The 288358-nt window shown below is 39.4% G+C and overlaps 10 protein-coding genes across 12 annotated transcripts; 7 read left to right on the plus strand and 3 right to left on the minus strand.

Moving 5' to 3' along the window:
* Positions 1–15758: 15758 nt before the first annotated feature.
* On the minus strand, positions 15759–45545 carry LOC137268109 (uncharacterized). The gene is made up of 5 exons (XM_067802630.1): positions 45447–45545; positions 25419–25492; positions 24382–24584; positions 18970–19200; positions 15759–18687 (listed from the first exon to the last, which is right to left on the minus strand). The coding sequence occupies exons 2-5, from the start codon at positions 25480–25482 to the stop codon at positions 18214–18216; spliced, it is 972 nt and encodes a 323-aa protein (XP_067658731.1). The 5' UTR covers positions 25483–25492; positions 45447–45545; the 3' UTR covers positions 15759–18213.
* A 1884-nt stretch (positions 45546–47429) lies between these two features.
* On the plus strand, positions 47430–68933 carry LOC137268299 (tRNA (cytidine(32)/guanosine(34)-2'-O)-methyltransferase-like). Of its 2 annotated transcripts, none has more exons than XM_067802847.1 (11): positions 47430–47468; positions 48993–49118; positions 49524–49593; positions 51917–52019; positions 54475–54553; positions 55875–55927; positions 56194–56247; positions 60447–60549; positions 61373–61456; positions 64225–64328; positions 67632–68933. In XM_067802847.1, the coding sequence occupies exons 2-11, from the start codon at positions 48998–49000 to the stop codon at positions 67926–67928; spliced, it is 1068 nt and encodes a 355-aa protein (XP_067658948.1). In that variant the 5' UTR covers positions 47430–47468; positions 48993–48997; the 3' UTR covers positions 67929–68933. The 2 variants fall into 2 exon arrangements, with proteins under 2 accessions (XP_067658948.1, XP_067658949.1); XM_067802848.1 differs by having other exon boundaries at positions 47456–47636.
* A 35804-nt stretch (positions 68934–104737) lies between these two features.
* On the plus strand, positions 104738–123596 carry LOC137267548 (tRNA pseudouridine(38/39) synthase-like). The gene is made up of 17 exons (XM_067802025.1): positions 104738–104827; positions 106441–106945; positions 107620–108308; positions 111620–111747; positions 112858–112998; positions 114093–114153; positions 114337–114421; positions 114569–114674; positions 115771–115831; positions 116685–116818; positions 117035–117152; positions 117538–117601; positions 118859–118921; positions 119346–119403; positions 120571–120626; positions 120956–121072; positions 121909–123596. Exons 2-17 carry the CDS (start codon positions 106612–106614, stop codon positions 122001–122003), a joined length of 2310 nt encoding a protein of 769 aa, XP_067658126.1. The 5' UTR covers positions 104738–104827; positions 106441–106611; the 3' UTR covers positions 122004–123596.
* A 5122-nt stretch (positions 123597–128718) lies between these two features.
* LOC137268614 (ankyrin repeat domain-containing protein 46-like) lies at positions 128719–133485 on the minus strand. Its single transcript, XM_067803189.1, has 2 exons — positions 133095–133485; positions 128719–131317 (listed from the first exon to the last, which is right to left on the minus strand). The coding sequence occupies exons 1-2, from the start codon at positions 133415–133417 to the stop codon at positions 130987–130989; spliced, it is 654 nt and encodes a 217-aa protein (XP_067659290.1). The 5' UTR covers positions 133418–133485; the 3' UTR covers positions 128719–130986.
* A 225-nt stretch (positions 133486–133710) lies between these two features.
* On the plus strand, positions 133711–155412 carry LOC137268108 (transmembrane protein 185A-like). The gene is made up of 7 exons (XM_067802629.1): positions 133711–133799; positions 135099–135275; positions 137595–137802; positions 138664–138747; positions 142767–142943; positions 144416–144545; positions 147796–155412. The coding sequence occupies exons 1-7, from the start codon at positions 133762–133764 to the stop codon at positions 148020–148022; spliced, it is 1041 nt and encodes a 346-aa protein (XP_067658730.1). The 5' UTR covers positions 133711–133761; the 3' UTR covers positions 148023–155412.
* Positions 155413–157917: 2505 nt separating this feature from the next.
* LOC137268520 (ciliogenesis and planar polarity effector 2-like) lies at positions 157918–163711 on the plus strand. 2 transcript variants are annotated; one of them, XM_067803089.1, is made up of 5 exons: positions 157918–158376; positions 158671–158814; positions 159134–159258; positions 159765–159901; positions 162231–163711. In XM_067803089.1, exons 1-5 carry the CDS (start codon positions 158268–158270, stop codon positions 162475–162477), a joined length of 762 nt encoding a protein of 253 aa, XP_067659190.1. In that variant the 5' UTR covers positions 157918–158267; the 3' UTR covers positions 162478–163711. The 2 variants fall into 2 exon arrangements, with proteins under 2 accessions (XP_067659190.1, XP_067659191.1); XM_067803090.1 differs by having other exon boundaries at positions 158047–158376; positions 159134–159252; positions 159759–159901.
* Positions 163712–167843: 4132 nt separating this feature from the next.
* On the minus strand, positions 167844–176919 carry LOC137268631 (thymidine kinase 2, mitochondrial-like). Its single transcript, XM_067803207.1, has 10 exons — positions 176863–176919; positions 176463–176524; positions 175760–175834; positions 175506–175559; positions 173141–173230; positions 172259–172335; positions 171664–171752; positions 170892–170971; positions 169363–169443; positions 167844–167930 (listed from the first exon to the last, which is right to left on the minus strand). Exons 1-10 carry the CDS (start codon positions 176888–176890, stop codon positions 167844–167846), a joined length of 723 nt encoding a protein of 240 aa, XP_067659308.1. The 5' UTR covers positions 176891–176919.
* A 3363-nt stretch (positions 176920–180282) lies between these two features.
* LOC137268156 (uncharacterized) lies at positions 180283–221990 on the plus strand. Its single transcript, XM_067802685.1, has 28 exons — positions 180283–180484; positions 183062–183132; positions 185764–185967; positions 187123–187349; positions 189147–189283; positions 190370–190520; positions 191396–191439; positions 193025–193065; positions 194169–194269; positions 194814–194898; positions 195780–195896; positions 196554–196755; positions 198174–198266; positions 198635–198724; positions 201700–201820; positions 203516–203657; positions 204089–204200; positions 204724–204790; positions 205335–205417; positions 206979–207078; positions 207254–207384; positions 207845–207903; positions 208527–211932; positions 212704–213007; positions 213256–213360; positions 218235–218395; positions 219125–219196; positions 219828–221990. Exons 1-28 carry the CDS (start codon positions 180353–180355, stop codon positions 219981–219983), a joined length of 6714 nt encoding a protein of 2237 aa, XP_067658786.1. The 5' UTR covers positions 180283–180352; the 3' UTR covers positions 219984–221990.
* Positions 221991–227030: 5040 nt separating this feature from the next.
* Positions 227031–232167, plus strand: LOC137268661 (gamma-aminobutyric acid receptor-associated protein). Its single transcript, XM_067803248.1, has 3 exons — positions 227031–227438; positions 229904–230101; positions 231198–232167. Exons 1-3 carry the CDS (start codon positions 227349–227351, stop codon positions 231261–231263), a joined length of 354 nt encoding a protein of 117 aa, XP_067659349.1. The 5' UTR covers positions 227031–227348; the 3' UTR covers positions 231264–232167.
* Positions 232168–240216: 8049 nt separating this feature from the next.
* On the plus strand, positions 240217–270343 carry LOC137268138 (nonsense-mediated mRNA decay factor SMG8-like). Its single transcript, XM_067802664.1, has 22 exons — positions 240217–240289; positions 242951–243071; positions 244158–244193; positions 245624–245743; positions 251787–251870; positions 253652–253719; positions 255377–255542; positions 256013–256101; positions 256671–256804; positions 257814–258010; positions 260426–260565; positions 261482–261569; positions 262884–263039; positions 265300–265440; positions 266432–266654; positions 267416–267544; positions 267798–267962; positions 268333–268473; positions 268870–268991; positions 269077–269135; positions 269386–269565; positions 269672–270343. The coding sequence occupies exons 1-22, from the start codon at positions 240240–240242 to the stop codon at positions 269787–269789; spliced, it is 2727 nt and encodes a 908-aa protein (XP_067658765.1). The 5' UTR covers positions 240217–240239; the 3' UTR covers positions 269790–270343.
* Positions 270344–288358: the final 18015 nt, after the last annotated feature.

Consider the following 288358-nt stretch of genomic DNA (forward strand, 5'->3'; position numbering starts at 1 on the left):
CCTTTCTCTCAAATACCACTTGACGTGAGTGGTAACTAACATATATTTAAGTAGTATAATGACAGAAGACATCTGTTAATCTATTAAACGTCATTTAATTGTCCTACCTTGACAAGCCGACAGGTACTCTCCAAACCTACCCGCAAGCGGCGGACGACGAATGTCTACCCGTGATCCAACTCGCGACGTGGCGGCCAAGCACGCGCTGTTTTTGTCAGATTGTCAAGTCTAGCAAGAACTGAAATGTTCTGGTCCCCGAAGGTGTGTCATGATATAGATCAAACATATCAGCCGGTTGCTTCTCGGCACAGCTGGACGAAACACATTGTGGCTACATCCAAAACTAATCGATGACAAGGGGAATTGATTGGAAACCCAAAATGGCGGAATGATCGATAACACGCTAGATAAAAGTATACGATTACATATGTTATAAGTCACGTGGATGCTAATTTCTCGGATTTTAATTTCTTAGGGAATATCTGATGTAAAAGTTTAATACGGAGTATTAATTTCAGTAAATGTTATTTTATAATCATATAAGGGTTTTGTGAGCGCATGTAGACCAACCGATTATTCTATTTGCGTTTTAGTTCCCAGCGATGAGACTGATTTGTTAAAACGGTTGGAATATAAAGTCGTTTCCTTAGGTGCCTATCGGTTCATATCAAACATCACTACTGTATTCGGCGTTGGACGGTCGGCTACAATTATGCAAACACATAAGTAATATTGACATTGTGATAAGGCAGTTAGCAGATGTTGCAATGGTTCGTCAAGGGTCCTACTGTTTACAAGGGGTCTTAAATAGCCCAGCGCTTGAAATCATTAAAAATACATTAACACAACAGATGATACACCATGACAATGAGACGAGGAATAATATGTCATAATAGATTTTTGTTTAAAACGGAGTTTTATAGAAACGTCTCATTTACAATGACGGGTTGATCGATGATAAGGTTGATCGAGATTACTTTCAAAATGGGCTTACGATGAAAATAATGGCGGAAACGATAATCTCTGAGATAAAGTTTAAGCGTATTTGATGGATGGTAGTCAAGTGGTTAAAGCGTTCGCTCGTCACGCAGAAGAACTGAGTTCGATTCCCCACATGGGTACGATGTGTGGGGCCCCTTTCTTGTATCCCCGCCGTGATACTGACGGAATATTGTTAAAAGGGGTGCTTAACTAATCACAGTTCCCCATCTGTCTCACACACACACTCACTTACCTCACTCATTCACTTTGCACTGATGAACTCAAGGACACTTATACCCTGTTCATAGCGTCACGATCGTATTTTGAAGTCTCAACTTCACTTTTAAATATTCTAATAATTACTATCTAAAATACCAGGGCCTTGATTTTCGAAGCGCTCTTAGTACTAAAATAGTCGTGAGTGCCATACATTAACATTAACTTACGACTATCTTAGCGCTAAGAGAGCTTCGAAATTCTAGACCCAGAACGAACCTAAATGGGATGCAGATCCCATCCAAAATAGGTATTTTCAAGATACTCGACCTGAAGAGGAGGAACAGTTTGTAATGGACGGAGTGACGATCACTTGCTAGTCTGTCTGACAATCCCTGAAGCACGCTATTTTCCCTATACCCTAGCCTTCCCTTCAATGCTAAAGCTCTAAATGAATCAAGTCTAGATTTCCCTTGACTCCTTTTTATTTTAAACGTGTTTGTGGTATTTCAGCTAATACAGCCGAGATAAAAAGCATCCATACATGTCGAAGTTTCCTTTACATTAGTGTAATAAATTATCCCTCAAGCGAATATTCAATCTGGAGGTCGTGTATTGCCTTCCCGAAAATCAATTACTGAGTCAGCACCGAATAGCACGACTTCTGGCGCTTGTTAAATTGATAACAAATATGATCCGAACTTTGAGTACTACAACTTAACAAATTAATTACAGCCATTAGGATCTAGAGTAGAAATACAATAAAGTGAGTTCATTTAAGTAGCAAAAAGGAACAGCCTAGCCAGTCAGTTATTATTATCAAATTGCTATACAATAGTTTCACTAGCCCTCGGAATAAAGTGGGTGAAAAAAGGGCCGGTCAACTGTCGGTCAGTATACTGTGTCTGAGAGTGGTCTCTATGTTGAATTGGGACATTAATTTGAATGGGTTTGAACCATAAAAAAGTAAAGGGTTTTAGTCAGCAATACTGCAAGATGATTTGTAAGCGTAAGGCCTGGAGAAATCAACTCGGGGTCAGGATACACTAGCGATTTCTTTCTGAATATAAATAATTTTGTCAAAAAAATTTCCTTTTCATTTGAAATGGAACTTCACTGAGAAGGAAGATTCAGAACCTCAGGGAATCTCGACTTGTTGCATTTCTAGGGATACAGTTCTAAAAGAATCCTGGATTTTGTCTACAGGTGTCTGTATGTTTAACGACCCGTGAAGATCCGGAGTAGAATAGGCCTTCAGCAACCCATGTTTGCCACAGAAGGCGGCTATATATATGCGGTCTGGCTCGCTGACTTGGTTGACACATGTCTTCAGTTCTCACTGGCGCGGAACGATGCTCATGCTCTTAATCACTGGATTATCTGGTCCAGACTCGATTATTTACAAACCGCCGCCATATAACTGCGAGCTGGTATACTGCGGAGTGCGGCGTAAAACTAAACTCACTCACACACATTATTTCTCAGTGTTCTGGTACGATGAAGTAAACGACTTCAGCAAACACATGCATATTTGCACGGTGATGCAGTCATACAAACCCTGAAACAAATGTGCCCCCTCACCATGCAATCTACAATATACTGTGACAACTCCAGATTACCACAGTTTGAAAATGAAAACAAGTACCTGAGCTTCTTATTGTACACTATGAAAATAATTTAAGAACATTTTTCTTCAGTAAAGTATGAGTAATTCAGGGACTAGATGCTAGTCAGCGATGCTGACATAATATAAAAATTATGTAAGTTTTAAGTAGATTTTGATATGGTCTCTTCACTCTTCACCTGAGAGCTCAAAGTGTCAGAGTAAATTGTGAAGAAGACAGCACATGGAGAAATAAAGTAAAATAAAATTATAGATTTCGTCTACTTTGCAAGGGGGTGGGGGTGGGGGAGGGTGGTACTCAAGAAACTTTGCATGAGATATTTCTTTTGCAAAATACAGTATTCATAAAAAAACATTTCCAGCGTGTGCGTTCCAAAATTTCGTGTACAAGCGTGTAAATTTTCGGAGAATTCAATACCCAATATCTATCTCGACACGCATCGCAGAAAATATTATGTTACGGAACGTCTCCTCGCTATATCACTCAAAACAGCTGTTGTCCGCTTAAATACCTTCAAACGTAATGGTAAAGGTGACTATGTATACAGTTTTGAAAACATAGGCCGTGGTTGTGTTCGCTGTCGGCCATTTTGCTCTCCGGTTTGTGCTTGGTCGCCTGAAACTAAAACACGATAAAGACTGTACTGGAAATTGAAATTACCCTCGACTAATTAGACCGGATCTTAGTGGGGTTTCCGGGAGCTGTAGCGGGAACAAAAAAAACGGAAATGGTCTAAGTGGGGTTTCCGGGAGCTGTAGCGGGTACAATAAAACCGGAAATGGTTTAGAGCGCACGCACGGACGCACACACGCACGCAGTCTCTCATCCAGGGTTCGATTCCACACAATGATGCTATGTGTGAGCGAGTTTAGTTTTAAGCGGCTTTCAGCTACAGTATGAAGTCCATTTCTGGTGTTCATCGCCGTATTATTGCTGAAATCGCTCACTCACTCACTCGGTCACTCACTCACTCACCTCATAACTTTGTATTTTCCCTTTTCCTAATAGAGTTAATGCGATCTGGTTCTGAAGGTCCAGATGTGATACATACCATGTGTTCCTGGTACTTATCCTGGTGTTCCTGATACTAATCCTGATACTAAACTAAATAACCTTCAGCGCTATGAGTTTACATGTCACGTGATCCAGCCCCGCAGACATATCATCTATGCAAATGACATGTGCAACATCTTGTTAGTTTAGCGATAATTAGTCCTCGCATATTCATGGTCTTTACGGATGGTATTTGGTTTTATAGCAATGGCTATGTCAATTACAGTATACAATGCCAGTTGAAATAAAATATCCGCAACCGTGTTCATGAAGCGTAGTGAGTGAGTTCAGTTTTACGCCGCTTTTAGCAATATTCCAGCAATATCACGACGGGGGACACCGAAAAAAGGGCCTCAAACATTGTACCCATGTGGGAAATCGAACCCGAGTCTTCGGCGTGATGAGCGAACGCTTTAACCACTAGGCTAGCCCACCGCCCTCATGAAGCGTAGAGTAGTCGTATCGTAGAACTATAAACTATTTAAGAGAGTGTCAGGATAACTTTGGCAGATCAATGCCGAAAATATGTAGTAAGTGAGATGGCAGATCCATTTTATTTTGTTGAGTGAGTTTAATTTTACGCCGCACACAGCACAGTTACATTTATATGGTGGCGGTCTGTAAATACATGTAATCGAGTCTAGACCACACAATCCAGCGATCAACAGCATGAGCATCTACGCAATTTGGAACCGATGACACTCCTTCCCGCCTCTCACAAGTCTCCATATTATTCGAGTGGTTAGTTAGTTAGTTAGTTAGTTAGTTAGTTAGTTAGTTAGTTAGTTAGTTAGTTAGTTAGTTAGTGTTATTTCGAACACAGTCTATTTTTTTTGCATATCTGTATCCAATAAAATATACATTTACAAAGCACCATCAAAGATTTATTGATCATTATTAACTTACCAATTTGGACATTCGAGTCAGTATGTAACCCGAAGCAATACACAGCAGAAATTCAAATTTTTGCACAGAATTATTAATACAAAAAAGAGCTTTTGACTATGAAACTTGTTGACAAAGCAATATGTAGCTTTTATAGTACTGACAGTGAAACTTTATGTCATGTATATTGGGAATGTAACCCAAATCTTCTGGAAAGAACTTCATTTCCAGAAGGAATAATAGTTTTGATATATTTTTTGACAAATGGTTTCCTTTAACCTCAATTTGCAAGCTCTGATGTAATCTGCAATGTAGCTTGAATATATATTATTTGTTTTGATTATAGTCGTTTTTAGGATACCAGTTGACGAACTTTGATCAAGAATGTGTACACCTATGGCTTTACTCTATATATGCTTGTACCCAATCATGGGAACAAATGAAAAAGAAAAATAACAGCAGAAAGTCTTTCATTCAGAACATAGACACCACTTCCTCCAAACACAGACACAGACAGACAGACATACGCACACACACAAATGAAAATATTATATGGGTGTAGGTATTGTAATATGGCCGCGGTGGTCGATCATAACGTGGCATCCTTGTTTGCCGAGAAGCAGCTAGAATCACGACCGTGGGGCAGTGGCAGCTGATTGATAAGAAAATAAGAAATGTCTACGGGAAGTGTCACTATAGAAGAGACTACTTAGTATACGTGTACACTGCGGTAAGCATAGTTTCACACCAAGTTACATAAATTATACACCTATGTGCGTGTGTGATGAGCTGATGTCATAGTGTGTGTGTGTCTGTGTGTCTGTCTGTCTGTGTGTCTGTGTCTCTGTGTGTGTGTGTGTGTGTCTCGAAATGGAGTGGGGTGGGGCGTGTGCTCTTGGTGTGAGGTAAGAGACACGAAAGTGTGTCGCGACAGGGTAATCAACATAAGCAAGGACTGAGTACTTCTATTGATGATGCAGAAGGGTTAGATGTCTAGTACTGAGTGATGACAATTGTCGCTGATGGCGCCACTGTCAATCTTAGTTCAGAAGACATTGCGTTTCACTATTCTGCTATGAACGAGAGTAAACGTTGGAAAGTACACCAAACATCGTACCAAAACGGTATAATGAGTATGGGGGCCGAGTCGTGTGATAGTATCAAACGTGAGCAGATGATGCTCATGATGTTGATCACTGGATTGTCATTCCAGACTCTATTATGCACTGATCATCTCAAAATAGCTCAAATATTTCTGTGTGCGGCGCTGAACGACAAATACAATACCTGAAATTGAGAGGCCTAATTTATTAGGAAAGCGAATCATGCCCTTATGCCTAGGGGGTCATAATAAGGGCGATCATGGGATCATGACACAACTGTGAGAAGCAAATCAACTGAAGTTAAGCACGACGAAGTGGCATGTAAAGTCACACCTTATAATTAGGCAAATCAGTTTGTTAAAAATTGCCTTTGTTCACCCAGCAGAAAACGAGTACCCGGTGGGATGAGACCGTTGAATACAAACCGTCTAGCCGCTCACAGGCAGGTTGTGTTATCCTGGGTGATAATGTCAGTCATGTATACATACTAAGGGCATGTCCGTACGGCGTGGAGTTCTGCTCTATATAAGCGGTCAATTATTATGAATATTGCAAAGTAATGCCCCAACATAACAAAACACACGTAAGCGCATGATCTATGAGGTGAGATATCAAAGCGGCCGTTCTTCAGTACCTACATTGACCTGAAAGGACCCCCAAACCTGCACAGTTAGACATTTTTCCCACGACAAATTGACTCAAAGCAACAAAAGGCGTGCCGGTGCGCAGTGGTGATCAGCTGATCGGTGAAACACGGTGGCTGCCAGTCAGTCGTGACGTGGTGTGACTTATGTCAGCTGTAACGTGTAAAACAAGTTTACCCCAAGGTAGGTAAGGTACGTCAGTGAATACATATTCAAAGCTCACAGTATATTTCGACTATATAGCGTCACCTGAATATACAGCGTTATGCTGAAGAAGAAATATGTGACAGTTGTCCAGGTGGTACAGAATTGTAAACACTCCTTACCTCAAATGAACTCTATCGAGATACAACGTCTCCCTTTGACGTCCTGTTTCGAATGAATTCCTATAGGCATGATTTGACCCGAATAAGTCACTAATATGAAGTACATTTTTTTCACTCAAAGGGACATAAACGCAGGGCGATTTTCTTTAGCCTGTATAAGTCAAGGCGTAGGTAATAACAACTATTTCAGACACTGAGGACGTGTTATGAAAAGGGAGGCAACCGTTGTGGTGATGACTTGCTGTCCAAATAGAAAACAAACTCAGGGCCGGCCCGCCCTTGGCAAAGAACGGGCGAAGCACAGGAAATAGACAGAGAAAGTAAAATATCAAGACGGGTTATTTTCGCAACTAATATTTTGACTTGTGAGAGAAAATGCCAGGCAATTACTAACTCACAGTTCCCAGTGAAACTTAAAATAAACCAAACGTGGCTTATTGATTTGGGACCGATCTTGAGAAAATATTATCAGAGACAATATCACCGATATGGTCTCTGTTATTATCGTGTTATCTGAGATGTGGAAATGACGCATTAGGCACGAAAAGGGGCAGATTTAATTTATATAAATATAATTATATACTTTTTATCAACATCCCACCCCACCCCACCCCACCCCAACCCTCTGGATCCGCCTATGCGCAACTAGGTGTTGTTCAAATGGTGATCGGTTGGTCAGAAGGACTTAAAGTAACACATGAAATGGGTACGTCATATACATATATTTAAATTTTGTTCAAAGATCCGGGTTCTTTTCACGTGTACAATGTATGAAAGGTCGTCATAGAGTATCTGCACAGGCTGGACTACTCATAGTAACACATGAAATGACTGCATCGTGTACGAGTTTAAATTGTATTCAAAGACCCGGGTTCGATTCTATTCATATGTACACTACACTAAAGGTGGTCATCGTGTCATTGTACAGGATGGCAGACTTAAAGGAACACATGACATGGCTACACCATGTACGTGTTGGTAGTATTGTATTCAGAGACCCGGGTTCAACTCTTTTCATATATGTACGTACTATGTATTAAATATCGTCGTTATCGTAGAAGATGGAAGATCTAAAGTAACACGCAGCATGAATGAATGAATTATATTCAACACGTAAATAATGCATTCGTGCCCAGTCATTTTTAAGGCGACATACTGTAGAAGACCTTATATAGTAACACGTAACATGGCAACGTTTCGATGTATTGTCTTTTCTTCACACTTTAGCAGCACAGCATCAATGAATCAGAACGTTACGCTTTCTGCGTGCGTTTGGCTTCACGCCGCAGCCCCGGGTTCTATTCCCTGCATATTGTATAATGTGTCCATTTCTGGTGTCTCCCGCCCTGACATCGCTGGTATATTGCTAACAGCGACATATAATGCCATGCTGCATCACTCATTCACTAATGTAGTGTAGATAGATGCAGCACTAGATAGATGCAGCAGTGGTGTAAAGAACTGCGCTATAGCGAGGCTAGGTTGCATGCACTTACGGTAATGTTTGGACTTGCTCTACGATCCGTTGTCTACCGCAGTGTCAAGGAGAGATCTTCACTGCAGATAAAACATTCCTTGAGGTGTTTAATTTCAGGTATTGTTAAATCAACGTTTCTGGTGACATATCGCAAGGGAAACTTGTCTGTCTTCGTGTTGAACGTGACGTATCTCCATGTTACGCCATGTCAGAAAATTGAGAGACGGTTTCACCCAACAAGGACTTTTATCTCAGCTCAGCCATGACGTCAGTTTTAAACTTGCTTAAATTAATGAGTGAGTGAGTTAGGTTTGATGTCGGTTCTGCGCAAATCCAGGGCCCAGCTTTTCGAACCTCTCTTAGTGCTACGATTGTCGTAAGAGCCTAACATTAACATAAACTCACGACTATCTTAGCGCTAAATCTAGATCTCGAAAATCTAGGCCCAGGTTAGAATTGGCTTTTGCAGTAGCCCATGCTTGTCGTAAGGGTCGACTAACGGGATCGGGTCGTCAGACTCGCTGGCTTGGTTGACACATGTAATCGGTTCACAGTATCTCAGATCGATGCTCGCGCTGTTGATCACTGGATTATCTGGTTCAGACTGGACTATTTACAGACCGCTATCATATAGCTGGAATATTGCTGAGTGCGGCTTAAAACTAAACTCACTCACCCTTATTATGTACGCGTCTCATCTTTTCATGCGTATTTTAGCATTCCTTACCTGATTGTGAGTGAACACACTGTTGTCGTTTACTAGACACTCATTTAGAAATACTCCGGCAATATTACGGACAAAAGAAATAGGATGAATTCATTTTGCCCATGTGGAGAATTCCACCCAAGTCTTGTTAAGGACGAATGCCCCTTAAATTAATGACACTCGAGAGCATAGTCTCGAGCAAGTCTAGAGAGCGCCTAAAGGTACTTCAAACAGAGATTTTTATGTTACTTGACCAGATGGATATTTCTTGTTGGCAAACGTTGGTTTGTGACATCCTTCAAATCTAAGGGAGAGGTGGGCAAGTATAGTTTTATGCCGTTTTATGCAATATTCCATCTACATCACGGCGCCAGACAACACAAATGGACTTCCTACATTGTACCCACGTGGGAAATCGAACCCGGGTCCTACCACTTGACCAGAGTCTTCATTTTATTTATTTATCTATTTTATTTTATTTTTTTATTATCATTTATTTTATTTTTTGTGTTATGTTGGCCCGTTTGTAAATATGTAAGAAACTAGCGCACTAACAAAATTATGCTACAAATGATTCGTTTACAAGTTCCCTTTAACATGCATTGCTTGTGGTGACCACATAAAGCACCGTTAATTAAACGCGAAATCATACACATTTCCATAAACTAAAACCCGTGAAGATCAGGGATAGAATAGCAACCCATGCTAGCCACAGAAGGCGACTATGCGTGTCACAAGAAGCGACTAAAGGCATTAGATGGTCACGGTCGCTGACTTGGTTCGCACGTGTCACCGTATCCCATTTGTGTAGATCGATGTTCATGCTTTTGATCACTGGATTGTCTGGTCCAGACTCGGTTAGCTTCAAACCACCACCATATAGCTGGAATGCTGCGGCGTTGTCCACCAGCCAGTGTACAAATTGAAATGACGTTTTAGTAGGAAGTACAGATTTTATATTTCCTTGTAAACGATTCCAGAAATATATCAGCTACATGATGACCACATGTAAGTACTCAAGCTATGTACAAACAATCCAGTGAGTGACATCATGAGCATCAACCCATGCGATGATCGAGATGTATGCAACCCGCACTTAACCGATAGTGACTCCCGAGTCATTCAGACGCAGCTAGATTCCTATAGTGTTGCTTGGAATGTCCTTGCTAAGGATCGACCCGTGCTTCATAAGTATATACTATACCCTTAAAGGTTGAGAAGGGGAATACAATGAATGGGGAGATTGTCTTATCTTAATATATTCCAAGAGCGACATGGACCCTTCTCGCGTGGCTCACAGTCTAAGGGAGATAACCTCTGTCATTGCCATTGTGCTTTGACAGCACTATTCAAGAGCTTCTTAAAATTTCACAACTTTGGTGTAGGTATGGCTGTTTTCTTTCAACAGCTAAACATAAAGGTTTCAACCAAGGTGTGTAAAGCCAGTTTTTAACGAATGCAAGGTGTATAACAACCACAACCACTTGAAAAGTCCTGAGGCTTGATGCGTTTTACTTTTCATGAACAAACGAACGTTCAGCCATCACTGCAGTCTGTTAGCAATGAAAACGTACCTATAAATTTCACTTTACATAAAAACGTAAATCGAATAAAGTGAAATTGTGACACATCTTCACAATTTTACCATGTCAACTGAACATTTAAATCTAAGAATTTTATTCAACTTGAAGTTAACGCTAATTGTGTATCGAACGTGCATTTGTTTCACTGTTCCATCAACTGCTCTTACTCCCTTGTGATACAAACCAATATTAGGTTTGTTAAACAACTTTTATCGTCAATTGAAAAATATTTTAAAAATAAAATGTTCAGGTGGCAAGGTAACACACGGGATACACACTCTTAGTTTCATTATATTTGATATACCGTTTTTAGTTACAAAGAAATTCATCGGTGTGTTTTCACTGCAAACATACTATATTTAACAGTGATTTACGGGATAACATGTGTTTATGAACAAGTTGAATACGTACACTCGACTCCATAAGTGAGGAATTCCAGTAAATAATGAAACAGGCTCTTTTTATCATATTTATTAGGAGTAAAGGTGTGTAAGTTGTTCGTCGCAGTCGTGGTCTCGGGAGGTTGAAAAAAACGGCTTGAACCAGGATTCTGACATCACTGTCATTGACCACATCACCTGTTAAAAACATCCACAATATGAAAAAGACATGTGTCTTCATTTTCAGCTATAACATTATTGTGAGTCCACCACAGACTGGTCGACTTGGTATACTTTCCCGTGAGAGCTATGAGTGAAACGCCAGCGCAGCATACAAAGGAAAACAGACAGATCGCAAACCCACAAAGCACTAATGCTGTTACGTACATTTCAATGATAAGATGGTCATAAGTGCCATACATCAACATTGACGTACGCTTCGAAGAATTAGGCCCACGTGGTATTTACTTGCTATTCTTGTAGTAGGCAGACCAGATAAAAGCTTGTGTTAGTATCAAACTGACGGTAAATAATGCTTCAAAAGAATATCCAGTAAAATATATAATTAAGTGGTGTATGTAGTATTTCAAAGCAGGTATCTTGAAGAATTATTTCTACTCACATATAAAGATGAAAACCATTTCGTCACCACTCGACACTTTCCGTAATCTCCAAATATAAACACAATCGCCACCACTCGCCCCTTTCTGTAAGCTCAATAACTCGAGAAAGGAAACTGTTCGTAACTTCTCGTGTCATTCCGGCAAGCCACGTGGCGTTCACGGAAAGAAACGAGTAGTTACGAATGGAATGGAGACAAATATACTTGTATTCTAGAAACCACCGAGAGTTTCGCATTAACGTAATTTGATTCCATCACTGTATTACTCACCTAAAAATGGACCCACATTTCTATTTTCCAGGTGTTGTGATGATGAGAGGGATGTTGGCGGAGTCAGGATCTCGTAATATTCCTTGTGTCGGACTTACCTGTGTCTATTTTCCTGGAGTTGTGATGATGAGAGGGATGTTGGCGGAGTGGCTGCCGCCGCTGTGCCCGCCCATGGGGTAGGGGATGGGGATGGGGATGCCGTGCCTGCTGTGGTGGCTGCTGTGGCTTCCATGGTGACAGCAACAGGCATCAGAGTAGGGCATGAGACACACTGCAAACAGGGACGTAAATAACGGAACATCTGAGGGAGTGATTGAGAAGGGAAACATAATCAATTACACCGTAATTTCAATACTGAGCGTTAAAATGAAATTATTTTACAAACTGGTTTTTTTTCAGGTGATGAAAACAAATGGAATCATGCACTGAGGTAATAGCTTATATTTTCAACCATGTAACACCTACTTACCTTGCTGAAAAGATATACTGAGTACATCAGTGCCTATTTCAAATGATTAGAATTAATGGCAGGATCGGCCTCAATTCAACTTTCAAATATTGAATTGATTACTCAATAACATAATTAACGAAAATACTCAGTCTTCGTTTGAACAAGATTATTTCGAAAGATAGAACAATAACAATTGTTGGAATCCATTGTGATCTCGAAGTTTCTCGAAAACTTCAAAATGCATAAAAATATCAACAAACAATGATTGTACTTAAACGAAAATACACCTTTTATATCATTTTGATGTTATAATGATCTGACCTTGGAAGTGATGAGTTTTAAAAGACAAACCCTAAACAACGTTTACTATACCGTTACTGTCTAAATATTTACCCACTTAAATAAAACAGCGTTACCTTGGAAACTTTGCTAAAAAGTTACAGATTCATATATCAATGAAAGAAGGAAAGAGTTTCTCACCGGCCATGAAGAGAACTACGAAAACACCGAAGAACGTTCTCATGTTGTGGTCGCGTTGTGTTAATTAAACACTGTGACTATGACCGTTACTGGATATGTTTTATAGGTTCCACAACGCCTTTAATCCGATTAAGAACCACGAGATCGTAGCTTCTTGTCCTTGCCGTTGTGAAGAAAGAAGCGGTGTTCGCCGAAGGAAACACCACGTGTTCGACCACATCCCACAACCTCATGCGAAGACGACATATTCTAACATAACTTAAGAAAAGATTCGATTTTGATTGGTAAATAACAGATTTCATTTAAGACCTTTTACACTTACGACCTCTTGAAACAGTCACAGAAGCTGACGTTTATTTGAAATTCTTCTTTTCCGGTCGTCAGTAAAGTTTTCAGAAAAATAGGCTTTTTTTTAAGAATATATAAACGACCATTAAACATTCAATCAAAACAGAGTATTAGAACAGAAATGGATTTTTTGTATTGCATGGCTTTTCGGCAGATACCCATGCTCAACATTTGATTAGTGTGAGTGTGTGAGGTTTTATGGCACTTTTAGCAAATTTACAGCAATATTACGGCTAGTTATTTACACCAGGAACGGGCTTCACACACTGTACCATCGGGGGAAGCGAACCCGTGATGTACGAACACTTTAAGCAATACACTACCCCACCCCCCCATACTTGATGAGAAAACTCGTGGCAGTATGATACATTGTAAAACAGTGTTGTGGGTAATTGTTTCTGTGGGAGAACAGTGATGTGTTGGTTTCTATATTTGGAGTGTGAATCAACAGTAGGCTAATCTGGTAGTTTCTTGGACATCATGGAGTAAACTGTCATGTTGTAAAGCCTGCCAGGATATGGATATGCGCTGTAGGTGGGGCGAGCGAGGGGGTATCACATCTCCCACTACATCAGTGAGTGTAGTTTTACGTCGCTTCTATCAATATTCCAGCAATGCCATTGGGGGGTGGCAACACCAAAAATGGGTTCCCACACGGTGCTCATGAGGGGAATCGAACATGACTCTTCGGCGTAAGGGTGAACGCTTTAACCCAGGCTACACCATTGCTCCACTCTGAATACCCAGTCAAGCCTGTCTTGGAAGCTTGACAAAACATTCAATCCAGAGCTGTTTGAATAGAGTTGTAAACCATGTCTATTTTAGAATATTTATTTAAAAAATTTCTGTGTTGTCTGACTTCTCTGATTGGCATTCCAGAAGTAGAGGAATAATGTATATGCATGCATGCACAGGTTCGTTGTGTGTTCTCTCTCTCTGTGTGTGTGTGTGTGTGTGTGTGTGTGTGTGTGTGTTTGTGTGTTTGTGTGGTAACATCTCATGTATATATTTCACCTAAAATCAATTCTCATGTATTACTTGCTTGACGACGACATTACAACGAACCTGTGTCTAAACGTCGCCTATATAGAACAAAGATGTTGTGTATCCATAAAAATAGTCCACATTTTTATACTTCTGCTATGGTTTTTGTTGATTTCACATAAAGTTATTTTCTGTAAAATTGTTTTAGCTTGGAAATCGACACGAAATAACCCATTTGATGTCAAGTGAAAGAAGCGTTCCTGGACATGGATAGGCTTAGTCGCGTGCCGCTGTCTTCTATAGATCCGAATCTCAAGTCACGGGACGGCAAGGTCACAACTGAAAAACGTCACTGAATTGTTGAATATTGTCCTGGCAAAGAATCACGGCCAGGAGACACATTGCCACTGGGGGAACCTTTCTGGATGTGGAAAATGGTTCCCAAATGCTGATGGGGTAGGAAATACAAGAAAAATTATTCCCGCAAGAAAGTCCCTAATAGCCTAAAATGTACTCATGTGGGGAACAGAACCCGGGTCTAAGGCGTGACGAGCGAACGGTTTAACCACGAGGCCACACCACCGACCATGTGCAGACAAGGGATTACTGACTGAGGTTCATCAAGTTACACAGGTGTTTCCTGTTTGATGTTATTTTCTCAGAAATATCTGAAGGTCCCGGGGTAGAACAGGCCTTCAGCAACCCATGCTTGCCATAAAAGGCGACTATGCTTGACGTAAGAGGCGACTAACGGGATCAGGTGGTCAGGATCGCTGACTTTGTTGACACATGTCATCGGTTCCCAAGATCGATACTCATGTTGTTGATCACTGGATTGTCTGGTGCAGACTCGAGTATTTACAAATCGCCGTCATATAGCTGGAATATTGCTGAGTGCGGCGTAAATCTTAACTCACTCAGAAATATCTACCCTGCGGATACACAGAAATGATCGCATTCTGTGACAAATTTAAAGTGCAGGAGTCTATTTCATGAGTAAAAGAGGACGGGTAATTGAAAAATGGATTCGACCTGAAAATCACAAACATTATCATAACGTTACACAACTGAAAACACTCACTGAATCACAGCAGAGGCATGGTTCAATCTAACCTTGATCAAAGGCTGTGAAAGGTCCCGTTTCACAAAGCTATCGTAGCGCAACGACATTCGGAAGTCTTATCTTACAGTATAGTATAGACTAGATACTCTGAGAGGGATATTTATATTATTTGTAGAATAATTTACTATTAATGATTACCTTAGAGACTTTTTGTAATTCTTGTTCTCTTAACTTTACTCTTGAACTAGACCCGTGAGGGTCCCGGGGTAGAAGAAGTCTTCAGCAACCCATGCTTGTCATAAAAGGCGACTATGCTTGTCGTAACAGAATCGGGTAGTCAAGACTCGCTGACTTCAGTTGACACGTCATTGTTTCCCACTTGCGCAGGTCCATGCTCATGATTTTGATCACTGGATTGTCTGGTCCAAACTCGATTATTTACAGACCGTCGCCATATAGCTGGAGTATTGCTGGGCGTGGCGTAAAACTTCACTCAGTCGCTCACTTTAAAAACAGAAATTGGAGAACAGCCTCCTGCCGTTGACCGAACCACACAATATATTACTTATTGTCTATATTTGTATAGGTTTATTCAAAATTTAGAAAGTATATGGCTAAAGAAACATTTTTAAATAATTGTATCTCTTCAAATAGGACATTATTAGGATGGTCAGCTGAAACATTCTCCGACTCGACATTTTTATGTCAAATATATATTACGCCACAATTTATGGAATATCAATGCTAAGTTTCCACATTCTGATCTATATTCGTGGTGTCCGGATTTATCACTAATATGTGCTCCAGTGAAAATTGTCACTTTGTCTTTTGTTTTTGCAACATGCACACATAGCCCGAACACACTAAAATCACTATTTGAAACACTTTGTCGAAAATAAACCCCTAACACAGGTGAGTACTTTTTTTTTGAACGTCAAGTAGATATTGAGATATAAATGGAACAGACTTTAACATTCTGATGAGACAAATGACCGCACGTTAAACTGACTGTCTCGCCCAATGTTTCTTCCGAACTGTTCAGCGAAAACAAAAAAGTGACAGTCATTTCCCAATACACACGTGCGTGGTTTGAAGGCATTTCACACGAAACATAACGAAGCAACTTGATTATTAATAGTAACATGGGTGCATGGATCGACTATTGGCCGTACTTCTCTTCTTCCTTTCCTGAACAAGACGATAATAAGTAAGCAACACATTTGACATCACATTTGATATCAAACAAGAGTTGTTATTAGGGGTGTACACAGCGAGACCCCGGATATCCGGAAACCTCGTTATAAAAGTGACTAGCAATCTGGAGTAATGACCTATCAGCTGGGTATGGGTGGTGATGAGTCGGCCATCTGACACAGAGTCATAAAAGTGACTGGCTGAAGCGCGAGTGTCCATGTGTTTTGACACGAAACAGAGTCTGCTACTAGCAATCTGGAGGAATGACCGATCAGCTGGGTATGGGTGGTGATGAGTCGGCCATCTGACACAGAGTTATAAAAGTGACTGGTTGAAGCGCGAGTGTCCATGTGTTTTGACACGAAACAGAGTCTGCTACTAGCAATCTGGAGGAATGACCGATCAGCTGGGTATGGGTGGTGATGAGTCGGCCATCTGACACAGAGTTATAAAAGTGACTGGTTGAAGCGCGAGTGTCCATGTGTTTTGACACGAAACAGAGTCTGCTACTAGCAATCTGGAGGAATGACCGATCAGCTGGGTATGGGTGGTGATGAGTCGGCCATCTGACACAGAGTTATAAAAGTGACTGGTTGAAGCGCGAGTGTCCATGTGTTTTGACACGAAACAGAGTCTGCTACTAGCAATCTGAAGGAATGACCGATCAGCTGGGTATGGGTGGTAATGAGTCGGCCATCTGACACAGAGGGAATTGTAAATGGCAAATCAAAACGACCATGCTGTCTTGGAAGTGATTTTAACCCAAACTTGTTAGCTTGCTACCGTGTCAACAACAACGCATATATGACAGAAATCCAGATAGCCGTATATTCAGCTATCCGGACGATTTGCACATAAACGAATGTGACCGGATATCCGGGGTCTCACTGTACATGAATGCCAGGTTTATCTATGAAAAAAAACCATTGTTGTTAACACGATGTATGGCATTTCGTCCATGAGCTATTTTGAGACCGGTTGTTTAAACTTGAAGAAGTCACTGGTGGCGGAAGAGCAAAATAATGGAAGCTTGTTGTAACAGTTCCAGACGCCAACCCTTCCTCATTTTACAATCACATCAGCCGTACCAGTCATTCTACCATTATAGTGGCAAGTGTTCGTGCGTCCCGTTCAATGTACTAGAACCTGCTCAGCATATTCCTTATGTATAGAATAGGCCTTCAGCAACCCATGCTTGTCACAAAAGGCGACTATGCTTGTCGTAAGAGGCGACTAACGGGATCGGGTGGTCAGACTTGGTTGACACACGTCATCGGTTAAATTCCCAATTGCGCAGATCGATGCTCATGTTGTGGATCACTGGATTGTCTGGTCCAGACTCGATTATTTACAGACCGCCGCCATATGACTGGAATATTGCTGAGTGCGGCGTAAAACTAAACTCACTCACCCCTTATGTGACCCGTGAAGATCCGGGTCGAAATTGATCTTCGGTAACCAATGCTTGTCATAAGAGGCGACTAACGAGATGGGATAGTCAGGTTCGATGACTGGCTGACACATGCTATCATTTTTCAGTTGCGCAGATCGATGCTAATGCTGTAGATCACTTGATTATCTGGTCCAGACCCGATTATTTACAGGCCGCCGCCACAGGGCTGAAATATTGTTGAGTGCAGCCTAAAACTAAATTCACCCTCCCTTCATTTGTATTCCCAACTTGTAGGGGAATGCACTATTGTCTTTTCTTAAATATGAGCAATGTCATCTGTTGTTGAATTGATGGTCACTGGTCACTGCATCGTGCGAACTTCCGGTTTCAGACAATAGATGTGAAGCATATTCTGTGTGTGCGTAGTCATTACAATCTGCAGTCTGCTATCCTGTCAGATGTATCCGGTTGGACACTGGTACCTGGCTTTTCATCCATTTCTTTATAATGAGGATCCAGCCATGTTGGCTCGAAGTTCAGTTTCGCGACACTTCTAAGTTGGTGACTCCCAATCGTCTGATGTGGATCAGCTGATGAAGCTGACGAGTCAGTCCTGACGTCACGTGTGTCGGTGACGTAACCATTATTCACGTGACCTTTGCGCTCGTTCTTTTCGACATCCTGGCTTCCACACGAACAAACAGGTTTGCCTGCCCTTCGTCGCCGTTTAACGCAGACGGTGATGGGGATGAGGAAGGCGATGAGGATGATGACGAGGACGAGGACGCCTGCAAATAACGCTGCACCGTGGGGTCGGCCCTCGTCTGGGGGGTGATCCACCCTCACGGCGAATGGCAGGGGGTTGGACACAATCTGATTAGTTTCTGACGTCACAAGGACAACCTGAAACAGATGAAGGCTATGTTAGCTTGGATTTCATCCAACGGGCAGACACCAGTGACGATCCGTGTTGGAATTGGTCTTCAGGGACCAATACTTGTCGTAAGAGGTGTGTAAGGATCGGGTAGTCAGGCTCGCTGACTTTGTTGACACGCGTCATCCCAGCCCTAGATCGATTGTATTGTCAGGTCCAGAGTCGATTATTTACAGAGCGCCGCCATATAGCTGTAATATTGTTGTGCACGGCGTTAAACAAGTACCAATTTATCAAGTGCAGCGACTTACGTAGAACTGTATTTCCTTCTTTTCCTTCATGGCATCGGGATTACTGACGACAAGGAAGTAGGCGTCATCCACGTCGATGAGTTCGGTGTTGAGGACGTCAAACTCTACACCGTCGGGGAGGTCGATGACAGTGCCTTGTGGGCGCTTGGTGCCACCATGAGGGGGCATGAGGGTTGTGGTGGTGGTTGTTCTCGGTCTGTCCACCTTCTTGTGGTGAATGATATCAGGGTTCTACAATATTCAGGAATTATGATACTTTTAAGCAACACTTGCACAATTTGTTTTACTCTGTTTAAAATATGCTGCTTTTTGGGAAACAAATCCACCCAACCACTTATTTGTGTATTTTCGTTTATGCATAAGTCTTTGAGACGAAACGGAGACAACTGGGCAACATGCTTGAATAACGATGGAACTGGGAAACAGGAGATAACGATGGGATTCTACATCAGGAGATAATGGTGGGATTCAACAAGGAGATAACGATGGAACTGGGAAACAGGAGAAAATGATGGGATTCTACAATTGGAGATAACGAGGGATAGGGGGTAATGGTGGGATTCTACAACAGGACGTAATGGTGGGATTCTACAAGTGAAGATAATGACTGGATTCTACAACAGGAGAAAATGATAGAATTCTACAAGAGATGATAATGGTGGGATTCTACAACAGGACGTAATGGTGGGATTCTACAAGAGATGATAATGATTGGATTCTACAACAGGACGTAATGGTGGGATTCTACAAGAGATGATAATGATTGGATTCTACAAAAGGGCGTAATGGTGGGATTCTACAAGTGAAGATAATGACTGGATTCTACAACAGGAGAAAATGATAGAATTCTACAAGAGATGATAATGATTGGATTCTACAACAGGACGTAATGGTGGGATTCTACAAGAGATGATAATGATGGGATTCTACAACAGGACGTAATGGTGGGATTCTACAAGAGATGATAATGATTGGATTCTACAACAGGAGAAAATGATAGAATTCTACAAGAGATGATAATGGTGGGATTCTACAACAGGACGTAATGGTGGGATTCTACAAGAGATGATAATGGTGGGATTCTACAACAGGAGAAATGATAGAATTCTACAAGAGATGATAATGATTGGATTCTACAACAGGACGTAATGGTGGGATTCTACAAGAAATGATAATGATTGGATTCTACAACAGGACGTAATGGTGGGATTCTACAAGTGAAGATAATGACTGGATTCTACAACAGGAGAAAATGATAGAATTCTACAAGAGATGATAATAGTGGGATTCTACAAGAGATGACAATGATTGGATTCTACAACAGGACGTAGTGGTGGGATTCTACAAGAGATAATAATGGTGGGATTCTACAACAGGACGTAATGGTGGGATTCTACAAGAGATGATAATGATGGGATTCTACAACAGGACGTAATGGTGGGATTCTACAAGAGATGATAATGATTGGATTCTACAACAGGACGTAATGCTGGGATTCTACAAGTGAAGATAATGGTGGGATTCTACAACAGGACGTAATGGTGGGATTCTACAAGAGATGATAATGACTGGATTCTACAACAGGAGAAAATGATAGAATTCTACAAGAGATGATAATGATTGGATTCTACAACAGGACGTAATGGTGGGATTCTACAAGATATGATAATGATGGGATTCTACAACAGGAGTAAATGATAGAATTCTACAAGAGATGATAATGATTGGATTCTACAACAGGACGTAATGGTGGGATTCTACAAGAGATGATAATGATTGGATTCTACAACAGGACGTAATGGTGGGATTCTACAAGAAATGATAATGTTTGGATTCTACAACAGGACGTAATGGTGGGATTCTACAAGTGAAGATAATGACTGGATTCTACAACAGGAGAAAATGATGGAATTCTACAAGAGATGATAATGGTGGGATTCTACAACAGGACGTAATGGTGGGATTCTACAAGAGATGATAATGATTGGATTCTACAACAGGAGAAAATGACAGAATTCTACAAGAGATGATAATGGTGGGATTCTACAACAGGACGTAATGGTGGGATTCTACAAGAGATGATAATGGTGGGATTCTACAACAGGAGAAATGATAGAATTCTACAAGAGATGATAATGATTGGATTCTACAACAGGACGTAATGGTGGGATTCTACAAGAGATGATAATGATTGGATTCTACAACAGGACGTAATGGTGGGATTCTACAAGAAATGATAATGATTGGATTCTACAACAGGACGTAATGGTGGGATTCTACATGTGAAGATAATGACTGGATTCTACAACAGGAGAAAATGATAGAATTCTACAAGAGATGATAATGGTGGGATTCTACAACAGGACGTAATGGTGGGATTCTACAAGAGATGATAATGATTGGATTCTACAACAGGACGTAGTGGTGGGATTCTACAAGAGATGATAATGATTGGATTCTACAACAGGACGTAATGGTGGGATTCTACAAGTGAAGATAATGGTGGGATTCTACAACAGGACGTAATGGTGGGATTCTACAAGTGAAGATAATGATGGGATTTTACAACAGGAGAAAATGATAGAATTCTACAAGAGATGATAATGATTGGATTCTACAACAGGACGTAATGGTGGGATTCTACAAGAGATGATAATGATGGGATTCTACAACGGGACGTAGTGGTGGGATTCTACAAGAAATGATAATGATTGGATTCTACAACAGGACGTAATGGTGGGATTCTACAAGTGAAGATAATGACTGGATTCTACAACAGGAGAAAATGATAGAATCCTGCAAGAGATGATAATGGTGGGATTCTTCAACAGGACGTAATGGTGGGATTCTACAAGAGATGATAATGATTGGATTCTACAACAGGACGTAATGGTGGGATTCTATAAGAGATGATAATGATTGGATTCTACAACAGGACGTAATGGTGGGATTCTACAAGTGAAGATAATGGTGGGATTCTACAACAGGACGTAATGGTGGGATTCTACAAGAGATGATAATGACTGGATTCTACAACAGGAGAAAATGATAGAATTCTACAAGAGATGATAATGATTGGATTCTACAACAGGACGTAATGGTGGGATTCTACAAGATATGATAATGATGGGATTCTACAACAGGAGAAAATGATAGAATTCTACAAGAGATGATAATGGTGGGATTCTACAACAGGACGTAATGGTGGGATTCTACAAGAGATGATAATGATTGGATTCTACAACAGGACGTAATGGTGGGATTCTACAAGAGATGATAATGATTGGATTCTACAACAGGACGTAATGGTGGGATTCTACAAGTGAAGATAATGGTGGGATTCTACAACAGGACGTAATGGTGGGATTCTACAAGTGAAGATAATGATGGGATTTTACAACAGGAGAAAATGATAGAATTCTACAAGAGATGATAATGATTGGATTCTACAACAGGGCGTAATGGTGGGATGCTACAAGAGATGATAATGATGGGATTCTACAACGGGACGTAGTGGTGGGATTCTACAAGAAATGACAATGATTGGATTCTACAACAGGACGTAATGGTGGGATTCTACAAGTGAAGATAATGACTGGATTCTACAACAGGAGAAAATGATAGAATCCTGCAAGAGATGATAATGGTGGGATTCTTCAACAGGACGTAATGGTGGGATTCTACAAGAGATGATAATGATTGGATTCTACAACAGGACGTAATGCTGGGATTCTACAAGTGAAGATAATGGTGGGATTCTACAACAGGACGTAATGGTGGGATTCTACAAGAGATGATAATGACTGGATTCTACAACAGGAGAAAATGATAGAATTCTACAAGAGATGATAATGATTGGATTCTACAACAGGACGTAATGGTGGGATTCTACAAGATATGATAATGATGGGATTCTACAACAGGAGAAAATGATAGAATTCTACAAGAGATGATGATGATTGGATTCTACAACAGGACGTAATGGTGGGATTCTACAAGAGATGATAATGATTGGATTCTACAACAGGACGTAATGGTGGGATTCTACAAGAAATGATAATGTTTGGATTCTACAACAGGACGTAATGGTGGGATTCTACAAGTGAAGATAATGACTGGATTCTACAACAGGAGAAAATGATGGAATTCTACAAGAGATGATAATGGTGGGATTCTACAACAGGACGTAATGGTGGGATTCTACAAGAGATGATAATGATTGGATTCTACAACAGGACGTAATGGTGGGATTCTACAAGAGATAATAATGATTGGATTCTACAACAGGACGTAATGGTGGGATGCTACAAGTGAAGATAATGGTGGGATTCTACAACAGGACGTAATGGTGGGATTCTACAAGAGATGATAATGATTGGATTCTACAACAGGAGAAAATGATAGAATTCTACAAGAGATGATAATGGTGGGATTCTACAACAGGACGTAATGGTGGGATGCTACAAGAGATGATAATGATTGGATTCTACAACAGGACGTAATGGTGGGATTCTACAACAGGAAATAATGATTGGATTCTACAACAGGACGTAATGGTGGGATTCTACAAGTGAAGATAATGATGGGATTCTACAACAGGAGAAAATGATAGAAGTCTACAAGAGATGATAATGATTGGATTCTACAACAGGGCGTAATGGTGGGATTCTACAAGAGATGATAATGGTGGGATTCTACAACAGGACGTAATGGTGGGATTCTACAAGAGATGATAATGATGGGATTCTACAACAGGAAATAATGATTGGATTCTACAAAAGATAACAATGATTGGATTCTACAACAGGACGTAATGGTGGGATTCTACAAGAGATGATAATGATTGGATTCTAGAACAGGACGTAATGGTGGGATTCTACAAGTGAAGATAATGACTGGATTCTACAACAGGAGAAAATGATAGAATTCTACAAGAGATGATAATGGTGGGATTCTACAACAGGACGTAATGGTGGGATTCTACAAGAGATGATAATGATGGGATTCTGCAACAGGAAATAATGATTGGATTCTACAACAGGACGTAATGGTGGGATTCTAGATCAGGAGATCGTGATAGGATTCTATAACAGGAGATAGCCATGAGATTCTACAACAGAACATAATGGTGAGATTCTACAACATGAGATAATCATGGGATTCTACAACAGAATATAATGGTGAGATTCTACAACATGAGATAATCATGGGATTCTACACCAGAACATAATGGTGAGACTCTACAACATGAGATAATCATTGGATTCTACAACAGAACATAGTGGTGAGACTCTACAACATGAGATAATCATTGGATTCTACAACAGGAGATAATCATGGGATTCTCAACAAGAAATAATAACGGGATTACACTAAAGGACACTTCACAACTCCAGCTAACCACCGGCTTACCCACGACACATTTCGCACGTCAATCTTGAGATATTGCTCCACGCGGGTGACACAGGCCCCGCCCCGCAGGTCCTTGTCCAGGTCCTCCGGTTCCACAGGAATGAGAGCAAACAGTTCCATGGTGGAACACACACGACCTTCGAACTCCTGCTCTGCTGCATCAATGATGAATGGGTACCGGAAATCGTGGTGGACGGAATGTTCTGCGAATACACACACTGCCAGTGTCATAACAGAGCATTTTCATCCAGAATCTGTTTGTTTGCTTGTTGTTTAACGGCGCACTCAGCAGTATTCCAGCTATATGGCGACGGTCTGAAAATATTGGGATCTGCTCAATTGGGAACCGATGACGTGTCAAGCAAGTCAGCGAATCTGACCGCCTGATCCCGTTAGTTGTGTCTTACGACAAGCATGGGTTGTTGCCTAAGACCAATTCTAACCCAGATCGTGGTGTTTCGTTTTACGTGGCTTAATGTAATATTCATGCACAACAGGGAGATGGGAGGTAGCAGCGAGAATCCTCGGTGAATATTTGACAGCCCACCGTCCCCAAAATATGGTAGTCTTTGAACATTGCTTGCAGCTGCCTTGGTTGAAAGGATGGACGAATTCCAACTGTAACTGTATTAATTCCAGGTGCATTAACGCTGCATTACACAGCTTAATCAAAGTGAGTTAGTGAATGAGTGTGACATTCCAGCGACATCACGGAGGGTGACACCAGGCAAGATTTTTAAGTCTTTGAAGGGCATTTAGAAGTGAAATACATAAGAATGAAGATTTTTATGGATATCAACTTCTTTATTATGAGAACACAACGTTTCGGAGCTAATGCTTACTCCTTCATCAGTGATCGATGTGTTCTCATAATAAAGAAGTTGATATTCATAAAAACCTTCATTCTTAGGAAAGATTTTTGTACACTGAATCCATGTGGGAGAACCCACAGGCCCGTGGAGGATCCTGATTCAGTGTTGTAAAAGGAACCGCTACATCTTATTTACAAGAATATGTATCGCAAGTCACACACCCACCTCGATCACTTGCACCTTCCGTTAAACCCAGACACAAACAGACGACAATAGACAGCAACGCCATGTTGCGGAATCTGAAATTATGACATGGAATTGAGAACACATAAAATTTCATATACAAACCTACATTAAAACATTGACCTTCAAATGCTGTTAGTCTGCATGGTAATAGTGTAGTTGAATTATAACGAATCTAGTTGACAGTAACGTATACAAATACCAGATGTCGCAAATAATCCGGGCACTTCATGCCACTGCACGTGCAGAGCAGATGGCAGACGATGGAACATAAAGCATGGCGGCAATAAGGAAGGTGTTCATCGATAGTCTCTTTGAACATTTACTTCGCAGTAAGATATGGACGTGTGGATTGTAATCTTTCTGTGTCGCTGTTGCAGTGACACAATAGTAACCGTCACTTAGACGAATTAGAACCTGCTGGTCGGAAACACTAAACGTAAAGCCAAAAGGGGCGGTTGAGTAGCGTAGTGGTTAACGAATTTGCTCGTCACGCCGAAGACCCTGGTTCAATTCCCCATAGGGTTAAAAGTGTGACGCACAGTTCTGGTGTCCCGCAGTGATATTGCTGGAATACTGCTAAAACTAGCGTAAAAGTATATCTCCTATGTCATTTCCTGAGAAAACTTTTGAAAATTTATCTGTATCTCAACAGTGAACTCGGATGTCGCATGTTTTAAATTTAAAGTAACGATGGACAACACTTAATATCTTTTTCCCCACCCCGAATACCAACCATCTAAACTGGCACACGTGAATATTCCAGCTCAGGTTTAATGTGTGCCATTTGGCCATATTTCATCTCTAATCAGAGGGCATATAAATGGTGACAGGACTTTCTAATGAAGTGAACGGTAGTTTAGACGATAGTTCAAAGTTATCAAGCCATCGATAACACTTCACGAGTGTCCCCTCTGCACAGGTCGCGCTTAATCGTGTCCTAAAGCATTGAGAGCAGCCATCCGACTGATAAAAATGTCAAAGGGTTTGTGATAGGCTCAAAGCACAGCTTAGTGTGTGCTTTTTAGGCTGGACTTTCTCGTAAACATGTTGAAACTGACCAGTATATAATCATTACTGTTGCCCTGTAAGTTGTACTGCTCTAAGATATTAAAGCTTACACTCGTGTCATGGGTACCTCCCATATTAATCCCTTGAAGCACTGAGTTTGGATCCCGAATATCATAAATCAGCATATTAACAACAACACGACTAATAGCAATCACTTGGTGATGGTGGGACTAGTAATTAAAATTACATATGTAATAATTATGGTGAGATTAAACGACTTGTAATTAAATGGCGGTGTTACGACTAGTAGAAAATATTTCCAGAAGGCACTTCCAGACATTATTGAGAAAGCTGTTTCGCCAAATATCTAGTACATGAATATACACTTTACTCAAATGAATATGTTGACATATGGGTCTCTCACAGTCTGAGTGGTTTTTTTCAATACTTTGTAGGACCTCCTTACCCTGCAATACTCGGGTGGATGCGCCTAGGTACACTACGGATCAAAGTCGAAAATCGAGTGACAGCGTATCCCAATATCCGACCACTTCTTTCTTCATGTTCTCAATACTTCTTTGTTCTTTTGGCATATGTTGTCCTTCATTCATAGTCCACACACATTTTCAATAGCGTTACGATCTGGGCTGTAGCTGGACCAGTCTAGGACTTGAACATTTTCCTCCGACGACCATGTCAACATGTCGTTCCTTCGCAATATTTCCAGAGAAAATACACAACGGCGTCACTCCAAGTGATGATATCCCACCTTACATGTGAAATTCAGGCCTATGTTTTCAGGAGTTCAAAAATAGAAAAATTAAAAGCCACTTGCCCTGTGGCAAGTTTTTCATGACATAATTATGATTTTGTAAGTATAAATGAATAAATCAACATGGTACTTGATATTAATGTTTAGTAGGCTATTTATTGAGAAGTGATAAATATGAAAAAAGATAAATTATACTATCAGTGTTGGTACATTTTCAGTAGATATGGAATGAAATCAACGTTTATATGCAGTTTGAAACAGTGGGCATAAATTATCTAGTAGTCCACGGACGAGTGAAAAAACTATTACATGTATTTGATTGCCCGAAATGAAAACAGACTTGTCCCGGGGTTCGGGCGATGGTTTTTTGAAACCCTGGTTTAGGTCATTGGTGGATGGGCTTCACGGTAGCTATTGTCCAAATTTCACACAGTTCAGATAAAAAGCCAGACAGAACTTTCATCAGAAAAGAAAACATTATCCAAATCTTAATTTTCAATTTCTTTCAGCCAGATTACATTAACGGTGCGGCGATCCGTAGTACTGAACTTCCTTGGCCTCCCTGTCCCCTTCTTGTGTTCAGACCCGTGAAGGTCCCGGGGTGGAATAGGGATCAGGTGGTCAGGCTCGCTGACTTGGTTGACACATGTTGGGTATTGAGTGCCTTACTACATAATGTAACACACAGAATGTAATTTCTGGGAATACTGTGATTTTAATAGTAGCACGACCAGTCGTATCCAGACGAATATGAAAGTCCTGCAGATTACTATAATTATATTCCGGACATAGATCCACCTCTAAATTTCCCTTCCCACAACAACATTAAGCTATCCACCGTCATCGTGCTGGACATCGCAAAATTGGTTTAAATATCCACCAACCCTAAACATTGGAGGGTAGAAGGTATACAGCGTTTAGCCAGAGAGTACACTGAACCACAAAAAAAATCACAAAAAATTCAAAAGTCAAAATGATGACAGGTGGCGCGACAGTGCGATCCGAAAGTCAAAAACGTATATGGCCTTCCTGAGCGTTGACAACAGGGTTGCATTGTCCGTACATGGAGTGGGTGATACGGTTGATGAAGATCAGAGGATCTTGCGCCCAGACTCGATGATACACATGAGAGAGTTCAGCTGCAGTTGTCGGCCTTGGTTGCACATCATTGAGCTTCCTCTGAATGTGGTCCCATAAGTGTTCTATCGGGTTTAAGTCTGGAGTGAGGGCAAGCCATTGACGGGTTTTCATGCCGTGTTGACGGAGAAAGTCTCTCGCTGATCTGGTTGTATGGGCACGCGCGTTGTCCAGCTGGAAGACGTGGTTTCCACGACGCCAAAATGTGGCATGACGAAGGGTCTCAGCGCTTGATCAATGTAGCGGGCAGATGTTGCACCATTTCCTCTACCAGAACCAATATTCTGGAACACCATCGGGCCTAGTTTGTGAGCGAGAGCACCATTATGCTCGGACCTCCTCACGAGTCTTTTTCCAGGACACAATCATCTGCAAAACGCGTCGTCGCCACACTCTCACACTGCTATCAGTCATGCTTTCATCGGAGAAGACTAGTTCGCCACTCCCGGTGACCGCCAATTCCGATGATGCGTGACCCACTGGAGACGAACACGACGATGTCGAACAGTGAGGATCTGACCCCGGTAATGCTTGCGACATCTGAAGTTTCTCTGTCTCAAACGCCTCCGCACTTCGTCGACGTTGATTGGTCGACGTTGATTGGTGATTGCTAATGGTTGTCCGTACAGTTTCCGTAGCCCAGGTGAAACGATTTTGCAAGTGATGACGGACAATCTGCCGATCCTGGCTCAAACTTCCACTGCGACGAAGGTCGGGTTTGCTTCTAGTGGTTTTGCAGGCGGTATATTGTTCGAACATGAACAAAAAATGGCTGACAATATGTTTTGCGGTCTTTCAGTCTTCCTAAAGCTTGGTCCCCCTGTTCCCTTGACAATCGTAGCATGTCGCCACTGTCCAACAGCGAATGATTCGGTGCTCTTCTTATGGGGATGACACCTCGAAATGCACGAGTATTGACATTTTCATGAAATACGTATAAAACCTGGTCCCATCATTACTCAAGTAACCGAGTTTTGACGACATGGTTTTGCATCAAATACAGAATCTGAAACCAAATTTTCTTGAACATTGGCCACGAACATGATGTAGCCGACATATAAAATGTGAAAAAATGATTGAACTTCAGATGAAGCATATCTGGCAAAAGTTTTTGTAGGGTGTAGTTTCTTTTGCGGTTCAGTATATATGCATCTATTTGGCCTCCTGCCACTCAATAGTCCGCCACGAAGGTTTTCGAACATAAATGGTAAAACTGAGAACGGCAGGTTATGCAACAACACAAGCTTTTTCAATCATGCTTACATTACCTCGGCAAAACAACAGCGGCTTTCAGGTAACCTTTAGATGAGAAAAAAACGTTATCTGAAATTTACGTTGGCTCGTGTACTCCGAGCAAAACGTTTCATCAGAATATTTGAAAACCAAAAAAGAAAGAAACCTGTCCTAAGCATATGAGTTAAGCAATACATGTCATGACTGTGTGAATGACACTCGTGCTTAATTGAATGCTTTTGAAATCCTAACACGAGTGTTAAAATCAACATTATCGTCCGTGTTCTGCCCAAGATACATATTCCGATGTCATGACCACCCCTTGGAACGCGATATTCACCTGTGACTTTCGAGATGTCAAGTGAGCGAACTATGACCAACATATACCTGTAAGACCTACTTAAATCCGTTAGGCCTGTTCGAACAGTAATTGCTGATTGGCGGATATATACTGCTGTCGATTAGGCATGTATATAAACGACGTATGTGTTTAAAATACGAGAAAACAGTAGACTTCGACAAATGCAGGCTTTAAAATACAGCAAAACAGTAGACTTCGACAAATGCAGGCTTTAAAATATGGGAAAACAGTAGACTTCGACAAATGCAGGCTTTTGCAACCAAGAGTATGCTATAAAGTCATTGAATGTGTGAGTATGGTTTTACGCTGCTTTTAGCCATAAAATGGCAAAACATTAAATCTAAGCTGGAATACTAATGTATGCCCATGTTAGATAGTTGGTATTGCTGGTGGTGAGACGATATTAAATGTCCCCCCTCGTTACTTTCGTTTTCAATCAAAATTTAAAACACTGTGACATCCGAGATCAATTTTATTTGTTAGTGAAATGCTTTACGCCGCTATAAGCAATATTCCAGCAATATCAGGGCGGGTGGCACTAGAAATGGGCTCAACACATTGTATCCATGTGAGGAATCGAACCCGGGTCTTCGGTGTCACGAGCGAACGTTTAAACCACCTGGCTAACCTTTCGCCCAATACCATCAAGTATCAAAGATAAAAGCAACTTTTGTTATAACTGCAGTTCGCCATAGGCAAATCGACTAAAAAACAGGAGAAAATCAGTGAGTAATGTTTTTGTCGCCTTTTTTTCTTGCGTAAAGGTTCGGGGTTCAGCAACCCATGCTTACCATAAAAGGCGACTATGCTTGTCGTAAGAGGCGACTAACGGGATCGGGTGGTCAGCGTCGCTGACTTGGTTGACACATGTCATCGGTTCCCAATTGCGTTGATCGATGCTGTTGATCACTGGATTGTCTGGTCTGGGGTATTTAGAGATAGCTGGAATATTGCTGAGTGCGACATAAAACTAAACTCACTCACTCAGAAATTGTGAAAATTTAAAAGTGAATTTCACCAGTTAAAACAATCGAACCCGAGTAATTAAAATGAGTAAAACCATATTCACTCACTGAAACATTGTGCACGCCAGTAACAGGAAAAGATATGGACTGGTCGACTGGGTGTAATATCTTTGTGGAAATAACGACAAGTATATCAGTGGGTTGAGCTACACATGGACGTGCTGTAGGAGTGAACCAACCATGAAAGCGACAGAAAACCCCTTTCCCCCGCACCTCGCGTGCTAGCAATCTCATACGTATACAAGTTACGTCATCAGTCATTTATGCGATTGTTACGGCAACGCCAAAGAAGGTTTCAGCGTGCTCATGTACAAACCTTCGACAAGATCCTTTGTACTTGTTTCCGTGCATACCTCTGTCCTTTCGATCATGAAATGATTTACATTTTATAGTGACATTTTCTACTGTTCCTAGCAACGTGTCCAACGTCGCCAATAGACATTGCTTACTTTTGCGTGGTGTCAGATTCAAGTTGAATATATGTGCTACCGAGAGAGGAAAAAACCCGAGGTTAAACATTTTCAACCAAAACAGCATTGTTTCTATTTATCATTTTTACAGAGGGAAATCATGTAAATCAATCTAACGCAGAGACAACGAGCTCTACAACGAGCTCTATTTGTTTCTTTATACGGCTCTTAACGGTATAGTGGTTGCATCACGTTTACCTCAAATCGCACGTGCAGGAAGAGTCAATCAAAAGTAGAAACAGACAGGTTGTTCATAACAGTGTAAATAGAGAAAGGAGAGGGGAATACATATGATCTTTCTGCAGCCCGCCCAGGTTGATCGAAAAGGAAATCCTGCAATCCTGTCAAACGCTTCTGTAAAGGAGCTAGGTTGGATTTGTTTGTTGCTCAACGTCGTGTTCAATAATATGCCAGATATGTATTCGTTTACGATAGCATGAATCAATCAAGTCACTCTTACGACACGCATGGGTTATTGAAGACCAATTCAAACCCAGGTCGAACTAGGAAGGGTGGGCATAAAGTTCCTGTCAGAATAATGTACCTACCATTACCTTGTGTATCTAAGGCTACATAAAAAGTTAAATGTTCCTCGGGCATATTTTGTCAAAACTGACGAGGGCGGTAGGACTCTATTTTCAATTTTTCATAGAAAAAGAGTGAGTGAGTTTAGTTTTACGCCGCACCCAGCAATAGTCCAGTTATATGGCTGCAGTCTGTAAATAACCGAGTCTGGACCAGACAATCCAGTAATCAACAGCATGAGCATGGATCTGCGCAATTGGGAACCGATGACATGTGTCAACCAAGTCAGCGAGCCTGACCACCTGATTCCGCTAGTCCATAGAAAAAGAAGTGACGCGGGAGGAACACATTATTTCTGTCAGAAATACAGCTTGGGAGTTTCGCACGTTTTAATGGGGTGTAGATTCAGTCACACTCGTTCTTACGGACTTTCATTATTATAGTGGACAAATGTATGTGTGTGTTTTTTTGTTTTTTTTGTTTTGTTTTGTTTTTTTTTGTTTTGTTTTTTTTTGTTTCCTGTTTGATGTTATTTCCTCAGAAATATCTGACCCGTGAAGGTCCCGGGGTAGAATAGGTCTTCAACAACCCACGCTTGCCATAAACGGCGACTGTGTTTGCCGTAAGACGCGACTAACGAGATCGGGTGGTCAGGCTCGCTGACTTGGTTGACACATGTCAGCGGTTCCCAATTGCGCAGGTCGATGCTCATGTTGTTGATCACTGGATTGTCTGGTCCAGACTCGATTATTTACAGACTGCAGCCATATAGCTGGAATATTGCTGAGTGCGGCGAAAAACTAAACTCACTCACTCACTCATTTTAAACGGCAATAAAATAAACTCTTACGCGTAAAAATAAAAGTGACGCACCGATTCCCGATAAACATTTATTTTTTTTCATTTAGCCTAAGGGATGCAACTGTGCACGACGGTTGGCAGCCTTTTAGGTGACAGGATGTGCGAAAGATGCATAATCTGCAACATGTCCATGGTGGCTTACGCAATCTCCACGATGCCTTTGTAGGACATGCTCTTAGTGAGTCAGTTGGGTTTTAGCCATAATCCAGCTAAACCATGGCTTTGGAACAGCAGAAAATAGCTTCACACGTTGTACTTATAGATATAGGAAATCGAACCCGGACCTTCGACGAGACAAGCGAATGCGTTGATAACTCGAAAAAACCACTGTATGTGGTTGAGATAGGCATAATATAAATTATAAATAAAGCATTTTTCTTAAAAGTGATACATTTTACGCATAAACTGTAAATATAGTTGCCATTAAATATTTTTGCTAACTTCCATAAACCAATGCATGTTGAATAAACTGTAAACACGGTATTCATATATAAAGTGTCCAAAGAGCTGTAATAGTCACTGTGTATGAAGAGAAGAATTTAATTATAATAATACATGATAAACACTAGTAATTAAAATGTGGTCTTTTACTCGCTGATGTAATGTTGATGTTTGGCTGGTGACTCAAGCACATTCCCAAAGTGTTAACACAAAATAACACGCGTCTTACCTGTTCAACGACGGAGGTCCAAATAGTGGGGACGGTGAGTAGTTATACACACACGCCTATAGTGTCGCACTGAGCCACGCGTAGCCTAATATCTATGTTTGTTTACAACTGTCTGTGTTCCTAGTAACTCTTCAACGTGATCTTGACCCGGTAAATCGTATAATTAAGTCAACCAGGTGTCACATTAGGCATGACATTATACCCCAAATACAGTTCCGGAGATCCGTAGAAACAGAATGCACAGGTTTAACGGAAATGTCTAAAATGGTACAGTTCAGAATTGTTTTAGAAAGATGAGTGAATGAGTTTGGTTTTACGCCGCTTTTAGCAATATCATTGCTGGGGGGATGCCAGAAATGGGCTCCACACATTGCACCCATTTGGGGAATCGAACCCAGGTCCTCAGCATGACGAGTGAACGCCTCAACCACTAGGCTACCACACACCGCACCTATGTCAAAAGCTTTAGCAACTACCAAGTTTGTGATTAGCACTACAGTCTACCCGGCTAGAATCCAATCATTTGTCCAGGATGGTTTATGGCATTATTACAAGGGTGGCAAAACCAGAGAACCCAAATCCAGGTGTTAGACACAGTCAGTGAGATAGCCCATAAGATTGACTATTGATAAGTTTGACCAATAGTGAACAGTTCCACTATATTATGTGCGTACTATCTGTACACACTACTTATTCAACCTCTTGGCATGAAAGAGGCATTACAGCCAAGGAAATGGAACATTCGTTCTGGAAAAGGCTGGCGGTAGCGTTATGGCCAGTCTGGCTTTATATCCAGGACATTTCACTGGGTGGACTTCCGTTATGGAAGATAACGGTGTTATATAGCAAGAGACATCGCAACTATGGTGCACGGGACATGATCATGAGACTTCCCATCCGCATACAAGATTAACCCATCATCATCCCAAAACACACAACAGTGATAACCCCTGTACATAACGATCGATATGTCGGTTTATGTGTGAGGGAAGAGTGAGCTTCTCTGACATCTGCCACACTACTGATACTGATTCTACTGATATGGTGGTATAACCGTGTCTCTTGTAACATCTTCAGCATGACGTTTTCCAGACTGCAGAAGCTGACCACTCTGTTGGTGACTCACAGACGGACTGAGCAATATTCCACCTACATGGCGTAAATATATTATTTAAATACGTCTGTAAATAATCGAATGTGGATCAGAAAATTCAGTGATCAACATCATGAACATCGATCTGGGCATTTGGGGTATGGTCATGAGTCAACCAAGTCAGATAGCTTAACCACCCGATCCGGCAAGTCGCCTCTTACGACAAGCATGGGTTAATGAAGATCAATTCCAACCCTGGTCTACACGGGTCGCACACAGACGGACACGATAAAGGGTGTCATTGTACAAAGCGATCTTGATGCCAAGGTGTTTGTTGCCCCTCATCGACGTACGAGTCGCAACGCTAATGTAGCCTCCAACAACGTCGAAGACGGCACGCTCAGCGTCTGTTTCTTGTTGTAGTGCCTGTGGTTAAAGTGCTCGCCCGGTTTAATAGGGTTGTTCGCTAGTAACAACGACACTGCATCACTTATCATCGATAAGTCCTTTTATGCATAGATTTCGGTGCGTATGGCCAGTTAGAAATCCATGTGTCGTGTTTTCAGACTGTACCACAATGCACATGCTTTGGGTTTCTTTTGTTTGTTTCGTTATACCTACCACAAATGAATCTGGACCTGACAATCCAGTGATTGACATCATGAGCATGACCATAGATCCACACACGTGTCAGCTACGCCAACAAACCCAAAACGCGATCCCATTAATAACCTCTGACTAGAAGCGTGGGTTCACGAAGAACAATTCTAACCCGGATCCAGTCTAAGTAAACTTAGTCCAGTGTATTTCGTTACACTCCACCACTGAGTCTATCAAAACCTAGTGGAAGGTCGCGTCAGGTAACCTCAGAGTGACCAATGTCCAATGAAACGCGAGACGGTTAAATATATTTAACCAATAAGACAACGGCTACTATTTAGGGATCGGAGGGACTTTCAAAATATTCAGGTCACTGACACAGATCTCTCCACAAACAAAAAAATCCATAAAACAGCTATTTGACCTGCAGTATATACGTTTTGGGTTTTCTGATGACATGATTACCATTAGCTAATATTTCTGCAAGAAAACATCCTTGAATATTGCCAAAAACACTATTTTCAGCGACTATTTACTCACCGTTGTCATGGTTGTACGTACGCCGTGTGCATCACCCAGAAGCGATCGTACGCTAAATAGCATTCGGAATCGTTCGGGTACGAACTTTTTCGAGATAAAAAGTTCAAAAGGTATGTACGAATGTGCACTTTCGCGATTTGGTAAGCTGTGTTCTGATTGGTCAATCTCAAAGGTTACCTGACGCGACCTCCCATAAGGTTTTGTTAGACTCAGTAGTGGAGTGTAACGAAAAGTACTGAGGATAAGTTTACTTCGACTGAACCCGGATATCCACGTGTAAAAAAACCTTCATATATATTCAAACACACCGACCCTTATGTGCGATAACAACCTACCGATGTCCTTCGTATGTTTAAACTGATATAGAATCTCAAATACTGATGGTAGCATAAACATGCAAACGTACAATTATCAAAAGCTTTAAAGTGTAAGAGACAGAAAGAAATGAAATTGATTATGTAGATTAACACAGTGTACAAAAGCTTCTATAGTGTACATCCGGCGACATTCCGAGAATATCCGAATGAACATTGCAGTTTACGAAAAATGGAGGGTGGTAACGAATTACACGGTGATGCCCTTTGCCACGGGAGATTATCGTTTGACGTTTTACTTATTCATATATTTCCCCCAGACCTTGGAGACAAATTAGCTCGGATTATGGTAGATAATAGGCACAAAGGCAATAGGTACAAGCAAGTCGAGTGGCTTCTTGTGTCGAGACTGGCAAGGGTGCTCGACACACCCACACGAGGACAAAGGTGCCTGGAGGCAGATCCTTTCTATCACATCCATTGCCAAAAATACATGTGTTTACGAATATTCTCGGCAAAAACACAGAGGCAGCCATTGTCTGACGCCACTGATCAAAGTGACCCTGACCTTGAAAATTAGATATAATCAGAGTCACCAGATACAGAAATATATCCATGATTCGGCAATCTGGAAATCTGTTACTCCAGACACCATTACCTGATAGTGGACCGGATAAACGGGGTTATCGGGATTTCTTTCAGATTCGGTAATAGCTATCACAGGTTGGTTAATGTTTCGATTGAGACTTTTATAATAAGGATCTTAATGAAGGGTAGAAGAGTACGAAACACTACACTGGTGGTCGTAAGGGTCTATTTATATAGAAACAGAAAGCGATTCGGGTTGAGAGCTGGTACCTAGCAACAAGGCTGCACGTATTCACCCGATGAATGGAGTGGTCATTGGTAGCTTGGGCATTAGGTATACGCAACCAGCGGCGGTTATCGAAATGAGATAACACCACCATTGCAAGCAATTATTTACAGTTCCTGTATTTATTCAATGCCTTTTATTGCTTTCTATGCATTTATCTTATTGGAAAGCTTAATATATTGTACTTGCTATTTTCTTTTCGGAAAATGGTTACGACAGAGTCTGATTTGGCAGCATTGACGCAAAGTATTGAGTGGTGAGTGAGTTACGTTTTGCGCTGTTTTTGGTAAATATTTCAGTAATATCAAGGCGGTGGGCACCAGAAATGGCCTTCACACATCCACCCACGCGCGGAATGGAACCCGGAACTTCGGCACGATGAAGTAGTGTTTCAACCACCAGGCTACACCACCGCCCCAAATCACTGATTATCCTGTCCTAGACCATTCTCTTCCCACAGAGGTTACTTGTCAGATCTTCCTACCTAACCTCTGTTCTAATACGACCCTTTCATGTTGCGAGTGTTCAAGACTCGTGATTGGAGGCAATCAAATTTAGTAGTGCAATCAGCGACCTTGTTTCGAAAGTGATCGTTCGCAAGATGTCGGAAATTTCCGGATGCATAGTAAAAACTAGAACCGCAAATGCTTCTTCTAGACAGAACTCAGTCATGTCATATTTGTTTCTCCACATTGCTTGCATTTGTCAAGTTGAATCTAGGTCGATGTAACACGTGCTCTGATTGGACAGAAAAAAGGGAAATAAATCTGCTGCCATTTTTTGCCGCTAGGGGATTTTATGTGAACCGAGAAAAATATGGCCGTATTAGAACAAAAGGTTCGTAGGAAGATATGACAAGTAACCTCTGTGGGAAGAGAATGGTCCTTGACATACTTTAGTAATCCCACCCATGTCACCGCTACGACTGTCGAAGTTACGCGGGAGATACGATACGACTGACTTCAGTTTAAGTTACATCACAGGCTAACTGTAGCGCAAAATGGGCTGCGCAGCATAGAGAATATGACAAGTCTTCTTACATGCGAGCAAAGCGAGCAAACGTTGGCAACATACTTACATCGCTTCGTATCGAAAAGTATTTTTCATGTCGAAATAAAATATCGCCGCCATCAAAATTACACTCCCATTTTTTCACCAGGTTGTGCTCTCAGATCTTCTACCCCCATGTTTACTAATTACTCACGTGAAATATGTTTTACTCCACATTTTACGCGCAACGGTATTCAGACCGTTCTTCGCCTACATTACCCCTGCCAGCTTCCAGTTGAACGGGGTGACGGAACAAGAATAAGCAGGAATTAAAAAGAAATACCATATTGCCTTATTGTATCATGAACCTGTTTGAATTTATTTGTCATATCTGTCGTCGATATGGATAGAATTTTCGTAACATTGATTCTATATAAAACACTTCTGCGGTAATAAGGCGAATGAAGCAGGGGAGGTAACTGTAAGTATTCAATGTGGAATAATACCCTCCCGTTTCTCCACTCCGTTGAACCGGAAGCTGGAAGGGGAAATGGGGGACGAAGAAGGATCTGATATACCACGAGATGCGCTTAAAATGTTCAATAAAAATATTTCATGTGAGTAATTGTTCAACATGGGGTTGAGAATGTGAGAGCACAACCCAGTGAAGAAATGGGTGTATACTTTTGACGGTGGCGATATTTTATTTTAACATGATAAATATTCTTCGAACCGAAGCAGGGAAAGTACGTTGCCACCCTTTGCTCGCTTCGCTCGCATATAAGAAGACTGGTCATTTTCTCTCTGCCGCGGAACTCATTTGCGCTACAGTTACATGTACTTGCTATAGGCTGCGACTGCAGTCATTTTGGGGTCAGTTTATGGACTGGCGAGGTGATTTCGAGTTGAAACGCCAAGGATAACACAGAAATAGTTCCGCATAATACTGAATTGGAAAAATAGCAGTACGTGACCATAGTCAGTGGTCCTTTCACTGCGTCTGAGTCAGATGTTCAAATCTGGCGAACATATCACTTGAACGTTTTTGAGTGGTTCAGCCATGTTCTACCCCAGACAAGTGCTGCAAATACATCATCCATTAGACATTCATCAATCACTAGGGGGCAGATGTCATTAACACCATATACCATATATGGCCATCGAATAGAAAATAAACAGAATCCAAAAGAGGCCCATGCATATTCTAAGTTTCAGGAACTAAGGCAATCTGATAATATCATTTTAGACATACGTTGGGTTCCGTTTTTGATTTATTGACTTGGGCCTCGAAGTAAGATTCGGAACCGTGCCTGTCCACATGCGATGAAGAAACATTCATTTACTGAGACTAGTGGGGCAACCTAGTGCAAAAAGCATTTGCCTGTCACGCCAAAGATCTGGGTTTGAATCCCTACATGGCTACAATGTTTGAAGCCATTTCTGGTGTCCCCCACCTTGATATTGCTGGAATATTGTTGAAAACGGCGTAAAACTACACTCAGTCATTCACTTTATAACTACAGTGTACAGCATAAGAAATAAGTAAGTCACTAGCTGACTGCATAATCAAGATACACGAGATAAAAGATGACACATATACTGAAACACGGAATAGCGGCATTTTTCATTATTAGACTGAAAGAATGTAGCTTCACGTTGAAGGAAAAACAAAACGTGCTCAATATCTAGACGCTTACGTTTCCGATGAAATCCTCAGTCACAGGTATGATGCTGAAAAAACTAGGTCCATCGTCAAGGCAAATCGTAAAACGAATAAGCTATCACAAAATCCTGGCATGCAAAGGTATGCCACTCTGCACAGTGAAATGCGAGGCCTCATTCTACTTGAATACCTATACTTGTCCGACCAACACAGGAGTAATTACACTGCTGCAGAGTATATAGTAGCGAGGGTGGTTCTGTCTCCAATGATGGTAATCAACAAGTGAAAAAAATCACTTGCAAATTCAGTCATCGATTTTTGATGGAATTTAATACACGTGAATATAGTCATTATTCTATAACCAACAGATGTTCGAACGACAAATTAGAGACACACTAGATATTTGTCTCGGTTTTTACCGCTATTGCTTACTACACGTTCTACCGGAAGAATGATGTAATTGAAAGAGGAACCACATCACAAGCGATAAATGCGATTCTCTTCACGGAATTCATGGGGATTTTATTCTTAAAGCACATTTTTGCATATCAGTTGGTATTGTACCCTTAATGCAGCAATCGATAAAACAGTCTGCATGCACACAGTCTAAGTAAACTTATCCTCAGTACTTTTCGTTACACTCCACTATACTGAGACTCAGTGATGGAGTGCAACGAAATGCACTGAGACTAAGTTTACTTAGACTGGCATGCACACAACATTCCAGCAGAGCCCGTGTCGGTGCTCATTGCTAAGCAACACCTGTTAGCATTACTACGAGTTTGAAACTGCTGGATATTCTTAGTTTCTGTTTAGGAATTACAACGAATGCTGATTTACATAAAATTGCATTTTACATATTTTTTTGTTTTTGTCAGACAGCATGACTTTCTGTCTGATTAGCAGGAGGGTTGCGGTGTTGGTGTTAAGTTATAAGTGATATGAAAAGACGTATCTACCTTGGCATGGGTGAACCCATAACCCGAAAACTGAATTGCTGAAAGAAGAGACAACTAGACTGACTCAGGTGTTCAATTTCCACCTGAAGACAAAACAGTCAATTCAACTCATAGTATTACACGATTCTGCTTCAAAATGGGCGATTGAGCAAATAATGCCAATAGGTTCAACTGGTTCTTAACAAAATTTACATTAAACCATCTCTTTCTGAGGACATTCGTATAAACCATTCGTATCACAATCATAACAGACAAGATAACCTTCACGGACACGTCTGTAGCAATGCAACTAATTGCTGTTGATGCTCAACGCCGCATTCAATAATATTCCCGTCACATGACAGCGGTCTCCGACTACTGAGTCCGGGCTAGATCACCCGATCCCGTTAAGTCGGCTCTTACAAGTATGGATTGAGGAAAACCAGTTCTAACCCGGTTTAGTTGGGGCATTGTAAACCAATGGTTGATATTATGAAGAACGACCTACGCCGCATACCATATCTAACCATGTCAGGGATTAGTACGAACAGTACAACTTGATATTTTACACGGGCCACGAAGGGTGTGCAAAGAGTACGATGTACAAATAACAGTACAAAGTTCACACCCGAATTATATAGGCATCCAAATGTCAGTCTCTGCCCACATGTACATGCAGTGTGCTATATAGTCACTAGCCTGCTAACCCGTGGCTAGCAAAAGTCCAGTCGGGTCAGTAAATCTCCAGTACTGCCCCGAGTAATTCATTTTTGTAAATGTATCACTCTCTCCGCCTTATAGTTAGTTATAGTATACACTTTTAAAGCGAGATTATGCCTGATGAAAATATTCATCATCCTAGCAGTTTAAGTATGAAACCAGTGCCGTGCTGGCAATATCTTATTCTCATCTATTTTTGCAATCTTGGCATATTTTTTTTTCATTTAAATTTCGGGCTAGTGAATTACTGCGTGGGCTAGTAACTTTCAGGCATAGCTAGACCGATTGGGTAGCAAAATTTGGAAACTATTTCTCACACTACATACATTTTAGGACGTTTAAATAATATTCCAGTTACATGAAGGCTGCCTGTGACAGCACGAGTCTGGATATTACAAACCAGTGGTTAATGTCATGAACAATGTCCTCCCCCGTCCTCCATATCCAGTTTCCTGTTGGATTAGTAAGAACATGACTACTTTTCTCGGATCACTGTCTGTCTGTCTGTCTGTCTGTCTGTCTGTCTGTCTGTCTGTCTGTCTACAGAAAAACCGAAGAGGCATCAAAATGGCATTATCAGAATCTAGACACAAATCTCAAGACGTACCTTTCTTCGCCTGCACTGTTATAAACACTGGAGCAGAAACTATTGCACGCACCGTTGTTGTGGTGACATGCGTTTCTGATTGCTGACGCTTCTCTACTTTATCGTGTATGAAAGAAACAGTTTAAACACTCGTTCACAGTACAATACCCCTGCTACCCTCCTTCAGCCATTTGGGTACACGGGTAGGATGATTAATAGCGTTGGCGTTTCGTTCGGTTTTTCTCGCGGCTTTCCGTTCGTCTCTTTGGTACACGGTCTGTTCTAATACAGGTGCAGGCTGCTTCCAGGATACAGTGGGTGTATGTGGCAGGTTTGTTCTGATCGCCATGTATGTCCCATAAGTGCAAGCACACGATCATCACATGTTGCTCGCTGATTTCTATCTATAATCACAAATGACAACTTATTGTTTGTCAAAGTGGCAGTGCCGTCGACATTTAACTCTGGCGTTGGGAAAAGACTGACTAATGGGAAATTGACGTTACATGGACGATAAGGTGCACGTATTTAACGCCACACATATCTGACGGCGTTCTTGTAAGCCATCAATAAGTCTCAGTAACTATTGATCCCACGCCGTCTGGGCATATCTGCACATTTTGTTGCCGAGCCTGTAGACCCAGACTAGTTACCCCTTAGACAAGCATTGGTTACTATGGCCCTATTTTGCAACCATCATACACACGAATCCATGCCTGCTGGGTCTTTTCCGCACACACGCCGGCACGCGCACATATATATTCTGTAATATCTGTAAATGTATATACACAGTCATTCATTTATTTATTTACACAGTGGCAGATACAGTTTTTGGAGAAGGGCGGTGGTGGGTGTGCACTATTGAGAGAAGATAGGGTGCACACTTCATTTTCACCCGAGTTTCAATGGTCATTTCAAATATTTCAGGACAAATGGAGGGATGCTCACCCCTGCATTTGCACGCACCCACCCCCCTCCCATCCGCCTATGTTACATGTTGTTGTTTTGTTTGTTGTTGTTGTTTGCCCGTATATGTTTGGTGTATATAGGATTTTTTTTTTCAGTTAAAGTGCTGAACCGTGTGCTTCCCGGTAGAGTTATGTCGTTTCGCGCACCAGGATCTGCTAACTGCGTTTGACGTTTGGATGTATTATTAGTATTGGGAAATGTACGTAAACGACTGTAAACAAATCGTGACTATCAGACGACGTCAGTAAATAGACAACATTCGAATATTAGACTGATATTGTCTGCTGTTAGGAACACGTGATAACTATACACGCGTCCGTTACATACTACTTATCTTACAGCTAGTTGTTTCAAAAGCTGTCTCACCTGTGACAGTGATATGTTTCGACACAAAGAGTTAAGAGATGATATCCCGCTAGTAATCTGTTTCTTAAACGCCTTAAAAACGCATCATTGTAACGCCGAATCGATGCATACGAACCATAAAAAGGTCAATCTCACTAGTGTAAATATAGCCCCTTACTTTAGTCAACTGTTCTAAACTACATTTTGCAAAATAATCCATGTTGTTTAAAAACTCTTTACATATGAACTGATGTATTGTAAAACAAATTCGTTACGTTGAAAAGATTATTGTCATGAGTTCAATAAATGATGAAACTAAGTGAAAATTGTCCAATTCTAATCAAAACTTTACACCGAAACACAAATGTTCACATACAAGATATTTTACATATACTTTTCAGCAATTTGATGCGTGATCTTCGTGCAATTCATGTGCATAAGTTTTGCAGTTGGTTCCCCCAAAGTAGTGAAATAAGTCATCTTCGACGTAAACATATAATACAAACATGTATATAACGTATAGCGAGTGCTTTTTAAGTGCGTCGTAACTATTAATGGGTAATATATGCCAATATTGTCATTATCATAGTGGCGCATTAATACATAACACATTTTGGCCGGCTGACTGTTTACAGCTCATGTCAGGCATGAACCTTCACAAAATGTTTCCACTCCGTAGATTTGTGTTACAATGGCGATAATATCGTCCGAAAAGTGGCCGATTCAACAGAAATAGTTCATACATATAGTCTGCAATTAAGTGTGTTGACCCAGGTCCGGGTAGCGCAAAAGGTGATTATAACTGAAATGCTTCCCCATTGCCATACGGTTATTGACAGGTGGATCTACGAGAGACAGAAAGCATGCACATCAATTCATAGCATAGAGGCTCAATAGCAAGCGGAGTACAATCATCCGATCCAATATGGTGGTATCGTACGAGCGCTAAGCGTTTTTGACATATCGGTTGTTAAAATGTGGAACAAAAAGGTAGTGTTCCGCCCGGACTCCCATCCCAATCATAAACCAAAACTACAAACTGACTTGCATACCTCACGGTAAATATACATTCTATAAACTAGAACAGGTATAAAAACAATCAATGCACTTTTGTCAGTGTTGGAATATTACACATTATAGAGCAATTGCACAATGTAAAAGGATGGGGTACGGGAGGAACTCTTTCCCACAAAAACATCATCGTAAAGCGATTTTAAGAAAAGAGTCTGTTCCTTTCAACAATACGCTTGGTCGAAAAATGAATATTCCTGTTTTGCAAAATAAATGGTATCAGGGGCGGTGGGATAGCATAGTGGTTAAAGCGTTCGCTTGTCATGCCCACGTCCTGGGTTTGATTCGGCAACGTGCGTAGAGTATGTGGTATCCCCCGCTGTGATACTGCTTACTTTATTGCTTAAAGCAACCTAAAACTAAACTCACTCACTACTGTTATCTAGTAAACCTGATATGGATTTTTTAAACTCCTGCACATAAGGGGTCGTATTGACTGGAAGAGATATACACTGTGTAACAAAAACTATGCCATTAGGGCGTATTGGGTAACATAAACAGATTCATCACAACAATTCCAGTCACGAGTTCAGATAGTGAAAGTTGTAAACAAGTGGCCTGTCAAGGTGATATATCATGCACACATGCATTGATTCTTGGTGTTTTCATCCAAACGTTAATATATTTAAACGAAAACGCAGGTGTCCGGATAAGCGAGGCTCGGTCCGGCTCTACATACAGATGCATCCATGCATGTATGCATACATGTGTAAGACATTGCAAAATAAGCCACCATGATTTATCTCTTTTGAAATATCACGAACGTAGCATACTCTTAAACATAAATGTCACAACTATTTGTTTACAGACCCTAGAAGAATGGCAGACGCTAATAAACTTTGACCGATTACCGTTATTACTTCAACGTAAAAAAAACACGAAAAAAGCAAAAAACAAAAAACAAAAAAAACATCTAGTGACGCTACATACGTCAACACAAGCAGAGGACCAATTTAAGACGATAATAAGTGGAGGGATCTCTTTGAGCGTCTTTCCGTGAACTTTCCTCTCCTACTATCGTACGTTTCCAGTCTAAGAGAACGGATGTTACTCTCTACAGGTGTTTGTGCTGAGATGGCTTGTTGGTACACGTGCGGCCTTGAACATGCATATGATGGAACAACCGAAAGTATAAGTGTTCCTTTATTTATTTCTCAAATATCACGCACAGTGCAACATATACCATGTGAAGAAACCCCGAAAAGAATAAACGAACACTTGTAGTTTCACGTGTTCCCTTACCTGTTTGACGATTTCGTTCCTGTGTGACTCTTTAGTTCCTGTATTTTCCTTATGAGCACATAGAAGTTATGTACATTATCAATAAGTGCATCCTAGGGTAGCCCTATCTGCATCAGATGACAGAAATATGTGGATTGAGGAGGTGGTACTATGACCTCTCAGTTGGCGACAGCGCGTTATCACGATGATGTTGATATGAAGTAGATCTCGTATACTCATTGATCAGCTGGTATTGTAATGCAACTCCTCTGAATCTGAATGTTGCCATCTGTTCCTTATACACGTGTTAGCAGTGTACATCGTAGGAGGTATTAGAGGGTGACATCGAGCGATACCAAAGACTGGAAGAAATAAACTAACACGTGACATTATACTCATTGACAGCATATATATATATACATTATATCTACACAGTGTTATAACTTTCGGTTCCCAATAATATAATGTGTAGAGAGTCCCCATGACTTCAGTCGTGCAAACGAGTAAGGGAACGCCCGAGCGTACAAGCCTTCCTTTATATATTTCCAGAATTTCACCCACAGAGCAATACGTACGGCCAGGTGTTCCCTTATTTCTTTCCATGAGCATAGCACGATATTTTTAGTCTAATTTGGTGGCATCATTTATTTGGATTTAAACCTCGAGCATTATATATGTGGACCTACATAACATTAACTAAGATATAATGTAGTGAAATCTGGGTCGCTCTATTGCTGGTAATGTAAGTTTTTGCTCACTCACTCTAACAATCTAAGTGAAATGGATGTTCCACGTTTGAGGGTCCGGCAGCCTAACCTTGGCGTGACTGGTTGAGTTGCCAGTTGACTGTTTTTGCGTTACCAATTCCTTACATCCGCGTGAACGTACGGGGGCAATACTAATTGAGCATTTCAGTCGTCTTTGCGGGACGCATCCCCATGTTTCAACACCTTGATGTGGAGTACCTAGACGGACTTCGCTCGGAGAGCCGGGTTTGATTCCCCACATGGGTTCATGGTGTGAAGTCCATTTCTGCTGTCCCCCGCAGTGATAATGCATGAATATCACTAAAAGCGGCGTAAAACCCAGCATACTCACTCACTAACTCAAGACAGACCTACGACAAGCGCTGAGATAGCTGTTTGAGATAAGGTCCTGGGTGCTCATGTACTAAGTCATATCAACACCAACACAGACCTAACTCACATACCTACATAGACTAACGGCTAGCTTTAAAGACAAAGTTTTGAACAATGACACCTTGAAACAACAAAACTACGTCAACTCCTCAACGAGAGTTGTAAATGAAACAAAACTGAATCGTCCACCCATCGCCATTTTAATTCTTCTGCGTAATCACTTGATGCCAATTCATTCATTCATCAGACGACCGAACACTGACCTAGTTGACAACCTGAGGAATCTCCGTACCGGTGACGTATTACTTGTGTCTTGACAAATCGCTCTCTGAACAGGAACTGCTGTGTCAGTGACTCAGGGGCAATGCTAGGTTACAACACCTCTCATTTTCCTCCAGGAAAATATCTCACGCTTGCCATGCATGGAACATGCTGCCTCTTTAACCTCTAAAAGTCAAAGCAAGTTAAACAAGTGTCGATGATAGGTTAATAATAACTGTTTAGTGATAAGCATTGCACCACAACAGTACTCGGTAATAGATTGATGAAAAAGGCTAAAGCAGCAGCATTGTAGCTATGTGGTGGGTGTACTTGCCCGACTCACTAGTGACCTGGTTCGATTCCAGCATGGACGCCGCTTGGAAATCTTAAGTTTTTCTGTGATTTTGAAGAGGACGAACACTGCAATATTTCAAATTTTAAAAAGCCCCCAGACACCTCATTCTCATGGAAACCCCTCCATACAACCGGTTTGGAATACATGAAAGAACCCACTAATCATCTCCCTCAGTTACAATGCCTTTCGTTATTTAGTTTGTGTATCATTCAAAAGCCATTGAAGGTTTTTAGCGGTATTTATCACATTTAAGTATTCAGAGTTATCTCCCATCCACGAACGATTTTGGTAGGTACACATGGATAATGTGTTTTCAATTATTTCCTTTATGTCATCTTACGAAGTGCGATTAACTGAACATTTTGAAATATGAAAACATTATGATTTATTTTATTCAATGAATGGTTTTCACTTTGGTGGAGAATGGTTCAGTCGTGAGAAAATGCTCGTGCTGAGGTAATGAACTTGTAGTTGTATGATGATAGACTTCAGGCTATGGTTTACAGGTGATGTGGTAATTTTGACGGTTCTCGTGCATATCGTATTTTTTATATCTGACAAAAAACTATCGCTTGGTTACAATGCGTTGGTCTTGCTAATAATGTCAATCAATGTTAATGAATTGCTGGCTGGTGATTCAGTTCCAAAGCAGCCATCAACTGATTTTTCTGTAAACCACGGCGTTGATCTATATACACTTAGCTATAACTGTTTTTTCGTATGTAAAGTCCCATTCTGTTTGTAGGATACTGGTGAAAGGGATTTAATGACCCCAAACGTTTGTCACTGATATAAATTCAACACTTGTTCAAGTAACTTTTATGTGCACATGGGCGCTCTACTTTCATGTATTTATAAGTATGACCTGTATGTATCTTATACAGTTAGGTCATCTTATAAACATTTCAGAGTCAAGCGCCTATGTGTGTACAATATCCAGCATTTAACAAGACGACTTTGTGTTATACCAAGGTGTTCGATTTAGGCCTTGATCTCGGAAGTTTATATATATGAACAACAAACACACCATGCCATTTTGGTAGAAGCATTTTCTTGGTGCTCAAATTAAACAAATACGCTTTTATGTAACTGTAATATCTGCAAAAGCTTTGAGCACAAATATGTATGATGTGCAGTAATCCAGAACAACTTAAAAGAAACAAAACTACCTCGTTATGATACTACCAGGGCATGAAAGACACAAATGATTTCCAGTGTACTAAGCTCAACAAAAAATGCTTGTTCTGTTAGCAGGGCGAGTCTCTTCTCTACTTTGACCACCGGTTACATTGGTGAGGTTGTTTGGATGATGGTATTATTTCTTGATGATGGATATAAAGGCAGTGTTAACGAATGGTGTTTCACAGTAACAGGACATTGGGTCCTGTAAGTTTCAGATGTCTGTCTGACCCACTGAAAATTCACAGGACCCACAGAATAAAATCAAACACACATTTCAGATTTAACATTTCTCATTATTGGCTTTGAAATTATTAACATTATATGATGACCAACATTATAAACATAAATTTAGAAACAGTGAACAAGTGTCACATGCCACAAATAACAACTTCAGAAAAAGTCATTGTAATATATTCAGTCCGACACTGGGGCCAGCAGGTTGGGGACTTCTGTCTGACTTCTGTCAAAAATCCATATCAGGTTTACTAGATATTCCTGAACACTATAAAGGTGGATGTTTTATCAACGGAAGTGTGATAACCTTTAACACCTAGGTGTGAAGCCTGTAATCAAGGTAGCTAAATAAATAAAAGTGTTTATATGAATCTATTTAAGAGTATATTTCTTCAGGCATCATGGGTAGATCCTCAAAGGACAAGCGTGATGTTTACTACCGCCTTGCTAAGGAAGAGGGATGGCGAGCAAGGAGTGCATTCAAGCTGCTGCAGATAAATGATGACTTCAACATATTCCAAGGTTCCTGTATTGTTTCCCTTATGGGGAGATGGGGAAGTCTAACAGTTAAAGTGTTGTAATGAAGACCTAGTTCAATTCCTCAAATGAATTGGGCCTATTGTACCAAAGTGTCAAACCTAGATCTTCGGCGTGATGAGCAAACGCTTTAACCACTAGGCTACCTCACTGCCCCCAGTCTGTTTAAGAGTGTCATGGAACAGTAAAAAGTATTTTGATGGTGTCCTAATACTAGCAGCAACATATGAACATATGGTAAAATGATGCACTTTCTTAAGACGAAGCGAACTACCACAAATACATGACCAGTCATTAAAGTTGCCAACGCCCGTAACTGTGTTTGTTATTGTCATATAACATCAAACAGTCACCTGAATACAAAGTTTTGATGTGCCTTTCATCTTGCAGGTGTGACCAAGGTTGTTGACCTCTGTGCTGCACCAGGAAGCTGGAGCCAGGTGTTGTCACGGAAACTCAGGTGATTCTTACCAGCTACCCATGTCCATCCAAGTTTGTAATTCTTTAAGAGTTATAAGTCCTTGCAAAGATTGCTGTACCCAACACAGAGTCTGTTTCATTCACAGATCAATATTTAAAGGTCACATGCAACCAAAAAATCAAACATAAATAAAACATAATTGTCACTTATTCATGACATGTAACATACATTGCTGCTTGTAAAAAAAAACAAGTAAACAAAATTATAAGTGTACAATCGCAATTCAAAAGTGCAATATTTTGTACTTGGGCTTACTTCCCTTGAAATGAAGCCCCCTGGAGACGGAACCCAGTCATAGCGGGTGCGTGTGCACTCAAGTGTAACGGCAGCTTCCAAATGACTGGTTCATTTGGTGATACGCTGAGGGCTCATTGTGTGTTTAGAAAGATGATCTGTTTGATGGGCATTTTAGAAGTATGGCAAGTCACAGGAAAGTAAAATTCTTTATGGATAACAACTTTTATCGTACTTGATGCGTCGTTTCCATATGGTTTCATATACCATTGTCAAAGAAAATCATATACATTAGAAGTTGTTATCCATAAACAGTGTATATAGAGATGTTCGATCCAATCAGAAATCATCTCAGTAGAGATGGTGAACTGCTGCATGGCAGGTCATTCGTCCAAGTACTAAGCAGGACGTGAAACTGACAAGAGTTTGCACCAGTTTCTGTCAGATCCAGTCGTCCTAGAAAAATGGATGTAGATGTAATGGATGTTTGCAACCCACAGACGTAAAAACATGTCATGTGTACATGTATCACCCTTGCCTAATTACATAATGTGGCAGAGACAGGTGCACGAGTCATAAATCAATTCATTTTGTTTATGAGGTATAGCCTGATAGGTGTTAAGTTCAAATTGCATGTGGTCAATGATTGAAGCTGTGTATTGCACATTGTCTTTAGCAGACAGGCAGGCAGACGTATAGGTGACAATAAACAAGACATTTAGCTTTCTCTGTGACAGAGGCTGCTTACCACAATCAACAATTCTTTTTTTATGTAACAAGTAGATTATTTACTTGTATATGTACACAACCATGATTAGACTACTGCTCATGACCTCATACTCTGGGCATGCATACTTTTTCAAGCTTCGCAAACCTATTGACTGCGGGTACGTTATGGGCACAGTGCAGCATAGCTATTGAAACCACTTTTTCCCCCAGCGCTGGGGGGAATTTAGTGAATCATTTGAACTCCAATTTGGTGGGCTTTTTTTCAACTTTGTTGGTTGAATTGGCATTTTGATGATTTGGTTCGGTAAGTGCATACCGAAAGGTGTCAGAATCTGCAAAGTTGTGACGTTTAAACACTTTGTTTTGATACTGGGTCAGGTTCCCAGTGAACTTGTTTGGCAGCCCAAGAGCTCATGAATGAGGGTTGGGTGGTTTCTGTCCCAGCTGACATCTTGAATAACCAGATTATTGGTTTCTTTACATTAAGCATTGGTTGCCCTGTTCCCTCAATTAACTGCCTCACTTAAGGTGTTGGTGTCTTTACATCAAACATTGGTTGCCCTGTTCCCTCAATTAACTGCCTCACTTAAGGTGTTGGTGTCTTTACATCAAGCATTGGTTGCCCTGTTCCCTCAATTAACTGCCTCACTTAAGGTGTTGGTGTCTTTACATCAAGCATTGGTTGCCCTGTTCCCTCAATTAACTGCCTCACTTAAGGTGTTCTGCCTCACTTAAGGTGTTGGTGTCTTTACATCAAGCATTGGTTGCCCTGTTCCCTCAGTTAAGTGTCTCACTTATGGTGTTGGTGTCTTTACATCAAACATTGGTTGCCCTGTTCCCTCAATTAAGTGTCTCACTTATGGTGTTGGTGTCTTTACATCAAACATTGGTTGCCCTGTTCCCTCAGTTAAGTGTCTCACTTATGGTGTTGGTGTCTTTACATCAAGCATTGGTTGCCTTGTTCCCTGAATTAAGTGTCTTACTTTTTTAACAAACTCTGTCACTAAAGCAGTGTGGTGTAGTTTCTGCTTCTCTTACTGGTAAACAGTAGTTTTTCTGTACCTGACTTGATCGCTTAGAAGCTACCATGATAAATTTGGATTAACTAACTTTAATTCATACCCAACATACTATTATACACAGCCAGAATATTGCTGACACTAAATTTAATATCTTGTTTCTCTTTTTTAAAATAGAATTATGTTTATGTTTTCAACATCTTAAACAATCGGACAATGATATAATATTACAGACAAGACACTACAGTGATTGGATACTTTTTCAATATTTGATTGAATTCAAACCTGTTTTATGAACAACTCTTGTTACCTTCTTTCAGAGGTATTGATGGCAAACAAAGTGATGCTAAGATTGTGGCGGTGGATCTGCAGGCCATGGCTCCAATTCCGGGGGTTATACAGCTTCAAGGGGATATTACAAAGGTAATGACACATGCTGTTGATCACTGGATTGTCAGGTCCAGCCTCAATGAAGAACCAGGGTTAGATTTGTTCTTCAGCAATCCAAGCTTGTCATAAAAGGTGACTCGGTGGTCAGGCTTGCTGACTTAGTTCACACATGTCATCATATCAGCTGTGTAGATTGATGCTTTTGGCTGTTGATCACTAGATTGCCTGGTCCAGACTTGATTATTTACAGACGCTGCCAAATCACAGTCAAATAGCTGGAATATTGCAGAGTGTGGCATTAAAATAGAAACCAACAACAACCAACAAAGGTAACTGTAGCATCCTTATGCCCCAACCATGGATAGGTTTGTCAAGATGTGAATACCATGTCATCCTTGAAAAACTGGGAGGAAGTTTACTTGACCCATCTTTGAGTAGTTTTCCAGCTACATCAGCATCATGACAATTTCAAAGAAAGTGGCTGATGTCGTGGACATTTACCCATGAGCACATGGTGTTGACTCACCTAGATACTCTGGGCAAACCGGCATTTGAATCTAGGTTGCCGTTGTTCAAAGCGATTTTGGGTCTTACTTGATTGTAACTTCCATACCAGAACATAGACTTGTGGGAGTCTTAGCGCTAAGATTGTTTTGTACAATGGCACCCAGGATCTTAGGATTCTTGCAGGGACAAAGGACTCTGTAAATCCAAGAGTGTGCCCTCAGATGATAAGGACACTCATGTCCCTTCTCCCTTTGAAGAAGAATGTTTCAGCATTCAAGTAGTGGTGTTCCAGCTAATTGAAATGATCAAAGATTGGTCGCAGTGATATGATATATTAGTCATTACTTTAAAGTAGCAAGTTGCACCATGTTATACATATCTGAAATAACAACCCTCATAAGAAAATCTGAAATATGACGCTAACCAATTTTTTTATGTGATTGTTCGTTGGTAGTGAAGCAGTCAGCAATTGTCAGATGTCAACCAATTCCCAACACTACATTCAGGTACAACTGACAAATCTCATGTACATTTAGTCACTTTTCTCAATATTATACTGTTGTCAGCAGTTATTTTCAGAATATTTTCGTATTAGTGTCTTGTATTCCCATTTATCATATTTCCAAGAACATTCCATAAAGGTTAACAAAACCTACCCTGTCACTGCATTTGTACTCTCCTGGATGACTTCAATAAAGGGAGGTAACTCATGGATATTTAATCTCCTTCAGTGATGCAGTTCACTTTAGGTTTGGTTACTTGTTGTTTAATGCCACACTCAGCAATATTCCAACTGTATGGCAACAGTCTGTAGATTGTCTTGACCAGACAGTCCAGTGATATCAGGTAAAGTGATGTTAGGGTTAACAACATGAGCATCGATTTACACATTTGTATTATGATGATGTGTGTCAGCCATGTCAGCAAGTCTGACCACCTGATCCTGTCAGTTTTCCTGGGATGCTTTTGACCAGTTCTAACCCAGAGGTGATGGAGGTGGAGCTGATGCAACTATATTGTTGTAGCACAGACTTTTATTTAATGAATAATCAGGCATGTTGTCATGACAGACATTAGATGCCATCCATTATTAAAAGTGTCTTGACTACGTGTCAAAGTGTATGAGGTAGATCATACTGTCACAGCCTTGATTTGACTCTCATTGGTCTGTTTTAACATAGCAGGGATGTTGTTGACAGCACCCCCAAAGATAATGGTATACATTGTATCTCATTCTTATGATACCTGACGTTAAGTGGCCATTTACATACAACAGACAAACATCCACATGGAAACATATGGATAGGTAAATGTAACATTTTCTGTGCTGAATGGGCGCTTTAGATGACATAGTAAAACTTGCAGTGACGCGACTGATTCAATATTCAATATTTGTTGGGTTTGAGTGAAGTGAAACATTCTCCACAACAGCAAAAAACAATGGTGTTGAAACACACCAGCGCCATGTTTGACTCAAACTCCAAGACACAACAGCCAAGTGCATGTGGAAGTTAGATTTACCTAGAGTATAAATGACCTTGCCACATTTAAGTTTATTTAAGACTATCAAATTTTAAGGTGTTCCCATATTTTTTATTGTTGTATATAACTTATTGAAGGCCATTGGGTGGCAGTGTGATATTACTGGATGGAGTGTCCCATAGCAGCTGGTATCATTGTGGGTTTGAATCCCACTGTTGATTAACCAAAGTGTTTACAATCCGTTTTCATTCTCCTTCCATGTTGTTGTGTCACATTTGTGTAAGTTTTGAAGTCATTATTAAGCACAATTCACTTAAGGGCAGGTGGGTGGCACAGCGAATGAAGTGTTTGCTTATCATGCTTGATGTCCTAGTTCTAGTCTGGAGAAGCCCAAAGCTGGATTGTACTGCTGTAATGTATCAGCTGATAAAGACAAGATTCACCTTTATGTAAGGGTTGCATTCAACATTTAGTGTATATAAATGTTGGAACTTTTCAGAAATCTACAGCTCAAGAAATCATCAGCCATTTTGAAGGGGAAAAGGCAGACTTGGTAGTGTGTGATGGAGCCCCTGATGGTAAAATATTTTAGTATTTTGTTTGTTGCTCAAAATCATTGCGTCCAGATTCAGCGTTAATACAACAATGTCATACCCACATCGAGTGTACTCATAGTGTCAATTCTGGTTGAATTTGCAACGTTATCAACCCGTGAAGATCCTGGTAGAATAGGTCTTCAGCAAACCATGCTTGCCACAAAAGGTGACACTGCTTGTGTCTTGAGGCAATTAATGGGATCAGGTGGTCAAGCTCACTGACTTGGTTGACATATGTACCTTATCTCGTAGCGACATCAGTGGTTTTTTAAAACAGGTTTCACATGTCAGCAAACAGGCACAAGAAGCAATTGACTCCTACCAGTGAGAAAGAACTCCAACAGATGTTTGTTTTTTGTGCCAATTTGCCAACATGTGAAACTTGTTTAAAATACCACTGATGGAGCCACAAGATAACTTGTGTAAATAAATTCAAGAATTATTGACATATTAAAGAAGAATTGACACTTCAAGTATACATGTACAAAGACATGATGAAGTCAAGGTTGGTACCTGAGTGCATCTCTAATGTATGTTTTCAATCACATTTGATACCTAATGACATAACAAAACAAACCTCACCATGCTTACAATTTAATCTAAAATATGATGGCATTTCTTAGTACACAAGGCTAACATGCTGGCTATAATACCAGTAGTTGCGGGTGGTTCTATCAAAAGGGAGACAACTCTGCAATGCTTAAGATCACCAGTACGGTGGCCTCTTACTAATTCTGACTGGCTTTGGACTAACTGAAAATCCAAATTAGACAGCAGTCTGAGTTACACAGAAACGTTCTATATTGATGCCTGAAGGCTCAAATTATTCCTTGGTCAAGAGGATGGAGAACTGATGTGTTGGTCAGAAGCAGGGACGGAAATAATTCTTGAATGTACCCCAATACAGTGGCACTTTTAAAATCACTTGCCCTGATAATTTTTCCACTATACCAGCTGATTCTCTTGTTGATTGTTTAAATAAACAACATAGTTAACAATGAAAAGTCAACTGGACACCGGTACAGCGTGATATACAAGTTAGCATGCCCAACAGAAAAAACACTAGCCTGGGACGTCGGGCAGTGGGTTATTTCCACTCCTGCAGAAGATATTTTTCTGTAACATTGCTGCTAAATTCATTATGACAAGAAAGAAGGATTACGCTGAGACCGTAAGTTGAGTTCGGTATATACAGCCAGAGTCCCAGAAAAACATAGTCTGAATTTGACTGAGTGCACTGTACAAGAATGTGTGGAAATGTGCACTGTTCTATGTAAAGAGAAACCCTTAACGTCTGTTTCAGTGACTGGCCTCCATGACATTGATGAATATATACAAGCTCAGCTTCTGCTGGCTGTAAGTCACTCTGTATGTCATAACTTGTTAGTAAAGTATTCAGAAACAGCCAGACCAATTTTGATTTCCTTTAATCCATTTGTGATGTCATGGACAAGGGATGACATCATGTTGTATTTTTCTTAAAGTGACATTCTAATATTAACTCAGCATTGAAATTTGTTAAGACACACTTACATGAATGTAAGAGTTTTTAGACACTATCATTTTCTGCCTATAAAACACTGTTAAGGACATGTTTTGTATCACGTTTATGTGTTTTTCAGGCTCTGAACATCACCACATTTGTCCTGAAGAAGAACGGAACATTTGTAGCAAAGGTGGGGCTTTATTGAGGAAGGAATTGTTTTGTTTTACAGTGGAACAGTAGCAGGTAATTTGTAAACAGAAAATGTTACTTTTGAAGCTATCTTCAGATACAGGAGAGGTGTTCTTCCTTAACAGGGTTATAAACTTTGTGTCACCACCTACAAATTGCTTTGTATGTCAAGGTCTGTCAGGAAACATCCTCAGATTTTTTGGCCTAAACTCTTCGCACGCCTGATATCAAAATAATATAGGCCAGGTTACAAAGCTGGATTGCCTGTCATATACTTTATGTACAGACTGCAGCAACTCTGGTCACATTTACTCTAGGGGACAGTTGGGAAGCCAAGTGGTGAAAGTGTTTGCTTGCCATGCCAAAGACCTGTGTTTGATTCCCCACACTGATTCCCCAAAATGTGTTGAGCCCATTCCTGGTGTCTTCCGCTGTGATATTGCTGGAATGTAGCTAAAAGTGGTGTAAAACCAAACTCGCTCACTCACATACTGACATGGAAATTTCTCGTAATGGGAGATAACTCTTGAAAGCCAGATGGCGATATGATTTTCTCTGAATATTCACATATTCATGCTTGTGTGACACATATGATTGGTACAGTGGGGAAAGCAAATTCAACCAAATGGTGCTGCCAGATAGACATTCAAACTGTGTGTGGCAGGTAGATTAGAACTTTATTCAAATTACTCTCTGGTCAGTCTTTTAACATTACAACAGTTTTCTTAACTGCCCCATTCCAAGACTACTCAAATGATGAAGCAAGTTGTGATACTGTAAACAAACCAATAACATTCCCATCTATGCCCAGGACAGCATTTCAAATGTGTACATATACATTCCACTTATAACATCGACCAATATATACTGAACATCATTGAAAACGCACCACCTGTAAATTTTGAAATAAGGCAATAGAATCTTTTGGAAATGGAAAATTAATGGTGGGAATTTTGATAATAACACACTAGATCGTAAATAACGCTCTACAGTGAAAAACGGATCGTTCGAACACATCATCGAACACATCACATGAAAACAACAAAATTCATGCACATCACACACGAAGGGCACAAATTGCATGCAGAAAGCATGCTGTTCAGGGGTATAAATGACCTTCGGCACAAAACCGTTCTCATTTTCGCAGTACTTTCGTAAGTAAAGTTTTTTCGCCATGCCAAGATTGTCACCAGAGGAACGAGAACAGGCCTTGGGTATGTTGCAGGTCGGCGCTTCAAGCAGAAACATTGCACGACGATTTGGGTGTCATCATTCGACCATTCTGAGGCTTGCTAACAGATACCAACAAACAGGAACCAGCAGGGACCGGCAACGCCCAGGTCAGGCACGTGTTACCACCCCTCGTCAAGATCGAGACATTGTACGGCGCCATATTCGGGATCGAACCTTGCCCGCTGCCAGAACCGCCAACGCTGTCCAGGGTCGACGTGGTTTGATCAGCGCTTCCACCGTCCGACGCCGTCTCCGTGCGGCAGGGTTACGTTGTCGACGCCCTTACGTTGGACCCATCCTGACTGACAGGCATCGCCGTGAACGCCGACAATGGGCTGAACAGCATCGTGTGTGGTTGTTACGACGTTGGCATGGTGTGGTGTTCTCCGACGAGTCGCGTTTTCACTTGCGAAATGCTGACGGGCGTCTACGGGTATGGCGTCGACGGGGTGAACGTTATCATCAGGATTGTGTTGTGCAAACCGATCGGTGGGGTGGAGGCAGCATTATGGTGTGGGGAGGGATAAGTTATCACCACAGAACCGCTCTGATTGTTTGTCGTGGCAGAGTGAATGCCGTTTACTACCGTGACAACATTCTTCAGAACAACGTCGTTCCCTTCTTTCACCAGCATCAAGATCTGCACACATTTCAACATGACAATGCACGAGCCCACACTGCACGTGTTTCGATACAGTATCTGGCTAACAACAACATTCCTCTACTTCATTGGCCTGCATTGTCACCAGATTTGTCACCCATCGAACACTTGTGGGATTACATCGGCCAACGCCTCGCACGTCGTCCGCAGATCAACAACCTTGGGGAACTCGACAATGCCTTGCAGCAAGAGTGGAATGCAGTGCCTCAGGACTTTATTCAGAGACTTATCCGTTCAATGAGGAGACATTGCACAGCTTGTGTTGCTGCTAACGGGGGTCATACACGCTACTGACTTTCCATTTTGACCCCATCTTTATTTCATTGTCAGCTGCATTAAATCTTCACTGTTTTGCTTGATTGTTTTTTGCTTCTTTTCTTTATCAAACATTGGTCTACACAAATATGTAAAATTTACATAGATTGCTCACTTCTGCTCTTAGAAATCCACAATTTTAGGGGTGGTGCGTTTTCAATGATGTTCAGTATATTTACCACAGTCATATATTGCTACTCGTTTAACTTGCACATAACCATTCCTGGGCCCCTATTCCTGGATCCTACCCCTAGGATACCCTAACTTTGACCCCAGGGTCTAGGATAGGTTTCCTACCTTACTCTTGAAAGATATCCTAGCGCTGGGGCATCCTAACTTAGGACAAATACTGGAATAGGTTCTGACTTGTCCTCAGTCCATCTCAGTGGAAATCAACATCTTGTGATACTTGTTTGTTCACCAATTTGGACGTTGTGAAAACATAATCACAGCTGAATTTACAACAGCTTGCAGATTTTATCAGTAAAGAAGATTTTCTGAGTCTATATCATCATTTTATCAGTTGTGAATAAGACGTACTGGTTGCAATACACATTTTCTTTAGATCTACAAATGAGATCTATTTTTTTTCACACCTATTCTGTCCCTTTTAATTCACAACATCGCCCTTTTCTGTCACATTGCTCTGATATGTCAATGTCAAGGCCAACTCGATAAGGGAAGTAACTTCTGCTTATTTCCTAAGTTAATTTTCACTTTGTGAGATGACGCATAATGAAAGTTCAAGTCATGATAATTATTAAAAAAATCAAATGGTAATATTTTTTGCAGGTCTTAATTCTCTTTTTGGCAGACTTTCAAAATCTGACGACAAGTGTTATGCCCTAGTTTAATAAATAAATTTGATGTGAAGAAAATATCAAATATGTTAACATGTAATAATAATTAGATCTTTACATCTGTTCGAGTACATGTTCACTCTACATTTCTGGATACAAGGTATGAATTTTTATAATAACAATAATTAATTACAATTTCTTCTAGATCAAGTAAGTCCACCCAAAGGTGAATTTCACCACTTTCAAACATTTTAACTTCTATTTCTGGTCTCACAATTTGTCTTGTAAACGAGATCGTACCTGCCCTTACATATGTGTTTTTCATGCAATGAATTATGGGCAATATTTAATTGAACTTAATGAAGGTTTTTTCTATCTCGCCTACTGGAGAGCTTGCTATCCTAACTAGGATTCTGCCTACTAAGCTTTCACACCCAGAATTGCTTATCAGGCTACACTCCCAAAATCACTTCACTCAGAATGTTTTTTCTTTGAAAATCTCTAACACAGACATATTTGTATTTGGGAAACGCTTTCTCACTAATTCAGATTTAACTGTTTTCCTTTTGAGGTTTAATGTGATACGTTAACTTTAAACATGATCCTGAATACTACCACTGTGAAACTCCACACACTCTCTGAGTGGGTGATATACAGACAAGTCTCATACTGCTGTGTTCTTCATGTTGATAATGGCCACCATGACTTCCTGTGTTGTGGTGTCAAGCTTCTCAGTCAGGATGTTGAACATTTTATGAATTCCTCATTGATATTGGAGAAAGCTTCTTGTTCCTTATATTTCACCCAATAAATGAATATTTGTCATTATAGTGTTTGGACAGTTTTCACAGTCTTTTAATTTAAAGAAAGATCTGAGTTTGAAAATGAAATTTGTTAGTTCATATTTAACATAATAATGCCTTAATTGGATATACGTAAAATGAAAGAAGACCCTTTCTGGTGTTCCTCACCATGACAATGCTGGAATATTGCTAAAAGCCATGTAAAAACATACTAACTCCTTACGACTTGAAATATTAATATGATGTATAATGAGACAACTTCTCCTACCATTGTCAAGCAAGTGTGCAAGAAGCTATACCAAAACGTATAAAGAAGTTGTTGTCCGTGAAGTATCATATTTTTTATTAGTATTTCATTGTTAAATGATTGTTGTTATGGTTATTTCAGATATTCCGAGGGAAGGATGTGACCCTTCTCTACTCACAACTGAAGATTTTCTTTCCATTTGTCACCGTCTTCAAACCCAGAAGTAGTCGAAACTCTAGCATAGGTATGTATGATATAATATAGCTGAAATGTTTGTGATTTATGACGGGGGCTTGTGGGAAGGTTTTAGTCAATGTTCCTGGTTGAAGAATGGGCTAACTTACGTGCCAAATTGTTTTTGTACTAGTTTGTGATGTGTTGGAGGAGGGGGCCTATTGGAAGTACTAGTCAGTGTACATGGTTGAAGAAAGGGTCTAATATGCTTAACTGTTTGTTTGTGATATGTAGAAGGGGCTTGTGGAATGCACTGGTTAGTGTACCAGGTTGAAGAAAGGGGCAAGAAATGTGTTTTTGTTTGTGTAGACAATTAACAGGGTTTGTTGGAAGAACAGTGGAAGCTTTCAAAACCCACATATGTCCAATCCGGCAAGTTACCAACACCGGCATAAAATCTCGGTCTCATCCTTGGCTTGTACATTTATCACCAGCTCTACAATCCGGCACATTGTCTAAACATGTCTCAGTAGACTAGCCGTTTGCTTGGACCAGAATTTCTTTTCCAGTTTAACCATACTTAATTTTGTTGAATTACAGTGTCCAGTGTCATAAAGATAGCTCATAACTTCGATTGGTTTGTTATAAGGGTATGCTGCTGTAATTATCAAATGCTACATGCACCCTCCAACCTCATCTGGTACACCTGCTGTTTTATGTTGCATAAAGCAACGTTTCATTTTCAGCTTGATAACGTTCTGAGAATCTACATTGAAATGTCGAATAAACAAGAAGTTGTCATCCATAAAAGTTGTATGCTTCATTTTCATACAGATGTTAAACAGTTACATCATCTTATATTAGATATGGCAACTATGTATTGTGTTTTTCAGAGGCTTTTGTGGTGTGTCAGAGCTACAGTCCCCCTGATGGCTACACACCCAACATGTCCAATCCCCTGCTGGATCAACACTATGGTGAGTAAGGCAGCAACTTACTGAGATTCAAAAACTGATTATAAGTCCCCAGTCTGTGATGCCAAATGATTGGGATGACGTGAAAGCCATTTGATTGTGAATTCATCATGTTATGGTTTGTTATCCTAGGTGTGTACAGAGTGTGCAGGGTCTTTCTAGAATATTGCTGAAGGCATCATAAACACACATCTTTTACCTCGTTTTTATGTTTCCTGTTTGTGTAGAATCTTGTTCCTGATCCAAAAAGCTTTCAGGATGTTACAACCTATACTATACTAGCCACATAAAGAAACTGTGCAAAAATATTATCCCAGTTGATAAGTAAGATAACAATGTCAAAGGTACATATAAACTTTAATGGAGGGATCATGATACCATGACAAGTCGGGAGAATTTTAATTGAAAAGTCAGTCATAATGACGTCATGAGTCCACAAGTGGGACAGGGGTCAAATGACCATGTCACAACCTCAATAACAGGTATGTGCATCGATGACGCATAGAGCCTATCAAAAGTGCAAGGAAGGATTGTGGGATGTCACGCCAGATTCTCTCAAGTTCTGTTGTAAGGTCAAGGACATTATCTGGCAGATGAGGCAGGCGATGTAGACGTCGATCCATCTCGTCCCAAACATGCTCTATTAGGAAGAGATCCAGTGAATTTGCAGGCCAGGGCAGTAAGTCAACATTGTGGTGTTGCAAGAAATCCATTGCGACCGTTGCCATATGATGGCAGGCATTGGCGTTTTGGAATGTTGACCCAGGGCTTTCACATTGTAGAAAAGGACTTGCTACAGGTCGAAGAATCAGATCCTTGTCGCCCCACCTTTATGTTACTCGGAGCAATCACCAAAGGAGTCCTTTGGTGTGCTGTTGTTCCACCACAAATCATCACAGAACCACCACCAAAGCGATTCCTCTCTAAGACACAGGCCTGTGCATAATGGTCTCCCAGGCGTTATTAGGCACATTGATGTCCATCACCAAAACCTGGCTTCCAGGGCTTGTTGACGACGTTGGGTCAAGATAGGTCTATGGCAGGATGTCGTGGTCTGATCCCGTGATGACGTAAATGTTGTCAAATTGTGTTGGAGTGAATATGGCAAAGTCCTGGGATGGTCTGGGCAGTCATCACTGCAGTCTGAAACCTGTGGTGAAGATGGGTCACCCGTATCCATCTGTCCTGTCTTGGCGTTGTTACATGTGGATGCCCAGAACGTGGCCGATCGATGATTTTATTTGTGTTCTGGTAGCATCTCACCTTTGCAGAAATGGTGTTTTGGTGGCAGTGGAAATGTGCAGCCACTTATCGTTGAGACATTCCCAATGGCTTCATGACGTTGTGCAGATGTTAACTTTGGCATGCTATGCATTGCAATAGCCGTTTAATTTTTTTAACAATCCCAAGGGCAGGGGTTGAGCTTTCCAAAGTGACAGGCCTGTGTGGCAATCATTTGTACTGTTTCTCTTTCCTGGAATGTGCAATGTACATGCAACAACGTATTGCACGTCTCAAGTACGAAACCACTGACGTCACGGAACGTGGCTCCTGCATACACGTTGGATACCTGAGTTTACCTGATTGTTTGATAAATTTAAGTATTTGCATGCAGAGTTTCTTTATATGCCTAGTATGGTTGATCTATTTCAGTAAAATAACTGGAAATGCTGATGAAAACCACTGTCCAGCAACACTCCTAAGATTAGTTGGTGTCTCCAGTCTAGAAGTTTTGTAGGCTTAGAACTTTTTGACCAGCCCTCGTATGTTAGTAGTTTTGTAAAGATTCCCATGTTGTGGAGTTACAGTTGTATATGATGCTACATGTTGCTGGGTTGCCTCTGTCAGATGTTCAAGGTACTAATTATGTTTCATGGATATTTAGCATCCGTCTTGTGCTCATAGGTTTCATGCAGGTGATACATGCCCAGTGCCAAAAGACATTCCCGGTGACAGTTCTTGCATTGGGCAATTAGCTGAAGCAGCTTTACTGGCCCCTGGGCCTCAACATCAGAGTTCAATCCACTCATTCGTGTGTTGCTGTGGAAGATCATTGCTATTGTATTGTCTTATATAGTTTTGTTGGGAGACTACTGTGTCTCTCAAAAAATAAAGGTAGAATGACAGGCTGCAGAAACAAATCTTTTTGATTGAAAACTTCTTTTTAGCAATAGAAGTTGTCTATCCATATACCTTGTTTATCATCATTATACAAGCTTTGAAATGCCATTAAAGAAAGAGAGTTTGAGACATCAGGGTGGACAGTAAACTTTTAACGTAGGGCTGGGATGGGTCAAAATTTTCTACCCAGGTACCCCATCCTCTTACCCTACACTACCCGGATACCTGTTATGCTGTTTCCTGACATCAAACTTGTAAGAAATGGCAACATATTCTTCAGCATGGATGCCTACAATTTCGAGTTTATTCAACATCTTAACCATGTATTGTGTCCAAAACAGGTGACTGCACAATTATATATAAATCTTCAAAGACAATACAACCTTTTAATCATGAAAGAATAACATATTACACTGTTAAATCTGCTAGTTACATGATCATAATGAGTCCAGGTATTGAGACAGGTATCTAGGTCCATCTCATTGCCCACCCATTCCAGGTATCCAGGATGCATGTGTGAACCTCTGTGTTTATCGATCATTCCTCCAGATGTGGACTTTTTAACACTGGTCAGCCATCCTGATGGATGGACAGTAAACTGTGACATTTAAGAATGTGTGAACCTCTGTATTTATCCATCATTCCTTCAGATGTGGACTTCAACAATCTAGAAGGACCCAACAGAGTGATTGTTCCCTTCCTTGCCTGTGGTGACCTCAGCGGCTTCGACTCAGACCGGACGTACCCTCTGGAGGTAGGTATCTGTCGTAACACTGGTCAGAACTGGAACCCGTTTCACAAAACTCTCATAAGCCTAAGATCTCATAACTTTTCTCATACCATTCATTCTCCCTATGTTACAGTATAGGAGTTACGAATACTACAAGAAAAGTTACGAAATCTTTGGCAAATGAGAGTTTTGTGAAACAGAGCCCGGATGTATGTATAGATGTGTCTTGGCAACAAAAGTTTTAGCTTGCTTTGGTCTGCAAAGTTCGTACCATTTATTCTCAATCCAATGCTGGATGCATTTCCCAATACGGTACATTGAATATATCTTGCTTCATTTCTCTCTGCTCTTTTACCAGCGTTCCTTCTCTCACTCTTACACTAGTTGTAATGCAATACTGATTGTAGTGCAAGTAGTATCTTGTGCATTACCTATTCTGTGACGTGGGCATCTTCACTTTTTCCATTTCATTTAATTCCAAGGCCAAAGGTAGTTGCTTCACACCTCAGCCATACATCATCTCTACTGATGTTCATGTCTTTCACAGAGTAAATAGTTTTTAACGGCTGCGTCTCAGTCAAGTTTATCTACGACCAGGACCCACGATAAGTCACAGACATGTTTCAAAAGTTTCATGTTGAAAAGTTTGATATCTTTACTTCTAAAAAGCCATTTTCATTGACATCATTTGAAAATGTGACAAATTACATCTATGGTTTATGAGAATTAAATTAACTTTATCGTGTCTTTATATTTGAGGGAACAAATCCTACAGATGACTTCATCTTACAGTATTTTAGCCTGTTTCTGGTGGCAAGTATGTGTAGTGTCTATCGTGTGTGTAGAAGTCAGTGGTTAAGCTCCCATACGCATCACACCAAGAGATTGTAAAGTAAGCCTGACATCCTGAAACTGAGAGTATTACAGGATAATGTATGAATGGAGTCATCATGATATCCACGTCCAGAGGCCCAGATAAGCTACGTATCCAGGTAAAATATGCGTAGAAAATATCCAGATTACGCCCTGGAAAATAATTGTTGAGTACCAATTACACATTTAAAAATGATAGATACGCAAAACATTTAAAACATGCGTATGGAGTATATTTATATAGAAAAATGACAATCAATGAAAAAGATATTGTTTGCTATTACTTTGTACTGTTAGTATAGGACTATTGTAGTACTGTCAGTATTGGATGAGTGACTTTATATGAAATCATTTCCTTCATATTTAAGTTGGTAGTGATTAGGTATGAAATAAGGCAGAAAATACCTGCTTAGTAAACTTACTCGAGGACATACACTTATATGAGTAAAATCACTGAAATACCCATATATTTGAAAGCAGTGTGTAACAGAAAATGATATACCCACTCAACATTCATAATACCCACTCCAAAAAACTAAAGAGGGTGCAGTACCCACATGAGCTGAATCTTATGTGGAGCTCTGCATGCACACATATGCAGTAACATGACTGGAATACAGGTTAATGTTATGTCAAACTCCTGCGGGTCTCTATGAGTTGTCGCGACTATGCTTGCCGTAAGAGGCGACTAACGGGATCGGATGGTCAGCCATGCTGACTTGGTTGACGTCATCGGTTCCCATTTGCGCAGGTCCCTGCTCTGTTGTTGATCACTGGATCGTCTGGTCCAGACTCGATTATTTACAGACCGCCGCCATATAGCTGGAATATTGCTGAGTGCCGCGTAAAAGTAAACTCACTCACTCACTTTGTGAGTTGTCAGTCATACATATCTTTACTCCTTGACAATTTCAAAGGAAACTATTTCATGGAGAATTGGGTCAGGACTGGACTAAAATGTAGCATTATAAAAAGTAGGGGATATTGGATTTACATGATTGATGAAATGCAAATGATGAAGCCAGGGATGAAACAGATGATGAAGAGAAATTAGGGGAAAATATGACAATTTATTCCATTCCTTTGGAAATGTTTCATCTGTATGGATATATATTACTTCTTCTCATTTGCATTGCCATTGGCTAGTAGTATGCTCACCGAATGGGATATCCCCTACTTATTTTGGAATGGTATGTGTTATTATAAGTACAACTGAGCATTGTTACATAGATATGAACTATGTGTGTGCAGACTGCCAAGGTCACTTCTTTTGCCATTAGCCACTGACTTGCCAGGATTGGTCAAAACCAAAGGAGGAAGATACTGCTTGATAAAGACTCTGGTATTAAACTTACCTCAAACATGCACATGTGTTAACTCATGCAGTTATTGTGTCCTGGTTTTGATCAGGCTTGGTTATTCATGATGTGTGGATTTTGTTATGTGAACGAACACTTGTTATCCCTCAGGGATATAAGCGGGTGATATAGTATTAGACTCAGTCCCTCCGTCGGTCCATACGTACGTACAGATTGGAATATCTTTAGAACCGTTGACTAGATTCTATTCATATTTGGTATCTAGGTTTATCACAGTAAAAGAAAGGTCTCAGTCAGGTTTGGTGACTTTGACATTTATCTCAAGGTCACAAGCAGACTATAGCTTTTTACCTTGTCAGTGAGACAAGAACCACTCACTGGATTTTCTTCATATTCAACACCAAGCTTTTTCTTGGGAAGCTGCAGGGCCCAGTTGATTTTGGTGACCTTCAGTTAATTTTCACAGTTACTGCAACTGTTTTTTAGGAGTTTAACACACTGGTTAAGGTCTAAGTGACTCTCCAAAGTATTTTTGTTTTCAAACAACTAGAGTGCAAACTATCCAAGAGCATGAGATTAATGTTTTTGTTGACATCTCACTTCATCTTAAACTACGACCTTCAGTTTCTTTCCTTTTTGAGTTTGATTTGATAATACTTGGCAGAGGATTACGTCACCTCAGTGACAATGCTTGTTTAGAAAGCAACTGTCTTGTTTCTTAGTCATTACTTTGTGTGATGGAACATTTTCTTCTTACTGTAAGTTTCACTCAGTGGGGTGCTTAATGCATTTGCTCTTCACACCAAAGTTCCAGGTTTGATCCTGCACTTAGGTGCAATGTGCAATGCCCATTTCTGGTGTTCTCAGCTTTTATATTGCTGGAAATTTAGTAGTATCAGGGCAGTGTTAATCACAACTATTTGTATTAATCTTCAAGATACTCCAGACGAACACAGAAACATATCCTCGTTTATGGTTCACAGGTAAGTGAACTGAAATTGGGGACACCTCAATGCAACTTTAGCATTGAGATTGCTGTATTTTACCCAGGTAGATATTTTTGGTAATTATGTAATTCTTTGCAAAATGACATAGAAATCCTATGTAAACAATCTTTTGGTTGTTGATGTTCCAGTTGGAGCCAGGTAAAGGCTATACCTATCACGCCCCCACGCAGGCTCCGATAGATCCGCCCTACAAACAAGCCTGTATCCTGAGGAAGTCGGACAAACTCGCCAAACAAGGGACTCGACTCACTGATACCAGTAACACTAGTTGTGTTGAGAGTAGTACTCAGGAGACTGAAAGGAGTGGTGTGGACAGCAGTGTTCAGTCAAGTGAAACCAGTTGTGAGGAACATACTACCAAAAGTGAAGAAAATGCCTTAGCTGGTGCTTGTGGTGGGATTGGAAAGTTGAAACTGGAAACATGACCCTGTGATGTGACATGGCTGTTATGTGAATAACAGCAAAGATTTTTTATTGGGCAGTAAATGTTAAAATGAGCTGTTATCTGTACAGGATATCCAGCACATCTTGTTTGAGTCACAGGGGCGTGTTTCACTAAGTGTGAATGTAAATATTCCAACAACTCACCACCTGTCAAACTTGTGGAAAAATACAACTGATTTCTTTTCTCACCAAACTTTACCATGGAACCATTGGCGTTGTCAAACTCAAGTTTAATGCGTGAAATGTTGTCAAATTCATATTGTTCAGAAACAGTCAATGACTGTCCAAGAAATTGTCTCGTGATGTGACGTGGGGTTCAAATGACACAAAGTTTGACAACTTTTAGATTTTAACATGTTGTCAAACTGTATTTTTGCCGTGTGAGCACCACTGTAACTTAAGATCACTTTTTTGAAAGTGAGCCTTCTTAGTCAAGGTCATTGCCATGTCATGACAAACCGCCATCAAGTTGACCTTATTTAGAAACCTATTCCTTCATATAAAGACAACAGGAAATATTTAGTCCTTTTTCTTCACAACTATACCATCTATGAAGTACTGTGTTCTCAGTTGTACCTTCACTCATTGTTCCAGGGCCCATATTCATGATACGTTGGTAGTCCTAAGAATTCTACCTAGAGCTACGAGAATAGCTAGCCAGGTTATTTTATAAAGTGATTGTAGAGCGTTGACTGTTGTAACTCCTATGGACTCTTAGCACTAAGATAGTTGTAAGTTAATGCAGAGACCATATAATAGATTATATGGTCTCTGGTTAATGTTAATGTATGGCATGTACAACTATCTTAGTGCTAATAGATTGAAAATTTGGGCCCAATACCTTAAGATCTCCTTGTGAACATGAGCCTTCTGCGTCAAGGTCATTCTAAAATGATAAACCTCCATCAAGATGACCTTGATGGACTTTAAAGTTATTGCATCAAATGTTTACAACTATTCCTGCAAATAAAGACAACAAGATATAATTATGGTTTTCTCTTTCTTCAACACCTGGACCTTGTAAGAAATGCCTTGTAATGTGTTCTTAACTGTATCTACATTATAAGTTGCAGGTTATTGTAACCCTTATGCCAGCAGGCAGGTCACATTGCTAAATGACCAGGAAGAAATGCTACAATCTGATTGTTCGGAAATATTAATGAATTTGAAAGATGCAATATTAGCGTCATTTAATTTTTTTGTTTTGTCAAGCATGTTGCTTTTGTTCCACCTCACTCATTCACTCACTCACACATTGAAACCAAACATGGCACTTTTGTGCGAAATATGGCAACAAGGATTAGAGAGGACACATGTAGATACACACACCAGTAAAGTTTTGTGGCATGGTAAGAGAAGAGTATAGGGGAAGGTCAAGTTTGCATCTTGATGGATATATTTATGTTGAAATAATTCAATTATGCTTTTCTTGAATTTATAGAGATTGTAGATCAGTAACAAGAATGGAAATTGAAAAAGGGGTGAAATGTGAGAGTCTTACTGGACAAGGTAGGCTAGTGGTTAAAGTGAAGGTAAGATCTCTGCCCATATCCCCCCTAAATTTGAACAATGAGAAAAAATGTCCATGAGTGGCATTTTCATAAGATGGATATGTCTTTCAGCATGTTAAGTTACACTTAGGAATCACGTTAAAACTCATTGTTATATATTCAGACGAGGAATATATATTCAAATGATATGATTTTGCTAGGATGAAAATTAAGGGGGGTGGGAGGATTCGCTCGGAAGTCTTTCCAAAGTGAATACCTGAGTTCAATTCTCTGCATGGGTTCTAGGTGTTAAACCCATTTAGGGTGACTCCTGTGTAAGGTTGATGGAATTATTGCGTAAACGTGATGTAAAATGTACATATTCACTCACTCACTCACTGAACAGGAAGTGGAGTAATGAAGTGTTTTAGCTGTTAATGCCAAAGTCAAATGTTTCACCGGAAACAAGTGAAGATAGGTGTACTCCAGCATCTCCAATCTGGCGGTAATTATTCTAAAGCTGCCTAAAACTCCATCTTTCGAAATCTTAGCAAATGTGTAGTTTTAAACCTAAATTTGTCGTAGGGCCATTAAACAGATCCTTTTGGTAAGGTAACATACATGTGAAGACGGATGTCCAACCATCTGGACAGTTAGGGTATTAACAATGGCTGAAACTATGCCGGATTCACATTTTGATTTCAAGAACGTAGGCGTGTTGAGATGGTGTGCCACCATAAAGTGTTTAACCAACACTGGTCATTTTGTCGTGCCATAAATAGTTCCTGTTTATAGCTTAGGTCACGTTAACCCTCGTGTAAATGGAGTCAGAGGGAGGGTATGTCTCAAACGTTTAACAGCTGTTAAAATCACAGCGTCACGTTCGTGTATTAGCTCACCTGGGTCTGGAAGAAAATCCAGTGGTAGTGTGAGCTGGTTTTAAGGAGAGGGGAGGTGTAGAGTTTCTGTTTTAGTATTACATTAGTTTAAGGAACTAGCTCGTGTTTAAAATTGTCTGTAAAACTTATCTGCAGTTAAGCTGGGAGCGTTTCTAACCTTGTGAGTAGCCTGTTTGTATCGGGTCGTTATAAGCGACTACAGCGCAAAACAATCACGGCGTGGGTCTTAAGTCCTGTTATATAGTGAACTTATTGTATGAAGCACGTAGATGCTGAATACTCTGGCGCCTATGTAGGTTGGGTCATTGCTCTTGTCTCATCACGTCACAAACGATATCATTGTCTTTCTCCATTGTCCTTTTCAACAATGTTCTATTTATGTGGCAACGTCATCTGAATGCATCTGAACGGCTGTTACCTGACAGCACGTGAGGCTGTGAGCAGAAGTAAATTGATTCAAATGGTGGGTAGATACCTTAAGGACACAATGCCTCTTCCTTGGTGTGGTGGATAGTGCGTAGTCCACTGAACGGAATGTCGGGGTTCGATGCTGAAGCGACGTCATACTAAAAGAGCCTAAATTATAGTGCTACAGTTTGTAATATTACTTGCCCCATAGAGTCAAGAAGGATAACAATATATGGATAAATAACCTTATTACAGTGAGAGCTGCATTTCGGTATACATTCTTAAACCGTTACCAAGACAAAAACAAACACCGAAACATCCCTCTCACTGCGTCCGAGAGGTTGTTCATCCATATATAGTTATCCTTCCTAACTGCTAAATGCCCCTCAAAGATGTCCCTTATTGTCCCTTATATATGTCCATACACCATCACACGGACCATTCTGTGATGCAGCGCTCGTGAAAACGGTTCCAGACATAACCAGCCACAAACAAGAGATTCGTTTGTCGTTTAACGTGGCTCTCAATATAGTCTAAACACTATTCTGCGGTCTGTAAATAATCGAGTCCAGATAATCCAGTGATGAGCATCATTAGCATCGATCTACGCAACTGGGCTAAGATGACATATGTCACCCAAATCTGCGAGTCAAGCATGAGTCACTGAAGACCAGTTCTAACCTGGATCTTCATGGGTTATATAGATGAAATGGCATCCCAGTTCCTCCGTGAACACGGTGAACGGCACTAGTCTGATTAAACAGCCTGCTGACCACTCCATTCTTAACCTTACGATATGCATTAGGGCTGGGACGGGTCCAAAATGTCTAACCGGCTACCCCACCCCTATTACTCAACCCTACACGGATACCCGTTATGTTAACTCCTGGTATCAAATTTGTAAGAAATGGCAATGTATTCCTCAGCTCAGCGTCTAAACTTTCGAGTTATACAAATTCTTAACCATGTACTATATGCAAAAGAGGTGACTGCACAATTATATCTAAATCTTCAAAGACAATACAACTTTTTAATCACGAAAGAACAGCCATTAGTAACATCATCATAACAGGTCCGAGTATTATTGAGACGGATACCCGGGTCCACCTCATTACCTACCCGTAACGGGTATCCGGGTTACTCGTCCCAGCCCTAATATGCAATGGCGTGCCAATATATCATGAAAAATGTGATGCAGTGTTTGGCAGTCTGTCTCGCAGGCCCTGAACAATATTATGATCCCTTCTACTGGCCCTTCTACAATACTGAAGCCCTAAATGAAGCAAGTCTAGTTTTCTTCAAGCTGGACCTTCCCACTAGGGCTCCCTTTCATTCTAAAAGGAATGTATATTTGTGTCATAATTATACACATTCAGTTACTTAGTACATAGTCCTTAATGTTTGATTAGTTGGTATTGTATATAACAGGATTACCTATTAGAAAATAATTGTCAAAATCATGCGATGAAAGTTGAACGTACCCGTATAACAGAAATATTCAGTAACGCACCTAAACAGTCTGTGACTGAAGTGTCGTACCATTGTGATAAATCGTATGTCACGAACACTAGGTGAGTACAGGTGAGAAAAGGTAACCACTTACTCTCATTCACGTCATTCCGCACACCACTGTCATAAATAACTTGCAATCCTGTGAAAATACGGAATTAAAAATGGCCCCTGTTTGTTATTCTAAGGACATGTATATACCCACAGCCCACTGTCGAAAATAACTAGCCATCCTGTAGAAATAAGGAATTAAAAGTGGCCCCCGTTTGTTATTTTAACTATAGATCCACGCCACTGTCAAAAATAACTAGCAATCCTGTGGAAATAAGGAACTGAAGGTGGTCCCCTCGGTCAATCCGATCACATTACCATAATCTGTCACATATGTGAGGGTCTGGGTTCGAACTGGCCTTCAGAAACCCATGCTTGTTGTAGGAGGGGACTAACGAATCGGGTGGTCAAACTCACAGACCCGGCACATTGGGGTGTGGTGGGGTTGGGGGTTATCCCATTCGGGCTGATACATGCCAGCACTAGCAGATTAATGCTTATGGTATCGGCCACTGGAGTGTCTGGGTGATTGTCATATATCACGAATTCTGCCAAGTGTAGCGTTGAACAGCAGCAACATTCCCTCGACATATTTGCCATCAAAAGCTGCAATATAGTTGCAATCAGCTGCAGATCAGAATGAGATAAGAATCGATTGGTTGAGCTTCATGACGAGACTGACTGACTATTTTAGCACGTCATGTCATTCCCGTATAACCCAAACGCCAAGGAAGCGGGCGTGTGGTCCCGACAGATGAGCACTGCTCTCCGCGTGCATGTTCTCTCAGCCAGACTGCATCTATAGTTATTTTGTTACACTACCCCATCCCCTTTTAAAGCTAAATCATACCCGTGAAAATCCGGGTCAGAATTGGCCTTCAGTAACCCATACTTGCAGTAAGTGGCGACTAACGGGCTCGGGTGGTCAAGGCTCGCTGATTTGGTTGACACATGTCATCGTGTGCCAGTTGCGTTGATCGATGGGAATAATCACAATAACGTGATTGTCTGGTATAGACTCGATAATTTACAAACCTCCATATAGCTGAGATATTACTTAGCGCGGTGTTAAACAACAAACAATGCACAACTACATTGCAGATTGCTTTGCTATGCACTTCCCAGTACGACTACTAACTACAACCTCAGATCAAGATGGCCAGCTGAAACTTTAGGGCAAATAAGCCTCCAGTAACATACCTATCCCTGAATCTTCAGAGCAGTTTGTATTTGGGCATCGACGAGGCATGGATCATGGACAGTCGTCAACAAATGATCAGTTTCGTTTAGCTCAAATATTTTATTTGATAAACAATACATAAAATTGATACATGAATTAAAATATCAATGTTGTAATTAAGCCATTAAAAGAAAGAAATATGGAGGACACCATACTTTGGAGTTTAGTTTTATGCTGCACTCAGCAATACTCGGCAGTTATATGGCTGCCATTCTTTGGAGAGAATGGAGCCTTTGAGTGGCTGATTACTACCAATCAAAACCACGTCCGTGCCATGCAGCAACATTAATGCTATGTACGTACTACTGACGTCATAAACGAAGAAATCTTGTCCAATGAGAAACTGTGTAAACTTCAGGAACAATACGGATGTCCTGTTCAGTAATAATGTTCTGAACTCATTCTCGCCATACAGGCTATGGCATGTATTATTTTATGTTCTACGTGCCAAACATGTGATAACAGATATGTCATGAACGTAACCATACAACCATCCAAATTTTTCGGGTGACGAAATCTTTCCGTTGACGGTTACAAGGCGATGACTCTTAATCATAGAAACGCGTTTCACTTAGAAACTGCTGCTGTAAGCTCACGGCAATTGATAAGATGTGTTATGTGATAAGACGTGTTATGTGATAAGACGTGTTATGTGATAAGATGTGTTACGTGTGTTCCACAGAAAAAGACGTTTTTATCCGGAAATGTTCTTTGTGTTCTGGAATTCCAATTTACTAAAACATAGTCACCTGCGAAGATCGGGATCAGAATAACGGCATCAGCCTCGTTGACATTTTTTATCGATGCTCATGATGTCAATCACTGGATTTTCTGGTCTGGACTCGTCTTTTTTTTATTACAGATCGCTGCCATATAGATGGACTATTGTTTGTGCGGTCTAAAACGAACAATACAAAACATAAATTAGTGTGACATTTGTTTTTGTAAAGAGGCTGTCTGTAAATAAGCGAGTTAGGACCAGGCAATCCTATAATCAATGCTAGAGCGCCGATCCACGTCATTGGGTACGATGACTCGCAATCCACCAAGTTAACAAGCCTAACCTCCTGATCCGTTTTGACTGGCAATGTCTGGCATAGGTTGTCCATTTCTTACACGGAACAGTCTCAGGGTTGTCTGAAAACACGGTTTAAGCAATGTAGTATGCGACTCAGCCGTTTGGCGTTTCAGCATGGGTTTCAACGATTTAAAGTGCAACGGGTTTTTCCAGTTTTTCCCTTACGAAACAAATACGCGAGTATTTTACTTGTTATCATTCTTAAAAAAATGTTTAGGGCCCCTATTGACGAGGATTATCAAACCTTGTAGCCTAGTGGTTAAAGCGTTCGCTCGTTACGCTGAAGATCCGGGTTTGATTCCCCACATGGGTACAATGTGTAAAGACCATTTCTGGTGCCCCTTCCCGTGATATTGTAGGAGCATCAGCATTTAGAATTTAGGGATAATTATTCTTGCCAATTCAGAAGAGAATTTGGCGATGAATAAGCACAGACTTTGTGGCAAGTCAATAGTCAAGGTTATCCTGTTTGTAACAGTGTACAACATTTTGCTTATCGCCTGACTGGAGAGGGATTTACTGAAACCTGATTAAGCAGGGTCTTCCTCGGGGCGGGGCCGGGGTCAGATAAGGTTGTAACCTAAAGAAAGGTCAAAGTCATTTAAACATGTTTTCACATGACGGTTCTTTCTGGATGTATTTCTTGAAAACTGTGTGCAGTTGTTATTCATATATGTCTGTACAATACCGGGTGATATTCCTTGTGACGTGTGCGGCGTTTAATTCCACCTGATGACATCTCATTTGGTTGTTGGCTAGACAGTTCTTGACACACTTGAATTTGCGATGCTGTATTGAAGATGTATTATGTTCATTGTGCAATAAGTCAAAAAGTGTTCATTGGATACACATCCTCAGGCGTTGATGCTGTAAGGTTATTCAATGAAGGCCAAGGTCACTGAAATGGCCACCCTTCGTGTAGTTGTTCTACGTTAGTTCAACAACCCAAATATGACATATTTATAAGCTCTCATATCCAGGACCCATATCCAGCCGAAAACGTGATTAGCTTTCTCTATGATATTCGACAAGAAATGTATCTGGCTTTCTCTGTTTGGTATTTCTTCAGATTTCACAAGCATGACGTGACGTCATTTGGCTGTTAGACTCACTGATGATTTAATAGTAAACTATTTGGAATATTCGGCGAGAATTTAGGTTACCCGGACTACTCGATGATGATCTGTGTTACCAGGGATACTCGGTGATGATCCAGATTACCTAGGATACTGGTTGATGATGTGGGTTACCTTAGATACTCGCTGTTGATATGGGTTGCCTGGGATACTCGCTGATGATCTGGGTTACCTGGGATATTCGGTGGTGGTCTGGGTTACCTGGGATACTCGGTGATCTAGGTTACCTGGGATACTTGATGATGATCTGGGTTACCTGGGATTTTAGCTGATGATCTAGGTTACCTTAGATACTCACTGATGACCTTGGTTACCTAGGGCACTGATGATCTAGGTTACCTGGGATACTCGATGACGATCTGGGTTACTTGGGATACTCACCGATGACTTTGGTTACCTAGGGCACTGGCTGATGATCTAGGTTACCTGGCATACTCGCTGATGGTCTAGGTTACCTTGGATACTGGCTGATGATCTGGGTTACCTGGGATTCTAGCTGATGGGACCTGGGCTGATGATCTGGGTTACCTGGGATACTGGCTAATGATATGGGTTACCTGGGATACTGGCTAATGATCTGGGTTACCCGGGATTCTCTCTGATCTAGGTTACCTAGGATACTTGATGTTGATCCGAGTTACCTGGGATACTTGATGATGATCTAGGTTACCTGGGATTCTCAGCTGATGATCTGGGTTACCTAGGATACATGCTAATGATTTGGGTTACCTGAGGTACTGACTGATGATCTAACTGACCTTGGATAGTGGCTGATGATCTAGGTTACCTGGGATACTCGATGAAGATCTGGATTACCTGGGATTCCCGCTGATGATCTAGGCAACCTGAGATTCTAGCTGATGGTCTAGGTTACCTAGGATACTGGTTTATGATCTGGGTTACCCGGGATACACGATGATACTCTAGGTTACCTAGGATACTTGATGTTGATCTGAGTTACCTGGGATACTTGTTGATGATCTAGGTAACCTAGGAGACTGGCTGATAATCTAGGTTACCTAGGGTACTGGCTGATGATCTGGGTTACCTAGGATACTGGTTGATGATCTAGGTTACCTGGGATACTCGATGAAGATCTGGGTTACCTGGGATTCCCGCTGATGATCTAGGCAACCTGGGATTCTACCTGATGATCTAGGTAACCTAGGATACTGGCTGATGATAATGGTTACCTAGGGTACTGGCTGATGGTTTAGATTACCTGAGATACTGGCTGATGATCTGGGTTACCTGGGATACTGGCTAATGATCTGGGTTACCTGGGATACTCGATGATGATCTAGGTTACCTGGGATACTTGATGATGATCTAGGTTACCTGGGATACTTGATGATCTTGGTTACCTGGGATACTCGATGATGATCTGGGTTACCTCGGATTCCCGCCGATGATCTAGGCAACCTGGGATTCTACCCGATGATCTAGGTAACCTAGGATACTGGCTGATGATCTGGGTTACCTAGGATACTCGATGATGATCTAGGTTACCTGGGATACTTGATGATGATCTAGGTTACCTGGGATACTTGATGATGATCTAGGTTACCTGGGATCTAGGTTACCTGGGATACTCGATGAAGATCTGGGTTACCTGGGATTCCCGCTGATGATCTAGGCAACCTGGGATTCTACCTGATGATCTAGGTAACCTATGATACTGGCTGATGATCTGGGTTACCTAGGGTACTGGCTGATGGTTTAGATTACCTGAGATACTGGCTGATGATCTGGGTTACCTGGGATACTGGCTGATGATCTGGGTTACCTAGGATACTGGCTGATGATCTGGATTACCTGGGATACTCGATGATGATCTAGGTTACCTAGGGTACTGGCTGATGATCTCGGTTACCTAGGATACTGGCTCATGATCTGGGTTACCTGGGATACTTGATGATGATCTAGGTTACCTGGGATACTTGATGATGATCTAGGTTACCTGGGATACTTGATGATGATCTAGGTTACCTGGGATACTTGATGATGATCTGGGTTACCTGGGATACTTGATGATGATCTAGGTTACCTGGGATACTTCATGATGATCTGGGTTACCTGGGATTCCCACCGATGATCTAGGTTACCTGGGATACTCGATGATGATCTGGGTTACCTGGGATTCCCACCGATGATCTAGGTTACCTGGGATACTTGATGATGATCTAGGTTACCTGGGATACTTCATGATGATCTGGGTTACCTGGGATACTTGATGATGATCTAGGTTACCTGGGATACTTGATGATGATCTGGGTTACCTGGGATACTTGATGATGATCTAGGTTACCTGGGATACTTGATGATGATCTGGGTTACCTGGGATACTTGATGATGATCTAGGTTACCTGGGATACTTGATGATGATCCAGGTTACCTGGGATACTTGATGATGATCTAGGTTACCTGGGATACTTGATGATGATCTAGGTTACCTGGGATACTCGATGATGATCTGGGTTACCTGGGATTCCCACTGATGGGACCTGGGCTGATGATCTAGGTTACCAAGCTGGGATACTGGCTGTTCATTTGGGTCATCTGGCATACTCATTCGCTGCCTGAGATATTTGATGATAATCTAGGCTGTCTGAGATACTCATTAATAATCTATGCTGTCTGAGATACTCACTGATAGTCTATGCTGTCTGAGATACTCACTGATAATCAAGGATGTCTGAGATACTCACTGATAATCAAGGATGTCTGAGATACTCACTGATAATCTAGGATGTCTGAGATACTCACTGATAATCTATGCTGTCTGAGATACTCACTGATAATCTATGCTGTCTGAGATACTCACTGATAATCTAGGATGTCTGAGATACTCACTGATAATCAAGGATGTCTGAGAAACTCACTGATAATCTATGCTGTCTGAGATACTCACTGATAATCAAGGCTATCTGAGATACTCACTGATAACCTATGCTGTTTGAGATACTCACTGATAATCTATGCTGTCTGAGATACTCACTGATAATTTATGCTGTCTGAGATACTCATTAATAATCTATGCTGTCTGAGATACTCACTGATAATCAAGAATGTCTGAGATACTCACTGATAATCTATGCTGTCTGAGATACTCACTGATAATCTATGCTGTCTGAGATACTCATTAATAATCTATGCTGTATGAGATACTCACTGATAATCTAGGCTTTTTCAGATACTCACTGATAATCTATGCTGTTTGAGATACTCACTGATAGTCTAGGCTGTCTGAGACACTCACTAGTAATCTACGCCGTCTGGGATACTCTCTGATAGTGTGGGAAGCCTGGGATACTGATTTTTTTTCATAATACAGATCAAATGGGTAGCTCTCTGATTAATCTCGGAGATACTCGTTTACAGTCATGGTTATCTGGTAATTAAGTAATTGTGATTTATTTTTAACTGCACGAGGCCGCGACATATGTAGTACCCCCGAAAAGCGATATATATACATGTGATTGGCTAAAAGGTTAGCTATCATCCCCGTGGGTACCCATTTGGTGCTGCTACTACTACAGAGACAATTTTGAACAAACCAAATTTGGCAAGGGTAACACCAGATGCTTCGTTGTGAGGCAGGTCAGAAATCCCAGACACTCTCAGCAGTCAAGCTGCAGAACACGGCAACCCATCCAAGAACTGGGACTTCACCTGATATGTGACCTGCGTTCTATGCACAGGACTGCATACCACCACACAAACCACATGCTGCTACAGTCGGTATCATGGGATACTCATTGAGTGTTTAGACGAAACTTCTGCTCATTGCCACACACGTGTGTTTCACATGCACACACGTAAATATGACTACTACTACTACTACTACGACGACGACGACGACGATGACGATTGCGACGACTACTACTGCTGCTACTACTACTACTACTCCACCTGCTGCTACTGCTACCTCTTCTATTGCCACTGCTTCTACCACTACCACTACTACTACTACTACTACTACTACTGCTGCTGCTGCTGCTACTACTACTACTACTGCTGCTGCTGCTGCTACTGCTACTACTGCTGCTACTACTACTCCACCTGCTGCTACTACTACTTCTTCTATTGCCACTGCTTCTACCACCACCACCACCACTACTACTACTACTGCTACTTACTCCTCCCCCCCACCTCCTACTACCACTACAACCTGTACGACTAGATATCCATGCTACAATACCATTGCATAGTGCGTAACGTGTGAATGTCAAAATCTAGGTTGAATTTATTTGTTGTTACAGCCGTCATAATTAAACTTGAAATTTAGATTTGCATCAATACATTACTCGATTATTTACTACAAAACAGCATAATGTTAAAAAATAAATATAATCCTGTCAAACGATTTTGACCTGCCCCTGGTTATGGAACGTTTACTCACGGGATGCCGTCTATTTATTCAACAGAAGCTAATAAGAGCCCATATTCCTTTTCCCTGTAAACATCAAAGACAAACTGTATCAAAACAACGCACAATTTTAATTTTTCGCAAAGAAAAGAAATTTATAAGTTAACTCGACATATAATCAATATGATAGTTGCACGAGAGCACCGACCGACCATGCTGATTCGTCGAAATAAATCAGCGTCCATGGCTTTGATACGGGCCCTGCAAATTTTCGGTTGTGTTTGTACGAGTCGTTTGCTAAACTGGGTAAATACGGTTTAGTCCTTGCCGTGTCACATACAGCAAAGACAAGAATTTGTTTCCCCACCGAGTAAAGAAAAGCTGGGATCATGTACACAACGCTGCTTTGTCTTACTGCCGATGAACAAGGCGCTTTTCTCTCACCAGAATTAAGTTAAGACCAAGTACTATTTAGAAACCCAAGGTGGAAAGTTTAAATGATTGCGGTTTCGCGTTTTGTGATTGAAGAAGCACGCTTTGCATAAAAATGTACACTTTTGTTATTTAGGGATCGAGGTTAGACATTTGACGGGGAGCGACGATTTATTCCATGTCTGGCAAATAAACTAGTCCGAAATATGACATGTTTGATGTTAGGGGATTTCACTTATTGCTTCTGCACACGTCTAATATTTGTATACGTAGCTGGTGAGACCAGGGGAGACTGGTGAGTCGTAATGACATGTCTATGGTCACATTTAAATGTTTACGGTAAAAATATTTGGTTATAAAGATTAAGGAAGGTATTATGTCCTGTCCCAAAGATATTGCAATCTATACGGAGGAACTTATTTTGATATTATTTTGTATATTCATCGTTCATATCTGAATATCATTCTCGACCATACTGTGGACGTTGTATCGACGTCATTATTACCGACAGTGTCGACGCGAGTGACCATCCTGCAAATCATCACAACCATGCATATGTCCACTGACCGATGCCACATGGACGATTAGCTGAAGACCTTTATGAACTCTAGTTGGGGACTTATTCCAGCTTTAACGACGAAAAGAGGAGCCTCTCCACCGAGGGCAGACAATCTGAACATTTTACGAGAGGTATTTGATGTTACTGTGCCCGGCGTTCGGTATGAAGGAACATCGTCTGACCTTCTTGAAGTCAACATAATAAATTTGTACATCAGCCGAAAACCGGGCCCTTGTGACATGCATTGAATGCAGATTATTTAAGGCCAGCGTTGCAGAACACTGCAACCGTATTATTTTGAACGTGATATCTTTCAGGTGACTTTGTTGTCATTTTGACAAGAGGATATTTGACACTGTCAACCTTATTTATGTATTAGATCTGTAAGTTGTGACTGAGACGTTATATGCAATAAAACAATAAAAAGTTGTACTAAAAAGAATGTGTGGTATAAGTGTAGATGAACAGATTTTTCTCGTGTCTGCCACCCGTCATGAACCGACGTCATGCCTACACCACGTGACAACACAACAATCACATGTTTCCACTACCGCTGTGACGCTGTGTTTGCCATGGCCATGTGTTTTCTATGCTGTTTATAGCGCCTACATGATGCTGTATGCGCAGCTTTAGTCACCATGGTGACGAACTTCATACAATCCCGTGATAGTGTATAGAAGTACGAAAAATACTCTTTGTTTCATGAGTCACTTGACCTTGTAACTTGGCACTCGCCTCCACTCGTCTCTTTCCGTAACCGTGGACTGGCGAACAACACGAAAAGTCACGAATGGTAAACTGGTGGCGGTCTTCTACGAATGTGATTTATGTGCCGTTCATAAAGTGTTCATTGCATGGCATGCGTAGGAAATATAACGAACTATACCACAGTATGGTATTTTGACTCTGAAAAAGAAAAGATCTCGAAAGCTCACTGATCGCTGACGGAGTTACGCCCCCTAGACGCGGAGAGATCCGTTGATCTTGATACCTGAATTTGGCACTATATATATTATCACCATTTATTATTATTTATACGCCACTTTTAGCAATATTTTCAAACATTGTGCCCACTTGGAGAATCGAATCTGCATCTTCGGGATGGGGAGCAAACGCTTTAATCACTGGGCTACTCCACAGCCCCTTATAGCAAATGAGTATTTGTTTAATTTTTTTCTTCGTCATAATAATAAGTGAAGTGACATGTATGAGAAAGATATAAACGTTCTTGCACACATATATACATGTAGGTAGTGTTCACCGCAATAGCCAGACTGGGTGGAAATAAATCATTAGTTTGGTGTGTGTTATAATAACATTTACGTTATCCAAACATTCCGAATGCACAATAAACAGACAGTTGTAGGTGTTGTGCATATTTCAGTTTGTCTTGATTATATTAAAGGATATTGTCTGTTTCCTTGAACCCGATCTTGTCATTTCTACCGAAAAACTAGGTACAGTGTACATCGTTTAATCTCGAGGAGATCGAGATTTTGTTCAAATCTGGAACGGCAGTTTAAAAAGTTGGACTTTCCTCAACTTCCATGACTGCTTACATATAAAAGAAGGAAACATGATTTCATGGTTTCTGTTCTAACTAAATGGCTTGATGGCACTTAATTATCACGTCAAGTTGCACTGAGAAATGTTTCAAATTGAACTCAAATTGCATTTAATTGCAATTAAATCCAGGCAGAACACGGATAATAGACTATCTTGAATGTTATCCTGCACTATTTCAGACCCATGAAGGTCCCGGGGTAGAATAGGCCTTAAGCAACCCATGCTTGTCATAAAAGGCGACTGTTTGTCGTAAGATGCTACTAAAGCGATCGGGTGGTCAGGCTCGCTTACTTGGTTGACACATGTCATCGGTTTCCTATTGCGCAGATCGATGCTCATGTTGTTGATCACTGGATTGTCTGGTCCAGACTCGATTATTTACAGACCACCGCCATATAGCTGGAATATTGCTGAATGCCACGTGAAACTCAACTCACTCACTCACTCCATTGTTCCATGTGGTATAAAGAAAGGAAAACAAATCATAGATTACGCGTCAGGTTACACGAGAAATGTTTCAGTTTCAAACAGAACTTAAATTACAACACTCAATAAAAATACAGATATATTATGAATCATAGGTTCTCTTTAATATCATCACACATTGGTCCATGTAATACAGAGACAAAGAGAGAGAGAGAGACATAGAGACGGACAGACAGACAGGGAGAGAGACAGAGTTTTAATATTGTGCTATGATGAAACACGTGCACAGAATAATAACGTCTAGCCAGGTAGCGCTTATGAAACACTACACATATAGAGGATACTAAACGACCTTCCGTGTAATACCATTTTTATTAAACGAGTTAATGATTTGGTATCAAACGAGCGAAAGCGAGTGAAATGGTATTTAACGGAAGCGAGTTTAGTATAAACAGTAGCATTGTGACGTCACAACTGTGAATCATTTTGACGTCATAGGTCAAGAGGTATTACACTAGTGTAATATTGAAGTGAAAATATTACACTGCAGTATATTCAACGAGCGAGTAATAAACAATAATATTTATATTCATACATCAGAGTAAGGTAATAAATCATACGTGCACCAACATAATAATAAGTATTAACTTAAAATTTCGTTTAACACACCTACGATGCGGCCGAACACGGACATAAACATACACACTCTCATTCGCTCATTACTCACAAAACATACACACACAGAGTCATTCGTAAGTATGTAGACAAAGGTACTCTTATAAACGTGTCTCCTAAATCATAATCACATACACTATATGTATATGTTTATTATATCAGAGTTAGATTTACATTTTTATTATGCTGAAATATTGCAGTTTGATTGCACGGTCATTTTAGGCTTTTTGCTAATCTAATCAAAATTATAAGTAGGCCAGTGAGTTACCGATTGCATTTATTTATTTATTTATTTATTTATTTATTTATTTATTTATTTATTTATTTATTTATTTATTTATTTATTTATTTATTTATTTATTTATTTATTGCACAAATGTTTTCATACAATAATTCCACTAGTCGAGGACACAAGAAACGAATTTAACATTCTTTACCTAATTGGGAAGTCGAACCGGGTCTTTCGGCGTGACGACTTATCCGCCCACCCATCTCTGCGCTCTATGAGGTCATAATAGCCGAAAAGCCACATTTGCTGCTTGTCCTAAGAAGAACTCAGTGTAGTTTATTTTTTGTAAATATTTTAAACCTTATGTCACTAACAGTTATACAGTCAAAACGTGTGTGAGTGAGGGATCTGGGCCTATTTGGGTCAGACTGAACCGACGAACCGACGAAAATCCATCCAAGAAACGGATGACGGTGTGTCAGGGTGCCCCGTCAGTCTGGCGTGATCGTCACGCTATCAACCACTGACCTGTGGTCCACGATGGACTGTCACAAGTACAGGGAGAGCGAGGTGGGTCAGCAGCTGAAGCTCGTCACATCGAAATCGCGTGCTCGTTTCGCAGCTGAGTACAATCTGTGCCACCTGTATATTGTTGTCCCCCGCCGTGCTGTTACTCATTTATCACAGAAGCGATGCTATGTTGGAGCCCAATCACTCAAACGCTGGACACCGTATGACAAAAACCGATGTTATCCGAAAATACATATCGAAAACATCATTCAATTTCAGAGCTTCCCGTGAAGCTGCAGGCTAAAGTGAGTGAGTGAGTTTAGTTTTATGCCACACTCACAACAATATTCCAGCTATATGTCGGCGGTCTGTAAATAATCGAGTCTGGACCAGACAATCCAGTGAGTCACGAGGAATCGGAACTTGATTAATGCGAATTTCCGATTGTAACCCCGCCCCTCTATCCCTTACATTTCTTTCCAGTCAAATCATATCAGCTGAATATATATTCCTTATCTAATAAGGATACACCTTAACATGTTTCTCTTATTGTATCTGATCATACTAAAAGACATATCCAAGTTCTAGAAATGCCATTCCATTTCCTTATTTCCTCATCGTTAAAATTTAGAGGGGATACAGGCGGATGTTCTTCCAACACAACATGGTCATTTTTCAGTAAAGATCGATAGTTGTAACAGTTCAGATACTCGATACTTATAAGATGTTGCCAAAACCTGTTAATTTCACTCGAAAACAGCATGTGCGCAGATGTTGAGGGGAACAATTGACATTGATTGACAGTAGTGCCCTGTCTCCTCCAGCACCGGCGATATCGATCAGACAGCCGCGATGACCGGCGACTACCTCGTGACCACGACCACAGCTGTGAGAGGCCATTGGTAATGAAGAAGTTATTCTGAAAAGGGCTGTATTGGTTCGCTAAGATACATAGCGTTCACTGACATGAACGCGTTCCTGCTAGTATCTTAGCTATGCATTAACTGAAGTGGAAAATCAAATTCCGATGCATTGTCAAAGCAGCCCCATTCTCAATTTAGTACAATGATTTCCATAAAGCAGGTATGTAAATATACCAGTAGATACGACACTGAAATGTTTTCTTTCATCAGTTAGTTTCGATTAACCCGAAATTGTTGTTCGGCATTCAAACGAACACGTGGACCTCTGGTCTTCTCGAATACAGGAAGGTAAACTCCGCATTAAATACAAATCTTAATGACTTTATTACCCATTCTTAACAGAAACATATCTTTGTAAACGAATTATTTATCTAGCTATCTTTCGAGAGAACTCATTTAACCCACGTGACTCCAACAATGAGAGTCATACGTCATCGTCTATGACGTCACTATTTCTCACGTTAATAATAATGTCTGCATAACGTCGATTCCATTAGAGGTTTTAACGTATGTATTGCATAAACACTAAGTCTCGTTTCCGCGGAATGTAAACAATATGTGAAATTATTACACCTGTGCTTGGTAAATACGCGTTTTAAGACCTCCCCCCTCTCTCTCTCTCTGTATGTATATATATATATATATATATATATATATGTGTGTGTGTGTGTGTGTGTGTGTGTGTGTGTGTGTGTGTGTGTGTGTGTGTGTGTGTGTGTGTAAACCAATCATCTAAATGGTTCAGTATGCTGAATTGAGTGATGCTGTCTCAGCCAATAAATTCACTTTCTCAAAGAAATGCTTAAAAGTATCCGCTGTGGCATCGATTTTTCTTTTGGATAAAAGGATAAGGAAATAAACTCAAATTTTAATTCATGTTTCAGTGGGTGTAAAATTCAATATTCACGTTGATAGATTGTACGAACCCCTACAAACGACACACAAACCGTTATTTAAAACAGTGAGCTTGCCGGATGACGATTTTAACGAAATTCATAAAGATCATTTCAGCGAAAACCGCTTTAAAAGGAAGCGATCAAAACTTTCTGTGAGGAACTAGACCGGAAATGTTCCTACTATTGAGTTCAGAGATAATTGGGCCAATCTGGAATCAGAATCCGGTTGTGAAGTCAACGCGATTTGCCATGGGGGAAACCCATGAGAATTGAAAAACACTGTAGTTGAAAATTCGCGACATTAAATGTAACCGTGCTTGTGTTTCATTTCTCAAAATAAGCGCCTCGCACCCGATCATACCCACACCCATCTCAATCCTGTTTGTGGACGCGAACAAACTTGCGCCATATTTCACGAATGTCACATCTGAGAGAATGATTGACAGCGCGTGCAATCGACAAGTCAACATACGGGTCTCCCCAGACGAGCGATTTCCCCTGCAGAACAGGAAAGAGTATTTGGCAGAGAGCCAAGTGTTTCAGAGCGGGGTTATTGGGTAGCCTCGGATGCAGGCTGAGTTGCGGTGCCCTCGGAGTCCACACAAAATATGTACAACCCTAGACTGCGTGTTATGACAAATATTTACCCGAGAACAATGGTATAGTGTGTACTTTTTACACAGTCCCAGTGCAACGTAACAATGTTTATCCGAACTGGTCGCATTAACTGGTTTAGTCCGCATTAACGGGTTTAAACACATTGTATGACTGAATATGTTTTTGATATATTGTGTTTGTGGGGATGGGATCTAAATTTAAACTTTCACTTGTGCAATATCTGAATTACATCAACTTGGCCCGAAAATACGCATCTACCCGGTCCAAAACACAAAAGACAATCGCATTCATTTCCTGTGGCCCTTGGTAGCTTTGCGGTTAAAGTGTTCGCTTTTCAAGCAGAGGGCCCTGGTTCAATTTCTCCAAATGGACATAGTGTGTGAAGTCCATTGCAGGTGTCCCCCGCCGTGATATTACTGGAATATATGTAACAGCGATGTAAAACCCGACTCGTTTATTCATGCCGTTCCTAAGGTGTGCATTTATAGACGAAACCGAACCATCACCACCAGAACGATTTTCTTAACATACTCCTGGAAACATGAAAGTACAAGTGTTCCTTTATTTTTTCCAGGTTTCTTAACAAAGTATGCATTGCTCTGTGATTGGAATTTTGGGAATAAATACAGGAACACTTTTACTTTTCCTTTATTTGTTTCTATGAGTATACACAAAGATACGACTATACATGGTGTGTTATCATTTCCTCCCTTGTAACAGGGCACTGGGGTAGCCTAGTGGTTAAGGCGTTTGCTCGTCTCATTGAAAACTCGGGTTCAATTTCCCATATGGGCACATTGCGTGTGAAGTCCATTTCTGGTGTCCCACGCCGTGATATTGCGTGATAACTCTTGAAAAAAACCTTGAAATCAGTGAACAAGTGTAAGTTGAAGGTGACACATTCATTTAAAAAATACCTAGGACTGAACTATTTTAATTGGTATCATATAAATGTCACACTCAGTCAGAGCTACTGATGTTTTGTCTGTTGCTTTTTGTTCAAAATCGTTCACCTTCCCATCTCCCGATACACAGATGTTCCACTGATAATCAATACATTACACAACAAGTGTTTCTGTGCTTCCAACATTGGGACGAGTGGTCACATGTTAGCAGTGGCGTGTCCATTCACAGGAAGACGTATAAATCTAATCCGTTTAGGATTTACGCAGGTGTCAAAACAGCGAGATTCGGCCGTAACAGGTGCAAGTATACCGAGGTCCGTTCATACTGATGCCATTATCGTGGGGATGTCTTAGATATTATAGTTATACAGGTGTTATCGATGTTATAGATATACAGGTGTTATCGATGTTATAGATATACAGGTGTTATCGATGTTATAGATGTACGTTATAGATGTTATAGATCTATAAATGTCGTAGTGATTTTAGAGATATATGAATTATTAATAGCTATACATACATGTTAGTATACGTGGTATAAATGTAAAAGGGATATCCCGGGAGGTCCGAACGAAGTTCAGCACTTGGGTTCTGGCCGTGGAATAAAACTCGAAGCTACATCCCTCGTGTTGTCGTATATAGAACAATACGATAACTGGTGGAAATGCGGGGCTCATGGCTTCCAAGGACAAGGTGTCCCAACCATCTAACGCCGGCCTTGTAACGAGAAGTCACAGCCCTCGGACAGGGGAACCCACAGAAACCTGAACCCACCAATACACCATACAAAGAGGTCTTGTCAGTTTAGCCAGGCACTGGCAGAGGTGCAAGTTTCCCAGAAATCTGTGCTATTCAGATGTCATTAAATACAGACATAGACGGTTTTACGCCGTTTTAGCAATATCCCAGCACCATCGCTGCTGGGGATACCTGAGACGGGCTTCACACAATGTGTCCATATGGGTCATCGAACCCAGGTCTTCAGCGTGACGAGAGAACACCTTGACCACTGGGCTATCCCACCGACCCGAAGGGATAAGGGTGGAAATGATAACACACTGTACATAGTGTCTCATCCATGTTATACAGATATAAATGTGGTCCGCTCCAGCGCATAAAACGAGACAGATAATGGCGTCAGTATCGTCAATATCGCGAGATCTAGAGTAGGGAGGCGACAGAACAGCTAGCACCACTGAGCACAGGTATTACGACGTCATCCTGTAATGGAAACACCAGCACAGCAGCTGGTGTATGCAGGTTCCTGTGAAGAGTTCTTGTTTATGCAGGTACAAGAAAGAGAGAATAAACTTATGCACATACCAGCACAGCGACATCCAGTTTAAGCAGGTACCCGTACTTCGCGATGAAGTTAATAAGGGTATCAGTACAGCAAAATCCAGTTTATGAAGATGTCAGTAAAGACACGTTCAGCATATGCATGTGTCAATACAGCGAGATAAGGAGTATGGCTATAATATGGGATACCGTATAGGCATGTACCAGTACAGCGACTTAAAGGTTATGAATATGCCAATACAGCAGGATACATATGTCAATGCCAATACAACAATATACAACATATGTCAATGCCAGTACGTGAGATACAGTAAATGCATGTGCCAGTAGAGCGAGTTACAGTAAATACAATAGTCAGTATAGCGAGGTACAATCAATACAATAGTCAGTAGAGCGAGGTACAGTCAATACAATAGTCAGTACAGCGAGGTACAGTCAATACAATAGTCAGTACAGCGAGGTACAGTAAATACAATGGTCGATACAACGAAATACAGTAAATAAAATAGTCTGTACAGCGAGGTACAGTAAATACAATGGTCAGTACAGTAAATACAATAGTCAGTACAGCGAGGCACAGTAAATGCAAAAGTCAGTACAGCGAGATAAGTAAATACAATAGCTAGAACAGTGAGGTACAATAAATACAATAGTCAGTACAGCGAGGTAAAGAAAATAATAGTCAGTACAGCGAGTTACAGTAAATACAATTGTCTGTATAGCGAGGTACAGTAAATACAATAGTCAGTAGATCGAGGTACAGTAAATACAATAGTCTGTACAGCGAGGGACAGTAAATACAATAGTCAGTACAGCGAGGTACAGTAAATACAATAGTTAGTACAGCGAGTTGTAGTAAATACAATAGCTAGTGCAGTGAGGTACAGTAAATACAACAGTCAGTACAGCGAGGGACAATAAATTAGACTGTACACTGTGTGCCCTGACATTGATTATATTTATGATACAGTGTTTAGACCACACGGTGCAGTGCTACCTAAACAACTTTTTTCCACCCTAAAGCTGGAAGACCGTAAACTATGCGGGTATGTCCTCTCGCTGAAACTAACAACAAAAACAGCTCGACGTGTATTGCCTCGAGCAAAATGATAATTGTCTATAAAATATCCCACTACTTCCCGAAATACAATCACACATCTTGGTATATGTTAATACGTAAATGGGTTCTGAGTCTACAACAGCTCGTGGCAATAAAATACGGGTAGCTCGGTAACAAGACAAATTTGCATACACCACTGTGTACAGTCCTCGTAATCCCCCGAGTTTAACAGAACAGGGTAGGTTACCATGGAAACACGCAGTACGAGATGAGGTGGATAACGATTGAGCAGCATCTGTGTTAAACCCGATGTTGGGAAACGTAGAAATTCAATATACGCATACATGTTCTTCTGGGTGTACAGTCATTGTATACTACACACAGATCGATAATATTCTCATATCTGCCTTGTTGCGTGAAAAATCATTTTAAACTCCAATAATGTAAGAATATATACTCTATTCGGGCTAAGAGTATGTGTATAAACATCGACTTCGATTCCGACATACAAGTCTATTGTGTATGCTCACTTGAAATTTATCATATACAAAGACACGTTTTCTAAGAGTGAACTAACAACTGGTATATATATCAAATCTATATAGGACAACAGCTTACGAGAGCTCGTGCGTGATTTAACTTGAACTGAAACAAACGTTATTCTTTCGCATGGTGACGATCACTGGATTGTCGGGTCTAGACCCGATTTGTATCTGGTGTAAACAGCGTTAATGCTGCTGAAACAAATATCTGCCCGTGATATAGTCACAGTTGTGCAATCGATTCTGCTTAAGGCAGAAATTTCTTAGGAATGTGGAAAGGGTTTTGTCTGTTTACACTACTAATACCCTCAAACAGACAGTTACGATGATACACGATATTACTGCATGTGGGTTTAAATAAACAAACAAATATGAGCAAAACAGAAACCACTGAACAGGCAAGCCGCCATGTGGATTGCGAGAGACGCTGAAGTTGATCGGTTGTCTCTTAATCCTGGGACCGGTTCCACAAAGCTAAGATGATCCGTATTCCCATACTTTAACACTGACACGACAGACGTATACATAGCGCTACGGTCGCTTTGAGGAGCCGGTCCCAAACCGATTGCAAGCCATGGAGCCCGATAATGTGGATGTCCTTTAATGTCACTGGTGTGGTGAGTGAGTCAAGTTTTACGCCGCTTTTAGCAGTATTCCATCAATATCACGGCGGAGACACCAGAAATTGGCTTCACACATTGTACAAATGTATCGAATCGAACCCGGGCCTTCGGCGTGCGTGAACGATATAACCACACTGCCCCTCGCCCCTTGCTAGTGCAAGGGGAAAAATACAGCTTTTTTGCGATATAGCTTCGATAACGTTGGATGCTTCGTTGAACAACATTTATTCATATAGTTCATTCACTTTGAGCTTTACCGAAACCATAGATACACATAATGTAACAGCTGGACGCACACAAAGAGGTGGTTCATATGTGAACACAGAAGGGAACTATCCTAATGTATTCCACAATACCTCTCACTTCAAACTTCCATTACTTCTAACGCTCCATATCACATCCCACGTCTAGCATTCCAAGTTAGGTAGTGAGTGGGTTTGGTTTTACGCCCCTTTTAGCAATATATTCCAGCAGTATCACGGGAGGGCAACACCAGAAAGAGGATTCACACACTGCTACCCCACCGCTCACCAGGTTGAGTCAGCTAACATCTAATCTCTTAAATGGGAAAGACTCTTCCAGACTTATATTTAGGACAATAACGTACTGTGTTTGAAAATAAGATGCATGCTAGACCGAATTGATGGTCTCAGACTTTCATTTGAGACTGAACGCGAAGCAACAGGACATGAAAGAGTATGAGGGGTATGAATTTGATGTTAGAAGTGCTTCAACATTAGTGGAGGGATATCTCATATTGTGTAAACCATTGAAAACACCTGCCGCTCACCAGGAAGGCAACTTTCACTGAGGTTCCTAGAAAATTTTGCATAAACAGGGATGTGATTGTTCAAGGTTCTCTGATGGTGTTTGTATGTAGTTGAGCTTGAATATTCTTTTAACAGGTGATATTTTAGTAAGGTTCCCTAATAATTGTGGAGGGAAAACTCATATAATTGGATTTTTCGAGCTTTAATATGATTGTCACTAACATTTCCATCACGTCTGTTGCGTTGATATCAGCCATGTTGCTGGTCAAGCTAAGTAGTGCGGCAGTCTTGTATGCGTGCGCAGTGAAGCGGTCATTAAAAACAGACGCATTTTCAATCAAAATTGATAGTGTCTAATTTTATTGATTGTCAAATTCGAATATTTCACGTAGTTATAGTAGAATAAAAAGTAGCGCAGAGCCTTCCCTTAATTTCACACTGTGCGTATCTAGATTATATATATACACTCTTCAAAAAAAGAAACGCAAAACCCAAATATCAGAAGATTTGGTATTATTCAAGGACGTGCACATCAGCAGAAAAAAAAGATACATGAACGAAATTTTGAGGAGCAATGTATTTCTATCTTGTCCATATTTCATGAGAATAACAGTCATTACTTCTGTCCACCAGGTGGTGTTGAAGTCAGTACCTCGTATGACCACCTCCAGCTGCTACCACTGCCCGACACCTCTTGGGTACGGATCGAATCAGTCGTTGGATGTTTTGTTGTGTGTTTTGTTGTCTTTTACTACTCCATTCCTCCTGCAGCATGTGGAACAACTGTTGAAGATTCTGTGGTGGATTACGTCCTGTTGGAAGAGCTGCCGTTGACGGTCAAAAAGGTGAAGGACGTGCGGACGAAGAATCTGGTCGATTTATCGATTGACCGTCAGATTGCCTTGGACAAGCACAAGTTCCGATCTGCGGGTATATGAGATCGCTCCCCACACCATAACACTCTTTCCACAGAATCTGTCCACCTGTCTGATGCAGTTAGGAGAATAACGTTCATGATGTCGTCTGTAGACACGGTCCCTACCAATGTGCTGGGATGAACGTTGAAGATCCTTGCCACCTCACTGCTTCATTCGCCAGCTTGCAATCGTCCAATTGCCTGATTTCGATCGGCAGCGTTGAGACGTCCCATTTTCATGTACAGTACTTGCAAAGTTCGTTGATGAAATTGTGAGATTCCTTTGGGTCTGTCATGGTCATATGCTGTACTCATGTTTTGCACGTGAGCAACAATCATTGTGCCTGATATTCGTCCTGCATGACATCCACGCACATCATGACAATCCTGATTGATAAAATCATTCAAAAACATTTTTGGTTGCGTTTGGCCAAGCATGATCTTCTAACACATTCCAGAAACAATGTGCAACCCTAAAAACCTGTTCTTTTGTATATACGTGTACAAAATTGTTAGTATCATTTTTTAATTTCATTTTGCGGTTTGGGTTTTTTTTAAAAGAGTCGCAATGTAGACTTGCAATGGTGAGTGACCATAGTTTTACGCCGCACTCAGCAATATTCCGCGTGGCGGTCTGTAAATAATCGAGTCCAGACCAGACAATCAAGTTGTCAACATCATGAGAATCATTTACACAACTGAGGTACAATGAAATGTGTCAACCAAGTCAGAGAGCCTAACCACCCGATCCCGTAAATCGCCTCTTACGGCAAGCATTTTCGGCCAAGACGTTGATCAGATTATTGTCATGAGTTAAATAAATGCTAAAAATCAGCGAACAATTGGCTAAGTGGGTAAAACGTTCGCTCGTCATGCCGAAGATCCGGGTTTGCTTCCCCGGGTGGGTACAATGTGTGAAACCCATTTCTGGTGTCCCCCTCGGTATGTTTCCGGAATATTGCAAAAAGCGGCGTAAAAGTGTACTCACTCACTCGTGCTGTTGCATAATATTCAATACTGGAACTTTCCATATAAGGTAACCACCGTACAATCACGTTCAGTCCGTAGTGTTATCAAACTAGTATAGTTCCACTTATCAGTGTATTATTAACATTCTTTGTTTCGATGTAACAAAGAACACACTAAATGCTCTATGCCTAAAAACGCAGTATCATTAATGGCCATGACAAAACTTTCTTTCGCCCAACTCTGAAGCTAGTTAATTAGCCATGGCGTAGTACCCCGCCTTCAGCAGGTAATTTGATCCGCCAGTTAGCTGTGCGTTCGGCCCGGACACCCTGAATAATTCCCATGTTACGAATGCACACCCGCGTACTCGCATATCGACGTCAAGGGTCGGGCAAAGTGTCGCTGATAATGCATTATCTTTTAGTTTGTAGTTTGTAGCAGGGTAAGTATACCAGGTAGGTAGAGGCTCTGTTATATCTGTATAAAGTGCCCCTCTATGTATTATATTTGTGACCCAGTGGGTGTGATGCTGTTATTTTAATTAAGTCAATTTTGAGCAATAGCTGTAATTATGTTGGACCCGGTATTCTAACCTGGAGAGAGTATGTAGGGGTATGTGAGCCAGTTCTCACCACTAACTTCTCTACGTCAGTCATTTTACTACATCTTTAGTTTCACACTATATCTCACTCTTCAGCCCTTCCCCCTCGTGAACAGTTTAGTGTCAGTCCTAGGATTTCGCCCTCCCCTCCCGAAACAAACTATCATGCCCATATCTCACGCATCCACCCACTTTCTTACGTCTGACAGCCATACCTCCACTCCCAACGTACACAGTTCAGATCTTTGTTTCGTCCATCAGTCTCCAGCTGCACGTTACTCCTAGCCTGCTCTATCTTGCCTGCGTACACAGTTCAGACCCTTGTCAGTCTCACCAGTCCGCAGCCCGAGCCCCAACCCCTCTTCTTCACCACTCCCAGTATACACAGTTCAGACCTTACTCTTCTTCACCAGTCTCTGGCCCTCTCTCCCTTCGTAAACAGTTCAGACTTTACTCTTCTTCACCAGTCTCCGGCCCTCCCTCTCCACGTAAACAGTTCAGACCTTACTCTCCTTCACCAGTCTCCGGCCCTCCCTCCCTCCGTAAACAGTTAAGACCTTACACTTCTTCACCAGTCTCCGGCCCTCCCGTCTCTTCGTAAACAGTTCAGACCTTACTCTCCTTCACCAGTCTGCGGCCCTTCCTCCCTTCGTAAACAGTTCAGACCTTACACTTCTTCACCAGTCTCCGGCCCTTCCTCCCTTCGTAAACAGCTCAGACCTTACACTTCTTCACCAGTCTCCGGCCCTTCCTCCCTTCGTAAACAGCTCAGACCTTACACTTCTTCACCAGTCTCCGGCCCTTCCTTACTCTCCTTCACCAGTCTCCGGCCCTCCCGTCTCTTCGTAAACAGTTGCGACTTTCACTATTCCGCCAGTCCCCAGTGCCACCGGGCAAATCACCCATGCGACCCCTCCCCTATATCCGCTCTTTCCCTATTCACAAGTTCAGACATATCATTATATCGATCTCCTAGTGATTCATTTCTATTCCCTTCATTCTCACCTCAATAGTTTAGCTTTCTCTCACTCACGTACTGAAACATGCTCTGTGGCCAAAAGGGACTAGGGCAAATACAAATATTCTATTCTAATAAAATATTCTAGTGTCCGTTTTATAGTTTAAATCTCTCACGATACCAAATAACACATAAAATATACTAGCTCTCATGCTCCTGAAATGGTCTCTTCATCCACGCGCGCACGAGTCCCCGTGTTAACAGTTACCCTTGTATTAAACATCACACGTTTACATATTTACATTATATTTTGCCCAATGTCAAGGCTAACCAACTCCAGCGAGCCAGTGTCTCAACCAAATTGCTCGCGGGTATATTCTAAACACACCCGAATCACAGCCATGACATTTGAGCTATTAAAGTGTCATAGAGCGAGAGACTATGAATGCCTAACGCTAACTTGAATATAAAGAGATAGTGTTATATTTGGCTAATGATCTTTAATCCGATAGTCCACTTATCTTTTGGGTCTTCCTGCTTGCACTGTTCGTGACAAAATGAAATTAATCGGCTACCACCATCCCGGACATCATTTACTGGTGCTCTTCCTCTTCACTGTGTGATAAATCAACATTTTTTCGTTGTTAGCTGAGGATGTATAGTTTAGGTTTTGTTTATGACGTTAAATATATGAAACCAAATGCTTGATTTTAAAAGCTACTTTATTTGTTGATTGTGATGTTTACAGTTTCTGGATACAAGCATCGAACATATTTGGCGATATTTATTTCTTCTTTTGTCACGTTTTGCTTAAAGCATGAGAAACCAAATTATTTTAAAGGTTTATAAAACATGGTCTGATACTTAAATTGATACAGTTGAGATACCTATGAAACTACACATAACGTTTGAAACTTCAGATTCAGTAAGCTAATATAGACTAATAAGTGTAGCTTATGAAAAGCTGTTTGTGCTAAAAGCTATTTATTGAAGAAGGAATAATCTATTGGTCAACACAGAGTTATTCATACCTTACACTCTCCAAAATGCTCATTTATATATTTGTCGCGTTTCGCAGCGTCGTCTACACCAGTATATATAGTTGCTCGTTAGGCAATATTTCAAGAATATCACGGGCTGCATTGTTGGGATTTCATCCCACTCTTGTAAGGAATCGAAATTGTGTGGTCGGTGTTACCAGCGATCACTTTGCCCATCTTGAATATTTTTTCATTCGAAGGTCTGCATCCGAAGACCCTGCTATCCAAATTGACAATATGCTTTAATTCAGTAAAATTATATTTTCATTACTAACGTATATTTTTAGAATGTCTTGTAAATGCTTGTCTCAACGTTACTGAAGAATGAGGTTATTGCGTTAATTATAAGACATCGAAATGAAATGAATCTACCAACTTATTTATCAAACAGATATTTTCCTTTGAAAAATTGTTCTTTACGTTTATGTTTTTCATGTGGACGTGCCTGTGGCTCAGCTCCACACAACATGATTCACTTCAAAGCATGCTAGTGTACGCTCCAGACTGGTATAACCGGCAAGGCAGGGGTGTATGTATCTATCAATCACTTGTACATTTCATAGTCAGTCTTAACTCCGCCTGACAGGCAATGCCTTCTTGTCACCTTGGATGCATGTATATAGCATCCAGCCATCCACCTTTCTCACGGAGGAAAGTAAACCATAAACGCGCAGTTTTCCACAGGGTAACCGGTTGCATAGTGAAACCTGGTGTCTACCCATATGGAATGCCTTAAAACGATACATGTATTCCTCTCGTTATAACGCGTTACTGAAACCCTTCCCGGACGCATGTTTCAGAAGCATATTACACGGGTGTTTAATCATTATTACGCAAACATGCCCTTTAACGAGTAGCATCCGTAAAGTCTCACTCCACCTTGCAATTAATTAACGTTTCATTGCGCTACAATGAAGATAAATACAAAGTTGCTTTGCGCCCATTAAACCGCATGGTACGGCGAGGTAAGGAGAAAAGGGATGCATTTTCTTGCTGGGTGTTACGACAAGGGAAAGTTGGCCGCGTTTCATTGGGTACAAGTGACAAGTTACCGGGTCAGACCCCCAAATGAACTTACCCGTTACTCATTGTCCCTGGGGCTGTCACATCTGACAGTAATGCGGGTGCGATCACTGAACAAAGCCCGTAAAGACAAAGCGCCTCTGTATTTGGCTTTCACATGGGAATTAACCGTCAAACAGTGTGGACAGGGTACGTTGTGAAATATCTCTATTTCGTTCACCGCTTTATGTGAGTATTTTATTTGATGCATTCATTAGCGACTGATTGTTTATGTTTTGTTTATATTTTTCAAACAAACTGCATCTTGAATAAGTATACATGCATTAATGTGATGTCAATACGTTCTTTATTAAACTTTAGTCAAACTAGTCAACTTCATAGCGTGAATGATTTGGGTCGCTTTGAAAACTATCATGATATATCTGCATCACAAATAACATTGGCAAAAGATGGTATAACTTTGAAAATTCGAACACTAAATGACATCGAAACGTTAATCCGCTAAAAGTTGTTAACGGACTCTGTTAACTTCTCGACAGCTATGATACATAGAGGTATTAAATACATCATATCACTATCGAATAACCATTTATTGCCTATCTCATCATTAATCACAGATGGGTGTATACATTATCTTGACCGGATGTTTATTTCCAACTAACCCTGATGCTGTTGTATAGAGCGATCTTAATGTGGAGGTGAAAGTAGTTTTTATACCTTAGCACAGACCTTAGACGGTTGTGGTTCTAATGTTGTCTTTTACATGGGCACCCCGGTCGTTAAAACTATATAAACACCAACGTCAGTGCGGGCGACATCATCAACTCTCTCACAATGACATATCGTCGGTTTATATCACGTATGGAAGATGGTCGCTTAGTCTTGAAATACTTTCTTGATCCGCGTCTGTTATCACTGAAAGTCAAGTTAATTAAGTCGTTTGATTTCGTGTTTCAAATTTCACCCACACGCTTGTGTACTGGGAATGATTGACACGTTGTTGTTATTGTCGTTGAAATCAGCAACTTGAACCGTAGTATGAAGAAACACAGGGTATGTTTCTCAGAAAGGAAGCATGTGTAGCTATCTTACTGTTGAGAACGTTACGAAAGACACAATTATTGCTTTTTTAACGACATATAACGCTGAGTAGAGAAATAAGCCAGGTAAATCTATCTCTCCCGCTCTCTCTTTCTTTCTCTCTCTCTCCCAGAGTCATGGAAAGCTAATGCTCTCTGAGCAGAGCAAGCCAGGCAAATCTCTCTCTCTCTCTCTCTCAAGGTCCTGGAAACCTAATGCTCTCTGAGCAGTGCAACCTCTCTCTCTCTCTCTCTCTCTCTCTCTCACACACACACACACACACACACACACACACACACACGCTCTCTCTCTCTCTCTCTCACTCACTCTCACTCTCTCTCAGGGTCATGAAAACCTAATGGTCTCTAACCTACATATGTTCACTTAAGATCACTTCCGCATTGGTGGCTGTGCTGTAGACTTCCTATGTTAAATTCTCCGTCATGTACACATCACTCGGGACCAAGATCATGTGGCCGTGCACTTGACATGTAGTTTCATATCACATAATAATGATCAACAGTGCAGGGTTTCGAGTAGAGGTCCGTTGTATTAGCCAGTACGCGTTAAAAAGGAATACCTCGTGAAGCACATTTGTGAATCGCCGCATTGGAATAAGATCATGTGAATTCTTTGAACCGGATTTAGAAGTGATGAACATGAGTCAAATATATTGTTTCGTGTCAACTATTTTTTTCTAAAGCAGCATTTAAACGTCAAGTAATTCAAGACGTATCTTATTGGGGGTGGGGGTGGGGGGGGGATGTTACAAGAATTGGTGATGAAGGGGTCGTTGTCGACACAGGTACTACAGACATGTACCCGAAACAAAGTCAAAACAAAAAATGAAAAAAAAGGCAAAAACAAGATACAGGAATTTTCTACTACCTCAAAACAGACTGGACCCGTCCTAAGGTACATGTTTGTCTTCAGACTTTGTCCCCTTCAGCAGTAGCAGTCAGTAAACACTCATGCCTTGTTATAACAAATATCACATGATCTCTAATAGAAATCGGTTCTTTCAGTCAGGTAATGATGATATTTTCGACCTAGTGAAATATCGTGAACATGAACATAAAGTACGACTTCACCTGTGACCTGTGGCCCGGTCTTGTTACTATTTTCTTGGGATACTATGACAGCATGGCACTCATTGTAACCCGCAGTCAGTTCCTCCTCCCTACACAAATCTTTAAACAGTCGGTCATATCTATTTCCTGACGTGTCTTTTGTGGGTGAGGTTGCATACAGGGAAGCATCTTCTGGAAGTGTGAACGAAATTCACCCACAAGTCCTTTTTGCGGACGTTTCATATCTGAACCCGGCACAGTCTGGATTGAGGGGTTTTACTCTTATGTGATAGGTCAGTATATGTTCAGATATTAAGACGTCATAAATCAAGTCGTCCTAGCAGCCATGACGCTGAAATCGTTTCACTGTCATGCATAGCTTCATTGAAATTCAAATTGTTAAAACTGCTGACTCGACATATTTTCGGCAAGTTGAAGAAAAGGGTCAGTGCATCAGATTTTTTTTCTCCTTCATTCTAGAGACTACTTATAAGTCTGTGATTCCTACGTCTATTATGATTTCCGATATTATTGACATTAGATCCCATAAATAAATAAATAAATAAATAAATAAATAAATAAACAAACAAACAAACAAACAAACAAACAAACAAACAAACAAACAAATAAATGGAACACAGGGGCTTGTAACTCTTGTAAAAGGTGTTATATAGTACTAAGACCCCGTTAGTGACACCACACACTTAGATGGAAGTTTTCAGCGTAAATCTTTTTTGGATTATTTTTATTTCTGAGAGGCATCAGTTACCAATGTCGGATGGGTCATCATTCACCACATATGCCACAAACCAAATCTGTTCCCCACCCACTTCCCAAGTCGACACATGGTCGGTGAAATCTCTTAAGCTACCCCTATTTCAAAGCCACCCGTTCCCGTCAGCTCACCAAATGATTCATGGGGCAGCCGCAAACGTACCTCCATGCCCCCACCCCCTAACGCCCACCCATCACCATCCCACCCGCTCCATCAGCTCATTGGCACCCTGTAGAGCACATGTCGAATACTGCCCAGCTGGCTCTGAAGACAACGGCGATCTGAACAAGCTGTTAGAGTCAGGCTGACCATTTTCCTTTACCCCCTCCCCACTTTGACAGACACCGACAATAATCAACAACACCTAACACTTGCATCAGAACACTCCCCCCACTCCCCCAAACATGCAGGGGCCAATCTCGGGCATGCCACCACCTCACATGCAAACACATGGTGTAAAGAAGGCCCCCCTCCACAACCCGACATGTGATAAATTTACCCCCCATCTCCACCACATGTAACTTGATCTTTGTCTGCGTCGACATCGCTTCATGCCCTGCAACATTCATATATATCTCATGCACCAGCACCAACGTGACCTCGGCGTGTTGCCGTGATGCCATGGTATCATATATATACTGCATCCAAAACTCGCCATTTCCTCCTTGGTCCCTGAAACACTAATGTCCTCCGTTTTCTACACGACCCCTATTCGGCACCCCAGTCCGTCCTAGCACTGTCGTGACTGTTGTTCCCTCCATTGTCGAGAGAAACCAATCTCCAACCCGACGGTGGAATAATAATTGTCTCACCACCAAGTGACTCCTTTCATCACCATTGTCTCCAGTGTACAACTCCACCCGACGCTTCCTTGGACACTATAAATGAATCCACCCTCAGCCATCTCTCTGACTCTCAGTTTATGAATCGCACTATTTCCCCTGCCTTTTCCAGCCCTTTCTACAATTCAAAAGTTAAATGAAACAAGCCTAGGCTTCGTTTGGTTCAGAATCTGCCATCTCACTCTGGGCCCTTTTCACTTTGAATAGAAGTGTTTGTTTCTGTCAAAATAATATCATCCGAGACAATGACTAAGATTGTACTCACAATGGACTGAGTCCATATTACCCTATCCCCACGATATAGTCAACCGAAAATCATATAAATTTTGACATTACAATATTAAAAAAATAGCATTGAAATTCGAAAACGCTAAGCAAATTACCCGAAAGCACATCAGCCCCTCCCAGCTACCCTACCCCCAACCCTACCACCCTACATTCCTTGCATCCCTTCCACAGTCCTACATCCTTTCAACAGTACAGATGTTATTACAACGTTCCTGAAAACACGTGGAGTGTCCATCCCCGACCCCACCACCTCCAACCCCAGCTCCTCACCACCCCACCCTACCCCATCCCCGTTCTCACCCCACCGCACACTCTTTCCCCCTCCCATTACAGGCTAAGACACACAACCCTGAAAATCCAAACGTGACCGAAAATCAAAATATTCCAGCAAAATGATCCTCAGTCACGGAGCGAGATTTTTCTGCTAAACTCGGAAAATATTGATTTGTGTTGGCGATATCGTGTCACAGTGAGCATCAGACAGATGCCCGCAGTGAACGCTCACTCCCAGCTATTGTGTAGGGATGAGCAGGATTAGGATTAGGTACGTGGCTGCTGGGCTTATTCTCGGTCATTATGAACAATGGAGTTTATGCCACATATTTGCCACATATTGATTTTCCCCCCACCGTCCAGTAATGAAACCTGCATGTGGTGCGCAGTCAATAGACACAGAGAAATATATTGTAAAATCAATGTAGTTGTATTTTCTCGAATAATATCGTTTACATTTCAGTCCTTAGACACAGCGGAACATAGACTCAACCTTCATCAGTGGTTTATTGTCGTAGATCCGTAACTGACAGGATCCAAGTCCATATACACATTTCAACAATATAAAGGATGCGCTCTTCCGTTACATAAGAAACAAAGCATGGATCTTATCTGTTTCAGTGTCCGGTTCAATATTAAATACAATGTGAAGCTGAACGAAGAGATTAGACGAAAAAGTAACATTGGTTCTTTTAAATTGTCGGTGTTTTTAAATTAAATTCGCCGTAATTCCTCCATAGCTTAACAGGGGATTTTATCGATCGGGAGTAATAATAACCCGTGGCTTTAAACAAGGAAAGGTCGAGTATTTGCGTAAAAAGATAACATGCACTTACTTGAATCGTTTTTCAGCAAATCAGTCCATGGTGATAATACTTCTTAATCAATTACCAGATATCGATTACCAACAATGTCCTTTTAAGACAACAATCGACTTTTTCTTATGATCAACATATGCGTTTATGGATTGTGAACATAGGGGTTGCTCATCCAGCCCCACAGTTTAAACTTCTTTGAATTTGTCGCGGTTGGCTTTATAACGAAGTTTATAGTTTTGCTGGGGAAATATACATGTACCCTCGCATATTAAATGCAAATGCGTACTCGGACCGTGTGGATAATAAGACTTCGGCGTATGAATTCCTTTAAACAGGGTGTTGGAAACAAAATCAGTTCTATGCGCAGGTTGGCTGATAAAAAGGCATTTCAGTCAAATGATCTACAATGAAAAAAAACAAACAAACGCCACCCCCACCCAACAAAAATGAAAAGAAACAAAAGACCCCCCCCCCCCCCCTCCACAAGACAAACAAAAAACACACCATTATTTTTTAATATATGATCATAGTGCTCGTAATTTCACTTTGTCCGGGGTACACCTTTGCACACTGCCAGATAATTGTTTTGTCTGCACTGGAACTAACAAAGGTTCACGAACGAATTATACATATTTCATAGAGTGAACGACAAACACAGTCAATATTTCACAAGCGAGTTGTCAACATACAAACAGGCAGGTTATAGCGCGTTATAGCGAAGTGATCTTATTTATTCTCGTTCTTCAAATATGTCACCACATAATTACTGTTATGTGATGTTTCTGAAATCTGTTGTATTTGTTTTAATATCTTTTATAAAAGAAATGACTTCAGCTGCTGTGAGATCATAACGACGACAGCTGCGCGTTATAACGGTGTGATATGTAACGCACTTTTCCCTCTGAAACATGGTGATGTTGAAAGAGGATAATATAGATGTGTGTCCTAGAATCAGCAGTTACATCAATCGATATCGATAAAACACAACGCCAACTGGAAATAGGTACCCAATTAGTGCTAATAAACAGCAGTTCATCGTTACGCGAACTTACACGGGGCCGCAACGCGTTATAACGGAGTTGACATCTTAACAATGTTTCTGAACAAGGCGTCTTTAAGATCATCAAATCTCGCCAACCCACGTGCTGGGTCTTCCTCTTAGTGAGGAAACTCCACTAATTCCACTTACATTCGTCAGTTTCCGTATCGACAAGCTGAACTAAAATTCCGTCTCTCGAGCACATTTGGTCACGCCCATTTATTTTCGTGGTGTCGTCGAGAGCTGTCGCTGTATATTTTCGCTCCATCAAATGCAAGATTATGCCTTTACTGATCGATGGTATATTTGACAATTTTTGGTTGGCGTGTGTCCCTTTTTGTCAAGTAGTACGTTTTATTTTTTATTTGTCTTTGTTTTGCCTTTTCCCTTTTTGTAAAAAGTCTATGTGTTCAAAGTGTCAAATTAAAATGATTTTGAATAAATACATCAGTATAGTGGTGAATGAGAAAACAATTTAAAAGTATGTTTTGTATGCATATATGTATTCTGATTTAATCAATGGTAAATGCTATAAACAAATTCTGAAAAAATCAATGAGATCGATATCAGTTATTGATGAAAAACATTCATTGTGTCATCAATCAACAGATTTAATGACAATATTATTTTCGGTTTAAAGGTAATTTGGGGAAATTCTTATCTAAGTAAAAGGTAGTGAAAGTGAAATTGGATTATTTAGAGGGTGATATAATGCGTAGGTATTTATAAATACACTTTGTCACATCTAAAATTATTAAAGTTCATATTTTATGACATCATTCATTTCAAAGGCATTAATTAGATTCAGATGAGGGTAGGAACAGACAGAGTTACGGGTACTGTCCGCGCACCCACCGGATAGGGGTCGCTGTTTACTTTCCCAGCAGAGGAAACAAAATGGCTTCACCCGGTTCAACTGCAGATATGCCCTCTCGACAAACTGCACCCGTTATGCTTGAAAATTTATCGAAGGAGGTAAGTGGCAGAGCTGGTATCAATCGCAGATGCCTTAACACGTTTGTGACTGAATATTAGCCCGTTAGGTGAGTTATGGAAAAGGTAATGGGGGTTTATAATGGGGTGGGGAGATCGGTCTTTTGTCAGCAGCGAGCGATGGCGATCGGCCAATACCCAGATGTGTCCAAGCGACTCCGCGCTACGCCCAACTCTGGTGAAAAATTTAATGACTGTGGCGTTTTAGATGACTGCGGAGGTTCTATTTGAGCAAGTGAGCTGTTTCATTTATTCCATGCATGTATTTGAAGGCTTAGTTTGATTGAAAATGTTATTTGTTAGACGGGTGCGATTGTAAAAGCTTTCGTTTTCAGTCATTTAATATTCAGGTCAGAGTGGTGTGACGTCACGCAAGCTTCGCTGCAAGGAGTTCACCTCGGACTGGGCGAAATGTGCCAGATGTTGATAGCTTGTAAATGTGTGGGACGATGTCCCGTTATTTTATCAATAAACGTGACTAGATACCAATAATTTGAAAAAATGTGACCAAACTTTAGCACATTTATTTCTGTAGGTGAAGCTCAATGCGAAAAAGAACATAGTAGATCTCAGTCAGTATTGAGAATACTCACTTTTTTGTGAAATAAAATGAATCTTTTTTAATGGTGTTACATGTTATGAACATGTTAATGTATGTTGAATATATTATTTGATGCAGTTTGTTTGAAAAGTGTATGTGTCTACAGAAAGGTGTTAGATGATATTTTTTTGTGTAAAACTTACACCAATTATCTTTGCTTGATACTGAACAAAAATCAAATTGTCAATAAGAGTAATAAAACCAGTGTAGTATTCCAGATACAAAATTATATTTTGTTCTTTTATTGTATTACCACATTTCTAAAAAAAATTCTTTCAACTGTAATCAATTAACACTGATTCTCAGTTGTTTTGTTTTGAGATTGGGATAGTTAACTTTGACTGTGGACCATTTTCAGGATTATTAGACATTTCTTGTATTTAGAATGGGCCACTGTCCTTGTGTCAATAGTAAACTTCAAAATTTTAAAGGGCCATTTTTTATTCTAATGTGCAAAATGGCCCATGGTCCCTGCCTTTCCCAAACTCATGCCCTAACATCATTCTATCGCCTTTAACCAAATTTATCAATTTGCTTTTAAGAAGTTATTAGTATTAGAAAAAAACAAACTTATTTCAGATTTTCAGATGTTCTGCTTTCCTCAAACACCTTTTGTAGATAACTGATAACAATCTATAGCTCTTTTTGTCTGAAAATGCATTATCATTCACTTTTCATGAAGATAGTCATTTCGCTTGCCATAATAGCCGTCAAAATCGGAATTGGATGGCAATAGTTTCTGTAAGAGTGTGGTCAGTACTCAGACAGGAGACAATCTAGGAAGACCAATACTCAGCAGTCTGATATGTGTCATACACATATTTTCTGGGTCTGTGTTGCACTGACCACTATATTGCCAGTTCTTGGCCTTATGAACAATACAGACCATTGTAGCTGCAATATTGTTGATTATGGTGTGAAACCCTACTCACTCACTTTCTGCTTTCTTTTGCCTGTCCTCTTCTGTGCTAACACTTCTCTTTCTACTGTCCAGCTTAGTACCAAGAAATACTCTACCAAGGACAATGTAATGGGGTGAGCGTCTCCTATGCAGAGCCATTCGCTTGCCAAGCTTCTTTAGCGCCTTGTGTGCTACACTACAATCACTACCCATGAAGAATACTCAATTCCTGTGATATTCAACCTACAGCCAGTATATACATTTATGTCTGAAAATCTCGCCAAAATGAAGGGGGAGAAAATAGCTTGTCAGGACCTGCGCCAGTACCTGTATAGCATTGATAATTATCGCCAAGCTAGCATGCTTCGGAAAGGACGAGAGGTGCACAAAATATATTGTGAAGTTCACAAGGGACCAAGTTTCCTTGACGACCGATTCACATTGACAGAGTTTGGAAAGATGGTGCTCCAAAATGGATCGGTCAGAGCAGGAAGAGCTAAAAATGTTCGTCACATAGTCATGGCGAGAGAGACTTTGTACTGCAGTGGGACAAATTCATGCAAGAGAGGATGTGGTGGATTCGGAGTTTGTGTCCCAGGTATTGAACTGTTTCAGTGTCTCTTGTGATTAAAAATCCATATCAAAATGCTTGTTCTGTAAAATAATTAAATGAAGCCTTAATTTGTGTTAAGTTTCTGAACTAGCAACATGTTCTCAAAATCAGTGGAAATGTTAAAAGAAATATAATGTCAGAACTTCAGAAATTATTCTGGAAAAATCACTGATAAAATGCTTTCTCTTCCTGTTATAATCTGCATTGTTATATTCATAATATCTTTTATTTTTATGTTAGGCCCTATGGTTGATCTTGTTGAACCAGTGTTGTGTCACATGTGACATGGAAATGCCACAATGTTAAAATGTTTTGAAATTACTGCAAGAAGAATATGAGATTTTGAAATCAATAAGGGCATTGAGTGCTAAGATTGACAGTGGAAGGGGAATAACTCTTCAGATAACTGTACACATGAATCAATGACATTGTCAAAGACATTTATTTTAAATTCCTTAAATGGAATGTAAACTTTGGGTATTTCAAGAAGTCAAGTTGGGTCAGTGTATGTTTTGAAATGAAGTCATTTAGGTTTTTCTAAAAAAATTAATGCCTATGAGGGGACCCTTTTATGTTTAATAAAACATTAAGCGTGATGAGATGAAATGTTTATTCATAAATTCAGCACTCTGTGACATATTTTTTGTCATCTGTTGCAGGATGTGAGAAACACAAAGTTCGTGGTCATAAGTGTAGTTTTCGGGTGAAACTGACAATGAGGCTAGGGTTCGCTGACTTCTGGTTTGTGGAAGTTTTGGGCAACCATTCAAACTTTACAGATGAGCCTGACCCAACCGCAACCGATGTGAAAAGAATGGTGTCAGAATATGAAGGCTATACCCAGACTGTAGTTCCTGCAATTGCTTCCAATAATGCCAGTGAAGAGAAGAAATTGGTCAGTAGCCCTGGAAAGCGTGGTGCTATATCTATTCCTGAAGTCTACTGTAACTCCCCAAGTCTGACAGTAACTAGTCACCATTTGAATATTCCTGTATTTCCTGAAACATACTCACTCAACTCTGTGAACCATGCCCAGTCACCGGCCCACTCCACTCCCACTTCTCAGGATGGCAATACTCAGTTATCTCCCCTCACAATGGCCATTAAACAGGAGCCAGTTGATGATGCATACCTTGGAGGCGTCATGCTTGCGTATGCAAATGGTCATGGAGCCATCCAGCTTCGGCAGTTAAATGAAATTAATCATGTGGAAAACAATAATGATGTCTCAAGTATGACCGACGATTCTGTCGTAGAGACTCAGACTTACGAAGATAGTCACACAAATGATGACATCGAAGAGGAGTATGTTGATATGATAACAGAGGAAAGTGACAACGAAGAAAAGGTATATCCTGGTTTAGTGGATGGTCATGGTTGCCACACTTCAGTGGTACGCATGTGCATGAAGATTGTAGCATGCTTTGGATGTTGGTAGCTTCTGGTCTAAAGCTGTGGAGAGCTGTATTACCTGCAGTTCTGTCCTGAGAGAGCTGCTCTTTCCATGGTGTTTGTTTTGACAAGGAATGGTTTTACAGTAGAAATCAGAATTGCCTGAACATTGTATTCATGTCTTGAATTTTCTCCTATCATTCTCTACACAAAACTGTTCTATAACATAAATTCCTTTGACAATATTTAATTGTTTGAGAATGCTTTGGTATTAATATTTAACTTCTTTCATTATTTTGTCATGTTAGTTCTCAGGATATTCATGGTTTTATGGTAAAGGAGTAGTGCAACAACCGTTTTGAGATTCACTGCCATGATAGTCATTCTAAAACTGGTTTGAATAATATTTGAACTTATTGTAACATCAATCCAGAGGAAAGCTACATTCCTGAACCAAGAACTAGTTTTAATTACAAGAAGGAATTTAACCTAAAACAGGCAGTTCTGATTTTGTTAGTCCTATGTTCATTGTATGGTTTGGTTGGTGTCTGGTTGTCCTTGGTGCAAGACATTGAAATGATTTATCACAAACTTAACATTGCTTAACCCTGATCAGATGGTGACAGGCAATATTATGTGGTATGTGATCTTTAGTGTACACACTTCAGCCGTGGTTGTCCTTTATGTGGGTGATACTATGCTTAACCATTTAACCCATTTCAATATTTCAGATTTAGATTATTTGGAGACCAAATAATCTTAAAGAGATTTAAATGATCCAATATCAGCTTGAATAAATGTATAATTCTTACACCTAGGAGGATGCCTTTGAAAGGTGGTGAATAACAATTGTCGTATATTTTCATTTCTCAGTGTATATTGATATGTATACTGGCACATGTAGCACTACAGCATAATTTGAATCTTGTTCAAATTGAAATGGAATGCATGCTTTTGTTGTGTTGTTTTGCAAATATAGACATGGCATGGGAATTACATGCATTTTGGAACGAAACGGATGCATGGGGATGATCACAGCATGAACATGGGGGCAACCTGACTTAACACACACGTAGTGTCTATCATGTCTGTTCAGTAGTTGCCATGCAACACAAACACAAAATTGATTGTGACCTTAAATTTCACACAGGAATATTATATATTTCACAGCATGCTTCTTTAAAACTGTAAAGATATTTCTTTCACATCCTATTGTTTTATATTTTCATTTTTTTTAACACTGTCTAATATTTTGATGGAGATGGGATTGTTGGGTATTTTTGCCATCGCTGATATCGTGACTGCTGACTTAAGACCAAACTGGTAGGAGGTTGTTGCTGTATTATAGCTGTCTCTGACTGAGACTGAGGTTGTGCAGTAGCTGGAGCTATTTTTTGTTTGTTCATTTATGGGAGAAGGAGTTTTGATTTTGCCCATTTTTGTTTATCGACTAAGAGACAAATATGACCATTTTTCTGGATTTCAGCTTGAATTGTTTTTAAAAGGTATAAAAGGAAAAAACAAAATAATTTGCATCTTTTATGCTTTGTTTTGCAGTTCATTGGATGCAATGGAATGGTTTAAGTTTCAAGAAATATGTGATCAAGATGTTTTTGGAGAAATATATCTTTTTCATCTCTGAGAATATTAAGAAGTGATCAATTTTAAGGAAGGAAAGATACAATTGTGTCCAATTTTTTTTATGATGATCCAATCAAACGTTAATTATGTATTCAAGCAAAAGAAAAGAAATATTCAACAAATTCAAGCACAACAAGAATTTTTAAGTGCTGCTTTCATTTCTTTCCCACAAAATGTAACTCTGAGAATTTGGATGAAATATTTATGGTAGTGGAGCATTTTTATTTTTCTTCGTAGTGAGTAACAGAAATTTTAATTTCTCAAACCAGTAACTAATAACATGGACAGGTGTTTTAAAATAGTATATTTTTGTACCCCCAAAATGGTTGCACTATCTCAAATTGTGTTCTTCACAATTCTCTTAAGATCAGTAATTACATCAAGCATTGAATTCTTTTTTTTTCATTTGCTGGATTTTCTCTGAGAATCTTTTCTCAATTTGTGGGAAATTCTTTTCTTAAAGGTTCTGATTATGTCTTGAGGTTTTCTAAAGACAAGTTAGGCAATGTATTGTGTGAAAGAAACACTTTTTGAACGTTTCAATCTATTGCACTATTTCTCTTTGGTGATACAGCAAGTTAACCTATGCTTCGCAGATTTTTATTTTTCATTTTTTTTTGGGAGGTATGTTGTATCCATGAACTAATTACATGTATCCTCAAACAAACAAACATCATTTTGTGCCTCTATATTTAAGAGTCAGTAACACCTGGCATGTACATGAAGTGCATGACACATTATGACACATGAGTTGTAATTGTGTATGTGTCTCACACTGTTGATATATATATATATATATATTTGTGATGTCACAATGTTCATATGCATGTTACTTGTCTGATGGTGATGAAATGTTCATAACAAATATAAGCATGCCTGGTTATTATGTTACTATGGTAACTGCAGGTGGTTCACTGCAGAGATATATTTTTGCTTTTGTACGCAAACTGTGATTATTGCATTTATGACTGAAAAAGGTTAATATTAGTCATCATGATCCCAGTTTTCACATATGTCAAGAAACACTGTTGCCACTTGTAAACATTGAATTTTTAATATGTAAATTCTGTTACAATAAGGGCAGTTGATTGTGCGCATTGGAAGAGACAACCAACAATGTAGAATGTGTATCAGACTGTCACAATGACTCCAGAATGAACGGTAGTGATAGTCAAGGTTTGTGACAGATGGTGTTTTTAGCCAGGATCTCATATGTGTCCATTTATGTAACCAGCTAATGGCCATCCAAGATGATCAGGTAAAGGTCATTCTGCTCATGCACCATGACAGTGGCAGATTATTGGATGTCCCTCAAAATGTGTAGTCCATTTCTTGTGTCCCCCAGCAGGATATTGCTGGAATATTGCTATATGTGCTGTAAATATAAACTCACTCACTCTGTCACTCAAACCAGGTTTTTGACTGCATCAGCGTTAATATTGTGGATAAGTCCATCTGTATTGTGCCCCATGTCATCCTGTGTTTTATCACGGTATTACTCAAAATATGCTGACTCCGTATGAAACTTGTAGTTTTATAGTCAGATTTATGACACAATGTTAGTTAGATGACCCCATAGGAACACCAGTGTTTCTGTTTTGTTTACTTTTGATTATTCCCTTGCAGGACTTGTTAACGCGAGTCCGTCAGTTGGAGGCTCATGTGACCCAGCTGAGAAATATTGTGCTCAAGGGAGAAGTGAAGGTTGATTGCAAGAAGAAACTGAAGGTCCAAAGAGAGTTTGATTTCTCAAAGTGAGTGTTGTGATTGTCTTGACTGTTGATGTATTATTTCTAAAGTGAGCTTGTTGGAATTGAAGACATGTGATCCCTGTAGTCAGGTATAAGTGACTTGTCACCTATTTGTTTTGTCCAGGTCTTTTGTAATAGTTGTCAGGCATATTCCCTTAAGAGTGGAAGATTGTTGTCATCGATGGCAATTTAAACTCTTTTTCTACTCTTTTAACCATTACATAGTGTTAGTGTTAAGTGGAACCAAAATCATTCTTAAGAAAACGTATGATTAATGGGCGATCTTTTTCTCACTTCCGGTCCGGTCTGGTTCCGGACTCAAATGCGCTGCACCAACTTGCTGCCGAACCCAGCAAATGCATTGCTGTGATCACCTTTATTGAAAAAGCGATCATTTACGAAGAAAAGCCATTTACTGACACGTTTCGCTTTGATTTTGAGTTTAGAAAGGCATTGTTTGTTTAATTTCCAAGTGCAGTACGAACTGACACGATATAGATAAAGAGGGAAAATCGCAATGAAAAATCGGTATATTGTCACAGCATGTCCTACGACAGAACACGAGGCAGTGCAAGTCTTGGGTGTCGTAACATCAAACGTGTGATTAATACTGAGCGATTAAACCTTGCCACAATGTTGTCTGCTTCACTCCTGCCTGCCAACGAAACCACAGACAGGTTATGTAACTCTGTCGCAAGAGCACTGCAGTGACATCATGTGAGGAAGAATTTTCAATTGTATGTAAAATGTATAACAAGCTCATAAGTTAGATGATTTCTCAATTTACTGATGTCATAATGATAAATCACGGCAAGTGGAATAAAAGTCAAGACAGGTTACTGTCCTGTGGCCAGTGGCTTTGAACCCTTGAATGTACACTCACACATATACATGCTCTAAACCTGAAATAATCTGGAATGCTAGATACAACCTCATTTCACACTATCCTATATCCTATTTGTGTAGATGGATGCTCATGGTACAGGCCTGATTATTTATACTCTGTTGCCATATAGCTGGGGTAGTGCTAAGTACTGTGTTTAACATTAAACCAACCATTTTACACTCCTTTTGCCTGGACTGCAGTGTTAAAACAAGCTTTTTACATGTCAGGTACAACACTCGTCACATTGCCTTGAAGATAGCGTACCTGGGGTGGGACCACCAGGGCTTCGTAGTTCAGGAAGAGACGGACAAGACCATCGAGGCAGCTCTTTTTGATGCCCTGCTCAAAACACGGCTCATTGAATCCAGGTAAGATGCCCATGGACATTTAGCCATCAATATTAATAACCTTATTTGATGTCTGATCCTTCAATTCTTAATCTGAATCTCTCAGCCCTGAAATCTGACAAAGCTGCCATCATTAAAATCTGTTGTTTTCACAGAAGAGTACAAGAATGTTTTTGTCTGCTACCACTAAGTTGTTAAACTGAATTTTTATATTTTTGACATTTTGTTTCTGATAAATGTTGTGATTTTACCAATTGTGATTATGATGTTGGATACCCAAAGTAGATATCTTCAAAGGGACCAACTAACGCATGCTTAAATCGATAAACAATTGAGATTAAATTGAGACATCGCCAAACTCTCAGCTTATCAGGAATGAGCATGTTGCTCAAGGGGAGATAATTCACAAAAGTGTGTGCCAACTAAAGATACAGCCAGAAGTGACTCTGAATGTATTGTTTACTGAACCGAATACAAACTCAAATGGTTTCATTGAAGTGTTAAGTAATCTCTCAGATTTAAGACTCAAAGCACTAAGAGTGAACCCATGAAATCCAGAATAGCCTTTTAAAAACTATTGATATATTGGTGTTTCATGGATGGTGCATATTTTTCCTGTGGTTTTATTGTAATGCTACATTCACTCTCTGAACTAATTCTCCCAATTTTTCCAGTGGGAACAAATATAGCTCAGATTCTATCACAAGTCAAGATATTGGCGAAAGCTTTTAGTGCTGTCTTTGTAGAAAAGCAAGTTTACTTTCAACATTTTTGGGGGTTTCACTGTCAACTGTACACTGAAAGCAGGTGATCTCTTCGTTGTGAGACAAGGGTTGGCAAGGTGGCAGTTGTGATGTCATCCACACTTTCAAACTGTTTCTATACCTGACATGAACTTCTGAATTAAAGTCTGTATCAAAACAACAGAGAAGTCTAGCCTTGCCAGTCACCTTACATTTTGTATGTGAAATTGACCATCTGTTTTCGGAAACCTGATAAGTGAATAATTTTACAGCGTTGTGAATTTGTTGTTTTTGTTGGGATAATTTTCTGGATGTGTGAGGTTTGGATAAAGGGGACACAACTGTATTGCATTGTGTGTGTTAATGTTGCAGGGAGGTGTCCAACTATCATCGATGCGGGAGAACAGACAAGGGAGTCAGTGCCCTCAGCCAGGTAAATAACCTATCTGTGCTTTCATGGTTTTTCAGACCATCTCTAATGCATGAGTGATTTGGTTCTTGCTGAGAAAATGGATATTATATATTGAAATGCATCAGAATCAAATGCAAAATGTTAAAATAGTCATGCAGTAGGAAGTTTTTGTTTTCTTTCTTAATATGAAGATACTTATTACAGGTGATATCTATTGACCTCCGGACCAACCTACTTGACGGACCAGGTGTGAAACAGAGAGATGGTGGCTCCGCACACCTCAGACAAGGTATGGGCCTTTTGAAAACCAAATTTTCATTCCTTTACATTCATTCTGGTTGTCTTGCCAGTCCCAGTTTGTTTTGCTAGACACTTTTTTAGTACACAAATTCATTACCTTGAAAGCCAAATGTAATGGAGGTTTGTTGTGTTTCAGGTGAAAAGAGTACCGAGATACGCTATGTACATATTCTCAACAAAGTTCTTCCCCCTGAGATAAGGGTCTTGGCCTGGGCACCTGTAGAACACAACTTTAGTGCTAGGTAAGTAAAAATGCTTTTCATGTGAATTTTTTAATTTTGAAAGTGTGTGTTAACAAAACAAAAGCACTTTATGAAAAATCAGTGTTCGTCCTGGTAACTTCTATTGCATTTGATTTTATGATTCTGTTTGCACTCAGTGCTACATTAAGTGGATTTTGTGGAGAAAATGGGTGTTACTGTTCAATCAGACTTTAATTTCATGCTTTCAATACCTTGGTTATCTGGCAGTGATTCATTTATTCACAAGCCGTCTTGATTAAGCTGCTCATTGAAACAATAACAGTCCTTTAGTGTGCAAAAATTATGTTATCAAAGATTAAAGTCAGGGAATTGCACTAGATCCCATTTTGGTTATTGTCTTTATGTTTTATGGGTGATAAAAAGACTAAAATGCATTCCGTCCATCTGTGCATCAGTGCACATTCGTCTTTTCTGGAGCAGAACTTCCAAACCATGTAATATTTCTTCATCAAACTTGGCAAACAATAGATCTGGTGGTGTGCTGGTGTCTTTAGGTAGTTTTGGAATTTTGATTAAGATGGGTTTTTTTTGCGTTTCCATGGCAGCACATCTGAATTTGACTGAAATTGATGATTGTACACTTTTCCAGAGCAGAACTTTAAAACCACTCACTAGTTCTTCTCCAAACTTGGCACATAGATTGGTATTGTGGTGTATTGGTGCCTTTTGGTAGTTTTTGAATTCTGAATAAAATAACTTGTGTTTCCATGGCAACAGGTTTGACTTCAACTAAATTTGGTGTTTGTGTTCTTTTCCGGGGCAGAATTTAAAACTGTTCTTCACCAAGATTGACACATTGATAGATCTGGTGGTGTACTGGTGCCTTAAAGTAGTTTGGAATTCTGAATAAGATATTTTTGTGTTTCCATGCCAACAATATTTAGACTGAATTTGGTGGTAGTATTTCTTTCAATACTCTCCTTCCATTTCGCCATGCACACACCAAAACATTTGACATGACGATAACTAGTACATATATTCAATGAGAGTATTTTGCCTTTGTGTGGCATATTGATGAATTTGTAATCTTTTTATGTTTTATGTTTTGTGTTGACAAAATGTTGTTCTGTTACAGATTTAGTTGTAAACGAAGGACTTACAAGTATTACTTCCCCAAAGGAAATTTGGATTTAGGAGTAAGTGGCATTTTCATTATCTATTAGACACATGCTAAAATCACTGTCTGTGTCAGTGCATTACAAATGCTTAGGGGTTGTATAAAGGGGCCCTGTTCCTCAAAGCGATTTTAGCGCTGTGACATTTTTAAGTAAAGTATAGGAGTTATGATCATCTCAGCGTTTCGATTGCTTTGAGGAGTTGGGACCTGGTCTTGGGCTTTCCTGAATTCATAGGCACAGACAGTGGTCTCATATTCCATCACTACAGAAAATTTAGATTGGCAGATTATTTTCTCAAGTCCGTTTTTCATGTTATCATTTGTCAGAAAAGACTACAGACTAGTTCAGTATGACCAATAATGTCTACCCTTGGTTTTCCTTACATATTAGACCCGTGAAGGTCCCAGGGTAGAATAGGCCTTCAGCAACCCATGCTTGCCATAAAAGGCAACTATGCTTGTCGTAAGAGGCGACTAACAGGATGTGGTGGTCAGACTCGCTTACTTGGTTGACATATGTCATCGGTTCCCCATTGTGCAGATCGATGCTCATGTTGTTGATCACTGGATTGTCTGGTCCAGACTCTATTATTTACATGACCACTGCCATATAGTTGGAATTTTGCTGAGTGGAGCATAAAACTAAACTCACTCACTCACTCCTTCCGTATTTATCTTCCACCATGCCTTGGAGTGATGAAAATACTGTTTGTATGCTCAACCACATGGCCAAAAGGATGCAGTGAGCCCTGCTGTCTTCAGCAGAATGTTGGGTTCATTAGGAGAGCATGTATTACACTTAAATGATTTCCTGTTGTCATGTTATCTACAAGGGGAGATAGCTGCATATTGAACTTGTGTTTCAATTCCAGGCGATGTGTGAGGCATCAGCAAAATTAATAGGAGAGCATGACTTCCGCAACCTTTGCAAGATGGATGTGGGCAATGGTGTTGTCAACTTCATGAGAAGAATCTTATCTGCAGAGATCAAGATTTTAGATGAAAGGTTGGTATTATTAACATTTAATTTCCATATTGGCCTGAAATACTCAATGTTCACAAAAATTAAACTGACCATGACTGAATATATAACAACATGTAAAAGAAGATAGTGTAATTTGCCAAGTGAGACTGTAACTGTTAGTTTGTGATGGTGTTTGATCTGATACACACTGAACAAAACAGGAGCAAGATTTTTTGTAAGGAATATTTCCATTTGCAGAGAAAATGGGTACCAGATGTGTGAGCTGACAATAGTTGGTCAGGCCTTCCTGTGGCATCAAGTGCGATGTATTGTGGCCGTCCTCATGCTTGTGGGGCAGGGCAAGGAGGGGCCAGATGTGAGTACTGACCATCAGCTGGATATTACAGGGCTCAATACTCTCTTCCCTCCTTTTGTTTGTAGAAAACAAAAAATATGTGCCCACCTTAAGATGTATGTAGCTGGACATTTTGCAATTGCTATCTGCAAAATTAAAGATATCTTTGTTTTGGCTGCACAAATATAGTTTGTTGCTCACAACATGGCAAGGTTTGAATATTCATAAAAGGGCCTTTATTTTAGGTCCCTGTCTTGATAAGCCTTGGATTGAGCAGTCTTGAATAAATTTAGCAAATACTATTTATGATCTTGTCGTGTATCAATCCACTGATTTTTCAGTGCTCTGTTAAGACCAATAAGAGTCGAGAGTATGTAAACTGAACATTTTTGTTTCCTTCATACAGATTATTGATGAATTACTGAACATCGAACAGAACCCCAGAAAACCTCAATACACGATGGCCTCGGGTAAGACAACAGGTCACCACCTGATATGGGTGAATGGCACTTGAAAAGTGCTGTGGAAATACTATGCTATTATTAACAGTTGTAACTAACATAAATGATTGAGCAAACGTTACTCTTGTTTTAAATAAAGATGTCTTCCTTCCTCTGTTGGGAGATTTAAAGGGCTAGAGGATGAAAGGCATGAGTTTCTTGCATCCCAAGTACACTGTCATCAGGCTCCCGATTGTTCTTGGTGCGCTTGGTTTGGCGCCTCCTGATCTGTGCCAAGGAGAGTGCACAGGTTCTCCACTGGGAGCACAGTACTTCTGACACTGGGGATAATGCAGACAGCTGCAGTGTTGGGGAGTCTACATGTTCTCAAAAAAGTTCTTGGTGGGTTCAACTAGGCAGTGTTTCCTGGAAGAAGTACCGTTCTCAGTCTGGACTGCGTGTAAAGGGGGCAAGAGCCCTGCCTGACTGTCAAATCAAATGGATCAAATGAACTCTCTCTGCTGCATATTTATTTGACCTGTAAAACATAATAACAATAAGAGGTATTGCATTCCTTGGTCATGTGGGAATGCTGTAATTGTAGGTGAACTCAGTTCATCATGATTGTTTTAGGTCTATCAAGGTGTTACCTGTACGTTTTAGGTGTATCGGCATGTTACCTGTATGATTCAGGTCTGTCAACATGATACCTGTACGTTTTAGGTCTATCAACGTGTTACCTGTGCGTTTTAGGTCTATCAGCATGTTACCTGTATGATTCAGGTCTGTCAACATGATACCTGTACATTTTAGGTCTATCAACGTGTTACCTGAACGTTTTAGGTCTATCAACATGTTACCTGTACATTTTAGGTCTATCAGTGTGTCACCTGTACTCATATTTTGAGACCTGCTTCACTTTCATACTTCATGATGTCGCACTGTTCAAGAAGTTGTCATTCCATACTCACTTCCTCATTTTGTACCCGAGTACCTCATCAATTCTGTCACTCAGAAATAAAAGATATGTTAGTAATTAGTATGGGAGCATGAAAAGTATGCTGTTTGAATGTCAATCTTCTATTTCACATTGCTTGTTTTGTACTCTTGTGATGGTGGGATAGCTTCATTGTTAAGGCATTCGTTCATCACACTGAAGCTGTGTTCAGTTCCCCACATGGGTACAAAGTGTGAAGCCCATTTCTGATGGCCCCTGTTGTGATATTGCTGGAATATTGCTAAAGGCACCAAAAAGCCTTAACTCACTCACTTGTTTTGTATTTTCAGAAATCCCTCTGGTGCTGTATGATTGTGATTTTGGAGATGATGTTGAGTGGGTCTATGAAGCAGGTATGTGTGGACAAAAATAGGTTTTTGACACATTCTGTATGACTGTATGGCTTTACAAGCAATGAAATTTATTCCCCAGTCAGTGAAGAGTGTGATTTTATTGTTTTTATATGTATATGTATTTTTTTTCATTTTCTGAAGACATAAATGTGAACAATTGTGTGCAAATTGTGAAACTGATGTTCACCCAGTAATCTGTATATGCCTCTAAAAATACAGCAATTTATTATTTATTGAAAATGACCTAAATCAGTAACTGGAGAAACAAATTCTGTGAGATTGGTCATTACACAATAATGTAACACGAGCCCCTATTTAGCCAATCAGGAAACAGTCTGCTTGTGTGCGTTGCCTAATTGAATGAAACATGAATAATTGAATCCCGTTGAAGGTATTTATTGTAGTGTGTTTTTTGTTCCTTAAGACTGGCATGAAGACAACATTCGCCATCTGCAGCAACTTTGGGCCCAACATGCCGTCAGGTAAAGTCACAAGTTCAGCTTTGTTTGCACAGTCAGCAATACCTGTACTTCGACTGGAATATATTATGCTTTGACAGTTTGCCCTTCTGTCTTCCTTGTCTCTTGAGGCCCATGAAGGTCCAGGGTAGAATAGGCCTTCAGCAACCCATACTTGCCATAAAAGGTGATTATGCTTGTCATAAGAGGCGACTAATGGGATCTAGTGGTCGGACTCGCTTACTTGGTTGACACATGTCATCAGTTCCCAGTTGAGCAGATTGTTGCTCATGCTGATGATCACTGGATTGTCCGGTCCAGACTCGATTATTTACAGACCGCCGCCATATAGCTGGAATATTGCTGAGTGTGGCATGAAACTATTCTCACTCACTTACACAGTCAGCAGTATGCATTACGTTTTATGATTCTCTTCAGTGCTGTAAGTAATAATTCATTGAATGGTAGCATGAGCATGGCATGCCGTTTGTCTCCTCATATGCCAAGCACGGGTTATTGAACACCACTACTTACCCAGCCACGATATAGCTGGAATATTGCAGAGTATATTAAATGTCAAATTACAAACCCATAACTGCACCCCACATTAAATGTAGTGAATTCAGGACATTGTTTTTAGGGTTTCATTTCACCCAGTGGTGTTCTGATTAATTGAAATAATCGAAGATTGGTTGCAGTGACCAAGCAATCAATCATAATTTCTCAGATTTTGGAACCACTGTTTTAGTGTTTGAAACACTTGATGATGGAACATATGTGCAGAGTTGTCATTGCTGAAAAAATATTTAATTCCTAGAAAAGTCACCTCACTAACTGAAAAGTCATGACTGAGTATTTATTGAAGACTCCAGGAAGTTTATGTTCATGATATATTAGTCATTACTTTAAAGTAGTAAGTTGCGTCATGTTATACATATCTGCAATAACAACATGGATAGGAAATTCTGAAAAAATTACACTAACCAATTTTTTTTCTGTGTGATTGTTCATTGGTTGTGAAGCAATCATCAGTTGTGTTATTTCAACCAATTACCAACACTAGTTTCACCAGTCCTTATAACACTGAAATTAAGTTGAGTTCGACGATTTTAGTTGTGTCACTTTTTCTCCATTACCTTGTTTGAATAAAGTGAAAGCAAAATGTGATGGAAATCATTTCTTTTGCTACAGGGCAGCCATGATTAAAGGCATGTTGGACCAGCTTGACACAGCCAAAGTTGAAACAGGTATGCAATGTTTTTGGGTATTTTTTTGTTGCAAACACATTCAAGAGTGATTATATATTGTTGACTTAATGTGAGATATAGATTATACAAGAGTTAACTTCAGTAATTGACCTGTCATTGCTCACTAAACAAAATCGAAGTAAGGTAAGGTAGGTGAGATAGTGAGGTCATGTGCTCGTTGAAAATCTTGCAAAATTTTGGCTCATTTTTAGATAGGAGTTATTCCACTTTCTGAAAGCAGTGAAATACCACTAATTATTGAATCAGATTCTTTCATATCAAATTGTCTGTTAATCGAAATGGTGTAAACACAGTGATTTATCCTTCAGAGTCTGACATTGCTCCATGGAATGAGTTGAGTGCACCCATTCTGCAGCAGTCAGAGTGGCTCACACCAGGTAACAAACCCAGGATATACAGGCCTTTGCTGGAACGACCCGTGTGCGGTAAGAACTACACAGCTATTTCTCTGACTAAGTTGTCCCAGCAATATGCAGAGCTTTAACACCCTTTATCTGATTATTACAATGGTTCTTGGTCACACCGGATGTGTAGTAGGTCACATAAACTCCAAACATTTACAAGCATCATCTGTTAGGACTTCCTTTTTCATGCTTTTAGTTTGAATTCATGGTCAAAATTCACTAATTCACTAAATTCACTAATACTCAACCTATGGGGATCCAGGATGTAAATTTAGGCCCCCAGTAATATGTATTTGTGTTCGGAAGCAAGGAAGTTGATCTCTGATTCATCATAAGATTTGATAATTCATTGACCAGTACTATGTAGCTGGAATATTGCTTAGTGCGCCTCCTAGACTGTGTAGGTGGGTGGTTTGAACCCAGGCACAGTCAAACCTAGATGTTAAAAGAAGGTACTTGTTATTATCCTGACCAGTGCTCAGCACACAATGAGTATTCATGTTCAGATGTGGCATGGTGGATTAGCTCTATGGAACAACATTAATATTAACTTGTAGAAATGTACATGCATGCATATATGAGCATGTATGTCACTACTTAGGTACAGTAAAGTTGAAAGTGAAAACCCCCATTTCACCTCACCTGCTGTGTAAAAAACAATCCCTCAGTGGGTGGTGTGGTAACCTAGTGGTTAAAACAGTTTTTTGCCGAAAACCTTTGTTTGATTCCTCAACATTGGTGCAATGTCTGAACAACATTTCAGGTATCCTGTTACATGATTTTGCTGGAATATTGCAGAAAACCTTGTAAAGCCTGGCCCACTGACTGTAAGTCTGAATCCTGTTTTTGTTTTACAGATAGTTTAGAAGACAGAATTGAACATTTTGCCAAGCGTCGGAAGACTGACCATCACACAGAACAGAGTGAAGACAATGGAAATGGACTTTCATGAAATTAACTCCCACTGTTTGTGTGAAAAATTTCCAGTCTGACAACCGGGTCCACTTGCAAACCTACTGAACTGAGAAACAAACAGTATGGCTTCCGCTTATGGCTTCCGCGTATGGTGCAAACATGTATTAATGACCCTTCCTTGACTCTTCTACTTTGGGAGTTAACAATGTTGACACAATCATTTTCCTCTTATTCCTGAGGAATAAAAAATGTTAACACAATCATTTTCATTTGCTTATTTAAAGCAATCTGAAGTCAGCTGTTTTACAGATTCTTCTTTACAAGAATAGTTATTATTTTTCAAACTTCATGCAAGGGTACAGAATGAAGTCATGCCTCTGAAGTTGGACAGCAAAAGCCTCAATCCATCTCTTTGCTATCAGTCTTTACATTGAAGATGTATTAGTTATTGCAACTAAGATCGAGTCAGATATGACATTGATGGTGTATTAGATTTATTTTGTAGCCTGCTTTGGTGCAATTTGGAATTTATTTATGATATGCTTCTCGCATTGTTTTAGCCTTTCTTTATGCTGAAGTTTTAAAGACTGAATTTTGGTGAGAAAAATTGGTTTGAAGTGAATGAGGATGTTTGTCATTTAAGGTTGAAGGTGATGGAATTCTAGGGTCATTCTTTCTGCCTCTTCCTTTCTTTGTATATGAGATTGAACCATGCTCATTGAACACATTCCCTTTTGCATTTAACTTACAACTGGACAACTTTAGATCTTTAAATTCTTGACTTGCGATATGTTTTTATGTCATTCCTTGGATGAAAACCTCAGTCATTAAATAACTGCATTTTTGTTTTCATTATTTTCACTGCCTCATGAAACATTAAATTTGTTATTAAGTTATTTGCAAGAATAAGACTTTTACTGTGTTTTGCACTGTAGACTTTGAAAGTGCAGTTTTGATTCGATTGTATTGGTTGAAATTGAAATCGGAAGTGAAATGCTATTGGCAATGCCTGCACTTTGTTTGTCATTAGGCACATTTGTCACTGGGGGTGGGGTTAAATATGGGATGACAACCTTCTTCTCAGTGCACAAAATGTGTGTGTTTGTCAGGTAAATAAGTATGTGCAACACCTTTCATCTTAATCAAGGGTGGTGGGGTGGCATAGAGCGTTGACTTGTCATACCGAAGATCAGGGTTTGATTCCCCACGTGGGTAAAATGTGTGAAGCCCATTTCTGGTGTCACCTGACGTGATATTACTGGAGCAGAGATAAAAGTGGTGTAAAACATAGTCAAGCATCTTTGTACATAAACTTGCAACAGAGATGGAAGTCGGCATTGTGCCAATATTTATGCCTTTCCAGTCTTTTCATATATCCTCTACAGTTCCATCCATAATTTGGTTGAATGCAGGAGTAATTTACTTGTACACACTGGTCAGTTTCCAGTAGGGCAGTCTCTGAAAATATTAACGTGTGTACACTTACATGTCCGGATGCTGTATGAGTGGACGGCGACAGTGACATCAGTACTGATATGGTTGTTCCATTGGTACACCCCTTACATGGCCTTCTTTATTGAAACTTTGTTTCCTTAGTCAACAGTGTTTAATGGTAAGAAAGAAATAAAAACTAAACATAAATATGGAAATCCTTCTCCTCACCTTAAGATCCTTGAGTTTTTCGTACTCCTGGAAATGTGTATTCAATCATCTGGTCTTAGTAATCAATGTATTGATGAAAAATATGTGTCATATGAGACATCTGCATGAAAAATCCATTCAATGTCAGTGGTAGTTCCAGTAAAATTATTTACCATATTTGCGATAAATTCTTATTTGCAAAAGGGAGACTTTGTAATAATAATGTTGTTGATGCTTGGGGCTTCCATACTAAAGGAAAGCCTCTGGCAATGCAAAACATTGCACTCACTGATATTATTCCAGTTTGTTGATGTATGTTAACATATATGTGTTTCTAAATGGCGAGGCAGACTGTATAAATTATTCGTTATAATGTGTCCGTGCTTCCACATGTATTAAGATATTTGTTTATTGTGCCATATATGATTTATTTACTCTTGTAGGCAGTGCATGCTGTAGTCTTAGTATTTTGCATGATGGATGGTAATTTATTTGTTGGTCAATGAGTGGGGAAGACATAGGCAGTGGTCACAGACGCTTAGAGGGAACCATGAAGTCATATCTGCAGACAGTTATTGCTTTTTCTATCAAGAGAATCCAAATACTTGCTAGTTGTCAGGTCAAAGTGTTTGTAACTAGTCATATAGTCTGCTCAATGGTTCAGATGTTCATCAACTGTGAAAACATTTCCATTTGTGGATGATCACAAGGACATACAGACTGGTTTCTAGTGGAAAGAGCTGGTTCAGTTCTGTTTGGTATGGTTGTTATCAACCATATTGTTCAGCTATGGACTAACTGAAATTATGCCACGTTTCAGCCTTACCATAGAAATCTATGGGTTTTCTCCTCATCTCTGGTAACAATATAATCAGTATTGTCAGTTTGTTTCTGTCATACTGTCATATGTTATGAAGAATCTCCACATTTGGTGCTGTTCTAGTTCCATTTACCTTGTTTCTGAGACATGGAAACAATTTGACTTTTGAGAATGAAACATGCTCAAGTTGAATAGTATTCTCTGTGACAGTTGAATGATTATATTATTTCAAGTAAGCCTGTTTTTAGAGACTTTTCGCCTCGTTATCATGTGAAATTCAGTGGGTTATTTTGAAATTTAAATTACCAGATTCCAAGATTTTATAGATATGACCTAATTTATTCTTGTCAAAAGATTTTTTTATAAAAGTGCTATATGAAAGAAAAAATAATTGTGTATTTTGTTTGGAAACTAGTTTGTTTTTCGGTAATGCAAGTTAAACTGTATGCAAAAAGAATAATAGCCAGTTTTCTTTGAAAGATAAAATATAGAGCAAAGTTTGAAAAACATTTACAAGGTACATATTATTTCAAGTGCTATGTAGTTTAGTGTATGCATGCCATTCCTAGTCATTGTTATGCATGCTATATATGGAGACATTGTTAATTATTGTGTATGTCATGTTGCATGTAGATTTTGCCACACCAGTTAGTCCATACTCAAGTGTACAAATATGTATCAATATAAATATGAATATCGATCTTCCAGTTTTACTGACAAGCTTTCATTTTTAAAGAGAAATGGTGCCAAAACTTCACTCACACAATGGGTCAGAGAACTTTCCTCGTGTTACTTGTCAATGGCTCCAGCTTTTTCAAGGTGCTCCATGAAGAATATAGAGAAAGCATCCCTGGTTATGGTTATGTGTTTAAGAGCTTCTAACAAAATACTCATCAGCTGTTTGTCATGGTGGTGATGCTGAGGTTTCTAGTCATTTCATCATCGTGTACTCTTGGTCAGAGGCATTGTTATCACTGGCACTGTTTGATTGTAATTTGAGTTGACACTTGACATCTTTACTTGGATGCTATACCCTTTGACGCTAGTTGCAACATGTGTCCGTATCATGAGTGGCAATACAACACATGTATCATAATTTTGCCATCAGATTGCACTCATAATATTTATCTTTTATCTATATTTATCTTTTATATCCAGGATGAACCAGTTTGAAGCAAAATTAAGAATTATACATATTAGTGTTACCTCAAATGGTATTAATGAGTTTCAGGCTTATCACAATTTCTGACTGTAACACCAACTCACCATGGGGGCAAATTGAGACCCTGAAATTGAGCTTTATGTCCATATGAAATGTAGCATGTGAATTATGTCATAATACAGTCTCCCATTGATATTAATACTGTTTAACGGTTGATATAACGGTTGATATTTGGTGAAAAATTGTTAAAAGACATATTTACCGTTTAGTCAGTTAACCAAATTATGTCAGTTAACCAGAATAGCATGTCCACATATGTACCACCATGGGTCGCTGAATACCGGTTGTGACCCAGATCTTCCCTTTCTTAGGTAAAATGTCTTCTTAAGTTACAATCAAACCGTGTCCTTGTTTTCTTGTTCTATGTACATGTATGTAAGGTGGGTTTTCACACCCGTTGTCTTGGTGAGTGTACGGATTTGTCGGTGCATGGGTTAGTATGTCTCTCACAGTATTATTTCACACATGTTATTGTTTTGTGCAAATTTATTTGATATTTTATGCCATTGTCACTGTTTATATTGAATATAAAATTGGATGTCTGAATTTTATCACAAGAAAAGTGTATTTCTACGTCATATTTTTCAAGTACAGGGTCAGTAGGAATAATCAGTTAAATGTACATCATGTTTTTAGATCTATTACTGGTATATTCAGATTTTCCCATTGTGAATGAAACAAATGCGCTAGTCATACTGTGAGGTTCGTAGTTGTGAATGTCTATGAAGATCATTGCTGGTCTAGTGAACAGATCATAGTGAATTTTGTTTAAGACAAGCCACAAGAAATATTCACTTACAGATTGACTGATGTTAAGAGTGTAGCCACAAATTCTGTTTCTAAAACACTTTGAAACCTTTAATTTCTTGTGGTCAAATGTTTAAATGTTCTTTCAGTAAAAACTCTAATAAGCTTCCATCTTTTTATCATAACACTGAACTAATTTCAGTTCATGAATTTTATGAATTTCAAATTTAGATATTGTTCTTGAAAATTGACAGATGTGATATTCCTGCGAACTACAACCAGATTTTAGCATTATATACATATTTATTATCATAGAATATTGTTTTAGACTTTACCAAAGTATTCACATCACTTTAGTATTCACACTTAAGTATTGTTTGATGCCAGTCTGTTACTTGTGTGCATCGTAATACAAAATATTCTCATGTTTCAGACTCACTAGTTCGAGAATATGTTGTTGAAATATTTATGTCATGAACTTTATCAAATATTGGTTGTCGATCGTGACCTCAATTGATTCTGTCCATGAATTAATGGAAGGAAACAAATTTTGTCCAAATTAAGCGTTTAAATATTTGTTCTCGAACAGGAAGTCAAGTCTTAGAAATCTTATTTCCTAGTTATCTCTTTTATTAATGTTGTGATTTATCAAAGTCAACGAATAAGTTGTAGAAGTTACTGAAGTTACAGAAGTGTAGTAGGAAGGATGGACTTGTTTTGTTACCACATTTGACCTGTTAAGGTACGAGCCCTTTGTTAAAGGTATTATTTATAGTCAGCATCTCTAAAGACTTAAACCTTCCACAAAAACTGACTTGCTTTAAGTCAATCCTTAATTCAGCTTTGAGGTGTTAATGTCAAGAGTACTCAGATATAATGAGTAATTTCTTACAATATGTTGCCAATAACAGCAGAATCAACTATTGGTCCTGATCAGTGCAAGAACATGAACAGAAAAATCCGCTTCTTGCTAACAATACAACATGAACAGAAGTGGCTGCCAGTTACAGGACATAAAGGACAATATATCAATGAAATCAAGCTCCATATTGATCATCAGACTGATAAATTGCCTTCATTTGTTTGTCTGGTCAGTTTGTGCTGCCTTCTTGTTGGTCAGTTTTTCTGCTATGTTGAGGCATTCCAAAATAGAAAAATGTCCAAAGATTGAGAGTTTGAAAATTGAACAATGGTCTTGGGGATTCCTGTGCACTCTGCCAGCACAGATCTCAGTATATGCAACATTGAATACTGATACTCTTAACTGCAAAAGTTATTTATTACGCCCTTGTTACCATCCATGTATTCCATTCAGCTGGACATGTAATAGTATTGTTTCTTTTTTTGTGCATGCCTTTGTTGAAAATAAGTCACATTAGTAGCCTCTGTAACTTAATATTACTAAATAAACTGCCATTGTCCTTAGTTATTCGTTTTGACTCTGTGAAGAAAATATGATGGAAGAGTTATGATTATATGTGGCTTGTTCGGTGGAAGAGTGTATGTTTAGTTTATATTTTTAGTTCAGTAAAGTTGTTGCACCTCAGACAGCAGTAAAAAATTCATACAGATAAGCCCATGTCAAAAATGAGCTGCTTAAGGTATCCAAAGGTTTCCCAGTTTCATTGGAGAATTTCTTTGGAGAAGAGCACAGTAGCCTAGTAGGCAAAGCAGTCACAGAAGGCATGAGTTTGATTCCCTTATAGGTACAATGTGTTAAGCCCATGGATTTTGGACTGCAAAACCATGCTCACTCACTCTGAATCCAAACCCTTGGGTCTTTTCACATATTCAATATCATTTGCATAACTGAGATGTTATATGAATTATTACTGCACAGTAGGACTGCACAGTATTACCGTTATATTGGGTAAAGACCATATATGAGGTTTTGTTATTGTCTTCATGGCTTAGATTTAAACCTACACACTTTCATTCACAACAAATGTTTTCCTTCATTTTTCAATGACAAAATGGCATTGTGTAATACTACAAATTGGATATAAGAGAAAACAGAATCTCAGACTGCAATCTAACTAATTTTGAGATTTCTATTATCAGAACCATATGTTTAGGGTAATACTGCTCAGAGCTGTGGTGATGATAATCCAGTCTCCTTAAGCCACAGTAGAGGTTTCTGCTGAATTGGGGATTACCATATCATATCACTTCAGAAAGTATATTCTCTGAGCATGAAACCCTGGGTGACAGCATGAGCATCACTACACACAGCTGATCATCTGTCAGCTCAATTGATGAGCTTCAGATATTGGGGGCAAGTTTTACCAGTATCTTCACAAGAATGCAAATTAAGTCTTCAGATGTATGTTGAGAAACTTTATTATCATTTGTACACCTTACAGTTGACAAATACAAACAGTTATGACACAAAAATTCAACTCACAATACAAATAATACCTTTCTCAAACATCAGTGAGGACATTTCCTTGATGGAAAGGTGCCCAAGGTTTCCTCTATGTCGGACTTCTATGTTCCTCACTTTTTTATGTACTTTCTCATTTGAAGTGCTTGGCCCCTTTGTGACATACCTCCTCATTTTGCTACATTCCTCTTCACTTTGTGTCATCCCTCCTCACTTTTTGATATCTCATGTTTCAGACATGACATGACACGCCTCCTCACACTTTGACACACCTCCTTACTTTGCCACATGCTTCCCCACCTTATTACATGCCTCATCAATTTCTGATGTACTTGTGTGGCAAGTTTCTTGGGAATATACTATCATTTTACTGATCAATTAGAACACTAAAGTAACTGCACATTTTGAATTTAAAGGTTACGCATCATTCATTATCTTTAGATAATTTTTCTGGCTTAAAACTAATAATACTGGCTTGGTTTTGACCATTAACACGTGGGTTTAAGATAAATGGGTGAAATCTCATCATACACTTACATATACCAGTGTGTGAAATAAGCGAAAAATCAAGCCAGACATCAGGGCTGGTAACTTCAGACCAGAAAATCCAAAGAAAATAACTGAATTGTGTTTACAATGAATGTGTATTTACTACATTTGCAGAACACTGCATATTGATAGCTGTTGCTGTTTGTTACATCAACGCAGTGCTTTGAGCTTGTGATGCAATAGTTCAGTGTTCAAACAACAATTGAAGCTCAACTGAAAAAATAGATATGATAAATTTACTCAGGTGAATCAGTCTAAGTAAACTTGTCCTCAGTACTTTTCGTTACACTCCACTACTGAGTCTAACAAAACCTTACGGGAGGTCGCGGGAGGTAACCTTTGAGATTGACCAATCAGAACACAGCTTATCCAATCACGAAAGTGCACATTTGCACATACCTATTGAACTTTTTATCTTGAAAAGGTTTCTACCCAAACAATTCTGAATGCTATTTAGCGTGCGCTTGCTTCTGGGTGATGCACACAGCGTATGAACAACCATGACAACGGTGAGTAAACAGTCGCTGAAAATAGTGTTTTGGGCAATATTCATGGATGTTATCTTGCGGAAATATTAGCTAATGGTAACCATGTCAACATAAACCCAAAAGCATATATGCAGTAGGTCAAATAACTATTTGTGGAGAGATTTGTGTCAGTGACCTGAATATTTTGAAAGTCCCTCCGATCCCAAAATAGTAGCTGTTGTCTGATTGGTTAAATCTATTTAACCGTCTCGTGTTTGATTGGAGGGTCATTGGTTGATCAAAAGCTACCTGACGCGGCCTTCTACTAGGGTTTGTTAGACTCAGTGGTGAAGTGTAACGAATAACACTGAGACTAAGTTCACTTAGATTGTCAGGTGAAGGGAACACATTATCTATTTTTTGTTACCAGACCACCAGGCAGGTAAGCTGTAAATTTTAGACTGCCCATCTCAGGCGGTTGAACCGCCTTATTTCATACACTGCATATACATGTTTGTTCTCTACTGTGGTGTGCTAACCATTCACCCAGTCATATCACAGCATGTAAACTTTCTGTATGGGTGAAATCTCTTTCAAACAACTCATTTCAAACTTTAGTGAAAACAGGGAGTATGGGTATGCTCCTGACAAAATCACAATAAGGGTTGATACATTGAATATAGATCCATGGTTCAGGATGATACAGAGCGATAATCCACATTGTATGCAGCCATGATCTGGATGGTGTGGAACCTTTATCACCAAATCCTGGCACAGATCTATGTTCCAAGGACAAATGCATCAGCCAATGCTTCACCTTAGACATGTTTGACCACCACGTGGCTACTTTTGCATTAAAATGGACAAAAACAAACAAGCTTCCAAGAAATTAAATGTTAGTGTTCGTACTCTCAGATTATACCACATAACAACACTTCAGTTACTGGCATTTCAGCAATCTTCAATGGAGGCAGGAGTCCAAATCAAAACTGAATGGCTGAATGTTGATAATAATAAGGACATGCTCCAAGTGCTACAGTCTGATTATTATTATCCGGATAACCCAAGCTGCCTGTGAGGTCAATAGTCACATGACTTATCCCACCTGGTACCAATTTTCAGCTGGGTAAACAAGCACAGATAAGCCATTTTGAACAAGACATTCCTGTATGTAAAGAGGTGCCATTTCATTCACAGATGTATCTTGTAGCTGGTTTCATCCAGTGGGATCTTCTCTTCATATCCTCGATGCAGACCGGTCAGGATGTAGGCCAGATAAAGTGAAAACCCAAGAAGGCCTAAGACTAGAAGGCAGGTGTTTTGGGGGCCCATTTCACAATAGAATTCATACCAAACACTTGGTATTACTGAGGGTTTGGTTGGACTGACATTGCTTGTTGTGGTATTTGTGTGGGAATCCTGAGATGCATTCTCCTTCTCAAAGTGTTCAAACAGTTCAAGAGTACACTTGGGGACTCCTCGTCTCTGTGCTAATAATTTTGGGGTGAAGCCCATCTTGTTTCTGGAACAAATTAACAATGTAACTTCAAAATTACTGCTATTTACCACTCAGCTTTAACTATCTGAGTAATGTATAGTTTATAGAAGTATATACAAAGTTGCAAATTCTTCACTTACATACATCAAACATGTTAAGAAAAAACTTATCACAATCAGTGCTGAATGCACAAAATAGAATTTATAACCCCAAGGCAAGTACACAAACAAACCACTTGTCTTCATATTCACCAAATATTTAAATGAAATATCTAGATGTATAAATGGTGTACAGCATATGCAGAATGAAGTTCAACATACAAAAACAGTAAAAGGAAAGTCTGAACTACTCTTCCAACAAACACCTCTACAAAAGATAACAATCCATTTGGTATTGAGTTAAATCTTGAATTTTGTGTCATTTCGCAATATTATGTTGTCATGGCTACAGTCATTCTTGTACAGTACATGAAATGACAGAATCTCTGATGCTGATGTGAATATGGATACTTCTGGCAACGTGCTTCTATAACCATCATAATCAACTTGACTCCTCATATAATAATTCAAATTTTCATGTAATGCCTTCATGTAATATTATCAACAAGCTTGTTAATAACAAATATAAGTTCTGGGCACAAAAAAGTATTTTGGATAACGAAATGACCTGAGAGTAAGAAATGACCCGGGGCTAGATTTTCAAAACTCAAATGCTAAGAGAGCTCCGAAAATCAATACCGAGGTTACTGCATTACCAGTGAACAATGCAGTTTACTGGGTGCAGCTTACTACAGTGCGAATGGGTTCAGGCTGAGTGTTGACCATGTTGACTGGCTTTTGATTCAATGGTTTCATGTGCCTTTCCAATCCTTAGTTGTGTTAGAATTACAGTAGGTTACCACGACCACTATCCTTAGCCTTTTGGTCCTCTTTCCGATCAAGGGGCCAGTTATGCTCATTAAGGACCACTCTTGCCAATCAAAACATCAGTTTACAATCTTGACTAAAACGTTTCTCCCCTCCTGTCCTTATATGTAGCTGACCCTATAATGATCATAAACATGATAAAGGGTTTGACAGCTCCCTAAGGATTGTGAAGGGGTGTTTACTGGTACAAATGTGACAGTGGAGAAGAAACCAGACTTAAAGCCACTGGAGCTATACAGCATGTACAGTAAGGGCAACATATAGCTGAGAAACTAAAACTAGTTCAGCCAGCTAAATGTTGTGTTCCTGCCTTCGCATAGCATGTATATACCCTGGAATACACAGAACTAAGTACACTCAAATCATGTATGTGAAAAAGCGTACCGAGAGTACTGCACTTTACCAGGCACACATTTTCAGATTAAGTAGTGCTCCCAAAAGATCAGAAAGGGTACCAGACCCTTATTTTAAAGATCATAAAGGGTGCCTAACCCCAAGGATCGTTAAGGGTGCTTAACCCTAACCCCAAGCTCTAACCCCAAGGAGGGTGGAGGCGCAACAATGAGATATTTGCTCCATGGCACTGGATGGTGCTGCACAGCATGACCCAGTAAACTGGGCGAGAGTTCCACCCGTAACCCCCGCTTGAAATGTAATCTGTTTATTATGATTATTTCTAGGGGATTGGGTTTAGGTTTTAGATTTAACATTATCTTGGGTTTAGTGTTAGGATTAGGGTTAGGTATGGTAGGTCTTCTATAAAACCATCTATTACAAGACATAGAATTTAAAACAAAAACGGGGGTTACGGGTGGAAATCTTTTCCACACGACAGAAGAAGCAACCATGTTCATATGTCAAAAAATGATGCAGACCGTGCGTTCAAATTAGCTCCCATTTCCACCAGGGTTTCCAAGGTATCAATGTGACCGCACCAATGAAGAGGCGTGTTTCCTTGGCGATCCTCGGCATTTATTTCACATCCACTATTTATCAACAATCGCGCAATCCCAGTGTGACCTCGGCATGCTGCCAAATGTAACACTGTCCGGCCATTTGCATCAGGCTCTTCGAGACGACAGGTGCCCGTTTCAATTGCTGCTGTTACTTGTGCTATATCCCCATCTAGCACGGCATCTCGAAGAATATCTCCTCTTTCCATAACGTCAAACGAAATATGATTGTCGTAATTCTCCATTCATGACCAGAATGACAGACAAATAAAGGAGAAAGTTGCTTATTGAAACCGTCAAGCTCTTACAAGGAAATTTATGACCGGAAACGGAACTTCTCACATTTAAGTCCCTTAGTACAATAACAAAAATTCATTCAAGCTATTTCCTTTATTTCCTTTGAACAAACGTAGCAATTGGGTCTCTTAGAAGGATTACAACTTTATTCCAAATATATTGAATTTCTTAACTTAGCCACCCACACAATTAATAATAAATTTATTTGACCTAAACCTGAAGACTTCTGTGTTCCGTTTGTTTCTGGTGTCCTGGGAATATGGGAATGGAAATACCTCATTTATGACGGAACATGAATCTGAAAAACCTATTTCAAGACTTCAATCCAAGGTTTACTGTTTTTGATACCAGCCATATGTTGATAAATGTTAAAACGAAGGTTTCATCCAGATGTAAACATAGTGAATTCATCAAGTAAACATTCGACTCACTTGACAAATACCAGATATGTATACAGAGAATATGGTGAATAGAAAGAAAGTTGTGACCGATTAACGTCTTTGGTGATAGGCTGTCGGCAGGCCGTCTTTCACAATGTGATTTTCTGTACATTTGTGTCATTATCACGTAGGGATGACTGTACTGTTTATTGTGTTTCCTATTATAAACCTTTAGCAACCAAGCTTATTATTAGAGCTGAAGGGGTGGTTGTCGGCCCAGCGACTACACAAATGTACCCCAGGTACCTTTCTGTATACAGAAGTATACCCTAGCCAAATGAAATCTGCAGATTCGTACCCTTGGACGATCGCATTCTGTGCTGAAGCGGCTTTTTTAACACATACTTTTATTCTTTCTTGTCAAACCACGGAAAAAGTTCAGCATGGCAGTGTGCATTTATCAGGAACAGCAATGTACCTTCCTTCCTCTGTCAGTAATAAAATATCAGGTCCATACTCGATTGCGTTAGAATGCTTGGCGAGTTAAATGAGTTTTGATGCCCAGAAAGTGATCTGGAGCAACACCACAAATCGCTTTCGATTTTGACTTGGGAAAGTGGACTTGTCTGCCGTTTAGGGTACCAGGTATGTTTCTGTACATTTACTTTGGCTAAGGTACATTCTGTATACAGAAAGGTACCTGTCTGTATACAGAAAGGTACCTGGAGTACATTACTGTACTACCTGTGCTGACAACAACCCCTTCAGCATTATTAGACTAGAGGGTACAAGTGTTATAGCTTGTTTATACACAGGAGATCTAATCCTAAAACCAAAAATTCTACTAGGTGGTCAGTTAAGAATGAACATATGCTTGTGCTCTGTGAATGTTCAGGTGTTTTAAACGCACATACCCACATGATCATGGTTAACAATCCCGTGGGGTACTGGGATAATGGGGTAATGGGGTAGTCTAGTGGTAAAAATATTCACTTGTCATGCTGAAGACCCTGGGTTGCTTTCCCAAAGGGGTATGATGCATGAGGCCAATTTCTGGTAATGGTAAATGAAGCTGACCAATCTTAGAAGACTGACATTAGATTGGCTAAAGAACCAGTGTCCTTCAAGAAGGGGTGTCATTGTTAGCCAAGGTTTAGCATGATATGCATGGAGATATCATATGTGAGAAATAGAAGTCATTTTGATAAGCTTATATTAAAATGGTGTTAATGAAGACTCTGTGTTTCAGTAAGTTCCTGGTCTTCTCCTGCTTGTTGGTGTTCTCACTTCTATTTGCCCTGCGTCAAGATAACTCAATATCATGGAGCTATTGGGTCATATTCCTACCTATCTGGTTGTGGAAGGGCACAGTCATAGTTGGAGCAGCTGTAGGGAGCTATGTGTGGTGGAAAAATCCACATTATAGGTGAGAGGTTAAGGTCATGAAACAGCAGAGAATTATTTACAAATATGTCCTTGTTGTACACTTTAGAAAAATCACAGTAATAACCTGATGACAGACAAACTCTCCAACATTTTCAGCCCATTGAAATAAAATTTGCATTATAAATCAAGATGCTGCTTTGAGTTACGAAACGTGAAAATGATGGTGCTAGTGGTCCATTTTCAAAATCCATGTTACCATCACTGCACCAGATTTGGGTTAGAATTTGTCACCTTTGTTTCTCATAACGGGAGTCTAATCAGATTGGGTGATTAGGCTTGCTGCTTGGTTGATATATGTCATCGTATAGATATGTCATTGCATGGATTAATGTTCTGTGTTATCCATGGAATTGTCTACTTCAGACTTGATTATTTACTTACATCTGTCATATGGTTGGAATATTGCTGAGTGCAGCATACAAGAACAAACAAACAAAACCCACCTCATGCTAAGGATCTTGATAAACCGGTACCATAAGTTAGTGCTGCAGAGCTCCAGATAATGTTTCAAGCCATTGGGTAATTACTCCTAAGTGTGTTTATGTATGAGTAAATGCATTTTTTGAGGAGTAGCTAGCATTCGGTATACTACCACTAGTTAAAAGAATTGAGTACTTTACACAGTTTCCTATGCTTATTGGGTACTTAACTTTTCTAAATATATAAAAATGAATGCATCTCAATAGACTAAAAGTTTTTACTAATTGTCACATTGCCAAACATTTGGCAGCCTTTTCTAAATGCTCAGCTTGTGACTTTTAAGAGTAAATCCCAGACAAAGGTTACGGCTGTAATAGTACAGTCAGGCCGCGTTAGTCTGGACCCCGACAATCCGATTCCCGCGATATCCGAACGATAGCTAACTGTAACCGATCTTGTTTACTATGTAAACTCATTACCTGTTGATTCAGTAATCCGGTGCTTCACTCTCCGTATCCGAACGTTAATCAGCGGTAACAGATTAGCTAATTACATCGGATATGTTTTGTGATTGGTGTGATCGTTTGACAGACAGATGCAATCACGTGGTTGACACGTGATCTCACTTCGTAACAATGCTGCTAGTCACAAGTATGCCAATGTCAAACTGACCAACGTGAAAGTTGATATCTTGCCCCCAAACACCACATCGCACATTCAGCCAACTTGTATACGTACGTATGTTTTTGTATTGCCATGTCAAAGGGAAGTAACCCTACTGTAGTTGTGTTCATAAAAGTTTGTTTCAGTAGTCCGTACGTTTCACTATCCGAACGGTTTTGATGAAAAACGGAGGTGTTCGGTTTAACGCGGCCTGACTGTATATGTATATGTAGGCATTGCCTACCATTAGCTAATGCTGTTGTAAACTTTGGGCGCTATGTTGAATTGTAATTCGCAAGCCAATTAGTTAACTGAGTAATGTACGCAAGGTGTTGTAGACCTATTGGGTTTTAAGTGATTCTTGTGTGTTTTTGTACACCCAGGTTTGTAATTAATTGAGTAAGTGTGATTTTTGTGATTTGTGAGTAAAATACGTAAATATGTGCCTTATCTGGAGCTGTGTGCTGGTATTGGCATACAACCTGGGATACAATACATGACGATACTAAGAGTTTAATCAGAATGATACATTGCCAGAGCATTGCCAGAGCATTGCCAGTTACCTATATCAGTGGCCCATGGATCAATGCATTGATGATTATTGATGAATCATCACACCACTTCATAGGTGCTGTTTTGTATCACACTCCTTATACTGTAACTGAGTGTGGTATATCACCTGGGGTGTGGTATATCACCTGGGATGTGGTATAATAGTGGACCAGCACTGTAAAAATGGCACCAGTCTAGATTGCTACCAGCAGTCACACAGTGTACATATACATGCACAAATACACTCTGAGCATATGCATGCAACATCTCTTTAAAAGTCCAGTGGGGTAGCCTAATGTTTAAAACGTTTACTCAACATGCCAAAACCCGGGTTTGATTTCCCATATGGGTGCCATGTGTGAAGCCCATTTCTGGTATCGACTGGCATGATATTTTTGGAATATTGCTGAAAGCTGCATAAAACTAAACTGGCTCAATCCCATTTACTCACTCTTTTACGACTTGAATCTTGCATGTACCACCTCACCTCACCTCACCTCACCTCACCTCACCTCACCTCACCTCACCTCACCTCACCTCACCTCACCTCACCTCACCTCACCTCACCTCACCTCACCTCACCTCACCTCACCTCACCTCACCTCACCTCACCTCACCTCACCTCACCTCACCTCTTTCCTAAAGTATGTGTTTTGTTGGACAGGATGGAAGGTGACAGCTATGTGCAGTACAAGGCCATGGTGATGTGTACTGGCCTTCACCTTCTGCTCCTCATGTTCGAGGTTTTAGCCTGTGATAATCTAGAGACGGATAACCATTCTTGGATCCTTGTCTTCATTCCACTCATGTTTATGTCCGTCGTGTCTATTGGTATCTGTGTTTGGGCTGTCAAGAATGAAAGGTCTTTTGAGGTAGGTAGCAGCTTTTAAACCTTCTATATAAGACCTGTGAAGATCCATGTTAGAATTTGTCATCAGCAACCGAAGCTTGTTGTAAGAGGTGACCAACAGGATCAGGTGCTTAGACTCACTGACACACTGTGGTTGACACATCGCATCCCAGTTGTTTAGATCAATGATCAGTTGTGAAGATCAATGACTACTTGGACGGGTGACATATCTGGCAGCTTGACTTCTGAGAGTTGCTACACATTTGGTCTGCAGTGTTCACAAATGGTGTTTCAAAGTAACAGGACATTTGGTAATGTAAGTTTCAGATGTCTGCCTGATCCACTGAAAATTCAAAGGACCGATTAAATATAAATTCAACACACATTTCAGATTTACTGTTTCTAATAATTGGCATTGAAATTATTAACAATTGAACAAGTGTGATGTGCAACATATGACAGCTTCAGTCAACATCATTGTGAGAAATATACAACTGTACACATTGGGACCGGCAGGTTGTAGACTTCCACCAGACTGTGTCTGAATCTGCTGGATTAGTCAGAGGGTCAGAAACTGGGTCTCACCCTAGATAATGCACAAGTGCACAAAACAGACACTTGAAAATAGCTATTTATGATCAGTGTGTCAAAATAAGACCCATCCGTCCACCCGAGACTTGCTAGATGTGTGACATTTTGAAAATTTCTTAACATTTTTACCAGCCCTGATATCTGACTGGGTTTTGGGTTTATGTCACACACTATTAAGATGTATTTCACAAGTGTCTATGGCTTGCATCATTCTTTCGTCTCTCCCACATGAATATGATTCATTCAAAGAGACTTGAGACAGAGCCACTCAAATTTCTGTTTTGTTTTCCAGATGGAGTTATTTTGTTCTGTCAATGTTCTGCAGTTTATTTTTCTGGCTTTGAGACTGGATAACATCATTAACTGGAGCTGGGTGGTAAGTGTCATTTATTGCCCATATGGGCGAGGAGATCATGTGTAATATCTTTTTGATATTTGTACAGTGTGCAGAACTACTCTTCATGAATTAAGTTCATTGACAACTTTTTCATTTCATTGATAATTAGAACCTGCTGTACACACGCATTCTGAGATTTTGAAAAGTAAATATAAAGGTTGAAGAATACACTTTTCATTAGACATTATTTTGCAATAAAACTGCATTATCTATTGTGGTCTTTTTAAAATGAATAACTTTACAAAATATCGTTTACATATGGTTTGTAAGGAAACATGGCCACCATTAGGCTAATCCCAATCCTGGCCACCATTAGGCTAATCCCAATCCTGAAAACTTCTCATCCAGACCCTCTCTGACAATGGTGTACTGCATCAAATCATTTCCATCCACAAAAATCAATCAATAAACAGATATTCTTCAATTGATGAGAAACAACATCTGTACATCAATAATATGATGTCAAACCCTTGTAACTCCACCACTCTGCACTTATCCGCTGCTTCATACTTGCCACCATGATGCCACCGTTTTTGTCACAGATGGTTTTTAGGTTTTCCTTATCCTGACTCATGCTCATTGCTTATCTCCTCTTCCCTGGTGAAGGTAGTGGAACACCTGAAATCCCTTGAAGTTCCCTTCTTACAGAAGCGGACGTAAAATACACTCACCCATGTGTAGCCTCTCCTTTTCCCGCGCAAATGGTCAGCTGACCGACCATGTTTGTCACTCTCTTTTTATCGCCCGTGAGGGCAGCTGGAGGCCCCTATGGCTTGTAACTCGAAGCAGTCTTTAGATTGTCATTAATTAAGGATAATGGTTAAGAAGACACTACTTTAACGTTGTGTAACTCGTAGCAATCCTTAAAGTTCGGACAGTCCTTGCAAGGCAGGTTAGCGACTGTGTTTAAGGTGTGCCCCTGATCAGCCTTTAAGCAGTCTTTAACTGGTCATAAACCAAGTCAGCCTTTCAAAATGGCAAGTTATCTCTGTGTGAGAAATGGGAAAAAGCGGAGTATCCATAATGTGAACCTTGTGTTCCACGACAAAACTCTGTAGATGCGTTGAATTATGATGAAATACAAGCAAGAAACAGACTCCACAGTCCACTGATTTTTTAACTGTGTGATTTAATTAGAGATGATGTTGCACACCCTACATGCCAGTCAAATGCTCTAAGTGTGTCACTACAAGTGGTGACTGCGATGCGTTATTATGCAACTGGCAGTTTCTGGTCCGTTTGTGCAGAGGTACAAGGTTTGTCCAAAATGGCAGCTTCAAAATGTGTCCACGGTGTCTCAACAACAGTGTCCAAACATGCCATTGAGTATTTTCATTTTCCAAAGACACAAGTTGACATACCCCCCTCTCCGCCACACTTTCCAAAGGTACATGGATCTATAGACGGTTCCATTATCCCAATCACAGTGCCAACCAAAGATGAACATTTGTTTGTGTCTAGGAAAGGATACCATGGCATAAATGTGAAAATAGTGAATGGGGCTCAGCTGCAAATCACAAACATTGTTGCCCAATAGACTGGCAGCACTTACGATTCTCATATTTGGAATATGTGCAACCTGAAGCAGTCATTTGAACAAGGCTTGGTGGGAGATGACTGGTTGCTGGGAGACACTGGGTATCACAACAAACTTTATGCGGTATTTGGCTTTTGTATATGCATCATTATTATCAATTTTGTGATCTTTGTGTCTTTATTTAACATTGTACTCATTGTAAATTTTGTATAAATTCATCTGAATCAGAATTTATTTTATACATGCTGTCTGTTACATGCATACATGTCTAAATCTGGTGAGATAAATTCGGGTAACCGTTTATTTATTGCTGCTGAGATTCATTCCAGTGATATGTCAGCCGTATCTCCAAGGTTATGTCCAGGGTGAGTCGTCTCCTAAAACCCCTAAAATCCCTCCAGAATCTACAATGAATATTAGAAGAACTGGACCGAATTATCGCCATAACCAGTTCCTGTTAGGGGGATGTTATTGAATGAATTTTTGACAGCCAGCAGAATCCATTGCAACCTGACCCATCGCCGTTTCCATCGGATTCTGTAAGCAGTTAAGCATGAGTCAGGATAAGGAAAAATATGTAATTTTCTGAATAAAAGTGATAATTTATACTTATCCTGACACATGACGAAAGCCCTCCCATCCACCCCTCACAGGCACACTGAATTCCAATAATTCTTGTGTTAGGCCATTTACAAGGAGAGAGTAGCAAGCATGTTCAGTCAGCTGACCGTTTGCGTGGGAAAGGGGAGGCTACTCATGGGTGAGTGTATGTTACGTCCACTTCTTTTAGAAGGGAACTTCAAGGGATTTCAGGTTATTCCACTATCTTCGCCTGGAAGAGGAGATAAGTAATTAAGCATGAGTCAGGATAAGTATAAAATATCAGTTTTATTCAGAAAATTACATCCTTAAAAGATATTTTTATCTCCCCAGCATGTAATGCGGGGGGATATAGTCGACGCCTCGTCCGGCTGGCCGTAATCATTTTGTTTCCGGAGCATAACTCAGAAACCGTTCAATATTTTTAGGCCCAACTTGATAGATATAATGATCTCAACCTATAATTGTGCCTTTTGTTATTTACAGAGTTTTGGCATTTTTATTTGTTTTGTTTTCCCATGGAACATTTTGGTGTTACTTTAATGGTGGGGTGGGTTTCGTTTCCAGAGCAGAACTCTAAAACTATTTAATATCTTTCAGCAAAACTTGGCAGATATTTGAGGCAGACCACAAAGTGGTGCCTTTCTAATTTACTAAGTTTTGGCATTTTTATTTTTCCCGGTTTCCATTGAAAAAATTCTGACTTAGTCTCAAAATGGGGGAATGGGCCTCGTTTCTGGCGCACAACTCGAAAACTGTTAAATATGTTTTAGCAAAATGTGGCAGATATTTGAGGCAGTGGTGCCTTTTGCTACTTACGAAAGTTTGGTATTTTTATTTTTCCTGGTTTCCATGGAAAAAATTTGGACTTGGTCTAAAGAATTTAGGGATGGGCTTCGTTTCCAGAGTACAACTCGAAAGCATTGCATATCTTTCAACAGATCTTGGCAGATATATGACACAGATCTTTAAGTGGTGCCTTTTGCTCTTTACAGATATATGGCATTTATATTTTTCATGAATTCCATGGAAACAATTCAGTATTAGTCTAAAAAATACATTAAGTAACTGTCAGATGATTTGTCCTTTCAAATATGTGGAGGCTGGGGGGATTTGTCATTTTCTGATTACTCTTATTATAAATGCTTGAGTAAGAAATCGGTTACTATCAAGTTTTTCTTGTAGCATGTGTGTTTTTTTTCATGAAATCACATCCATAACAGTGTTCACGAATAGTGTCTGACCCTCTGACAAATCCGATTCACCAACGGTCAGACAGAAGTCCTTAACCTGCTAGCCCCAGTGTCTGACTGAATATATCACTATGACTTTGTCTGAAGTTGTTGTTTGTGGCACGTGACACTTGTTCACTGTCAATAAATCTATGTTTATAGCGTTTATCATCATATAATGTTACTAATTTTAATGCCAGTTATGAGGAATGTTAAATCTGAAATGTGTGTTTAATTTTATTCTGTGGGTCCTGTGAATTTTCAGTGGGTCAGACAGACATCTGAAACTTACAGGACCCAGTGTCCTGTTACATTGAAACCTCATTTGTGAACACTGCCATTATATTGAAGTTTGATCTGATTAGGTGTGACATAGAACAGTACATACATAGAACAGTACATACATGCTTGAAAAACTTGGAAATAGCTGAGTAAAATCACTGAAATACCCATATATTTGAACAAAGTTGGTAACAGAAAATGAAATACCCATTCGATATTCTTAATACCCACTCCAACAAAAAACAGAGGGTACAGTACCGGCATGAACTAAAGCTGGAGCTCTGCTCTTCGTTTGACATTACATGTATGCTCAGCCACAAGATTGTATTTATAATGTTGTGTTTCAGATTGTGTTTATTCCTATCTGGATCGTCATGTGTGTTGCCCTCATCGGTGTGCTATATGCTGTCGTACTTGCTGTCATTCTTCTCAAATCACCTGACATTATTCCTGAGCAGCGCCGAGGCAACATTTCCTCGGCAGTCGGCTATTCCTTTCTCGTCATTCCTCTTCTAGTATTTGAAGTAAGTTGTGTAGTCATGGCAGTTTATCATTGATAGAAATCAGCTGATTTATGGTCATTGCATCTAAAAAATATTTGAACATTTAATTCCACCCAGGAGCACTATACAGTGAAACCTGTCTAAACTGGCACCCCACTGGACTGAAATAAAATGCCAGTTTAGACAATGAGCTGGATTAGACAATGACGATCATTTTCCAACATGGTTGCCGTTTACACTCGTTCATCTCTGTATATCTATAATGCCTTTGATCTTTTGAGGAATGTATTACATTGAGGGACCTTGACTGGAATCATCCCATGCCAGCTTAGAGCCTTTGATTCACCATGGAATCACCACTTCCTGATTATCTAGGATTAATTAGAGTATTGGACTATGGGTCCTTGATTGAACTGCTCAAATTGAACTGAACCAATGCCAGTTTAGACACTGTTATTTGCAGTTAAAATTGCTTGTTTGTACTATAAAGTGGGGACAGATAGGTGCTGGATTGGACAATGTTCATAATATCATTGTAAAATAGTGGGTCCGAAATTTTGTGCTGGATTAGACAGGTGCCAGTTTGGCAGGTTTCACTGTATTTAGTGTATAAGCTTAAAAACTCTTCTCACTAATCTTGGTAATAAGTTCATAGTATGTTTGGAAACATTGGGCATTTTAGTTTACAGTGAATCAAGATAAATGACAGTTGCTTAACCCTTGGAGTGTTTTTTCTAGGTGCACATTTTTTAAATTCATTACTCTCAGTAATTATCAGATTTGCACATCTTTAAACATGCAGAAATAATGCTGTGAACCATGATTTCGTATTGTTTTAAAAGTGGTGACATTTGTGATGACGCCTATTTTTTGTGATGATGCCTATTTTGAAAGGTTTTAAGCACTTTAACTTCATCTGAGATAATAGTGGATGGTATCATGAAACAGAGAATTTCCCCACAGAATTCAAAACTATGATATATATTTGTGTGTGTGATATATTTAGAATTTTATTGGACGGCCATATATGTCCCTCTGGCACCCAGGGTGGGTGTTAACACTGCATCACCAATGTTATAAATGTGAGTGTAATGACACTCTGTGACCTGTATGAAATATTATTATGAAACAGTCACACACTCACTCATGTTTTACACGTGAAGATACAAGTTAGAATTGATCTTCATCAGGCCAGCAACCCATGCTTGTTACAAGAGGTGACAAATGGGATCTGGCAGTCAGGCTCACTGACTGGGTTGACACATGTCATCGAGTCCCAGTTGCGTAGATCAGTGCTCATACTGTTGATCCCTGGATTGTCTCGTCAAGATCTGATTATTTACAGACCACCGCGATATGGCTGGAATATTGCTGAGTGTGGCGTAAAACTAAAGTCACTCGCTTACTCACATGTTGTTTCCATGCCTTGAAGTTAAACCTTCAGGACCTTGTATAGCAGTTTGCCTTTGAAGCTCTTTTTCATGTATTTCCAGATATTACTTGCTGATCGTATGGACAACAATACAGATAGTCCCAAAAACTACACAGCAGTGACGGTACCCCTTCTCATGTCCCTGATCACGCTAGTCTGTCTGTCCTTTGGCTCAAAGGGAGGCAACCACTGTATGTGCCACTTCCTTCTAGAACATTATTTTGCCTTTTCCTACATATGTTGTGCAAATGAAGTCAAACAATGTCTGATTCTTTCATATCATTAAAGTTATCCGTCATGGCATGATTGACTAACCTGTGAAGGCCCCGGGGTAGAATAGGCCTTCAGCAACCCATGCTTGCCATAAAAAGGTGGCTATGCTTGTCGTAAGAGGCGACTAACGGAATCGGGTGGTCAGACTAGCTGACTTGGTTGACACATGCCATCGGTTCCCAATTGCGCAGATCGATGCTCATGTTGTTGATCACTGAATTGTCTGGTCCAGACTCGATTATTTACAGACCGTCGCCGTATAGCTGGAATATTGCTAAGTGCGACGTGAAACTAAACTCATTCACTTACGCATGATTGACTATCTGAAGTGATTACAAAGATGTGAGGGTTCTTTTCAGTGATATACAGTGGAAGTTGTCTACACAGGCATTCATCAGGACTGAAGAAATAATCCAGTGTAGACAATGTGCCAGATTGTAGAGCTAATGATAAATGTACAAGCCGTGGATGGGACTGAGATTTTAAGCCAGGGTTGACAACTGGTCAGATTGGACAGATGTCGGTTTTGACAGCTTCCACTGTATATATGGGTTATTCCATATTTTACACTGTTTTGTGGAGGAAAACATAAAATGCTTTTGAAATCATTTATCAGCGGTCAAAATACCTGCCTTCCCAACCACCCAGGATATGTTATTTTCACCACAGACTGCTGAATTCTTGAATTCAAAATTTAGACATGTTTATGTGAAGATATTTTATGGGCAGGTAAGTTTGGGTCGGGGCTGGTAAGTTTTACATCTGACCAACCCTGTGGTCAACCTACAATATTGGAAGTTTCATACCTTGTCATAAGTGAAACTCAACTCATGCAATCTGTTGAAGCAAGTCACACAGACCTTCTCTCTAGATTCTGAATGCTGATTGGTCAGCTGAGGCCATAAGTTAGTATGGCCAGAAATTATTGAGAATTTTAAGATTGTAAATTTATGCTCCAGAAACAAAATACCTCCTCCCTCCATAAGTATTTTGTGGAGGAAAACATAAAATGCTTTTGAAATCATTTATCAGCGGTCAAAATACCTGCCTCCGTAAGTATTTTGTTTCTGGAGCATAACTTAGAAACCGTTCAATTTTAGACCAAACTTGATAGATATAATAATCTCAACCTGTGGTTTTGTCTTTTGCTATTTACAGATGTTTGGCATTTATATTTTTTTTGTTTTTCCATGAAACATTTTGGTGTTAGTCTAATCATGGGGTGGTTTTTGTTTCCGGAGCAGAACTCAAAAACAGTTCAATATTTTTCTGCAAAACTTGGTAGCTATATCAATCAGAACCTAAAGTGGTGCCTTTTGGTATTTACAGTATTTTGTGATTTATCATTTTCTTGGTTTCCATGGAAATGTTTTGGACTTTGTCTCAAAAGTGAGAGGTATGTTTAGTTTCCAGAGCAGAACTAAAGAAAACGTTCAATATGTTTCTGCAAAACTTGAAAGATACATCAGTCAGAACCTAAAGTGGTGCCTTTTGGTATTTACAGGTTTTTGTGATTTATTATTTTCTACATTTCAATGGAAACGTTTCGGATATAGTCTCAAAACTGAGAGGTGTGTTTCATTTCCGGAGCAGAACTGAAAAATGTCTTAATATCTGTCAGTAAAACTTGGTAGATATGTGTGACAGACCCCAAAGTGGTGCCTTTTGCTATTTACAGGTTTTTTTATGTATTATTTTCTCAGTTCCATGGACACATTTCGGACTTAGTTTCAAAATGGAGGGTTGGGCTTCATTTCGGGAGCACAACTCGAAAATCATTTCATATCTTTCAACAAATCTTGGCAGATATATGAGACAGATCTTGAAATTGTGACTTTGCTGGTTAAAGATATATGGTGTTTATAATTTTCATGAATTCCATGGAAACAATTCAAATTTAGTCTGAAAAAAACAATGAGTAACTCTCAGATTATTTGTCCTTTCAAACATGTGGGGGCCGGGGGGATATGTCATCTTCTGATGACTCTTGTGTTAAGGTTTCATGATCCTTGATGGTTCTGCCAACCCATTGCATGCAGCTCAGTTCTAATTGTCTTCTTACAGACAGCCACAGTTCCTCTATCAGTGATATCCTGCCTTAAGTTTTCTAAACTCCTTCGTTTGTTTTAAGAAATAAGAATACCAAGCCGCCTCCTGTCATCCACAGTCAATTTTCTGGGCCTACCTGTGCCTCCTTTGTGCTCAATGCCACATCCATGGCAAGATTTTTCAAAACATGATAAACAGTAGACAAAGGGATGCCTGTTCTACTTGAAATCACTTTAGCTGATCTGATGTCCATGTTATAATGCTCTAAAATCAACTTCCTCTTCTCTAAATCATCCACACTGAGGATCACTGAAAATGTCATCTGTTAGCAAGTGAACAAAGGAGGATAACTCTTCACAAACTAATTAAAAATGATTAACGGAGTTGTTTCTCTTGAACGAAACCAAGCACTTGCTAGCTGGTCAAAGTTGTTTATACTAGAAATCCAATTAAACATACTCCTAAAATTCTCAATAATTTCTAGTCATGCTATACACTTCAGTGCATTGTTGGGAAAATACCATTTGGCATCCATTTTTGCATAATGCTCAAATTGAATACTTGATTGCTGCCTTTCTTGAAGTTTGTCTGTAGGGTTGACATTCAAAATATTTTTTCTGGTTTTTCTCCCTGGAGGTATCAATAAGTGATAAGTGAATAACAGAGTTGGTACTTGTAACTTGGAATGACAGATAATCTGTCTGTTGTGACTTAATGCTATAGAACCCTCTCCAAAGGCTCAAGATTAACCTAATTTTTTAGCTCAGGACGAGTGATCCATAATTCATTATACGTTATTGGGTATTCTCTAAAAAAATGTAGGGGTGGTGGGATAGCCTCATGGTTAAAGGGTTCGATTCCACACATTGGAAAAATATATGAAGCCCATTTCTGGAGTTCCTCATCTTTGTATTGCTGGAATATTGCTAAAAGTGATGTTAAACCATTCTCACTCAGTCACATCCTAAAAAAAAATATCAGTCCTCTGAAACTAATAACTAAACAAATAACACTTATCAAACCCTGAATATCACATGTGATTTCTATGATAATGAAAATGTTGCACAATGCTGGTTGTTCTATTTCCCACTGGCTCTAACAAAAGGCTTTTGTTTTCAGGGTGGTTTGGAATAAGGAAAGACTTTTGTCAGTTCGTTCTTGGTGTGTGTCCATTTCTTCAGGAGTATGGAAACATATCCTATTCTATACAAAACAACGACCCTGAATCAGAAGAGAGTTCTGTGGACACTTCAGAAAAGTTGAAGACAAGCACGTCAAAGAAAGACCTCATTGACGAACAGCCAAGAGCTGTGGTGCCGGTGTTGTCCATTGAGATGCCAGACTAATTCACCAAGTACATGTGAACTAAGATATTTTTGGGTGTTGTGAGTTTGATTATATACTACACTCAAGGAGTTCATTTTGCTGTACAGGCTGTTGGACACAAAAGCGGACCAATGAATTGCAGCCTTGCTTGAAAACTAATGAACATAACATACTCAATATGATAAAAGGACAGCCAGATTTAGTAGAAACGATGGAGACAGCACGGGTTTATAAATCAACAACTTTGTTGGCACGTGCACATGCTTCTCAAACACCTGGCTGTACATCCCACATTTTAAATATAGTTTATTAAACAACCTTTGTACTATAAGGATATGAATTTTGCAAATATCTCAGAGAGTTGGCATGATGTTTTGATTATGATCTGCGTTTCATTGAGTATTTTATGTTTTTTAGATTTCGGGTAAGATTGCAATTCACTGGATTGCTTTTGCGCAAAACGGATTGTAGTTGTAGGTCATCCTATAACAAGATGTGATTCTTTAGTTAATCTGTCATGCCATTACACATGAAATATAGTTGTATGATAGAATCAGGGCCTACATTTTCGAAGTTCTCCTAGCGCTAAGATAGCTGTAAGTTAATGTTAATGTATGACACTGACAACTATCATTCCACTAAGAGAGCTTAGCCCAGGAGGCCCAGGTCTTCTTTTGACAAGTATGTTTCAGCAGATTAAATTGCACCCTCTAAAACTGGAGATCCGGGTAAGAATTGATCTTCAGCAATCCAGGTTTTATGAAAGAGGTGTCTAACAGGATTGGGTGGTCAGACTCTCATAGTTGGTTGATTCATGTCATCATACCCCAAAGTGGCAGGATAATGGTCATGATATCAATCATTGGAGATTGTCCGGGTCTTTATTTCCAGACCAGTGTCATAGCTGGAATATTGCTGTTTATGGGGTAAACAAATAGACAAACAAACAAGACAACATGGAGGTGATGGGTTATTGTGGGCCATTGTGTCGAGCCAAATTCTACTGATACCTGGAATTACTTCTTAAAACAATGTACTGAGCATCAAATGCTCAACGACACCTGCAAATGTGAAAAGACATGATATTTTTAAAGAATAAAAAGTTATGAGTCTTTAAAAAACACCACCACATGAACTTGCACAAATTTCAGGCTTACTTTTATATCAGTCTGAAAAGCTACGGACTAGCGACCAGTTATCGCCAACACCTGGCTGTAACACTTGTGCAGACAGCTTGACTTGTACTTCCATCGTATTTCACACATTGACACATCACAAAAGTGATAGGCCATGAGAGTTAAAATCACTAAGTATATAACACTGTAGACGTTACAAACATGAATCCTCTTGGAAGACTAGACTCAGACACGTTGGGATGTTCATGTGACCATTAGTGTTTTGTGAAATGTCATAAATGATGAGAATTGAGGGAAAATCATCCTGGCTGTGTTGTGAATGTATGACATTGGAGTACACTTCATGAAAATTGCAGGTTTTAATTTATCTAAACATAACCATGACAACAACACTCAATCACTAAACTTTGACTTAAATTTCCCTCTCCGTTTTATGGACTTTACAGATACCATGCAGAGGGTATGCAGATACTGACAAAATATAACTAGCAGGCGACATGTCAATTTTCACCTCTTTATATACTTTTTTATCTGAGAAAACAAACATTAGCAAAACTGTAAACAACTTCTGGAAAAGTCAACTTTGATAAGTTCAGCTACATGCTGACATCTCCATATTCCCATCAACTCATGTCAGCATCCGTCAACATTCACAATGAGAGTGAGTTTTGTTCTTCTACATTTCTATGTTTTAAACAAATTCCATTTAAGAAATTTCTTCAATGTGTCAAGGTTTGAAACAATAGTTTTATTAATAAAATTTATGTCAAATATAGTGAGGTACATGGAAAATTCAGAAATAGTAGTAACTGCTCTTGTTAGATGTTTGTAAAGCACAACATACAGTAACACGCTTCCTGTTGGCCATGTTTCAGAGAAACAGGGTCGGAAACTGTAAACAAACAGGAAACATCATTATGTTATGAAATAATGGAGCAAATCGATAAAACACACTTAAAAATGGCGATAACTGATTGCTAGCCAGTGAAAGGTGAATATATATATGTTACTATAACAGCACGTTTAGCAAAATGTGGAAAACACAAATAAGGTTATTCTGATCAACAATCATCAAACTTAACATTCACTGATGTGGTATCCATTTAACCATGCTAAATGACACAGTTCCTTTTTAAAGTGAGGATTGAGAACAACAAACTTTTTAAGGAAAGTATTCATCTGCAGGGAATAGTCCATGATGTTTCCAGGTCATGAATCACATTTTTTAGCAAATCATATCCCAGCACATACTTCCATTACTTTTTTATATAAACTGAAGGGGGAAAAAAGGGGATCACATCACAGCACAAATGTTCCCTTATTTTTTTTCCCTGTCTTCTTCACAGGCTTTTTATTGGATAGCTTGTGAAGAAACCTGGAAAATATAAAGGAACACATGTCCTTTCATGTGGTCCGTTATTGTTTCCCCTCAGTATGTGATCATGAAATGGCTAAATGTCATCTGAGGATATAGGGAGTCATTAGGGTAGACATGTGGTGGTATGGGTGCAAACAGAGTAACCTCATTGTCTCAGATGATGCAGTTTGCTATGTGGAGTTGCTTCCCTTGATAGCTGTTCCTGGATCCTCTGATTATAGGTAAGTATTGCAAATTTTTTGACAGTGAAGATTTTTATAAAATATCACTCATTAAATAATTTTGTCATTCGTTTATGTTATATATAGAAGTATCAGTTTTTCTGTAAAAGCTCTACACTTTAAAAGAATTATTTTACTTTTTTGTAAAATAGTTGTTCACTTTATCATGTGAAGTGATATGAATTGATTGTTTTCCATAATTATAATAATACTGGTAACTTAACGCATGAGGATCTGGACTGTGATTGTTCTGCATCACCCTTGCGTGCCATATATGTCAGTACTCCCAACACAATAAAACTGGAGAGCTAGGTAGATGTTTCTGTTACAGTGTTAAGCACCTTTGCTTGTCATAAGAGGGTCATCAGACAGTCTGACTCACTGATTTAGTTGACACATGTCATCTTTTCCCAGGTACCTATAGCAATGTGCTTATTGTGTCCATCACTGGATTATCTAGTCCAAGCTGAATTAGTTTTTAGAGAATAACTGGAATTTAAGTTAAACAGTGACATAACATATGACATATGTATCTTCATAAGCTGAGTTGTGGAAGTATTTATTATAAAACAGTATCATATAGCATTCAAAAACAGTAGGGGCTATTAGATTTACAAGACTGATAAAATACAAGTGATGAAGCCAAGGAGGAAAGAGATGATGAAGAGAAATTATGGGAAAATGTGACAATTAATTTTATTCCATTTCTTTTGAAATGTTTTGTCTTTGTAGATATATATTACTTTTTCACATACGCATTGGCTTTGGCTAGTGGTATGCACACAAAATGGAATATCCACTACTTTTTTTTAATGGTTTTATTTTATGTAATTCCATGACAGTTGTGTTTGATACATTAAGGACGATATAGCGGTTAACCTCTGTATGTTGTTTACGTAGTAATATTCCTTTTCATAGCTCCATGACAAATGTCCTCCTCTCCCATATCCTACTTTTTAAAGAGCAATATACAGCTTCTTGCTCTGTGTTGGTAGTATTGTCATGTGACTGGCATTCATACCCATATGAATGGCATATTTGCATGTCTAAAACTTTTGCATGAGACCGAAACAGGGAGCTACAACTTCCATATTACTGGGGAAACCCTTGGAGTGAGTGAGTGAGTTTAGTTTTACGTCGCACTTAGCAATATTCCAGCTATATGGCGACGGTCTGTAAATAATCGAGTCTGGACCAGACAATCCAGTGATCAACAACATGAGCATCGATCTGCGCAATTGGGAACCGATGACATGTGTCAACCAAGTCAGCTAGTCTGACCACCCGATCCCGTTAGTCGCCTCTTACGACAAGCATAGTCACCTTTTATGGCAAGCATGGGTTGCTGAAGGCCTATTCTACCCCGGGACCTTCACGGGTCGGAAACCCTTGGAATTCCCTCTTAAGAATTAATATATTTATGTTGTTTTCTTGACGTTTACCCATTCTCTCTTATCACTAAGTGTTTTAGCATACTATGAAAACACTCAGGCACTTGGAATACATGTTTGTTCATGAATATCTTCATCCTCATGAACAATACCTATAAATGGTGGGAGAGATGGGGTAGCCTAGTGGTTTCAGCGTTCGCTTGTCACGCTGAAGTCCTGGATTCGATTCCCCACATGGGTACAACACGTGAAGCCCATTTCTGGTGTCCCCTGCTGTGATATTGCTGGAATAAACTCAAAGTGGTGTAAACCCAAACTGACTCACTAAAAAAATGTACCCATCCAGATTGTTGATTCGATTTGTCTACACTGACTTGCTTCAATATCATACAGTTTAGACCTCACCCAGTGAATGAAAATACATCAATAAATCTGGGGTGTTTTTAATTTTGTATTTGAGAATGTAAAACTTGTCCTTGTTAAAACAACAGATTGCAGTTGTAAAACTGAAAGGTGTGACAGAATCAACTGCCCTTTCCCATTGTGGCAGATGTTGCTTGGACTTGAATCCCAGATTAGAAGGATTTTATTTCTTGGTTGGTCAAAATCATTGCCAGGGTTTAAACTTGACTCACAATGCTTGTCGTAAGAGGCAACTAAGTGGATCCTGTGGTCAAACTTGCTGGCTTGGTTGACACGTCATCAGTTCCCAGTTGCACAGATTGATGTTCATGCTCTTGATCACTGGATTGTCTGTCCAGGCTCAGTTATTTACAGATCACTGCTACATAGCTGGAATATTGCTTAGTATGGCATAAACCTAACCTCACTCACCCAAAATTATTTGTTCAAGGGTCCATTAGGGCAACAAGTAGATCCAGTGAAAGTGACAGTGTAGAGAAGTTTACGTTTTCTTTAGATCCTAGAATGAATCATTGATAACATGGATTGGTGGATGAAATGATGCACGAAAGAAACAACTGAATACAGTCATAGATGAGTACAGGGTACTGTGAATAATATCCAAACAGAATGAATTATTTTTCTGAGTCCAGTTTTTACATTTACGTGTTGCTTAAATCCCTATGTTTCCCCTTGGGCTCAAATATTAAAGCCACTTGCCACAAGGCATAAGAAAGCAACTTCTCCTGACTATTTTCCTGTTTGCGCTGATTTTTTGACTTAATTATGATGATGTAATTATGAAAGAATAAATCAACATGGTATTTAATGATCACTGGAATATTTATTGACAAGTGATAAATAGCAAAGAAAGATAACCCTACTTTTTCATCATTGCCAGATTTAATGGCTAAATTTTGATCAGATATAAAATGAAATCCAAGTTTAATTCCACTTTGAAACCATAAGTGAGGAGCTCACAGACAAGTAAGATATTTTATTGCCTGAAATGAAAACTGAAATCAATATCCTGGGCATTGGAATTTGTCAAGGGCGATGGGATATTTGAACTGCTGTCCCCAGTCTGAGTTTCACACAGTAACCAATGCAATACATTAAACTTTTTGTCATACAGTGACTTGATACATTTTGTTTGAGAAGGTTAAGAAGTTCCAACCATCAGAAACACAAACATACACCCTGGTTCTGCTGGTATCTTTGCTACTGTGATCCCAAAATATTTGCTGTCTTTTTTATTTTGATAATTGAAAATGTTGTTTGAAATTGTGTCTAGTTTGTCACATGTTACGGTTATTCACATTTTTACTTCAATTTTTATTTGCGTTATGTTTGTGTTGTTTCAGATGTATTAGTTCTGTTTCTTCATCATGTCTGCAGATCCAATCGGATCCTCATTTTTTAAGCAATGATGTCAGCATAGTAACATATTAACCTACAAACAAAATGACAAGTATAAACTGATTCTCAAAATGATATGTATTCCATTTTTGTAACATTTTGACATAAACTTTCTCCAGAAACAGAAAGTTTCTACAAGCTGAAATCATGTAAAATAGACACTTTTTATTACGTACAAAATGTTTTAGACATTTTTAGGAACACGTTGGTGACCACTCCACAATCATAGCAGTTAGGTAATCGTAACTCCGATACGAAAGTCTTATTCACTTTGTGGAACGGGTCCCATACCATTCTTGATAAGAACTTACCATCAGATAGTGGTCGTGGGGTAATCTTGTGGTTAAAACATTTAAAAACAACAAAAAATTACTTACCTTAAGTGACGTGTTTTGCTTTACATTAACACAGCTTAATCCTTAATTTATGTTTTTCATCGATCACGTCCAGTTGTTCATATGGTAAAGGTTTTATATGTTGCCCTTGAGGAACTTTAAGTATTTATATATAACTAGTTGTTGTCATATTTTAAACTTTACTTTAGATGTTTTTATTGTGCAAATAAGCATTTTGTGGATGCTTTCTCAGAGAGAACTTTGGGGAGTGTACTGATACACTGAGGAAGCATTTCTAAGTTGACAGCTTTGAGAAATTTCAGCTTAGGTAAGCTCCAAAAGTCATTAAACATCCTTTGTTTTGTTTGTAAATTGGAAAATAGGTGGGTTACATGTTAAACAAAATATTTATCATTTTTTATATTGTGCCAGAGGTGCCAGAGCTGTTATATGATAAATATTCTCAAACATATTGACAGTGTTTCCTTCCGAGACGTTTTAATACTTGTTTCTTATTTAACTTATCTCTGGTAGTTGTATTATGGCAGGGTTGCAGTCCTTAGCAGTGCCAGGATCTGCTGATCTTTGGTTTAAATCCCTCTGGGGCTGGGATGGGTCCAAATTTTACCCGGGAACCCCACCCCTAATTACCCTACCCTGATACCCATTCTGTTAGTACCTGGCAATATATTCTTCAGCAAGGAGATTAAACATTTGGTTACCCAGCTCAGCCCTAAATCCCTCATTATTACGAAGCCAAGTTTTACACCATAAATGCTTATGAGTATCTTCTTTGGCTTTCCTCTTGTTCAAACTGAGATACTTGATATGACTGAAATGCAGTGTTTCATTGAACTAAAAAATGTTCAAATAAAAAGTAAGTTGACAGTATGGAGGACCACGGGACATACCATTGTCTGTAGAGTTATGTTTATTTTGATTTGTATTCTTCTATTTACTAGGTCACATTTTGTTTTGTTGATCATCATGAATAGAAAGTAAATCATATTTTCATATGCCTATTATAGTATATTTTTGTTTGAATTTGAATTAAGTGTTTGTGGATTTTCTTCATATACCTACCATGTCATGTTATAAAAAAAAAGAAGAAATAAACATGAAATTCTTTCTGTGTTTATTTAGTTTTTCTTACTTTGAAATGAGCTGAATTTAGGTTTCAAGATATTTTTCTGTGCATAGCAAGACACATATACCCTCATTCACACACAATGATAATGTATGTTTATTCTTACTCAAAAGAGAGTCTTGATGGTAAAGATAAACAACAACCATGTCTAGGGTACGAGTTCTGGTGATACAGCTAGCCAGGACCTACAATGAAATTTGTGAACTGAAGAGGTGGACTACATTGGATCTATTCTAGGGTGGACTACAAGTGATCTAGGCTGGGGATGGTGTACAGGGGATCTACCCTAGGAAGGGCTATATGTGATTTAGTCTGGGGATAGTTTAGAAGGGATCTAGTCTAGGCTGGACTACATGGGATCAAGTTGCGGGTGGACTGCAGGATATCTAGTCTAGGGTGGACTACAGGTGATCTAATCTAGGCAGGACTACATGGGATCTAGCCTCAGATGGACTGCCGGTGATCTAGCCTCAGATGGACTACAGGTGATCTTGTCTAGGGATGGTCAATAGGTGATCTAATCTAGAGATGTTCTGCAGGTAATCTAATCCAGGGTGGACTGTCAGGGATCTAGCCTCAGATGGACTACAGGTGATCTAGTCTAGGGATGGTGAATAGGTGATCTAATCTAGTGATGGTCAACAGGTGATCTAATCCAGGGTGGACTATCGGGGATCTAGCCTCAGATGGACTGCCGGTTATCTAGCCTCAGATGGACTACAGGTGATCTTGTCTAGGGATGGTCAATAGGTGATCTAATCTAGAGATGTTCTGCAGGTAATCTAATCCAGGGTGGACTGCAGGGGATCTAGTCTGTGGTGGACTACAGGTGATCTAGTCTAGATATATGCTCTGCGCGACTATAAACATTATTTTAACGACCGTTTTTGTAAGGTAGGTTGTGACTACCATTTCGGCTGTTGGTGGTGGTGGTGGTGTGAGGGTGGCTGATGTTTCTGCTCCCATTCTTGAACCGGATAATGCGGATCCTCTGAAGAGATACCCTCTTTCGGCTTGATGTCCTGTTCAGGCTTCAGAAACAATTTTCCGAGGCTGAGGATGAATCTCAGGCATTGTTTCCAGTCACAGTTTTTACAGTAGGGTTGACGTATGGTTGTCTGTACTGTTCAGGTGTCCGTAATGTTGCATCGAGATGCCGCCACTTAAAGAGTTTATATCCCAAAACAAGCTGAATTCGACATTTTGTGACTCTGAGGATTGCATTGCTAGGGCAATAACTGGGAGGCGGATGTCCAGTTCCTTTCGTGTGACATTTTATTGACACTTGAAATCTGGAAGTTACGTAATGAGCTAACAAACATCAATATTATTTCCCCGAGATCGTTAATACCACTTCAGATGCAAAACAAGTTGCCTGTATAAAAAAAAAAATAGCGAGCGAAATTCAGCAAGATTGGTCATCTGCTAGTGACAGGTATGTATAAAACAGGAAGCCAACGTGATCAAAACACACTCTCGCAGGGAGGAGGTAAAAATACAGCTCATCTGAGAAAACACCTACAAAATACCCGAACCTGGCAAGCGGCTGCAGTTTAGCCAATACAATGTCATCAACGCTATTTTTGTGGGAAACACATGATATTTTTGTGGGAAATAGATGAATATATCTTTATTACTCAAGCCAAGGTTAGCAAAGTCAAAACTTTGAATAATATTAAAGATAAGAATTACGTTTTTGTCTTACATCGTCAAAAAACCCTAATACTGGGATACAGGCAACGCGCCCTTTACTGACGTCATGAGTAAGGTGGTGACGTGACACCAATGACGTCATGGCTGATCCCTCTTCATCTGGGAGAGACTGGCCAGTGTTGTTGCCACATGGAAAATGGGAACGGAAAACTATCTCAGTGGTGACACCATAGCCACTGCAGTGTCACCAATGCCGAGAGGGTCTGGGTGTGTCTAATGTGCTGCTGTGCTGAAGGACACTAACATTTGGCGTTTGACTCATGGTAGCAAGTGTCCTGTGAAACCGAAGATGACCATCCACCAGTGCCAGTGTTTAACACAGCTGTGGTGACTACCACTGGGAGACTAACTGTCAAATCCTGACAGTACTTTTTCAGGACCACCCATCCCTCAAAAGAATGCTGTGTACAGTGCAAACATCAACAACCAGTATGACTTCTCTCTGTAACGTTGTGATGTGAAATGTCTCCAAAAATTATACTGCCATTCGATAAACCTTGACCAAAAAGGCAAGACTGATGAACAATAGCACATCTAATGATTAACAGTATCAGCTAAATCGCACTTCTCGCACGTCTAGCAGTACGTTTATGTAAGTAAACATTATGCATGGTACAATAGAGATTATGTTTTAGGCAACAAAAAGCCAAATCAACAAGCAAATATGCTCTGCATTTGAAAACAATCGGTATTTTCGGATGTTTTAATTCCCACTGTCCTTGAAGCAAAATATTACTTTATCAACAGCTGAGTGCGGCGTAAAGCTAAAACTCACTCACTCACTACTTTATCAACGATCGCAGCCTTTGGTACGTGTTTTCAATAGCGGTGCACCAAGGAAAAGTTGGGATAGAGTTACGTCCCTTTTGTTTACCGTGCACGTTACATGTTAGAAGTGAGGAAAGTACGTCTGTATCAAAATGAGATACCTGAAGATATTATTTGTGTGTACTCTGAAATCTTAATAGCCTATAAGTAGATCGAACCTTAAATAATCTTTGCATGTCCAACGAATAGAAATTCAGTAAACCACACCAGACAGATCCCAGAGGGGTACACCACCTTGTGGTTGTTCCTGAGGGAAGTCATCTTGAAAAGAAGTTGACACTGCCATCGTCACGCGATGTTCTCCCCTGGATCGCTGCTTCAGTTCGACTGGTATCGCAGCCATGAAGGAAGGGAAATATTCAACAACTTTATGCAGAATAATGGCATCAAGAGGAAGACATGGGGTACGAGAACAATCTTTCACTTTCAGTGACCATGCATGCAACATAGTCCAGTATATAGCTAGACGACTTCGCACTATACCAAGGTGTGCTCGACAACTCGATGTTGGTCTTGGCTGGAATACGAGTTTATTCATATGAACTGCATGCAACATTGCCTTTCATCAATAAATTGTGTCTCGACATGATCTGTTAATTCCAAGCTCATTCTCTTTTTCGTTGTGTAAATCCTTGAAGAGATGGATACCAGACCATTGTGTACTGTGTACTGTGTACTTTTTACTGATTTTGTCTCAGGGTTACTTGAGAGGCCAAACATTCCTTCTCTGGAAGAGTTCACCTATAAATTGTTTCTTGTTGGGAAGTCTGGAGTCGGGAAGACAAGCACTGCAGCCAAGCTGAGTGGCAATGATGTACCTTCTGCACATTGTGAGACATCAGGTAACTGTAGATGACATCTGTGGTGAACCTTCAGACCATTGTACATCATCGAGTACAGTATGTTTGGATCAAAAGCAGACCAGTTAATTGTAAGCTAACTTGAAAACTCATAAACATAAAATATACTCAATGAAGCACTGATCATAATCAAAACTTCAGACCAACCCTGTGAGGTTTTATTTACAAAATTCTAGTCCTAGAATTAAAAGGTTTTCAACAAACTATCATCAAAATATTGACACAGTTCACTAATTGTTACAAGGGAGGAATGTAGAGAAAGAGACAGACAGGTGTCATTAACTCATTAATATATTTGCAGGAATTCAGACAAGTACTGTGTATTGGCCAGCTCGGATTCTTCAACTGAACAAGACAGTGCTCTTCAACATTCAGCTATGGGATGCTGGAGAGAATGCATTGAGGAAGTTTGATCATGTTCTTCCAGTAAGTCCACTTGCATCTTTGTAAAAGCTTTTATTATTTCAATCATTTTGATTTTAGTGGGTTTCTTTTTGGATTTTTTTCAAATGTATGGTCAGAGTTGGAATTGAAAATTAAGACATACGTCTTCTTTTATATGACTGTGCCAACCAAAATATAGAAATATATTGTTATACAAAAGAGGCTTATTGTAGCCTTGTAGATAAAGCAGGTTTTTTCACACTGGAGGCAGGAGTTTGAATCTGATGATACAATGAATGAAACAACTTTCTGGTGCCTCATGCTGTTATTTTGCTTTTTATATTGCCAAAAATGTTGTACAATCTCTTACTCAAATTCCAAGTCAACTATGTCCAACTTGAACCATTTATCAAGTTAAAAGTGTACATCTTGCATTATGTACCACACCTGCCATGTTCATCTTGCCATACATTAAGTCAGCTGTGAAAAACATTTATCATATGCCAAGTCACTTGTGTACAACTTTAGATTGCATCACATACTTCCAGGCCTGTGTGGACAAGATGGACGGGATCCTCCTCCTCTACTCGTTTGTGGACAAGGGCAGTTTTGAGGAGATCCCCCAGCTTATCACTAGACACACTGATCCTGATGATGGTGTGTGTAAAATAGTCATTGGAACCAAGTATCCTTTGTTGTATGGACAAATTTTCAGGAGGCATAGGATGGAAATTAGCTAAAAAACGTCTACTGGTCCAATTGATAAAATATGTATGAATGTTGCCTTTGGATACCTTAAAGCCATATGAAATTGAGCCAGTCATATTGACTTAATCCTAAATATCCACAAAGACATGGTTATATTCCACTGGTTCTCCAGGTCTCAAATTACCTCCCCTTAAAGGTCACACACAACCCAAAATTCAAACATGATTAAAACACGGGGATAAGTATACTGTGTGTGATAAATTGGAAACATATACCCATGGTTATATAGCAGCAAATTTAGTTATATTAGCAACTTGTAAGCAGAGTCAATATAATATTAAATTTGCAGCTATCTTACCACAGGCATGCATTCCCAATTCATGAAACACAGTACGTTTATCCCCATTCCAGTTCAACTCATTGCAAAAGATAATTGCCCGCTGATTCCTTAATGACAAGCCATTAACAGGTCTGTTGTCAAATGATGTCACAGCGGGTGACGCCACACTCCATAATGTCGTCATAAATCTTGTTTCATGATCTGACAGTGTTAAGTCAACCTCCTGTTGCAATTAAGTTACTAACAATTACAATTGAACATATGATATTGTTTTGTCTTTTTAAATATATAGTCCATCCACTTTAGAGGAATAGGGGAATTAATTTTCCTAGGGCTTCTGCAAATGACACTGCCCGGAAAATATTGTTATGCCAATAATGTAGGGATACATTTACTGGTTTTGGTGAATGGGTTTTCAAATTGCGACTGTATATGTCAATTATACGGTCAGAAATTTATAGCACTGACCTGTCAGAATTTGTGTTAGATACTAAGTTGTATTAGAATGTAGGTTTAGTATGAGCCCTGGATATATGGAGGATGCTTGTGCTAATTTTGCTGTAATCAACATAATAGTTCCCATGGGTCTTTATTTACCATATGATCAAATGATATGACTGTTTTAACTCCCACACAATAACAAAGCCACAATTTTTAACAGTTGTGTCTAAGTTGTGATCTATGCCTTGGAACCTTTTGCCACTGTAGCTTTGATTCTGAAGTGGCTTCATCAACTTTATCTTATACCAATTTACTCCCCCACAATGGTTTGAATTCAAAATCCAGTTAAGATGGCTTTTCTGAATGAGAATTGTTACAGACTTAGTTTGAAGATGGCAACCTCGTACTAGTCAGCAGTTGATATACATATATGATAAAATCACAATACTGTTTCAGGTGATCTCCAAGTTTTATTTCCAACTAATAGGTCTAACTATTCATACTAGCTTTTAATTTGAGCACATTATTTCTATTTATCACTTTCTCGTGAGGTTGAAGTTGATGACCAATCATTGTGCCTCCTCTGAATATGATTCAAAGACACAGCCTTTTGCAAGTGAGTCCTTAACATTTTGTACTAAAGTAAATTCCATGAAAGAAACAAGGTAACGGAATGGAAATGTATTTGTAGGTGAACATGGCATGATGCAGCTTTTATCAATATTCCAGCAACATCATGACTTGAGACCCCAGAAATGGGCTTCACACAATATACCTATATGAGGCAGAATGAATGAACATGACACTACACCTACTGCCCTGATGGAGATATGTAATTACACTGCATAATGGAGTGTGGCAGTAACACATTTATATTGTCATAGGGATCTGTTTGTAAAATGAAAACAGATGTGAAACTTTGAGGCCAAAAACATTGGCTAATCCAAAGCTCAGAGAGATTATTTTCTCTATGTTATTTTTTTATTAGTAGTATTTTGCACTGAATATTATAACTGAGTCAAATAGTTATCCATTTAGAATTTGAGATCTTTTATCATAATTCACTGGAAATTGAAACATGTAGCAACTAAACATTCAAATGGATGCAACTAAAATATCAAGGTAGAAACCTATCAACTCAGAGGCAGACATTTGACACGTTGTCTCTGTAAATTTTGAAAAAAAATTGCAAATGTGAATATAAGGTTCTTTTGTTGAAGTGATGATTGCAAAAGAGGATGAGGAGTTACATTTGTGCTTTGAATTTAATGTTAACGTCAAATGTAATAACATGATATTGCCACATATAAATCATCTGCAGTCTTTAATTTCCTTTAGGTTGTATAATATATATGCAGTAGTAGTAGCAGTAGTAGTAGTAGTAGCAGCAGCAGCAGTAGTATGTTGAAATGACAACATGAGCAGCATGTGGCCTTTTTGTTGCAAATACATGCATCATGGTTTTTGCTCTGAAATAGTTTCTCTTTAAGGTTACTTTTGTCGTCTAGTACTTAACTCAGTTTAGGTTTGATCAGCATGCTCACAGCGAGATAACACAGAGAGACATCCGTGAATTTGAGAGTACATGGAAAATACCGATGTTGAAGATTAAGAATGTTCCAGAATACCATCACACAGACAGCCGAAATGATCTGAGTGACGTCCTGCCAATCTTAAACTCAATCTGTGAACATCTGTGGTACCGAGATGTGTTACTGGCTGGCAGATCTGAGAACAAGGGTCACATGGAGAAAAGGATAGCATATTGCTGAAGTCAGGGTTGACAGTCAACAAGATTGGATATTGCTGAAGTCAGGGTTAATGGACAGCAGGATAGCATATTGCTGAAGTGAAGATTCAGAAAAGATTGCATATTGCTGAAGTCAGGGTTGACAGCAGGATAGCATATTGCTGAAGTCAGGGTTGACAGCAGGATAGCATTTTGCTGAAGTCAGGGTTGACAGCAGGATAGCATTTTGCTGAAGTCAGGGTTGACAGCAGGATAGCATTTTGCTGAAGTCAGGGTTCACAGACAAGATAGCATATTGCTGAAATGAAGGTTCACAGAAGCTGAAGTCAAGGTTCACAGACAACAGGATTGCATACTGCTAAAGATGGGTCATAAGGAAAACACAATCTAAGTAAACTTATCCTCAGTACTTTTCGTTACACTCCACCACTGACAAAACCTTATGGGAGGTCGCGTCAGGTAATCTTTGAGATTGACCAATCAGAACACAGCTTACCAAATCGTGAAAGTGCACATTCGCACATTCCTTATGAACTTTTCATCTCGAAAAGGTTCATACCTGAACGATTCTGAATGCTATTTAGTGTATGATCGCTTCTGGGTGATGCACACAGCGTACATACAGCCATGACAACGGTGAGTAAACAGTCGCTGAAAATAGCGTTTTGGCAATATTCAAGGATGTTATCTTGCGGAAATATTAGCTAATGGTAACCATGTCATCAGAAAACCCAAAGCGTATATACTGCAGGTCAAATAACTGTGTGATATGCTGATTTTTGTTTTGAGAGATCTGTATCGGTGACCTGAATATTTTGAAAGTCCCTCCAATCCCTAAATAGTAGCCGTTGTCTGATTGGTTAAATCTGTTTAACTGTCTCTCATTTGATTGGACTGTCATTGGTTGCTCAAAGGTTACCTGACACGACCTTCTACTAGGTTTTGTTAGACTCAGTCGTGGAGTGTAACGAAATACACTGAGACGAAGTTTACTTAGACTGAAGGAAAACAGGATATCACAATGCAGAGGATGACACAGACAAGGCAGCATATTGCTGAAGTAAAGGTTGTGAAACAGTCAATAGTACTGCAGCCAAATGACTGTAACTTTCATTCAATGTGTGAAAACATTCATACTGGTAATCATGGAAAAAGATAACAAAGACTCTTATGTATATAAAAAGAACATTTTTAGTAGGATTTCTTTTTTATTCCAAAATAAATATTTTTGTATACATGAATACATCAAGGTAAAACATGGATTACTGTTGTATGTGTGCGAAGGCTTGACCTTGAGCTGGGAATCGATGAACTGGATTCAGATGAACATGTGAGGGACGTACACCCAGAATATCTGCTGGTTAAGGTAACTCGTGTATCAATTCAGATCAGTATTGTAATAAATAAGAAGTAATGGCTGCAAGTCATAGGAATAATGTCACAGGGTCTAGATGTTCTAAGCTCTGTTAGTGCAGAGATAGTCATAAGTGCCACACATCAACATACGACTATATTAGTGCTGAGAGAGCTTTGAACATCTAGGCCCTGAACATTTGGAATTCAAGTAATGGAGAACATTTTTCTCTGTATGTGGTTATAATATTCCCTTTATCAAAGTTTTTTCCACACAACCATAACATTGGTAAGTACCAGCATTTTTTGTAACGACAGATTAATTATCATCTTAAAAGATAGAACATTCTTTGGAGAAAACTGATATTGCCTTTAGAGTGTAATGGCTGCTGTAAGTCCAAACTTTTCAATCAGAAATAAATGTGATTGGAAGAGTTAAATCCTCTTCGTACATTGCAGCAGACATCGTCAAGAAATATTCCTGCCATATGACCATCTCAGTACCCCTTGAATCCAGACTGGTTGTGAAACTCATATGAACGTTTGTGATGTAGCACATGAAGGATTACAACAAGAGAATACCCACAATTTTCACAAACATGAACATGACACACTACTCAACAAGGACAAAACAGTGTTAAATTTAAGCATTCAAAACTTGCACTAGTACAACATAAAGTGAATGGGCAACCTCAAGTAATAATTCGGTTATGATAATATCAAGCATGGTAATTTATTTTCATATTCAGCAGCAGGAGCAACCTGTGTTTGTCTGCACAGTTTTATATTCTCAGTCAAGCTCTGTCAAAATTGGTATGAGTGAAACGGTATACCGCAGTATTTTGCTTTTGGGTCGGTATGCCATAATGCAAGTCGAAAATTTGGTATTTAACATTTTGATTCTGACATTTCTATCAAATGATAAAATAGGCATGGTGAGAAGAAAACATACATCTGATGAAGACTGGATATATGCAGAGGTTGAACAACATTTCTTATAAAAATTCAACAAATGTGCCCAGGACGCATGAACATGTAAGCACTATGAATGCTAAAAATAACATGATCTAAAAAAGTGTTATCAGTTGAATCAGTGGAATATATGACTTCATGGATTCCTGTAAAACTGACACCACATCAAGTGTCTAATCAAGGTGATAATCAGGGCTTAAATTTGTTGAAGGTGTGAATGTGTTTGTGGTATGTTCAGTATGGCTGTTTTTACCCATTTATACAATGGTAGGGATAAATGATTCGTTTACTTTGTCACTGATGTAAACATTTTCACAATTAAATCTAGAGGTTAATGGTGTGGGGGGAGGGGGGTGGGGATGTCAGAGTAGTGCTAAGTCTGAATCTATATCATTTTTACTGTAACAAATAAACCTGTATCATTTGAAAAGGAGCTTGAGAGTGTTGAGTGTGTTGAGAGCTTCCTGAACTTGGGGAAATCTGGACTTGGTTCGTTTAAAGCTTTAGCATTCCAGACAGGGCTGTGTTAATAGTATTATTTAACATCCTCTGATATGATATGATTAAGGTTCAAATCTAGCACCTTTCTGTCTCTGGGCAAATGCTGTATGTTTTTTCATAACCAATTCTAAAATATTTTGTTTACCAGTAAAATACCTTTAGTGGCAATGTGATTCCATTGCAGAATATCAGATTTTTATATGTATCAGAATATTAATATGATGTTAAAACACAAACTGAAACTAAAGGAAAAATGTACAAAATATCAAACATTAGCTAACTAAGAAATATGAAAGTTCAGAAATAAATATCTATAAGAACAGTACAAATCATGTTAAAAACTATGTACAAATATAATATTTCATTTCACAATGGCACATGGAACATGTAGAAATAAACGGGTATCTTATGAAAAGAAGCAGTGATAAGTCATGACAGGGATTGGGAAAGAAACTTTGACAATGGGCCATTTTCAGAATTACTAGCCATTTCCTGAATTTTGAATGAGCCACTTCCTTTGTTTCCAAATTTTAAAGGGCCATTTTTCATTCTAATGTGCAAAATGGCCCATGTCCTCTGCCTTTCCCGATCCCTGAGTGATGTCATATGATTGTGACAAGACATGATGATGACATCATAATGGTCTTCAAAGCATTGCATATTCATTGCAGCCATATTTACTGGTATTAGGAGTTATCACTTGATCACACCTGAGTGATATCTCCTAGCTGAGCAGTTTTTGCATTTCAACAATTAAGCTAAATATATTTAGCTAAGTGTTGACCCAGATGTTTGGGGAAAATACATCTTCATACCAAGTGATTAACACTTCCACTCACGAACAATAGAAATTCTGTACAATTAACAAAGTAATTCTAATATATGAATAAATACAAGTAAGAAATGCAACTCAGTCATGTTAACACATGCTTCATTTAATTCAACTTAGTGATGATTTTCTCCTGTCAAATTTATTACAGGGCTCACTCACACAGAGTGATATTTGCTGAGCAATGATCTGAACTCCCATACTCTAACATACACTAAAAGAAATTGTAATAAATAAAATCTCTTTTTGCAAATGAGTCCAGGTTGCAATGTGAAAAACAGCAACTGGCCCACCAGCCTGTAGCTAGTAAAAATTCAGTCAGGCCAGTAAATGTCCAATCAATGACCTGACTGGATAGTGAATTATAGTGAACTTTTTCATGGAGTCATATATATCACTCTGTCAGACAAATACATGTTTAAAGCATGCAATATTATGGCCTGATAAAATGTCTATCATTTTAGCAGCTTTATGATGAACCTGTGTCTACATTCAAGTTTCGGGCTAATAAATTATTTCATGGGAGAGTAACTTTCAGGCATAGCTGGCCTGACAGTCTAGCAAAATTTGGAAACTTATTTTTCCCACTGACTAGTTGGTTACTTTAGTGAAGATGCATCACTGACCAGGGCTTTCAAACCAGTGAGTTCACTGGATTGGCTATTGTGCTGAACTAGAAGCCAGATTTCTCGGAAATAAAAAACTGTGAGCATTTTAAAAACAGTAATAATGATGATATCATTGAGAACACATGCTGCCTGTAAGAGCAAATACTGAAATACATGGAGAATCTCACCGGAGTGTCTCTGAATATCAAATAGATATCAATGCAGGTTGATAAAGGTTATGCTTTTGTTGACAAGTTTGATTTACCATCCAAACCAATCCCCCATCCTTTTTTTCAATATGTATACAATGAAACAATTTTTTATCAGTTGAATTCAATGGTCAAATCATTATATGCAGTTTTATTGTAGGAATAATTCTAGGGTGTTATATCTTTATAGCATCCAAATGAAATCCACAATCACAAAATCTTCTGTTGAAGGCAGACAGGGATGATAAATATGATAATGTACAATTCTGAGAGACAGTGGTACAGGGCAGCAACTCTTGGTGTAACACCTTATAATCAAACAAGACTCATAATATTAAATATTTATCTTTACCGTTGAACTGTTGGACAATCTCAAAATTGTTTGGGAATTGTCAGAGTTGTTACTTGTAATTTGATTCAAATTTGCATTATGCTTTGTCAAAGGTAACAGACTACATGCAGTTTTGGGTAGCTAAACAAACTGTGAACCTTTAGCCTTGTTTTAGAATTTACATACTGTGAACCTTTAACCTTGTTTTAGTATTTACATGACTTTGTTATTGTGTACTAGTTACCAGAAAACATCCTGTCATTATGCAACTTTTGATGACATCATTATATTAAGATACTGTCCGTTCAAACTCAGAACACTAACCATGTGATACTTGTTCCTATTTCTTTAAGGAAAGTAATTGGTAACATATGCACACTGTCCTAATGAGGACTATTGACTGAAAAAGGGTTGTATGAAAACTATTTTCTGAATGTCATATATTTAAAGTTTGCTTGGTTCTGAAATCAGTATTGTCTTGCCATCACACCAGCATTATTAGGTGATATGAAGCATTATGAGGCATTATGGTATAAAGTAGGTGTATCTTATTGCTGAGCAATTAATAAACATTGACGATATACATCAGCTTAAGTTTCCACTGAGTATCTTTGATTCCATTTGTGAAATCTTGGCTTTAAGATCAACTAGATCCAAGTCAGCATCAATGACCTGCAAAGAAAGATTTATTATCTCATTTTAAATGTCATAAGCTCCCAAATCTGAAACACAGTTGTATCCTGTTATACCTCTGAGATACCTAGCATTAGTAAAACATGCATACCGGTACCTCATTCAGACAAAGTAGCCTGACTCTAAGATGACAGTCCTTATTTCACTCCCAAAGTGTCATGTGAATGCTGGTATGCAATGCCTTTTGGTATTAGATAACTCAATAATGTTGCATGAATGAAGTATAAATAAAATAAGAGATCAAAGATAATAGACATGTGAAAAATAGGGCAAGGACGGGTAGTCCAGGTGTCTAGGAGAGATATCCAGATACCCCTCTCAATACCCAGACCCGGTATGATCATGTGACTAATAGGTTAAGCAGTGTAATATGTTCTTCTTTAATACATGGTTAAGATGTTGAATAAACTCGAAATTGTAGGCTCTGAGCTGAAGAATATGTTGCCATTTATTATTAATTGGATGTCAGGATTTAACATGATGGGTACCTGGGTAGTGTAGGATAATACGAGGTGAGGTGGACCTGTCCCATCCCTATGAGAAATATTTCATCACAAGAACTTGTCAACACATTCCCCCCTCCCCCGTCAGTGCAGAATTGTTCCAAGGGAGATCATACTGCAATGTTTGTTTGTTGTTTAATGTGGCACTCAGCAACATTCCAGCATTATCCAGTAAGTATGAATCTATGTGCCTGGGATGGTCATAAACTTAGTGATCCTGAGTCCCTTCATTCTCTTCCCACAGAGGTTACTTGTCATAATTTCCTTCGTAGGAAGTTGTGACAAGTAACCACCGTGGGAAGAGAATGGAGTCTCTTTGGAGATGCGTGTTAATATAGAAGTTACAATAACATTTGCAAAGATCCTTATTATTACAGAATACTCTTGATGAGTATTTTTCTTAATATAGAAGATTCCCAAAAGACAGTAGATATAGTAGATTCCCAACTGAACAGACATAAAAGAGTCCCAATAGATGAACATGCTGATACAGAATAGTCTCATACAAAGGATCTTGTACTGTTTCCCCAGGATCCAAAAAGGGCAAGGTGACATAATTTCAAAAGGGGTCCCCTATTTCAAAAAGGCATGCAATGACAGATTTCCAAGTGTTATATTATGTCTTTGATGCATATAATTCATAAAAAAAGCAGGGGTGAGATTTTCGAAGCTTTCTTACAGCAAAGATAGTTGTAAACGCCATACATTAACTTACAACTGTCTTTGCTCTAAGAGATCTTCGAAAATTTAGGTGAAGGGTGCCAAATAAAACTACCTTGGGGAAACATTATCTTGTTAATACCAAACAGTCTCAATGGTGACTCCAGTTAATACTGAAGTGTCACTGATGGTTTAAGTCTTGATGGAGGAAGCATTAATCATTTAAAAAAACCCAGACCATTTCTCACCAAAAGAGGGGCAGGCAACTCTCCTCTCTTCTTTTCTATCAGCCAATCTTCATGAAGCTTGTGGAGGGATTTAAGATACTCCTGCAAATGTTGGAATACCACTAAGTTGAACATGTTGAAGGTTGGATCTTACTCTGATATTGCATATACTGTGGACTACCTCCAGTTTTATATAAAAAAATTGTACAAAGAGTAAATATGCAACCCTTATGCCCTTCAGAATGCTCTATCTTTTCAATCAAACACCAAATCGCCTGGCGCAACAATGTGCAATATAACCATCATGTTGGAAAATGCACTTAAAGTTTTCAAAATCATCATCACCATCCGTGCTAGACAGCCATTGTGAGAGAGACGTAAAATGCATAAGTGACTGAGTGATTGTGGTTTTACATCACTCTCAGCAGTATTCCAGCGATATCACAAAAATGGGCTTCATATATTTTAATTTTTACCCATGTGGGGAATCGAACCTGGTGTCATAAGTGAAGTTTAAGAATGATTTGGGTAATATATCACTCATTTCAGTGTGTTGACTTAATGTGGGTGAAAAACCTTACTACTTTTGTGGAACCCTCCATTCAGACAAGCTGCTAGCAAACCAAGAAACATGATCAGAGTAAATGTGGGATTTGAACCCCCGACTTCTGAATGTATGATCTTTTCCCATTCATTCATACTTCCGAGTAAAATTTTACTGTTTAGTTCTGTCTTCAGGAATTGAAGCTTACAGTGAGTGAATGTAGTTTAGCACTATTCCAGCAATATCAAGGAGGTGGACACCACAAATTGGCTTGACACATTCTGCTTCAGTCAAAGTAAACTTATCCTCAGTACTTTTCGTTACACTCCACTACTGAGTCTAACAAAATCTTATGGGAGGTCGCGTAGAGATTGACCAATCAGAACACAGCTTACCCAATTGCGAAAGTGCACATTCGCACATACCTTTTGAACTTTTTATCTCGAAAAGGTTCGTACCTGAACGATTCCGAATGCTATTTAGCGTACGCTCGCTTCTGGGTGATGCACACGGCGTATATACAACCATGACAACGGTGAGTAAACAGTCGCTGGAAATAGTGTTTTTGGCAATATTCAAGGATGTTTTCTTGCAGAAATATTAGCTAATGGTAACCATGTCAACAGAAACCCGAAAGCGTATATACTGCAGGTCAAATAACTGTTATATGCGGATTTTTGTTTGTGGAGAGATCTGTGTCAGTGACCTGAATATTTTGAAAGTCCCTCCGAGCCCAAAATAGTAGCCGTTGTCTGATTGGTTAAATCTATTTAACCGTCTCGCATTTGGTTGGATGGTCATTGGTCGCTCAAAGGTTACCTGACGCAACCTTCTACTAGGTTCTGTTAGACTCAGTCGTGGAGTGTAACGAAATACACTGAGACTAAGTTTACTGAGACTGCATTCTGCTTGTGTGAGGAATTGAACCTGCGTCTTCGACGTCACGACAGAACGCTTTAACCACATGGCCACATCACAGCCCACAATAAAACATACTGGTACATACCATAGGGACATCCTTCTCTTCATCTCGGTTTCTTTTATGAATCCGATCAAAACAATTTTGTGGACTTGCTCTCAGGTAGACTGAAATGAATACATGGGAGCAGCTAACTGTAATGAACCTTCAACAGTTTTAATAATGCAACCTAAATATGTGATACTAGCATGAGTGAGTGAGTATGGTTTTACACTGCTTTTAGCACTGTCACGCCAATATCAAGGCTAAGAACACCAGAAATGGGCCTCACACATTTTACCTACGTGGGGAATCAGACCTGGGTCTTTCAGTATGACAAACAAATGCTGGGTTAACCCATTGCCCCGGAAAACCAACTAGTTGGAAAGTCTCTTCATTTTTATTGGTCCTGCTACCAGTGAAACACAAGCTATATCTACTAAGCCATAACATTAGGTATGTTGTATTTCCTCTAATAAGCACACTTATTTTTTCAACAAACTTCCAGACCAGGTGCTTACTGGAGCTTAAAGTTTCAACAGAAATATATATAGATTTTATTTGAAAACCCCAACATGTGGCACACACAGTGCTTACTGCTTGAACAGTTGCTTGACCCCAATGTTTCATTAGAGATGAGAGTTATTACAGGAAATACGGTAACTGCGGCAAAATCAACTGTGAAATATTTCCGATTGGGAAGTTTTAGACAGACACCTGCTTCATTTGAGCAGGTCTGGCTAAATATCTGGGTGTTAGCATCCTTCTTTGGGCAACATCTACAAGCTATTAGTGTAATGTCTTTCTACAATTAACATACCAATAAGGTCGATGTTTGTCGTTGGGTTCTGGTGGAGCCAGTTGTGCATCTCATTTAGGATAGTGTAGTCAATGTCTGGAATCAGTCCCCTAGGGAACAAGACAATCGTAATTGTTACCATGGTGACTAAGCAGTGTTTTGAACAAAGCATCAAAGTCTTGAATGTAGCTTACTTAAATCTTCTGCAGGCTGTTAGAAGATATTTTTAAAGCACAGTTTATCCGGAAAATTTTCAAAAATGAATGATTGATGGCAACTGTTAAATAATTGAAAAGTTTGTTTCATGGAAAATGTGAAAACATGAATTATTTCTGTCTTCTTACTGAAAAGGAATAATTTGTTTGATGGTGATCAGAAAATACATATTGTTGAATACAGCTTGAAAAAATATTGGTTCTCTGCTCTCAAAATTTCAGCCCTCACCCGATACAGATCACACAGATACTGCTTAAGTGAATTGCATATCACCTCCATCAGAAAAGTGTTTAAAGACATGCTGTTACCATGGACACATGACCTCAGCAGGTCCAGATCTGTCCCTGTTGGGATATCATATTTTCTGTCATGTCAGTCTGTTAAAGAAAACTTGTCCTACCCTTGGTGGAGATTTTCAATGAAGCAATGTCTGGCACTGTAGATGGAGCGCTCAAGCATCTTAACTTTTGGTGATTCCTGCAAAAAATGTAAAATGTGTTTCTGCTAGTGAAATCCACTTCTTGAATATTCATAATGAGTGTGGGTGGGTTGGTGAGTGCGTGAGTGAGTGATTGAGTGATTGAGTGAGTGAGTTCAGCTTTATGCCGCATCAGCAATATTTCAGTGGCCCGTTTCACAACGTAAGCTCGTAAGCTTAAGGTCTATACTGTAACACAGGAGGTACGGATGCTACGAGAAAAGTAATGGAGACAGTCTGTAAATAATCAAGCCTGGACCAGACAATACAGTGTTCAAAAACATGAGCATTGATCTGCGCAGTTGGGAACCGATGACATGAGTCAGCCAAGGCAGCATGTCTGACCACCCGATCCCTCTAATTGCCTCTGACAACAAGCATGGGTTACTGAAGGCCAATATTCTAATTCGCACTTTCATGGGTACATAATGTCTGAAGTAGGATGAACAAAATACTACAACCAATAGCTTGTAGGTTGGCAGGTTATTATAGGAAATGTATGTTTTGAACCCACCCAAGCTCATGAAAGTAATGCATCACAAATGTCATGTCAGAGTCAACTTAAGTTCAATACCTAAAAGATTTACATACTTGGCGACTATCAAAGAGTTTAAATATTTGTTAACTGACAACAACTGATGTGGAAGAATTGTATGAAAAATATAAACTGTCATCCTATTAATACTTGCAAGGGACATGCTCTTCTCTTGCAATAAATTCATAATTCACAGTAACGGCTTGAACAAAGTTTGCAAAGAATAAAAAAATCAGGGCTGAGAAGTGAAGAGAAACTGCTAGTTGTACCTTGCTAGTTTCATGGTGTTCCATCATGGTGAGAGTCACATAGGACTGGAAAGCAAAACTCCACCGTGCTGCATCTCTGTACATTAAATCCTGCAGCAGACAAGGGAGACAAATCACTCTCTCACTCCAGCATACACACTGACCATGCAACCATACATCTAAACACTAATAAACTGCAATACTTTTCTAAACAAACAATGGAAATGATGCAATCTTGATCAACAAATTTTCTTCTGTGACACTGGGCATCTATAATCAACTTCTAAGCTTATAAGTTCTTTTTTTTAATGCAACAGCAGCCTAAATATTCATCACAGTCTCACAGACTGAGACTAATAACCAAGGGTGAAAATAAAAATAACCCATTGCTCAAGGGTCCAGTCCAGTGTTTTTCTCTGTTGGGCAAGCAAATTTGTATATCACGCTTAACCAATGTCCAGTACACTATAAAATGTTAATCATGTTGTCGTTTTACAAATTTAACAAGAAACAGTATAGGTGAAAAATTACCATGACAAGTGATTTTACACACGCCATTGTGCCAAAGTACACAAGCAATTTTTAAGTCATTTCACCCCTGATAACATGTCCTCAGTACAAGCAAACACCAAGGATTGAAGATCTAAATGAGGGTGATATTTCTAAATTAATTCTCAATGCTCTAATTTTGCTTCAAGCTGAAAAGAAAGACTGACAGAAAATGAAACCATGGTAAACATTTTGTCATGTTCAAGATTTCCACAGATGACCTGGACTTCTCTTCACCATATCTACAGCTGATTAGTAACAGTATGCATTTTGGTATACATCATCGCAAGTGCAGTTCCCTCACATCACCATAGAAACACTTTTCCATAGACGTACAATCAGCAATGAGTTGGGATTTTTTTACAGCTATATAGTACACCGGTCGAGTTTGTTAAGATTGAACATTGATTATTACTCATTTCTCTGTTTTCCTTTGTGCTTCATCACTGCATATGAAACACTTTCAAATAATATTCTATGGATCTTAAACTTTAAACATGCCACATTAAAACATTTGACTGATTTCTTTCTAATTACCATTCAAAACCTTCAAGACATAACCTACTTTAGTCTGACACGTAAAATGAATTTGCAGAGATGCAGATACGTTGCATGTTTGTGTAAAATATGCAAAAGTTGCAATATGCAAGTAAAATAAATGCCAGGGTGTGAAAAAACACTAAATGTTTATGTTTATGCAGTGTCAAAGTAACAATGCTTATTTACCCAAAACATCAACATAATGTTGCGTCTCTCATCAATTCAAGCCATCTGAACTTTAAGCTTTTCCATGTCTAAATAGTCATGACTACAAAATTCTTGAATAGTTCTAAAGGCAATTGAAATGTACAATGGAGATAGAATACCAAGCCAGGTTGTTTAATCCATCACTGATTGGCCCATCTATTAATACTGACAAATCAAGTAACGGATTTCTGTAAACAAATTGAAAATGGTGAGTAAGAGTCATTGGCTCCCACATGCTCTTACAAACAGAAAAAACAACTTCATTAGAGGACTGTTAGTTGAATTAATAAGCAAGACTATGTTTCACAATCAATTGCCGGGTGTGTAACATTAGCTATTTGCAGTGTAAAAGTGGAAGAACACAATAGGAACAAGGTTTTGAAAAAAACAAACTAACAGAGTGAAAACATGGCTGTTATATCATAAATAGCCATCTTGGTATCTTGTATTACACCAAAACAGATGCAGACTAAGTTGCATATTTCTCACAGCACACATGGGTATTTCAGGCATTTTGTAATTATAAATGCGCAAATTTTAAAAACCTGTCGATGAAAGATAGTAAAAGCATCTAGTATATCACAGTAATTAGAAGTAAAACTTGCATACATTCCTAAAATAGGATTTCAAATTGGGCCAATACAACATTAAAACATGCTGAGGATTGCCAACAACTGAAGGTAGGGACCATGGAGACTTACAGTACATGTACTTTGGGTACCTGCATGGACCCTAGCTTGATTTATACCAGCAGTTTAACCATTTACGATTGTACTGATATTTAGCCATGACTAAACAACAAATATTCAGTGATTAACAAAAAGGTGTGTAGAGCTAATATAACTTTTGGGACTGCACATGGGTTAGCTGTATAAGCTATAATTTAGCATTGTTGGGAGGCTTTTGTCTCATTTTATTATTGAATTAAATACTGCTGCATCTGTTTAACTGATACCCGTATTTTGAAAAGATGGTGGGTATGTAAAAGCATAGCGACCCTCTTGAAATTAGAAATACCTAGTTTCAAAACTATGGGTATCATACCAATATGGTCAAAAGCTTATCTGGAGCTCTGTATTTGTTTACTTACAAGACTGTTATATCCTCTGACACTTTTCCATTTGTCGACTGGTTCTGGTAGGACCTGAGAGATAGTGATTTCAAATGAGAAACACAAATGATTGTACTTTAAATACACAAAAAAAGCAAAAAACACTCTGTCCTGTATTTTGATAACACACTTTATTATATGCTCTTACAAACTAGATGGTGTAAATGTCAACATTATTGCAAAGATGTTTTTCCTTAAATTCATATATTTTTCTTTTCAATGATCTTGCTCACCTCAACTTTTGGATTCTGTTTGAAATGTTCAAGGAAGGTGGTCTTCCCACAGCCTATGTTTCCCTCAACAGCAATCTGCAACAGTAACAGAATTTTACAGAAAAGAACTAGTCTGTATAAATTTTCATGTCTTTATCAACAAACAGGAGGTCAAGTCTATCTAATCTTGTCAAATATGCTATCTGTGTGCTTCCTCTTATTGAGCACACTATCTAAAGGCAACTGTTCTTTATTTATCTCAGAGACGTTTTGCAAGGCGTATTCAGTACAAACTCCATCAAAAATGAATGTTTTCTTGATTGTAACTTTTATCATATCCAGGACAAAAATCATTTAGTGTACAAATACATACCATATGAATTTGCAAAATAATGCAGGGCTCAATTTCAGAAATGTTAAACTGCTTGCACCAGGTGTAACTTTAGATAAAAACCTTGTTGCACCAGACAAACTCCAGATGCATCTCTTTTATTGCAATGTGTAATGAAAGAAATAAACTTTTGAAATATTTAGTAACTTATTTAGTTTACCCACTCACAAACTGACATGCACCTTGGTGCAGGTTAGGCAAATAACTAGGTTGTAACATTGGGTTGCGCCAGTGCAAGTAACAATTAAAGCACTAAATAGAGCCCAGTAATGCTATTTGGAGTTAGTCAAAAAAAGAAAAAGGCAAATCTACAATTAAAGCATCATTTCTCACTGTAAAGACATGTTGCGATTTTGTGGTTTCATCTCGAGTAGGCATCAACTGTGTGAAGTCTCCTGAAATAAGAAAAACAAAGAGATCACTGGCTGCTGATGCTACACATTGTCAACCAAGATAACAAAGAATTTTTTTTTAAAAATGAGTACTTTTGTATAACAGATTCAAATTAAAGACACAAAATAGATTTCTGTAGATTGTAAGGGGCTCAGATAATCACTGATGAGAACATTTGATCAAGAAAGCTATTTTGGCGCAAAATAAGCTTTTGTGTCAACACTATTAAGTCCAAAGAGTTAGCTTTGGTTTGACAAAGAGTTTATTCTGAAAATAATTAATATCTTCTATCAATAGGGTCGACGATTTCCTTTACAGGGAATGCATAAACAACACTTACCAAGATGATGTAAGCCCGACCCCAACATTTTTTAATGTGATTGCGCACACGTCAAGTTATCTTACAGCACTTTAAAGAAATCACAAATCCCACTATTTGACAACTCCTTACACAGATTTACCTTCTCACAACTCCAGGCAGCGAAATGATAAGGCTGATCATTGACTTCTCATTGGAATGAAGGTAGCACGCACTGCTGTAAGCTTGCATTAATTAGGTCATTTGAAAAAGTATGTTAAGAGCTTATATCTGTACCGGTGTCATCCAAAATTTGTCACCCGTGAAATATATATCGTATAGTAAAAAGAAAATGGCATTATGCGCATTTCTTTCCTGACGGGTATCACTGCTGTGAAACTTTGTTTATATTATTTATACTTTCTACTAAGGATCGTGGTAGCATATACTTTACCGTGAATTGTAGTCTGAGAAGTCTCTTTAAGGAGTGATTATGAGATTTTGAAGTCCCACCCATGAGGGACTACACTTTCAAAACATAAAATGTTGTGTACATTTAAAATTTTAATTCGAACCGCGATATGTTGATCAGAGTTGGATCGTGTCTGTGGGTGAGTGAGTTTGGTTTTACGCCGCTTTTAGCAATATTCCAGCGATATCACGGCGGGGGACACCAGAAAATGGGCCTCACACATTGTAACCATGTGGGGAATCGAACTCGGGTCTTCGGCGTGACGAGCGTCGCTTTAACCACTAGGCTACCCCACCGCCCCCGTGTCTGTGAAACAATGTGTCAACGTGTATATTTTATCGTGCCTTAGCGGATTGTTGATATTTCATGACTTTACGGGACTACCCTACTTCAGAAAGACTCTCTATGTTCCTTACACACAGATTAAACATGTAGGTATTAGGTTAGGTTACAGTGTATGGATGTTAGCGATAGTTCACATTTGTCGATGATATAAAAAACTAGTTATTATAATCGTAACTGACAAATTGTATTTGAAACAGTCAAAGAACTGTTGATTTGTAAAAGTATTTCGTTTAATAGATTCTGCAAGCGGTGCCATACCCCTCAGCTGCGACATTAACCCAGATTTTGTATACTGTGTAATTATTGTATACAAACGGTCCCAAAATAACGTCATCGAACACCTGTGTCACCTCATTTTCACAGGGGAACCAATCACAGTGGAGAACACTTTGTATGACGGTGACTGTTAAGAATAACTAATGTACAGTCAATAATTCCAATAACAGCTCATACGATATATTAGAAACACAATTCACCTACCATGGCCAAACCAGTGTAAACAATACATTGTGTCGAACCTCCGTCTGTGTGTCCTGTTCTGACCATATTTGCGTTGCGTTGTATTCCCAAAGAATCTAGTTTGGTAAACAAGCATAACTGTGTATGTATCATTAATACCTCACAAGTATCATGGGAGCTATTATACAGAGGGATGGGAAACTCATCGAAAAGACCCTGAACGTATGTCTCGGGTCGTTTCGTAACCTGTGTAGCTGGCGGCAGCGTAGTATTTAAGATTGAGCCCTGTTTAACAACAACCGGTTTCAACAACTGATTAAATTCGCTGAGTGTTGTAACAACTGAAATCCTACATGTAGAAGATAAGTTGACTGTTTTGTCGTAGTAATAGTACTAGTTTTGTGATTTTAAAAAATGGTTACGGTGTATTTGAGGTGTGTGAAAAATATGACACATCGCTCATCTGTTCTGATCCGCCATTGAAATACTACACGGCGTTGTGTTAGTGTTTCTAGTTATTTCTTCAAAAATATCTTTTACATACACTTTTAGTTCTAATGAGGGGGGTATACTGTCAGGTCATGTGTGTTTGCAAGTAATAGTGATAGTTTTATTATCTGAAAAAACGTGTGTTTGAAAAATGTGAGATATTGCTGATTTGATCTGATCAGCCACTGACATACTACACGGCGTTGTTTGAATGTTTCTAGTTATTATTCCAAAACTTCTTTCACTTACACCAGTAATTTTTATGAGATGAAAATACCATCAGGTAAAAGGTGTTTGCAAGTAATAGTTTTATGATTTTAGAAAAAATGTTAGGGTGTATGTGATGAGTTTGAAGAGTATGACATATCGCCGATCTGATCTGATCTGATCCGCCATTGATGCTTGTGATGCTTGAGGGTTATAGTTCTATAACTTCTTTCTGTCTTGTTGATCTTATTATTGGACAAAACTGGAAAGGTGTTTACAACGCTTTGTGATCGTTTTAAAAAATTCTATTTTTTCAGGGGTGTGTGACAGTGTCAGTTAACATTCTGTTAATGTCCATTCCATTCCCCACATGCAATAAGATATCTGAATTAATTATTAATGTAAACAAAAAAATCTCAAAGTAGATTTTTTAAAGGACAGCTGACGTTAACACATGTGTTCTTGCGATACTTTTGCGCTCTTTAACAGGTTTTGAAAGGGATGGCCGTGGTGTATCATATATTCTTTCATTCACTCACACATGTACTTCTTTCTTTCACATATCTACTTCTTTCTTTTAATTCTTATCCTTTCATTCGTTCACATATAAATCTTGCTCTTAATTCTTTCTGTAATTCATTCATTCATTCATTGTAAAATTCCGACGGATACAATAAACTAGCTGAAGTTCTGTTAAACACAGCTGAAGTAGCGTTGGCGACGAGGTATGTCACTGTGTGCGTTGGAGCATGACGAGGCGCCCGTTAATTAGTACCAGAGACCATATATCGGTATATGGTCTCTGTTAGTACAAATGGTAAAGGAAACAAGTGACCCATCCCGTTGTAGATTATCCCTGCCAGTACATATATCACTTAAACATGAAATATTTAAAGTCTCTGTTATACATATTTGTGATTTAGCAAATAGTTAAGTCTTACTTATGTATATAATGCAGGGACTATATGGCTAAATTATGTTCCTATTGACTTTGTTGGCAACTGGAGGTGTTTCATATAACATAGTTTGGAAGCTGTGGCCATTTACGTATTATTCCCAACAGCAAAATATAACACATGTAAAAGATAATGAACAATATCTTCACTGTAGTATCCAAACATGCCAACAAGAAACTTGCATGCATGTGCTTGTTTGGTTAAAATGAACGTAATACAGATCGATAGAATGCTATGTCATCATATTGTTGTGACTTTCATTATAATTACAGTGTCCCGTGGGGTTTCCGTGAGGCGTTTCCCATGCAATAATTCTCATTGGAAAAGATGAATGCTTTGACAAGCGCAGGCGACTACTGTACCCATTTTCTATAGACAACTAACTAACATGTCACCGGTATGGAAATTGCTGTCTTCATGTAGAGGGGAAAATTACAGGCGACACGATAGAATACAAAAAAAATTATATGAGAAATTTTCAAACAATATGCTGTTTTTTTTATTCATTTTGTTCATGTGTATTGTTATTTTGTGCTGTGTTGCGATGGCGCCAAGTTAGAAATGTTTTGATCCGAAGAACGCTACGTGATAATGTATCGAAACTATGAATCGTCAAAGAAGTATTCGAATATTTGTTCGTAATAAGCAAAAGTACAACCCAGCATTGTTTTCTACAGACCTGCAATATGTTGACATCACTGATTTTGCTGGAACAACAATTAGATATATTAAAGAGGTTGTTATTGTCCTATTTTCGATCACAAAGTGACATGTCAGATTTACTGTTAGAGGCCGCAAAATTAAATAGTTTGAACTAATTTCACACGGCAGTGTAGAAAGTTGTTGAGTCTTCGGAGCAATAGATGCCAATCTATTCAATTCTGGCTATGTGCAGTTTTTCCGATTTTCATTCAGATCAATACAAACAAATACAGCATATGCGTAAACTTTGTTTCAGACGGGAGACGGTGTTTTCGTAGACTGAACCATTTCGTAGACGGGGTGATTTCGTAACCCAGACTGTTTCGTAGACGTGTATAAATAATTGAATAATATTATTCTGCAAGCGCATTAATTTTCATAAACCACTAGGCTTATGTATTGTGAAGATCTTTTTTTTGTGTTGTTTTCAGTGATACCAGAGACCATATCTGGTGATACAAAGCTATGATCTCTTTCAGCGAAATGAACAGCTGAGGACATGAAAAGTGTGAATGAAGAGGGAACAAATATTATCCCGTATCTCCTTTTTGTGTAGATGTTTCAACCCAGCAGATATCACATTTTTTTTTCATTCAGTTATCATGGGCCCATTAAGTGAACACTGCTTACACATGAAGTCCATCTGTATGTGGCCTTTCGTCATCTGCCGATATGTTGCGATGTTGATACCGGTGTCACAAAGACTATGCTGCCATGGTTGCAGCTGTCACATTGGATATCTTGTTGTCTGGGCTGAAATTCTTTCACATATACAACGCAGAGAGCCATGGTTGATACTGAATGATTTCTTTTTGCCATCTTGAGCTTTATATACCATAACTGTTTGTATAAATAATGTTTGTCTGCGAATTCTGCAAATAAGAAAATAATGAAAATGTTAAACAGTTTTCACTGTTGACTCATCAAAGCCATTCGGTTGCACTTAGTTGTTGTGAATGTTAATTAGGAACTAGTGAGTTGTTTTGATTGCGTTTTGTTAATTACTTTGGTGGTGACCCACCCACCTTCTCCAGTGCTACTTCTGGGCTTGTGTCTGTGTCGTTGAATGTTGATCATACTTACCTATTATATTGTTTGATTTTTATTTCAGAAAAAGTCAGAGATTATTATGATTGTACTAAATGACAGTGGCTTTAGGGTAAAATTTCCATCCGTATCCACTCTTAAATTTCATTCTGGTCACATCATATCACCTGAATATATGTTCCTCGTCTGATGAGAAATGTGTTAAATACTAATATGTTTCTTTATATGTATCTGAACATACTGAAAAACATATCTAACTTCTAAAAATGCAACACGAAAGTTTTCCTCATCATTAAAATATAAGGGGATGTAGACGTCTTACTGGCTTTACTTTTAGGATGTGTCTCTCTCGCCTGTTGACTAGCTGCAAGTGCTATGATCTGGCCCTGATTTCTTGAAACAAACTTAAGTTTTTACTCAAATTTGACATTTTGAAACTGCTTTATTTTTAACTCAAATGCATTTTTCAAAATAGAAAATGCTCAAACACCTTAAGCAATATATTCACAAAACTCAAATTGTCTACTGTTTTTGAGTTTAATATCAATTTCAGTACATTCTGGGAAATGTATTTTCTCAAATTTGGGTAAAAACTTGAACTTAAGTCAAAACTCAGACTTAAGTTTGTTTCGAGAAATTGGGGCCAGAAGTCATCACAGACATATACATTGTAAAGGAGATTCTTTAAAAAGTCATCTGCTTTTTGTCATTTGCAACCCGTCAGAAATTTGTCAGACGTATACCCTATTGCCATCCCTGAGTTCGGGGATTAGTTATGCTTTACATTAGGACAAGCATAAATTTTGATTAAAAAATATTTTGAAAGGTGAACCCAGAAGATGTCTTCAGTCTGCCATGTATTTGCTACCATCCCTAATTATATAATGTATTACATTATTACATGCTCTTGCTTTTGTTCGCTGGATTCTCTGCTTCTGACTCGAATATTTAGAGGCAGCTGCCTTAAGATAAGATAAGATAAGATGTAACTTTACAGCTGGAATATTGCTGAGTGTAGTGTTAAACACCACCAAAGCCCCCCAATGCCCCCCACCCCCACCCCCAGTGAAGACAAATTATATTACAATAAACATTCTTGACGCATTCACCTTCACAGCTTCATTCTACATTTTGAGATATAGTGCCCAAAATAGCCTTCCTGTAAAGTGATCAATATGCATAGTCTTGCCAAAATATATATTCTTACAGTATATAAGAATATATATTCTTACAATATATCTTCTTCATACAGTAAGGCATTCCTAGTATTAGACAGTTTATCTGTTTATCAGATCTGTGCTGAGCTCTTTCTTGTTTTGACTGGTTGTTGTGTTCATGATCAGGTGAAAATACATGTACAAGCTAAATTGCTGATATTGGTGTGATTGGGATGTGACTTGGAAACAACTTTCAGGCTATTTAGCAGAATAGATTGGAGATAAACACTGAATAAGGGATGTAAGGGTCAATGTAAAATGTGCACAATCTGCATCTTGCAGTTCTTCATGTAAAAATTATCGAGTGGATATGCCGGTGATGACATTTTCTTTCCGATGTGTTGTAGGTGTGTAAGCGAAACAATGCAGCTAAGATAGATGACCTGTACTATGCCAATGAACCCCTTGCAGATGATCGGTATGTGGCAGACATTTTTGTTTATGTATTTGTTGTACTGCTTCACAAGATTCTGCCTGTCATGTGTGCGAATGAGTATTGCTTAAAGGGGCACTGATGCGGAGCGAATAATGTTTCTCGACAACGGTCTAATTACGAAACCAAACTGCAAATTGGTCAGCGCCCGCTCCCTCGACCGTGACGGACAAAGGGACTGGGCTCCTGTCCATATTAGTAGAATTTCTTCGCCTAAACAGTCAGGAGGCCAAATGCCCATCATATGCCATTATTTAAAAATATCCATGGTATTCTTTGTCTCATCGTAACAAAATATCCCAGCGGTGTAGTTTTTTTCAGATGCTTGGATGGTATAGTGACTGATCCAATTTGATCCTATTTCTGTGTTTTTACCTCGATATTAAATCATGTTATGTGGAAATAGGATATCTACAGGCACGTAGCAAGCCATTTGTTTCAGTCCGAAAGATTACAAAGCTTCATATTTAGATAGTGTTGGGTGTTGGTTCAGCTGTGATAGCAAATATCATACGTAAATTTTGGTAGCTATGGTAGCTACCCTGGTTTATTTTTTATGGTAGTAAAAACACACAGTTGATTTATTTGAATTCGTAAACTAAAAACGATGACCTTGGTACAGAAATCTGAAAATCGTCTTACGTAAAACAACCAACTTATTACACCTACACCAAGTACACAGCAAATGCCTATATGTATTCCTTATGTAACGAAGTTCCGTTGGTATCCTCAAAACAGTTTCGCCCCATAAGTGTTTTCAGACTGCATGCGACACAGAGATTGCATCTTCCTTGCTGTAACTCGCGTTTGATGGTGTAAACCTACACGTGTTATTTGCCGTCATTCCCTGGATGGTCAGTAAATGAATTTATAACAGGTATAATTAGTAGGAACAACACTCAACAAAGGTTCCCATTTGGCAGTTCTGCTGTCTGGAGTAAATACTCAATATCATAAATTAAGGTCTGTAATGGCAAATGTATTGTATGTTATGTAATATGTGCATTCAAGTGATGCAAGAGGGTTTATCAGCTGAGTTACAAAAACAAACATCGATCAAAGGATTAACCGATAACACACTGATTGATTAATTACTTTTATCTTCTACAGTGGATTTGTCAAAAGGCAGTGTGTGTAGATGTACTAATCTATACTGACTACATCCTGTCGTAAAGCGCGAGTGTAAAAACAACATCCTCCCTTCAAAGAATTAACCACCCTTGCGTTGATTGATTGATTGCTCATTATTGGTTAACTAAATTACTTAGAATGGCGGACATCATACAATTAGTTGCCAGGTGTGCTATCTTGGGTGACCAATGAGTGGTTTATCAGGTTTTCACCAATGTTAAAGACACGTTAAAAGATGTATTACTTTTTCGCAAATTAGACTGTTGTAAGACACACGACACAGAGCAGGATTATTTACCAGCTGCAGATGAATGGAATATCGTTCTTTTATGTGGATATTGATGGATACATTCTGGAACAAGGTAGTAGCCTGATATTGTTGCTATAAAATTAGTCTGTTTTGCATTCATTATTTGCAGTTTGTTTTAATTTATTTGTTGTAGCATTCAGCAGAATCTGTATGACAGAAAACACACACTAGATCGCGTATGTGTGTGAAATAGGATCCACATTGGCAATCTATCTGTCTATAATTAAACTCTCAATTGCGCATACAGACTGCGCGGCAGAGGTCACGAACCAGTCACAAATTCTGGGATATCATCCGGGTACTCACGGGAGAAAAACAATAACAAAAGTTTACACCAGTCCACGGAAATTGCTCCGCATCAGTGCCCCTTTAATGCCACGTCAGCAATTTTCAAGCTATTTTCACATCAAGCATGTCAATGAACTGTGACATCAATTGCTGGAGAATAGCAGACAAAGACGGATGTATAAGTAATTGAATTTCTGAATTTTCTTTGCTAGAGAATTAAAGACAAGAGTGCAAAGTAAGAAATTGTATTTTTGAATTTTGAATAATGAATATCCAGGAAGCTAATATTTAAAGAAAAGTTCTCAGAAAAATATTTTCTTATTGTATCATGTGGGCCACTCATTCCATTAATTGTCTTCTTTGTATCCAAACTGCACAGATCAATGCTCCTAATGTTGTTAACTTGATTGATTGTCTGGTCGAGACTCAATTATTTACAGACCACCACAATGTAGATGGAATATTGCTGCCTGTGTCTTGAAACAAATACCAGCAAACTCAATTATCTCATTTGAAAAAATATGAAAATTTAAAAATGTCAGTTCATAAAGTGAAATGTTTCTGGGTTAAAGTCATACACCATTAAAATAAACATTGGCTTTCCTAGTCTTAAGCTTTAGTATGACACACCAACTTCTATAAATGCTAATCAAGCAATTCAAACAGACTCTCATTTTGTGTGATCTGATGTATGTAATTTATGCGTTTTTCAGGAATAACAGGTAATATTTGATGCCATAATAAGAATGATATTGAAATATTTAATGTTTGTATGTTTCATGTTTAACATTCTTTATAGAACATTGTTACTGATCATTGTATCTCTGAATCAATACATTATGTGTCACTTTGTGTGTTAATTTGTGCTGTCAATTTGTTTCCTTTAGCTCTGTAGCCCACTATAACCTTACTGATGGAACTATCCTGGAAACAACCTCTAACCCCTTCTGGGTGGCGTGTATTAATATCAAGATGGTGGAGGTTGAACGAGAGAGAGCATCCCATCCCCACGATTATGGAGTACAGAAGTGGACACACAAGTCACATATCCGCAAGAGGACTATTCTCAGCGTCTTATTGAACTCAAAGAAGTAAGACAGTATTAGAAAGTAGTGGAAATATTCTATTCAAGGAGCAATATCCCTGGTTTACAATGATAACCTTTAAGAGATCCAATGGTTGATATGAACGTCGATCAAGGTACAATGACATGCCATGAAGTCATTGAGGCAAACCACCCAGTTACTGGGTTTAATGCTGAAGTCCATTTTTCCGGTATCACCTGCCGTGACATTGCTGGAATATTGCTAGAAGCAGCATTATACCTCACTCACTCGCTCACTCATGTTGGGAATTGGTTGAATTTTCATGATGGATCATCAGATTATCAAAACGATTGATCATAAAGTTAGTGTTTAACTTCCAATATGATATGAGACTATTATAGTGTTTGCCCTGACGCAGTCTTTGTATATGATGCACAAATTATCTCAAATCTGCAGTTAATTTATAAGTTTGCAACATTGTTACTTAGGTAATTGTTTGCCAATTAACTGTTCAGTCCTGATTAAATACCTGACCTGTTTGATCTGGTCGTTAATCTTTATTAAACAATCTCAGTTGATGTCTTTATGAAAGTTCCGTACATGAAGCTGACTTCCTCTCATGGCACCAGGGAGTCATGATGACTCCTAAATTTTCATGTAGAGGGCAAACACTGCCTTTACGAGTCTTGTCATTGACTGTTACTGGTCACATGCCGTCACGAGCCAATCAGGGAGCTCCTTGTTATGTGCTTGTTTGTTTGCCTGTGTTATGAGATACTGGCTTTCGTGACCCAAGATAGGTATACAAGCTGTGATATAAGTATTAAATGAGTGAAATTCACATTGAAAACAGTGAAAATACTTCCTGGCTTACTTTATACAGATATGTAGACACACATTAACCAATCATGATTGATCACAGACATTATTGATCCATTCCTTGATCATTATTTTCTACTGATCAATCATCGAAACCTGGAATATTGTTTGAAGCAGCTTTAAACCCAACTCAATTCCAGGAATATTGCTGAATACTGCCTGAAAATTAAAAGATAAAAACAAAACTGTTTGGTTTCATACACTGTTGATGTCTTTTCATAGTATTTAGCATCTATTCTGACCATTTCATATACCTGCACCACTGTGTTTAAACTTATTTGTTATCCCCTGAAACTAATTCATCTACATTCATCTTTTAAGTGAGTTTCCACGACAACCCCAGCACCTCCCAACTGTCGAGGCACTGGTGGACTACTTAAAGACACTAGGAAAGAAGGGAGCTGTGATGAACCCACTGTACACCCAGAGAGACCTGCAGCAGATGTACGCTGAGTATCAGCAGCTTGATGTCCACCATATCGACCCGCTCGGCTCCTTCCTTACCCGGCAGGCAGCTAGACTAGGTTTCTGTAACACCCCAAAACCTGGTATGTATGTCTTCTGTGTTTAAAGTTCTAGAAAGTGATGGTCAGGTGGTCTTAGCCGCCACAATTATGTGTAGACTGACTGGAGGTGTCTTTACGGGGGTTAAAAAATCTCATGGCTTGACGCCCGGGACAAGTCAGTTTTATTTCAGGCAATCAAATAAGGTTATCTGACATCTTACTTGTCTGTGGGCTGCTAGATAATTTCTGCTTATGGTTTCCCCTACCAAAATAGATGACAGTGTTGTTTGTTTTTGAGTTGCCATTTGACATGTGCTTTGACGGCCATTCGTAACCAGTCGCATCTTTCCGCCAGTCAGGGAGGACACAAGTTGTTGAGAATCGCTTTCTCAGCCAATCAGAATCATGGAACATTGGCATGTTAGGGTCACTTTGGTCACTTCTATATATAGATGGGGGATGGGGAGGGAGGTTTCCATTAGCATTTTTTTCATGCAAACAAGACCAAACAGTCACATGATTTTATTGCTCAGCGCATTTTTAGCGTATGATTACCAGCCAGTAGTCTATTAGCCAACTAACTGCATATGATTTTTACCAGTACACTGAACTGACAGTGTTTGACATAACCAGTTCATTTTATCAGTAAAATACTGCTAATTACCAGCAAACAGAAACACTGCATAAAAATCAGGGCAAGTGGAAAATTAGTCAGGACAAGTGAGTTTCTTAAAATCGCTTACCCTGTGGAAAGTGGCTTTTAAAAAAAATTTTGAACCCCTTCTTTGTCTCCATGATTTTACTTACCCAACCTTTTAAGCCCAGAGGGCTTTCTGGTATAGAATAATCCTCCAGCAAGCAGCCTGTGCATCTCAGAACTACATGGAACAAGAGTGAGTGAGTGAGTTTAGTTTTATGCAACTTTTAGCAATATTCCACAAATATTATGGCAGAGGACATCCGAAATAGGCTTCACTTATTGTTTGTAGAAGGGAATTGAACCCAGACCATCAGCGGGATGAGCAAATGCTTTAACCACAAGGCTACCAACCAATGGATGAAGAGGTCAGACTTGATGGCATGGTTCATCAGTGAGGATGTGGATGCAATATCAGTCACAGATTTGTCTGATCCAGATTCAGTTAGGCGACAAACAACAAACAAAAACGTTTGCACCCTAATTAACTTGTCACGTGTGTGCACTATTAGTAAGGGATCCTGGTCACCTGATGTTACTGCTATGACAGTCGGTTGGTACGGTTGTTATTTACCGCTGCACTGAGCAGTATTCCAGCAATATAGTGGCAGTATGGAAAATATTGAGTCTTGACTGTCAGTGATCAGTATCATGGGCATCAGTCTACACAACTGGGATACGATAATATATGTCATCTATGTCAGCGAGTCAGACCACCCAGTCCTGTTTGTCACATGGGTTACTGAAGAAAATTCTATCCTGGATCTTCACAGGGTACCCCTGTCGGAAGGTTATTAAACAATGGTCATTACCTTGCATTCACAAATCCTTTGCATGATGATAAATCCTTGGCCTCCTTTCACAAAGCTTTGTAAGTCATTAAGGTAAACTTAGTGCAGTGTTAATGAATGGGAGTTAAGGTTAACCTTTGTAAAGGTTGCTTTGTGAAAAGAGCCCCTGTAATGTTCTCAGAATTAAATATCCAAAAAATAAGACAAGATGATACTATCCACACTTGTTATGGTCGATCAAACTCTTTAATCTTACCATTGTTTTGGGCAACCTTTTGAAACTGTTACTTTCATAATGTTAATAAGACATAGGACTCTCATGTTTGTGTTAAGGACACATGTATGTTCCAGCTGTCCCTAAACAAGGTACTGCTAGACAAACTGCTCCAAGACAAGCTGCTCCCAGTCAAGATGCCAGAAAGTCAAGTCGCCCAACCTCCACCCAGAGAGCAAGGAGAGCTACTGGAAGCAAGAAGACAGCTAAACAGGTGACTAGAATTCATGGTGTGCCATTTCATCAGCACCTTCCCATTCTCACAGTGCAGATTCTCATATAGTGAGTGAGTAATATCACAGCAGGGAACATGAGAAAAGGGCTTCACACATTGTACCCATGTGGGGAATCAAACCCCAGATCTTCGGCATGATGAGTGGACACTTTAAGCGTTGTGCTACCCCACTGTCCTCTGATTCCTATGTAGATTTGTGGAGAATTTTGTTCAGAGTTCCTGATGAAAGCAACAGAATTCTGTAATCATGGGTAAACTTTCTTTTGGAAATTGCATGGAAGTGTTGATTATTAACAACATCTTGAGTATAGTGACCTTCATAACAACTAGACCAAGGTGGAACTTGTAACACCATCTACACCAAGGTGGCACTGGTAACAACATCTAGACCATGGTGGCACTGGTAACAACATCTAGACCATGGTGGCACTGGTAACAACATCTAGACCATGGTGGCCCTGATAACAACATCTTGATCTTGATGGCACTGGTAACAACTTCTACATCATGAAGTCACTCACTGGACAATGGAGGGGGCGGTGTGGTAGCCTAGTGGTTAAAGTCTTTGCTTGCCACTCCCAAGACCCAGGTTCGATTCCCCACATGGTACAATGTGTGAAGCCCATTTCTGGTTTCACTCGCCATGAAGTTGTTGGTATATTGCTAAAAGTAGACTCACTCACTCACTTTGGATAATGGAGCACGCTCTTATGGTATCATGGTATGGTATCATCTATTTCCTTCGGATTAATGATGATCTGAAACCATCAATAGCCATCAAAATTCACACTCATTATGCCAACTTTTCATACGTCATTGTTCAGTGTTCTTACCACATTTGTAAAAATCACTACAACATTGGGGACCATTATCTGTATTGAAACTCTAGTTGCTTGGTGTTGGGGGCAAGAACTGGGGTTGGTGTGTTTCAGGACTTGATATGCAAAGTCTGTGAGACAATGGCTGGCCAGCTGTATTCCCAGACTACCAGCGTGTGGGGTATTTGACAGGGGTGTGTCAGTGTCTGCTTTGTCGTGACAGCTGTATATCTGTTCATGGCTTCAGGACCTGATTTGTGAAGACTGTGAGACGATGACTGCCGAGCTATACTGCCCAGACTGCCAGGGTGTTGGGGAGAAGACTGGAGTATGCCTGTGTCTGACTTGTGCAGACAAGCTGCATTCTGGAGCTCTCAAGAGAAACCATGGTGTCAAAGGTAGGATATTTTGATGACTGATACAGACTCCCAGATTATTCAAGGGTAGAACAGGTCCCCTGAACCACCAAATGGGTAAAAACAAAAAAAGTTTCATTCAAGTACAACTGATGACCTTCAAAAATACTTTAATAAAATGTGACATTGTGAGTATCACAGAACTGTTCCATCTATTCTTTCAAAAGTGCTTCCAAGCGTTACTCAGTCTGTGAGTCTTTGATCTGAACTGCTTGAAGACACTTAGACTTTTTTAGGAATTGCTCTTGACTTTGAATAATAATCATTTGACTTGTTTGATACCTGTCCTGCATTTAATGAATATGAAGACTTCCAATATATCATCCCAGTGCCTGGGTTTAAATCTGCAATCCTTTGCTTACTATTTCAGTAAATATCAAGTATTAAAATTATATCCAAAGATTGTCTTCCGTTCGTACGTAAGTTGGATACAAATTACTCCAAGAATTTGTTTGAAGCACTAAGCCCTTAGCATCATGTTTTGTCATTTGGCATCAATTTGTTTCTGCCATGTGCTTTCTTTTTCAAACTCAACCTCGAAGTCAGTTTTGATTCTATGCTGATAGGTCCCCTATCTTCACATGGGCTGCAACACTGGTAAAATGTTTTAAGGCCACTAAAATTCAAAGTTGCATTTACCAGTATATTTGTGCACCAATGTTGTGGATCTTGCCTGTTGTGTCACCTTCTGGTGTCATCTTTCTCTAACAGCAAAGAAAAAAAATCCTATTCACCCACTCTGTGCTATGAACTACTGGTGCACAAAGGCCAGACTTGAATAATTACAAATCACTACTGATAGCAACATCTTACACACACCAGTGCGCACACAAACTTCAAAGTATTTTATGTTTCAGATGTCAGTGCTGCACCTCGGATCCCAAAACAGTACATACCTCATGTAAGTAGAGATCATCAACTTTGGAAATTGTATTGATAACTGTACACTACGCTAAATTCAACAGCATGCGAAGGTGGTGCTGGAAGTGGACTTCAGTTACCCATGTTTGTCGTAAGTGTCGACTAATTAGCTTGTGTGTTAGACTCGCTGACAAGGTTGAGTATATGTCATCTTATCTCATTTGCAGAGAATGATGTTCATTAAGGTTGGGTATTGCGATATATTGTGACACGTTGGCATTCTGCAATATGTACAGCAATATATTGTTAAAGTGTATCACATGGTTATGGTCTTGAAAATATTGTTTCCTTTCTTATGAAACAATGCCACTGGCCACTGTCAGGACCCTGATGTCATAGTACAAGGGATCAGCTGAAAATGTTTCCAAACTGACGACTTCAGCCACTCACTTCCTTCATACTTAAAATGATACAGGAACTAGTATTGAAACGTCATGATCTAGAATTATAGAAGTTGTCATCCATATATATACTAGTTCTGTCTCACTTCCAACTTCTAAATGCCAGTCAAACAGGATTTCACTCTATAGTTTCGAACTCAAGAAAAGGTGTCAGCTGTGGAGTCTGCCATTTTGGTGGCGGTACTAATTATTTTTTGTTTGTTTTTTTTTTACATGGTTTAAAAATCACTCAAGTGCATTTATATGACCAATAAACATTCTCATAAGTATTGATGTATAATAATAAAAAGGAAATACAACACCATGAAAATTACCAGTCATAGTCACGGAAATTGCAGAATGCATTTGGTGAAAGGGTTTGCTTAAAGTTTGCTGCAGTGTATCTTTTGTGAACCTGGAATTGCAATATGTCATTTAACTGGTATTATCACCCATGCCTAATGCTCATGATGTTGATCACTGGATTACCTAGTCCAGATTTGATTATTTACAAATATCTGGAATATTCAGGAATGGCACTGTTCCATGAATCCGTGGAAATCTGCGGATTTCAATGCAAATCAATGGATCTTGAGATTTGTCTAATTCCGGGGAGAAAATTTTTAGGGAGGTGAGGTCCTGCTTGTCAATGTCAAGTATGCGCATCTGTGTCTCTTGGGCTATGAAATTTGAGAATTTCAACGTAACTTCTTTAGACACTTTGTTCAGTTGAAATCACTTTCACCTGTTGCCATCCCTGAATATTGCTGAGTGCAGTGTTAAATATCGAACCAACCAACCAAATTAAGTTCAGCATTCCTTGTTGATTTGTTGCAATATTAATACACCTGTGAAGACTGGGTCAGAATTGGTCCTCAGCAACCCATTTTTGTGAATGTTGATGTTATTACCCTCTCCATCTCTTGGGGGCGGTGGGGTAGCGTAGTGGTTAAAGCGCTCGCTCCTCATGCCAAGGACCCTGGTTTGATTCCCCACATGGTTACAATGTGTGAGGCCCATTTTCTGGTGTCCCCCGCCGTGATATCGCTGGAATATTGCTAAAAGCGGCGTAAAACCAAACTCACTCACTATCCATCTCTTGCTTTCCTCACACCTCAGTGTTGTTAAACCACATTACCTTCACTTGCTTTTCATATTTCAGTTATCGAAGTGTTCTATTTTCAGCCATATCGTGCACCGTTTGCTATCCTGATTGGAATGTACAGGTACAGTTGCATGCCAAGTCAGGGCTGTTTATATGTACACAAACTCTTTCCATGTTCTTATGAATAGGCATTCTCTTCCTGTCATATCTTTCTACATAACCTCTGTCTTAATATGTGCACATTTCCTGTTTCATGTAAAATCCCCTAGCGGCCCCAAATCGCAATATGAATTATCACTTTTCTTTCTATCCAATCCCATCACATGTTACATCAACTTAGATCCAATTTGGTGGCCGCCATGGAGTTAGTTGATAAGTGTGCAAAGGATAGATTTGTTATTTCATGTTTTTTAACTGAAAAGCTGAAACTAGTGCGTTAGAGAGTGCAGGAATCAATCAAGATGTTTTTGTTCATGTGACTCTTAAGACATTTATTGGATAGCTTGTCCTTTGTCAACAGGTGGTGTGGAGATGCCTTTGATCCGCCATTACATGACAGGGTTCTGTCTAGATGAAACATTGGCGCATTGTACTTGGGAATAAGTTCTAGTTTTCCTGAAGTGTACAGAAATTACTGAGTCTTTGAGAATGCTCACTTTTGAAACGACATTGTTGATTGCACAACTAAATGTGATTGCAACCAATTAGGAATGCAGAACACTCACACCATGAAATGGCCATATTAGAACAGAGGTTATGTAGAAAGATATGATGGGAATAACCTCTTTGGGATGAGAATGATGAATAGGGTTCAATTGTAAAAACTTTAGGGAGTCCCTTGATTCAGCTATTATGTTTGTTAATAAAATACCACTTTGCTTGCTTCAATCCTAGACTGCATCATACCAAAAGACCAGAAGAGATGTCACTTGTTGTTACCCTGCCTTGTGCTTACATGGGGCATGCGTCACATTAATTACATGAAATTATCCTTGCACACGCTATGAATCTGTTTGTTATGGATGATAATTTCCAGGTTAGGCTGAGAAAATCAAATATTACAACCGTTGACACCATTTCCTTGCACACTGGAAATATCAGTTAAAATAACATAGAACTCAAATGATGATTATATTTCATTTGTTCATTCATTTAGAAACCTTTGGAATCCATTTGTGTCCATAACATAAAACCGTGACTATACACATGAGTACATTGTGACAGAGGCCTGCTGGACACGCCCCCAGTGTTGAGTATGAACGAAGGAGAGATCAAGATCCGAGCTCAGCCCTTCACAGACACAGACTTGCAGGACAAGCAGACAGGTGCAGGACTTCATGTCCTACTTGGGGTGGGGGACCATAATGATGTTTCCCAAAATACTCAAATGCTGATTCCCAGCACTAAGTGCATCGTGAAATAAATGTTGTAGGTTTACATTTCTTCATTAAGTGGCTTTTACTTCTTAGAAGCTGGTATGATGAAGAGGACAGTTTTTTTAATGCTTCTTTATTGCATGTGAGGTGTGAGGTTTCAGTGTAGATACGAATAACACTTGCTTGATAACATTGTGTATGATCTACACCAAAATGTTGCATCCATTGCAATAAAGAAGTTGTCTATCCATAAACGTGTTCCTCTTTAGGTTTATATGTACTTTTTCGCACTAGCAAATGCCAACATTGAAAATATGCACTGCAGTATAGAATGGAGTTTTTTCAGATCCTGATAATCGATTTTGGCAACAGTCATAGCTGTGACCAAGCTTGACATGGCATCCAGTGAGAAAGGTGTAAATGTTTTGTAATGTGATTGACTTCATGACTTTGGGACATACTTGATCAATTTTCAATATTGGGTTGCTGACAGGGCGCTATGTTGGAGGTTTTGACTGTATGGAGAATACCCTCATGAATAAAGGTCTTGTCCAGAAGGAGGCTGCTGACAGGCACACGTAAGGGGAAGAACATTTGTATCACTCTGTGTTTGACTAAAATATATTTTTTTTTACTTTCATCCTTAATAATTGTCCTGCTCTGTAGCCTGTAGGCTCTTGTAGCTTTGCCTTGACTGAGAGTGGACATAGATATGTATTGTTGTTGTAGCTTTGCCTTGACTGAGAGTTGACAGAGATATGTATTGTTGTTGTAGCTTTTCCTTGACTGAGTGTGGACAGAGATATTTATTGTTGTTGTAGCTTTGCCATGACTGAGTGTGGACAGAGACATCTATTATTGTTATAGCTTTGCCTTGCCTGAGAGTGGACAGAGATATTTATTGTTGTAGCTTCGCCTTGACTGAGCGTTGGCTGAGACATCTATTATTGCTAGAGCTTCACCTTGACTGAGAGTGGACAGAGATATTTATTGTTGTTGTAGCTTTGCCTTGACTGAGAATGGACAGAGATATTTATTGTTGTTGTAGCTTTGCTTTGACTGAGAATGGACAGAGATATTTATTGTTGTTGTAGCTTTGCCTTGACTGAGAATGGACAGAGATATTTATTGTTGTTGTAGCTTTGCCTTGACTGAGAATGGACAGAGATATTTATTGTTGTTGTAGCTTTGCTTTGACTGAGAGTGGACAGAGATATTTATTGTTGTTGTAGCTTTGCCTTGACTGAGAATGGACAGAGATATTTATTGTTGTTGTAGCTTTGCTTTGACTGAGAATGGACAGAGATATTTATTGTTGTTGTAGCTTTGCCTTGACTGAGAATGGACAGAGATATTTATTGTTGTTGTAGCTTTGCTTTGACTGAGAGTGGACAGAGACATCTGTTGTTGTAGCTTCGCCTTGACTGAGAGTGGACAGAGATATTTATTGTTGTTGTAGCTTTGCCTTGACTGAGAGTGGACAGAGACTTGGAGAGCAGCTGTATTCGTTCCACACAGCTGTCACCAGCTTCATGGCTGCTAACAATATCCCGACTGTACCAGTACAAAACATCAAGTAAGTTGATATCAAGCCGTCATGGCATATTTTTTTCAGAATTATTTTGAAGATATATTCTGAAAATTTAGGAACTACAAGTTTGTTTTTCAGTTTTAAGCACTTTGAGTATTTCCTTTATGTAGATTTCATGCTAAGGATCAATACATTAGTTGCTAGTCACTCTCTGAAGTTTAGCTTTCTCCCTGATAGCATCCAACTTTCCATCTCTCAACAAAAAATGTTAAACACTATACTGTGGGGTTGCATCCGTAGAAATGGAAGCTTCATTGGTCTTGAGTTTGAGTGGCAGATCATTATGATCATTACGATCCTACTCTTATCAGCCTAACAGCCTTGCTTGAAGGCATCATGAACACAATGCATTGGGCATTACGCTTACCTTCACATCAAGCTGTTAACAGCAATATTGTGCCATGGGACACCACAAGCTGGCTTTACACTGAATCTGGGTCTGCAGTGACAAGTGCCCCACATCAAGCTGTAATGTCACTGACAATTTGTTCCTGTTTGTGTTAGTGTCATCCTAATCAGAAACTTGAATCCAAAGTTTGAACCATTCACAGTCTTAGTTTTTATTCCAGATTTTACTTTAGAGGACAGTGTTGCTTATCTGCAATTTGTTTTACTACTCTTACTGTTTTTACATTGTTTCAGCTCACAGTGTGGTACAAGGCGTCTCTATCTAGTTATTGATGACAAGGAACGTGACGTGCACCGCTTGTCAAAGCTTGCAAGGGATCATGGGATACCAACATTGATCCGCAGTCTTCCTGCAGGGGACTATGTCTGGATCCTGTCCCCACCTCTTGCAAGTCCACATGCAGAGTACAATGGCAACAACAGATCAGCAGAACTGGTTAGAGTTACCTACCTTGCATCCAGTGCCTCATAAAATGTTTGTTATCATTGTTTTGCTTACCTCGGTTGGCTTTCAAAAGCATCAAAATCATACACAACTGAACTCACTGATACTATTCTCTGTACAAACATTGTACTTCTGAATGCAGTGCCATTTGTAATTTTTGTGTTATAACACTTTGTCTGTAAATGTACAGTCTAGTACTTTTGTTAGGTTGAGTCTCTTCCAGGATTTGAACCCTCATTCTCAGAGTCAGGCACTCAAAGTCAGCGATATAAACTCATTCAACCACCATGGCTCCACACAGATGGAAATGATATCAGGGTTCACACACTTTGTCCACTCCACTGACAAGTGTAAATTGGCTGAAAGCTATGAAAGCACAGTACGTTTAATGAGGATCTGTAATCCCAAATATAGCATATTATTCATTCCACAGTGTTTTAAAAGGGTGCATGGGACTGTAAGAAACTTTTGTATTCTGTATTTAGTTAGGTGCAATGTTTTACAGTCCTGTACACCCTTTCAAAACACTGCAAGTAGGATTTATTACCCTTAAGGTCTTTATATTTAGCTTATCTTTATGAGATGTTAAACGTTTTGCTATCATTTTTCCTCGACGATCATGATGGGGATCATAATTTGTGATGGCTTAGTTTATGATATAAAATGATTGAATTTGTGGTTTTGTTAAATTGCAAGTGAAATACGGAAACATTTATATTTTTAAACACTTTTATTGACACAAAGAAATTTTGGCAGCAATTTTATGAATGTCTATACTCATATTTGTTTACACCAACTCTAAAATTTTGAAGCGATCAGGTTTTTTGGCAGCCCCATTCCATCTAAGGTTAAGGTCATTTGTGCAACATCACAGTGGTCAGTGTCACATGGCAGATTTGACAGGGTATGCAGTTTGTGATCACTGGCAAATCCGCCATTAGTGTTTCGTATGCTTTGGCAGAAACAGAATTTGACGAATTTATCTTAAGGGCAATAAGTTACTTTATGTCACTTCAGTGGTGACCTGCAATGACATAAGCAGCCTGGTAAAACTACAGCTTATAACATTACTGACAAACAAGGATAAATTGGACTGGCGCAGAGAACAAGTTTACGAGAAGTAGGCAGTGCACGACAATGAACAAACCCATTTCATTTGTGAAAGGGAGAGCAGATGTAGGCTAGTGCATGTGTTGTGCATGATGATGAAATTGATTGCGTGCGTAGCTGCCACGCCTTCCTTAGAAGACTCGCGCATGGTTTATGTAGCAACCCATGGCCCCAATGACAAGCACCACTCATACATGCTAATACAGATCAATTGTCAGGCTGGTGCTCAACTTGTCCTTGTTTGCCAGTACATGGCTACTGCAGTGTACCACATGTACAGCAACAGCATTGTGTTTCAGCTGCTTCCCTTCATCGTAGAGAGGAAGTCTTGGGATGACTACTACGACAGCTGGCGAGGGTCACGCTTCCAGAAACAGATCAACAACATGAAGGTACATTCAGTACTGATTGATAATATGGAAAAACCATATTTCACACTTTATTCTGACTGTCTTGAAATAAGGTCTTACTCTGAGGAGGTAAAATAATACTGGCGCTATCAGACAGTCACATCCTCGTAGACAATTTCCGCACAAGAAGCATGTGGTTTTAACAAAGTGCGTTTTTACATGTCACACCTAGAAACTCATTTGGTGGTGCTGTTGAAAAATTTAGAGACCACATTTGGCAATTTTGTGTGCATCCGTTGATTTCCGCTGATTTTTTTTTAAACTGATGGAATTTGTGAATCATCTGACCCACCATTCAATGTCACAATATTATGGTGAAAGTAATGAGATCTATTATCTCTCATTCACAGGCCAGCGGAGTAGATAACTGTTTCTACCTGGTGGAAGGCTCTGTGAAGAATCTGAGGTTTGTGTCGCCTGATCTGCAGCAGAGACTAAAGGTAGGAGAAGTCATGACAAACTGGGGGATTCCAGAGTATTATTTGTCACCAGCATCCTATTGCTGATTGTAGAGCATGGTTCTGGCACAACATTGTGGGATACTTTATTCTGATTGGTTGATTACTGACCACAAATGATCTTAAACCTAAATCGAAGGATTACAGAATGGATATAAAGTTGAACCCCGTTTACTCGGACCCCACATATCCGGAAACCCCGCCTTCCAGACGATTTTTATGGGAAACGAAACTTACTTTCATTAATTGTACTTGTTTAACCGGACCCCAGGCTTCCAGACCCGGACGGCGAATTTTCAAACCATTCCCATAGATTTCCATTGGAAAATGATCCAGTTATCTGGACAGGGAGATATGTGCAACGTGCAAGTGTATGTGTCACATCACTATCGTTTACCGCAAGACTAGGTTATTTCACTTTTAATCTGTCGGAAGGCATTTCATGTGAATTGATTAATTAGCCATCAAAACACTAGGGAAGTGTGTCACTCGGGTTGTGGATTGATGGCTGTGGGAACATCTCATCAGTAATGAAAACGCATGTTAAGTAGGATTAAGCTAAACTACACAGTAATTGTACTGTATATAACACTTATAAATCAACCCCAACTGTCGCGATGCAAGTTAAAAGTAGCCTGCCACATGCTCTAAGTCATGTGATCCTGTCCGTAAGTTTCTGCAGACAGCATAAATTCAACGTGATGTCATATATTTTTAGGGCATCTAAAATTAAAGAAAAAGAATATGCAATTGGCAAAATAGAGACTTTTTGTCATCGATTTATATTTTTCATCCAACTAACCACCTGAAGCTCCACGCGCTACATGATTGCGTATGAGATAACCTGACAAATAGTAACCTGCGTTCCGCCTTCCATGTATTATGGGTACACTTATGTGTTATGATGATTTGCTGTTATTACTATTGACTGTTGGTTTATTGATATATGTACATGAAATTTTGTTGCTCGCATTTAATTTTCACGTTTTGCTTGTTTGATCCAGTTAACCAGACATCTCGTTGTCCGGATGATTTTCGAGTGAAACCAAAACATCTGGATAAACGGGGTTAGACTATAAAGCTTTATCCCCCAATTTATTGTATTGGGGGGTCGAACATTGGGTCGCGTCATACTAAAAGGCGTTAAAAGATGGTACTTGTTGCTTCTTGACTGGCTCAACATTAATGGATACAAGGACTTGGCTTGACTCAGTATAATGTGTCTGAAAAGGGTATTTATGGGGCATTGTATCTCTGTGAGCTGGCACTATACAACCAGTTTAAAGGTCATGTGCAACCCCAAAAAACAAACATAATTAAAAGACAATTATCACTTATTCATGACTTGTAACATACACTGCTGATTGTGAAGAAAACAAATATAAAAATTATAAGCATACAACAGCAAATTAAAAATGCAATATTTAATACTTGGTTTTACTTACCTTGAAAAGAAGCATCCGGGAGAGACCAAACCCAGTCAGAGCAGATGGGTGTGCACTCAAGTGTAATGAATTCTTTCAGTATCTGGTTCATTTGAAACAACATTTCACCCCAGCACTGTGGTGACATTAGTAAAATTTTTTAAATCAGGTTCAGAAGGGTTTCACCAAAATGAATCCATGTGTGAAATTGTTCGTGTACATATCATTAAACGTGATACCCAAACTCACCAAAAGGCACGCATATCACAAAAGGCACGTGCTCTATATGCGATGGAAGAGAGAAAAACACATGTGTTCAGTGTTTAGGTGTTGGGGTTTAGGTTTGATAGTGAACACTTGCCTCGATAGTATTGGGAAAATAAAAGTTTCTTGAGCCCAGTTGTTAGACATTTAGTACTTATAAATTTAGTTTTAAGACATTTAGCTGAGCATATTTTCAAACGGGCCTGAAATTTACTGTATTTGTGAATACATTTCTTGTTGAATCAATTTCTGGGTCCCTTCAGTTCGATTAGTTGGTTTTCACTGTAAATATTATTTAATTTAGTTTTGGCCCAAGGTGGAAATATTACCTAAAGCCACCCAGTATATTTTTTACTTACACATAGTTTCTAGGACCCTTTCAGTTCATTTAGTTTGGTGTATTTGTTTTCAGACTGTTTTGGGTTTTTTTAATAAAAAAGGTTTTGCTGGTTTTTTTTCATTAGGCCAGACCAATTTTGTTTCTTGTTTTACGGATCCGCCTGCTGTATTTTTTCAAGAAAAAATGTAAAAATTAATTTTACCCACTCAAAAATAAAATCCTAATGTTTTCATTGGCTAACAATGTAAACTCAAAGGAAAATACTTTTTAGGTTGTTTTCGACCCATATTCACTTCATAAACTGCCAACAGTAAAATACTTGGAGTATTTAGAAGGAATATTACTTTAATTTAAAATTTTATTTTTATTTATTTTCCCACCTGCCTTTAGGTTTACAGAGGACAGATATCCGTAAAACAAGAAATAAAATTGGTCTGACCTCACCTTATTTTTCAAATTTATAAGTTGAATTTTTGATAATTTGTCAATGTAAGTCCATACCGAAAGGTATCAGAATCTTCAAAATTGTGTTTTGTGTTGCATGTGACCTGTAAGTCAGGGATAGTACAAGCAGCCACACATACACATGCATGCTCATTGTCATGTGATCGAAATACTACAACGTCAATCACTGTTTTCACTTCATCTGATCATTTTTCATACTGTCAGTGATTGGATTGTCTGGTAAGGCTGAAACATTTACGGGCCTCTGTCACATTGTGTGAAAATGTCCACATTTTGAATCAGTACACTCTCATTCTGTTATTATATCAGTACTGCTTGATTGAAAAACAAAATCTACATATCAAAGAGACAAATTTTGAGAAATGAGACACATGGAACGAAATAAATGAAACATAGTTTTTCCTCCAAACAAATATTCTTTTGTCATCCAGTAGCCAGGATGATAAGAGGTTGTATCTTTGCAGGATCAGCTGATGCCCTTGATGATGGAGGATGGGTTTTATGTGAACTACACATCCTCATGGTCCAAGTCTGCCCAGTGGCTGTGTTGGATGACCTCACTCATTACCCAAGCTTACAAGGAAGGTATGAAACACTGCGTAAACACTGTCTGTCATATTTTACCCTAATCTTTGTTTTACCCAGCCAGTGTTAGAGTAGGCCCTTGTTGCTTATCAATCTTTTTTTGTAGGCAATTAAATTGAATTGAATGGTAGGTTCTGTGGCATGGCTGATTGTGTTTTATTGTTCCCTCATGGGATGGGATCTTACACATTATGTTGTTTGATCTGTCAAAGAGCTGGTTATTTACAATGATAATGGTGGAGTATAGCTGTAGTCTTAAGCTTTGAGTGGGAAGTACAATAATGACATTTTTATGGATAACAATGCATCCAATGTTAGTGTGACATTTTGATACAGATTCTTGTACCCTGCTTGACAGTAAAATCCATTCACTCACTCACCCATGCACCCACCCATCTGACTCACCCACCTTCCCACTCACTCATCCTCTCACCCACCTACCCATCCACCTACCCACTCTTTCACCTGTCTACCCACTCACTCCCCACCCACCTACCCACTCATTCAGCCACCCATCTGCCCACCCACTCACTCATTCATCTACCCACTCATTTGGTTGACACATCATCGGTTCCCTATTGCGCAGAAATGATGCTCATGATGTTGATCACTTGATTGTCTGGTCCAGATTCAATTATTTACAGACCGTTGCCATATAGATGGACAATTGCTGAGTGCGAAGTAAAACTAAACTCTCTCTCCCCATCATCTCGCTCATTCATCTATCCACCTACTCGCTCATCTACCCACCCACCTACCCCTCACTCACCCACTCAGCTTCTCACTCACTTACCCACCCATCCACCTACCTACCTACTCACCTACTCACTCTCCTACCCATCCACCCAACCAGCTACCTAACAACTCACCCATTCAACCTACTCACTCACCCAAACACATACCCATCACTGACTCACCCACCCACCCACTCACTTATCCACTCAACCACTCAGTTACTCATTGTCATATTCACCAACTCATACACTCACTTATCCTCAACACCCACTCACTCACTTATCCACTCTCTCACACTAGCACCCGCCTAACCACTTACCCTCTCATCCTCTCATTCACTCACCCAATCACTCACCCAATCACTTGTTCATCCACACGCTCACCCATCTACTTACACACCCAGTCACTCGCTTACTCACCCATCCTCTTACTCATCCACTCACCCACCCATTTACTCATCCACCACCCACCCGCTCATCCACTCTTTCTCACCCCCCCCCCCCCCCCCAACCAAACACACACACACACTTATTCATCCACCAAACCACCCACTCACTCATCCACTCTCCCACCCATTTACTCATCCACCGCCCACCCACTCATCCACTCCCACCCACTTATTCATCTACCAAACCACCCACCCCCTCATCCTCTCCCACTCACTTATTCATCCACCAAACCACCCACTCACTCATCAGCTCCCACCCATTTACTCATCCACGACCCATCCACTGATCCACTCCCACCCACTTATTCATCCACCAAACCACCCACTCACTCATGCACTGCCCCACTGCCCAGCCCACTTTGTGACCCACTCATTCCCCCACCCACTAATACTCTCATTAACTCCCTCCTCTTTCCTTCCACTCACTCACCCACCCACATATCCATCCTCACTAACTGTTTTACTCTGTCTTCATTTGTCATGGATGTAACGATCAATGATGCTTTATTCAGGAGTGTTTAAGAAGCAGATGACTTTCGCTGATATACAGAGAAACATTACTGAGAACAACCGCAAACCCTCCGTTCGACATGGGAGGACGAGGGGCAAATCTCATGTGTGGCTGTCTCAGGACCTCATACAGTGCATCTCAAGGTGACAAACTTATATCAACCATTTTCAATTTCAGGATACAGGAATACAATAGGGTCTTTCACCCAAGTACCTCCATTTCTTAATATATATTTCATTCCAGAATACTATAACACCATGGCTTATATTTGAATTACAAAAATATAATAGTAAACATCAACTTTTATTGGTTGAATTGTCTGTTATAACACGTTACTTTAAAAGGAGGAGTGTTTATTTAGATCTTAGTAGTCTCCTAATATCATGTATCCCTTGAAATTGTTAGATTTTATTTTTTTTTGTTGTCCTCGTGTCTGAAAATCAATACTGTTATCAAAGTTTTTTGATTGTCTGTTGTTTTTTTCTTGGCACTATGTTTGATGCATGGCTGACATTCAGTATTCTTAAATGGTCAGTTGTTCTGTTTCACCAGTATTTGCTATTTTTGGCAGCAGTACAGGAAACGACTCATTAAAGAAGACCTGTGAAGCTAACTTTGGTCCAACACTGGGTAGTCGTGATCCATGCCAACTCCTTGTCGTAGAAGGACTGGAAATATATAACAAGGTAGTGTTGTAATATACTCGTACTTATTTCTTATCCCAACTTACCTGGAATCCTATTCTAACAAGGAAGTGAGTGAGTGAGGTTTACGCTACATTTAGCAATATTCCAGCAATATCATGGCACGGGATACTTGAAACAGGGCTTCGAACAATGGGGCCATGTGGTGAGTCGAACCTTGGTCTTTGATGTGAATGAGGTGAGTGACCTGGCTAAATTCACAGGCCAGTGATCCAGTAAGGTGAGGTGTCAGTTTAACCACTAGGCTACCCCACCACCCATACTAACAAGAGACATGCATTTCTGCAGTTAACTGCAGGCTTTTGTCTTTAATGTCACTCACACACATTTTATGCAACAACTAAACAGCATATATAAATTGTTTATAAATAAACAAGCTGAACTCAATTTCCTCCCTTTACCAATAATGTTGTTTGGACCATTCTAATCAATACTCTGACCGCAAAAGTTGTATAGTCCACCATGTCCGATCAGGTCAGTATAATTCGGTCATGTTTGTTTTCAGCAACGGAGCGGGTTGCTGATCAAGTGTTGTGAATTTGTAGCTAATGTACCAGATAACAAGCTCAGTGGTGAGATTTCTGTTTTGTCCTCTAGTATTATCATCCTAGACTTTGTTCCACAGGAGATGTGCATGTGTGAGATCAAAATCTCCAGAGAAATATCGTTGTTACAGTAGATAATATACAAATATTCTGACAGTGTTCTGACGTTATGATCTTCATGATGTCACACTGTCATGACATCATCTCACTGCAAGCCAAATGTCAGTACCATGTTCTTAGATGGACATTTTTTAATTGAAAACGATTTGAAGAGTGATTGAAGAGTAATTTTTTATGATAAATGGAATCATACCCTTGAGTCGTCTAGTATCAAATATATCAACACTCATTGATAAAAGTAAACTTTATCAACTTATGTTAACATAACTGATATCAGAAGACATTTGCGTGAGATTCTCTATTTATGCTGATAAATAGATAAAGGTAAATGATAAATATAGATGTCAGGTAGGATTTAAATACATTATGCAAATTATAGGGTTTATTAACAGTGTTCTGCATTTGATGTACATTTTTTTGCATGTAGGTTTTCCTATTTTAATCATTTTAGATGAAGTGAGCTTGCACCTCTTGCCACAGAAAGAAAAGATGATCCATTATGATGTGTTCAGCTACTGGCAGTTGTATATACAGGTAATGAGACCATGCTCTACCATGATATATTCAGCTATATAGAGATAATCATATTATATCATTTCTGTAATTTTATGTTTTGACCTGTGAAGATCCTTGGAAGAAAAGGTCTTCAGCAACCCATGCCAGCCACAAAAGACGACTGTGCTAGTTGCTTACATGTAATGCGGGGGGGATATAGTCAACGCCTCATCTGTCCGTCCGTCCATAATCATTTTGTTTCCGGAGCATAACTCAATTCATAACCATTCAACGTTTTTAGACCAAACATGATAGATATAATAATCTCAACCTGCAGTTGTGCCTTTTGCTATTTACAGAGTTTTGGCACTTTTTTTTTTTTGTTTTCCCACAGAACATTTTGGTGTTAGTCTAATAGTGGGGTGAGCTTCGTTTCTGGAGCAGAACTCAAAAACTGTTCAATATTTTTCTGCAGAACCTGGTACATACATCAATCAGAACCTAAAGTGGTGCCTTTTGCTATTTACAGGTTTTTGTGATTTATTATTTTCTTGGTTTCCATGGAAACGTCTCGGACATAGTCTCAAAACTGAGAGGTATGTTTCATTTCTGGAGCAGAACTCAAATACCGTTCTATATTTTTCTGCCAAACTTGGTAGATATATCAGTCAGAACCTAAAGTGGTGCCTTTTGCTATTTACAGATTTTTGTGATTTTTATTTTCTCGGTTTCCATGGAAACGTTTTGGACTTCATCTCAAAATGGAGGGATGGGCTTTGTTTCCGGAGCAGAACTCAAAAACCGTTCAATATTTTTCTGCAGAACTTTTTATATATGTGTAGCAGACTCCAAAGTGGTGCCTTTTGCTATTTACAGGATTTTGTGATTTATCATTTTCTCGGGTTCCATGGAAACAATTTGGACTTTGTCTGAAAATGGAGGAAAGGGCCTCGCTTCCGGAGCACAACTCAAATACTATTATCTTTGAGCAAAACTTGGCAGATGTGTGAGGCAGACCACAAGGTGGTGCCTTTTGCTATTTACAGGTTTTTGTGATTTATCATTTTCTGGGTTTCCATGGGAACAATTCAGACTTAGTCTCAAAATGGAGGAAAGGGCCTCGTTTTCGGAGCACAACTCGAATACTATTTAATATCTTTGAACAAAACTTGGCAGATATGTGAGGCAGACCACAAGGTGGTGCCTTTTGCTATTTTGCAAAGCTTTGGTATTTATATTTTTCATGAATTCCATGGAAACAATTCAAACTTAGTCTGAAAAAACATCAAGTAACCTTCAGATTATTTGTCCTTTCAAATATTTTGGGGCCAGGGGGATATGTCATCTTCTGATGACTCTTGTTGTAAGAGGCGACTATCGGGATCAGGTAGTCAGTCTTGCTATCATCAGTTCCCCATTACACAGATTGTAGCTCATGCTGTTAAACACTGGATTGTCTGGTAGAGACTTGATTATTTACAGCTGGAATATTGCTGACTGTGGCATAAAACTAAACTCATTCACTCACTATTTTGATAACAATTTAACAACATTTTCCCAAGAAAATTAAATTGAAGTAGTCTCTTACCCATATGTGTAGGTCTTCTTTGGTGTGTATGTGGTGAGGTCAGAGGACAGAGAGGACACTTGTCACATTCAAGCTGCATTTCATCAGAGTTCAAGTAGAAGTGGTACATGTGGTAAGAGCAGTTTTGACATTTCTATTTCTAACTCAAATATAATTCATTGTATTCAAACTTTGGTCGAATGTATCGTCTGAAACTTTAGATGCAAAAATTTTTGTGAGGTTTGTGTGTGACTGTGCAAGAGTGACCTATGGCAAATATAATCTATCTCTTCCTATCTGTCCAGCAGATACTATGGTCAGTGGAGCAGGTTCTTGTTCAGGGGCCAGCCTGATGGTCAACGACAGCACCACCAGGGTCAGCCTGATGGCAGGGGACTTTGCTGCAGACCTCCAGACAGAGGAGTGCATGGTGCAGAGGGTGAGTAGCACAGCAGGACATGAAGTAATTAAATTTCACCGATATTGGTTTAGTTTTGGTTATACATGTTTTGTCCAATAGAATTTCCGGATATATATAAAAATCCGACCAAAAAGTTCAGTGACTAAATCACTGCAGTAAATGTGCCTAAAACAGATTTTGTTTGTGTCAAACACATCATATTCACTGACCTCTTTGGGAGAATGTTTTAGAAAGGAGATGTTGTTCTATCTTGTGGAGAAGTTGTCATTTCAATGAGTGGAATAAAAAGAGATATAATCAGATTGCTAGTGTAAATCATATTTTATGGAATTATTTGAGCATGTTTATTTATATATTTGTAACAGTTTTTTTGTCTGATATTTTTACATGTTAATTTACATGGGCTAGAGGCCTACATCCTGCTTGAATACAGATCTATCTAATCATTGTAATCTGTTGATGGATATTCTCTTCTTAGGCCATAGAAGAAAGTATGAAAGAAATCGTTACCTACAACCATGGTCAACTACATAAAAGGTAACTTCACTTGAACCACTAGATCTCTTGAAATGGTTATTTCACAGCATCCACCATTTTAAGAGATATTCTAATTTTTGTTATTTCATATGACAATCAGTCAGTTCATTCAGGATAGGCCCATTGGCGAATAAATTTGCATTAATACAACATAGAACTCTTATCTTTGATTTACTTTTTGCATATCTTATATGGATCATGAAACAAATATGAGAGAAAAGACATTTAAGTTATCTTGCATGTAGTGACACCATTTTTCTCTTTTCTTAACATGGGTACAATGTGTGAAGCCCATTTCAGGTGTCCCCTGTCGTGATAGTGCTGGAATATTGCTACAAGTGGCATAAAACCATACTCACTCACTCCCTTTTCTTAATTCATTGCCTTGTTGTCTCTTGTAACCTGTGGTTGCTGAATGAGTTCACTGATAGATATATAGATCCTAGACTCCGTTGTAGTGTTGGTGTGTCAATGGTCCTGAGTAGTTAGATCATGCATAACGTCACTGGATTGACATGATCAAAACATGATTATTTTTATGTATTAGCTGCACTACTGCTTAGCAGCAGAAAACAACTTCGACACATAAACTTTCTGACAATCTCAATTGATTCCTCTTTCAGTAATGAACAGAAGAGAAACCCTTCAGCCACCATCCGTCCAATAATTGTGGTTGATTCACAAGAAATGGATCAACAAGTACAGACCACTTTGACAAAAAGCGATGACACACTATCAAGTGGGAAATTCACTACTTCTGCTCAGACCTCACCAGAAGTAATTGAACTTGTTGACTCTCAAGAAGAAGATGTTGGTGTGCCAAAGACCAGGTCTGAGTCTCTGACTGTTTGTGGAGGGTCAGTCTGCGACTTGGTTATATTGGATGACTCCCAAGAGGATGACCAGATTCCGTGTGCCAATGAGGGATATCAGAATTCTTGTGTTATTCTTCTTGATTCTCAAGAGGAGAGCCAGCTCCAAGTGTGTAACTTCCTGTCTGACCACAAAGAACCCCAGAACAACACTGACTCATCTCTAGTATTAAAGGAAAACTGTGGCAACAGCGATGATTCAAGTACTCTGCTGCCAGAAGGATTGAAATTTCCTTGTTCCAAAACTTTAAATGATTCAGTATTACAGAAAGAGTGTATTCAAAGTCAAGGATCAGAATCTCTACCTGATGATTCCAAAAACAAAACCAATCCATCACCACTGTTAGTGAAACATTGTTATCATGATGGAAATGAAGTGTATTCAATTACCAATCTGCCCAAAGCATCAAAACCTCTTTCTTCCCTAAAGAAAACAGACCCATCTTCAGTTTCAGAGCCTGAACTGGATTCAACTGGCATCTGTAAAACATTTCCAATCTCAGAAAACAATAAAGAACAAGTTGAGTCTGTGACTGGTAAATATTCTGAACCAAACAAATTAGATCGAGCAGATTCTGTGTTTTGTCTGCCTACAGAGTCAAGAAAACATTACAGGTCCGTTGACATCTTGAGTGAAGAAGAGCAAGATAGGGATTCTCAAGATGTCGGCTTAACCTGCATGAGACAGCAGACGGATATGAATGTCAACAAAGTGTTGTCAAGACAATCCAGCTGTATCACTGACAAGGGATTTCTTCCTCTCAAGACACCAACAAAGAGACCGTATGCTCCAGGTCATAGATCACCAGAATCAAAGATTCCACGACTGAACCTGGGTGACAGAGATGGTTATGTCCCTGATCATGTTCAAAGCATGAACAGTTCTGTGTGCAAACCATTGTTAGACACAGAATCCTGCATAACTGTCAACAGTGATACAGTTCCTGTCCAACCTCACGCTTTAGATAAATCCAACAGTCCAGCCACCATCAGTGATGCTGATAACCTTGGTTATGGTGCAGATACTTTGAAAGTTGAGGAACTCGCAAGACGTCTTCAGCAGGAGAATGATGATGAATATGGGAAGTCAAAAGTTGGTAATGATGGAACTTCAAGACTTCTTAGGAGCAAGTTGGGATCTGAAACACAACAAAACAAGCATATGTCACCAGTTGTTCATCAAAGTGGTCGACACATGAAAGAGTCATCTGAGAGTGACACAAGTGCTGCAAAATGTGCTCCCATTTCAGACGAGGAGCTTCTGCTTAATAGAAGGAATGTAAGAAAGGATATGGCCTTATATTCCCTTTTGGGAAAACAGGAATTTGAGGAGTCATCAAGTTTGTCTTGTTCAGGTCCTTCAAGAGATGCCAGTTCTGATGCTTCAGTAAGCACTTTGGGGTGTCCTACTGCACTCACACTGACAAGTGAGCACACTTGTGCACAATATCGTACTGATGTATGCAGTGATTCAAATGACTGTATGTCTGTAAAAGTGGAATCTGGTCCAATTATTGGTGAAGACAACACAAAATCTGACTGTTTTGCAGAAGACATGTCGTCAGAACCTGGTGTTTCAGTTTTCAGTAATCTTGGTGGAAATTCTTCAAGAAATTGTGATGGTTTTGTTGAAAGCAACAGCAGGACTGTTGTAAGCCATGTCGATTCTGAGATGACTTATCCCACAGACCATAGTGTATTCTCTGAGAAAAGCATTACGACAGATCAAGATGCTTTTTCTGGTGGGATTGAAGCACAGGACGGTACTGAGACTGCAGAAAGTGTCAGTCAGGATATTGTTGAGTCAAGTGTTAAAGATATGGGTCACACAGAGAACTGTGAGATTATTGAGACTTCTTCACAGTGTCAAGGACAAAAGAGCATTTTTGACTACACTGCTAAATGTGTGGTACCTGATGATGAATGTTTGACAGATAAACATAAAGGTCAGTTACTTGAGGATAGTAGTGAGTGTCCATCTAGTCAGATTTCTCAGTCAGTATTGTCGGAGCTCCCTATGGACCATTCTGATACTCACAAGTCTGTGTCTGTTCCTCAGAGTGTGGGAAGGTCACATGGGGAAATTAGGGACCAAGTTCAAAGTACTGTCAAACTACCAGACAATCATGAATGGGAATCTAATCAGATTTCCCAATCAGTAAGGTCAGAGGTCAATGACCACACTGATACTCACAAGTCTGTGTCTGTTCCTCAGAGTGGGGGAAGGTCACATGGGAATATCAGGGACCAAGTTCATGGTGCTAACAGATCACCAGAAAATGGCGTCAAAAGTGACAGAAATCCAGTGCAAATGCCATTGGATGAGGTTAAAACTGAAGCTATGACAGATGAGGAATTTGCCAGGCAGCTGCAGGAACAGTTTGACAAGGAAAGTGGGAGAAAATGTGTCCCGGTAGTGGAGGCAATGTCACTAAGACACAAAAGAAGATGTGACACACACGATTTTTGTTGGCCTTTAGATTGCAAGGTACCTAAAACTTCTGGCATTTGTTCAAGTTTGCCTAAAGAGTCATTGGCAAAACGAGACCAAGTCAAGTGCAACCAAACATCAAGTGCTTACATCAGACACCTCAACTCAAATTTTAGTGCTTCAAAATGTGATACCCACAGATTTAATACTAGTGCTACAAGTTTAAATCTCATGTCCAGTTCCAGTGCTGATATGTCAGATCTTAATTGTCAGAATGTTTATGCATCACAAAGGAATGTCATGAAAGTAAAAACTTCGAGAAAAGCCCTGTTTGAGGATTGTCAACCTGCAGATGGAGCAACAGAAAGACATGACTCCAACACTTTGGACTCTGATGCTGAGCTGGCCAGGATCCTTCAGGAGGAGGAGCTCCAGAGAAACATGGCTGATGGTGGAGGAGTCTCAGCTAGTTTGATTGCAGATGCAGCTTATGCCAGGACTCTCCAGCTGGAGGAGCAGCAGGCTGTATCTCAATCCAGTTTACAGGATCCCTTTCAGACAAAGGAGACAAATGTGAATTCATTAAATCTTGTCCCTGAGCAAGTGTGTAGTCCTGTTTTTGGTGTTGGATCTAGTTCTAGGAGAAATGAGACAGATGATAAGTTTGACCGTCTGCCAAGGAAACCCATTGGAAGAAATACAACTGAAAAGTCTATTGCTAATCAGGTAAGTGGCTTGAAACAAAATTTTGCAGGTTGAAGTACACATAAATGTTCATAGGATGCAAAGTCATGTCTATCTGATACTTAGAAATACTTTCTACAAGTTTTTATAATTAACTTCCAATGATGTCTGACACATTCGGAATTAACAGTTGTAGATATCACTGAATACTTTTAAGGAAAATGCATGCTGTTCTTTAGCATGATAAAGCTCATTTTCTGAATGAATAATTGCAAAGAAGTGACCAGCATTGCACATAGTTTGGGTTTTGAAAATTCTGAACATCTCAATTGCTAACAAACTCTCTTTTACTCTTTAACTTCCTTCTGGTCCCTGACTCTTTCAGTGTCTATTAATATAGGAAGTATGTGGTTTTGATTGGTTAGGAGTAATTTCACCAACAAAAATATGAGTTGTCAGGACTTATGGTATTCTTTATGCTTAACAACAAGATATTGATAAAATAAAGCAAAAGACCAATAAGTCGTTATTTCACCTCGCCAAACTTTAGTTTGGAAATGCTGGTCATGACTGATATTAATCATGAAAAATGTTTTGACATGTTGGGATGAAACATATACAATTCTGTTCAAACCCCTTGAGGCATATCCTGGTTGTGCCAGTAATATGTGAGGGGGTATTCTCGGTAAAACAAACCTTATTCATATACAGAATTCATGCATCATCTGCCACGGAAACAAGTAATAGAGATATAAATATTGGCACGCCATCTGAAATAGTATCTACTGTTAATGAATGTGTTCAATCTTTCAGTTGGCATTGTACAGGAAGATGCAAAATGAAAGGTTCTGTGGTGGTGAAAAAACAGGCTCAAACAAGTCATCCAGATCATTACCTGAAGTGACACCATCCACTTACAGCAGATCACCAACAGCATCACTTGTACATCATCCTTACAAGGGAACTAGAAGGGTGCCGTCTGCCTCAGTGACATCACCATGGCAACAGCCACCTGCCACATCACCATGGCCACAGCCTACTGGAACATCAGCTACTGCGAGAACACCACCTAAAGCTTGTGTAACTCCAGTGCAAAGAGTTTCAGTCACACATCAATGTAATTATTTCTTAGTACATGATATTCACATGAAACTTGTTTCCAGGGTTGCAGGGTTTCACAAACGTCTTAAGCTGTCATTCAAAAGTTAGTATATCATGAACATATGATTTGCCAGTAAGTAGCAGTTTGGTGTTATTTCCCCTGGAAACAGCTTGGGAAAACACCTAATAACTAGTATAACCTGCACTGAATAATAAAGACTGCAGTAGAAACTTAAATAATGTACTCTTTCCTTCAATGTGTAGCCTTGTCAACGTTCAAGAGCTTTCATGACAAAGCAACTGACAGAAAAGCAGCATCGGGTGATGTTCATGAGCCGAAGACCAAAGAAGATGATGACATCATTGACAGTAAGGAATCTTTGTTAAAAATACAGAAGTTATTTATCATAATAACATGAAGCACTGAACTTGTAGGAGCTCCTTCAAACACAGTTCTAGTTATTTATGTTTCAAATGATCATGAGTTGCTGCAAAATTGTTGTTGCGCCTAAAGAATTATTATAAACATGTGGCAGGGAAAATTGTATTAGGCTCCGTCCATACATACAAATGGGAACTTTTTGAGAACTGTTAACTAGATTCTTTTCATATTTGGTACATAGGATCATCACAGTATGAGAAACGTCCCAGTCAGGTTTGGTGACCTTAATACATGTATTCATTTCAAGGTCACAAGGGGACTTTACCGCATTACACTTGTAAGTGAGATATCTCAAGAACCATTTCCTGGATGTTCTTCACATGGAACTCCAACCTTTTTTTTTTAGGGCCTAGTCGATTTTAGTGACCTTCACTTAATTTTCAAGGTCATGGCGAAACTTTTAAGATTTCAGCATGTTAAATATTGTCAGTGAGATATCTCAAGAGCAGTTCACAGGATTTTCTTCATAGACTTTAAAGACGTGAATGTTTTCCAATAAGCAATTTCTTTACTACTATTTTTCCATATCTTGTACACAATGATATTAATGTGAAGGTCAAAGTGAGTATTGAAAAGATATGTGTGTTTGAACAACAAAACATCAGGATATCAAGAGAGGTTGACAGGTCATGTTTTTGTTGGCATGTAACTTCATCTTGAAATACAACCTTCACTTTCATTCCTTTTTAGCTTTAATTTGATAACTGGCTGCATGGGATTATGTCACCTTAGTGACAATGCTTGTTCATTAATTCGGATATATTGGTAAATTAGAGCGGTGTCAGGTATTACTGAACAAGTGGCTTTTACCGAACAAAATTCCATTTTCGTATTGTTTACTCAATTTGGTGATTGCTACACTAGTACAGCAAGTTTTATGCGCATGCCTTGAAATGGAAACTTCCTCTATGATCGTCTGTTCCATGAATATATTTCAAAAGACGCAGAGAAGAAAACTGACGAGAGGACAAGCAACTGGCATCACATCCTTAAACCTTGTGTGTATATCGTCGATGAGATGGTTAAGCCAGCAAGTCTTGGTCAGTACTGGGATACCCCATTCTAAATATACCAACATGTCTATATAAGTGCATTACGCAGTCCCAAACCATACTATAAAGCTTTGTTAGCCATATTTGGACTGTATCAGCACTACCCCATCATTGTGCAGCCTTGTCGTCCTTTACCGAACAAGCGCCATTGACCTCAGCAATTTTCGCTACTCTACTTTATGCCTATGGCCATTTGTGTCACTCATTTGTTGATACTAAAACAAACCGCATTAATTACTCCATCTGCTGTATAAAGTGTCAAGACAAACACAGAACACGATAATTATGCGAGTTTCCATTCTCTAGTCGTAGGTATTACAATTTAACTTGTCCTGTACCCTGCTGAAAAAAACATGATGATTGTTTCATAAAGGAATCGGATTTACTGTACAAGCTATTGCGTTCTCCCAAGCCAAATCAGACATTAACTCAAAATGTTAGTTCATGGAACAACTTACTTTTTCATAAGGAACATGTTTGTTGAGGCATTTCGATAAACATTTGAGATATTCGACCGTGACCTCATGGAAACATCAAGGGCAGTTAATTTCACGACTTTGTTGAGAGTGGTTTCGCTTAGACTGTAAGTGATGGGCACCTTGACCGTCATTTCATTAATTTCACCCGTTTCCCTGTTGAAATACGTAATTCTATTACTTTCCATGGCCAGTTAATTATGTCTCTCATGAAATACGTGTACATATCATAAAATACATACACATTAATCATGTATTTAAATATACGACTTTGATTACATTATGTTCTGCATTCCAATCTTCCGCATGCCATATGTTTCTTTTTGTATTCAGACATGAAATCATAGAAAATGTCACCGACGCTGACTGAATTAATGCCCATATGTGATTAAGTAGCTCTGCATTCAAAACAGTTAATTTTTTTCCATAATATACATTTAATGAAATAAACTTGCAAAGAGAAAGCGACCAGAAATATATCAACTCAATAAAAATAAAGATCATTAAATAAAGATACTATAAGTGATCTACATTTGAAAAACCTGATAAATAGTTACACACTGGAACGCATTTGTGCAGACAGTGTAAAGGAATACCGGTTTGATGCCTGGCAGTTATACGATTTTCAAGTGAATATAAGAAATGCATTTTCAACAAAACATCAATTAAGTGATAGTGTTAGAAATTAATAGAACACCTTTTGTTGCGCAGTGGAATTGTTAAACAAATTTTGTAAGTACTAAATATGAAAAAAAAATGTGCTCAACTAAATGGTAACCAAACAATGTTATTGCCACTCCGACCACCAAACTAAACATTGACACCTTTTTCCACTCCGTCCACCAAACTAAATATTGACACCTTTTATGACTGTCCACCACACTAAGTTGACTGGATAAGTTATCTGAATTTACACAACTGTTTCGAACTATGAACAATGCCCGAATATGGCAACTATTTGTCTTGATTCACAACAGTGCAGACCCACACTCTATTTTTCGACCCTACAACTTGCCGTCCAAAGCGCATATACACGATCCTGCACATGCAAAAAACTCAAAATGCACGAGACGTGTCGGTTGCGTTTTGATGCGATGTTCATGTTTCTTGAAAAGGTGTGTTTTGGCTATTGTTTTTCACATATCAAAATTATGAACTAATGTAACCGACATTCTCTTCAGAACACCTTTCTTCATGGACTTTCTTTCTGAATCTTTTCTTCTGCTGATGTTTCGAATAGTGAATGCTTACCTTCAAATTGCTGCATTTTGAACAAAAATGAACAAATATTTCTTCTGTGTTTGGGCCTAGTGTTTATCAAATTATTTAACTGACATCCTTAAATTATACGTAAGTTGAATCAGGTATGATTTACCTGGCTTAACTAACTATATTTCTTTAAGCACTCGATATGGTCTGATTTTGAGTTTGTAGTTCTTTCATACTGCTCTCTCAAATGCTAGTATGTTTCACGTTTCGGTATTTTTCAGTCAGGTGGTTAAGATCAATGCAATATTTTTGTATTTGTCAATAACTGGTGGCCGTAAGTCCCCATAATTCCCAGTGTCGAGCCATAACTTTGGTTAGGGTGGCTGTAACCTGTGTCTTTCAATGGTGTAGATAGCACTGTCGTGTGAAGAATCGTTAATGACAACTTTGTTCCATACGAAACAAGAAAATTCCTCCGGTGTACGCGTATGAAACAGTTGTTATCTGGTATGTAGTTGCTCAGCACCACACCTGACAAGTACCTTTTGTAACATGTGAAGTGTGTGTGACTCATATGCGTAAATTGCGTAAATATACCGGCATGAATGATTTCATATGATGTGTCCATGGCAGTAGTTGTTTTACCTGCATGGTTACGGCAGAATGTTATCATCATTAACTGGATGTTGAGATAGCACATCAAACAATAACGTATTTGACCTTATTTGAAACGATAGGCATGTTCAAATACATAATAATGTACACACTATATGAGTTATAGTTACACTGTTAAACTATACTGTTATAGAACGTGTACCTGGTATATCAGTATATTGAGTGAAGACAATTAGGTATATTAAGGCAAGACCATGCCACTATAAAAAAGTATGTCGTCTTTATATTTTTCATTTTCCCTTAAATTACAGTATAATGACGTTAATTTGAAACAAACACTTTCTGAAACTGCAAACAAATCTACATGAATTCATTCTACCTATAGAGCGAAAAATCGCGGAGGACCTAGCTGCACGTTTCAATTATTGGCTGGTTGGTTTGATGTCAACGCCGCACTCAACAATATTGCAGCTATACATTGGAACGGACTAAATCATACAAATTTTAGTAAAATTATCGAGATTAGAGTACATAATATGAACGAAATGACTGCACTTGAACTTAAACAATCGTCATGGAGGACATCAGTCCGACGAATAGCTCGGAATAGCCCGACACAAGTGTTCGGAATAGCCCGACGTCACTGTTCAGCAGAGCCGACAAGAGCTCAAAATCTGACAATTAGATCGCCTCAAATATTTGCCTGAAACAGGTTTACTAAGAGGGATTAACTTGTCTTCACACGTGAATATGATGCATATTGAATAGTTCATTGTGTGTATTAATTATTGTTAGGTGTGATGAAACAGGGTAGGAATTAGGCGGAATGAGGTGTTAGCTGTTCGGTAATACCCAACAACACTCTATGTTATTATTTATGGAATGGCATTTACAATGTGAAATGCGAAATTGACGTACAAAGTGAGTGACCCCAACCTGTGTGTCATACAAAGTGAATGACCCTCCTTCTCATAAATTTTAGACATATCTTATTGATGTTGTTATGTACAAAATTGCTGATAAGCTGGATGGGCTGGTTGCATTTCATGTTATTTACAGACCAACACAGAAAGAATTATGTGTAACAACCTGCACAGTTTATGTCAGGACTCTCTCACTCTTGAATGAATTTTGAACTCATTGCCTTGACAGTTTATCATCCAAAACATTAACATCAGACATTATAGAAGTGATGATGCCTCTTAGTTCAGAGATAGTGTCAGCAGGACTTTGCTTGCTCAGTCTAAATGAAGGATGCCTGGATTCATGAACAAATTAGATGACAACATCTTCATTTACATACCTTCATTTTGAATGGTTTATCCTATACCCCTCAACAACAACATCATCAAAACACATAGAAAAAGAAAAACAACAACAAACAAACAGATATAAACAGAAAACCCAGAAAATACATTCAGTATAAAATACAGTCTGAAAGATGTGTAGTTACAGGGGCTGCTGCTGAGGAGAAGCAGAGGACAGTTACGTCGTCTGTGTCACCAGTAGTGAAAAGTGTCCGATGTGGAAACTGTAAGGAGCTTGGGCATCCGAGGACACACAGTGGCTGTCCCTATTTCTACCGACAGTCTGAGGTGGAGCGGAGACAGGTAGGTGGAGCCTGGGTGAATGGGTGGATGCTCATTGGTGTCTCCTGCTACTACAGTTGAGCGGCGACAGGTGGACTGAGTCTGGCAGTGGGTCGTGAGTGGCCCCATTACAACAGTGGGGCAAGGAAAGGTGGATTGAGTCTGGCAGTAGGGGTGAGTGGCACAGTTATGACAGTCAGACAGGTAGAGTTTGGCAGTAGGGGGTGAGTGTCTGTCTGTCTGTTATTACAATGGAGTTAGGAGAGGTGGGTTGAGCCAGTAGGGGTGAGTGGGTGTCCCTGTTACTACAGTCTGTCAGGTGGAGCAGAAAGATGTGGGTAGATCCTGGCAGTGAGAGGGGGTGGGTGGATGTTGGAGGGTGTCCACAGTTACTACAGTGGGGCAAGGAGAGATGAGTTGAGCCTGGCAGTGGAGATTGGGTTGGGTTGGTGGGGTGGGTGGGAGTCCCTGTTACTAAGGTCCGTTTGGCTTAGAAGCGGACCGATGAATTGCAGTCTAGCTCGAAAACTAATAAATGTAACATACTCAATGAAATGCTGATCATAATCAAAACATCATACCAACTCTGTGAAGTTTTTGAGTAATGAATAAATAACTTCCTCGGCACTTGTGCACATGCTTCTCGAACACCTGGCAGTGCCTTTGACATTTACTGTTCATTTACATAAAATATAAGGCATAAAGAATGTCACAAGACTCCAGTCAGTGAAAATTGATTCTTTTCTTCAGACTAAAGCGTCAGAAAATTTGAAGAGAAGAGTCGAAAGAGCTAAAGAAAATGAAGAAGCCCTAGAGTTGTTGGTGAGATTTGCTAAGGAGACAATGCTTGTACTTTTTTCAATCCCACCTTTCTGCAATATGAGTCTTTTGGCACAAGTTTGTAAAGTGCATCGGACAGTCAGCAGTAATCTAAGAAAAAGCACATCTGTTTGTAGACAAGAGAAAAGTCAGGCCTCAGGATTTTCTAATTAACCTCAAACAGTAGTGTCATCAGGGTACCAGACAGTGGAATATATCTAGGAATTCTGAAAGACAAATAAAGTAAAAATTTCAAAATTTATAACATTTCATTAGTAATATGATAATAGCTTTTGCTAATTAATCTTTGCTTGTGATTCATTGATGAAAGGATGCCATAAAGTAGCTGTTAGCTTAATTCTACATCATTTTATGGAATGAAATGTTATGATACCTTTTACAATTTGGAGACAAAATTCAGAGTTCAATAAAAATAGTTTCAGCAGACTGCTATCCTTGCTGAAATGCCTGAGTCATGGTAATCTGAGAGACCTGGGTCCCAATCCACAACTAGTTTGTAATGTTACGACATGTTGTTACTCTGAACTGCATTGCTGGCTTACAAATGGCGTAGTGCCACGAATGCTTTGTGGATACCTAACAGGTCTTAGATGTGTGACTTTCTGTTTTTCAGACAAGAAGTGAACAAATCCTGAGAGATCGGAAACAGACCATGTTGGCTCAGATTCGAGCTGAGGCTGAGAAAGTAGAGGAGGAGTTCAATGACCAGATCCGCCAGCTGAATCAGGTGGTGAAGAGACGGGAGAAGAGAAAGAAGAAGACCACATAATGTATTTGTTGTACCTAAGATCATGATGAGGTTGGGTTGTGATAGACCCAGGTTTGATTCCCCACTTACGTACAGTGTATGATGCTCATTTCTGTTGATATTGCTGGAATCTGGCTGAAGTGGACGAAATCTCTCCTTAGTGGCAAATGCAGTAACCATCTAACACTTGCATCATTTCCAACTTTCCGTCCCACATCAAACATGGAGTGTTATAACTTGAAAACTATTTAAGAGAGGGTCAAACCAAACTCACTTATTAACTGATATTCTCTTCCCACAGAGGTTACTCCTGTCATTACTTTTTATGTAGCCTCTGTTCTAATACGCCCCTTTCATGGTATGAGTGTTTTGGATCCGTGATTGGTTGCAATCAGAATTAGTTGTCCAATCAGTGACGTTTCAAAAGTGATCATTTGCAAAGCCTCAGTAATTTCTGTATGCTTCGAGGAAACTAGAACCTCCTTCCCATCACAATACACAAACATTTTGTCATGTAATTGCATCTCCAACCCCCTTGCTGACAACAAACAAGATAACCATTAAATGTAAGTGTCACATCAACAAAAACATCTTGTCAATTGATTCCAGCACTCAAGATTGTGCTAGTTTCTACTTTTTAGTTAAGGCCAGAACAATTTTGTTTCTTGTTTTATGGATCCACCTGCCGAATCTTTTCTAGAAAAAAAAAAAAAATTAATTTTCTCCACTCAAAAAATAAAATCCTAATGTCTTTATTGGCTAAAAATGTTAACTCACTGGAAAATGCTTTTTAGGTTGTTTTTTTTTTAACCCATATTCACTTCATACATTGCTGTAAGTAAAATATTCTGAGTATTTAGAAGGAATGTTACTTTTATTGGAAATTTTATTTTCATTTTTGTCCCGCCTGCCGTTGGGTTTTCAGAGGACAAAAATCTGTAAAACAAGAAATGAAGTTGGTTTGGCCTAAACGTGAAATACCGAATCTATGCTTTGTACCAAATTGATCAACTAATTCCATGACTGCCCCAAGTCGATGTAACATACAATAGGATTGGAAAGAAAGAAGGGAGATAAATCATGTTGCGATTTTTGGCAGCTAGGACATTTTACGAGGAACGGGAAATATAGCTAGAAGTAACCTCTGTGGGACAAGAGTAACTGAGGGAATTTGAATGGTTCAGTTACTATGATGCCGATTTGCTAAGATGATCTATGCATGAGGGCCTCATTCTTAAAAGCAATCGCAGCTCAACAACAGTCGTAAGTCTATGTTAAACTATGGAGTTACGGCTTGTGGAACAGGGCGCTGAAGACCTTCCTGGATTATGAACACATTTATTCTGATGACCTTTTCAATGAACATTATAAAATCTGTAATTGTGTTATTTCTTATATAATATTATAAGTTTGCATTTCATTGTGAACTTAAGTTGCAAATACACTCGTTTGGTTTTTTTCACTACTTCAAAATTTCAATGTGACTGGTTGTTCTATATGTAGAGCCTTCAAAATTTTCATTTTCCTTTTGCATGTCTTTTCCAACAAAGCAAAGATCACTTGGGATGGATAATTTTGGAAATAGTTTATAGATATTTAGTTTTAGTGTTAATCAACATGTTGAATGTTGGCATATCTATCTTTGTTTTTGACATTTACATATTCGTTCACTGGGAATAGAACGAATCTTAAAAAATAACTTGTCTCATAGTGCTTGAAAAAGCCCAATGCTTCTGACTGTTGAAAAAGAAATTGTTGAAAGATGATTTTTCCAAAGAAGTATTTAAGCTGTTAGCTTTGAAACGAGGACTATTTTTGTATATATAGCTGAAAATATATCTGGTCTCCATACAAACTATCCTCTACCCAAAACCCCACCCCCACCCAACTCCTCATCCTCAGCGTCTGAGTTTAATTCTTTTCAACATCCATAACAAATGAATAAGTCTGGGAGATATACTCTCCAATTTAAATCATAAAGTGCCAATTTGTTGAGTTAGAATTTGGTAATAAAATTATTATTGGGTACAGTATTGTTTTGTATTCATTGGTGTGTGAATTGGAGTGGTGAGATTTTTTATGCCACTTTTAAGAAATTCAAGCAAAGTGGTGAGTATTGGGAATGTGAGATAACAAAAAGGTGAATGTTTGATTTGTGCTCACCAAGTAGTGATCACAAGGTGAACATGGAACTGGACCTCAGAGCCTGACAGCTGATTACCACTTCAGCGATCAAATTATGCTGTGCTGCTCAAAAACTTTGACTTGTATTTGGCATTCATTTCAGTAACTTCAGTAGCCCCGTCATACCAACAGAAAAAATAACACTGCCTCAAATAAAGTAGTGTATACCGTATATTGAAAATAAGAGTATTTGTATATGCTTGTTCATTCACCTTTTATCATAAGAAGCTTGTTGACAAGACCGTAGGCAGATAGGCAGATCCAGGAATTTTGAAGGGGTGGGATGGAGGTTGGGGGTGGTTTGAAACCCCTGAAGCCCCTGCCAATATGATTCCCATATCTGGAAACAGGAAGGCGAGCAACGTGCCCTGAGAGAGGTGAGCTGTCATGTTATCAGTAGGATGGAACCATCCTTTGCATTAATACAGCGCCTGCAGCATCAGCAGATTCTGATCCTGTCGTAGGCATCGACCAATCTCATCCAGGACTATTCTGTAGGAGAGAGGTCTGGTAAAGTAGCCAGCCATTGCATTTCAGCAGTGTTGTGTTATTTCAAGACATTATATCTGTGTAGATAGGTATTATTTTGGTGCAACGAGATGTCGGATGTCATCCTGGTAACAAAAGCTATACAAATTGCCATCTAGTTTGGACTCCCATTAGTTGTGATGTCACCCCATAGAGTCACGCTTCCATGTGACAATGTAGCGAAAAAATGTGATCCTTGGTGCAAAACCTGTAGAACCATCCACATGAAAGCAGGACTCGCCCATAAACAGACTTCAGCCCCATCGTGTCGTTTAGCCCTCAGATACTGTCACGCCACTCTAAGCATACCTGGAGGTGACATGAAAACAACTGGGGGGTCTGGACAGCACAGGTGTAGCAGGCACTCTCCTGAACCTAGATTTTCGAAGCTCACTTAGCGCTACTACACATTAATATTGACAGCCGACTGTCTTAGCGCTAAGAGGGCTTCTTAAATCTAGGCCCTGATCGTGTCACAAATTCTGCACAACAAAATGAAAACAACGTTGTCATGGAGGAGTCTTATGTTGACCACGATAAGCTAGAAACTAGGCAGGAAAAAAAACATTGGAAACATCTGATTCCACATCCTACAAAGAAAACGATGCCTGTTCCATGACCTGACAATGTAACAGCTTCTTAGAGTTTGTGGGACTCAAATCAGTCATCTCGAAAGGTAAAACATGTACTACCAAATTTTCTGGTATTCTGCTCGGGCAAAGACATGAGACCATCAAGGATGAACGTGAAGGCAATTCACCTGTGAACACCATATACAGCAAGGACTATTTCAGAACACGGCATTTCGAATATGTGTATCTTTAATTACGATCTGAGAATGCGTGATCAAAGAACTGTAACTGTTGTCTCACGCGTTCAAACGAAATGAACATATGATCGTTGTGAACATGTCTGCTGAAAGATCATAAGATCCAACTGTAGCTTTTCCTCCCTGAGTCGACATGAAAAGAAATACATACAGGTATATATTAAGCTGTCAGTATTTTACTTCCATTGGGTAAGAGGGGACAAATAGGATCGGATGATCAGGCCAGCTAACTTGGTTGACACATGTCATTGTATCTCATTTGCGCAGATAGATGCTCATTTTGTTAATCACTGGATTGTCTGGTCAAGACTGGATTATTTACAGACCGCTGCCATATAGCTGGACTATTGCTGGTTGCGATGTAAAACATGAAGTGACCAGAAACTTCCACTTCCTTATTTATATCAACAGATTTGTGACCATATTTGATCACTAAATTCGACGGATGAGTTTTGAAACGATTAGCAAAATGCTTCGGATACAACCTCTGCATCGATACCAACGAACCAGACATATTTAAGAATTGCAAGAAAATCACTCTTGTGATTTTCCAAATCGGCGTTCTTATTTCAGAAGGGTTAAAAGCGACGATATAATTAAAAATACCAGAATCTGCTCACTTCAAATGATCTTTCATCGAAACATCTGTAAATATTGTACAAAATGTTTTATGTAAAAATAGCTATCTATTGTTTCAGTGGATTCCCTCATGTGTGCAATGTGAAGCAGCCGGGCTCATATATAAAATCAGGGAGCCTATATAAAGGGAGAGAAGAAACTCCTCGAAAAGCCGCTGATCGTATGTCTCGGGTCGTTACGTAACCAATGTAGCCAATATGGTGGCAGCGTAGTATAAGATTGAGCCCGGTTTATTTTCAACAGCTGATTAAGTTCGCTTCAGTTTAAGTCAAATAATTGGTATTAGTGTCCGTATTAGGGCAGCATATTTATATTAAAGTTTCAAGTCGGTATGTTACAGCTCACTGGCGTCTAGTCTCGATTCACCGCGAAGACAGACTAAATTGTGCCGATAAAAACTTCTTTCACACATTCGTTTAATTTTTAGAAGGAGAACATACCTTTAGTTGAAAGGTATTTGCAAGTAATGGTGACAGTTTTATGACTTAAAAAATTGTTAAAGTGTAATAGATGTGTGTGAAAAATATGACATTTCGCCGATCTTTTCTCATCCGCCATTGAAATGCAACACGTCGTTGTTTGCGTGTTTCTAGTTATTACTTCAAAAACATCTTTCACATACACCTTTAATTCATATGAGGGGAATATACTATCAGGTGAAATGTGTTTGCAAGTAATAGTGATACTTTCATAATCTATAAAAGAATGTTAGGGTATATTTGAGGTGTGTGAAAAATATGACATATCGCCGATCTGATCTGATTCGCCATTGATGCTTGAGAGTTATAGTTCCATAACTTCTTGTTGATCTTATTATTTGACAAAACTGGAAAGGTGTTTTAGAACGCTTTGTGACAGTTTTACACTTTATTTTTGAGGGCAGTGTGACAGTGTCAGTTAACATTTTGTTAATGTCTATTCCATTCCCCACATGCGAAAAGATATCTGAATTTATTATTGATGTAAACAAAAATGTCTCAAAGTAGATTTTTTAAAAGGACAGCTGATGTTAACACGTGTTCTCGCGATACTTTTGCGTTCTTTAACAGGTTTTGGGAAGGAAGGCCGCGTTGTATCATTTATTCTTTCATTCATTCACATATGTACTTCTTTCTTTTATTCTTTTTCCTGATTTCATTAATTCATTCACATAATTCTTGCTCTTAATTCTTACTGTAATTCATTCATTCATTCATTCATTGTAAAATTCCGACAGATACAATGAACTGGCTGAAGTTCTGTTAAACACAACTGAAGTTGCACTTCGAACGAGTCAAGTCACTGTGTGCGTTGGAGCACGACGAGGCACACGTTAATTGGTACAAATGGTAAAGAAAACAAGCGAGTGGCCTATCCTTGTAGAGTATCCCTGATAAAATCTTTCAAGCTCATGCACACACATATTTGGATGAGACGTCCAGACGGCGATAGGAATGAAAAAGAAAATAGTGCACCGTTGAGAGCACTGCCAGTATAGATGCAAAATGAATGTACGTGTATTAACCTATGGTAACCTACAGCAATGGTGGTGATGTTATATAGGAGGTGGTAGGCCAAAACAAAAGGGGATTGTGATGTTTTAAAAGAGACGGGAATATCAACAAAAAGGGATGTGGTCTAAGAAAAGAGATGGTTGACCAAAACAAAAAGGAATGGTGATTTTATAAATGAGTTGTTCGTCTTTATGACAAGAGTCATCAGAAGATAACACTGAGTGGTGGAGTGTAACGAAATACACTGAGACTAAGTTTACTTAGACTGTGGCGTCGACTATATCGCCCCCGCGTTACAGGCCAGGGGGATGATAAGGGATGATGGTCTTATAAATGAGATGGTAGGCCAAGACAAAAAGGGATGGTAATGTTATAAAAGAGATGGGAATCTCAATAAATAATGATGGTGATATAACACAAATAGGAATCTTAACAAAAGGGATAGTGATATTATATTTAAAAAAATGGGAATGCGTGTACGTGACAGTACCATCTGCGAGTATATATGCGCATTCATAGGTAACGTGAAATCTTTGCCTGCACAAAACCGCACAGTACATTTTTTATCATTCTGCTATATTTATCATTTTGCATATAATGACACATGTCCAGAGTTCGAAGGGCAACCAATAAGAAAGCGTTAATAACACTGAGTGGCGTTGAAAGACTGTTATGCATTGTGTATAGAAGTGTTTAACTCCGAACAATGGTTGTCCTGACTTGCTACACAGTGATAACTATTGTAAGCTGTGATGTAACACTTTGTGGCGTTATTACAGCTATTCAAGTGCTCCTGTCAAAGGCGTATGGGCACAGTAAGTAAAATAAACGCGTGTTGACGGTCGGGGATTACGCAATATTGAATCACGTTATAAACTGCTAACAAAGTCAGTGATATCATATGCAGAAATATAGTTAATAGTGAGTGAATCTGGGTTAAATTAAAACTGCATGGGATTTGTCTGAACCCATCTTAATGTAAACAAGCTGTTGGTTCGAGGGGGGAGATGTTGATATTTTGAAATACGAATGCTTTGGATCTTACAGATATCTGAGACGTTACTATTTTGGGATGAAGCTAACGGTCACTAACAACAGGGGAGGAAGTTTGAACCTTATTGACCTTGTCGCCAATCCCTCGATTCTTGGGCGGATGTGTACGTTTATTCTCGTGGACTCTGTCACTTTGACGGGACTGAGTAAGTTTAAATCCTCTGCTATTTAAGTTGTTATACGGGGCATGTTAAGAAGATATCTTTGCCCACCAAGCACTTTGCAAGTCGCGTTTGATAAAGGACACGTAAGTGTGTACGTTCTATCATGACAGACTTGCAGGCGATTGGTGCAATATGCACGTGGTTTCATGTTTTGATGCTATAAATAACACCAAACGTCATTGGTTTTTCCTTTACGCCAGGTCACGTGACTGTGTAACAATCCTCGTGACAGTGAATAAATACAACATTGAAAACGTACAGGGAACCAGGTATATATTCTTTCCGGACCTAGAATACTTTATATTTACGAAGTAACGCCAAAATCGTTTATGTGAGAGAAAATCACCATCGATTTATACGTTAAAGCATACATTTGTATCTGACCTATTTGCCGCTGCGCAGTAGGCTTTGTGTTTACATCAGCAAAGTCGCCATCTTGTCAGGTTGGAAACAGGCATAATCACAACAGTTGTACTTCATCATTACAACGATCACAATGAAGTGGCAGTACAAAGAGGAGCATCCATTTGAGAAGAGGCGAGCCGAGGGGGAGAAAATCAGGAAGAAGTATCCTGACCGTGTCCCAGTAAGTAGCAGAGACGTAAAATAGGGGCAAGATCTACTTCCCATTCCAAATACGAAAACAAACAGCTGACCAACAATAATGGAGTCCGTGTTGTGGTGTATCCAGTCTATCGTTGTAATTTTAGTCTTGGTCTTTTTTCTGATCTCACCAAATGTTTAATTATGTGATGAATACATTTCCCTTTGGTGAGCGATCTGCCAAATCAATACGATAACGAAAGTCGATTCGGCCATATTTGTTTTCCGTTTCGGCTCAAAATGAAAGCGACAATCATAGATTAATACAGGTCAGTTTGCGTCTCTAAAAGCTTTTCTTCAACAAAAGCAAAACAGTGATGAAGCCTTTTCCACCCGAATGCTTAAATCGATGTATGGATTGTGACGATTGGTGAACAAACACCGATTACGTCATAAATGTCAGTGAACTGTCTTTAGGACAGATGGATTTTGTGACCCATTGACATTGCAGTCTTTAATTGATACTCAGTATGTGTACATGGCCGGAAAATTAACCGTGACATTTTTGTTTGCTTTATTTGTGCCATTCTATTGGTTCTGAAAATGCATAACGTTTATTCTCTTGTCATGTTTTCACAATGTAGACTGAATGAGAGCAACATGTTTGCATTTACAATACTGGTGTATATAATTTATAAATATGTACCTTAGATTCAAATTTCATTCAGGAAGAATGAAAAGGGGAATCTTTTCAGTTGTGCATTGTTTGTGTAGAGGGTTATTTTTACCCACCCAATGTACAAAGAAATATATATTTGCCAGTGTGACAATGTATTGTTCTCCACAAAATCTCTGAACACAAAGACAATGAAAAGTTTGTAAATGTGAAAAAATCCTTGAAAAGAGAAAGAAGTGATGTAATCAGAAGGCATGTGTGCATGTATTTGATTATTGAGTAACATGTAGATAAACATCACCATATAACATATAATTTTATGAAAGAGTGCATTAAAAATGTCAGCAGCTATGGTTATGATTCTATATTTCACTATTTGGTGCCTTGTTGCAACAATAGAGCATAAATGCTAAGTCCCCAGGTCACAGTTAACTTTTGTGAAATAAACATGTTTATGTGGAACCGTAACATAATCCCAATGTAAATGTTACAAAGTAAACATGGTGAAACTAAAAGACACAAATTGCAATAAAATAAATTGCTATAAAATATGCATGCCTGTATAAATCAACCTGTTGACATACTTTATCAATTACCACTAGTTACTGGTGACACCACTGTGTATAAGTGAATAAAAGCATGGTGGAACTGTATGGAAATGCTTTTTTCGTTAACTGTCAATGATTCTAGAAATGATATAGATGAACATTTCCATGTCTTCTGTAAGTATTTTTGAAAAATGCAGAATGCTTCCGTGATGTAATGCTTGTTATGTATTGCCTGGCAGGTAGACTTGTCTAAACTTGAAACAATGTGCCCAGTGGCATGCATTATTTACTACCAGATCTATCAACATTAATTTTTTTTAGACAATTGAGGTGCAATACAGGTTTTGAAGAATCATGGTTTGGCAAACAGTTTTTGTTGTCTACATTTTCAAAGCTTATGACATGGCAAGTCACTTGTATATAGTTGTAAGTGATTTGGTTATATATTAGCAGCATTTTCTATAGAAGACAGCTGTCATATGGTTGCACTCAGAGTGCAGGTAATTCCATGAACATGAATGATGTGATAATTGACAGTCTTGTAAGAACATGCTGTGAGTGTTAATTCTGTAGTCATGGATACAGGAAACAGTTTGACAGAAATGTGTGTGAAGTGCTTGGTTGATAGGATCTAGTCATGACTTTACAGCCACCACAAAATGATTTCAATTTTATTGATTTTTGAAGTTTTATAATCAAAATTTCAAATCTCGCTTGGAATTTTTAAAAAAATAAAATCAGATTTTACGTCTACTACCAAACAGAAATTGGGAGACATCAAATTACAGGTCACATGAGAACTACTATATTTCTTACCAATTAGAGCATCGATTAAGTGAAAGTTGGAATGTGTTCTTTTTAATCATGCAATCTTGATATATGTAAGTGATAATTTATGGATGTCAACTTCTTTATAATGACGAACACAACATTTGAGAGTGTAATTCTTGATATGAATATACTCAGAAACAATGTTTTCCTCATAATAATAAAGTTTAAATCCATGTATTTTCAACTTACATGTGTATCACTTCTAAATGCTGTTTAAGGGTGTTAACCTTGATATGTACTACAGTTTGACAGTAGATTGGAAAACCTTTACCCAGTATCTTGGGTATAGTTTAATCATATTATATGACTGTAAATATAATGCTGTCAAACAACAGATTTACTCCATTAGGACCACTTTTTTCCATATTTATCCTGCATGATTAGTGTATGACTGCTGGCAGTTTAGAAAAGTGTGGTAGCAAAATGTCAGGACAAATATGTTTTCTTGCACAGGTCATTGTTGAGAAAGCCCCCAAAGCCAGAGTAGGTGATTTGGACAAAAAGAAATATCTGGTGCCATCAGATTTAACAGTTGGACAGTTCTACTTCCTCATCCGGAAACGTATCCATCTCCGCCCTGAAGATGCCCTCTTCTTCTTTGTGAACAATGTGATTCCCCCAACCAGTGCAACCATGGGAGCTCTCTACCAGGTAATGTCACCATAACAACAATGTAGCAGGGGACAAAATATACAAAATATATTCAAAATCACAAACAATTCTAGTTGAGATGGCCATCAGGCCAATTTGTTGAGTCAGTTGTCATATTCTCTTATAACAACTCTTCCTGCCTGAAACAGTTGCAGGTAAATAACTGAAACTGCAAAGACCATCAATATGTTCTCTTTGTGCCAGTTGCCACAGCAGAAGCCATACAGTCAACTCTCGTCTGTCCGACACTCAATGATGCGACATTTAGGTTAATCCGACCAAAAATTAGGGAACCACTTAAAACAGTGTTTATTGCTCTCCTTAATCCGACATCCTCGCATTCCGACTCCGACACACCAAGCTAGCAAGTGATTATTGTAAATACATTGTAAAAACATTTGTTCATCTGACAATCAACACAGCTGGTCAGATAATCTGACCGTAAACAAACAGTCACATATGGGTGGTAATTAACATGTTCCTTACTGGCTGCTGCTTGACACCACTGCCTGTGAACATCACACTTGTTAATTACAAACACAAGATAATTAATTGAGACGATTTAATCAAGAAATAACAACAGAGCAAGCTGTATAAAATGCTTACAACCGACCAGAGTTTTCGGATATGCATGCAACAGAATGGAGATCATGAGCTTTAGTAAGCAGTGGTACATTGTATTATCACACAAATACATTAATCTGACACTCTTCTTAATCTGACATATTTCTCTACACCCACAAGGGTCGGATAAACGAGAACTGACTGTACTTGTTATATATTGGAACCTTAATGAATGCATTTGGTATAGTTGTATGCATAATTTGATCTTGGTTATTGTTCAGTATGGCCACCAGAATCACGAAAAAGATATTTAAGAGTTTTTGAAGTCATCTGGGCTTTCATTTCTCCCCCATTTGTTAAGGTCCTTGAAAGACACATGTAGTCTTTTGCATATGGAATCTAATGTTACTGGCAGTCTGCAGCTATAGTCACTTGTCAAAAGTTTAAGTGAAACAAAAATTAAGTCAGTCCTGTGTGCTTATTAAACGATAGATCATTTATTTATATTTATGACATTGTTTTCTGTTTGCAGGAACACCATGAGGAGGACTTTTTCTTGTACATTGCCTACAGTGATGAAAGCGTTTATGGGGCATAGGGATTCTGGTTCTCTATACTTTTGTAAATATTTCTCAGCTCTCCAACATCACAGCAAATGTCAGTGTGCAAGTTGTACCATTGGAACATTTCAAGCCGCTCGTGTTCTGTTTCCAGCCACAGCAGTCTGCCTTTTTTGTCCCTAATTTTTTCCCTTTTCAAGAAAAATGTGGCCAGTATGTTACTGGTGAATGGGATTTTTGATTATTTTAGACACATATTTATACTTTGTGTTTCATTTGGTTGTATTTAAAAAAGATAAGTCCTAAGGTAGCCTCAAATTCTTCATTTTCAAATAAATTCCCCCAAACATGGCACAGGCAGTAGTGTTGTCTTTTCGAGTATTCGTAGAAGTGAGTCATTATTGTAGCATGTCTTAAACTGATAATTGTTTGACCTTTTTAATAATGATGAACTTCTCACAAAGTGATACCATAAATTAAGAAAGAAAAATCTCAAGCTCATCAGTCATATAATTAAACTTTTGTCAGATCTCTTCCAACATGTCCCCTACAGTGATATTGTAGGAGCCCCAACACTGATATTAGCTGTTTGTACAAAGTAAAACAGAACACTGAACAGTTCAAATGAAGGATACTTTTGTCCCTTGTCTTTGTGTTGATGTTACACATTTTATCACAACTGTAGCTTTTATTGTATTATATTGTTCATGAGTCATTTTATTGTCTTAATTGTGTACATAGTTCTATGTATGTTCTAGGGTTGGGGACTCAGTTATTAGGACAGTTTATTTAAGTTTATTAAAGGTTTTTTGTGAATATGTTGTAGAAAAAAAAGAGTGATGTTTGTGTTACAATTGAAGGCATTTGTATTATGGGATCAGTACAATTTGCTTGTAAACCATTATGATGGTTTTAGCTTGAAATAAACTTGTTCAAATGCTATTACTTGTTACTGTGTCTAGAGCATGTAGTGAGGTTTAGTTGATACCTTTGCAAAGCCCCCACAAAAGTTTTGATGGTGTCTACGGATTGTATAGGGGTTAGTTTGTATTAGAATAAAATTTCTTTTCATCAAAATATTCCTTTTGGTTAATAGTGAGTGAGTGAGTATGGTTTTGTACTGCTTTTAGCAATATTCCAGCAATGTCACCAGAAATGGACTTCACACATTGTACCTCTGTGGAGAATCGACCCCAGGTCTTTGGTGTGACAAGCTAACGCTTTAACCATTAAGCTACCCCACTGCCCTGATGGTTAATAGAATGAGCAGATATCCACACTGTTAGGCAGCAGTGACAAACCATCATCGATTATCAACTTGGACAAGATGATCCCAAGTTTTAGAACATAATTTCTCCATCACTTTAAGGTATTATATATAAATGGTATCAAACAGAGATTCAAAGGTATTCTATTGTAGGCTGAGATTCCATTTATCTTCCAAAATCATTCTTCATTAGTTTTCATTTAAAAATGTACATCTCTGAACACAGCACTGGCATTAGATTTATAGTGCAACGATGTTATAGCACTGTGACGTCATCAAGTTCATGACGTCATAGCATTGTGAGTTCATTGTGCAGAATCTGCTGTCAAAGGGATATCTCCTAGTAGATATCGTCTGATCTCACACACGCATATCTCCTGTGGAACACAGTTTTGGATGATAAATGGTCTTACTGGTGAATTGTTGACCTTGGTCATGCATTGTAACCACATAATACTCGCTGTCGCTAAACCATGACTGGACGAAGTATAGCATAGTTTACATTAAGCTGAGAATCCATGGTTAAGGAGTTTTATTCTACCATTTAATTGTGACTGTTTGAGTCTGTTAAGAACAGAACGATCATGACATATTTTAACAATTGTTGCTCAAGCACTGTTGTGCTGGGTTTGACATGAGGAAGAAACAGTGGTGGTATTTCAAAACAAGGAACAAATTCTAACTGAATAATTGTGCATGAAGTTATGAACAACCATTTAATATGTATGAGTGAAGGGGAATTTGTTTAGTTTACCTTGTCTTTATCCTGAAGAAGAATTAATTTACGCCATTGAACAATACATTCATAGTCACTTTTATAACAGTGGTTAATTTCCACAAAACAAATTTAGTTGCATTCAACAAGATGTAGCAATTTTTGGCATACTTCTCAACTCCTAAAGGTGCCCTCCTAAGAAATGAAATATTTCATTATATTCGTTCCCATTCGTTTTTATGTAGCATAAGTACACCATGTAGCGTTAACCATTTCTTGTCATGAGGATAGTGAAGCTAGTTCCTGGATACAAGTCCCAAGTTGTTTTTTTTAAAACATTTCTGACCTTAGCTCTGTTGCACAAAATACTCACAGCCATAACTCTTGTGACAAGACTAGTTTGTCGTACAGACCCTGAAGCAAATATATCCAAGAAAGGCCACGCAAGTATAGAAAACGTGTCAAGTTTAGATTTCCTTAGCTTCTAAAAATGAAGAAAGTCTCAGGGATCCATTTCATCATATTATTTTTTTTCTATGAACTTGTTTTCAGTAAAATATGTTCCATTTCAGAAACTAGTTGTTAGTCTATGACATGACCCGAAAGTGAATCTGACCCTTGTCTTTTATTCAGGACCATTGTTATTTTATCCTTTGTAATTGTTAGTTTCACCCAAACAGATGTATATGTTGATGAAACCAATCTGAGGATTAAAAATACGCACTATCATTGGTGAGATTGCAACATACCGACGTTCTTTGTGAAAACCAAGCGACCGTGATAATTTCCCGATAAAATATTTTTCAGACCTGTGGCGTTAAAACTTCTGTTTAACCCCGTTAAAATACACAAAGAAGCGATACTAATTCGTTTTTCTCGGGTACAAAAATAATGACTCATAGTATGTGTGAAACGTTGATGAAACGACGACGGCAACGACCCTTTGTATCATACAATTTCTTTGATGGAGGTGAGCAGCAGCATCTGCATCATGTGCTTGTTCGGCGACCTTTATCTCTCGCCAACACGTGTCGGGTTATTTAGTGTGACTGCATGGACAAGGTTAGTGGACTGTGGGCGTTATCAGATGACAGATAGGTGCAGCTTTGTTGAGATAGTGTATACCTGGCATTACCTGCTATCATTTACTTACACAGATAGTATTCAGGGCCCAGATTTTCGAAGCTCAATGAGCGCAAAGATAGTCGCAAGTTAATGTTCATGTGCGGCGCTTACGACTCAGAGATTCGAAACCCTGGGCCAAGGGGCGTTACAAGTCTCTTGTATCGTGTAAGCCCGAAACGTTGCAAATTGTTTTATATACATATGTATCTTCTGCACCCAGTTGTTGGCGTATGACGTCACTCACTGTCAGGCTTGCTTAACACTTGTTTTCGTATCCCAATGCGCAGGTTGATGCTGTTAATGTTAATCCCTTGATTAGCTGGTATTAGGTGCAATACCATATGATATGCAATGCTAACCGTCGCCATCCAGTTGAAAAATGACCGATGGTTTTTGTAGTAGATCTGAAAAATAAAAACACAGAGTGGTTTCGAATAAGTGAGTAAATCTTGTTAACTTGTTGGACGCCGTGGTCAGCAATATACTTGCAATGTAACGGACGCCTGAAGATATCACTAAAAGACCAAGTCGGTCCCCCGACAAAAGACGCGATATGACTTGGACCATGAACAACGCCACGCGTCTAAGGGACTGGCTGAGGTTTGTTTTACGCTGCACTCAGCAATATTCCAGCTATATTCTGTAAATAATCGAGTCTGGACCAGACAATCCAGTGATAATCAACAGGAGCATTTGCGCAATTGGGAATCAATGATGTGTCAACCAAGTCAGCGAGTCTGACCACCCGATCCCGTTTGTCGCCTCTTACTGCAAGCATAGTCGCCGTTTATGGCGAAGGCCTATTCTACCCTGGAACTTCACGGGTCCACCCGTCTATGGGACCCATGGGGCCGGGGGTCATTTAGCAATGTCTTTTTCATGCCTCCACAGCTCCACAGCTCCAAATCTCACAGCTTCCCCCACATCCGGATTTGATAGAATTGCGGGGGATGTTGGATAGCAAAGCGGCATAGGCGTTCGTTCGTCACGCCAAGAAAACGGCTTCAATTACACACATTTTCCTTAGTTTTACAACCACTCACTCACTCACTGAGAGACACGGTGTACCATTACCCAGTGTACTGTTACAGTAGCATGTGACGTCAGGAACAGACGAGGTTCAGAAGAAGATCTGTTCACAGCTGTCAATTAGCACATGGTGCTAAGCACTGACTCGGTGTACACATACCTGCTACACATTGTCTTTACGCAGGAACGCACGCCGAATTGATTGTGGTTCCAACAATTCTCATGGTAACTGGAACGGATGGAAACACAAGATGGTTCTATGAACAGGCATTTACTGACCTACTGTTTCACCTTAGTTACAGTTAAGGACCTCATAAACATTTGTGTTACGATTCCTCATACATAAAACCCGGATCTACGCTTGTTGGCGGTGATCTGATGGATAGGGCGATTAGTCCTGTCAGTGTTAGGGCCAAGCTCGTTGGTATCTCTTTCCTATCGCTGGAATGTGACAAGATGTTACTGAAGGTATAACAACGCTTATAGTACTTGAAGTATAAGTCAAATGTACGCGTGTGTCTGCGCGCATCTGTGTGTGATCTAGGTCTATATGCTGTTGTTACATTAATATATACCAATTATTGGACCCGGTCTGTCAGCAGCATGGACGTTGATCAGCGCAATCAGGATACAATGACGTGGCAACTTGGGGCCCGTTTCACAAAGCTCTCGTAGGTTTAAGAGCTCGCAACCTTTCTCGTACCATTCGTACCTACAGTAGGTAGGGATGCTACTAGGAATCTTTCGAGATCTTAAGCTTACGAGAGCTTTGTGAAACGGGCTCCTGACCACCCATCCCGTTAGTCGTCTCTTACGACAAGCGGTTACTGAAGACCAATTCTATCCCAGGGGCCCGTTTCACAAAGCTGTCGTAAGCTGAAGATCTCGTAAGTTTCCTCGCAGCATCACTACCTCCTATACCATAACACAGGAGGTACCAATGTTACGAGAAAAGTTAGGCTCAAGAGAGCTTTGAAACGGGTCCCACATCTCCACGGGTCTGCATGTAATGTACAATGATTACAAGGAACCTCCGTCGTGCCTCAGCTGCTGTACTCGATTAAGACACATTCCAGCGCAGCGATGACATAGCACAATATACTATGCTGGCTCGCCGCATGGAGCACTGGGTAGGAGAGTGCGATTGGAGAGAACTCTCTGTTTACGGTTCATAATAACACTTACAGAAAAAATGCATAGGTCAACACTGACTTGGCAAATCTCGGTGAACAGCTATGTAAGATCACGGACCTGAAACATAAACCTCGATATGCATAGGACAGAGGCAAGTTTTAATTCTGAACAAATTTCTGCTTTTGAAAAATCGTAAATTGACAATGACTCGGGCTTTTCAAAATGGGACTTTCGTTTTGTCTCACAGACCACAGAGGCATATTCAAGATTAAAATCGGATTGAGTCCTGACGATTCTACCCCTACAGAGGTGGGAGACTCAGAATCCGAGAAAATCTAGACTTGCTTAATTAGGGCTCTTCCATAACAGAAAGGCGAAAGGGAAATTATTATGGTTCGTGGATAGGGGCGAACCATTGTGAGGATTCTGGACGATAACTGGCGTTACTTTCACGAAGCAACCTTTACTAAGGTTAACTTTTACTCCCATTCCTTAACGTTACACTGAGGTTACGTCAGTAACTTGCGATCAACTTAGTGCTTTGTGAAAGGAGGCCCTGTTGTAAATGACTAAACAGACCGGGTTAAGCTCGGCGACATAGTAGATTGCGTGTAAACCTACAACGACGATGCGAGCCTTTCCTCGTAATACTTTTACAGGAGACAGACTAGACGCATCACTGGTACCCTTAACTGGAGAGGAACCAGCTTGCCAGCAACATACTCAGTTCAGTTCTTTATTGTATGAAAGGCCATAGCCCCATATACAAAAAGGGATTCGGGTCTTTGCAGGAAAGTAAGGAAGACAATAGTTGAGCCATGATTTAAGATAGAGACAGCTGTGGTAGATACTTGTTTGTTACATTTTCACACACAGGACATAAAACATAAAATGGAATTCGTCTTCAATAATGTAACAGAATGAACATAATCTTTGGGTTTTCTCCACAGACACATATCTTCCACGGTTAATTAATAAATCGTTAAGGCCCAATCTGGAACGTATAAAAGCATTGCGAACATTTCTGTAGCGAATGTGAGCAAGATAACGCTCTGGCTCAAGCGACGACTTAAATTGACGATATGAATCATATGTTGAACTTTCAATAATAGTTGAATGTCATTCCTGCTTAAACATATCAATAGCCCCCATACGAAACTCTCTAATAATTAATAAACATATTCACATTGCCAGTTGTCTGTGATAATCAAATACTACCAAAACCATACCTATATAGTAAGGTGCGAATATGAGATGTCCAGTTATTCTTGCCAAGAAAATCAAGATGTAGAAGCATATTGAAGGCTTTTTTGGGCTAAACGATATTCGGGCATATTAATTATTTCACACCAATATTTTAAACAGCGACAATAAGATCATATGTACAGTGGGAACCTTACACATTCACCATAAACCTTAGCATTTAGTGTTGACAAACCAACATTAAGAAACATTTCATAGGCAAGCAAAAGAATATTTTCAATGGCATAGTACTCTTTAAAACCCCATATTTCAGATCCGTACACTAAAATCTGTTGTATCTGAAAGTCATAGTAGACGAATCGTCACATCTTTCTGGCCTGTGTAGGAGAGTGATCCCATTTGATCATTTTTTAAAACCAATCAGATTACAGAACACAGTCACTTTTGGTTTACAGTTATGAGATAAACATCATGTGTTGACCAATATCCGAGAGTTATTGAGTATTTGAAGCACGGGAATGCATTTTGAACCGACGGCGAAAATGTCTAACATATGATGTTTATCGACACTGTAAACAAAAAAGTAAACCAAATGGGTTTACTGTCTGCACTCGCATACATAGTGTATGGGTACAGCAGTGAAGTGTCATCAGCCGGCCGTTTCAGCTGGTTCCCATGGTAGCATCTGGAGTTGCCTTTTTGTGACGTCATTCCAACTTTACGTCACAGTATGATTTGAATGACGTCACCACAGTTGATGACACAACAAAGCAATTGTTTGCAATGTTTCTACGTGTCAATACGCAGTGAATACTCTAGCAGTTTCCGGGAATCTAACACCATTTGATGATATTTTTCAACCAGATTGCAGAACACAGTGACTTTTGGTTTACAGTCTCTCATATTCGACCATTGTTACTGTTGATAATGGATGTAAACGTTTTATCATGAATACTTGTCAGCGCAATACCCCCATAACTGTCAGGACTTTGTGCATTTCCGTTTTTATACATTGGGATCATGACAGATTGCGCCCACACGGAAGGAAAACGACCTGTATCAAACACTCGATTAAACATTTTTACCAAGAAGGGCATACTGTCAGGTAATGAGTATTTCAGCATTTCCGAAATAACACCACCAATCCTAGTAGATTTACCAATTTTAGGACGAGACACGGCCTGCAGTATATCATATTCCGTAAGTGGTGATTCCTGCACAAGCCTATCAGTATCATTAAACTCTTCGCTTAAAACGTCGCTGTCACAATCTGATAACCAGTTGTAAACATCGTAAACAATATGTTCCTTCGAAAGGAGATTTTTAAAATGACATAACCATTCTGTTTGGGATATATTTCCTATGGTTTGCAGAGAACTTATATTTTTCCAAAATAGTTTCGGGCTGTTTACGGAGTTACTAAGTCGCTCAAGTCGCTCAAGTCTTGACGATTGGACGTCATATTTGAACTTTCTGCAAGAAGCTTTATAAATGTTTCTACGTCTGCAGTAGCCTTTGCGATTATATTCACTGCGACATCGTCTAAGCTTCAATAGTGACAAGATGCCTACACGCAATCACCATATCATCTCATCTGAGTTTGGTTTAAAACCAGTTGTTTCCATGCCCTTTCATTTTTATGTCATTTTATTAGAATTTCACCAACGGGAGGCTAAGAAACGACTCACGTGGCTGTTTTTAGCTTTAGATAGATTCGTAGCCCCTTATGATGATATGTGAACAAGCTCAAGCAAGACGACAAACCTATGAAAGGATACGGCAACCAAAGCTATCGCTGACGTAATCTAAAGTTTGGCTATTTTTGTCACCCTTTGTTAGCAGATTCCCACCGTTTTACATAACAAAACAACTGGAGTCGTTTCTCACAGTCCACGTCATGCAGGGCGTCGAACATGCAATGACGTCAAGATCAAGGTCGGCTTCAAGCAGCCGACACAAAACGGTAGATAAAGGTAGTCTGTGTTTGTGAGTGAGTTTAGTCTTACGCCGCACTCAGCAAAATTCTATCTATATGGCGGCGGTCTGTAGTTAATCGAGTCTGGACCAGACAATCCAGTGATCAACAACATGAGCATCGATCTGTGCAACTGGGAATCGATATGTGTATGTATGAAACTTATGATCGACAGTATATTTGACTGATGGTATTTTGATACACTGACGATGTATTTAAAACATGGTCTTTTTCTGGGTGTGAAATTATTTAATCTACAGGAATGTAATTATTCGTGCCTCCTACTATGCACCGAATGTTTATTTCATCAATTTGCTATTAATAAATATGACTACAAAGTATTAAACAGTTCTATTTGCCCAAGTAAAAGATCAATAGTGTTCCTTCAGTGAACGAAATATATAAAACAACTACAAAAATATCAATATTTTTCTAGCATACGTATACAACGTATTCACTGTTTAAAAGAAACACTTTGGCATAAATACCTTTACACATTGCATGTTGTTAGTGGTTGGGTGAAAGCACTCGTTATGAGAGTTACCTCCCGTAGATTATATACCGACATGGCTGCCTTCTTGAATGTCTTTTCCTTTCCTCCAAATTTTGACATTCAGTGAGTTATAATTCGTTTCATAGCTCACCCGTTACACATGCCGACGTGTAGTCTCGTTTCCGAACAGTTATGCTTAGAATGCCATTGAGGCATGCGAATTACGTTACGATTCACGTTTGGTATCAAATTCGAAGTTGTGTCAAAAAATCGTACCGTTCGTCAGTGCCCTGCATTTTACGGGTCCCTGCCTTCGGCAGTTAACCCAAACATAACCCAAACCTGACGGCCTTTCACCCTGACGATTCTATATGTGCTTGTTGTGGCTTATAGTCCCAGCTGGTCCAAAACTGAGTTAGTTTGTCTACTGAGACTTACAGCTTCCCAAATGTAATTGAACCGTGCTGGTTGAACTGTTAAAACAGGAATATTGTTTCCCATACATTTCTGGGCCACGTGCAGTTTATTTGTATATTTTTTTATGCTTTCTTGACTTCCAAAGGCTACCAAAGTGCAACTTGTGATTGAAGGTTTCCATGATGTTTACGTTTATGTTACAATAGCTTTTCAAAATGAACCACCTATATTAGCATTTCAGAGATGATATCATGGATGAAATATACCAACATTTTTTTATATCAATGCAGAACTATAATCTATAATGCAGACATTTATTTTATTTTTTGGAGACATGACTGGACCTATCATGATAAGGGTTATTGTTTGATATGAATCCTTTTGACTACGGTTTTGAATCTCATATGCACCTACGTTTGGATTCAAAGTGTTGAAGGTGACCTTCCAAGTTGTGCGAACCTACTGTGTCGTAACCTTAATATCTTACAAAATACTGACAGAGTGAATCGAAAAGTCAGAAAAAGAAATCAGTTTATTTGCTTGAGAGCATTTCTTTGATGGAGTAAAGCAATAAACTCTTTACTACACCTTGAGAAATGTGTCTGTTAGCTCTTATATAATATTTAATCAACTCTATTATAATTGCAAACCATGATATTGCATCTGGCCATAACGAATAACTCAATGAAAAGTAACATTTTACTCTTTATATTTCTCTTGCATTTGTTTATCCCAAGGTGGAAATTGTCTGACCTCTCACATCAAGCTGTCACCATAGAGACCATTGTTGTATTGGTAACTCTGCAAGCTCCTCAGTCAGGTGCACCATTGTCACACTTTCTTATCACTGACAATGAAAACGTGTGAAATTTGAAGGGAACAAATTTACTTCTAAATCATTCAAGATCCTCTCACATCATGGACAACAGAAAACCAAAGGTGTGTGATCAAATCAGACAGACTTTCTCTACACAAATTGATCTACATAACAAGTCACTGCCATGGATAGGGACTGATGGAAGCGTGAGGACCTATTTTCATCAACTACCTGTGTAAATATGAGAGGAGCGATATTGACAGATCGTCTTAATCAGTGACCACATAACCTTGGCAGTTCTATGGAAAAACTCAAGTAACTGTTATCATCAATAAACCATAGGCTATGTGTGTGGCTTCTATTACTACAGATTGTTTCTTTAACAAAGATTTCATGCCTCTGCTACATTAAGAAAATGAACGACTGTAGCAGCAAGACATCCCTCCATGACCATAACAACAGGAGATGAAAAGCTCTTCCTATCATCAGGATGGGGGTCAAGACAGCCACACCTGTGCTGATTTGATATGTTTTAGGCTGTAACGATTTTTAATCCAAAGTGGAGAAACCTGCCCTTGGATCAACAGAGTCACAATCAACTACAGATGAACACCATCCCCCAACCCCCACAAGCTTTGGCTTCCTCACTGGCCACTCCCTCAGAGACCAAGTATGGTTGTAGATCATGAACCTCTGCTTATTTTTGAGTACAGTTGGTAGAACTTCAGGAGCTTAACCTTTGTATGTAAGGGGAAGTCTTAGGTTGTGATTGACAGACCATACCGTTCAGGATCATTTGGTCAGTCTTTAAGAAGTGCTTACAGAAATATGAGTTACTTATGTGTTACACAAGAGGGCTCCGAACCTCTTTGTTCTTGGGTAAGAGTTCTGCCGGTAAACCCTGCTTGAAATGCATTCTGTTATTTGGGATTACCTTGGGGGGATAGGGGTTAGATTTAGGGTTTAGGTTTAGATTAATGTTTAGAGTTAGGTTTAGGACTTTTATAAAAACCAGAGGCCCATATTCTTAGGCATCGAATAATTAACAAAGTAAAGGTGGTTTATGGGTAGAAATCTTTATTTTTCTTGCTGAGGGGATAAATGCTCAGTGTGAGATAAAAGTGGCAAGAGTTCCCTCTGTAACCCCTGCTTGAAATGTATCCTATTTAGTAAGATTATTTCAAGGTTTTAGGGTCTTAGGGTTAGGGCAAGAATGTGGTTAGGGGTCAGGGTAGTCATTAGTGTAAAGGATTTTTAGTGAATAAACATTTGTTCTTTATTATAGAATGATAAGATAAAACGGGGGATATGGGCGGAAATCTTTCCGTTGCACTTCCAAGGAGAATGATTGAGAGAGGAGGCCAAGGAGAAAATAGGCACACATAATTCGTGAACAGTTGTCTCCAGGGTGAAAGCTGGGATGCGTTCAGACGAGCTGTCTATTTTCGGCTGGAAACAGGTCAGATAGTTTCCACCTGGGGGAGGAGAAATGCATAGTGTGAGATGGGGTAGGCATTAATAACTATATTTATGTTTTATTTCAATTTCAGGACTCTTCCAAACAGAGACAGAAAAGTATGTGTTGTCTCCATTATTGGAAAAAGTCGACTCAATGGATTTGCAACGAAAGCGTCAATATTAAACCCAATACTGGAAAGAGATGTATTTATGGTTTGTATTTTAAATTGATATTCCTATTTTGGTGACCACTTTGTGCGAAATTTGGTGTAGAAAAAGGGCAAGGTTACCTATGAGTGTCAAAAGACTTGGATGAGCCATTATGTTTATGGATGACTTTGTTCAATGAATGCTCACATGGCAGGTTTTCTTGTTCTTGATATCCATCACTGGACTGTGTTTGGTCCAACTTTATTTTGGACAGGCTTGATTGTTTACTGGCATCGTGAAATGGCTACAATATAGTACTGACATACCAAGGCCAAATACACAAACGTTATGGTTCTGATTATACCTCTTTAAATGTGGGGGAGATATGTAGGTTTCTTATGTATTTTTTACACTTTTGTTTAGGTGTACAAATTTAAAACACATTTATCAATTTGTAACTGTGTATTCAATTAAGCTTGCGGCCATCATGTTGATATTTTGGATCAGAATTATTGATGGTGTCGGTAATTGCTGGAAAAAAGTGGTATCTGAAAGCTTTTTTTATTGATATTGCTTATAAATAGTGTCGGTATCAATGAGGTGAAATAGGTTCAAATAACAGTGAAAGACATAAAAACTGACCTACAAGAATTGAGTGTAGTCTGGTTGACTTGGTATGGTGATATACATCAATAGGAGAAGTAGCATTGGAAGTACAATGCCAGTGTGCATAAGTTGTTTATAAATATGGTGGATCATTCATGAAGCGCTGCTGGGAGAATAAACTATGATTGTTCCTGATGATATCTGTTACATGAGACAAGTGCGGCCACTTCCAGGATGATAACAACATTTCCCTTTATGTAAATAATGGTAACACCCACAATATCTGCTGATCTTGGCAATGTACAACAGGTCCATTTAATGAAACAGGAAGCACAAATTGGTGTTTTCTGAAGATTCTTATAATCACACCAGTGGTGGCCATTGTCTGTACCTTTCCTTCCAGAGCAGGTAGCTAAATCTCATTCTCTTTTTTATGTTATTGTTCTGTAGTTGTGTTTGTCTGCATTACCCTGGTGATTTTAACAACTCACTACTCTCTAAAGATATATACACTATACAATACTTGGTCTTTTTTTTCCAAAGGGAGGAGACAGCTACATAGGGGGCATGGTGGACAAGGTAAATATTCGCACTATATGTATTTATGTACACCATACTTTATACATATTTTCATCCTCTTCAAATGAATGGAAAAATTCAAAGATAAACTAGTCATTTACTGCAGGCACATTTTACAGATTGCTAAGAGTTTACCATATACTCAATTTCACATCATAGGTGTTTAATGTACTGTAAATGATAACTCTATCCCAATGCTTGTCATATTTTTGTAAAAACATTATGTTCTTCTTTTAGAAGACAAAATGCAACAGCAGTCTGATATAAAAAAACTGTCTTTGTCTTGACTCTCCTGTAATATATACTAAATAGCAAAGAAATGCAACTGTTTTTTGCCAGAAAAACATAAACACAAACGCTTACTTTTATGATATTTATCTTTTTCGAAACTTGAGTTCTGTTTGCTCTTCAGTGTATGTATGAATTCGTGGCCCTCTCCTAACCCCTTGACCTCTGCCCTATGATCTCTCCACCGATGTATTAAATGACTGGTACCCTGTTGCAGGCAGTGCCAAAAATCTTCCCCAAACTGGGCTCTAACCATCATTTTCACTTGGAGTTTATTATCATTATATAATGAGTGTCCCCAAAAGGTAAACCGTCAATTTTCTCATCGATAGATGGACCAAATTTAGTTAATCATTTCACAGAGTAACCCTGGGGTATCATTAGTGAGTCTACAAAATATCTAAGAGATAGGTTGCAAATTATACAAGCATTGTCGCCTTCAAAACAACATGTCAAAAAATGTAATTTCAATGGGAAATTCACTTATTTCAGTCTATGTTCAATATGGCCTCCATCTTCCTCCACAACTAACGAAGACGTGTGTTTCTTTCAAGCAGAAACGCTTTCATAGTTTTATGTATTTCTTCCACTGACATCTCCTCCCATGACGTAATTATCCTGTCCTTTAACACCTGTGTGGTCAATTTGTCTGTCACTCATCTGCATTTTTGGACGTGCTGTTTTGAATTTGACAGTACTCGCCTGATTTGCAAGCAATGTCTTAAATATTTTGTATACTTGTTGTTGCTACCCTAGGGTGCTCTGTGATCTTTTTTTTTAATAAATTTGTTTCTTTACTGCTGAGAAAATATTGTCAAATAACGGTTCACTTTTTGGGGGACACCTGACTGTATTTGCTGAGTTTACATTCATAACAAAGTTGTACTTGTCTCGAGCTCTGACTTTAGGCTAAAGTTACAGACTGATGTTTCCTCTTTGGTTCAAGAAATACACAAAAACATATTGACAAGTCGATATTTGAAATCAAGGCAGAATTTTCTGACAAGATTGATTGAACTGAATACTTATCTTCTTATTTGTAGTCTCGCCTAAGGCATGTTTCTGTGAATGACACTGGCTGCTATTCTGTGTCGTGTACTTTCTGTCTCTCTTTAAGTCTTAAAACAACTGGTTGATTCCAGGGGGAAATTGAGTGTTTCTTCGACAGCGACACCCAAGTAGTGTATCTCCACCACAAGTCTCTTGGTGACACACACAGCCTCGTGGAGAGATGTCAGAAGATACTCAATAACAAAACTGAGGTAATGTAGTTTTTACAAACATACTCCGATATACATATTCCCAGAGGAGATTCTGATGCAGTGCTCAAAAGCCATGATTGGCACAAGAGCCATGTAAAATGTGTATTCTACCATGACTTCTGTAAATACAGGATTGTGATTGGTTCATCAAAGTCATTGAGAGGTATATAATCACGTTATATACCTCTGATTTTCCAACACAGTGTGTATTTTTGTACGAATCTTGTTAACACGGTTATGGTAGAATGGGGATAAACATACTCTTTGGAAATGATAGGCATAAAATGAAATTATAATAGCTCTAAATTTTTATCCCCCTGGCATGTATTGCGGGGGGATATAGTTGACGCCTCGTCTGCCTGTCTGTCCGTCTGTAATCGTTTTGTTTCCGGAGCATAACTCAGAAACCATTCAATATTTTTAGACCAAACTTTATAGGTATAGTAGTCTCAGCCTATGGTTGTGCCTTTTGCTATTTACAGATTTTTGGTATTTATATTTTTTTTGTTTTTCCATGGAACATTTTGGTGTTAGTCTTATGGTGGGGTCGGCTTCGTTTCCGGAGCAAAACTCTAAAACCGTTCAATATTTTCCTGCAAAACTTGGTAGATATATCAATCTGAACTTATAGTGGTGCCTTTTGGTATTACAGGTTTTTGTGATTTATTATTTTCTTAGTTTCCATGGAAATGTTTCAGACATAGTCTCAAAAGTGAGAGGTGTGTTTTGTTTCCAGAGTAGAACTCAAAAACTTCTGAATATCTGTCAGTGTTACTTGGTAGATATGTGTGACAGAACCCAAAGTGGTGTCTTTTGCTATTTACAGGTATTTGTGATTTATTATTTTCTACATTTCTATGGAAACGTTTCGGACTTAGTCTCAAAATGAAGGGATGGGCTTCGTTTCCGGAGCAGAACTAAAAAACTGTTCAATATTTTTCTGCAAAACTTGGTAGATGTACCAATCAGAAGCTGCAATGGTGCCTTTTGCTAGTTACAGGTTTTTGTGATTTTTTTAGTTTCTCGGTTTCCATGGAATAGATTCAGACTTTGTCTCAAAACTGAGAGGTGTGTTTCGTTTCCGGAGCAGAACTCAAAAACTGCTTAATATCTGTCAGTGTAACTTGATAGGTATGTGTAGCAGACCCCAAAGTGGTGCCTTTTGCTATTTACAGGTTTTTGTGTTTTATTATTTTCTCAGTTTCCATGGAAATGGTTGAGACTTAGTCTCAAAATGAAGGGATGGGCATCGTTTCCGGAGCCGAACTTTCTGCAAAACTTGGTAGATATACCAATCAGAAGCTGCAATGGTGCCTTTTGCTAGTTACAGGTTTTTGTGATTTCTTAGTTTCTCGGTTTCCATGGAATAGATTCAGACTTTGTCTCAAAACTGTGTTTCGTTTCCGGAGCAGAACTCTAAGACTTCTGAATATCTGTCAGTAAAACTTGGTAGATATGTGTGGCAGACCCCAGAGTGGTGCCTTTTGCTACTTACAGGTTTTTATGATGTATCATTTTCTTGGTTCCATGAACACGTTGCTGACTTCGTTTCTGGAGCACAACTCGAAAAGCATTTCATATCTTTCAAAAGATCTTTGCAGATATACGAGACAGATCTTGAAATGGTGACTTTTTCTGATTACAGATATATGGCATTTATATTTTTCATGAATTCCACGGAAACATTTAAGACTTGGTCTAAAAGCACAATAAGTAACTGTTGGATGATTTGTCCTTTCAAATATGTGGGGGCTGGGGGGATATGTCATCTTCTGATGACTCTTGTTTACTTACCTCACCATAGGTCTATGCCATATTACCTCAAGCTTCGCGTAGTAGGAGATCTGACGGAGTTGAATTGCTATTCAATCTTGAATGGCTACCTCGCAAAGGACGACTTTTATGATACGGAAGTATCTGAATCTCCCCACTGCGCATGCGAGCAGACGCCATTAGAACTCCACTTTTACTTCTCGGTCCGAAGAATCCGTAGTAGGGAGGAGCATCCAGTGTTGGGAGGGACTAACCGCATTATTTATTTAGATTTTAACAAATTTATTTTAACATGTAGCATTCGGTTTTAAATTGTCATATTTTTCCTTGTCCTGACTCATGCTTAATTATCTCCTCTTCCCTGGTGAAGGTAGTGAAACACCTGAAATCCCTTCAGGTTCCCTTCTAAAAGAAGCGGAGGTAAAATTCACTCACTCATGAGTCACCTCCCCTACTGTGCACATGGTCAGCTGATCGGCCATGATACTCACTCTCTCCTTATCTCCCAACGAGGGTGGCTGGAGTTACTAGTACCTGGGGTCTCCATTACGGAGATAAGTTTTTCAACTATTTCAGTCCTTTCACTGTATTTATGTCGTATGCGGTATTTTGGTTTATGTATATGTATCACAGTTTGTTTATTTGTGATTATTTGGTGTTGATATAGCACATATTTTGTCAACCAAGACTTAGTCTCCGTTGATGATATTGTGTTTACAGTGTAGATTACAGCTGTCCCTGGTTGACCCGCTGTTAGTTTCTCTGGTGTGTAAGCCATTATGGTCTTCCACTATTTGCTGTGAAATTTGCAGAAATTTATCTGTTCCAGAATTTATTGTATAAATTCGTTCTTTTCACAGGCGTGCGAGAGACAGTCAATGTCGACTTTCATTAGTTATGTCTTATTGGATGATTTAGCTTAGGGTAACTGTTTTTCTCAGCCTAAGAAGTCTAGATCACCATCATCGAAGACAAAGTCGTCTGCAACGAAGTCATCGCAGAATCAACATTCTTCGACGAAGAAGTCCTTTGGTGATGAGATCGTCCCTCTATCTGCAGCCTTCGTCGTCGCTGTAGACATCTGTACAAGTCAACTATTGCTGCACTCAACACAACTGTTCGACGCATATGCCTTCATGCAACATGAGCTTGGTATGGTCATGTTGAAGAAGAACGAACACTATAATCTTCAACTACGTCAACTGCTGCTGCGGGTGAGCACTCCATCTAGATCTCCACTCACTCCAGAGGATGAAGAAGAGACGTATACACGCACCTGTTCAGGAAAATCGTCACCGTCGTCCTTATCATCCCGTCGCAGTTCGGAGAGAGATCCTCCTATGTCAAGTGAGTGCACCCGCACTCTACGAGACGCACTCTCTTCAGACGGGCTCGATTTAGAGCTGTCAATGAGACTCTCATCTCAAGTTCAGCAATCCTGCGAACAAGGAAGAGTGAATGATCCTATCAAGTTTCGTCATTCACGTTTCCCCCTCCAGTGCTGCTACCAAAAGTCTTTGAGAAAATAAAACAGACCAGGAGGCTACAACTGACCTTGGTCACGCCTTACTGGCCAACGAGACATTGGTTTCCAACACTCATAGAGGAGTTAGGACAACCAACACTACAACTACAAGATTGGGAAAATCTTCTCGTCCATCCCCACACGAAACAGGCACACAGCAACCCAACTGCGTTCCGACTTCACGTGTGAAATGTATCAAAATCTGTTTAAAACACAGAGGATACTCGATAAGAGCAGCGAAAGCAGTTACCTTAGCTTTATGGAAATCCACTTGCATCCTTTATGATGAGAAGTGGAAGCGGTCTGAGACATACGCCAAGAAGAAAGGCTTCACGGCGATGAAGGCAGCACAAGTGATGCGTATGAGCCTCTTGATTGGACCTCATTTGAACTGCTAACTCAGAAGACACTATTTTTACTTGCCTTGGCTACAGCTGCACGAATGTCAGAAATTCATGCTCTAGACTTCAATGGCACGAGCTTTGATGCAAGTCATCAGCAGACAGCTCATCTGGGTCTAAGATGGGATTTTATTGCAAAAAATCATCTGCCGGGTCAACTGGATGGGCAATTCCACACACCAGCACTATCTTCAATCCTTAGACCCCATGATACTCAAGATTTATCATTATGTCCAGTCAGAGCATTGAAGATATTCGTCGCACGAACCATGTCTAGAAGGCAACATTTCAAGGGCCTGTTTATCCCTATATCTACTGAGACACTTATGGAAGAATCCCGCAACACTATCTCAGTGTGGATCAGGATTGTTATATTGAGAGCCTATAAAGCAGCAGGATTGGAACCTCCGCGAGCCTCCAACCCTCATGAAGACAGAGCCTTGACCTCTACACTAGCGCTACAAGGGAATTGCTCGCTATCAACTATAATGGAGTTCTGCTTTTGGAAGTCAAACATGGTGTTTGCCAACCACAATCTACAAGACATAGCCACAGAGGATGTCTCTGGCATTCATCAGTTTGGGCCTCCTGTTGTTGCTCAGCAACGAACAGTTTCCCGAAGGCGCTGAGTTCACTCAACTGTTTTATCATGTGGCTTCTGGAAGCCAGACGCTCTGCGGAGTATTTTGGTGGAAAGTCCATGCACACGTCTTAAACAGGCTAGCTTGAGTGATTATGACCCTGTACTCGTAATGAAGATAATTGTACATGAAGAGAGGTTGCAACTAGTCTCGATTGCTATATCTTGACATTTAGTTGCATCAGAAACTAGAAGGACGCTAGTTACTTTTGATGTCATCACGTGACAGTCAACGAAGTCATCCATGGAAGAACGGAAGTTCGACTGGATGTGATCCCCCCGGAATCTACAATGAATATTGGAATGACAGGACCAAGTTATTGCCGTTACAAGTTGCCGTAAGGGGGGGGGGGTGGGGGTGGGGGGGAATTATTGGATGTAATTTTGAACAGCCAGCAGAATCCAGCAAGGTCGGATTCTGTAAGCAATTAAGCATGAGTCAGGATAAGGAAAAATATGTAATTTTCGGAATAAAATTGATATTTTATGCTTATCCTGACTCATGGCAAAAGCCCTCCCAGCCGCCCCTCACAGACACGCAGAATTCTCATATTCTTGTGTTGGGCGATTATAGGAGAGAGTGAGTATCATGGCTGATCAGCTGACCATGTGCTCGGGAGGGGAGGTGACTAATGGGTGAGTGAATTTTACGTCCACTTCCTTTAGAAGGGAACTTGAAGGGATTTCAGGTGTTCCACTACCTTCACCAGGGAAGAGGAGATAAGCAATAAGCATGAGTCAGGATAAGTATAAAATATCAATTTTATTCAGAAAATTACATTTTTATCTCCTGATTGTCTGAACACATTGTATCACCAGGATGATTGTATGTCACTGTTTCCTCATAGTGAAGGCTGCTGGTTCTGGTTTTATCCACTGGCATGGCTGTTGTTCATATCATGATGACAGCAGCATTGACATAAAACAACATTCACTCACAACCTTTGTCACAGCAAAGAACTAGGTTTGTGTTCCTGTGTGCTTATGATGTGTGAAGTCCATTTAGGGTGTCCCTCCATTTAGGGTGTCCCTTGCTGTGATAATGTATGAAAGCTCCCTCTTTCTATAACGTTTTTGTCAATAATATGGTTGATTTTATTTTTGTTGTAGCACAACTTGTATTTTCGAATTAAACTGAAGCTGATGTTTATCGTCATAATTATTTTTGTCTCAATCTGCAGCGTTGTATGGGGGACCGTATTTAGCAGTGTCTGAACATACGATTCTTGTAAACAAATTACCTCATGAACTCCTAATGTCTCCGAGTTTGTGACAGCCTGCATTGGGGGATTATACAGACACCAGGCTAGCTATTCTCGAAACATTCTTAGCCCTACGAACTTCTTAAGCCCATTCTTAACACATTGGCTATGATCAAAGTTAAAAATTCTTAGGGCTACGAACGTTTCGAGAATAATGGCCCAGTTGATTTGGGTGACCTTGACCTTATCATAAAGGTCACCACAACACTTTGACAACTTTTCAAACTTATGGGAGCACAATATCTCATAAAACATTGCACCCAGTGTCTTCAATAATTTGACAGCCTACATTACGTGATTATGCAGACACCAGTCATTTCAAGCATCTTGTTTGTGATAAAAAAGTAAACAGTCATAAGTAAATGTCATAAGTATTTTGGTCTTCTGTAGTGACAGGGTCATTGCCACTATTAATCGCAAACACATTTCTTTTGGTTTTCAGGATATTGTAACCTTGTGGGAAGATGAAAATTTTAGATATGCCAAGACAATTCTACTCCTCCTGAATATTTCGCACATTGTGGTGGTGAGTATACCTGTAAATCACAGTTCTGACATCAGATGTCTGCCAGCAGTGTATGAAACAAGGCCTGAGACATTCTAGATTTTTGACGGACAGCCTAAATATACAGCTAGTCAGCCTAATGGTCTGGTAAAGATTTTAGATACCAGGTTCCATACATATGAGTAAATTCACCTTATCATGAAATCTAGTTTTCAAATTGAGCGTTACATTTAGACTTGACAGCTACGTTTTGAACATTGAACTATCATATCTCAAGCTCAATGCACTATGTTGACATATGTTTTAATATATATTCTTATTAAAACAGTGACACCTATCGATGCATATTGTCTGGTCTGGTTAATTGATTTTGGGCTGGTGATGTTTTGTAATTACCAGCTTTAATGTCTGGATGGGTTTTTTAGCTTATTTCATACACTGCTGCTAGTTATGGAAGGCAAGGAGTGGTGAAGTAGTCTGGTGGTTATGCAATTTGCTCATTGTTACGGTTAAACATTTGTGGTGACAAGAGTAAGAGAAATCACCTCACAACCAGCAAAATATAACATAGACAAGCCTAAAACATTCATTAGTTTGTGTTGGGCAGAGAGTAAGATACAATGATTCACAACAGAGGTGTCAAGTACAATGATAGTGAGTCAAATCTAATGTATTGGGTCACAAATATAATATCAACTCACCAAAGTCTTGGCTAGAGATACCCATGAAGGTCCCGGGGTAGGATAGGCCTTCAGCCTTGTTGTAAGAGGTGACTAATGGGATCAGGTGGTCAGGTTCGCTGACATATCATTGGTTCCCCATTGCGCAGATCGATGCTTATGTTGTTGGTCACTTGATTGTCTGGTCCAGACTCGATTATTTACAGACCGCCGCCTTATAGCTGGAATATTGCTGAGTGCGGCATAAAACTAGACTCACTCACTCACTCACTCACTTGGATAGAGAGTGAGAAACAATTATCCTGAATGTTACACAGTGAGCGGTCAGGCAGTGGTTATGTAGGTCAAGCGTTGACAAAGGAAGGCAGATTGAGGTACTCTAGTTAATCTGTATGTGTTCATGTGTCAGTGTGTCAATGTGTCATGCAGCAACCAGCCTTTATATATACAGTCATAGATTCTTGAATATTCGAGCATAATACGACCATAATCATTAACTTAGAACCTTCTTGTAGTCTCGCAGAAGTCAACAAGTAATCAGAACACATACTAATTCAAAAGCGCTACCTTGAAGGGCTGCCGCTAAAGTAATAATAGCTCTGAACATTTATGATACAAAATTTGACCCATAATAATGACCACTCAAAACTCTAAACACTTTGACCCAATAATAAGAATCACTTAATCAAAAATACTATTTACAGAAAATACACTCTTGTGTAACATCATCATGATGAAGACACATGGGTGTAGTGTGTGAAGCCCCTTTCTGGTCCCTGCCAGGATATTGTGGAAATAAAACTAGACTAAACTGGTGTAAAACTAAACTCCATATGTCTCTCTCTCTCTGTGTAGAAGGTTAAGCTTGTGATTTAACATAATCCTTCATTCTGGACATCCTTATGCCTCATTTTATTCTCTTGTTTTGTATAAAGAGTTGAGACAGGTTACCATGGTAAAATATGTTCTTGTTCAGATGCCACAACTAAACTTTAAACAATATTCAGTGATCTCATGTTTGAGATCTGAGGATATATTGTCCACAACAAGATTGCTCAAATTGTCTGTTTGTCCTTCTGTTGATGATTGAAGTGCATGCAAGAGATTGAAGTGTCTTTTCAGCTGTGTCACCCAGGCAACACGTTTGACATCAGCTATGTGAAGCTGTTCAGGAGCCTGGATGCTGTCAGGTTGGTGCTGCTGTGTGTCGTGTCTAAGGATTGTATAGAGTGTGTTGGGGGATACAAGTAGAGCTTGGAACTGGATTAGTTCATTACAACCAATCAATCATAAAAAATAATTGGTCAGTAATTTATCAAATTTTCCTGGTTTTTGTTAATGCAAAAAGAACCCCAAACATGTACTTCTTTCGAGTGTTTTGCAGACTGCACGAAATGCATTTAATAATGATAATGATGATAATTGACTTGTATAGCGCCTAGTATCCATCTGACTAGTTGCTCACTGGACGCTGCAATCAGAGTCTGATTATCATTATCCGGGTTAACCCAAGCTGCCTCTTAGGTGCTAGAAGGTTATAGTCACAGGACTTTATCTCACCGGGTACCCATTTTCTGCTGGGTGAGCAGAGGCAATTTTGAACAGACTCACTTGCTTAAGGTGAGACCACATGTTTCCCATGCCCTTCCTTGTGCGGCAGGACCGAAATCCTAGAATTTTACATCTTCAAAGGATGGCTAGTATGTTACGAACATACATTTCCTGGAACATTTAAGAAAAAAATCAGTACTTAGAGTTTCCACTACTTTTTCAAACCGCTGGTACAGTGTAAAGCAATGAAATTTTTTGGTACATTAGAATTTTCAGCGGTACTGTACCATTTAGCCATTTTGACAGGAGCTTGCCTGTCTGAATGAGTTTCCTGTTTCTTGACAGACAAATTACTGCTGTATGCCCTGACTTTGATTTTTCAGTTTTGAACAATTTTATAATTTATTTTAAATGTTCAACATAAATTAAGAAGCAAAAGTGAAACATATGTCCAGTTTTGAACTCTGTACTTTAACAAGAATGTTTTACAAGAAAATACATGCCAGGTTGTATTGTGAATCAAAGAAGGTAATATTTAAAAAATGATATTGCTTGAATATTGATGGAAATGGTGTAAAACTTAACTGACTCACTTTCTTATCAACCTGTCTCACAAATGAGTACATTTGCAAAACTCTGTCATGAATTTGGTTTAGGTGTATTTTCTCATTTGAGTTGCTATTTGTGCACAAATAGTTGACTTTTTAAGATCTGGGCTCAAATTGATCTTCAGTAACCCATGTTGGTCATGAAAGGCGACTAACGCTATTGGATGGTCAGACTTTGACTTGGTTGACACATCAGTGTGTCCAAATTTTGTAGACTGATGTGCATGTTGTTGATCACTGGATTGTATGGTCCAGACTTGATTATGTTCAGACTGCCACAACCCATGCTTGCCACAAAAGGCGACTATGCTTGTCGTAAGAGGCGACTAACGGGATCGGGTGGTCAGGTTGACTTGGTTGACACATGTCATCGGTTCCCAATTGCGCAGATCGAAGCTCATGTTGTTGATCACTGGATTGTCTGGTCCAGACTCGATTACATACAGACCGCTGCCATATAGCTTGAATATTGCTGAGTGCGGCGTAAAACTGAACTCACTCACTCACTCAGACTACCACCATATAGCTGAGTGCGGTGAAAACTGAACTCTCACTCACTCACTCACTCACTCACTCAGACTGCCACAATATAGCTGAGTGCGGTGAAAACTGAACTCTCACTCACTCACTCACTCACTCACAAATGTGATCATGGGAACAGTTAGACTCAGTGATGTTTTGTTTTCAGAATGAAGCTGCAGACTTTCATGACAGAAACCCTTCAAGGACTGTCCATATCAAAGGACTGGTTGATAGGAGCTCGACCTTGTTCTCCACGCCTGCTGTTCTATTTTGACACGCCAACTTTTGAGATGGCCCCTGATGACATTGACACAGGAAAACCCAGGGCTTTGGTACAGTTGCCTTAATACCTATTTATACCTATATTATCTAAAATAGCTCACACACACTCAAAAAATGAATTATATGCTATTGAACACATCCTGTTTTAGGACATTAGGTTAAAACTGCCATGTGCACAGCTTATTAGACTGCCCATAAAATAAATATTCTGTTCGTTTAATTTCTGACAGTCCCTTTTGTCTTTGATAGATACCTTTTCCAACACTTCCTGTTAAAAAAGAACACTTGATTTGGGGTTCACTAGTTAGATGTTACAGGTTAAGTCACATTTGGGGACTTATCAAGTCAAGTTTATTCAAGTTTTTGATCATTGGTCATAGTTTTTGTTACTTCATCTGTACCTTTACCTTTGAGATTTCTTTAATATTATAAAGGACTCAGAAAATTGAACGAAGAAACTGGATAGCTTGATTTTGTAAGATTTAATGTTCAATGGATGATGGAATGTTTCTTATCACAGAAAAATCCCCCACTTAAGAGACTTGTGCACAATATTGAGGACCAGATTTACAGAATTCTGAGAAAGTCAAGAATCATCACAAATATCAGGTAAATTCAATGGAATATTTTAGTGTTGAAAGGCTTTTAGTTTGAATAGTAGTTTGTCTTGTCCCAAGAATTAAGAGCTGCATATCCGCATTTGATTTAATTTTGCTCTCTCTACCAAAGACGGCATTTATGTTTTGGAAGACTTTAGAGCACTGGATAGTTTTTCACCTTCATATCCCAGTAGTTGATCAATCTGTGGATTTGTTGTTGCCATGCTCATGTTGGTCAAATTACCCAATATTTATTGTGCTTTTTGATTCTATCTGATGCCATGTCTGTTGTTGGCAACAAGTGCTGCATGTGCTAGTGGTATGTCTATAGGTGCCAGGGTTCCGTTCCTCAAGCGATTGTAGTGCTATGACATTCTTTTGTCTATGTTATGGTATGGAAGTTACGATCATCTTAGCGCTACAATTATTTTGTGGAATGGAGTCTGTAGTGCGAAGTCTGTTGGTGCCAAATCTGTCAGTACCATGTTTGCTGTTCTATGTCCGTGTGTTCTCTGTGTGGCGTAAACAATAACATTACATGTTGCGATACATGATATTGCTGTTGTGTTGTCTATGCAGCAACAATTCCCTGTTCGCTGTCCCGGCCAACCAGGAGTTCGTGTATGTGAATAGCCGACCGAATGAAGCCACCGATCCCATTACAGTATTCCTACAGAATCTCCGCATCAACTCAGCAGTTGCCAAAGATTCAGGTAAGGATTAAGATCAGGACCCTGTTCCCTCAAAGCGATCATAGACGGACGGACAGACAGACAGACAGACAGACAGACAGACATATTTATTAAGTAATGTTGGCCTAATGGCCTATAACACAGTTGACAGATACAATATTTTACGTGTTATTTTCAAGAGTAGTGCTTAAACAGGTGTTTCAAAAATAGAGCAACTGATTTAATAACATGTGGATCTTTAGACTGTACTACATTTATCATGCTTTGTTCACACTGAGACATGGCATTCAGCTGCGGCAAGTACTTTTTGCGAATTTCATTATATTTTGTACACTGCATAAAAACATGGTATTCATCTTCAATCGACCCAAGATTGCAATTTATACAGATACACCTGGTTATACAATTGTCTTTACTTCTTCTGAAAGAAACAATTTTAAAATTATGTTGGGATATTCTAAATGTACAAACTACGCTCAGGAGAGACTTATCATTCAGCTTCAAAATATGACATTCATCCTCCTGAATTGCTTTCAGCTTAGAGTAGTGTATTAAATAATGTGAGCTACAAATAGAATCATGCCAAGTTTGTACATATCAGTTAATCTTTCTCTAAACTACCGATCGTAGCGCTGTGTTATAAGCCTATGTTACAATATGGGAGTTACGATCATCTTAGCACAGTATGGGAGGTTTTCCCTGATGGTCAGTGGCAGTATAACAGATGAAATATTGATTTTTTTTGTTTGTACAATATTTATATTAAGACATTGTTACAACTGTCTCAGGACATTTTCAGTAGCAGAAAAAGCTCATATATACCCCAAGGAAGACTCTCTTCATGGAATTTATGTGGTTTGCTGCATTTGAAAAGTAAGGGATTTTTAAATTGGAGTGGCTTTGCATGTCTTTGATATATGAAAACGTAATTATTATGTTGCCTTTATCAATATATATATATATATATATATATATATCTCCAGCCTTGTAATATGTATAATTATGATGACAAACCTGTTTCATGTCTCAGAATCCCCACGTAGTCGGAGCTATGCGACCAATCGGCGCTCAAATCAAGCATCAGGGGATACTCAGAGAACATCAGTGACAATGTTTAGTCGCCCTGAGAACAGTTTCAAGGAGTTCCTCTGGCAACACATTGACCAGGCTTTCACCAAAGGCTTTGATGATAATGTTGGTAGAAACCCAGTCCCTGCTGTGTTTGAGGTATTTGAATGTGTTCTTTTTGTATTCTAACCACACATAAAGTGTAGAAAGGGCTCCTAGTATCCAATGATTGTCACACATGGTGTGGAATGGTTGGATGGTGTGGAAAGGTTGGATGGCTAATGTATTTGCTTTTCATGGCATGCTTGATTCCCCATGTGGGTGCAATGTGTGAAGCCCATCTATGGTGTCCCCCATTGTCATATTGTGAGAATATTGCTAAAAGCTCACTCACTCTGCTTGACACACGTGGTGATTCTGGAGTAGGATAGACCCTTGTGTCTAATGCTTGTCACACATACTGATTCTGGGGTAGGATAGACCCTTGTGTCTAATGCTTGTCACACATACTGATTCTGGAGTAGGGTAGGCCCCTTGTGTCTAACGTTTGACACACATGGTGGTTCTGGGGTAGGATAGACCCTTGTGTCTAATGCTTGTCACACATACTGATTCTGGAGTAGGATAGGCCCTTTGTATCTAACGTTTGACACACATGGTGGTTCTGGGGTAGGATAGACCCTTGTGTCTAATGCTTGTCACACATACTGATTCTGGAGTAGGGTAGGCCCCTTGTGTCTAACGTTTGACACACATGGTGGTTCTGGGGTAGGATAGACCCTTGTATCTAATGCTTGTCACACATACTGATTCTGGAGTAGGGTAGGCCCCTTGTGTCTAATGCTTGTCACACATACTGATTCTGGAGTAGGGTAGGCCCCTTGTGTCTAATGCTTGTCACACATACTGATTCTGGAGTAGGGTAGGCCCCTTGTGTCTAATGCTTGTCACACATACTGATTCTGGGGTAGGGTAGGCCCCTTGTGTCTAATGCTTGTCACACATACTGATTCTGGAGTAGGATAGACACTTGTGTCTAATGCTTGTCACACATACTGATTCTGGGGTAGGATAGACCCTTGTGTCTAATGCTTGTCACACATACTGATTCTGGAGTAGGATAGACCCTTGTGTCTAATGCTTGTCACACATACTGATTCTGGAGTAGGATAGACCCTTGTGTCTAATGCTTGTCACACATACTGATTCTGGGGTAGGATAGACCCTTGTGTCTAATGCTTGTCACACATACTGATTCTGGGGTAGGATAGACCCTTGTGTCTAATGCTTGTCACACATACTGATTCTGGAGTAGGATAGACCCTTGTGTCTAATGCTTGTCACACATACTGATTCTGGAGTAGGGTAGGCCCCTTGTGTCTAATGCTTGTCACACATACTGATTCTGGGGTAGGATAGACCCTTGTGTCTAATGCTTGTCACACATACTGATTCTGGGGTAGGATAGACCCTTGTGTCTAATGCTTGTCACACATACTGATTCTGGAGTAGGATAGACCCTTGTGTCTAATGCTTGTCACACATACTGATTCTGGGGTAGGATAGACCCTTGTGTCTAATGCTTGTCACACATACTGATTCTGGAGTAGGATAGACCCTTGTGTCTAATGCTTGTCACACATACTGATTCTGGAGTAGGATAGACCCGTGTGTCTAATGCTTGTCACACATACTGATTCTGGAGTAGGATAGACCCGTGTGTCTAATGCTTGTCACACATACTGATTCTGGAGTAGGATAGACCCTTGTGTCTAATGCTTGTCACACATACTGATTCTGGAGTAGGATAGACCCGTGTGTCTAATGCTTGTCACACATGCTGATTCTGGGGTAGGATAGACCCTTGTGTCTAATGCTTGTCACACATACTGATTCTGGAGTAGGATAGACCCGTGTGTCTAATGCTTGTCACACATACTGATTCTGGAGTAGGGTAGACCCTTGTGTCTAATGCTTGTCACACATACTGATTCTGGAGTAGGATAGACCCGTGTGTCTAATGCTTGTCACACATACTGATTCTGGAGTAGGGTAGGCCCCTTGTGTCCAACGTTTGACACACATGGTGGTTCTGGGGTAGGATAGGCCCTTTGTATCTAATGTTTGTTACACATGGTGATTTTGGAGTAGGATAGGCCCCTTGTGTCTGATGTTTGTCACACATGCTGATTCTTGTGAAGCATAGGCCACTTGTGTCTAGTGCTTGTCACACATGGTGATTCAGGGGTAGCATAGGCCCCTTGTGTCTGATGTTTGTCACACATGGTGATTCTTGTGAAGCATAGGCCACTTGTGTCTAGTGCTTGTCACACATGGTGATTCAGGGGTAGCATAGGCCCCTTGTGTCTGGTGTTTGTCACACATGGTGATTCTTGGGTAGAATGAGTCCCCAGGACAGTCACTCTTGATAACCAACCAAAATGAGTGTTGGTTGGTAACAAATGTTGTCATAATATATCATTGCTGTTCCTGTTCACAGACTAGATCATCACCAGGCCTAGGTGGAATGTTACTGTTTGAAAGGTACAACAGGAGTTGTGTTTTTCCTTGCAGATGGCCAACAGTGAGACATGGTTCGCCGTGGCTATTCGGCTGTACAAGTTCTTCTTCTCTGACTCACCTGAAGGAAAAGTTGCAACCCACCTCACCACACTCAGGTCCCTGCTAGAGACGGATGTCAGGTTCTCAGAAAAGTAAGATACCTTCCATAGGGTTTAGACACAAAGTAAAGACTCTAGTACAAGATCATTACCTCTTCCAAATAATCATAGACAAGTGAAGATCCAGGTTAGAATTGGTCGTGAACAATCCATGCTTGTCATGAAAGGCGACTAACGGGGACAGGTGGTCAGACTTGCTGACATGGTTGACACATTGTTTCCCAGTTGTGTAGATTGATGCTCATGCTGTTAATCTTTGGATTGTCTTGTCCAGACTTCATTATTTACAGAATGCCACCATATAGCTGGAATATTGCTGAGTGTGGTATTAAACAGTGAACCAAAAACCAAAGAATCATGAAAGTGTTATTAGTAATGATGAGATGACATGGGAGTTAAATAACTGACTTGTGTTTGTGTACTTCATTAATGCTGACCAGGGTTAAACTCTTTAAACATCTTGCTGCGAATAGTTGCAAAATTGCTGATGCAGTGTAAAGCAATATTCAATAATTCCCTGAATCATTTGGCATAACACAGACAGAGTCTGGTCTGGACTTGATCATTTACAGACCATCACCATATAGCTGGAATATTGCTGAATGTGGCGTATAACTAAACTAACTCACTCAAACATTTCCCTTAGCAGAAATTTAGAACTTGTTTTAGAACTATAACTCTCAATTCTACCTTTGAATGAAGACAACCTTCATGTCATTTTTCTGAGCACAATTTAGTAGTATCACAATAGCAGGAAGGCTGTGTTTCTGATTTCCATGCAAACCTTCTGAAGGAGCTGTGCTTGAAAGTGTCAGGAGGCAGGATCTATTAATTATCTGAATATTTAAGAAATATTGTCATATGAAATATATCCTAAGGGATTTTCTACACAAAGCAATAAGGGGAACTAACTCTGACAGACAAATCCATTGTTGTTTTGTCTCCAAAGCCGATGCTCCAAGATCTTGCCACTAGCTGAGAATGCCTATCAACAAGACTTGCCCCAACACTACATCACCACCTACCATCTGTCCAAGGTGAGTTTTCTGCATGGAAGATTGAAAAGTGTTATCAGAGTGTCACCAGAAACTGTCAGAATGTAAATGAAAATACCATGAGAATATTATGACACAGACAATATAAAACCATCAGAGAGCCATCATAAATGTAAAAATATCATCAGAATGAATATAATCATCACAATACCACCATGTCTCATCAAAATGTCATCATAATGTCATCACATTGTCATCAGTGTGGTATCATAGCCTAATGGTTAAATCGTTCATTCCTCACCCCGAAGACCTGGGTTCGATTCCCCACATGGGTACAGTGTGTGAAGCCCATTTCTGGTGTCCCCTGCTGTGATATTGCTGGAATATTGCTAAAAGTGATGTTAAACCATACTCACTAACATTGTCATCAACCCATGCTTGTTATAAGAGGCAACTAACGGAATTGAATGATCAAACTTGTTGACCTTCTTGACTCATGTGACCCGTGAATGTCCTGGGGTAGAATAGACCTTCAGCAACCCATGCTTGCCACAAAAGGCGACTATGCTTGTCGTAAGAGGCGACTAACGGGATCAAGTGGTGAAGCTTGCTGACTTGGTTGACACATGTCATCGGTTCCCAATTGCGCAGATCGATGCTCATGTTTTTGATCACTGGATTGTCTGGTCCAGACTCGATTATTTACAGACCGCAGCCATATAGCTTGAATATTGCTGAGTGTGGCGTGAAACTCAATTCGCTCGCTCGCTCTTGACACATGTATTCATATAACAATTGAGTAAATCCATGCTCATGCTGTTGATCACTGGATTTTCTTGTCCAAACACAAAGATCTACAATGCTGCAATATAGGTGTGGAGCTAAACAAGAAACCAGCCAATCGTCATTTGAACCACCATATTTTCATCAGAATATCATCACAGTATTGAATAATCATCACAATGGCAAACAAAACACACTATTAATCACTAGACAAAACAAGACCTATTGCAGGAATGTCTAGACACTCAGCTATTTGAGTAAACTTGAGTCTTTGGTTTCTTGTTACCCGATTTCTGAAGTGTATTCTGTATTCCAAAGATGTAATGAATTTATAGAAATCGTTTTCCTTTCTGTTCCAACAATAACTATGTGAATGTCTTTGTATGGAAGTACCACTAAAGAGGAACCAGATCTCTATATTTTTTCAATTTTCTTTCATATCACTGTATGCCTGCATACCTGCCAATGCCGTTTAAGCTACATAATTTCAAACAGAGTCGAGCACTACGAGAATAAATTTACATACACAGTGTACTTGCAACATCCTCATAATCAGAGTTATTATTATTCCAGCTGGCTCAAGCGAAGCGAGTGTTTGCCCAGTTTGCACGAGGTCCTGCATTTGACAAGTACATGGTTCAGCTGGAGGATGCCTGTGAAACATGGTGGAAGTCAGGACACCAGCAGTGTGAGGCTGTCAGTCTCACTGGGAACCTATGTATGAACGCTGTAAGTCAGACTCAGTGGGAACCTTAGCAACTGGTATGGACCTTGTATGTGAGTCTCTCCAGCAACTTGTATGGGTCCTGTATGTCAGTCTCCCCAACAACTTGCATGGGTCCTGTATGTCAGTCTCTCCAGCAACTTGTATGGGTCCTGTATGTCAGTCTCTCCAGCAACTTGTATGGGTCCTGTATGTCAGTCTCTCCAGCAACTTGTGTGGGTCCTGTATGTCAGTCTCTCCAGCAGCTTGTATGGTTCCTGTATGTCAGTCTCCCCAGCAACTTGTATGGGTCCTGTATGTCAGTCTCCCCAGCAACTTGTATGGGTCCTGTATGTGAGTCTCTCCAGCAACTTGTATGGGTCCTGTATGTCAGTCTCCCCAGCAACTTGTGTGGGTCCTGTATGTCAGTCTCTCCAGCAGCTTGTATGAGTCCTGTATGTCAGTCTCCCCAACAACTTGTATGGTTCCTGTATGTCAGTCTCTCCAGCAACTTGCATGGGTCCTGTATGTCAGTCTCTCCAGCAACTTGTATGGGTCCTGTATGTCAGTCTCTCCAGCAACTTGTATGGGTCCTGTATGTCAGTCTCTCCAGCAACTTGTGTGGGTCCTGTATGTCAGTCTCTCCAGCAGCTTGTATGAGTCCTGTATGTCAGTCTCCCCAACAGGTTGTATGAGTCCTGTATGTCAGTCTCCCCAGCAACTTGTATGGTTCCTGTATGTCAGTCTCTCCAGCAACTTGTATGGGTCCTGTATGTCAGTCTCTCCAGCAACTTGCATGGGTCCTGTATGTCAGTCTCTCCAGCAACTTGTGTGGGTCCTGTATGTCAGTCTCTCCAGCAGCTTGTATGGTTACTGTATGTCAGTCTCCCCAGCAACTTGTATGGGTCCTGTATGTCAGTCTCTCAAGCAACTTGCATGGGTCCTGTATGTCAGTCTCTCCAGCAACTTGTATGGGTCCTGTATGTCAGTCTCTCCAACAACTTGTGTGGGTCCTGTATGTCAGTCTCCTCAGCATCTTGTGTGGGTCCTGTATGTCAGTCTCCCCAACAAGTTGTATGAGTCCTGTATGTCAGTCTCCCCAACAACTTGTGTGGGTCCTGTATGTCAGTCTCCCCAACAAGTTGTATGAGTCCTGTATGTCAGTCTCCCCAACAACTTGTGTGGGTCCTGTATGTCAGTCTCCCCAACAAGTTGTATGAGTCCTGTATGTCAGTCTCCCCAGTTACTTGTATGGGTCCTGTATGTCAGTCTCCCCAACATGTTGTATGAGTCCTGTATGTCAGTCTCCCCAACAAGTTGTATGGGTCCTGTATGTCAGTCTGCTCAGCAACTTGTGTGGGTCCTGTGTGTCAGTCTCCCCAACAACTTGTGTGGGTCCTGTATGTCAGTCTCCCCAACAAGTTGTATGAGTCCTGTATGTCAGTCTCCCCAGTAACTTGTATGGGTCCTGTATGTCAGTCTCCCCAACATGTTGTATGAGTCCTGTATGTCAGTCTCCCCAACAGGTTGTATGAGTCCTGTATGTCAGTCTCCCCAACAACTTGTGTGGGTCCTGTATGTCAGTCTCCCCAGCAACTTGTATGGGTCCTGTGTGTCAGTCTCCCCAGCTACTTGTATGGACACCATATGACAGTCTTCCCAGCTACTTGTATGGACACAGTATGTCAGTCTCCCCAACTACTTTTATGGACACTGTATGACAGTCTCCCCAACTACTTGTGTGGACACTGAATGACAGTTTCCCCAGCTTCTTCTATCAACACTGTATGACAGTCTCCCCAACTACTTGTATGGACACCGTATGACAGTCTCCCCAGCAACTCATAGGGCAATGATATCCTCCATGTTGTAATTATGAGATCCTCTCAAATGCTTCTTTGAAATCATCCCCATTATAATTATTATGAAGTCCTCGACGTCTTAGTTGTGACACCATGCATGTTATTGTAATGAGATCTTCATTTTGTAAATGTTTTAGCTGTGACATCCACCATCTTACTGTAATGAGAATTTCTTGTTTAAGCAATGACATCCTCCACGTTGTAGCTGTGACACCCTGCATGTTACTGTAATGAGCTGGTCATGTTGGGACAGTAGATATGATTGATCCATGTTGTAGCTGTGACACCCTGTATGTTACCGTAATGAGCTGGTCATGTTGGGACTGTAGATATGATTCATCTATGTTGTAGCTGTGACACCCTGTAGGTTACTGTAATGAGCTGGTCATGTTGTGACAGTAGATATGATTAATACATGTTGTAGCTGCACCGACTGCCGAATGAGGAGGAGACTGATTCCAACAAACTGCTCCCTGTGTCGAGCCACTCCAGCCAGCTCAAGTCCAAGGCGGCTTGTAACTGTGGCCAGACACAGGCAGACAAAGATGACCCATTTGACCATATGGTAATGTTTCGATGTTCAACTTTTTCTGGAGACATTGCATGTTGTTTGATTTGTCCACAGTACGCATGGTATAAATCAATCTTGTTCATGATGGGGTGATGTGGAAGTGCAGTAGTTTAAAGTGTTTGCTCTTCACGCTGAAGACCTGGGTTTGATTCCCTACATGGGTACAGTGTGTGAAGATATTTTGTTGAATATTGGTAAAAGCGGTGTAAATACAAACTCACTCACTTACTTGTTTATGATGAATGTTGTTGTGAAACCAGATTAAAATATGTCCCCAGCACCCTTTGGTGGTAGTGACCAAATGATAAGGTGGTCTTGCTGATGTGTAAAGGTTTGATGATACAGAAAAGTCATGATACGATACATATTGCGATATCTTGGAATGATACAGTATGCTATCTTTACTGATTTTCTTCAAAAGCGTATATTTTGACATCATGTAAATGTTGACAAAACCGTCAATTTCTAGTGAAAAGGCCAACGATATGCATCTTGATATGAAAAAAAGTATTGATATATTTAATGTGTGATAAAGTATCACACTTATTGATACTATGTTGTTGTTGTGACTTGTTCACATCGTACCTCTTTTATGTGGATTCATGCTCATGCTATCAATCACTCATTATTTCCAGGCTGTTTTCATATAGTTGGAGGGGTAGTTGAGTGGTAAAACTTTCTGCTTGTCATGCTGAAGAGCTGGATTCAATTCCCCACAATGCGTGAAGCCCATTTCTGGTGTCTCCCACTATCATGTTGCTGGAATATTGCTTAAAGCGGTGTTAAACCATACTCACTCACTCCTTACCAGTGCCATTATTCTTCTTACAGTAGTCTTGGTCTCTTGGAGAAGCTTTATGATAGTAATAGCCACCATTTCAAATTGGATATGGTGATGTTTTTATCAAGATATCACTCAGTTGGCAATACAGGTTGTCAGTTACCCTGGTTGTATGTATGACTAGAGGTATACCTGTGTTTTCAGTACGCCAACTTCGAGTTTTACAAAGCTTTGGAGGAAACATGTTGCAGCAAGCTGGAGCACATAGACTTCCCAGTCTTCAAACCCAGCACCAGTGAGGTCCGAGCAGGCCAGGTGACCCCTGTGACGGCCAAGACTCTGCATCTGAAGACAGGACTGAGGGAGAGTCTGAAGTCCGAGGGAACAGGATCAGGTCTCACTAACCTCAGTCTGGCTCTCAGCTTAGGTAGGTGGATTTCATGTCAAATATGGCATCATTGTTGAAACCAGGCCCCAATTTCTTGAAACAAACAAGTCTGAGTTTGAGTTTTTGCTCAAATATGAGAAAATGCAGGAACATGCAATTTCCAGAATGAACGGAAATCGGTATCAAATGCAAATCTTTTGATGGAGTTTGATGGACAGATTTCTTTAGTTGTTTGGACCTTTTTATTTTAAAAAAATGCTGGTATATTTGGCTTACCTCTGAACTTTTATATAAATCGTTTGGAAAATTATGTAGATTTAAAATCCAGGCAAGATAAGTCATAAGCAAGAATTAGTTCTTTCATCATTACCAAGGGTATTGGTTGGTTCTGTGATGTGTAATTACTTGATACAATTTCACACATTCAGGGATTGGGAAAGAGAACATTCTCTGAATTTACTGCCCTTCTATCAACAGTAATGTGCAAAATGGCCCATGGTGAATGCCTTTCCCAATCCCGGCACATTTTCAGGAATATTTTGGATTATGTGATAAGTGACATTAGCGTGTTTCAGTGGTTAAGAGTTCTGTCACCAAACTTTATGGGGTTCGCTTGAAATGTTGTTTGGCTGGTAGAGTGCATGAGAACTGATTTGATGCAATTTAATATTGTAAACTAAATATGTATTTGTTTCGGGAAAAAATTGTATGGTAGCTTAACTGAGGAAGATATTATTGAGAGAATCACATTATTTTAGGAGTGTGATTAAATTTTCAAATTTTGCTTGTTTTCTGTGCAGGTCAGTCTGGGGGGAGTGACCTTACATATGGCCATCGGAGTGAGTCGAGTCTGAACCCAGAAAACAGTCAACAGGGTGAGCCTGGTCAGCAAACAGAGACTACTGAATCAGAGCAGGTCCAGCATCCAGGTGAGATCTAGATCAGTTGCGGCATATAGTTTTCATCTGGGCCTGCTGCTTGTGCATCCTCAATAACCTCCAAGTGTGTAACTCAATAACTGTATTGCATCTTTTTGAATAGAAAGGCATCAATTTTTCCCCAAATCTGAGTCACACAGGTACATGGGGTGGTTTGCAGCTGAATTGTTTCCAATCAATTTCAAGGTCATAAGGAAGTGCTGGGGACTCTAGCCCTTCATTTTTCTAAATGACATTTTTGCAGCTACTGCAGATCTGAAGAACAGTAACAGTGCCACAAGACAGCACTCTACAACCGAGTACCTGCCTGGGATGATTCATTCTGACTCCCCATCCGGACTCCTTCCCAAGTTCTGTTCCTGGTCCTTGTGTAGTCTCGGACCATCTAGCCTCTACATGCACACACAAGGTACATCTTTCATTCAGATCTGGGAAGTGACGAGTGGTCCTCAGCTCACGAGCTCAGGTCACAAATCGGTTGAAGTTAAGCACCGTTTGGATGCTCATGCTGTTACAGACATACAGCTGGATTATTGCTAATATTGCCGAGTCATGTGACTATAACCTTCTAGCACTCAAGAGGCAGCTTGGGTTATCCAGGGTGAAAATAATCAGATTCTAATTACAGTGTCCAGTGAGCAACTAGTCAGATGGATACTAGGCGCTATTTAAGTAAATTATTAGTGGTAATAGCAAGTACCAGTAGGGTTGACCATTGAATCGCCCACATTGAGCGGGCATTGTACCATTCAGTGTTCATATGAAGACATCTGCTCTAGGTCTGGACCTGCCAGGCTTCCTTCAAGGGAGCAACTTCCTGCTGCCCTGGGACATCACGGTCCGCACCGAGAAGGAGAAATGGCCAACAGTTGGCGAGACAGCTGGGAAGAAGGCACGACAAAGACGGGTTCCTATCAAGGGTAGGGAGACTTAAGTGCCGGCGCAAAAAATAGTTTAGGCTCTTTCAATCAAGTTGGTAACACACTCCTGGCAGAGCCTTACAGACCTTTTAATACCCCACTCAGTTGAAATGTTTTTGTGTCAAATGCTAGGATCGAACCACTAAATACCTGTAACTCTGTACTGAAGAAATGAGCATGAATGTTCATGCTGTTGATCTTTGAAATGTCTGGTCTAGGCTGGATTAGACTGATGCCAGATAGCTGGAATGTTGCGGCATACAACATCAACTCGCTCACTCACGTTCATGATATGGAATACAGACAATTTTGAAACTAGAATGCCCTCTTCCTACCCTTTCCTGTCATCAATCCTCATTACTCATGTGTACTCAAGTGTTTCATGTTTTCTTACAGAGGTAGGGGAAGTAACTCTGAGGGTATTCCTTGGTGATGAGTACGAGTGTCCTCGAGGTCACCGTTTCTTCTGCAGTGGTCCAGAGAAGATAATAAAGGTTTCAAGCACCAGCACGGTGAAGGTGAGTCTCAACATCACATTTACACCAAAAACGTTCAGTTCCACTCAAAACATTTAATAACCCCCAACTGTTTTACCCATTTCAGGACAATGCCAACAAGCTACTGACCATGGACATGCCTCTATACTGTCCCTGTCACTGCAGGTGAGTCCTTGTTGGCAACATGCACATACTGTACAATACACAATGAATGCCATGTTTGTCTTGAAACGTAGCTATCAACTGGAATGAAATGTGATCAGTACCCTAACAGTGTTTTCTACCCTAGACCTGAGCTACCCGGCTATTAAGACTTCGTTCGTGTGAAACATGCATACATCAGAAACACAAAACCACTAAACAAGCAACTAGGTGATGCCAAGTTCACACAACTGGCTTGCTTCTTGATCAACAGGAGTGCCAAAGGCTACATGGCACAGCTGATGCGGATATTTGTGGTGACTCCAGACGGGCCGATCCGAGTTCAGCTGAAGCCTCAAATCCAGCCGGCCCCAGGGTCATGTCCTCTGTTCTATCCAGGCAACGATGAATCTATGGCGTTACCACCTGGACAGATCTGGGTGCTCCGCTTGCCGTATCCTTTTGTCAGAATGTCATCTGGCTATATTCATCAAAATCGGAAAGGTAAATGGTATTATCCAGCTCTGCAATTCAATTTTATTGTTCTTAACCTTTCTCAGTCACGTGTTCCTTGGTGACCAGGGTGTGTACAGCATGCCCTCTGACCCCCAACAGATTTCACTGTGTCACATAAAGAAGGGTCTGTTCCAGTACAAGGAGGTGTCGGCAGATGGTTGACTGCAGACTGAGCTGTTTGAATGGGAGTCAACCTGCAGCAGCCACAATGGGGCCAGGTGTTATGGTCATAATGTTCTTTGCCAGATCCATTGCTGGCAAAAATAGTCCCTAATATCAGGGTTGGTGACTTGTCATCACACCGTCAGATGTACTCTCAAAGGCACTGTTGCAAGCCTGCAAGGCAAAAAAGGTGTGCATTCAGAAATGGTTATTACCTTACCAAAATGCAGAGTATGAAACAGGGCTAGAAGTCTCATGGACAGTCGAAAATTACAGCTAGCCAACCCATATGGCAAGCTCAAAGCACTGGGTTGACATATTGTCGCTTACACAGTGACATCTATTGATGTTCTGCCTTAAATGTCTCAGATTCATGAAATTGTTTTACCCAGTGACAATCTATGTCTTCAGCAACCTATGCTTGTAAGACTCATGGCCAAATAGCAGGAATATTTGCTGAGTCAGTCACTCATTATTCATTTTCTTTGGATTGTTTGGGCTGGTAACATTTTGGCGTTACAAGGTAAAGAAATGAATAAAATAAATAAAAAAGAGGTAACCAGTGTTAATGTTATATAATAGGTGCCACTTACAACAGGAATGGGTTGCTAGAAGCTCATTTCAGGTAGTTTACTGTCTTTGGAATTGATCTGGGTGCTGATGGTATGCTGTATGTGGGGCAAAATTTCAGCCAGACTCTTCTGGATTAAGAAAAATAAATAAAAGGTGAGAAACTGGTTTTCCAATCAATCAAGTCAGATTCATCCAAGACCACTGGGCACTGTTCTGGATGCTGATGCACAAACTAATTACCAGGTTGGTCTTAGTTGATGCTTGTTATCGTTGCCTGATACTGTAAAATGGAGGACATTCTGCATGAATTCAAGCACCAATCCTGGTAACTTTTGTACCATCCGTTCTTAAACCTCTAGGGAAAGTTATGTTAAGTGTTTTATTAGCACAACTGGGACAATTAATTCTGTTTTAAAATACATCAAAATGTACACGTATTATGTAAGTATGCCCTAACCCTGTGAAATAGGCCCCAGAACAAATACAGGCCATAATTGTAGATCCCCAATTCCACATCATGGACATCTGTCAGTTGGGGTCCTCGTACTTTTGACCATGATCATTAGAAACAAAACTAAGAGGTTCATTTGTGGTATTCACTGGAACACCAACACAAACCAATTATGTAAGTAGGTTATACAGGTTATGTTTGGGGCATGTGACCTGTTTTGTTTTGTTCTATGAACTTTTTACGGTTACTTTTTGTATGAAATCGATTAGGTACAACTACCTTACATTAAGTTGTACCATATCCACTAACTCTTTTCAGGACTATGCAGTGGAATACATTCTCTTTTTATTGCCTGTACAAGGTAGTGGACTTTGGTGAAGGCGACTATGCTTGTCGTACGAGGTGACTGAGGTGACTCATGGGATCGGGTGGTCAGGCACATGACATCAGTTCACAATTGCGTAGATTGATGCTCATGTTGTCGATTACTGGATTGTCTTGTCCAGACTCGATTATTTACGGACCACCGCCATATAGTTGGAATATTGCTGAGTGAGGCGTAACTCATTTGCAGCATTGTTTCACTTCCTGTAAGGTGGCTTACAGGCAATCATAAACACAAGCGACATAGAACCTAACTCACTCATTGCCATTTGGGGTTGTGCTCAGGGACAGTGATGTTTCTGTGTAGGCACTCGCACCTTTTTCCAACAAGATTTCCCCTTACAAGAAGTTAACCTTTTCCCAAAAGTGACATAATTAGTTAGCTGATAGCAGTATTGTTGGTTTTAAAGATAGTTGACTGTGTTAGGAACAGATATGGGTGGCGATGATTTGGTATAACACCTGTATACTGTTTGGATTTGTTCAGCTTTCGAAGGTATGCAAACACAATGTATTCATACTTGCCTCTTTCCGTGACCATGACATCAAAAGTATTTGTTCACGGGAATACATATAGATACGGATTTACCTTCCTTGTCCAGAGACTATGAGTGACCCTCCCAGGCTGTTTTTGGTTCCATGCTTGTGGTCTAACCAGATGTTGCGGTCAGGCTCAGTGACTGATGCCTGTTCTGAAGTTCAAGGTTAAAGGTGCTTCTGGTGTCGGTGCAGTTGTAATGCTGAAAGTATAAGGACCACAAACAACGTAAGTAGGGAAGCTAACAAGCACCACTGACATTGTGTTCAACGAAACATGTTCACGTCAAACAGGTACGTCAAGAGGATATGTGTGATAGACAATCGAGAAGCTTTGAAATAGGTGATAGCGTAGCAGTTAAAGTTCTAACTGGTCCTAAATCTCGCAAGAAACATTTTCAGACAGGTTTTGTTGTAAGTAAAATCTTTGGCGATTTTCTGTGTGTAAATTCTAAAACAGCTGATACGCGACGTAAAAATATTTTGGTTAGTAAAGATCTTGTAATCTTAAACCCTACTGGAGGGGAGGAATGTGAGATGTAAACATGAGACGGACGGTCCCTTTAATTAGTGCGATACCCGTGCATCACACGTGACACGGTGAGCCAATCAGAGGGCGTCCGTGCTACATGTGTGCATCAGTCTCGTCTTGTCTTCTGTCTTGTCCAGTCGTCGTAAATAAATGTTTTGTGTGCCGGCCGGCGCCTTGATTGTTATCCCTTACACTACATAGGGGTGCGAGCACCTATCTGGATCCACCTGTCTTTTCTCCTGAAAATTGATTATATGACCCTTCTAAAGAATCATGACCGTGGAGATCAGGACCAATTTATTTAGCTCCACAGATCCTGAAAAAGGATATATCAGTAAGCTACAGAGAGAGTTAAATTGTAATATAACAATGGCAATGTCACAGCCATATCATGTCCAGTATATAAATATCTATTACTTCAGCTGGGATACTCTTTGTCCTCTTGGACATCTGGGTGTTGTGAGAAACAAACTCTATGCTAAGTTGAGCATAAGTCCCAAATGTTAACATATACTAAAGCAATCTTGGTTTAATGAATGTTTAGTTCAACCGTACTCTGAACATAATTCTTCATGGTTTGACGCCCCTTTCTGCAATAACCAAGCGGGGACACCAGAAACACCGCGTCATGTGGGGAATAGAACCTGGGACATCAGTGTGACAAGCTAACACTTTAACCATCTGGCTACCCCACCACCCTCTCTTCACACTAAATCAAATACATATGTCACGAAAGTCATGAGGGATGCCACATCGTTCACTTATCACTTGAAGTTAATCCTGATAACACCAGCCCAGTGACTAGAGGTCGTCACTTATCATCCTTAACTGTTCCACGGGAGATGTTGCTTGTGAGAGATCAAACAACCGCTAATTCCTGTTTCAGTTTTAGCTATGAAATATTTCAGCCATATTTAAGCCCAGGGCTAAAATTGGAAAATGAACAATATTTTGATAAAAATTACAAGAAGCGGATTTTATAAACGTCTTTAATCAGGAAACTAGTCTATAAATTAAAAATTGAAAAATGTCTACTTGAGTGAGAACGCGATTGTCAGCCCAATCAATGCAAAACAAGCTACCAAGAGAGGACATCTACATACATCTACAGTATTTAGAACTTTCAAAGTCTCTGCATTTAGAAACGGACGTCATTGCAAACACCCGTACTTTATATAGCCCGTGGGAATCGAACCCAGGGTCTTCGCGCAAACATTTGGTTACCTCAGCGCCCTCGTTTGCACAAATGTATTCAATTTACTCAGGTAGCGTCACAGTTAAAGTCGGTGAGACCAGACAACTTTGTTCAATGAAATGGACCTCACTTATTTTAACCATGCAGGAATCAAACCACGAGCCATCAACCTCTCCTGTACCTCACCTACTGCATAAATTCATCACCTTTGCAGTGTTAACCACCACCTGTCAAACATGGGCGACAAAATTATCAAAACCACCTTTCACACAACAATTAAACCGGCCACCGACCCATTCCTATCTCTCTTCCCGTGGTATTAAATACCACTGAAGACCCAAGTCGCCACTACACCACTGGGAATTTAGAAAGTGAGGGAAGGAGTTTAGTTTTACGCCACACTCAGCAATATTCCAGTTGTATGGCGGCGGTCTGCAAATAATCGAGTCTGGACCACACAATCCAGTGATCAACAACATGAGCATCGATCTGCGCATGAGCGATGGCGTGTCAACCAAGTCAGCGAGCCTGACCACCCGATCCCGTTTGTCACCTTTTATGGCAAGCATGGGTTGCTGAAGGCCTATTTTATCCCGGATCCTCACGGGTGATATCTACAAAATCAACTGCGACAAGGCTTATGTAGGTGAAACTTCCCGTCCCATAAACATAACAACTTAACAACTATCACAAAATCACACCAAAAATCAGCAATCACTGGCTACATTATCAACTTCCTTATCACAACATAAATTGTGACAATATCATCAAAATATCACTTCCAGGTCTTCACCAAAAGAAAATGACAAACATTTCAAATCAAAAGACCAAGGATATTTCATGCCATCTGCATATACAATGAATTGGTGAAGACAGGATCAATGACGGCTGGAGTGCTCTGCTCTATCATAAAACCTCCAGGTCTTCAACAAAAGAAAACTGAGAAAATGTTCAAATCAACAGATACAATCCTTCAATCATAACCAAGGATATTTAATGCCATCTGCCTATACAATGATCAGTCTCCAGAAAAGGGTTTCACACACTGTATCCAAGCAAGGAATATAACCATCATGCTGAGCAAACACTTTAACCACTAGCCCATCGCAGTTTTCAGATGACAATCGTTCTACAACAGGAATTGTTTTAGAAATGGTGTAGAAAATAAAAAAAAAAGAAACAACCCCCATAACCACAATAATGTAATGAAAATATCAGTTGTGTTTTGGATGCCATGTTGATACATTGTCTGGAATATGGGGAGGGAATACAATCAAATATTTCCCGGAACCAGCTCCCATAAGTTCGAAAAAAAAAACAAAACCCGCAAATCATCCGATTGCTGTAAGTTCTACAAGAGTGATCTGTTCATCAAGATGAGGGTATTATTATCCTATATCTCTGTCCCAGTACCAACCTAGCTAGACATTGAGTGAGTGAGTCAATTTAGTTTTACGCCGCACTAAGCAATATCCCGGCTATATGGCGACGGTCTGCATACAGACAATACAGTGGGCCAGACAATACAGTGATCAACAGCGTGAGCATCGATCTACGCAAATGTGATACAATGACACGTCAATATAACGTATCCGCATATATTATTTAATACATGACTGCACTTTGAATTCATTAACTGTCAGCGTTTATGAATATCAACATCATGGTGACATATGCACGGTAGATAACGCTGTCTTAAGTTTGAGTTTAAGTTAAGCGTAGTCACACAAAGTTCGATCCACAGGCAACTTCCATCGCCTGTTCTGAATGGTGATTCTCGCAATACGTAACGATAAGCCTCGGTATCTGCAGATACTTGCGACACTGCTTTCGTTCGCTATAACTGGAAAATGCTTCGTGTCAAGTTACCAAACTTGAGTTAAAGCTCATATTCAGCAAACAACTTCTTTTTAACCCCAGATCAATAATGTAACTTTATCATTTCAAATAAAATGTAAACAGTAATAATTTCACACCTTGCAAATTGACAGCACACCTGTGGTCTACTTGTTTACGTTGCTGCTCTGAATGTCCCATGGCCAGACACGTGACGTCATTGTCAAAACTTAAAACTTTGGAAACAAGTAAGGGCCATTTCTCATAGAAAACTTAATGCTTTTAAGAACACGAGTCATTTTGTACCTGATGAGGCCGAGCTGGTGCCTCATTGCTTATTATTGCACACTACATGTCAACGTTGTACTCAGATACGTTTCTGCAAGTCAGTTCGTGTGCGTCGTTGGTGTCTGTCACGAGCAGCCTTAAGAGTAACTCCCTGCATAATGCTTGTAAATATGCAGAACATTTGTCACTTTGCATTGTTTTGTAAATTAATAAACACAGAATAAACGTTTCATGGACATAAATACTGTAAATATACTTGGGGCTGCTCTAACTCTGAATGTGACACAGGAGATTGACTATAAATGTCATCCTGCAATATTTTTAAACGTTTGAATAAAATCTGAAATATCACCAACACCTTGAGACAAATAAATCAATTATCAAGTGAAAATAAAATATTACGAACATAAATGTAAGTTGTGTTTCCTCATTTATCACAATAAAGTCACTTGTCATAAGCTTTCTTTGGTTTTAGATCCATGATAAATGAGTGAGTGAGTTTAGTTTTACGCTGCACTCGGCAATATTCCAGCTATATGGCGGCGGTCTGTAAATAATCGAGTCTGGACCAGACAATCCAGCGATCAACAACATGAACATCAATTAGGAATCAATGACATGTGTCAACCAAGTCAGCGAGCCTGACCACCCGATCCCGTTAGTCGCCTTTTATGGCAGGCATGGGTTGCTGAAGGCCTATTGTACCCCCGGACTTTCACGGGTCAAAGCATATAAATATATTTGGTGCACAGCAGAATACCCATGGTGAAATCCAACTTGGGTTTCTGACCGTACATAACGTATTATTGCCCAGTTAGCTAACGGGTATTTGGTATACATCCATATACTATACTTAATGCACAAAGAAGTGAAATTTCCGTATATGTACCTGGATTATCCGTATTTCCCTTCTTACGTAAGGGGATGATAGTTGCCATCGTTCACTGTTCAGGAAATAATGCTGAACATTCGATTAAAAAAATTCTTAAAAATGGAGTAATGTGAATTTTAAAACATTTCAAAATTTCGGCAACAATATGATGACCAGGTGATTTACCGTTATTCATGTAGGTGATGGCATCATGAACTTCTACATCAGTTATTGGTGACTTACGAATGTATCAACTTCATCTAACGGTTTATCATCAGATACTTTAAAATCCACGTTAAAACTGCGTTTCTATACTATTCAACTCATTCTTAAAATGGTTCATCCACAGATCTGGTTCAGACCATGTTATGTACGCTTTAGCCTTTAAAAGTAGACTGTTCGCAACAGGAAGCTGAAGTGTGCATTTTACCACTGCTTTTGATTTGACCGTAATATTGAATATATATGTATACTCAGTATAAACATTACTTTCAGAGTCTTGTGTCCACGTTTATATAACCATTCCATCATCATTAAGTTTAAGTTGGTTTTGACCTGGTATATTGATGCGAATAAAGTTTTCTTAATACGATGAAAATAGCTAATGAGGAGAGTGAGTGAGTGAGTGAGTTTAGTTTTACGCCGCACTCAGCAATATTACAGCTATATGGCGGCGGTCTGTAAATAATCGAGTCTGGACCAGACAATCCAGTGATCAACAACATGAGCATCGATCTGCGCAATTGGGAACCGATGACATGAGTCAACCAAGTCAGCGAGTCTGACCACCCGATCCCGTTAGTCGCCTCTTACGACAAGCTGAGTCGCCTTTTATGGCAAGCATGGGTTGCTGAAGGCCTATTCTACCCCGGGACCTTCACGGGTCAGCTAATGAGGAGAGAGAAATGTGTTGTTGTTTCTGTGTATGTATTCTTTGGGTAAATTTAGGATTTTACGACTACTTCTTTCAGTTTCTCCTTTCCCACGAATCCGCTGTTTTAACTCTCCCATGGCGCTGTAAAAGGAAGTATATTGACTGTTTCAAACATATCTGGTTCCGAATGACCTCCCAAAAAGTTCATATATTACAGAAACACGTTTTGCGGGAACTATAATCCATTTTGCGTTGTCCTACTGAAAATACTGTTCCAAACTTCATTAACAGCTAGGATAATGTTCAGTTTCTCTTCACAGCCCTCTGGGAGCGAGTTCTAGAAATTAGTCATTTTTCTCAATCTGCATCTTCCTTGTTCTGCTTCAAAATTCATATTGATAATAACCAATACTTACCAATAGTGTGACAAGCAAAGTTTCATGATTCTTCAAAGGCATTTAGAAGTTGGCGTAGCAATACAGGACAAATTTTATGGATAGCATGACGTTTCGGGGCTTATCCTAGCCCCCTCATCAGGTTGAGCTGAACTGGGCCTAGATTTTCGAAGCTCTCTTAGCGCTAAGATAGTCGTAAGTTAATATTAACGGATGCTATGACAACATAATAGAATTAGTAGTGAATGGTTACAACTAACATGATTCATAGAATGAATACATCTTATTTTGTATATATAGTAGTGTTGTTGGATTAAATTAGAGTGAGTTCATATCTAACGTCACATCGGCAATATCTCAGCCATATCGTGACGAGGACACTTAAATGAACACTTAAATGAAACATATGCACATTCTAAAAATCTGTCAACGAAGGACAGTAAAACAACTAGAATATCACAAGTTTAATTAAAATCAGCATGAAAAGTTAAAACCAATATCACTATTTAGACAATACAATATAAAAACAGGCTATAGATCGCCAACGACTGATCACCACACTAGGGACCATGGGGACTTACAGTACCTTTGCTACCTGCGTGGACCCTAGCTGGATTTACACCATCCCTTCAGCTGCTGGCGAGTGTACAAAATGCTAGGCAAAATTAAAACAACAATAATATTACGATTAAAATCCTGGTAGATTTAAATTTACTATGAATGTTTTTGGACTTACGTACCCTCTTAGGAGGACAATAATTTTACAATACTTCAAATCCATTTGAGGGTACAGCCACTAACAATTCTAGTTAATAATATAAACTACCAATCATTAAAATACATCTATTTACAGCACATACTATTCATAATTCAATCAAGAAATCAATTTCCTTAAAAAAAACAATGATTAAATGAGAATTAACAGTGTTAAAAATTATCCTTGACAGTTTTGACATTGAAATATTTATCCCTTGTGATGGATATGCTTGACCGTGACTCTCTCATCACAGGGGATACAAAACGGAGGATCCTCACCTCTCAATAGGTATGCATGAGTATATCGTGTATGGCCAATACGACATCGTCTTAAAATAACCTCTTCAAATCTGGACTGACAGCCAAAGTAGGTATAACCAATATACGGTTTTATTTCATGTAATGTATTTATACCTACTTGGGTGTCCCACTTCTTCTGCATCAGATCACGGATATAAGTTCTAATGCTCGCTTTGTAATCAGAGTATGGAATAAGAAGTGGTGTCACAGATTTGTTGAGTGCTGATTTGGCAGCAAGATCGGCCATTGTGTAACCAGAAATGCCTACGTGGCTTGGTAACCAACAGAAGACGATGTCGTATTGGCTAGTAGCAAGATTATTATACAATTCAATAATGTCAATTAAAAGTGGATGTTTACATGATAAATGTTTAATGGCCTGAAGACAAGAAAGAGAGTCTGAATAGATTATATATTGTTTACGTTCAGGGTGTCTTTGAATATATTTAAGAGCTGTTAATATGACGTTAGCTTCAGCTGCAAAAACAGAACTAGTAAACAGAACTGGTAATCTAGAAGATATTGTTCTGGATACAATGACAGTGGCACAAGCCACTGCGCCACCATCCTTGGACCCATCTGTAAATAAGGATTTATAATTGCTATATTTATGTTTTAGTTGATTATATTCTTGTTTATATTGTAATTCATTAGTTTCTGATATCTTAAATGTGGTCAATGTTAGGTCTACTTAGGGCCTGACCAACTGCCAGGGAGGAGAAGAAAGAAGACAATGCCAGCGGCAGAAAGAACGGCACCATAGACGATGGAACCATAATCAAGTTTAGAACGCACGAGTGATCGATAGAGATGGAGAAGGGTAGCTTGATCCCCTCCCCATTTAGAATTTGAAACCACCTTCAACAAGTCAAGTGATTTCAGGCATTTAGTTTTAAGGGATTTAATATGCGGTAAAACGTTAAGTGTGAATCAAAGATTAGACCCAAGAACCTAGCTTCCTTAACAACTTTAATTGGCGTGCCATCTAGAGATAGTTCAGGGTCCTTATGTGGTTTATATTTACGACAAAAATGTATGCAGTTAGTTTTCGACTTAGAAAATTAAAAGCCGTTTTCAAGACACCATTTATTAATACTGTTTAAACAAACTGCAATTGCCTTTCAATGGTATGCATATTTTTACCACGACAAGAAATATTAAAATCCACAAGTAACGATCCATCAATTGAATCGTTTAAAACTTTTGATAAACTGTTTATCTTTATACTAAAAAGTGTGACTGACAAAATACTGCCTTGTGGAACACCCTGATCCTGACTGTAATGATCAGACAGGGTAGAACCCACGCGGACTTGAAATTGTCTGTTATTTAAGAATTTGGCGATAAATTCAGGCAAACGACCTCGCAAACCGAAATCATGTAAATCTCTCAGAATGCCATATTTCCAGGTTGTGTCATATGCTTTCTCAAGATAAAAAAAGACAGACACAGCATGTTCTTTATTAATCAGCGCGTTTTTCACAAATGCTTCTAAACGCACTAAGTGATCGACAGTACTTCTGTTTTTTCCGGCAACCACATTGTATATCTTTGATAAGGTTATTTGTTTCCAAGTACCAAACAAGTCGATTATTTATCATGCGTTCCATGGTCTTGCAAACACAGCAGGTTCATGAAATCGGACGATAATTGGATGGATCCGTATGATCACGTCCAGGTTTAGGTAATTGTACTACTATAGCATTACGCCATGAAGACGGAAATTTCCCGGAAGTCCAAAGTTCATCAAAAATTGATAAGAGCGTCTTTAAACAGGATTCTGGTAAGTACTTCAGGAGTTGATAATGTATGTTTATCAATTAATCAATTAGGAATCAATGACATGTGTCAACCAAGTCAGCGAGCCTGACCACCCGATCCCGTTAGTCGCCTTTTATGGCAGGCATGGGTTGCTGAAGGCCTATTGTACCCCCGGACTTTCACGGGTCAAAGCATATAAATATATTTGGTGCACAGCAGAATACCCATGGAGAAATCCAACTTGGGTTTCTGACCGTACATAACGTATTATTGCCCAGTTAGCTAACGGGTATTTGGTATACATCCATATACTATACTTAATGCACAAAGAAGTGAAATTTCCGTATATGTACCTGGATTATCCGTATTTCCCTTCTTACGTAAGGGGATGATAGTTGCCATCGTTCACTGTTCAGGAAATAATGCTGAACATTCGATTTAAAAAATTTCTTAAAAATGGAGTAATGTGAATTTTAAAACATTTCAAAATTTCGGCAACAATATGATGACCAGGTGATTTACCGTTATTCATGTGGGTGATGGCATCATGAACTTCTACATCAGTTATTGGTGACTTACGAATGTATCAACTTCATCTAACGGTTTATCATCAGATACTTTAAAATCCACGTTAAAACTGCGTTTCTATACTATTCAACTCATTCTTAAAATGGTTCATCCACAGATCTGGTTCAGACCATGTTATGTACGCTTTAGCCTTTAAAAGTAGACTGTTCGCAACAGGAAGCTGAAGTGTGCATTTTACCACTGCTTTTGATTTGACCGTAATATTGAATATATATGTATACACAGTATAAACATTACTTTCAGAGTCTTGTGTCCACGTTTATATAACCATTCCATCATCATTAAGTTTAAGTTGGTTTTGACCTGGTATATTGATGCGAATAAAGTTTTCTTAATACGATGAAAATAGCTAATGAGAAGAGAAATGTGTTGTTGTTTCTATGTATCTTTGGGTAAATTTAGGATTTTACCACTACTTCTTTCAGTTTCTCCATTCCCATGAATCCGCTGTTTTAACTCTCCCATGGCGCTGTAAAAGGAAGTATATTGACTGTTTCAAACATATCTGGTTCCGAATGACCTCCCAAAAAGTTCATATATTACAGAAACACGTTTTGCGGGAACTATAATCCATTTTGCGTTGTCCTACTGAAAATACTGTCCCAAACTTCATTAACAGCTAGGATAATGTTCAGTTTCTCTTCACAGCCCTCTGGGAGCGAGTTCTAGAAATTAGTCATTTTTCTCAATCTGCATCTTCCTTGTTCTGTTTCAAAATTCATATTGATAATAACCAATACTTACCAATAGTGTGACAAGCAAAGTTTCATGATTCTTCAAAGGCATTTAGAAGTTGGCGTAGCAATACAGGACAAAATTTATGGATAGCACGACGTTTCGGGGCTTATCCTAGCCCCCTCATCAGGTTGAGCTGAACTGGGCCTAGATTTTCGAAGCTCTCTTAGCGCTAAGATAGTCGTAAGTTAATATTAACGGATGCTATGACAACATAATAGAATTAGTAGTGAATGGTTACAACTAACATGATTCATAGAATGAATACATCTTATTTTGTATATATAGTAGTGTTGTTGGATTAAATTAGAGTGAGTTCATATCTAACGTCACATCGGCAATATCTCAGCCATATCGTGACGAGGACACTTAAATGAACACTTAAATGAAACATATGCACATTCTAAAAATCTGTCAACGAAGGACAGTAAAACAACTAGAATATCACAAGTTTAATTAAAATCAGCATGAAAAGTTAAAACCAATATCACTATTTAGACAATACAATATAAAAACAGGCTATAGATCGCCAACGACTGATCACCACACTAGGGACCATGGGGACTTACAGTACCTTTGCTACCTGCATGGACCCTAGCTGGATTTACACCATCCCTTCAGCTGCTGGCGAGTGTACAAAATGCTAGGCAAAATTAAAACAACAATAATATTACGATTAAAATCCTGGTAGATTTAAATTTACTATGAATGTTTTTGGACTTACGTACCCTCTTAGGAGGACAATAATTTTACAATACTTCAAATCCATTTGAGGGTACAGCCACTAACAATTCTAGTTAATAATATAAACTACCAATCATTAAAATACATCTATTTACAGCACATACTATTCATAATTCAATCAAGAAATCAATTTCCTTAAAAAAAACAATGATTAAATGAGAATTAACAGTGTTAAAAATTATCCTTGACAGTTTTGACATTGAAATATTTATCCCTTGTGATGGATATGCTTGACCGTGACTCTCTCATCACAGGGGATACAAAACGGAGGATCCTCACCTCTCAATAGGTATGCATGAGTATAGAAAGAAGACAATGCCAGCGGCAGAAAGAACGGCACCATAGACGATGGAACCATAATCAAGTTTAGAACGCACGAGTGATCGATAGAGATGGAGAAGGGTAGCTTGATCCCCTCCCCATTTAGAATTTGAAACCACCTTCAACAAGTCAAGTGATTTCAGGCATTTAGTTTTAAGGGATTTAATATGCGGTAAAACGTTAAGTGTGAATCAAAGATTAGACCCAAGAACCTAGCTTCCTTAACAACTTTAATTGGCGTGCCATCTAGAGATAGTTCAGGGTCCTTATGTGGTTTATATTTACGACAAAAATGTATGCAGTTAGTTTTCGACTTAGAAAATTAAAAGCCGTTTTCAAGACACCATTTATTAATACTGTTTAAACAAACTGCAATTGCCTTTCAATGGTATGCATATTTTTACCACGACAAGAAATATTAAAATCCACAAGTAACGATCCATCAATTGAATCGTTTAAAACTTTTGATAAACTGTTTATCTTTATACTAAAAAGTGTGACTGACAAAATACTGCCTTGTGGAACACCCTGATCCTGATTGTAATGATCAGACAGGGTAGAACCCACGCGGACTTGAAATTGTCTGTTATTTAAGAATTTGGCGATAAATTCAGGCAAACGACCTCGCAAACCGAAATCATGTAAATCTCTCAGAATGCCATATTTCCAGGTTGTGTCATATGCTTTCTCAAGATAAAAAAAGACAGACACAGCATGTTCTTTATTAATCAGCGCGTTTTTCACAAATGCTTCTAAACGCACTAAGTGATCGACAGTACTTCTGTTTTTTCCGGCAACCACATTGTATATCTGTGATAAGGTTATTTGTTTCCAAGTACCAAACAAGTCGATTATTTATCATGCGTTCCATGGTCTTGCAAACACAGCAGGTTCATGAAATCGGACGATAATTGGATGGATCCGTATGATCACGTCCAGGTTTAGGTAATTGTACTACTATAGCATTACGCCATGAAGACGGAAATTTCCCGGAAGTCCAAAGTTCATCAAAAATTGATAAGAGCGTCTTTAAACAGGATTCTGGTAAGTACTTCAGGAGTTGATAATGTATGTTATCAGCTCCTGTAGAAGTGTCATGAGCTTTATCAAGAGCAGTATGGAGTTCATGAATATAAAACGTTTCATTATAATCTTCCCCATTATCAGAATTGAAATTAATAGTTTTCTTTTCTTGTTTTTGATATTGCTGAAATTTAGGTATATAATTAGAAGAGGAAGAATGTTTAGCGACAGTTTCGCCCAGTTTATTCGCAATATCTGATTTATCAGTAAGTAATTGATCTCCATGTTTAATGTGATTGGATCATGTTCCATACCTTGGACATGGGTGTCCGAGAATTTATTTTGGATACAAAATGTTGCCAAGATTGGCGTTTGTTCTCTTTAAAAGTACGCCGCGCTTTAGCATTTAAAATTTTAGATATATTTAAATTATGCACCATAGGATGGCGACGGAAATAATGTTCTGCTTTTTTCCTTGCCTTCCTAGCTTGTTTGCATTCATCGCTGAACCATGGTTTTCGAATATGTAGAACTGCAGAGGACTTTGGTATACACTCATCAGCTATGGAATTCAGTTCATCAGAAAAACATTTAATAGCATCAGGAACGTCAATAAAACGTTCAGGTTTAAGTTTCTCCGCACACTGTGTTTCATATAAAGCCCAGCTAGCCTTTTTAAAATTCCACCTTGATGATGGAGGAACATCAGATGGTGTTACAGATTTTAGTATAGTAGGAAAATGGTCACTTCCACTGAGGTTATCGTGGACAGACCATTCACATTCATTTAGTAGTTCTGAATTTGTGAGTGACAAGTCAAGAGCAGAATAGGTGGAATAGCTGTAATTCATGTAAATTAGTCCTGAGTTCTCAGCAGTTCCACTGTACAATAGTATTGGAATAAACAATCTTTTGAGGGTATATATTGGGGATTTACCCCGCACTTTTTTGAGGGCGACAAGCTATGTGTCCTCGAATGGACGTTTTCAGATACGTCCATGTCCTCAAGAGATCCATATTTGTTGAACAACTGAATTCTATTTTGTGACCCTTTTGGGACTCTGCCACTTTGTTGCTTTGAAGCATCAGACTTAGGTTTGGGTTTAGTGTTAACAATTTGTTGTCTATCAGCTGTTGAATGAGACTTAGAGCGTGACTGTGAAGATGACTTATTGTCAGAGGACTTGGATGTATTACGAAGTGATTCCTCAGTCTGGGATGATATAGCAGGGTATAAAACCTATGGGGAGTCGGAACTGACCCAAGTCAAGGTAGTTTGGCATCATGTGGATGATTTTGTTATTTTAGAGCTGGATTCAGATGATTTTGCTACTGTAGCATAACTTTCTGGAAGGTCAGATCTCTTCACCAGTTTCTTTGCCTCAGAAAAAGAGATATTTTGGGTAAACTTTATTTTGTTAATCGCCATTTGCTCTTTCCATATTGGACACTGTTTTGACGAAGATGAATGGTCGCCTGAGCAGTTGGTGCATTTTTTAAAGTCACTGTCACATTCTAGAGTGGTAGGTGTGCAGGCAGATACACCGTGTCCATATTTCTGGCATTTAAAACACCTGAGCGGGTTGGGGATGTAGGTTTCAACTTGGATATTGCAGTAACCTGCCTTCACTGATTTGGGAGCATTTGGTGATGAAAAAGAAAAGAGATAGATATTCGTTTGGAATGTTTCATTGTTTTTTTCGGGTTGAAAAGCGCTTCACATACAGCACACCTTGATCTTTCATTTAGCATGCTATATCAAGTTCAGACATGTCAGCAAACAACCGATCACGATCTCTGACGATACCTTTACTTGTGTTCAAGGTCTTGTGAGCAGAGACCGTGACCGGAATGCCCACAAAAGATTCCATGCTCATCAAATTAGTTGCTTGTTGTTTCTCGCCGCACTCAACTAGTAGCTCACCCGAACGTGAGCGTCTAATGTTCTTAACATCCCCAGCAATAATTTGAATACCCTTAGATACTGCGAAAGGGTTCAACTTTAAAGGTGTCTTGTCAGGAGTCTCAATAACAAGGAAACATGGTCACTACTCAATCGATAGAGACGGCCTGTGATCAGTATCAACAGGATCAATTTCAAGTGGGCGTATTGTTTTCTTATGGGGGATTTCATAAGCCATGTTTGGTGTCATATGGTTCATCATCCGAGCTCCCCACCCACCTTGGAGTATCACAAGGACAATGCTAAAAGCAAGTGGCTCTTCAACTTGCAGCACCAAGGATACCCGGATGATATACTCCAGCAGAAGAATTAAAATTAATAATTCTACCAGATTGGCCCATGAGCCACCGTCTTCTGGGTATTGGACTCTAGGCAAAATACAAAAGTGAAATACTTTCAAATTCAAATACATAGTTTGAGCCAAGTCATCTCACAAAACAGTTTTTGGAGTGTCCGAAATTGTGTATCAACATATGTATACACAGGGTTTGGCATGACCAGCCGATTGGTTGAACCGGGCCCATTCAACCACCCATCTAGGTGAAGTCAGGGCCGAAGTGGTGTGTTGAGCATTAGGAACACTGGTCCTGCTCCCATGCCCTCAACCACCAGGATCCCTTCCTCCACAGACACAGGGCCGCAACCCACGGCAAACGGGTTGGTGGACCAAATATCCCCCCGGGTCCACGACGGGGGTGTTGGCGAGCTCTTGGCGCTACCCAGCACCCACCACGATGAGGTGGCTCGCCACGAGTGCCGATTAAATTAGAAATGACAGATCATAATTATACCAAATTGTAAGATTCGACATGTACAAAGATTATTTGATAAATGTATTGCATGTATAGCATTTAAAGCAATACTATTAACACTACATAGAAGTTATTGTTTATCCATGGGTGCCCTTGTCGGTCTCTTTACTACGAATTTTTGGTGATGCCAAGATTTGAGAGTGTTGCCAGTTGATAGAGGGATTTTGATTTTTAACAATGTGTTCTGAGAGTGCAGATATAAGGTCAGATTTTTCAACTGAAGTTTTGTGTTCTTTTAATCTAATGTTGAATATGGTTTCTTATTCAACACAAAACCGAATTCACTATAGAGGACGCCAATCTTGTATTTGACTTGTATTCTATTATCTTCTACAGACATGTACATCATATTCTATACAAGTGTCGAGATGAGTTGGCTCGAGCTGGATTGACTGTAAACAACGAAAACTGACATTAAGTAAATGCGCAAGCTAAATACACAAACAAGATGGATTGTCATTCTTGAACGGAAATTATCCTAGCGTATATTGACCAAAGTTTGTAAGGTAAATAATTACCGTTTGTAAAACCCCTATATCATGTGGCAAACTTCTCCACCGAGCACACTTTCCCTGGGTGCCTGACCAGAGTTACTTCCCTTAAAAGCGTTTGCAAGCGCACAACAGAATTGTCATTAACATTTTTTCATAAACGTAACATTGAAAGGCCGACAAGCTTCTCCAATGTAGCTGCTTCCACAATCACAAGAAATTTTGTATATACATCCTCTGAAATTGGACTTATTCTGGTTGCTGCCACCTCTCCCATTTGCTCTCAGGATGGTTTTTAAAATTTTATCAGAATAAAATGTCACATCCAAACTTATAATTCTTCTAAGGAGTCTGCTGATGTGATGGCTAATCTGGCATTGGTATGGAATGTTAATCCTGATGGGAGCTGGTTCAGTTTTCCGTGTGCGATTATTTCCTTGATGGAGGGTGGTGGCAACGGTCTGCTCTACTAGTTGTTTAGGATATCCGTTGAGTGTGATGAAAGTTGTGAGGTGGTCGTTTTCATCTTGGAAGCGTGCTGGGTTGCAGATAGCCTTGGCGCGTCTGGTTAGGGTTGATACTATGGCTCGTTTAATTTGTGGATGGTGGTTGGATAAATAATGAATATACTGGTCAGTGTGTGTTGGTTTTCTATAGACAGAAGAAGTGATCTTGTTGGATGATTTATCGAGGGACACATCAAAAAAGGGCAACTTGTGTTGATCTTCAGTTTCCATGGTAAACTGGATGCGGGATTGCTGTTTGTTAAGGTGATGTTGGAGAGCAGTAGGGTCATGGTCGGGATCAAGGATGGTGAAAGTATCATCAACCTTTCGATACCAGCATAGTGGTTGGAATGGCGATGTTTGTCGGGCTGACAAACTAGTCATGAAGATTTCAGTAATCAGAGGGGATAGTGGTGAACCCATGGGGAGCCCATGAATCTGTTGATAGATGTTGTTCTGCCATGTGAAATATGAAGTCTGGAAACAGCTGTATACCACTTCAGTTATGCTGTCTATGCTGAGTGTTGTGTTAAGAGTATCAATACAACCAATTAACTGTAACGTTTCATGAGTTCATCTTAGCTGTTTATTCCAGTCACTGTTCGTATAAATAAGATCACGTACAGCGGCGTT

Source organism: Haliotis asinina, chromosome 16, assembly GCF_037392515.1.
Source record: "Haliotis asinina isolate JCU_RB_2024 chromosome 16, JCU_Hal_asi_v2, whole genome shotgun sequence".
NCBI classification, from domain to species: Eukaryota; Metazoa; Mollusca; class Gastropoda; order Lepetellida; family Haliotidae; genus Haliotis; species Haliotis asinina.

Bases quoted from the DNA above. Each gene is read 5' to 3' on its own strand.
- LOC137268109 (XM_067802630.1), bottom strand. From the start codon at position 25,482: ATGGCGTTGCTGTCTATTGTCGTCTGTTTGTGTCTGGGTTTAACGGAA. The intron at 24,585-25,418 runs GTGGGTGTGTGA...GTGTATTCGCAG, and splicing joins GGAAGGTGCAAGTGATCGAG to AACATTCCGTCCACCACGAT. The intron at 18,688-18,969 runs GTAAGTCGCTGC...CATCTGTTTCAG, and splicing joins AGAAGGAAATACAGTTCTAC to GTTGTCCTTGTGACGTCAGA.
- LOC137268299 (XM_067802847.1), top strand. From the start codon at position 48,998: ATGGGTAGATCCTCAAAGGACAAGCGTGATGTTTACTACCGCCTTGCT. The intron at 54,554-55,874 runs GTAAAATATTTT...CGTCTGTTTCAG, and splicing joins GTGTGATGGAGCCCCTGATG to TGACTGGCCTCCATGACATT. The intron at 64,329-67,631 runs GTAGGTATCTGT...TTGATGTTCCAG, and splicing joins ACCGGACGTACCCTCTGGAG to TTGGAGCCAGGTAAAGGCTA.
- LOC137267548 (XM_067802025.1), top strand. From the start codon at position 106,612: ATGTCTGAAAATCTCGCCAAAATGAAGGGGGAGAAAATAGCTTGTCAG. The intron at 108,309-111,619 runs GTATATCCTGGT...ATTCCCTTGCAG, and splicing joins AAAGTGACAACGAAGAAAAG to GACTTGTTAACGCGAGTCCG. The intron at 112,999-114,092 runs GTAAGATGCCCA...TTAATGTTGCAG, and splicing joins ACACGGCTCATTGAATCCAG to GGAGGTGTCCAACTATCATC.
- LOC137268614 (XM_067803189.1), bottom strand. From the start codon at position 133,417: ATGGAGAATTACGACAATCATATTTCGTTTGACGTTATGGAAAGAGGA. The intron at 131,318-133,094 runs GTCTGCATCATT...AATTTGTTCCAG, and splicing joins GGAGCTAATTTGAACGCACG to AAACAAGATGGGCTTCACCC.
- LOC137268108 (XM_067802629.1), top strand. From the start codon at position 133,762: ATGAATCTGAAAAACCTATTTCAAGACTTCAATCCAAG. The intron at 135,276-137,594 runs GTGAGAGGTTAA...TTTGTTGGACAG, and splicing joins TGGAAAAATCCACATTATAG to GATGGAAGGTGACAGCTATG. The intron at 137,803-138,663 runs GTAGGTAGCAGC...TTTGTTTTCCAG, and splicing joins AGAATGAAAGGTCTTTTGAG to ATGGAGTTATTTTGTTCTGT.
- LOC137268520 (XM_067803089.1), top strand. From the start codon at position 158,268: ATGTTCTCCCCTGGATCGCTGCTTCAGTTCGACTGGTATCGCAGCCAT. The intron at 158,815-159,133 runs GTAACTGTAGAT...ATATATTTGCAG, and splicing joins TGCACATTGTGAGACATCAG to GAATTCAGACAAGTACTGTG. The intron at 159,259-159,764 runs GTAAGTCCACTT...ACATACTTCCAG, and splicing joins AGTTTGATCATGTTCTTCCA to GCCTGTGTGGACAAGATGGA.
- LOC137268631 (XM_067803207.1), bottom strand. From the start codon at position 176,890: ATGTTGGGGTCGGGCTTACATCATCTTG. The intron at 170,972-171,663 runs GTATGTTAATTG...TATTCATTTCAG, and splicing joins GACAAACATCGACCTTATTG to TCTACCTGAGAGCAAGTCCA. The intron at 167,931-169,362 runs GTGAGAAATGGT...CTTTCTTTGCAG, and splicing joins AGTTGCCTGCCCCTCTTTTG to GTCATTGATGCTGACTTGGA.
- LOC137268156 (XM_067802685.1), top strand. From the start codon at position 180,353: ATGAATCGTCAAAGAAGTATTCGAATATTTGTTCGTAATAAGCAAAAG. The intron at 183,133-185,763 runs GTATGTGGCAGA...TGTTTCCTTTAG, and splicing joins GAACCCCTTGCAGATGATCG to CTCTGTAGCCCACTATAACC. The intron at 204,201-204,723 runs GTAGTGTTGTAA...GTTTGTTTTCAG, and splicing joins GACTGGAAATATATAACAAG to CAACGGAGCGGGTTGCTGAT.
- LOC137268661 (XM_067803248.1), top strand. From the start codon at position 227,349: ATGAAGTGGCAGTACAAAGAGGAGCATCCATTTGAGAAGAGGCGAGCC. The intron at 227,439-229,903 runs GTAAGTAGCAGA...TTTCTTGCACAG, and splicing joins AGTATCCTGACCGTGTCCCA to GTCATTGTTGAGAAAGCCCC. The intron at 230,102-231,197 runs GTAATGTCACCA...TTCTGTTTGCAG, and splicing joins CCATGGGAGCTCTCTACCAG to GAACACCATGAGGAGGACTT.
- LOC137268138 (XM_067802664.1), top strand. From the start codon at position 240,240: ATGGCTGCCTTCTTGAATGTCTTTTCCTTTCCTCCAAATTTTGACATT. The intron at 240,290-242,950 runs GTGAGTTATAAT...TTTCAATTTCAG, and splicing joins CCTCCAAATTTTGACATTCA to GACTCTTCCAAACAGAGACA. The intron at 258,011-260,425 runs GTATTTGAATGT...TTTTCCTTGCAG, and splicing joins CAGTCCCTGCTGTGTTTGAG to ATGGCCAACAGTGAGACATG.